At 42.1% G+C, this 250541-nt stretch overlaps 10 protein-coding genes and 1 long non-coding RNA gene across 18 annotated transcripts; 3 read left to right on the top strand and 8 right to left on the bottom strand.

The window, feature by feature from the left end:
- The first annotated feature begins 4065 nt into the window (after positions 1 to 4065).
- Positions 4066 to 5328, top strand: nfil3-4 (nuclear factor, interleukin 3 regulated, member 4). The gene is made up of 2 exons (XM_029430282.1): positions 4066 to 4103; positions 4210 to 5328. Exon 2 carries the CDS (start codon positions 4238 to 4240, stop codon positions 4970 to 4972), a length of 735 nt encoding a protein of 244 aa, XP_029286142.1. The 5' UTR covers positions 4066 to 4103; positions 4210 to 4237; the 3' UTR covers positions 4973 to 5328.
- Positions 5329 to 10064: 4736 nt separating this feature from the next.
- Positions 10065 to 42800, bottom strand: lingo3a (leucine rich repeat and Ig domain containing 3a). Of its 4 annotated transcripts, none has more exons than XM_029430072.1 (2): positions 42297 to 42800; positions 10065 to 14557 (listed from the first exon to the last, which is right to left on the bottom strand). In XM_029430072.1, the coding sequence occupies exon 2, from the start codon at positions 14500 to 14502 to the stop codon at positions 12670 to 12672; it is 1833 nt and encodes a 610-aa protein (XP_029285932.1). In that variant the 5' UTR covers positions 14503 to 14557; positions 42297 to 42800; the 3' UTR covers positions 10065 to 12669. The 4 variants fall into 4 exon arrangements, with proteins under 4 accessions (XP_029285932.1, XP_029285933.1, XP_029285935.1 ...); XM_029430073.1 differs by lacking the exon at positions 42297 to 42800 and adding an exon at positions 17973 to 18049; XM_029430075.1 differs by lacking the exon at positions 42297 to 42800 and adding an exon at positions 17958 to 18024.
- Positions 42801 to 64404: 21604 nt separating this feature from the next.
- On the bottom strand, positions 64405 to 66483 carry org (oogenesis-related gene). The gene is made up of 6 exons (XM_029430164.1): positions 66324 to 66483; positions 66137 to 66208; positions 65835 to 66054; positions 64931 to 65085; positions 64600 to 64704; positions 64405 to 64528 (listed from the first exon to the last, which is right to left on the bottom strand). Exons 1-6 carry the CDS (start codon positions 66384 to 66386, stop codon positions 64481 to 64483), a joined length of 663 nt encoding a protein of 220 aa, XP_029286024.1. The 5' UTR covers positions 66387 to 66483; the 3' UTR covers positions 64405 to 64480.
- Positions 66484 to 71463: 4980 nt separating this feature from the next.
- On the top strand, positions 71464 to 74921 carry LOC115007110 (inactive tyrosine-protein kinase PRAG1). Its single transcript, XM_029429812.1, has 4 exons — positions 71464 to 71633; positions 71800 to 71948; positions 72328 to 72878; positions 73219 to 74921. The coding sequence occupies exons 1-4, from the start codon at positions 71569 to 71571 to the stop codon at positions 74329 to 74331; spliced, it is 1878 nt and encodes a 625-aa protein (XP_029285672.1). The 5' UTR covers positions 71464 to 71568; the 3' UTR covers positions 74332 to 74921.
- A 246-nt stretch (positions 74922 to 75167) lies between these two features.
- On the bottom strand, positions 75168 to 81233 carry oaz1a (ornithine decarboxylase antizyme 1a). Its single transcript, XM_029429813.1, is given in 6 exon segments — positions 75168 to 75799; positions 76402 to 76487; positions 76847 to 77022; positions 78140 to 78226; positions 78228 to 78294; positions 81042 to 81233. Coding segments are annotated over 6 exon segments (666 nt in total). The 5' UTR covers positions 81161 to 81233; the 3' UTR covers positions 75168 to 75668.
- Positions 81234 to 82013: 780 nt separating this feature from the next.
- LOC115007373 (uncharacterized) lies at positions 82014 to 84746 on the top strand. The gene is made up of 5 exons (XR_003832175.1): positions 82014 to 82340; positions 83152 to 83209; positions 83290 to 83424; positions 83613 to 83689; positions 84557 to 84746. It is a non-coding gene; the product is annotated as an uncharacterized LOC115007373 (long non-coding RNA).
- A 195-nt stretch (positions 84747 to 84941) lies between these two features.
- Positions 84942 to 91590, bottom strand: amh (anti-Mullerian hormone). The gene is given in 9 exon segments (XM_029430206.1): positions 84942 to 85729; positions 88308 to 88336; positions 88339 to 88741; positions 88830 to 88929; positions 89173 to 89284; positions 89393 to 89562; positions 89647 to 89877; positions 90036 to 90360; positions 91270 to 91590. Coding segments are annotated over 8 exon segments (1665 nt in total). The 5' UTR covers positions 90154 to 90360; positions 91270 to 91590; the 3' UTR covers positions 84942 to 85227.
- Positions 91591 to 92270: 680 nt separating this feature from the next.
- dot1l (DOT1-like histone H3K79 methyltransferase) lies at positions 92271 to 117923 on the bottom strand. The gene is made up of 29 exons (XM_029429134.1): positions 117466 to 117923; positions 112045 to 112088; positions 111856 to 111930; positions 111467 to 111530; positions 110872 to 111100; positions 109702 to 109796; positions 109352 to 109414; positions 109200 to 109255; positions 108602 to 108681; positions 108150 to 108218; positions 107940 to 108046; positions 107160 to 107201; positions 106966 to 107061; positions 106383 to 106605; positions 106158 to 106271; positions 105805 to 105896; positions 105550 to 105651; positions 104607 to 104744; positions 104259 to 104384; positions 103521 to 103957; positions 103344 to 103434; positions 103097 to 103246; positions 102850 to 102892; positions 102131 to 102750; positions 100090 to 100295; positions 99830 to 99903; positions 98312 to 99004; positions 96872 to 97636; positions 92271 to 96411 (listed from the first exon to the last, which is right to left on the bottom strand). The coding sequence occupies exons 1-28, from the start codon at positions 117544 to 117546 to the stop codon at positions 97014 to 97016; spliced, it is 4833 nt and encodes a 1610-aa protein (XP_029284994.1). The 5' UTR covers positions 117547 to 117923; the 3' UTR covers positions 92271 to 96411; positions 96872 to 97013.
- A 5417-nt stretch (positions 117924 to 123340) lies between these two features.
- Positions 123341 to 150873, bottom strand: ell (elongation factor RNA polymerase II). The gene is made up of 12 exons (XM_029429283.1): positions 150689 to 150873; positions 141016 to 141060; positions 134831 to 134952; positions 133297 to 133460; positions 131852 to 132102; positions 131639 to 131763; positions 128925 to 128991; positions 126981 to 127710; positions 126464 to 126530; positions 126118 to 126289; positions 125907 to 125951; positions 123341 to 125268 (listed from the first exon to the last, which is right to left on the bottom strand). The coding sequence occupies exons 1-12, from the start codon at positions 150821 to 150823 to the stop codon at positions 125164 to 125166; spliced, it is 2028 nt and encodes a 675-aa protein (XP_029285143.1). The 5' UTR covers positions 150824 to 150873; the 3' UTR covers positions 123341 to 125163.
- A 697-nt stretch (positions 150874 to 151570) lies between these two features.
- On the bottom strand, positions 151571 to 158393 carry fkbp8 (FKBP prolyl isomerase 8). Of its 4 annotated transcripts, none has more exons than XM_029430470.1 (9): positions 158250 to 158393; positions 157444 to 157712; positions 157048 to 157217; positions 156759 to 156847; positions 156274 to 156494; positions 155801 to 155973; positions 155641 to 155718; positions 153402 to 153560; positions 151571 to 153120 (listed from the first exon to the last, which is right to left on the bottom strand). In XM_029430470.1, the coding sequence occupies exons 2-9, from the start codon at positions 157700 to 157702 to the stop codon at positions 153034 to 153036; spliced, it is 1236 nt and encodes a 411-aa protein (XP_029286330.1). In that variant the 5' UTR covers positions 157703 to 157712; positions 158250 to 158393; the 3' UTR covers positions 151571 to 153033. The 4 variants fall into 4 exon arrangements, with proteins under 4 accessions (XP_029286330.1, XP_029286331.1, XP_029286332.1 ...); XM_029430471.1 differs by having other exon boundaries at positions 158174 to 158258; XM_029430472.1 differs by lacking the exon at positions 158250 to 158393 and adding an exon at positions 158028 to 158163.
- A 626-nt stretch (positions 158394 to 159019) lies between these two features.
- ssbp4 (single stranded DNA binding protein 4) lies at positions 159020 to 241479 on the bottom strand. Of its 2 annotated transcripts, none has more exons than XM_029429743.1 (17): positions 241326 to 241479; positions 232365 to 232437; positions 228269 to 228330; positions 220683 to 220767; positions 181748 to 181837; positions 170298 to 170381; positions 167962 to 168088; positions 167764 to 167831; positions 166437 to 166501; positions 165683 to 165728; positions 165545 to 165580; positions 165351 to 165405; positions 164088 to 164158; positions 163884 to 163962; positions 163428 to 163456; positions 163240 to 163341; positions 159020 to 161931 (listed from the first exon to the last, which is right to left on the bottom strand). In XM_029429743.1, exons 1-17 carry the CDS (start codon positions 241379 to 241381, stop codon positions 161851 to 161853), a joined length of 1209 nt encoding a protein of 402 aa, XP_029285603.1. In that variant the 5' UTR covers positions 241382 to 241479; the 3' UTR covers positions 159020 to 161850. The 2 variants fall into 2 exon arrangements, with proteins under 2 accessions (XP_029285603.1, XP_029285604.1); XM_029429744.1 differs by having other exon boundaries at positions 159020 to 162127.
- Positions 241480 to 250541: the final 9062 nt, after the last annotated feature.

Here is a 250541-nt window from a genome sequence, read left to right on the forward strand (position 1 = left end):
AGATAACTCTAAATTACATCGTTGGCACCTCTGCGACTGGACTTTCTGCACACAGCAGTTGAAGGTAAGGCCTCAAACTTATTTTCACATCTAAACTGGTTTGGACTGTGTATGTGAACGGCCGATGGACTTCAGGGGAAGAAATGGTTTTAGGTGTTAGGCGACACACATACAATCATTCCCTCGTGCTGGTCGCAGCCCGACAACCCTTGTGCTAACATGTCATGAAATCGGTGGTCAACTGTGTAAACGTTTGGTAACAAACATTTTTCCAAAATGCCGAAATAAAGAAATAAGAAAGGCTTTATCAGTTGTTCAATTTCTAAAAATAAATATATAAATGTGTTATTGAAACAAAATCAAATCATTCATAATAGATTATAATAAAACGTTATTCTTTTATCTGTTGTTTGAGGAAGAGGAAGTGTTTCTACGTTGTAAATATCAAGATCAATGAGAAGGACAGCTTTCAACGCGTTGCTATTGTAAAAGTCTGCTAAAATATATACTGAAAATGTTTTTATAAATTGGCCAAAACTGGGATTAAGTAAGTGAATTATTCAACTATACGTTATCAAAAATAATCTCAGTTATTCAGGATACGGAGGCTCGAAGGGAAGTTTTACTAGAGTTGTGTCGGGCTGCTAATAATGATTATTTTCTCCATGAATCGCTTGGTCTATAAAAAGTCAGAAAAGATTGAAAGATGTCCAACGTGATGTCTTTAAATGTCTTTAAATGTCTTTAAATGTCTTGTTTTGTCAGCCCACAACCCAAACATATTCAAACATAGTTGTTTTTGACTATGATGCAATGTGAAGTGAGTCAACATACTCACAAGCTAAAGCCTCAACAGAAACCTTGAGTTCACATTGTGAGTAAGGCTGTAGGGCTATTCATCGCTGCGCTACTGTATTGTGTTGCATCGCACAGATGTTTTTACTCTTTTGGTCACTCCGTATAGTAAGAAAACCTTTTTTCTTTTTTTTTAAAAGCAGGATATTTTTGGTCCTGGTTGCACACTACACACGTTCAAAGCCTGAGATTATTATGGGCTGCAAACACCACATGAGCACCTGTGTTTGTCTTTGTATAGTCGTATTACTTGCAGCCACCACAATGTATTCAAACTGAGATATTGTTCTATACTTTATGAAAGCTAGTAAAAGGTTATTTTACCATTTCCAGGAAAATCCACAACCCTTCACACAGACATTTATCTTATCTGACAGATAAGTTCAAATGTAAAGCTTCATCACATCCCCCGTGGATGGTTGTAAATGCAATTCAGAAGTTTCCCATGAACATGTGATATGATGGTAAATAAAAGACTGTCCATGCATCCATTAATACACGATGACACGGTACCATACTCTCTGCAAAGAGGGAACATATTTTATACATTTGTTTCCTCTTTTCATAATGCAGTAAACACTTTGATCACAGTTTAATTTCCATGTATAGTCATCATGTATGTTATGTTTTATGGAGCCTTCCCTTTACAATTCATACAGAGTGCAGGAGAATATTGGTGCTGTGCATGCTTAGCGCTGCCCTTCAAGGATTGTGTGCGTTAACGGACAATTCGAGCCAACTGGTGCAAATTATTTTATTCCCCATAGAGGGCATCTATTCATTCTAATTTCCACAATGGCAGTTTACGAGAGATGTGAACATAGAAGGTGGAAAGCCACAGAGAACAGACCAACATATTTCTCCTCCTATGGGTAGCTACCAGGGTGCAGCACAACAGCAGATGGTAGAGTATGAGAAAACGGATAGACACAAAAAGAAGAAGTTTGAGAGTTCCTTACTAAAAAGCAGGCGGGCTATAATTAGTCAATAAGAAACAGGTGCACACGCTCAGCCTCAAGAGAGATTTCACTCAGGAACCCTCCCTTCTTCTTTCCATTCTCTCTCTCTCTCTCTCTCTCTCTCTCTCTTCTCCTCCTCCTCTCTCTCTCTCTCATCCTCTTGTCTCTCTCTCTCTCTCTCTCTGCTCTCTCTCTCGCTCTCTCTCTGGTCTCCTATCTCTCTCGTCGATCTTAGAGAGGATGTTGAGAGCTCGAGAGCTTGAGAGGAGGAGCGGTACGTCTACGAGAGCAGGGAGAGAGGAGGGAGTACTTGTGTAGGCCTCTCTCTCTCTGCTCGGTCTCTCTCTCTTGTTCATCCTCTCTCTCTCTCTCTCTTCTCTCTCTCTCGTCTCTCTCTCTCTCTCGTCTTCTCTTCTTCTCTCTCTCTCTCTCTTCTCTCTCTCTCTCTCTCTCTGTTCTCTTCTCTCTCTCTCTGTTCTCTCTTCTCTCTCTCTCTCTCTCTCTCTCTCTCTCCATCTCTTCTCTGTGTGTCCCCCTGTGTGATTGTTTTCTCTCTTCCTGCTGTCGCTTTTTTGGGTTTGCTAGCATATCATACAACGCTTAGTCTTTGTGTCACACATATGCAGGTGTGCATGTTTTCACACAGACAAGCACAAAGGGGCTTGCTGGGCACAGGCCTGAATATTTTTAACCTGATGTGCGCTCTCACCACCGTACACGGGGGGTTGCATGGCCTCTTTGAAACTTTAGTTTTGATGCTTCTGGCAAAGCCTGACTGGCACGTCAAAATATAGTCACAAGGTCAATGAATATGCTTGTGTGAATATATAGTGTGAATAACAGAAATAAAAAAGAGAACTTACAGTTAAATAGGACACTGCATGATAATGTTTGAGGTAATAGACCGCGAGGTTATGGTTTGTGCTTCGTCACTTCATGTGTGAAATCCTGAGTAACAGTTTATTTCACGTCTAATTTATTAGGTGTCGCATGTAGGACTGCATGATTAGAAATTAACTTGTTTGCAAGAATACGGTATGTGGGAAACATCAATGAGTTAAAAGGCGTGTGTGTGTGTGTGTGTGTGTGTGTGTGTTTCTGCGTATGACTGCACGCACAGAGGGGGCTGGCTGGCTGGCTGTGGTTTCAACACTTGCCCATCTTTCTTGCACAGCTTCCCATGAAACCACCCACAAACTCACACAAATGAAAGAGACTGCCAGCATTCCTCTCAGACTGGTCATTTAAAAATATCTTCCGGTTTGATTTTAACGTTCTGCCTTATGTAATATAACGGACAAACCCTTACTGACTGGCTTTTCGTTCCCAACAATGTAGAAGAGCAAAGCGAGGCAAGTAGATAAAAGAGATGCAGCAGGGGGAAGTGGTGACTGGGTGGACAAGTCCAACAAAGAGGAAGATGAAGTGGTTAAAGTGAGAAACACAAAGACTCAACTAAATAATGGGTTTGATGGTGAAAACCTGTATATGCAGTACATAATGCAGTATATCATTTCTACATGACAAGCTCAATTCATCCCCCACTTTACGGAACTTTCTGGCCACAATAAACCTCAAAATGCAATTCTGAAATCTTCACAAAACCTTTTTGATTTACTTTGCAAAGTGACAAGCTTTCTGCAGAATGGAAAGTTGCGCTTAAGTTTAGACTCATCTGTCTAAAGTGAGCTCTCAGTACAGTTGCTATTGTTTGAAATATGGAACTAGGTATGATTGTTGCAGCGTGAACTCATCGTTGAAAACAACAGTGTATGTATATATAGATTTATATAACAGCATACCAAATACATTCTTCTTTGTCTGCTTGTTTCATGTCTCATCTCTACATGTGGTCTAGACGAGTATTGTAGAAGGTGAAGTCAGGACAGGAAGGGGGTTTGAGTGTTGGAGGCACTAGACTAGAGTTGGTGCAACTGAAGGAAACACACACATACCCGTTACTGGGTTTGTGCTGGGTTATATACAGGCTTAACATGGTTTACACACACATGCAAGTTGATATACACTCAATAATCAAGGTAAATATTATAAATATTCCCATAATCTAAGATTCTCTACATTATCGTTTTAGCCTAATCCAACATGTAGTATAAGGAATAAACCTCTCAATATGACCCGCTGTTGACGTTGCATTATTTCCCCCCAGATCTGACAGCTGTGGATATCACATGTAAAAGGATCGTCAGCAGGCTCACAGACTCCAGTCATCGCCGCATTCAGAAATACTACGGCGCTTTCATCGAAGGCAAACCAAGATAAGAAGAAGAGGTAAATTCAAATCAGATAGGGTTACCATTATAGACGAAGGGTGTACTTGAATTACTCAACCTCCCACACAACACTCAAAACTCTCCTCTCTTGCTCTTGATTTCAGTTTGGTTGTTACTCCTTTTTCATCTACCATGGAGTCCCTGTCTTCAATTCTAGATGGAGACCAAGACGTCCATATTTTAGAAGTGGAAGACAAACTGGTACACAAGGGGCAACGTCGCAAAAGGGAGTTCATACCTGAGGAAAGTAAGGACGACCTCTACTGGGAGAAACGAAAGAAGAACAACGAGGCAGCCAAACGGTCCCGGGAGAAGAGAAGGATGAATGGCTATGTGCTGGAGTCTCATCTCATGGCCATGAAAGAAGAAAACACCAGGCTTAGCGCTGAATTAATGGCCATCAAGCTGCGCTTTGGCCTGGTCCCCCCTGCGGCCTACACTGCTCACCAGAGTAACCAGCTGCAGCGCCATGTGCACAGAAGCACCCAGCCTATCACTGCCACACAACACCCGTCCCTGCAGAGGGACTACTACTGGGGGGGCAGAGACTCTTATGTTATGCCAAGACACCAACCGCCACACCCTGTCTTCATCCCTGCATATGCCCTCCATGCCATGAGAGGCTATTCATATTTGAACACATCTGGAACTACCGCCTCTGACCTACTCTCTCCCCTTGTCCTCCCTCAAAATCTCCTGCCCACCCATTCATCCCGTCCAGGAGCTCCTCTACTGAAGCCCATTCCTACGAGAGTGGCTTCAGATGAAGAGGAGGAGCAGCAGGTCCCAGGCGTGTTTTCCCTGTCCTGCCCTGCTCCACCTCGCAAACTCACCTCCAGAGGAAGCAGAAACTACTCTCCACCATGACAATACATGTCTGACTGACTGTCCAATACTAGAGTCCGATATCGATACCTGTATCGGAAATGCCTCCGATACAGCTTAAAATACTGGATCGGGTATCGGCGAGTATGAGAATCTATGCAACGATCCTATATCATGTTATCTTATCATTTGTCAGCTCAGTTACGCAACACAGAAACAATAACAACACGTGTCACTCGCTACCCGATCCGTACTCCTGCCTGATCCGCACTCTGCATTTACAATTCTCAAAAGAGAAGAGAAATAAGCAAGATGGCTGTCGAAGCAGATAACAACATAAGTACTACGGCGTTCATTTTCTGTATGTATTTGGTAATGTTTTACAAAGGGCTTAACCTGAGGCAACCATTTCACAGCCATATAGGGTTAGTAGTATACAGTTTTTCACATACAGGTATCGGTAAGGAAATAAATCGTATCGATACATCTCTATTCAATACAGAAGGGTGCATCTACTGTACAGAAACATATATTCCTGCTGACACAGTAACTTTAAGAGCTCTATCTTTGCGAAATAATGGTGCATATGGCGTTCAAAGAAGCGCTGTTATAAAGTGCACCAGGCGTGGAAACCTCCACACTCGAAACGTTCTGTCTCACAGCACACATACAACATAGAACGCTATGTTGTATGATAATCATTCTTACTAAAGCCACATGAAGGACATTACGGATGTAAAAAAGCAAGAAGGCGTTTGTATAGATTCCATTCATGTAAAAGTTCACAACTTTTTTCTCAACGTGTGTTTTGTTGCGTCACAAAAATAGAGCTCTGAAGCTACTTTAGGTTCTCTCTGTGTGCGCTTTACAGTATATGTCAAAGTTGAGCAGATGTTCAATTGTGGGTCAGCTCGCCATTCTGGTTTTTGAGGACTGATAACTATATGTATGAATGTTTACCTCACCTGTGACAGAACTGTGTCCTATGTTCTTCCTATTTTGTTGATGGATAAACATTTCCTGGTTCTAATGTACATCTGTAGTCTTCATTAGATTAATGTATAATTACGTTTTTTTCCCCTCCTTCATTCATACAGTGAAATGCAGCAGAATTTATTTTTGAATTAAAATATAAAAGAAATTAAAAAAGATAAACTTGTGGACAATTAAAAAAAAAAAGACATCACAGGGTTTGATCTGGCTACAACCTCCTAGCAAATGGAAACAGTGAAGTAGGATGATGGATTTCTTTGGGTTTCCTGTGTGGGCAGAAGTAGTCAAGTAGTCACGCTCCTGCAGAGTGTGTTTGAATCTTCTAATATTCTGATAGACTTGGGGACGCAATTGTGTTGAATTAATATATATATATATTTATATATATATATATATATATATATAAATATATATATATATTTAAAATATATATATATATATATATATATATATATATATATATATTTAAATATATATATATATAAATATAAATATATATTTATAAAAACCCTGCATGGCTCAAAGGTGAAAAAAGCCTCCTCTCTTCCTCCATAACTCAGAAACTGATGTTTAAATCACCATGTTGTTTGCGTTCCCCCAAAAGAGAAGGGGATAGAAGCTGCGTCTCAATACAGAGGCCAACTCCTCAATACCGTGTAGCCTTGGGCAGACCGAAGGCTTGTGGGCTACAGGACTCCAAATTGTAGTCCTTGGTCCAAAGACCAAAAGTAAAACTGTTGCTTTAGGTTACAGAGACAGTAGCTTACGGCTCTCTTCTTCCAGTTGCCATCTGTTGTTTCTTTCAGTGTATTTGTGAGTCAGCAACACCCCAGGCTACAGCTGGTTGCTGGCTCTTTGCCTGACAGCGCTGATGACACAATTGCTGTTGGCTCAAAGACAAACCCAAAGAAACAGTAGTCAGTGCCAGTGCAGGAACAAGACAGCAGCTTTGAACACTAAGTAAATGTTCAAAGCTCATATTCATGGCAAGGAAATGAAATAACTTATCAGCTGCTGTGGATGACATGACTATCAAGCTGTTATTGCAGGTAGTTAAATGTGAGGGATGGAAGTAACTCAAATTAATTGAGAAAAATGGAGGTGATGAAAAGGCTTTGGGTGAAATGGATATTGAATGAAAATGAAAATGATAAATTGTATAGTCGTGATATGATAAAAAAAAAGACAGAGCCATGTGTCATAATGTTCCCCGTCTTACATTCATAATTCACAGCGACAAAAAATGCCAAAAAAAGTCTATGTCAAATTATTCCAAGGCACATACATGAGGGGGTCGCTGGTATATTCTCTACCTTGTAATAAACACAATAACATACCATTTCCATATCCCTGTGCAGACTGTTATCTTATCCTGTTTTCATACGTAAACTAAATTCTAGACAAACATGTACTTACTTTGTATTATTTTCTTAATTTCTTAATAATAAAATCACCAGGATGATATTTTCACTGTGTTTTTATTGAATTTTTCATATATACAGATACAAAAGGGATTACACAGAGAAGGAATGGGGGGGAAATACATTTAACAAGCAAATAAGAACAAAACAGAGCAGAGCAGTTTGCATGTACAAAGCAATTCAAGAGGTAAGAGAATAAACGCTGCACACTAAATCAAATTTCACAGTGGATCCCTGCAGTGTGTATCTTATATTTTCTATTTTGAGAAAATGGCATGGCTGCCAAAGAAAGGGGGAGGTCACTCTTTGTATTCAAAAGAACGAGACACCTTGTCAGGGTAAGATCATCTGAGTACAATAAAAAGCCCATATTATTAACTCAAAGTTGATTTAAACACAGTTGAAATCCCTCTTGGCACGTCGGACAGACTCCCTAAGGGCTCATTGCTCTCGGCTTATGTTCCTTATTAAACATAATTATAATGTGAAGCCATGGCAGTGATCCAGTGTTGCTCCTCTTAAAGATACTCGTATCCACTGATAGACATTCATTTTAAAGACCTAAACGGTAAGTGTGCTTTTGCAATTTTTAATCTGCAGTTGGCTGATCTGAAGTGATGTCACTGTTGAAAGGCTGCTATAGATGTTTTTCTTTTTGGCTCTTCATCCAAATGCAGAAGTCTTGATCCCTGTGTATTCCCTTTATCTTTAGATGTCTTAAAAAACGGAGATCGTTAAAATATTTTCCTTTGTACAAAGGTGAGTTAGAAAAGGCCATGGATTCCTGCATTTTGGGGCTTTGAAGCACGAAAATGAATCCAGTCTTGATGGATGCAAAGCTGAACTTGTTCTTTACTTTTTTGTTTACAGCTCTTTTGCAGCCTCACCATCAACAACAATGTGGCAGCTGACTCATTGCACATCACCGGTAACCACTGAACCTTCTGCGTGGAAGCTAATTACTCACAGAGTTGAGAAAGCAAACTTCTGGTTCAAAGGTGTACGCTGGAAATTCAAGAGATGAATTGCAGGGAAGTCGAGTCATCCTGGCACACATAAGTCATAAAGAGAATTGGTTAAACTTCAGGGCTCCCAATGTCATCCGCAGCTGATGTAAAATACACCAGAGTTAGAGGGTTTGATCCAGTGTCAGCAAAAGGAGTGGATTTAAAACTAAACACGATGATGAACTGTAAATGATGTTTGCATCTTATCAAATGATCAGACCATGTCCTAGAAAAGGTGTGAACGCACTATTTGCAGGTGAATTTGACTTTGACTTTGAGGGGAAGGGTCTCAGAGCTCTGTGCACTGTCCCGCTACTGTCTACTCCAAGTAAATCAAATAACAGATTATTAAATGAATAAAAATGTAGGGCAGACTCATCTGAGTATTTAATGTTGTAATTTCACAGTCTGGTCTTGGTTGATGACACATCTCTCTGTGGCTCATCTGAGATGTTGGTGCCAGACGTTATTTCCTCTTCAGAGAGTTCACCTCCTCTGCGTAGACCACCACAGTCTACTCTTCACAGAAAGGGAGGGAGCTCCAGGTGTGTTACTTTGAAGAGTACTCGCAAACAACGCATCCACCTCAGGTCGTGGGAGGGACAGAGGACACATAGTGACCTGAGGTCCTCTCTCTCCTTTCTCTACTATTGTTCTGTCAGGAGAATCATTTTGGATCGAGTCGACAAGAAGGTAAATATGTAAGTGGCTCATAAAAGAAAGTCAAACGCATATTTGAGAGATCAGAGGTGCAAAAAGCCTGCTGGGCTAGAGGTGTTTGAAGAAAGCAATATCCTCAGATGAGTCATCTTTAGGTATGGGTGGGTGCAAGTGTGACGAACACCGAGAGAGCGGTTCAGGCGAGGAGCCTTTTCCTGACATGGTTTGGGTCCACTTGGCTCCTGAGAGGGAAGACTCACTGCAAAGATGTGAACACGTTTATACTTTGATGAAACATTTCTGTTCCAAGATGGCAATACCACCACCCACAGGGCGCATGATGAATGAATCATATGTTGTGGCCTTCATTGTGACTAACTGAACCCTTACGGGACATTTTGTGTTGCATATTATATTATTATGACATATTATCCCTCCAGCAAAATGTGTGATCAGTGCCAGTGATCACTGAAGCTTTGAAACACTTGTGTAAATGCAGAACTTCATGGGCTCTTGAGAAGGAGACATCCTGTTAAATAAAAAGCTCACCTTTGGACAAAACATCTCAAAAAATATCCTGCTTGTGTCTAATATGGTTTTTCCACGTCTCCCTTATTTTAACCCCCCCCCCCCCCAGAATCTATGAATATGCAAATCAATGTTACATTTAAATGTTAATACTGGAACATAGCGTCTCCTACTTCACTGAAGTCTTTTCTCAGGATGTTCACTTGAGGTGTCAAGTTTCAACATCACACATATTGGACGACGGTTTTCTTACAAACCAGCTGTGATACATCATTCTGCACGGTGAAGGTTAAACATCCAAGAAGACTTTAAAAATGATATGATTGGAACATATTTAGATAAATATAAGAGCTCTGTGTGTTGAACCTGTTGCTCTCTACTTCCTCCTTGAGGTGTTCCTGACACACTTCACTTCACACGGTAAATGATAACCTAGATCAGATTTATAATTTACACTGATTATAACAAAGTCATTATAGCTCAACCATTCACCAGGTAGGAGCAAGAAACACATCAAAGCATGAATTAAATCATTTCATCTGCTCACAAAATGTCCTTTATTTGTGTAATTTGTTTTCATGAATGCATAAAAAATGAACAATAATGAACTTGAGTGAATAATGACAACATCTTAATGTGCAGTGTAGATGGGACATCCATCCTTTTGATTCAACTGATTTTAAAATATTTTAATATAACGAACCCCTGAAAAAGAAAACATTGTTTCACAGTGACGGGGGTCACAGGTGTAGACTCTCAATCAACTTCTCAGACCGTTAGAGATGAGTGACCCGATGAAAGTGACCATATAAAAATGGGACAGGGCAAAGACATCATCATAGCAGACAATAAGCATGCTTTATAAAGAGTGTGCTTCGTTTTTATAAAACAATACAATACAAAACATTTTCCAGACACCATGGTTTTCATATTTACAGGATGAATTCGGTAGAGGACGATGAAAATGATCACCAGTTTCTTTCTAAAAAATGTAGACGGAGACCTTCACTGATGTCAAATCAGTCCGGTAACATATTCACAGTTCATAATTACTAATTCCTTATTGCGAGAGTAATCTGTAAATGTGTTGTGCATGTGATGGATGAGCACAGAATGTTTGTCAGCACGATTACGGAAACACTACTCGCCCAATTTCCATGAAACTTAAGTGAAACGGTGAAGCATGGGCCACGGAAGAGCCCATGAAATTTTGGAATAGATCCGAATCACGGGGCGGACACAGGCGTTGTTCTTCGAGTGTCCTTCTGCAGAAAACGAGAAGGGTTTGCTGTGTGAATACAGTTAAGTTAGTGTCATTAAAGTTGCAACCTCCAACAGAACTGGATCCAGGTCAGCGCTCCATCAGCTTCACAGCAGCAAATTTAATTAATTTCTTACTATTAAGTCTAATGGTTGGGGAGGTCAAATTCATGTAATAGTGTAGAATTCAGTACCATCTCTAGCCAACAGGGGGCAGCAGAGCAACACTGTTAGAACTGCAGTATATCCGTTTTTTAAGTCTTAACCCCGAAATAAGATAAACCTTAAGGCTCGTATAGTATCAGCACTTCACCTGTTGTCACACTCTCTCTAAATGTCTTAAGTTATGCAGGAAACTGCCCCCAAAGTTCAGTTTTTCTTATATAGTATTTAAAACTACCACAGATTGCTTTGCAAGGCCCAACACTGACACATTTGCTGTACGTGCCGTGACTACCAATTCATGACAAGGAACAAAAAAACATAGAATTACATTCTTTGCAGTAGAAATTGTATGAATTAATATATGTATAAACAGTTTGAAATCAGTACTTTTACTTAAAGTTGTACAAAAATGCTATACAGCTATCGTAGGAGGAGTTTCATTATGACCTTTGTTCCAGTCTGCAAGTTTCTTTATCACAATTTGAATTTCTTCCCAGCGTGTCTCAAACACATCGAGGTCCTGAGGAGAACCCACTGAACGCCTTCCCCCGCTGGTCGAGCCGAGCCCCGCGCCCCACTGTCACTTATACAGCTGAAAATAGCCAAGTGAACTGAAAAGTGATGCAAACGCAGCTTCATGATTTGTTGTGTGAGCTCAGGAGATCTGAGGAGCACTGGATATCCATGATTTGAAAAAAGAGACTTCAACAGTAGAACTACAATAGAACAGAAAAATCAGTTTGATCACAATACTATAAACAACCACAAGTATTTCAATGTCAATGATTACAAAATATATAATACATCGTATACAGTATATCCTACCTATACAGTATGATCTATTCAACTTGAACGCAGTCCCGACAAGCGTTTCATTTACAAATAATACACGTTATTCAAAGCCAACTCTGTACATGCGTTTATCTTTTACACACAGTTCTTCCCATATGAAGATGGTAAGAGTCTTGTTAAGTTTGTAATAAATAAGCGATGGAAAAACCTAATCTCTAGAGTTTTGACCAACGTTTAGTGGTAACTTCTCTCAACCACATTACATGGTGCTCTACGGTCAAAATGGCAGTGTTGCAGAGTCTCTTGGTGTCGAATGTATTCTGTACAAACCCACCATCAGCAAGAAGCAGCAGAGCCTCTATATTCATGTCACAATAGTGCCCTAAAGACCTGACTGTAAATAAGTCTAAATATGCAGTATATAGCTGGAACTTTTCAAATACACATTGGCAAGTCCTTGGCATTCATTGAGCACCACCCTGTTATAATGTATTCATGAGTTTGGAGATAGAGAGCTTGCATCGCCTCAGATGGAGCAGAGAGGTGAAGAGGACAGAGTTCCTTGTAGGGCAGGAGGATGGAGTTGGCAAGAGATTTGTCGAGGTTAAAGACTGGTGGGACTGATTGTGTTGCTTGGTCTTTTAATAGTCTATTCAAAAGTTAGAGACATCCTTAATAATCCTCTGAACAATAATGTGAACACACAACAAAAGCAATAGAAATATATCAAATCCATGCAGATTTCCTTTGACTCATATATACAATAGTTTTGATAACAAAACCTTGCGTCAATAAAATGTCCTATAAATAACTGTATTTCTAAGCACAAAGGTCCGCTCCGGTGTGTTGACCCTTTAGCTCGAGACTGCTTGTAAACAGTATCAGTGAAAGAATACTAATGAGAGAAACAGAGTCAAATCATTTTCATGTTGAACTTGCGTGCCCCACCCTGTGCTCCGCTGGCAGCAGGTCCGTCCACCTTTCTGAAGGAATACTCCACTGAGAAATTGTTCTTGTGCTGCCCTCTCCCTCGACTCCACACAAACAGCAGAATGAAACAGAAAAGAACGACCCCCAGGAACATGATGCAGCCCATAGCTGTGGATATGAGGATGGTCTTCAGGTCCAGAGTGAACTTCAAGAAGACTCTGGTGTCATTCAGATTTGTGTCATTGAGGTCCCCAGCATAGTACGTGCGGTTGGCCATAAGGGCTGCATCTAGTGGCAGCCCGCTGACTGTAAGTGTGGCAAAATAGGTGTCATTTCCACCAGCATTGCTGGCTATGCAGATGTAGGTTCCACTGTCTGTCACCTGGGCATATCGTATTTCTAATGTGCCCTCTGGTAACACAGTTAGGCGGCCGCTGCTCTTCGTGGTGATGCGGCGGCGTTGAGGAGAGATCCAGAATATCACCGGTGTCGGCTCACCTTCTGCTTTGCAAATGAACGACACAACCTGCCCCTCGCGGGCAGACACCTGCTGCAATTTCCTGTTGCGTATTTTGGGCTTCTGGCAAGTAAAGTGATCAAACAGAGCTGAGTCAGAGAAAGCGTTAAGCGCCCGTCCCTGCACCTCCACGGGGGTCATACACACTGGGGAGGCGCCGTCAAAATTGAGGGTCTTCCTGCGCTGAAGGATCCATAGCAAGCGGCAGTCGCAAGCCAGAGGGTTCCCATCCAAACGCAGCGTCTCCAGAGTGTTGACAGACTGAAAGGCTCCCTCTTCCAGCGACACCAGGCCGTTAGTGGAGAAGTTAAGAAGGCGGATTTGCCTTAGACCACCCAGCGCATATGGCTGAACTACCACCAGATTAGTGTTGACCAGATGCAGCTCCTTCAGCCTAACAAGGTCCCGCAGTGCCCAGGACTCCAACACAGTGATAGGGTTGTAGGACAGGTTGAGACTGGTGAGGTGAGGCAAACTGCGTAGGGCAGAGGTGGGCACGGAGGTGATGTTAGTGTGAGTAATAGACAGCCAGGATAAGTTAAGACCCTGCAGGCTGTGAGGGGAAATGTGCTCCAAAAAGGGCCAGTGATCGATCTCGAGGCCCTTCAGGTTTCCTATCTTACGGAAGTTCTGGTCCTCTAAGGTGGAGATACTGAGATAGCGGAGGCGCAGAGTCACCAGGTTATGCAGGTAAGACAAAGACTGGCTGGACACAGAAGTCAGGTTGCACCTCTCGATGGTCAGCTCCCTCAGCCCCACTAGACCCAGAAAGGCTTTGTTGGAAATATAAACTAAATCATTGTCTCCAACTTCCAGATTGTTCAGACTTTTCAGGTCCTGGAAAGTAAAGTCCAAAAGAATTACAATCTTATTCCCACTGAGGTCCAATGAAGTTAGGTTGGCGAGACGTGAAAAAGCCCCCATGGGGACCAGTTTTAATTGGTTACCCCTCAGTGAAAGAGACTGCAGGTTCTGGAGACTAGAAAAAGCATTCGGTTCCAGGACACTGATCATGTTCTCGCTCAGGTCCAGCTTCTCAAGACGTGTATATGAAAGCAGGTCACCTTGCTCTACCCAGCGAAGTTTATTCCCAGTTAGGTCCAGGTTCTTGGTGTCCACTGGGATGCCATCTGGCAGTGAAGACAGGCGTTTACCAAAACAGGACACAGTCTTGAGTTTTGCAATGCAATCACAACGCTGGGGACATCCTTGACCATGGGTTGGTGATACTGTGATCATGAGAAGCAAGAACAGGAGAGGCAGGAGCCAGCCTACATCCTGGCCCAGACTCACCCCCATGGCCCTCCTTCACACGGCTTCCTCCCGTCCGGGGCTGAATCACGAGGCCAGACACCTGAGGACAGAAAAAGAATAGGAAGAAGAGGCGAGAAAGAATGAGGGGGAGAGACAAAGAGACAGTGAGACAAATGAATTAAACTCAATTCCCCTCCAAACACTCTAAATGAGTGGAATTACCATTATAAACTATAATTGACCTGGCACTGCAGAGAAATTAAAGCTAGAGCTCCAAGATAATCCTCAATGGATGTAGTCTTTATTCGGTTCAAAGAGTTCGATTTACAATGAGGCACTGTGCCTCGCAAGCAGTCAAGATTTTGAAACCATGTACCAGTCCACGCAAAAAAAGAAATCCTTTACAGCTACGAGTCAATTTCATATCTGAAGGTTGTTTTGCTCTCCAGCTATTTCATGCATTGTAAATGAAAACAAGGAAATTGAAAATCAATTGTATTCATAAGACCTCATGTGAGACGACTTAAAATGCATGAAAAAGGAAAACAATTGGAGCCTCTCAAAATACTTCCAACAGCTAATAGCGCAGCAAAACACACTTCAAATGGTCTATTCAGAGTAAGGAAGCAGAATATTAACAAGTACACTCTCTGGAGGAGAAGATACCTGCACGTAAAGAGGCTGAATAAAGTATGAAAGTGACACTGAACAATCCAATCAACAGATTGTATCACATGGCACAGTGTATCCAGCCACTATGTCTTTGAGTAAATGCCCGACAAGGTCACTCGCTATAGCAGAAGGCTACGACTCAGTGCATCACAATAGCTCCGTCCATCACATCATCTGCATAAGTCTCTGAGGCATGAGGCTTATATGAGAGGAGCCTGACCTGCCTATGGGTGTCATATGACACACACGGACATACACGCACACACTCACTGGTGGATGTTGGCAGAAAAGTGGTAATCCTTTTATAAGCCCATTGTGAAATACCAGCTAGTGTGATGGTGGAAAGAAACTCTAGAAAGCATATACCATATAACATCGTCATTATTGCCAGTGTGTTAAAACAATGTGACTGGTTCACACACCAGGAAGCCCTCCAGCTACAATATGTAAATGTATGGATATATATATATATATATATATATATATATATATATATATATATATATATATATATATATATATATATATATATATATATATATATATATATATATATATATATATATATATATATATATATCCAATCTTTGCAATCACTCAAAGCGCTTTACATGTCAGCATTCACACATTCATATAAATCCAAAGTGCCACCTGCTCATCAGTAGTGATACATCTTCACTAGGTTCAGTATCTTGCCCAAGGACACTTGGACATGTTGACCACAGGGGCCGGGGGTCAAACCGCTGACCCTCCGTGGACGACACCTTTACCTCCGGAGCCACAGTCGCTCGATGTGTGCACGTTTTGACATGAAAAATGTGCTCAGTGATACAAAAACACATAGAAAAAATGCAAACACGTATCGCAAGAAACTTTTTGCAGCCAGACACTACCCATCATTTACAAAGGAATAGCAGACACGTCTATGACGGTTATAAACGAGGAGTGTTAAAGGGTTTTCAATTCTTACCTGCTACTGTTACAGATGACTTCATAACTGATTTAATGTCCTTCCTCCACACATTTACAATTCACCCTGGCTCAGAGATGAATACTCCCATTACCCAACCTGCCGCAGAATGAAATTATGAACGTTTCAAATTTAACAAACCCATTTGTTGTATCAAAAGAAAGACAATGGTAGACAGCAATGCATGCTGCCTACACTACCCCCCCCGCAACGCACACGCACACACAGTACTCACATTTTCTGTCACTCACTGTGGTCTAACAAGGCCCACTAGAATAAGAAAAGGCTATTTCTGCAGCCAAAGGCAGTCCTTAGTTTACGCTTTATAAAAGAAAAAAAGATGGCAGCTCAGGCATTTCTAAATTTCACTTTATCATTGTTTATTTTTTAAAGAATCTAAATCAATGCAGCAGGTCCAGAGATATTATATATTTTTATTCCACACATTCTTCTTCATTGACAAAACCTGGCAGCTACCCACAATGCAACAGTGTCGATAGTTTGGTAATGTACGAGCTGCTAGCCTCAAGCAGAGATTAGGGGCGGGCTACAGGGATCAGGTGAACTCACTTCTTTCTAACTCCACACCCTCACATTCTGTTTTACCATTTTCAAACTTGTAGTCTTCCAACCAAACAACTCTGCGCAGCTCCCTCTGGAGCGTTATACAGTCCAGTGTGTGAGAAGAGCCCGTGAAATCGGCCTTACAGTATCTGAATCATGTTGAATTTGGCGTTCCAAAAGGTTCAGGCCTTGAGAAGTGGTGAGTAATGCAGCTCATATTTAAAATACACCACATGATCACTGATGTAATTATATAAACCTCTTTACTTCACTGAGTGGACCAGCTTCCACCTACTGGAGACTAAATACATAATGTAACTTCTCTCCTTTCTGTTTTGCTGCAAACAGACCGCAGTATTTCTATAGCATGTGTGAAGTTCATTTATTATACTGGCTACTTCATCAAACCATAATATTTAATCTCCTTCATTTTAAACTGGGAATCTTATGTTATTTAAATAGTGTACTATCATCTGGCAAGTGGCACATTGGCTTAAAACTGTGTGTGGCTGCTCTCATTAGAAAATAACTAATAATTACAATTTGTGAGACTGCATGCATGTGCACTTTAAGATCCAGTGACGTCTGAAAGTTCAGATATTTCTTAATACATAAAGTTTAAAACATGTTTTCCCATAAACAGCAGGTGGGCTGTGACTGAAACTGTAACCACAAACTTCCTCCTCCTACGCCCCCACTTCTCATTTAAAAATGTCAGACACATGGCCTGGGTTTCCGAACCCATATCTGGTAGCAGTCACTCAACAATAAGCCCAGAGGCCGCCAGGCCAGCTAAAGCACCACAGGTCAACAGCAGGTGGATAGAGCAGTGTGCACTCTACTGTACATGATCCCCCCCCCCCCCCCCCTGTGGGCACAGGCGGCTCCACACAGAGCTGCTGCTGTTCGAGAGGCTACTGTTACCTGGTAGTAAGCGGAAGTCAAAAATAACCGTTGTAATCTTTGATTACGCAGCGGGAGTACAACAGTCCTCCTCCCTGCTGGCCTTCAGCTGATGCAGGGGGGATCTTTTTACTCTTTGTATTTGCAATTGCAAGTTCAGTTCTGTAAAAGCTCGTCCATGAAGTCACAGGATGTTCTGTTCGGGCCGAACTGCACCAGCTTTGTCTTGCAGGCAGAATCAATATGCAGCTCTGATATAAACGCTCGGATCGGCTTCGAAAGGACAATACTGTAGGTGTCTCATGTTGTCATGGAGACGCCTGCACCCCCCCCCCCTCCCCTCCCCCCTCTTCTGCTTCAAACTCTCTTCATAGTCCCTTATTTTCCGTACCCGTCTGAAACACACCTGTCCGCTGGACGCCGTCAACGAGTTTCCCGCCTCCGTGCGCTGTCCTCACCTGAACGTCTCAGTCATCAGCCACCTGCCCGCACAGCTGCTGCTCATTGCTTTATTTATTGGCTCTTCAGCAAATATCTAGGTTAGTATCTTCATGCACGTCACAGACGGTTATATCGCCGAGTTGCTACCTGCGTTCTTTCCTTTCTGCCTTAACTCCACCTGCTGCGTCTTCTGGGTCATGTAGGTCACCTGCTGCCAAACAACTGTGAGGAAACACAGATGGCTATTGTCTGTCGTCGTCAAAAAAGATGAATTATATATGAAATTATTGTCGGTTTATATATTGTGCACACACATCCTGTAGCGTCAGTTCCCTTTATCTTATCATTTGGTTGCCAGGCAACATTTACTCATCCAGTAGTTTCTATTAGAAAAACTGCCTGAAGTTATGTTCTATTCTAGAGATGCATCAATATTTATACAGCGGCTGAATTGAATTGTAACATCTATTTTTCTCTGTTAAGAATGATGGGCCTTTTAGCCACACCAGCGTATATATATATATATATATATATATATATATATTTGGGCAGCTCAGCTGTTGACTTTAAAAGTATTTATGTAATAACTTTGTGATGCCACCGGGCTGAAAGAGACACTGCCAGCATCATCGGTTTGTTGTGGCCTTCAAGTGCATTAAAGTTTTACACATTTTTTTACTTAGAAGATACAGAATAAGTTCTTATTGAGCTACAAGGCTGATTTTTCACTGCAGACTTTTTGATTGCAGGACAAGTGTTACTAATAACATTAACAACGACTCTGTTTCAATTTAAGTGTCCCAGTGAGCCGTGGCATTGTGACGGTGAGCCAGCAATACCAGGACCCTGGCAGTGAAGCAGCTAAATGGAATTGAGCCATCATTCATTTTGTTATTTAAACCTGTGCTTTTTCCTACAGGGGACACGTCAAAATGTCTGCCGTCAAACATGCGGCCCGTGGGCCGAAACTGGCCCGCCAGAGGGTCCAATCCAGCCCGCGGGATGACTTTGCAAAGTGTAAAAATTAGTTGTTTTGATCATAAAGTAAAATACTGTTCCAGATACCTGTGAGGAAATGTGTCTTTGTAGATACACTGTGACCTGTACGTTGTAATGCACATGTGTAAATGATAAACTAATACTATTGTTAAAATTGCAACTTTTTTTCTTAAGAAATTTCAGGTTGTTCATAATGTTTTGTAAAAAGATAAAATTTGTACTTTCTTGCACTAAAACGAAAGGAACATTTGGAGTTGTTGTTATTTACAGGTTATTATGCTGTGATGTTCCTGGTCCGGCCCACTTGAGATCAAATTGTGCTGCATGTGACCTCTGAACTAAAATGAGTTTGACACCCCTGCCTTAGAGCAAAGACAGAGAGAGACCCCTCTGAATGTAACATCTTCTCAGAAATGCATCACAAAAACAAAAAGAGGCAAAGTGTAAGTGTGATCTAAATTCGATGGATACATACTCTCTGTAAAAATCTCAACAGCCTGCTCACTTGCCAACAAAATGGGACGTCCTCGTCTCGAGACTACAGGAAGAGACACAAAATGCCGATGACAGTGAAAGACAGAATGCCAGCACAGATAAAAGAAGATGGCTTCATGCTCTTAAGATGCTTGAAACTGCAGCTCACACTTTGCATTGTGATACAAATTGTAGGTGACATGTTTTCAACAAGGAACAAATTCATGTAGCCCGAAGCATTCAAATACTTCAAAAGGGTACAGAATGTTTCAGGCGCAATAAAAGCTGCAGAAGAGAAATCCAAAGACTCATTCACATGTTGTGGTTTGGAACATCGAGTATTACATTTCTATTGAGGAAAAGCCTTTTTTTTCAATCACTTATGTGCACATGAATAAAACACTGGCTCATAAAACAGATTACAATATTCAGTACACGTCTGGGTAATGGCAGGCTTTAGTCAGTAGCTGATTGAAACAACTGGGAATATGATGTTATTAAAATTTCATTAAAGAGAAGAGCTGTTGTTGATGCCCTCTTTTTCATTATGTCCTACAGTAAATAGCAGCTGCTGATGCAAACAGACGCGATGATTAGTTGTTAGTGCCTCCATCTTCCCCAATGCCTCGTCCACATTCAACTTTAGTACAGCCAAAACGGCCTTCATGACCCCGTCTCTAACCGAAGCCATCGTTGTATTCGACACGCTTCATCTTTATTATCAAAACACAGATTTTCAGAATTGAACATGTGATTATGACGGGCACTCACACAGCAGAGACCGCTGATGTGTTTGGGTCACTTTGGTTTGGACGACAAGCTGGACTGGACGGCAAACATGGACACTCTTCATAAGAGAGGGCAGAGTCGTCTGTACTTCCTGAGAAGGCTGGGGTCCTTCAAAATCTGCAAAAAAACTACTGTTGATGTTCTAGCAGTCTGAGGTGGCCAGCTCTCTCTTCTATGATGTGGTGTGTTGGTGAGGAAGCAGCAAGAAGAGGGACGCTGGACGGCTGGACAGACTGGTGAGGAGGGCTGGCTCTGTAGTGGGCACGGAGCTGGACTCCCTGGTGACAGTAGCAGAGAGAAGGACCCTTTCTTTTTTACCGATATAGCTATTTTTTAAAGTGTATTTCTGATTTTTGTGCAACAATATTAAAGATGCTATGATTGATGACTTCTTAATTGCATTTGGAGACTAATCATTTAATTGCTTGAGTGGATCTTCCTGAGCTCAGAGTCCAGTAAAAGTACAGATGTCAGAGTGGGTGACATGGTATTCATGTGTTCTCTGACCGCCATCCAAAACCCTGTGATGTGAGTTGCAGAGGGAGCGTGAGTGTGGCCTTTGAGCTGAAATAAAAAGCCAGGTTAGATAGAAACAGAGCCAGATTTAGAGAGTGGGCTGTGCAGGGGCAGGGGGGCTCAGTGAAACGTTCTGCCACCTCTCTACCGCCTCCTCCCCTCTGCACAAACCACTACCTTTACTCCAGCCTTACCTCCTCACCAGCCTCTTTTTTCTTTTTCTTTTAACTGACACTATTAGGAGATGGAAAGACAGCAAATTAAGCTAATGGGCCTTATGCAAACGCTGTCCTTCTCAGCTATTAAAAATAATAGATCTTGAGGCCTCCACATGTTTCAATATGAGGACATTAGGATGGGATCAGACAGAGGGCAGCGCTGATGCTAGGCCAAATCGTACATATTAAACACGCACACATCCTACTTACGTATGCATGAAGCTTCTCTAATGAGATGAAAAGTGTGTGTGCGTGTGTGTGTGTGAGAGTAAGTGCAGAGACTTAAGCAGAGATTTAAATGCAGCCCAGCAGCAAGTAGACCGGGCATGTGTGTGCAAATACAGAGCTGTGTGTGTGTGTGTGTCTTAGCTCACATTTTGTGAGATGTTAAAGGATAAGAAGGTGATAAAGAAAGAGATCGAAAAAGAAAAAGAAAAACCTACAATGTGTTTGTTTGTCTCTCAATACTTTCCAAATTCCCCAGCGGCTCTCAGCACCAAACCCATTTGTTCTTTAAAAACATGACAGATATATATTTTCATTTAAAAAAAGAAAGAAACGAAGAAATAGTGCGTTTTTGGGGACTATTTTCAGCCGTGGATTAATACACATTTAGTGCTGTAGTGCGTTTCCGGCGGCAGGACGGTGCAAGTGGGATGGACTCAAAATAAACTACAGTGCCAACGTTAAGAGTGACAAAGGAACAGTGTGGCTGATTGATGTTTTAATAGTTTTTGGACAACAATGGAGCTTTATCGCACAAAGAGCTATATATGGCTTTGGATATACAGAAAATTCTCGTTCGTTGGATTTTGTTCTTTTTATTGGATTTGTTGACAATAAGAAAAATAAAGAATACCAGCAGACCCATCTTTTGACACCATGGAAAGAGTCATAAGCATCTCAATCCCTCTACAGCTCTATGCAAGAGCTTTCAAATACAAGCTTAGCTATATCTATATATACACTGTATATATATATGTGTGTGTGTGTGTGTGTGTGTGTGTGTCATCTATAGCTAGAAAGGGCCTGGAAGAATGAACAGCAGCAGAACAGAGGATAAGACTGCCAGACCGATAATCATGCTGCAGGTGTCACAGATGACAAATGTGCAGGAAGCGTATTTTAGAGTGTGTAGGTGTATTCACGCGCTCTCCAGAGAGGCACACAGGCCAAATCATAACATCCACAAAGCTCCTGAAACGGCTGCACTCACACTGATTTCAACCATGCCCACTCACTGCGCTTTACATAAGCACAAACCATGTGCGTGTGTGCGTGTGTGCGTGTGTGTTTTCACCAGAGAAAACGCATTGCTCGTGGACACTGAGGGAAGCCGTCGTCAGTGTCCATCTATCTGTGTAGGAAGATCCTGACACACACACACACGCTGTCCATCTATCTGTGTAGGGAGATCCTGACACACACACACACACACACACACACACAAACACAAACACACACACACACACACACACACACACACACGATGAGAGAGAAAGGCAAAGAGAAAGAGAAATTATTATATCGCTTGTTCCTTTTTATGACCCTGCACTGCCCACCTTGCAGTCTGGTGATGGATCGTTAGTACTTGCAGGGCCTTGCCACCCACCACGGGCAAGGACACCCAGTGGCTGGGTGGAGAATAGAAAGCTGCCGTGCAGTATGAGCATGCATTTACATGAGTATAATGCATGTGTAAGTATTTGACCAGCAGCTGCGGACACTGAGGTGACCGGAGAAGTCAGAAAAAGATGGATGAGGGGCATCGTTTGCAAACACTTACACTAATTTAATGTGGTTTTGTCCTCCAGCCCGGCATAATGAAACTGCCGCAGTTAGCTGATCATAGAACCGCATGCATACGTAATCATACGAAACACTATTTTAAAAGGTGCCAAATGGGATTATAATTATAATAATGGATTACAGTGAGATTCTTAAATTGCACTTCTGCGCTATGCAAAGTGTGAGCAGTGAAACTGAAGGACACAAAGAGGTGATTAAGAATGTGTCTTGTCATGTACCATGACTCTTTAATAAGAGAGAAGTGTTTCAGGGCTTATGGACGTGAAGACCTCGACGAACAGGAACCAACCTGTTCGTGGGAAACAGCCAAACACACGTAATGAATATGGAGCGACATGACTGGTGGCAGATAATGAACAGTGAGGGATTCTACACTTGTTATGCATTAACTAAACTTCTATGATACTAGTTAACTAATGATGATATAAAACAGAAAACATCTCCATATTTTAAAGGTTGCATTTCCTGCCATTGTTGCATGAAAAATTACTTTAACTATTAAATGATTATCGATTTATTACCTGCCTCTCTCAGTCCATTTATTCACGCAGCTACACAGACACAGCTGCACATCCTCCATCTGTTTAGATGTAATAACCTCATGTCAGCTTGTAATATGTCCTTTTCAAAAACAATCACATACAGAAGACAAACATCATTAAACAAGAGGCATGCGAGCTGCCAAATACCTCACATTAATCTGCCGGAAAATAACATCTATGCTAATGAGGCAATTGATCACGCACATGAATGTGTATTACAAGAGCAATATCAATTTAAATGTCCCTTTTTTAAGTACTTAAAAGTCATAACGGGTTTTGTCCTCATTAAGATATAGTTTTATTCAGCAAGGTGCTAAAAGTAATCAGACCATCTGGTCGTCAGGGGAACTCTGGGATGAATTGTTTTTGAGTTCACAATCTAATTACCATGCAACATGGCAGACGAGTCTGCAGTGTATTTCTTTGTTTCAAATAAAAAACTTTTCAAATAAAGTGTAAAGTATTGTAACTAGGGCTGTCAAGCGATTACATTTTTTTTATCTAATTACATGCTTTGTGATTAATTAATCTAAATTAATCGCATATTTCAATATTTGCTGTGAGAAGCATTTCAAAATATTCAAATGCAGTTTGGAAGATGAGCGAATCAATGAGTAGCATTATAAACTGTCAACATGTCTTTTATTTTAATACTATTTCTCCAATATCTTGTTTGTCACAATTATCTTAGACAACAGTTTGAGATAAAGTGCCATTTAAAATCTGGCCTAACATCTTTCATTGCACAATAAACAATATGTTTAAAAGTTGTGTAATTTCAATCATCTGTAAAGCCTCCGCTAGCCCCCTGTCCTCCACCACCTGCAGTACATTGCAATACATTTCGTGATGGAGTTGTTAATGCGTCTCAGGTAGACCGACTCATACTGTGTCTGAACGCCTGATCGAGAGATGACGAGACGGGTCGCTCACTTTAGCATCAGCGGCGGTGCTAGTTAGCTCCGAGCTAGTTAGCTCCGAGCTAGTTAGCGCCGGTGCTAGTTAGCTCCGAGCTAGTTAGCTCCGAGCTAGTTAGCTCCGAGCTAGTTAGCTCCGAGCTAGTTAGCGCCGAGCTAGTTAGCTCCGAGCTAGTTAGCTCCGAGCTAGTTAGCGCCGGTGCTAGTTAGCTCCGAGCTAGTTAGCGCCGAGCTAGTTAGCTCCGAGCTAGTTAGCTCCGAGCTAGCTGCTAAGGGCTTTGCGTTGAGGTGATACTTTAGCTTGAAGTTCTCGATGGTTCGAACATTCTTTGCTGCAGGAATCGCACAGAACGGAGCATCAACAGTTACATCCGGGAGTTTATTAATGTAAACTTTACATTCACTGGGCCAAGTAACGTTTTCTCATCCGCTTCATCGTGTTGACGAGGCTGCTGTGGCTGCGCCGCGTCGGTGATGTAAAGGGTCAAGGGGGGTGGGGGGGCATCTAAGAGCGCGATTATCTTTTTTTTTTTAATTGTTGCACTATTTTTTCTGTGATTAAGTAATCGAAATTAACGCACTAATTTGACAGCCCTAATTGTAACCTTTACTCAAAGCGTATGCTGTTTTCTCCGGGCTGTGCTTATTAAACTAGTGTGTATATGTGTATTTGAATCTGCTCGTCTGCAAAGGTTGTACAACATTTATGTGTAATTGTTTTTTCCACTACCAGGATATTCCAATTGCAGGATATCCTCGGATCAATAACAGTTCTTAATTAAATTACAGCAGTACATTTCAGGTTAATAAGAGAACAAGGTGTTTGACCCACTATCAAGTATTGACAGTAAGCAAATTCATTATAGAGGACACCAGTTTTGTCAATAACTGGAACCACAATAGACCAGAATGCATTGCATCTCTGAGACGTGTTTCCAATCTTGGAAGTATTTCAATAAACTAAGCAACATTCACACAGAACATGGCTTTTCTTGACCCTAAAATGTTCTCGTCTCCTTACAACACAAACATACTGTTGTGGAACTACTGCTATGATTTGTGTCCAATTTTATTATGTCCGTCTGTTCACTTATTCTGAATAAAAAAAATAACTGGAGATTATAATACATGTTTTTATTAAAGCTTCATCCCATTCGAGGACAGGTGGGGCTGTAATGCTTTACTGACTCACCATCACGACAGGGCCTGACCTGGTTACTTTATCAATTTGTACCGCGGCATGTTCACAGCTGAAGATTAAAACAAATATCGGGGTTCCTACACAATCCGAAACCTCCCAGCACAGTCAGTTTGAGTCGACACAAAGGGACTCGTGGCTCAAAAGAACATTAAGTTGGATGCCACTCTTCGAGAGGCCACTGGCCGTCACTGTAACACAGGGTGACACATCTTCCCCCGGTCTAACACACAAACACACTCAATGATGCCAGTCGAGGCTTGTAGGACCCAGTGTTATCGTTATCGACACACAACCGAACACATTTTCATTAGCAACGTTCTGTAACAGTAATTCATTACAGTGCTATATCAATGTACGACTATTACATGGCTGGCAGACTTATTTATCCTGTGCTTGTTTATTTTAAGGCCTCGTGCGACTTGAGAGCTCACGGTGAATAGACTAATGCTTATTAAAAGAATCCAATTATAGTCATTAATGATTCACGATAAATATTTATCATTAGATGATTTCCTTTAAGTCAACAGGCTTTACTATTTAAGGGAATTGAACTTAATGGATCCAGTCTACAGAAATATGTTTTATTTTCTGCCACTTGAGATCTCTCAACAAAAATTAAGAAAATACAATCGCAAAGAAGCCATGACAGGCGACCAAAGGACACAGAGCATTACCTTGATTAAAAGGACTTATTTCGCTGGGTTTGAAAATTGTTTTCGGGTTAATTAAGTACATAACTCAACAAAATATATAACATAGGTTTAGTCGTTTTTAGACATTTTAATGCGGAAGTGTTACATATTATATTTTTCAGTTCTGTATGATGAATATGAAGCTGGAGCATGGAGATGGTTAGCTTAGCTTAGCATAAAGCTAGCCTCTTTACACAGAAATGGAAAATTCAGTCAACGCATCCCCCAAAATGTCATTCTTTTAAGTTCCATTTTTAAACAGCCATTACGTTTCCATTTTATATTATCGGTCACTTCTTTTAAATAGCAGCCATGTCATTTTGGCACAAAACTAATTGGCAACATGGAGTCATCTGGACCACTTGTGGTCCCGCTTCTGGACAGGACGATATGGGTGTCACAGAGGAATGACCTCACCGGTCAGCCACCCGTCTGTCTCTTCAGCCAGCTTGCCATGCGGACAGGCTGCCACTGGCAGTTAGCCTATTAAATGTCCATCCACTGTTTAAGCCCCTGTGAACAGAGTATGTCAGCCAAATATCATTCCCCTCCCGAGGCACCTTACTCGACTTACTTCTCTAAGAGAAGTGACAGAACCGGAAAGAGGGGACATAATTGGGGGACTTTGTAGAACGGACGTATAGCTTGTGCTCGTTGAACGGATCAAAAATGTTCATTTGTCGTTGTCCAAATCTTTCGGGGCTCTTTAAAAAGAAGAGAAATAAAATATAATTTGTGATTAGGTAGCGGTCTGGCAGTAACTGATGAATGGAGAGAATAACACAATCATGTTTGAAAGTGTCAGGGGCCATTTAACAACGGGATGTGTGTCCTTGAAAGCACAGTGATCAAATACTAAATGTAATGACCTGGAAAAATCTGTTACTTTGTGACTCTCATAGCTTTAGAGTAAATGTATGGTAGTCAACTCCTCTGCCTTTCCTGCTTCAGTATGCATGGCACCTGTTCAACCTATTACTGCATATACTCTCTTTAATTTCCATTATGCTGGTGAAATTGAGACCTGGGGGGCAATTTAACACAGAATTACTTCCGTTGTTTTCCCTTCTTCCCAATTAGTAGACCTAAATAATGACAATTTATCATCTGGCGTCAATGCTTAGGGAAAACATAAACAAATACTTGGTCATTTCATCACAGTTATCCCATATGAAAATAAGTCGGGAGCAATAAATCAAGACGCAAACTCCAGTTTCAAACAAAAGAAGTGACTCTCTGTCCAAGCATGAATCCATCCCCGGGTCAAAGGTTAATAAGAATCATGTTTGCGAGCTCAAATGAGCAGCTACTGTGTTAGCAGCCAACTTTAAGTCCTATAAACCCAGAGGAGTCCTGAATGTGACCTCATTTCCCCTGTAAAAGCACCACTACAGCCGTTTATAGGTATCACCAAAGCCGTTTTCACTTAGATAGATGGCACAAAGACAAGAACCACAAAAACAAAGTCATCAAAAGGTGGAGGTGAGTATGATCAGTATCTCTGCTGGCATCTATTACCTGCCTGGCTGGCTTGCCTACCGTGTCACCAGCCATCACTTCAGCCCTGGCTCTTTCCATGCCAAATGGCTCCACTCTCCGTTATTCTCGCACGGCCTGCCACATACATCCAGAGAGGCAGAGACGGGACATAATAGCTTACAGTCCTTTGCACTTCACATCATCACAAACACACACAGATTTACGTGTTCCGATTTAAAAAGGGATGAATGCACAGAGATGCAGATACCGTCAGACAGGCATGCATATTCAAACACACACACTGTCCTCAATCTGCATAGTAATGTGTGTGAGTTGTATATTAAAAGGTTAGTGTCTTGGGGACACTGACCTTTAGAAAAATCCTTTTGTTTACCAACATCTCTGGATGGAGGGCAGCTAAAGATCAAGGTATAACGTATTGCATATCACGTACACTGTAAAAAAAAAAAAAAGATGTAAACTCTCCAACGCTCTCCTTGTCCTTTTTCAGCCCCTCAAGGTTGAGAGACTTGTGGAAGCATCATAAGCCTAAATCTGCTGGAGCCTGCTCTAATCCTTCATGAAGCCTGCAGGCTCTCCATGTCCTTCTCATTGGCTTCATTAAAAAAGATCCCTGTCCTTTCAACTTCCCTTTCACTGCCTGCTGCCTGCTCATCAACCGGGCCAATTACAACCGGTTATCTGAAGTCAACGAGTATCTGAGACAAGCTACACATGCACTGTTCCTGTGAGAAAGTCAGAAATGTTATCTAGGCGTAAGAAGCGATGCCACTCATGTCGGAGTCAAACGCAGGGGCAGCATTGTGTTACTATACAGTATTCAGTGCATTGAGCGTCCCCAGAGATTCATTTCTCAAACTTTTCATATGATTGGCGGGGTTAGAGTTTCAGGCGGCAATCTAATACTGCCCTCAAGGTCCCTTGAGAAAGAAGTCTGTATAGCGGAGCGAGCCGGCGAGGCAGAGAGGGGAGCGGTGTGCAAATTGAAAGTAATCCTCAGGCCTGGCTGGCGGTGCAGCTGGATCCGGCATCTATTCATAATTCATCACTCGACAGCAGTGAGGTGGAGAAAGTTCTGTTCGTGTAATAAACCAGGAAGAGACATCTTTGAAAGGCACTGAATCAGGCAGATCAGCCTCTGTACTGCTGAAGGTCCCAGGTGGGAACAGCACTTGTTATAAGCAGGAAGACGGATGGAGCAGATAGCTGGGAGTCTGTGTATTTCACATCATATTAGACCCTACAGCTGTCCATCCACAATGTTCTAGAGATTAGCTGGCTGAGCCACTGTCAGTCCTACATGAACTGTCAAAAGCCTAACAAGACAGCGTCCAAGCATCGCTAGCAAAGATTTCTATAACTGAGACAACAGTTATAACAGCTTTCGTCCTATTGGAGCAATTTAAGCTTTTACTCGAATGACCACAAGGGTGTCAAACTCCTCAGTCCTCTAGCGAGTGCATTCACCAAACCAAATGGAAGAAATGGACATAACTACTGAAGCTTGAACCTGCAATTATTTATGGGGGGCACTTAAATAATTCTCATTTTAGCTCTGTTTTGGTCTCCAAGTAAAATATCTGGCACTTTAGCTGCTAAATGCTAAACTACTGCTAGTCATTAACTTAGTCAGTCTGCTGTCTGGCGCTGAGTAGGTCGCATATAGTGGGTTTTTAGGGCTTTTTGACTGTTGCGCCTGGAGACGACGCTTTAAAAGCGATTGCCGTGAACCTAAATGAGCTAAAAGAAGCTAAAATGCCCCATCAAGTCATGATAAAGTCAAAATTATCTGTCGGTATGGGCAACCCTTTGATATTTATTGTGTACATATATTGATTATAGCCACTTCAGCACTTGCATCCTTGTACACTCCTTGTACAATCCTTGTATACTCTCCAACATCTAAGACACTTCCCTTTGGTCGTAGCTGCATCTTTGACAAATTCAAAGAAATAAATGAATTCATATTTCAAAGCGGATCTGAATGAACATAACTGAAGCTGAAAATGTAACTCACTCATGTCATGAACTGACAGCTTTGGGGGACGGCGACAGTGATTCAAGACGACTGATGATGACAGACACAACACTGACTCAGCTTCACTCAACTGAAACAGACAGAAAGTTATAACAAGTTCAGAAAAGAACTTCAGACACAAAAGAGTCTGCAGAAGCTTTTCACCTTCAACATTCACAAACACCCAAGTTCACTGAAATGCTGAAAGACACACAGCTTGTGTAGTGACAACACACACTGTACTCTGTGGAGGTGACTTTGGTTGTCGGGGATGTTGGCCGGCCCTGCGACAGAGTGGCCACCCATAGTTATGACACCAGAGTTACCTAAAGGTGAGCTGTGAAAGCGGAGGAAGAAAGAACCCAAGAAAGTTGAGGCGCGGGGAGATGGGGTACAGCGAGGGTTAAGATATAAAAAGGAATATTTGGACATCTTGGGGAGATATGCTTATTTGCGTTCTTGTTTACCTGAGAAGATTGATACCAGTCTTTTGTCTGTTTGGTGAATAGAAAGCTAAAGACAGGAGCCGGTTATCTTAGCTTTGCACAAAGACTGCAAACAAAGGGAAACAACTAGCTTGGCTCCGTCTAAAAGATAATCTGCCTCCCAGCACTTCTAAAGCTCCCTTATTAACACATCATATCTTGTTTGTTTAATATATAAAGTGTAAAAACGACACAGTGTGTTTTTTTTAATGGGAGTTTGTGCTGGACTATATCTCGGCTGGGAACATTAACTTCCTGGAGTCTTGTTGTTGCTGCACCCGGCCAAGAAATAGTCCGACACAGAACCCCAATTTGTTGTTTTGCCCTTATGCTAAGCTATGCTAACTGGCTACTGCCGCTAGCTTCATATTTATCGAACAGACTGCTTTTAAGCTTCTCATCTAACGCTCTGCAAAAAAAGTAAATAAGCGTATTTACGAAAATGTCAAAGTATTCCTTTAAGAACCAAGATGGAGGTGGCGGTCATGAAGAAAGTGAAAGAATATGATGGGAAAGAGTCAGTGAAGGGTGTGAGAGGATCACTGTGGTTAAAGACAGGCTGGTAGACATACCGTGAGGAAATAAATATCCAGACTCAACTTGTTAGAGCTCACTGCAACATGTGCTTCGTCAGCTGCTTCTGGATATGCTAATTACATTTTGGGTCACTGAGTATTCAGGCTGAAATAGCTCGTTTGTATTAAAGGCATTAAAGCCTATGATTTTCCTGTGCCTTTCTAACTGTAACATGATGCGAGCTGGCATTCTGACCCTCTCATTTTCATCCGTCTTCACTGACTCTGAGCAGCACAGGCTCATCACTTTCACTGAGAAGCGAGGGACCGTAGTGTCGTTAGTGTGTATCATGTCACTTCATGTAGTACGTCTCATTAAAATCCCCTCTGCTGAAAGTGAACACAATAACATTTTCAGTTTCCATTTGGATCAATTCTATTTTGTCCTGGTTTTACAGTACATTGTGGAAGATCATTTGAACATCCTAATTTAAAATGGTTAAAAAAAACTAAGATTAATTGGTTGTTTTGAATATCTTTTCCCTTTTAACTTTGGCAAACATCTGTCCCCACAAGCTGAAACGTTTTGCTCCTTTGAAGACTTTTCTCTACGATTAACATCTGGCTTGGAACAACACCCACACAACCAGAGGAAGACACGTCTGTCCTGCTCTTCTTGCATTTCTGTAATGAACACAAACAACATAAATCTGGATATAAAGAGTACATCAAGATTACTTGTTGCTTTGCACTTTGGAATTGGAATTCGTCATTTTTTTTTTACACAAAGCAATCTTGCACCACAATACAGTTTCAGATAAAATAGGGCACATCTGTGATCAAAGTCTTGTGATTCTGCATCAAGGTGGAACTCCACAAGTGACCAATAACTGTCTGCGTCTGATTCACATGCAGTGGCTGTCCTGGGATTACAGCATAATGACATGCTGATGAAATGTACTGGGCCATCCAGCTCTGTCCGTGTTATGGTCTGTTGTCCATATTTCGGGGCTGAGCCTGTTTGTATGGCCTACTTCACCGTCCCACCCTCTAATCCTGTTGCTGTTGGGAACTGCCACACTGCCCGGTCCACTTCCTGTCTGTCCTCCGCTCAACTTTAATCTCGCTGCAGCCAAGACAGCGAGCTCTGTATTGGGGACGACTGACTGTCCAAAACAGCCACGGCTGAAATGTGACCACGTTTGTGAGAAACCAATGGAAATGAAAAGTGAATAATCTACTCTTGCAATACATACTGTGTCTGCATACTCGTGTGAATGTTTCCCTCACTCACTGAGGATAATAATGTGAGAATAGTGTAATTATAGGATCTCAAGCAACAACGCTGGCACTGAATCTGCTCTCACGGCACAGAGACAAAGAAAGAGCCCATCAGCCCATCAGCAGCTAATTGTTGATTAATCATCAAACATCGATATCACATTCAGAGAAATGGCCAAATCATTGTCGAATCACAAATGCATTCGCTCTCCTACTAAATAATGAGGGGTAGCCTGTTTATAGCCATGAGCTGAAGTAGAAGAGGTAGCAGATCCTGTATCTGTGCCACGTCTTCTGAGAGATTAGCAAATGCAACAAAGAGCTTCTTGTTAAAAGAAAGCAAGAAGTCAAGTGTTTGAAGAGACAAAGTGGTGGAAGAGAAGAGCAGCATGCATGAAGGTGCTGACCATGAAAAAGACAAGAAGGTGGAAAATGAGACGAAAGGGAACAAGAATGCCATCAAACATTTATTACACAAGAAAACAGGGGGCTGGAAATAAAATTGGAAAAAGAAGCAAAAGAAGAACAGAGATTTCTTTTTTTTTTTTAAAGAATGAAAACAGAAAGCAGAGATGTGAGATGGTTTTAAGGGAGGTGATAAGGGATTATACATCCTGACAGAGCCATGAAAGGAGGAGAGCCTTAGAAATGGATTTGTCAAAAGTGAGGCACTTCAGAGGAGCGCAGACTGTAACTGTGTGTGTGTGTGTGTGTGTGCGTGTGTGCGCGCGCGTGTGTGTGTGTGTGTGTGTGTGTGTGTGTGTGTGTGTGTGTGTGTGTGTGTGTGTGTGGTTGACAGCCGCACTCTCTTATCTCTCTGGTGAAAATCTCAACGAGAGAGAGAGAGAGAGAGAGAGAGAGAGAGATTCCATCAATGAGTGAGCTGCTGCTGTCCGTGCTACGACTCTCACTAATAGGAGACAGGCATGCTGACAGTAAAAATCACAAATATGCACACATAAACACTACTAAATGCAAAAATTGACACGGATACAAACTCTCAGCTGAGGCTCTGCAGGGAGATAAAAGTGAACCTTGGCAAGTGGCACAGGTTGTCAGCTCCTGTGACGAAGGCTTAGTGAGGGGAAACAGAAGGAAGGTGGAGGAAGGCGGAGCGAGTGCAGATTGAGGATGAAGAGAGGGAGGAAAGAGTGACTCAGCTGCTCTTATAAAAAAGGCCTCTAGGAGGAAGAGAGGGATGAAGAGGCACCAAAGAGGAGGGGTGTCCATGTGCTCTTCACAGAGAATCTCAAATTCTCTGAAATAAAAGAGAAGCCGAGACATGGGCTTCAAATAACTGTTCAGGGGGAAATTTACCCCAGAGCAAACAACAAACATCAACGACACCAGAGCAGAGGATGAGCAATCAGTGTCCTTAAAGGGGGGGGGTCGCCGAGCCACGCCATCTCACCAACCAAGTCTGAAGCGGATTACGACATCATGGTTATCTAGCATGCAAAGGGGCCTCTTTAAAGTCTCTAGGTACAGCTTTGGGCACAGAGTAATTGGGCGCTGCCTGCACATTAAACATAGATCTGTTCTGACATCACACAGGAACTTAGCATCGGATGCACTGCACACACTGCACCGCACCAAAAATATAAAAATAAAAGCCTCGTCCATGCAAACAGACACAACCGCAGCGACATCCTGACATACAAATTATTCACCGCCTCTTTTGAAACTGTTTCCTCTGACATGCAGAAGCCGCCTTCCCGACACACAGAGAGTCGAGAGATCCGTTGAAAGTGGCTCTGATGAGACGTTTCAACGGGAGACAAAAGGGAGAGGCAGTGGGAGGGTAAAAGGAAGATTCTTTGAAAGAAGGCTATGGGTGTACACGGTGTGTATGGGACAGAGGGAAAGGGAAGCTGGCAGGGTTGTCTTTGAAAGATGTGAGGCAGGTTCTGTGCTGTCATGCAGGCCGACTGTCATGCAGGCAGATCAATGTTTTCTAAGAAATAAAACTAAAAAAGATGAATAATTCATTCCTAACCATTGAAGGCGAGTGAAGAAGTAGCCTCAGCCACATGCAACACCAGTCTCGCTGTGTCTCTACTGGCTCCCCATGATAAATTCATAACCCTGATGTCCAGGAGCAGCTTGTCCTCTTCACCTCAAAGTGTGGCAAACAGCACAGATCAAAGGACACCTGTCAGACAAAGGGAACGTGGCAGGAGGACATTGCATAGACACAGATGTGTTTATGTACATATGGCATGCATGGGAGATATTCAGACACATAGATCCACAGATTGTGATCTACTCTGACAAGCATAACCCTTTACGTCTCAGAGACAGCATGCAACCTGCCCCCACAGATAGAAATGGTCTGAGCACAGTCTTTCACGAGCACATTAAAGCCTCTACAATGCCCCAAACAACAGGATAGAAACTGGCCACAGCTGGGAGTTAGTTCAAAAGGAAAGATTCTCACAAGACTACCTCTGATCAAGCACCTCCTGACAGGCAAACCAAATCCATATGCTCTCAAGGAGAGAAAGCGGAAGACGAGAGGAAGGAGGCGAGGGAAGAGGAAACACAGTCTTTTAAGCTCTATCTCATCACACCCATCTGTCACAGTTGCACATGGACACATAAAAGCTGCAGATTTAATATTTCAAATGATGCAGAACCAAAGCAAGGGAGAGATTTTCTTCCAAGCTTTGACATCCTCTTCAAACGGGATGCTGGAAGAAGGCTTTTGCCTTAAAATATGTTGCCGCCTCTCTGGGGCTGCATGAAGAGACCGACTCGCTTCTCGCACCGTGCATGCACAAACACGCCTGCACAATAAAATGCCGAATGATTTTCAGTCCTGCAATGTTAAAAACTAAAATATAGCATTAGTTTTCCTTCATTAGCTTGTCATTATATCATTCAAACACTCTGCACTGGTATTAATAAAGCACGCTCTGGAATTAAAACCATTACCGACATCATCTTTAGTTTTAATCCGTATTCAAAACTGCCAAGTTCAACATTTTCACAAAATATCCAGATTAATGAAAACGATTCAATTTCTCGTCAAACTAAAAGGTCACTCGGTTAAATAGCAACCCAGCTCAAATCATAATGAAGTAATGAAGTGATGCGTTTCAGTGTTTGTCAGCTGGCAGATGGTCTCAACACCTCCGAGCTACAAGCTCAAAAGCACTAATGAACACTATGAACACTAAAGTACAACAGGACATTTCTGACCTCGAGTCGGTGCAACCTCCACATCATTGAGACTTTGTAATCCCTCTGGTGCTCAAAATCTCAAATGCTGATGCAAATGATCTCTTGCATGCATTACGGCTGTAGAAGTTAGCTCGCAGTAGAAGGTTAGCTACATGTTAGTCTTTTAGCTGGTGTTGCTGTTCAGGCTACTGTTGCCCGGCACATAACCCCGCATAAAACAGCAAATTGTCCTTTTTACACTGTGGTTTCTGCACATATTTAAAAAAAACAAGATACAATGTGTTAATTAGGGATTGTAGGCGGATTTTGTTACTTTTGGACAGAGCAGGGCAAGCTGTTGTTTTCCCGTTTCCAATCTTTGTGCTTAGTTAAGCAAACCAGCTGCTTGCTGTAGCTGAAAGTTATTACAGACACAAGAGTGGGGTTGATCTTTTCTCTAACTCTCCCCTAACTTACAAATAAACGTGATTCCCAAAAGAATATGCAAGTGGCTAGTAGATTTGCATCACTCATCAGGGCAAAATAAACAATAGTAATCTATCGAGCGGCTGGTAAAATGATTGCACATTCATTAGCTATTTGGCCAGTGGAGAAGTTAATTATGCAACCTTAAAAAAAAGTACGAAGAACCAAAGAGCGACGCATAAAGAAACAGGGAGGTCGGATGAAGTGAAGTGCAAGGGAGGGGAAGCGGCCTCACTGAGCAGTTCGCTCTCAGCCCTCAGTTCTACTGATCTCCACTTCAGGAAAATGATTTGATCAACTGATTATCTGATTTATGTTCAGCGGCTGAAAGGGAGATTAGATCTGACAGTGTGATCCACGGAGACAGAGGAGCATTGGGGGTTATGGGCCGATGTGAAGATGCAAAAAAGGGAAAATGAATCTTCATTTTAAACCATTTAGACGGCTCGCACGGATATTTAAAATAGGTTTAAAAAAAAGTCTTAATGAGGGAAGAAAACAATGCTTGAGAGCTCCATGAACAAAACGCATACGTAAAGTAAATCACATTAATCTTGGTCATCATCACCTCACGATCATTCAGTCGAACGCTGTTCACTGTTGAGGGTGACGGGACCCGATTGAAGAAGGATTAATTAATCATGCACTTGCACAGCGTTAAGTGCGTCTGACCACAACATGAAAAGTTCTCATTAGAGTCTCGCTCATTAGTAGGTTCAGGGCTGAGGGGACACCATGACGGAATAAAAAGAAAAAATTAGCTACCTTTGATCGTCAAGCACTTCAAAATCAATTAGGACAGGCTGGTGACGTGATGAGTGTGTGCATGTGTGTGCAGCTACAGGCATCTGAATTGAATTAGATTGCAATCCAATCACAGGATGTTTTTTGTCTAAATGCCACAAAGCCGTGTGATGTTTCAGTGTTGAGGCAAAAAGGAAATGAAACACGGTGAATGTGTGTGTGGTAGCTCAGACCTCGGAGTCAGTCTTACAACAAAAACCTAATTACATAATTAAAGACGGCTGATTAAAGAGCTATCTCGGTGCGGGGCCCATGGAGAGACAGAAATGTGTGCAACTTGAGTCAACCCAGAGGACACTGCTGGTTCTTCAGTGGTTCAAAATACAGTAAGCCACATCTGCCTGGCTCAGCTGCTACACATGTGGTTAATAACTGAGCTGGAGGGAAGCATAGTAAGTAGTAATGTCTGGAATATACCACTTGGTTTATACAAAATAGAACATTTTCTCTAAATTTACGCTTTTATCCACAGGTTTTCAAAATATGGACTTTAATTCTGACTAAATATACACGCAGTTATTAATGATCCGACAGTTACGAGCGAGTTTAAAGACAAACATCTTGATAGCTCTCACAAACATTTCTCAAAACAAGACTGAAGGAGACTTCTCAGTGTTCAGTGTTTATACAAAGTACTGACGAGATAAAGGTTATATCTAATTGAGACGTACTATATGGATTTGCTGATGCAGCTGCAATGCATTTGACTCGGGACAAATTAGAATTGTGTAATTGGGTGTTAGTGAAGATAAGGCTGGATGCTGCAGGGATCACATAAGCTAATAGTGCTGCATGTAACGGATATACTGCAGTGCAAATGCCCTTTACTCTGGTTAACTGCCTCCCCCAGCTTGCAGAGAGGTTAGGGTTAGGGAGAGTTGTGACATGGCAGCAACTTTCCCTGTAGGTTTACTGAGTCTGTTGAGTCATTTCTCTTTCTTTTTTAAAAATACAGCATTTCTGTGGGGTTTTATGAGGACTGTTTCAGCATTAGAGAAGGCATGAGTTTTATATCATTCACATCTGCTCTATAAATTACAATTATAATACAAATGATGTAACGAACAACAAGTATTCATTCTATTAAATCTCTTCTGTAACTGTGATATTACATCTTTGGTTTAGTTTATCTTACCTGTGATTTAGATGTATAATCATGTGATGTGCAGAATGATTACATCATCATCATCACTATTACATCATTTGTTATTATTTAATTGTCCTTTAAATGAATGAATGAGTAGGATAAATAAAAAAACTATGTATTGACTCCCTCTTAGCCAACCCTATATAAATACTATAAATGTAGCGTACAGGTGCCAGATCGTAAGCACGCATTCAAGAGGAAGCTAAGAATTGGCGGACACAGCGGCGAAAACAACGCAAATATGCTCCGTCATGATGGTCGATTCATACTGGAGAATATTGTTTTATGGCTGGACGGCTGCAGCACTTCAAGCTGCCAGCAGCAATAGAAATACATAAAATGTAATGAGCCGGAGAGAGCGACAAGTATATAAACTCCACAAATATCTGACACTTCTTCCCATAACACAGCTCGGTGTTGGAGACACAGAGCTCTCTGTTACTCACTCACACCAAGGGCTTTAATTGTTGATCTTTCAGCAGGCTTAAGTGTAAATGAACATAACCAGGATCGTCTCCGTTGCTTCACACGTCCCCAGAAGCATTGGACAAACTCTGTAGCGTCTGAACTCCTCTTAAGTGTGTAAGCAAGACTCATGAGACTCCTTAGCCTCCCATTTAGTTGTTATGTAATGCTACGGCCATTTCATCACACATACTACCTTCCAGAGACCTCAAGAATAAAAGAGCAAAAACTCCTCTCACCCCTCCGCTTCCTCTCTGTATCTCATCTGCGCCGCGGATCCAGTGCTCCTGAGCCAGTCCAAAAAAGTCACAAAGGGCCTGTCATCGGCTTAAATTAGTCAATTTAGCTTAGAAATGAGTTCTACGAAACATAGAGAAAGAGGGAACTAGGGAAAAGCATTTAGAAAAGTGTAAGAAAGCCATTCTGGTTTACGTAAATGGTCAGAGCCTGGATAAGTGCTTGTGCTGGATGATCCTGAAGCTCTATGACAGTGTTACTCATGGTTCCTAGAGTTTCCAAAAGTACAATGTGAGCCAGAGCCTTCAGCTATCAAGCTCCCAGTTTGTGTTCGGGAGGCAGACAACCTCTCCACATTAAGCAGGCTAAAGACTTTCCTCTTTGATAAAGCTTATAGTTAGGGCTGGCTCAGGCTTGCTTGAGCCAAGCCCCTAGTTATGCTGCTATAGGCTTAGACTACTGGGTGATTTACACCTCTCTCCTCCTCCTTTCCCCATCTCTCTCCTCTCTATCTGTATGCATTCATGTCCCTAAAATGCATGTTACTGACTCAGCATCCGGGGCATCATCCCCAGAGTTTCCGTGTCTCTCATCTGGCAGGTTGCCACTGGTAAAGGTTACGTCTAGATCATGAATCATGGCTGCACCTGTTGCACTTTATTTATTTATTTGTATTATTTTTTGGAGGCACCTGGAAGCTTATTTTGACATCGTCCTGGATTCACCTTTTTCATATACGATCACATCATCATTTCTGTCATGGATTGTCTATGTTGTATTTTCACTATGTTGTTTATTCTCAACACACGACATCTACTGGATGCCTACATTTCCCTCGGGATTAATAAAGTATCTATCTATCTATCTATTGCACGTCTGTCCGTCCAGGGATTGGATCTCAGTTGCTCTCCCTGAGGGTCGTATGTTGTACAGTCTGGAAAGCCCACCGAGACAAATGTGTAATGTGTGATATTGGGCTATATTAATACATTTGATTTGATTTGTGGGTGTAATCTGCCATACAATCTAATAACAGGTTATGCAACAAGAAATGTATGGAAGCGAATTATAGACTATCTTTAAATTATAGACACATATTTTCCGAGAAGGCACTGGCATACATTGCAACATCTTCAAAAAGCAAAACACACATTCAGAAGGAAATAAATGGACTACTCACCATCAGAGTACCTTTATTCATCTCCTATAATGTACTGGGTAGACGTATTTATTTTGCTTTGATCCTATTGGTTTCACAAAACATAAAGAAAGCTCTATAGTTACTAGAGGCTCCATTAAAGTCATTTAAAGAAATGAGACAATCTGCAGTGTGCAGTTCATTATTGCTCTGCCTTACCGAGGACAACACATGTTGCAATTCATCAAAAGTAGTACGCAAGCGAGCAGAGAAGCCGTTAGCTAAACATTATGAATAAATTATAGAAATAGTCAGATGAAAGTAAGTGGTTAATGGTTGGAATAGCTTAAAGTACAGGATAAAAGTGTTAGTAATACGAATGAAAACTTAAATCCACTCAAACATTGACAGATTGATTGTATATAATATATATTCTATACACCCACTTTTATAGTCACATTCTTTTTAAATATTGTTTAGTTCAATAAAATCAACATCCATAAGACTATTTCAAGCATAACGACTGGAGTCGATGAAGAGGTACAACAAGAGGTTGGAAACCACTGCTCTCGGGTATCGAGGTCAGCCAGCCTCTATCGTCAGGATAAATGTGAAATGAAGCAATCAACTCTGGAAATAAAAGACTTGTAAAAGGCCCAAATTCTCTCTAAGCTCTGCATTGAGGTTACAACCTCATCTGAACATCTATAATGGCATTACAGTAGTCTGTGAGTGGGAGCACGGCCAGCGTACACAGGCCCCTGATCGTTCCAGCTGGACGTCTTAACCACGACAGCTGACATGCAAGTGTGCATGCAGAATCTGACAGCCACTCACAGGGGCGCTCGCTCCTTTTCCTCCTTCCTCTCCTCCCTCGTCGCTCCGCACTGCTCTCTCCGTAACAGCAGCAATGCCCTCGTCTTGCTGACAGTGGATGCATCTCTGCTTTACTGCCCTCATAAATACTCCAGAGTTGAAAACAATGAGGACGAGCATTGGCCGTGTTAAACTGAGGTAATGTCGCTATTGAGCACGGCTGACAGCTTTACGCTGCAGCGAAAAGCATCAAAATGAGAAGGTAAGTGTAGGAGTAGTAATGGACGAGACTAACAGGCCTGATTCAACAATGCACTCTGAGGGCCGCATAGACTTGCCAGCAGACATTTCATTACTGACACATAAATCTGTCAAATAGAGAGGCTAAGTAGCACCTTGGGTACCATTAAGTGCTGTTGTATAATTGCATTCACTTTAACGCTGGTTTCTCCTGTTGATTTTTACACAGGAGCAGCTACTGTGGCTCACGACACGAAGTGACGACAATGACACGTGTAAAACAAGTTTAATCTTAATTTGATGAATGAATTTGAAAGCACTTTACACAGTACCCATTATTTCACACATTTCAAAAGGGCAAACAGGACGTCGCCTGAGCAACATCTGATCCAGATCCAGTCCCCAACTTCTTACCTAATCCTCTCACAGGAATAAAAGTCTGAGATGTTTAATTGGATGGTAAACAAACCAGCGAATGCCTCATTCACTGCGCACACGAGCCGAGCAACACAGTGAGGATGATGAAGTGTTGGGAGTTTTAATTACAGAAATGTACTGGCAATGAAAAATTAAAAGATGCACAATTCAGCAGGTATGTGCATTATTGTGATTGGTTTCACACTCACAGATCTGTTGGGGATCAGTAGTGACATGAATAAAAAGATCTCTCACAGTGCAAGTGAAATGCCCCATGAAGCAACACACTAAAACTACTGCCTGCGACTTATGAGATGAAAATCACGTAGAAATCCCTGTTAAGGGGGTGTCTTGGTGGTCGAAGGGTTTAAGGCATTGAGCACGATAATGTCCGTGGATCGGATCCTGTCAGGGACTTCTGTTGCGTGTCGCTGCCCGTGGATCTTATCCCTAATTTCATGTCACCTCCCTAGTTAAAGAAAACCCCATTAAAGTTGTGGCCACCATCAAATGCACAGCAAGTGTATTTCTATTTTTAAATGATCTTAGAAACAGAATGACAGCTGTGCAGTCTCAATTATAATGTGCATTGAGTGAGATGTTTTTGCAATCTATGTATAGACTAATGTATGCAAGAAATGCCGGGACAGTGGTAAACCATGACAGAATTGTATTAAGACCTTCCTTATAAAACAGATTATTTCTAGGACTGCAATAAGGACTGAACAGAGCAACAATAAAGGCAACAACAGAGGAGAGGGCTGAGCAAACACAGGCAGAGGCTCAGATGTGTCACACTGACAACCGGCACCGAGCCTCTCACACTGGGATGACTGCAGGGATCGATCAAAGGCTGCCTTCCCCTTTCTGTCCCACGTTAAGATCATTAAAACCTCATTGAGAACTGGTAGCCGAAGACACACATGGGAGCACACAGAGTGACTGTGCGTGCATGGATGCAAAATCTGAAAGATGACAATAGAAAAAGCACAGGCGGCGTGAGGTAATGAGACCCGATGTCGATTAGAGTTAGAGAGCAAATCGATCAGACGGGACTGCACCATGACAGTGTGAGAAGAGGCTGAGGGGGCAAACTGTGTCACAGTTATCACAGGGTGAATTTTTTATCCTCAGCAGGTCATCATGTGTAAGTGAGCCTTGACCACTGAGATGTGGATGAAAGGGAAGTGTCAGCACAGGAAAGTAACACAAAAGATTAACCCCATGTGCATAATCTCTCAACTCAAATATCTCTGTGGTGTGTAAAAGTGTCCGTCAGCACATCAAGTGGACCACCAGATGAGTGTGTGTGTGTGTGTGTGTGTGTGTGTGTGTGTGTGTGTGTGTGTGTGTGTGTGTGTGTGTGTGTGTGTGTGTGTGTGTGCGAGTGAGAGAGAGAGAGAGAGAGAGAAGTTAGCTCACCCAGGACTAGAACTTGCACAGCGCTTCTTCCACATCTGTAAGCCTGGAGGTGCTTTGATCAATGCTGGCCGTCTGCTGTGACTGTGGGTCTGTGTGCAGGATATTGTTGCTCCTCCAGCCTCTCCAGACACTGAACACTGAGCTTCCTCCTCCTCTTCCTCCTCCAACAGCAGCAGCAGTAGCAGCAACAGCAGCTGTACTTGACTGCATTCACTCACCTTCCCTCCTCTCGCTGTTTCTTATCCTCCCAGCACTGCTGTTGAATTATCTACCGCCTCCCAAATGAAGCCCCTGCTTGGCTCTGCTGCTCAACTCTCCTTTGTGCTAGAAATGCAGCAGCGGCTCCTCTCACAGCGGGCTCCCGGCTTTGTGTCTCGGAGAAGCGGTCAGGGCTGCCACCGGCAGCGGCAGGCAGCTCGGACTGGCGGTGCTCTCGTTATTGGATTGCATGTGTATGAGTGTCCTGGCATTTGTGAGTGTGGGATGTAGAGCGCGGTGTGTGTGTGTGTGTGTGTGTGTGTGTGTGTGTGTGTTAGTTTGAAAGAGGACCCGGCTGCTGTTCATTGGGGCTCATCTGCGCTGTTGCCGCGCGCGCTCTCTCTCTCTTTCTCTCTCTCTCGCGCTCACTCGGGCTGTTTTGTGCTGCATTCAAGTCCTGTGGGGGGGGGGGAGATGATATCTCTACTTAAATATTCTGCACACTTTAGCTTTCTGGTGGTGACTTTACTCATAATACTCTGCAGGGACACACTGTATAATAATAATAATAATAATAATAATAATAATAATAATAATAATAATAATAATAGTAATAGTAATAATAATAGTAATAATAATAATAATAATAATAATAATAAATTGTATTTATAAAGCGCCTTTCAAAGCTAAAAGCAATCTCAAATATGTAGATAAATAAATAAATACATAGAAATGTAGACCAATAGATTTGGTATTTGAACATAATTATTACGAAATGTTTTTGTTTACTGTATTTATTTATTTATTTATTCGGTCGGTCGTTGTTTACAATCTGATTAGCAATTTGTGAGCGAGAATGGATTTGGAGTTAAACTGATATCTGCATATGAATGCAGATACATTTTAAAGGGATAGTGTGTAGGATTTGGCGGCATCTAGCGATGCGGTTGCAGATTGCCACCAACTGAATACCCCTCCGCTTACCCGCTGCGTGCAAAACCGTGGTAACGCCGTGGTATCGTTCAGGACCTTCACCTCGCTCAGAGGCCATCCTTACCATAACACTACTTTAGGAGCAACAAAATGTAGGCGTTGGCTTGCAAAACCTAAGTTTTACAAGCGTGTCAGAGAACTAATAATGTGGCCTTCAGGTAACGTGAAAGTCTAGAGCTGTGTTGGGCTTGTCTGTTTGAACCCATAGATTCTTAGATTCCAGTGTCTTGCACTAGTACAGTAAAGAGGAGCAAACCCCCAACTCTATAGCCAACCACCAACCCTATCCACAAACTGAGCAACAGCTGCTCTTACTACAGTGAAAGTGGAGAGAGGGTGGTGAGCTGTGTCAGGTGGTTGAAACCGTTATAGGCTGTTGGATTGTATTTCATGTTCATGCTCTTTAAATCTCCATGGGAATGCCATTACAGGATACAACTTACATTTTGTTCCTATGGATATTTTTTCACAATACACTGTTAGCCGACAAATGACTCAAGAAAAGAGAGACATTCAGTATATTGATTTTATTATCAACTACACAAAATACACCACAGCCTGCAAGAACAGTCAATATGAATCTGTTATCATATTAAGTAGGTGTGAACTAAAAAAAAGATGTGGACACTTTACCCACAGCATTCATTCTTAACTAAAGTGCTCGTCTCTTTAATGGAAAGACTCTTTAATGGGCTCAGTTGCCGAGAAGGACGGGAAGACTCGCGCTCTTCCTTCAGGCATCCTGACACATCTTTTACATTTCACTGCCGCTTTTTAACAGAGCATAAATCGGAGCCCGAGGCGGTGCAGGAGTGCCATAACCAGGTGAAGATGGAGGCTGTGTCATGTTTCATCTTATCTGCAGTCTGCGTTGCTGTACTCAAAAGAGACAATCGAGCGTGCCTATGCTGCAGTCTCTGTGCATGTGTGGCCTCTGAACGCTCCAGTGTCACTGCAAGTGAAACATTTAAACGGAGAAAACACTTTTCTAACAGGATCTGAATTTTGCCACTGGTTATAGCAATTTCAAGCCCTGCAAACTGCTTTACTGCAATATCCTGTGGTACAATGACCTTCATGAATGTCACTGTTCCCTCAACCCTTTCCATGCAAAAGCTTTTCTGTGAGGAAGAGGAGACGATGCAATTGGCTGAGTAGCTCTGGAGCAGCTTTACAATAATAACACAGCACAGTAATGATCACCATGCCTCGCTCCATGATTCATACCTGAGGGGAGCAGTGAAACCAAGTCCTCTCTGGGTTCCTGGCTTAATATTTTCACGGGTTTCTGCAGAAGCATTGAGGGGGCGGGTGTTCATAATACCGTTATACATAAAACATGAAGGCAATGTACCTGCCCTACTGTGCAGGTCGAAAAGGCTGTACATCAACTCTAGGGCTCTACAGTAATTTGTCAAATTGAAAGTACTGCTTACGCTCACTTTGTGTGCGTGTGAGGGGAGTCCTCGGATCCAAACATTGTGGTACTCAGGCAGAGATCTAAAGCAATTCTTCACATTTATGTAACTAAGGTCGTTAAGTTAGTTTAGTAGTGATGGTGCTTATTTTATGAGATTTAACATGTTAAGTCAAACCTGCACACTGTTGATCACTTGCACTCATTTTATTAATAACGTTGGAGTCCTTATTCTTGTAGACATCATAGTCAAGCAGCACATACAGCATTATACTACTTGATATTAAGGTCACTTGTCATCTTAAAAGTATTACAAGGTCATTCAGTCGTAATGTACGCCTTGACAAAAAACTAAATGTGTGTGAATGTGCAAAAGTCTTCGTGCTGCTGACATAAAACTATAACATTCAATAGTATTCACTGATTGGTACCAGGAGGGTAATATCCATATATAAAAACACACTTTCCTTTCTGTGTTTCTAAAGGATTTGAGTACTTTTATCTTTTACAAAGTTCTTCTATTTACACAAACTCTTCCACTAACTGATCAAAGATGCACCTGAGTGGATAATAAGTGTGTGTGTGTGTGTGTGTGTGTGTGTGTGTGTGTGTGTGTGTGTGTGTGTGTGTGTGTGTGTGTGTGTGTGTGTGTGTGTGTGTGTGCATGTTATACAATACAAATATCTTAGATTTGACTGGATCTTTGGCTTGTTGTTGATGGCAGACAAGCCACATGACTGGATGGTAATATGAGCCGTCTCCCAGCAGTTTGTAGTGTCAGAAAAATATCTTCCCTGCGCAACATTAATCTTGCAGTTTTTGCAACTAGTGCACCGGCACTTCAAACTGCAACTACACTAAATCACAATCACCAACGCAGCTACGGAAAGAGAGTCATATTAAATTGAATACCACTCAGCAGTGCAGTGTGTGTCAGCTTTAATAAATAACTACCAATGGCCTTTTGAAGTGAGTCGTAAAAAGAAGGACAACTAAGACATTTAACAAACTTCACAGCCTCACCACTACCATCAACACTTTAACACTGTGCACACAGTCCAAACAGGAAAACAAGCATTCTGAGATCCACAATAAGTATTTACTACGGTAGAACTGCCCTCAGCTTAAAACAACTGCAACACCTCGACTGAAGGCCATTAGCGAAGACTCACCAAACCCCTCTGCCAGTTTTACAGTATCTCTAAGACTCACCCACTCACACAGAAAAGAAACAAGCTAATGGCCTTGGGCAACTTCAAGCCGTTTTGACCATTAGTGCACACCCACTCAGTCAAAACACAACACAAGGAGGCAAGATGCAGATTTCCATGAATGGAGGACAGCAGCAGTGGGATGTGGCACACGCCTACTTTACATTTCCTGAAAATAAATTCTGGCAGAATTCAGAAAGTGAGTGGGTGAGTATCTTTTTGGGGGGTGGGGGCAACAGCATATGAATATATGAATGTTATTCGGTGGCTGAATAGAGTTTTATTTGTAAATCTTGCGTTTAGTGCGGTTGCTGCAGACCTGCGACCTTTTAAAGTGAAACAATGTCCACGCACAATCCCTTGTGATAGTTTCCATATATGTATGAGCTGCAAGCAGAGAGCGACGTTCTCTTCTCAAATTGTTTTGGAGCTTTTAAAAGCCTGCAGATGTCTTCATTTGTGATAAACAAACCCGAGAGTCTACACGTTAGCGGCTCTGTGAAGCCGTACGATGACAAAACTAACATGCTGATGTTAAGCAGCTGTAATGTTTACCGTGTTCACCATCTTTAGTTTAGCATGTTTGCATAATCAGCGCTGAACACAAAGTACAGCTGAGGTCGACGGGAAGATCATTAGTTTTGCAGGTCACAAACCAAAGTATTGGACAAACTGAACGTTTGACACTAAATGAAAAGTCTCACAAAGTTAGTAGGGCATAGAAAATATAGATAAGATAAAATAACAATGAATCTGTGTACCAAACGTAATGGCAATCCATCAAACAGTTGAGGTAACTTAGTCTGACCCAAAGTGGTGGACCTGTCCTGTAGAGTCCTGTTCTCAACATACATTAGAAAACACACATCATGCATAATACTAATGAAACAACAATAATGTCTATTCTATATCTGCTTTACTCACAACAAACTAAAAGAAATAAAGATGCAGGAGAAAAATAACATTATATTATTAAATGAGAGTGCATGAGGCATCACATTTGTTGTGCATCCATGTGTTTCATACCTGCTTTGCATGCACACCGGTGTGTGTGTTCAGGAGTGTGTCCTGCAGCCTCACACTGAGTGCCGTGCTGAGCCCATCTGGCTGTTGGACCGGCCAGACCGCTGCAGCTGTGACCCACTGACGAGAAGAGCAATCACGCAACTTACCAAAGATCTGTGTGAGTGTGTGTGAGTGAGTGAGTACAAGCACAGTGTAAGATTTTCATTGCAACCGTGAAAAGGGCAGCGTGAGTAATCGTTGCTGCGCGTGAGGCGAGCTCAGAGGTGGCACATGTACTTCACAAACAATGGAGACTTACTCGGGCAGCAAGTACATTCATCACACCACGAGCATGAATGTGCACAAAGTCGGCACAAGCATCCGTCTCTGCTGGTGTGGTAAGCTGCCGATTCCTCCTCTGTGCTATCTGCGGTGCGATTAGGAGGACATGTGTCATGAGGACAAATATTAAGTGACAATGTTGCGTTACACAGGATTCATCACAATATAAGACAAAACCAAATGAGACATTACGTTCAAGCTAGAAACATGATGCAATCAAACATGGTGGCTACAAACAAATGTTTCATTATCCTAAATGTAACTTTCATTTCATGTATCTCCAGCCTGTGACTCAATAAGCAATGTCTCCTCAATGACATGGCTCTCTGTGGCTGAAGTGTGTGAACAGGGTTGTTTTTTTTAACCTTTCTTCTTAATATGATGTGATGACTTGAAGTGAGGATTTCCATGCTGTGGCCAGGCAGAGGCAGGATGAGTAATGTGCTGGTGCTTCAGTGTTTGCTTGACATATTATTGTGTGAGTAGGCTGGACAGTCCCACACCCGCCGGCTTGGACAAAGGTTGGTGACTCACCAGAGCTCCGCCGAAGCGGGAAGAAAAACAAAGTGATATAGAGAAGGCGAGGGACTGGATTAGTGGTGACTCTAAGAGGAGGAGAGGAGGAAGGGATGAAGGTCTACAGGGAGGCGGAAGACCCAGAGGGAAAGGAGAAATGTGTGAGCAGAGTGTAGAAGGAAGAGGAGGCAAAAAGGGGACGTTTGCCTCCTCTTCCCCCCTGAAGACTGATCTGTTGAGAGTGAGGGAAGGATGAAGAGAATAAAGAGAAGGAGAGACCAAAAGGGGAGGCTAAGCAGCACCCACTGGGACTCAGAGAGAGGCAGCAAGGAGGAAGAGAGGAGACAGCTTGGAGGAACTCTGGAGACTAAAGACAAACACACACACAATGTCTTTTGGATGTGGGCAGGAGACCATATTTGCTCAAGTAAATAGACTGTGTGTGCGAGTGTGTGTGTGTGCGGAATTACACACTTTCTTTTCTTACAGGAGTGTTTACATAAACAGGAACCAGAGACTGCAGTGGCTGTGGGCCTGGAGCATCTTCTGACTTCTTACATTATGTTAGACTGCTTTGCAAATCAGCACAGCCACAACTAGAAAGGTATGTAGCTTAACTGTTTCCACTGGGAATAACCGTGATGATTAACAGACTTCTTCTTACTTTCTCTGCTCTGGAGTCTAAACAGTCTTAAAGGCACCCTGTGGGGGTTTGACCTCTTGTGGTGCTTTACATGTAAAGCAGAGTTGTTTGATGAGTGGATCTCTGAGTAAAGTCATAAATAACATCATGGTGGGTGTAAATTACGAGAAGGAGAAAAAAAAAAAAGACCAGAGGCTGAAAACTGAGCAAAACAAAAAAGGTTTTTGCAAATGTTTCATGAAGTAGTAAATGAATTCAACATGATTGTGTTATTATTATAACACAATCCGTGTCCATATGAGTTGAAAGAGTTTTTGGTGACTGCAATCATTCATCAACTTCCTCCTGACAACATGCAAGAGAGGGAGAAACACTTCCTGGTATGTCGGCTTATAGAAAAATACATATACTGGCAATAAACCTTTGACAGCTGAAGCCTCAAATTAGCTTCAGCTGAATTTTCCAAATGCATTTTTGCACAGAATAAGATACAAGCGATGTGTTTTTATTAACTATATGTACAAATATATAAAAACAAATGTGTTTTTTGCCGTGAAGAATTAACATAAATACTACTGAGTAGATTCAGGATTATTAGGGCTGAAATAAAAACTACAAATTGGCTTCCAGGCTGTTATGATTTTGATTTCTGCAATTAAGTGTAATCCTTTCTTTATTAAAAATAAATTATTTATGCCGTAAATAGTTTTGCGGGAAGGTTTTAAGAATAACTAAATAGAAATAACCAACATTCCTTGCTGATGGTCTAGTTTCTTATATGAAACTTCAGTCCCCACTCCTGTTTTATTGGAGTTTAGCAACCATGAATAGCCAAAGCTCAATTAGAAATAAATGTGTTTTAGTCGTTTAGTAGCAGTGAGTGAGAGATATCTGTCTCACCCACCTTCAGATTTTCTGTCCAACACTTCACTTGCCCTTTACAGTCAAGCCAGCAGGGATGGAAAATGAAAATCTTCAACCCCTCGAGGAGGAAATCTGAACCGTCCACACTTTTCTGAACTACAACACACACAAAATGGACCGCAAGCTGCGTGTTTCTGGGTCAATGTCAGTCGTGTTACAGTGAGAGGTTGGCTCTGCACTTGAGAGACGGTCCCTAGCCGTTGAGGGTCAAAGCCTCCCAAAAGGGATGTGGAATATCTCTCCAACTCTGCACACATCACTGAGTCACATGAATAACTCCAGCAGCTCCCTGCCAATGTCAGAGACACACAGGGCATATAAACACCCACAGCGACAGCAGGGAGAAGCAAACGTTAGAGACACGAGGACGGATCTGCGACAGATCTCTAATTAAACACAGATGCACAAATATAGTATTTATTGTTTCCTCCGCATAAGTGTGTAAGTCTGTGTAGCTGACAGCAGGACGGTGAGCTGAGCTGACAGATCCAGAGCCATGCAGGCAGCTTCAATGAAATGTTAAATAATTGATTTGTTGCCTGGCAATAAGAACATAGCAGGTGTAACGCTGCTCATAGTATATATGACCGGCTCAGGCACCGTATGAATCCTGTAATTAAGTCAAAGCTTCAGGACTAAACCAAACCCTGTAGATGAGAGTACACTCCCCTGCTGGGTTAGCTAATTAAATCACAGCAATTATTTATAACAGTCATAGTTAAGTTAAATGAATGTTTAATTTGAACTCTAATGTAGGGATGGGTGTATGTATGTAAGAGAGGCGGAGGGAAAGATGTATATTGTAGAGAGAGAGAGAGAGAGAGAGAGAGAGAGAGAGAGAGAGAGAGAGAGAGAGAGAGAGAGAGAGAGAGCAGGGAGACACTGAGCTGAACAACAGCTGAGATGATCCATCATATAAAGCTTTTAGCCCTGAACAAGCTGAGGCAGCAAATGAAGGTGCAGGTGAAAATCACGGATTCATGCCTCAATAACGCTGATGTTGGCAGAAATGAAGTGAGCGAGACGATGGAGGAGGAGGAGGAGGCAACATACAGCTGCAGGAACGTTGAGATCTTCAAAGCAACAGAATAAACAGCCCGAGTATAAATTATATTTAATTATGTAATGTCACGTCAAAAACTATTTGTCCAGTGCTTTAACAGACTGGCAGCTCCGGGTCGTCCTCGTGTGAGCAGACCGTCGTGGCATTTATGTGTTTTATAAATGGCCCAGATTTGACTGTAAACAAATGTGTCGACACATCTCACCGGCGATGCACAGCAGCTTATTTCCAAGCTACATGACATGAAGCGGGATGGGTCATGTAATCATGACACGTGATGTGTTGCTGCTTGTTTTATGCTGCTCACATGTATTAGTTTGTGTTTTGTATTGTTTTGTCTGCACTTTCTGTAGGTACGTACTGTCTCTTGGTGAAGGCTCATCTCCAGATGTGCTTTGCAAAAACATATTAAATAAACACAGAAATGTGAGGAGCGTTCATTTCAATCTCACAAAGATTTTTGAGCTCTTGGATTTGCAAAGCACGGCTGTATCAGAAGACGGCATGTTGTCTACACACCGGGGACACGGCATCCAAAGGCTTGTTTGTTGTGAATGAGGTAGAGTCATCGAGAGTTGCCTTTAATTGCTTCTTTCTTTTTTTGACGTGCGCATTTTGTTTTGTTATTATGACACAATGGATATTTCGCCCGCGGCAACACAAGCCTCTTTCATTATTAAAGCAACAAGCTTGACATTCTGCTACACGGGACTTTTAGCAGCCAGTTTCCTCTCCTGTACATCTTGCTTGATAACCTCACATTTCCTTTAAGTAAGATAGAGAAGCTTGGCCTCTGCCGATGCAAATTCATCTCTGTATTATTGTGTTATTTGCACCATCTGCTCTCGCGGATACACAAGTCGTACAGACCTTTCACTGAGATGTACGCCTTACCTCTGCAGTTAACCACGCCGTCTGTACAACAGACAACAACAACAGACAGTATCCAATCTACCTGCTGTCGAGAGATACTGATACGCTCCCTAATCATTTTTAAATTGTTGTATTCTGTGGATCGATTGATTACTGTGAGCAATAAGTACATGTAAGCGCATGTGCAGAAGAGGAGGCCGAGCATGTTCGTCTCTGTTTGCTGGCCCGTGTGCCACTGGGGCGACTAATGAGCAATGTGAAGTCCAGCCAAGTGCTCGATCTGCTGCCGACAACATCATGGTAGAGCAAGTCTGGGCTCAGAGCCAGGACTCGAACAAAGTGCCTGGCTGTCACGGCCACCCTCAGTCTGCAGGCGATAGGTGGGCTCTCCGTCGCCCCCTTTCAGAGTGAGGATGTGAAGACACAAGTGACATTTGTTTGTGAGTTTAAGCTTGAGTGTGTATGCTTGCAGTGTCCTGAGACGGTCTGTTATTCAGGGAGTACGCAAGAGGGAGGAAGGTATTGATCACCTTTTAGCTCCTTTTTGGATTTAGATGTTAGTGCCCTTTAAGTGTGTGTGTCTGTGTGTGTGTGTTCAGACAGAGCCATCTGTTCCAGTCTATAGATTTAATGCATTATCCACTTACTGTCAACACTAGAGTCTACAAGTTGAATTACCTGCAACCCAGTGACACTAACTGAATTAAATTTAAAAGGTTGAACTAAGAGAGTTTATGTGCAGATTTTAGCCTTAAACATTTGTATGTGCTTCTTCCTGGAGGCAATCCTTAGATAAATCTACATCGCTACAAGCAAGAAGAGAGATAGTTCAGACCAACAGCCCAGATTTACTCGCCATGCAGGAGCCTTTGCTCTCGTCTCATCAGACGGTAATGACAGAACTGTCTGTAGCCGTCACCCAGAGAAACCCACCGGCTTTGATTAATCCACCTCTTCCCCTGCTCTGTTCCCTAATCCAATCTCAAATCCTCGGTCTTTTTTCTTCTTCTTCTTCTTCAGTATTAACAAATGGACTGTCCAATCTCCAGAGAGACAGAGACAGAGAGGACTCAAAGAAAAGAAAACAATACCAGAGTCAGCTATTGATGAATCCCTGAAGGAAGCAAGCAAGCCAGGACTGCAGCGAGGAGGGGAGCAAGAGAGACATCAGGAGGGAGAGACAGGGGGAGAAAACAAGAAGGGGGAAAAACTCACTTAACTGTGAGGCTGGTCGACTCTACGAGTGAGCGTGGATGAGGAACGGTGTGGAAAATGTGATCACAGTTTCAATTTGAAGCTGTCAGGAGTAAATCAGGAGTGTGTGGCTGGAAGTCGCGCAGGGCCGGATTACTCCCCGCTCTGCTGCAGCTCATTTCCACCTTTACTAGAAAAACACCCAGAGTGTGAGACTTAAACTTCTTAATGCCAGCAGGAGGAAGGATAAGCCAACAAAAATGTATGGATCCGCTGTGTAAGATTCTTAATGCATCATGGGGGGAAACTCGTGAGCTAAATGTGGATTATAAAGAGGAATATTCTGCATCCTTTCATGCTTGTGAATCTGCATTCAAGAGTTTTAGCTACAGACGTGATGTCACTCTCTGCAACCTCTTAGCCCAGACAAAAATAACTTCAACTCGGATGTAAAATATGCAGCCTGTGGAACGTGTCAGAGGGGATTATTGGAGCCTGGTCGTAGTGATATTGAGCAGTAAGTTAGAAATCATCAGAGTGCTTAGTCAGGGGGGAAAAAAGCGGTAAATATGGAGAGAAAAGCAGAAATTTTGTCACAGCTTTGGTCTTTCCTCTCAGCATTTTTCAGGCTCATACTTGAATCAGTGATGTGATATATAACTGCACATCCAAAATCAGACATTTACGCAAAGTTTGCACACAGCTGGAGGCAACAATTGCTCATAAAGACTCTTCTGAGACACTTATTGAGAAAAGCATGCTGCATCAAGATAAAAACTAGCAGAAATATTGTCCCAAAACTTTATTACAGAAGCATCAACATCTGCACAGTATGGCCATATTTGCTCCACATGAGCAATAACAACAAAAGCTTTTTATTAGGAAACATTTTTATTGCAGATCTACCCAGAGAACAATAAACTGCAGGCAGTAAAGGTTGTGCAAAAATATGTAATACATTAGAAACCTCTTCATTTGGGGACTTGATTACACTTCTGGTACATTTATTAAATGGTTAGTGGTTGTGTGCGTGTGCGTGTGCGTGTGCGTGCGTTGCCCATATTAAGTGTGGCATCAGATCAGCGAGTTCACACAATAGCCTCCCACATTGTATGCAGATCGAGGCAGAGCAGAGGATCGTGGGTGGATTAGAAAGCTCTGGGGTTATGTTTCTCTTTACTGTGGTTTCCAGCCGCTTTTTACAGCTCAGACAAGAAGAATTCAAATCACTGCACATGATACAAGCGAATAAACCGTGGAAGATACAATAAAAACCAATTAGACGAACACAAAGGGAGATATTTTCCATGCTCGGGCTTTGTTGAAGTGGGCAAAGAAAACGTTATCAGTAAGTGTACATTTCAGGAATTTGATTTTTTTTAATGACTTTAGGAGAGCCGAGAGATTATGTTCCGTCTTTGGCCTTTGATGTTCTTCTCATATCTTACACAATGTACTGCTGCAGCTGATATGTATATAAACGAAACTGAACCCAAGTTGCTCCCGATGGGGCGGCTAGCGCCTTGCATTGCAGCTCCGCCACCATTGGTGAGTGAATGTGTGCGTGAATGAGAGACAAATTACAAAAGGATATTTCTTGCTGACCGCTGCTCCGTTTTGATAGCTCTCAGGTCGGAGAGCCGATTAGGATGGGAGGCCAGTAGAGTTAAGCTGAGCACTGCACTGCACACGCAAACATCACCACAAATGTCAGGAAATGAGGGGGAGAGTGTACGGGGATTACAGAAGGAAAAAAGATGGGAAGTCCACCCCTATAAATCAAAAGTTGTGCAATCTCTAAATGAACAATAGAAGGCATCACAGCAGGGCGCTGCGACAAACTTAACTCGGCATGATGAGGCAGCTGCAGATTATTTCCAGCTCCTATAAAAGCTACACAAAAGGCGACTCTTGGCCCCTGAGTACACTTCAGAGACTGGAACAAAGACAACAACAAAAAAGTGTTCCCATTGTACTCCCATCACTCTCTCTGTCACCACATGGCGCTCGTCTCTCCTGCTTATTTTTAGACCTGTCAAGTGGCCTCTGCTTTGGTGCCCCCAGGAATCAGAGGAGCGCTCCGTGCCCGGCAGTTCATCAGTCCTGCTCGCATGCCACAGGCTACTCTCCTGGTTTTTTTTTTTATGTTATGTAAGGAGGCTGGAGCCAAGTAGCACATCTACAGTTGCCAGGTTCTGTTCCTTCTACTAATGCTACAAAGCTACTCTGACGCCGCTCTCCCTCGCTGCACCTCTCTCTAAAAGCACACACACACACACACACACACACTCATCGCTGACAAGCCTCTGCTCACTCTGGATGCTTTCGTCTTTTAGTCTTTTTGTGTGTCATGCCTCACTTCTGTCCTCATTTCTAATTCAAATAACAAACACTGAGGCTCTTTTCTAAAGCTCCATCAGTGTGGGTGCTCAGGCAATAAAGAGGCTAAACAGGCTATTGCCCTTCATGGCCTTTCACAGTTAAATCAATCGCACAGCTGAAAAGCCTTTTGAAGGATCGCAGGTATAAACTCACTGTGACCAATAAGCAGTAGCCAGACAGTCAAGGTGAGGAGAAACGAAAGCCTATTAAACGCTGGGGTCTCCAGACAGTAGCGTTTCCAAAGAAATATGTCACAAAAAAAGCATGTCTGTGTGGGAATGTTATTTTCTGTGGCCGAGGGCCCTTTGAGCTTTCTCAACCTTGAAGTGCTCTGAGGCTCTGCGGTGTTACTTCCCCGGTTTAATTTCCTGTTGCTTCACCAATCACAGATATCATCAACACTGACAGGAGCCTGAGGAGGTCTGAGGGAAACATTACCACTTAAAATATAACACAGTGTGCATGTACCTGTAGTCTACCTTGCTGTCTACATATCAAACTCAAGACTTTCCTATCTTTGTCCCGTGTCATTGTTTGCTCTGCAGCCACGAGGGAAATTCATGCATAAAATGAGCTAAAATAACTGATAGGAAGTCATCAAACAAGATACAGCCACTCAGGCTGCAGCCAGGGTACCTCTACCTCGTGTGTGTGGGGGTACACGTAAACACTGAACAAGGACTGCAGTCGGAAAAGATGACAAATCGTATTAGTGCCAGTGTCCACATCAAAGATGCAGGTTTAGGATTTGACTTTCTCTCTCTCTCTCTGTGTGTGTGTGTGTGTGTGTGTGTGTGTGTGTGTGTGTGTGTGTGTGTGTGTGTGTGTGTGTGTGTGTGTGTGTGTGTGTGTGTGTGTGTGTGTGTGTGTGTGTGTGTGTGTGTGTGTGTGTGTGTGACTAAGAGGAAGCTTAACATTCACACTGCATGTTATCACTACTGTCACTCAGCTGTGCCTGGCACATTCTCAAAAAGCACAGAGACTACACAGAGCTGCGGGAGAAACATAATGACAAACAAAACGACAGCAGACAGTGAACCACAGAGAACATACCAGGACCACCTTGTTGTCTAGGAGATGCAGAGCTACAAAAGAGACGTGTAATTTCTGAAAAAAGGTAGCTCTCACCGCAAAAAATAAACACTATTTTTCATGAAGCAGAAAACCTGAAGCTTGAGTAAGATCTCCTCTGCAGCGGATGTTCAGCAGAAGTCTTCACCATCACAGCCACACAAACTCTACTCGTGCAACAGAGACGGTTTCACCACAACAACAAACAGCAGACAGATATGGGTTAATTGGACAGCTGGTAATTGGAGCGTATTAGTCTCCTTGCTGCCACAGACAGTCATCAGTGGGAACAGTAAAGACGGGGCTTTGGGAGAACTCGGTGATGCAAAGTATGTAAGAAGTGCAGCCATTAAAAATGACAATCCCCAAAAATCACTTCAAAGAGCCAACTGGACCCTGCACTAGAACTTCCCCGTTAAAATTAAACAGACACAACAGGGCTCAGCATTACTTTTCACACCTCTGAATGAAGTATCTTCTTCCAACGTTGTCCCAGGATCTCGTCATTTCTGTTGGTTCAGTTAGGAGTTATTACACGTTTGATTGTTAGCAACAGTCACTACATGTACAAGTACTGTGCAGCGCTTTACTCGTGTAGCTTGTTGAGTCGGATGAAGTAATGTTTATTATTTTCCATAAGGAGAAATCAGATTTTTAGGTGAGCTCATCACTGTTACAGCTCAAAGTGGCATCTTTGAATATGTGTTTAGTTTTTTTAATACAGTCCAAACCTCAGTTATTCAGTTTACTGATATTTAAGGCAAGACACTACGACTTGTCGAAGTAACAGAGTATTACTGGGTATAATCAGTGTAATGTATTTAAAATTATAATCCCTTACACTACTCGTTACTGAACAAAAAGTCATTACTGCCCGACACTGACAGCCATTAGTTACTTTGCAAGTTAAAGGCTCTGCACAGCCACACTGTTGTGTTCAATGACTCTGACTGATTAAACCTCGTCAGCTGTAAATTGTGTGATAAGAATAATAACAGGGTACATTTTCTACGCCCAAAAATGTACAACTAAATACATGAAGGGGACAACTTAAGTGAAAAGGCCTGTGTGGGTGGACTAATGGGTGTGCAGGGGCCTTCAGCTTTTACACACAATATATTCACTTTTTATTAATCAAACTACCAAGCAGCATAAGTACTTATAATTAACTCTCGCCCGGCTGAAACATTAAAATGCTAATTATACGTTTACTTAAGTAATATTTGGAAGGAAGGACTTTTCATTGTAAGTATTTCTACACTTTGGTATTACTACTTATACTTACTGAATACTTCCTCCAACACTGCCGTCCTGTTTCTCATCAATGCAAACTAACACAATGAGATAGAAAAGTCCATTTATTAACGCCTCTATTCCCAGTTCTCAGTAAAATGCATCATCACATCATAATCTGCTGTGCTAGAAAGTTTAAATGTTGCACGTGTTTGTTTTGGGTACGTTTGTAAGGCAGAAAAATAAGACACAAAACCTGCTTTTTGGTGAATGATCCGAGTTGGGAAACTAAAAGTGAAAACACATCTGTCTACACAATATGTGAACAGGTGGGTGCCCTGTTGGCAGGGTCAGAGGAAGCAGCTGCCTTCTCGTAGTCACTCGAGGACCGTAAAGCCACTGATATGGTTGACTGAGAGGAACACAGTCGCACTGTACAAACTCATGTAGCAAAGAGGGTCCCACTCGCTCCACTGCTCCGAACATAAAATAAAATTCAAAACCAACCATGTTCTCACCAACAACTCCACTTTGTGCATGTGTGCTGTGGATAAGGAACATCTGAGTGATTGTTTGGGATTCAAAGCTGCTGAGGGATAGAAATGTAGAAGCTGTGAGCACGACCTCTGCAGCAGTTGAAGATAAGCGTCTTTATTCAAGAGCTGCAGCTGCTGTCAGCACACGTCTGAGGTGCTGACACCTGACACTTCTTTTTCCAGGTTAGAAGATTCTTTACTTTTCAAGTTTTGACTTTGAGACTTTATGTCACTCTTACTCGTGACATGCTATGCATTTTTATACTTTAAAGTACTTCATATTACAGTTTAAGGCATATTTAGACCAGCTAAATTAAATTACCTATCAATACTTAAATTTTACTTCTTTGTATACTCCTATCACACAGAGCGACTCCATCTGTCAAACCTGTTTTTAGTTTATGTTAATCACAGAGATGTTGTGAAATAAGAAACACCTGATGGCATAAAAACAAATGTATTTTATAGAAAAAGATTGTAAAAACGTAAATGTAACTTGAAATAAAGCTTCATATCCGAACGTGTTCAATATAAATTCAGATATTAAGTATTTCACATTTGCCAGACGTTCTCATCTAAAGCAGCTTACAGTGCTGCTCAGTATTCATGATTAAGACACCAACAGATCAAGTGAAAGAGCGACTTCCGGAGTTACACCTGTGTGCTGGACTAATAAGCTAACATTTAAACTTCATTTTTAATCGAAGTCTTATGTCTGGTATCAAAACAAATGTAACATCTGTCCGTATTGTGAAGCGATTCTCAACACGCTATTAAGATAGATAGAGAGATAGTAATTATATATATAAAATAATTATATATATATAAAATAATTCTATATATATATATAAAATAATTCTATATATATATAAAATAATTCTATATATATATAAAATAATTATATATATAAAATAATTATATATATATATATATAAAATAATTATATATATAAAATAATTCTATATATATATAAAATAATTCTATATATATATATATATATAAATAAAAAATTCTATATATAATATATATATATATTATATATAAAATAATTCTATATATATATATATTATACAATAATTCTATATATATATATATAGATAGAGAGATAAGAAGAAGGAGAGATATATATAGATAGAATAAAAAAATAAAGAGATAGAGATAGAGAGATAAAAAAGATAGAGAGATATAAGAGAGAGAAGAAAATAAGAGATAGAGATATATATAAAAGAATATATATATATATATATAAAATATTCTATATATATATAAAATAATATATATTTATATATATAAAATAATTATATATATAAATAAAATAATTCTATATATATATATAAAATAATTCTATATATATATAAAATAATTATATATATATAAATAAAATAATATATATATATAAATAAAATAATTATATATATACATATATAAATAAAACAATATATATATATATATATATAAATAATTATATATATATATATAAAATAATTCTATATATATATATAAATAATTCTATATATATATAAAATAATTCTATATATATATAAAATAATTATATATATATAAATAATTATATATATATAAAATAATTATATATATATATAAAATAATTATATAAAATATTATATATATAAAAATATTATATATATATATAAAAATATTATATATATATATCATTTCTTAATAATAATATTAATTTCTGTCTATCGACTAATCGTTTCAGCTGTACTTGTACATACTGTTGGGTTGTTTAATTTATAATAAAACAAAAAATCTTAATTTGTAAGATTTCAAATAATTAGTACAATATTTTACTGTATAAATGTATAAAGTGTCATGAAACAGAAAAACACAAAGTAAAGTAAAGAACCTCCAATTTGTACTTAAGTACAGTACTTAGTTACGTTCCACCAATGAGGAGAGACAGTTCATTCAAACTTAATCTTACACAACAGCACCGGAGGGCAACAATGTGCCACAGAAATTACATATTTCAGCTTGAAAATAAATTCCATAAGACATGACATGAAAACTCATCAAAATCACGCAAAAAGAAGAACCTTGAAGCCATACAGCTTTTTGTTGAGACCTACATGATTGACATTTGACCCCTCCAAGTCTGTCACAATCAGGCTGGCTTGTTGGAAACTCAAAGTGACAGAACTCCTCCAGCTGCTGGGAACAAATTAGAGAGAGTCAGAGAAATGAGAAGCACTGCAGCTCCTGATTGTGAATAAAGATGTAAAAAGCTGCCTGACTTCCTGAACTGTTTTGTCTGAATGCCTCGGCTCGTCTAGTTGATACAAATCTCGCCGCATCTCTGGGCCGTGTCTCAGGAAAAAGACATGCGAATGGATTTGCGCTGCAGGAGCTGACTTCACACACTCTGAGAGTCCTGCACAGTTTGCTTTGAATCAGAGGTGTCGATGACCTTCCTACAGATAAGGACAAACACAATCACAGAAAGCCTTTAAATCCTGCTGGATTGATCAAGGAGCGCGATGAGACGTAAAATACTCTCATTCAGATGAGAAGCTGAGGTGATGCTGCCGTGCAGCTCAGGGGGGACTTTGAGGATAAGCTGGCCTGTGGTTGTTCAGGGCATCAGATTATCATATAAAAAACAGTTTGAAGGGATAAAACCAACATTAAGGAAATGAAGCAACGCTGCCGTGTCAAATTAACTCTAAAACAAATTTACTCGATTCTGTCTTGTTAGGAGAACTTGACTTTGATTTTGAGAGACAGCGCCCTGAGGTATCAGTTACTCATCAACCAACAGTGAAACCTTCACTCACGCCGCAGCGCTTACATCAACATTGATTACACAAGATGTGACTTCAATGCACGTTACATTTACTCTGAAACTTTTTGTTTCGAGAGCCCTCGTTGTCAAAGTGTTTCTGAAGGCTCCATCTGTCTGCTCCTGCTCTACTCCTCTGAAGATGACGGATGCTCTTGAAATCTACGATGACAGCGTGTCACGAGGTTGGAAGTAAAGCGAATGAACACTGCATGTCCGTGTAGCGAGGGGAGCAGAGGGGGCAGTAAAGCAGGTTGCAGCGGAGACGTGAGAGGCCGGGGAGTGAGTTTGGGCGCTTCTGTTGGATGACATTACTGAGGCACATTGTAATGTAGCAGATAATAGCCTGCAGGTCAGACTGGGGGCCTGGGGGAGCAGCCGGCACCTGCTGCCACTCATTCAAGGTGACAATAAGCCGATGTCAAAACCTAGTTGTGGCTCTGCAGTGTGTCCAGCCTCTGGGTGTGCGTGTGTGTGTGTGTGTGTCAGAGAGGTTTTCTAACAATCTGTGCTGCATCAACACAGGAGTTGCTCACATGGATCAGGTCAAATGTAAAAAAAACTTTAGGAAAGCCCCTGCTGCCTGCAACATAAGCGCCCTGCATCTAAACTACTCACCTTGACAAATCACTCTGCATGCAGCCATCCATTACGCCACGACAAGAACGCCACTAAATTCTCTGCATGAGGCAGGAAGCTTTAGTTCTGCAGCACACCTGGGACTGTGCATGAAATGTATAACCCCCTTCCAGACACTGTGTTTCACCTTGCTTGTTGAAGGCAAAGAAGGAGCTTTCTGGTTTAAAAGCAGTCTCCAGCTGGCTACAAACACCAGAGATAGAGGTCGATGCTCTCTATCGCTGCCTCCGCTGAGCAGTCTACCCTTCAAACGCTCAGACAGCCATGAGAATCCCCAGAGACCATCAGTTCCTGTTCTGTATCCAGCTCTCACTGCTGCTGCCCTTCCCACAAACACACACACACACACACACACACACTACAAGCATTTAATTCATACCAATGTGCTGCTTCGGTAAGGACCGGCTGTCTTTGCACCTGAGCGTCAGGAGGTGAAAAACATCTGAGAGGAAAAGAAAAAAAAGACAAAGTTCACTGTCAAAACAACTTCAAGTGTTTTCAGGAATTAATTGAATTGAAGGCAGCTGGATCTCAGCGTCAACAGACGAATCACTTCCCATTTAGACGGGATCTTGTCTCTTTTAAACTCTGAACTCTCATCCCCAGAATACAGAGTAGACCATGTAAATCAGACAATATGTGAAACTCATGTTAAATGTTTGTAGAGATTGTCAGGGGTGTTTGTTTGGCAAATGTTGACACTTTTTGACATGTTTCCCTTTGCCACATTACATCATTGAACTGTAGGTGCAGCAGACAGGCACTCTTCTCTGAAGTCAAAGCTAAATGCAAAAAAAATCAGAAATAAAAGGACAACTCACTGCTAAAAACCAGTAGTTTTAACTTGTATATGTTGTATTCATTCTTTTATATCCTGTCGTGCATCATGTTTGTATAATGTACATTATATTCCAGTATTGGATCTTAATCTCAACGGGATTGAGCTGACTGAATAAATCATATGTTAAGAATATATTCTCATTTTCTCCTAGATAAAGGTTTTACTGCATCATGCTTTATGGTTCATGTGATGCGTGTTATTTCACATGTCTTAGTTTCATATCGAGACTGTTCCAGTGAGTTAGTATTGCACTTGCATACAGGTGAGTAATCGACTCCCCTTAGTCCCCTAGTATGGGTCTGGATAGTTCATTTCCCATGATGCAACTCAATAGAATCTTTTTATTAAACCTTCCCCGTCTGGTGAACACCCACGACTCAGGTCTCCGAACCCAGTTAACCCAGATGTCATCGGGGTTATTATCTAAGACATGACAAAGCTCGAGAGACACAGAAATCATTAACGCGTTTCCTCCTCGTGACTAATAAACTGACCTTTATGTATAAAACCAGTGGAGTTCCCCTTATAGCTTCCTTGACGAGTGCTTCCTCTCAGAATTATCCTTAAGTGCACAATTTGCATCTAAACCGATCAACTGCAAAAACCAGCTTGTGCTGGAAGAGGAACCAGAAGACCAACATTAGCACATCTCTAACTATCTGTTCCGCTGCAGCTGCATCGTGGGAGAGCGGCTGCTGGACGAGCACCGGTTCACTCATCGTCAAGAGGTTCGTTGGGCTCTTCACAGTAGCCCGCCACCTCCTCATAAACACAGCTCACTCAGTGAACAGACGCTGCATGTGTGCAGGTGGACAGAAGAACGACACTGTAGGCAGCAAAAGATAGATTACACTCCACATCCTCTTTCCCTGTGAAGTACACTTTAAACAAAAGACAGCTCTGTTGTGTTAGCGAGGTGAAATTGAGAATGGGCTACACCTTTTGTTTTGATGTCCTGTTTACGAGGACACAAGAGAACTACTTTTAAGTAAAATGACCTACATTTATGTTGATTTGTTTTGGCTGAATATCAAAACACTTGTTTTTTTTATAGCAGAGCTTTGGAAGAGAAGGCAGAATATTCTAAGCAGTAAAATAACTTGTAATGTCATTAAATCTTTGTCTTAATGCAACTGTACTCGTGTTGGTGACGTGTGAGGGTCGGACACTTTGTGTGCATGATGCAAAAATAATCAAATCCTCGCCTGTTGCCCGTCATAAGAGGCCACATGGCAGCAGCTAACCCCTGACATGCAGCACAGAGCCAGTGGGAGTGTGAGCTCTGCGATAACACGCGTCTGCTTGGATGAACTCGGGTCAAACTCAAAGTCACAAGCTTAGAGTTCGCTGGTCAGTGATATGGTGTGAAGTCAAGTCATTTTTGCCACATAATATTTCCATTAAGTATGAAAGTATTAAATAAATTTTAAAAACTGCCACAATAACGCAGACCAAGCTATATATATAGCTCTGTAAACTCAAATGATTAGTTCCAACCAATTGATGTCATCTGACTAGTCTAAATAACTTCTTACAGTTAACAGGAACTGTCTGACCACCTACATTTATTCACACTGAAACCTTAAGAGTTATCAGGGACATACATTTTGAATCTCATTAAACAAGACTTAAGTGTCCCATCATTTAATGGACTATAGCCATCAGATTGTTTCCCCTCACAGGCTGACAGAAAAGTCAATACATGCCTTTATCTCCAGCAGGCTGGACCAGCGTCTGGTGTGTTCAACAAAGCCAGTCAGTCACAGCTCGCACAGAACGCAGCAGCACGTGTTCTGACGACAGCCAGACAAAGGGCTCACATTACTGCGATCAATTGATGGTCGTTTCTCGTTCGAGCCATTTTCATTTTCCTTGTTTTGACATAAATGTTATTTTCTGCTTTAGTGTCGCATTTTATGCATCAATTGTGCAATATAAATGACTATCCTGGTCAAATAAAGCCGTTTTTGGTGCAACATTTACATTATTCCTGTAATCTCAGTCGTCCAGGCAGGAGAAACCCAACAGCAAACCAAGTTGGGTAATTGCAAAAATATTGAGCCCAAATAAGCAAAGGTTTGAAACATGAAAGCAATGCAATGTCTGTGACCAACTGCTGCATTTAAACAAGACCTCATATAAAAATACTGATGATATTAACGCTTTGTGAAGGATGGGCGTTTAATGGAAAATCTTTACTGCCATCTAGTGAGAGGCCACAGTAATGTCAAGGCAAATAAGTTTTATTTAATTAATATATATAGTCATACAAAAACATTACATACAACAGTCAATATAACACATTAAACAGCAGGGCAAGATACTTCCATGGGAGTGGACAGCTCAACGCCCTGTAAACACAAAGTCAAGTTAGTGAATCAAGTGCTGGTGGAAACTGAAACTGTGCCTCCGTGGCTCTCACCGTGTCCACGTCTTCAATGATCACGTTCATCCCTTGAATCTCAAGGTCGCTTTCTGTGTCGTTTTGTGAGCGGTACTCTTCACTTTCAGTCTCTACAGAACTGGGCTGAGAGATGTCAGCATTAGGAGAACGACGTCTTCGTCATCACGTTACGTTAAAACGGCTTTAAAGTTTCGCATTACCACAGGTCACAGGTCAACACTGAACATGTGTTGACTGTCCTGCATATATTAAAAAGTCAGGCACTTTTTTTATACCTTCCGATTAGAAGACAATCACTTGCACGTAAAAATCAATTTACAGTACAGATGCCGCAACCTTCAGCACTAACCTCATAGTCAGCATCGTCCTCGGCGTCTTCATCAGAGAGCTCCTGATTGAGCGCCTCCACCCAGGTCTGACACTCCTCTTCCTCCTCCTCGTCCAACTCATCCTGCTTTCTCTTGCTGCCCTTTCCACAAGGTTTAGTTGGAGAGACTCTAATGTCTGTTGGGAACAAAGTACATGTTTAGAAATGTGCCCTAGAAGTATTAGCTTCCATGACTATCTAAAGGTTAAATAGTTACTCCTTTACAGCAAACATTCATACAGCCAGGCCATGCTTAACAGGGGACCCTAGTTGACAGATCAAAAGTTACCCCAAAGAATAAGTGTTGCATTTTATCCCCCAGTCAGAAACTCCTGCGCTTGACAGGGTACACCAAGCTGGCTCTGGCTCCCCTGCTTTTCTTTCTCTACATGTTGATGTAGATTAAAGTACTCTAGTACTATGTAAAGTGCTTGTACAGCCTTTGTGTAGGTACACTTTCAAAAAGAGATTGTAAAATGTTGGCTTCTCCTCACCTAGATTATCCCAAGTACCACTGCCAGCATGGCACAACATCGGCACAAGACTAGTATACTTGAGTCACTCACCAGCCCAAAAACAAAAACAGGTACATTGAGTGGATGGTAAACACTTTCAATAGCAAGTGTACAAAGTACATTTTGCACTGGCTGCAAGTAAGCGTAACACATGTTGAAATACCTTTAGATTAAAAGCACTTGTTTACTATGTGAAACTGGAATTCCTTTCCCTATAGCTTCCCAGAGCCTAACTTATTTTAAGAGTCGTTTTGTCCATGAAAACCCCAAACACTAGTCTGGACAGTAACTTGTCAGCACGATCTGACTTCTCTCCAGAGTATAGAAAAGTGTAATCTGGATAAAAAAAATTAAATGTTGACTAATCATACCTGGTGAGAGGGAGAGCCCAATGCTGCTGGACACCGGGTAGCCCAGGGCGCCCTGCACCCAGCGGGGCAGGATGGACCTCAGCATGCGGGTGACCCTGTGGAGGCGCTTGCGGCCGGTGAGGCTCTGGCGTCCGGGACTGCAGACCGCGGGGCTGACGACGACGCTCTCCTGCGGCAGCCGGTAGCCCAGCACCCACCAAAACCCGCGGTATGCGTGAACCTGCAAGTAAAAGCCATATGAGATCGCATATGTCTAAAAAAAAAAGTTGAACGCAAACACACACACGATCTGCTGCTCGTACCACGATGCCGAAGGGCCAGAAGAGGCCGCGCAGCACGGAGCGAAACAAGCCGTCTTTCCTCACAACGGTGTCCTACAGGGGGGGGGGGGGGGGGCACAAAACATGTGTTTATGTCTTTATGTTGATGGACGTTGGACGTCTCCAATAGTAGCAGCTATAACATTGCTACAGACCACCATTAAGTTACCTCAAGAGGACTATGTTCGACCTCCTCCACCTCCACGGTGTCTTGCCGGATTTCACAAGTCATCCTGCTGCGGGTCTGGTGGGTCTGCCGGCCTGCGATGATGATGAAGAGGAGCTGAAGGACTACTGTGTGCGTGAGGTTTGGTGGGTGAACTGTACTCTGAAGTTGCCCCTTTGTAGCCAATCAACAGGGACAAAACGCACCTGGCGCAATCAGAGAGGACCAATGAACAAATCCCGCCAATTAAGCTGCAACAGGCCGCGAGGAGGCGGACACGTGAACAAAGAGGTCAAATTAATGGAAACTCTTATTTCCTCAGAAACTTGTAGTTAACATGCGAGGAAAAAGTACAAATATTCAACTTAGATATAAAATAAAATAATTTAAACGTGGAAAGAAACGTGTATGTTGTTCAAACAAAAAATAATTTGATAAAACATTATAAAATTTGATAAACATGTTTACTGTAAGGTTTATTTCTTCTTTGGGATGCACCAGCTATTTATAAATATATTACCAAGTTTGAATGTAAAGTACTTCGTAATAAGAAATAGACTTTAAATGTGTAAAACTGTTGCAAGGAAACAAATAAAACTATCCAATCAAGAGCAATCAGCTATGTAAACAGGAAGTCACTGTAGCATCACAAGCTAGTTAGCATAACGTTAACTTTCAAAAATTAGTTTTAGAGGCGTATGTGTCTGTTTTGTAGGGAATCCAATTATAACAACATCACTGATGTAATGTTTGTTGTTTGAAGATTTAACACATTTACATTATTAAGCAGGTTTTAGCTCTTTATTTGACATTGACAATTTGTTCTTCATTTGTTTTAGTTTTTTAATCTACTGTTGTGACATGCAGCTCTACACATGGTGATGAGTGTCCTGCTGCATAGTACATCAGTCAATGAATCGATTAACAGCAGATTAATCCGCATTTAATGTTTCAGATTTGTGCAGATGTGCAGTTCTTATTTGTCCTATGTGAGGATAAATGAATATATATACTATATTGAAAACCTTTGGACTATTAGTCAGACAAACCAAACAATTTGTGCGATAGGCTTTATTAGCTATTTTCTGACATTTTTTAGACCATACAATTAACATTATTCATTGAAAAAATGATCAGCAGATTACTGAAACCATTTAACCATAGAAATAAATGGTTAGTTCCTTAAAATGATTATTATGTTCTGGCCTGATATTCTGAGAGGCAGGGAGATGCAGCATCTCTGTTTGCTTGTTAGCATATGAAGAGGTTTAAGAGCCCACCATTATGCTTGCATCCTTGACAAGCTCCCTAATTGGTAACCACTTCCGCCTCTGGCTTTCGTCACAATTACGCATCTGTTGATGTATTTGGTGGAAGACAAAATGTGGGAAGTAGACACATATAAAAGCTGCCTGTTGTCTGTCCTCTTGCCAATCTACGACCAAGTGCAAACAGAGTGAAAGACATTCAGTGATGGATAACAAAGCAGTAACCTGCACGTTCAGCAATGGAGCTATTTGCAATGGAACCAAAGCTTTAGATGATTTCTCCACATCACGCAGACACAGCAGCGCAGGGATCCGTGCACTCTTGTGGGCTACCAGCAGCGCAAGGTCCCTCGGGTGTTCTCTAGGATCGGACATCCAGACAAGCCGGGAGAACATTTATCCAAATATCCTGACACCTGACAGCATCCCACAGTTCACTATACCAAGTCTGTCTGTGCAGAACAGCTCAAGATCTTTGGATAAAGAGACAGAGGAGGATGATGCAGAGACAGATGACGGCTTAGGGAGTTCTGGGACTGAGCCGGAGTCATCTTTATCTGCTTCTCTGGCCTGCTCCACGCTTTCATCAACCACATCATCCCCAGGCTTCAGTTTGCTCCTGTCAGACCGCAGGGCTGAGCGGAGTGTCTCAGACCCCTTTTCCCGGAGGAAATCTCTTCTTCAGAGGGAGGTCTCCTATCCCTGCTCATACACCGAGGCCCAGCACTGCCTGGACCCTGCCAGCAGAGCTGCTCTCTCCCTGCCACACCTAGCCAAAGTCACAACGCCGTACGGCTTCATCACCTTGAGCCAGAGCCCAAAGATGGCGAGCGAGGACGCACTTCTCTGCCAAGCTGGACTTTGGCGCTCGAACAAGGACGAGGAGACTGCACGCTCTTTTAGCAAAGCTCCACTGACAAGGACAGTAGTGAAGAAAGGCAGCTACTCTCACCTGTCTGGAGACAAGAACATGGTGTTTGAAGACTTAACTGACTCACAGAATAAAGAAAGACCAGTAAACGTCGAGATAAAAGCTTCTTCTGCCTCCTCCAACGCAACAGTTTCATCCTCTTCTACGCCCAGACACCCAGACGGCAAGCGCAAATCGCGTTTCTACGAGGTTATAAGGAAACACTTCACCTCCCGCCATTAGGAATGAAACCATGGGACTGATTTGTAACAATACTAAGTGCTTCAATACAACTTAACTTGGTTTTAACTGTTTATTTATTCATATCATTTGTTTTTCCCGTGTGTGTCAGTGTCAGTGTGATTAAACTGTGAAAGATGTCGTCAATTTGAACAAATAAACCAACCTAAACACACTGCTTTCATATTGTGAGTCTTATTTCATTTAGAAGTTCCCATTTCTTGTGTTGAGGAGCATGATGGGTCACCTTTAAGATTCTCATAACCAGCAGAGTGAACGCTTCAGATCAACCATAATGTTTAAGGTTAATGAATTCCTCCACCGCTTTCAGCATCTTAAATGTCACTCGCTTTCAACCCGTCTGCTCCTATTCATCCCCTTGTTGAATACGTCTGTATATTTTTCCACACCACGCCAGAACTGTAAACTTGCATTGTGTGCTGGTTCGTCCCTGGGGCAGAGAAACCAAGCAGTCGCAGCCCCTCAGCACACGAAGAGCTTCAGTGGAGAGGCTCTTAATGACGGTCGACCGATGCATCCTCGTAGCCCTTACGTCCTCAACACCCCCACACACTGAAGTTTAGTGGGTGAATATCATTATGACGCAGGGAGCTCGGCTGCAAGTGGAAAGCAATAAAAAAATACAAGAATGAGTGCGTGGATACAAGAAAAGATGAAGGTTATCTAAAAGTATAATCACGAGCCATGTTGTTTGTTTATGTGCATGACATAAGTGATTCTGAAGAAGGGTTTCTGCTTTCATTAAATCCACGTACAGATCTGTCACTTCTTTAAAAAGAGAACACACAGCAATATGCAGAAGAGTGCAAATGGCAGTTTAAATCTAAAAGCAAGTTTTATAACTTCTCTCTAATATGCCATGTTTCATTTATCTGCACTGTTTCTAATATTTAATTTACCTTCAGTGAATTATATCCCAATGATGTAAATGGGGTAAACAAAATACAAATACTAAACATGATAACCTTCCGGAAGGTATGAATTTATTTCAGGGCTTTTGTATTATCAAGTTTATATATATATATATATATATATATATATATATATATATATATATATATATATATATATATATATATATATATATATATATATATATAAAGCACATTTTATATAATACACTCAATAATTTATATAATACAAAATAAAGAAAAGATGATGATTGACAAAAACACAGTGTGTTTTACAGTAAAAATGGAATTATATAAGAATGTATTTATTGTTATTATTATTATTAGTAATAATAATAAAATAAATAATAATACAGTATTTATTGTTATTATTATTAATAATAATAATAATAAAATAATAATAATAATAATAATATAGTATTTATTGTTATTATTAATAATAATAATAATAAAATAATAATAATAATAATATAGTATTTATTGTTGTTATTATTAATAATAATAATAATAATAATAATACAATTAATTAATTCATAAATTCATAATAATATATATATTGTTATTATTATTAATAATACATAATAATAAAAATAATTATTAATAATAATAATAATAATAATAAGGATTCTAAAATAAAAGTTTGACCCGTTAACCACACACTAAAAGCTTGCGGAAAAAGATTTGTTTTAGACTTCATTAGTTTTAAGTAGGTGTACCTAATAAATTGGCAACCGAGTAATTATATCTGTTGACTAATTGATGCACCGTATAAAGATTATAATTATTTCTTCTAATTACCTTTTCTGTCATTGTTATATTGATAGCAATGACAGGCGTCTTCATATTTTGGATTTGATTGACACTTAATGATACTTAATGACCATCTCCAGTTTTATATTTCTACCCTGTAATACACGAAGAGTTTAACACTGAAGCTCTGATTAATCACCACATGCAGATTTCCCTTCACAAAGCTCCTTTTCAGCTCAGATGTGATAATACACACGTCATTTACGCAACATGTTTACACGTTGTCATCATGATTTTCAATGAGACGGTTGTTGTTTTGGTTTAAATATAGCAGAACTTACAGTGAGAGAATATGTTAGAGCCTCAGCCCTTAACCCAGATGAAGTGTGTGATGAGAGTTCTTCAGCAGCACACACACTTCTCCTCAGGAATACACTCTCGGTAGCACTACAGCACAAATAATAGCAGATAATAGAATATTATATTATAGACACGTGTGTGCGAGTTCTCTCTGTGTTATTGCATCAAGATGGTCTCTAGTGCTGTTTTGATTAAATGTTTCATTGCTGTGCTACAAAATTAAAGATGATAATGTTTATTTCTGCTTAATTACAGTTGGAGTATAATAGTAAGCAATCATCCAAATTATTAAATCATGACTATTCTCATATTGGCCTTTCAGTTTCGGTGACTTTGTGCAAGATTGACCTTTGACCTCTCGGCAAAAGAGCAGTTTGTCATTTCCGAAGAAGGCATTGCGTGTGCAAAGGCTCAAACTGCATCATACAAAAGAGAGAAGTTCATGCTGAGTAAGAAAGAGAAGAGAGTGCAAATTGAAGGGGGCTTTGCTGTAACGGTTACAAGTTGAGGTTAGCTCAGAGAACAGCTATGCCCTCAGAACAGATACCATATTTCCGGTGCCAACCTCAAGCTCAGACGAAAAAACACAAAAAATGCAAAAGATAATAAGAGCCAAAAAAACAGAGAGAGAGAGAGAGAGAGAGGCAGACAAAAGTGACAGAGAGTTACCGAGATAAACGGGAAGTATTTCAGAGAGGCACTGAGTTGGCCACCTGTAAGCTCCACACATACCGCGTTCAGTGACAAGTGTCGGAGCAGGTTAGGTGTTGTAACTTTGCAGATTCCCGATGGCGTCTGGTCCTGGCAGCAGAGCGGAGGAACAGCCACCAGCGCTGCCTGTCAAACAGCACAGGTAAGATCCTCTTAGAAGTGTATGATTACTCTACACATTCTCTTAGTTGCTTTTCATTCGATCAAACCCATAATCCTCATCTAAAGATCCTACTTAATTGGGATAATTAAATGTATTTGGTAATGTGAGGATACACTTAAATGGTTTTTGTTATTCTGTGCATCAGGAGCCATTCCTCCAGATGCTCCAGTGTGGAGTTTGACTGTGGTTTGCTCAGCCCTGTTGGACTCCAGCATCAAAACTACACATACAACGACGTCTTCCCTGAACCCACTGACTGTCATGCAGACCAGTGCCCCATACACCAGCGCTACGGTAGGTTTACAGAAGGATGAAGGGAGTTTAGGCGAGGGAAAAGACTTGCATGTTCTGAATGAAAGAAGCTTTCTGCATCATGTACGGGTGTGAGGTTCACACTCTGCTCAGAGTGATGGCAAAAGACGCTGCTTACTATAATGTGTGGTTCAGTCTTCTCAGTTCGTCTTTCTTGTGAGAACTGAAAGAGAGGAAGTGTGAAATTTTTACTTTCAATAACAAGCATGTGACAGACAATGAATTGCAAACTACTATATATATATATATATATATATTATGATATTATATAGTGTCTGTGGATGCAGACTCCCCAAACATGTTTATTTCTCTTGCTCACTGTCCCACGTCTGACCTAAATCTCTCGCACTGTTTTGCTCAGATCCCTCCCAACACCAGGTGAGATTTTTCTCCGATGGCACCCCGCCGCCTGTTCCAAAGAAAAGGTTAGCTCGCACCCTCTCGCTCCCTGGATCCAATGTGCCTCAACTCTCTCCTCTGTCTCCACTGCAAAGACGCCCTCAAAACTTTGATAACCCCCTGTACATGCTGGCACCCATACCCGACACCCATTTCCACGAGGAGACAGAAGAGTTTACCCCTGTCAGTGGGAGTCCTGTCCCCCCACTGCCCTTCTTCCAGCTGTCCTTTGACACTCCAGACGAACATCTGCACGAGCTCTTCAGCAGATTTGACGACCAGAGGGTTGTTTCTCAGGGGATTCAGCATCGACATCTACTCTTCCTGAGAAGAATGGCACAGAACGTGGAGGCTGGGATCCTGCTGCAGGGGGAGGCCACAGAGAGGGACGTCAGCTCTTACCGGCCTCAGGATTTCCTGCTGTGTGAGGGCAGCGAGCCAAAGCAGATTGGAGAAACGGTTTACTACAGCCTGCGCAGCCCCAAGCTCCCAGGGAGGACGCTCGGTTTAAGGGTAATGATTTATTCACTCCACATAGATTACAGTATGTTCTGTACGATAATAAATAATGTTCAAATGTTCACTTTATTCGCTTGGGGTCACATTGCAACTGAGATTGTGTGCAAAGCAAGGTGGTATGCACATTGCAGACAGCAGCCGGTAATACAAACGTGATCTTTATCGAGATGTCACACTGAGTTGCGGTACCAGAAACACTTCCTCTAAACTGTCATCAGGTGTCATAACTGCAACAGGAAGAGCAGAGGAGATATCTTTAGATAACACTAAACACTTTTGCTGCGCAAGCGTTTCAGGAATTTGACTTTTCTGAGTTTTCTGTCTTTCTGCGCAGGTACACACACAGACTGGTAAAACCTCCTCAGCTCACACGAAACACCAGACATCGCATGTCAATGTGAAAGATGCGATTGCTCATTTCCAAGCAAGCAACACCCTGAGAAAGGATTCCAGCATATTACAAACTCAAGACCCCTCTCATCCTTTAAAACCAAACTGCACTGCTGCTAAACCAGCAGGTGGAGGCAGCAGTGAGTGTGCCACAGCTCATGGGAACATTAATCTGCCCTCTGTTCAGTCTCTCCTGCAGAAAGGGCTTTCAGCGAGTGTTGAGAGAGACCTGCCACACGCCACTCTCGAGGACTTTGTCCAGGTCAGCAGCTCGCTGAGCACAGATTATGTGGATTATGACAGACATGTATGTGCTCTGTTGCTGCAGATATTAATGGGCTCACAACATCTGTACGCGATTAGTGCCACTGCAGCTGAGCTCAGACCTCGGGGGATCTTTTTAGTGTGGCCCAACAGGGAGAATGAGGAGAGAGAAAACAACCTAGAGCAGGATGCTTCTGAAATGAAGACAGCTTTCAAGACCAGCAGATGGAAAGAAGAAATGGAGTCGGGAACCACAGAGAAAAAGATCCAGATGTTATTGAGGACACATGGCCCCCCTCGTGTGGTGCTAACCCCGCTATCATCTGCTCTGTCTGCAGCTCACCTCGTCACCTACATCAAATCCCAGATTGGAGCCCTAATTCAATTCTGCCTCCACTCACAGGAGGGCCTGACACCTCTGGGCTCAGTTCCAACCCTGTCCAAGTCCTCGTACCGAAGGGGGCTCCTGTATCTGGCCTCTCTGCTGCAGAGTGAGAGCAGCGGGCCGCAGATGGCGGACATGGTGGCCGTGCTTCAGGTGCTGCTCTGGGGACCGTGTGCCCCACTCTTCAATCACGGGGGCTCTATGACCACCGCCGTGCACAACTGGCTGACAGTCAAGCGAGCCCTGCTGGTGATGAAGCTGGCAGAGAGAGGGCTGATCCAGGATCAGTCTGAGCTGCATTGGGAGGACTGCATGTGCCTGCAGTACATGTCGCTTACAGACCCTGAGACAGTTGTGAGCGTGACCAGTCAGCTGTGGCTCACGCTGAATACGTACGGCCCATCGTGAAATGAAATCCTTCTTCTCGTGACTCTTGAGTCCAACATGTTGTAAACTGTCAGTCTGTATTATGCACAACGGTCAAACACACACTGATAAAGACATTCCCATTCAGCCATTTGTAACAATAAGGTCATTCATATACATGTCCTCATTTCTTGCTGTAATATTAATCATTAAGGGCCCTAAAAGCTTATCAGCTATTACTATAAGTGATGGAGTAAGGGCCGTCACAATAATGCATTTTCACTACAAGATTATCGTGGCAAAACAAATTCATGATAACAATTATTATCACGATATTTATAGTCAAAGAGATCTAAGATGCTGGATTATTTTTCATCATAGTAATCGTCAGTAACCGTACATCACAACAACTCCCCCAGATGGAACTGTATATGACTAAACTATTGTGTGACAAGTTATGAAGTTTCTCTCTGCTTTAAGACACCATTTTAATAATTGTGCTGAAGTTGTTTTGCTTGTTCGTCCCTGACTCCATTGTACGATTATTCTTAATAAATCATCAAGATGACGACAATGCTGAACACTAAAGGTCTCAGAATGAGTCAAGGGAAGTGCTTTTCAGACCAATTAGCATTGAGAATCAGAATTGAGCGATGGATCTTTCTTCCTAAACAGATCATTATGTCCACTTTACAGCAGTTGTGCAGAGTTGTGAAAGGTTTGAACTTCTTTTCTTTCTTTTTTTTGTACAAATGAGTTCAACAGCATGAATGTAGGTGGACGCTGTTGCACTACTTCAGAAGTGGCAGTTTGCAGCAGGTGTGAACACTTTCGTCATCGCATGACCTCGTTCTTTCTAAGCATACCTCGACACAGGGGTAGGTGAGCACGTTTATTTAGTAGTTACAACATGCAGATTTCTATCAAGTGAATCAAAGCAACAAATGAAAATCATGCACACATTTAAAAAAAATCTATAATAAACAGGAGAATCAACCGATACTTACTATGAAAACATATCTACTTACAAAGAGTAAGATGAATTTAAATTGATCATAAATATTACACCGTGGAAATGATCGTCGGGGTGTTTGGGGAGGGAGAATAGGAGGTCAGCACTACACATCATGGAAAGAAATACAGCGGTGAGGGCACAATGCTCGGATATTATGTGGCCGCTTGCTCTACATTCCTGGTATATTAACATCTTACCCTAGTGCAAATATAATTGAGACACAGCACATGGTAGGTAAAGCAAACAAAAATAAAACCTCTAGCATATTGTACTTGGATAATATATTCATTTCCCGAAAATCATAAAGCTGTGTGGGTATGGATTGAAATAAGAACAACAAACATCTGTAACTGCTCAGCGTCATTTAATCGTCATCAGAGGAGTCTCGCTCGATGCTGTAAGCCATGAAGAAAGCGTCAGGGCGGGAGGGGACGAGGGGATGACCCGGTCTCACAATCTCAAAGCCCAGGAAACTGAATGTGCGCAGCAGGGATGCTGAGGAGAGACAAGTTGTACTCCGATGTAAATCTCAAAGTGTACATGTATATAGTACATTACAGCTTGCAGTATGTTGACAAACATTGGAAAATGAAAGCATTTACATTTGAGGCTCAGATTTAGAAAACAACAATGTGAAAAGCCCTTTATTATTTATTAAACTATTGGAAGTGTTGTAACTTCCTTTATGCGGACCTTGGGAAGAGTAGCTAGTGCTGGTGTTAAAGTAGTTAATGGGGATCTAAATACAGAAAGATAAACAGCACATTTAGATTTTATTTAGATTTTAGGAAAGTCTGATATTTGAGCCGACGCATGTATACTGGATACATGAAATATCAGAAAACTTATTAATAGCTTGCAACAACTACACACATCTTCCTCTGACTTTGCCATACTACAGGAAAATAAATAGCTCGTGACACACTGAGATATTCTAAATGTTAGACTTTCAGGTATATTTTGCCTATAAGTTTTGATATCTTCCAACTGTTTCCTGTGTTCCTAATGTTACTTCGTACGGTCCTCCTCCCTCACTTCTGTAAGTTTTTATATTTACAGTTTAACAATTTAAGAAATCCAGAAGAATAAAGTCTCACCTCTATCGTCACGGCTCTTGTGGAAACAGATGAACGCGTGACCAACCTGCAGCTGCTCTTCTGCAAACTCCAGCAGAAGAGCAAAACTGTAGAGAAACACCACAAACAACACATGTTAATGTATTATAGGAGGGATGTCAATGGGCTTCAGGGGGAAATAATTATTCATGATGATCTAAGCACATTTCTATGAATACCACAGCATAAAAGCAGATCTTAACAATAAAGAGAGCTAAAACTTGACCTTTTGTCACTTAATTATCTTTTAACAGCTCATCTATCGTACAAATTAAGAAACCACAAAGGTTTCTTTTTACGTGGCAGACGACACAATCTTTTAGTTTACAAAATGTACCTTTTTTTTCCTTTCAAATCGTAAAGATAATTAAACTTTAAAAGTTTGAACAAGACTTTTAATTGCTGAAAAGGCGTTTCGTCTCCTGACCTTTCTTTGCTGCCCTCGGGCAAAGCTCCAGGAGGGATTTCAACATAAAGGTTCCCTCCTTTCAGCGCCGCCCTCCAGACACAGTGCTTGCCCTCAGAGCGACGAGGCTCAAAGAGCAAGAAGCGCACTCTGCCGTTGGCAGGGGGAGGCTCCTCAAGAACCAGCAACTGAGTATCCTGCACGTCCGAGAGGAAAAGTGTGACAACAGAAATGCATTAATTTCAATCAATCAATCAAGAAGAAAGTTTCAGAATGCAAGAAGAAATGCAGTTATGATTTGGAGAAAAGAAATATGCTGGTTAAGGAAAGGAAAACATGCTGACAATTACAAAAACAAATTTAGAGCTGGCTAAGGCAACTGCAGCTGTGCAAAATACCTGAACATGAGAAGCAGTAAAGATAAAAACAAGTAAGCGTATCACGCTCAGTGCCATAAACAGACAGGAGTTTGTGTTGCTTTAACAGAGCAGATGAGCCGTAGCTCAAGAGTGCACGGGGTAAATGGAACACGACATTTAAGTGTCATCTAAAAAAATCCCAACCACGTCCGGGACATCCTGCTTATTATGAAACATTTTGATCAGCGCTCTTGTAGTGTGACCAGGGGAATGTGCCGAATTGTCCCTCTTACCGTCACTATCAGAATGTATGAAGCTAGCTTTATGGTCTGTTTTGTTGGACATGGAATGTTAGCATCAAACCAAACTCCATTCACAAAACAAGCATTTAAAAATTGTTTTGCTTGTCGTCTTTTGAGCACGACAGCATGAAGTCCGACTTTTTACAAATTGGTATCATGATGTAATTCTTTCTGCATCCTTTTGATTGATCCGTTTAGTGCAATTAAATCAGAGCGAAATCTATTCATTTTGGATTCATGCGGCTTTAGTGAACAAGATTAATAAACCTTGCAAAGTAAAACACAAATTATCAAGCGTTCAAACTTGCTTGAGGCAAGGCAAACATTCACTTTGCGTTTAGTGTGAACAAAGCATTACAGTTGCAAACATATTACAAAAAAAACACAACAAAAGAGCCTGTGATTAACTGCAGCAGTATAACATCACAACAAAACAATTACATCATCAGCTGGACGGAGAACAAAGAGTGATAACACTCAAAAGTGTAGAATTGCAAACAACTGCCTTTGTGTTTGTCTCTCTCTCTCCCAGTCGATAAACTTGTCAGTTATCCCAAAGTAGGCGCACACTGCATTTCCTGATCAAAAGCACACTACTCCTCCTTAGAGAAGTCAAATTGCTGTAAAAATATTTAAAAAGTGGTTTAACTTACAGAATAGAATGGCTTAGCTGAAAGATTGCGATCCCGCTGGTCATTCCCTCGCCCACCTGGGATCTTCAGGGGTGGGAGAGGGGCATCAGGAGCACCACAGAGGCCCCGGACACGGGTTACTGCAACAGCGGGAGCACCTCCTGGGATTGGAGATACTGGAGTGCGAAACAAACGCACACACAGAAGGAGCCATTATAAGTGGAGTATTCACTGGAGGTTCTGCTACCAAACTAAAATATAAACAGAGGGATTAGACATTACACTGTTGAGTTATTCATCTTCGAAAATACAGTAACACTGTTCCTTAAGTTGAGTGAGTCTTAAGAAACAAAATACAAAACTGGTGGGCACTGTTCAATCAGTAACTGTCCTCATCTCAGACACAGATGTTTGTATGATGTGTTGACACTTTACATTAAGGAGAGGTTTGTGTTACTTTCAGTCAAATATTCACTACAAAGTAACGATCCTCATCACTGTGCCCTGTGGAAAAATAATTGTTTATGTAATAAGAGTGACGTCTTTACTTCCAAAAACAGATTTGTGAGCCTTGGTTTCTGTGGGGCAACTTTAAGCTTGACAAATGATTCTTAGAGAAAGGCTGCCAGAGGATCAGGGTCTGTTTGTCCAACCACCAGCCTACTTTAGTCCTGCTGCACTGACCGCGTCGCTCCAGTTTACCACAGACAAACAACAGATCAGCTACTTTAATTCAAAGGCCAGTCAAAGTGCTCTGTGGATTTAGCTTGGCTTACAAGCGCAGACGTCTGTGTGTACGTCTGCATACATTAATAGTTAACAGGCCTATTCTCAGAGCTCCTATCGGGAACACAACCCATTAGCAGCAGCGCCACCACAGCGCCGCAAACGCTCTCAGATGCTCTCTTACGCAAATGCCACTGCTGTGCTATATGTAGAGCAGATGTGCGAAAACAAAATGAGAACCATTGTCACTCCCATAACTCCGACTAACCAAGTCAATATGCAATACCCAACATATTTCCTAATTTTGCAAGGCATTGGAGATTGCCAATTTACACAAATTCTCCTTAAATCCCATTATTGGATTATGTAAAGCAGCCAATCACCATCCTTATACAAAACGGTCACTGCCCCCTTTTTGTGCATTAAAACTCAAACACAGCATAAAGCGTTTCACACAACGTCTCCATTTTCTCCAACAGCATTTTTTGAAATCCCCATACCTACAGCAGGCAGCACAACACACATTCACACCCCAGGTTGTCTTGGCAAAGACAACTGCTCTGGTCACATAAGCAATGAGTCTCTCAAGCTTCTTCTGCTTGCATAAGAGCACCTTTGTCTTGTATGAATATCATGCAAAAGACCACTCATCTCTAGCGGGATATCATAATGTAAGCATTATGGGAAAATGGGTTTGCATCAGATGGACAACACGAATCACAAAAGTAGACCACAGGATCAGTTCAAGTTTAAAAAGGGCACCTGCAAACTGCATTTAAATACCTTAACATAATGTACACAATCTTTAACAATATATAACAGCATCTATACTGTTGTTGACCTAAATGCCAAAAAAATTCATGGGTAAACAGAGTCATCACTGGTTTCAAAATTGCCCATACCACCCCCCCCCTTCGCAGTGCAGTGGAAATTTCCTACAAGACCTTCACTACACAAACAGCCTCGACAAAAATCATGTCAGGACACGAGTTAGGTAAAAACACAACAAGGATAATCACTCAAAAGTTACTAAAATAATGACACCTATTTCCAGGCATAACTCTCTACTGTATTCTTATTTCCAGCCCCAATGCAAACACTACATTTAATTGGGAGTGAACCAGCAAACAAGCAGTCTCCGGAGTCTATTGGCTGACAAAAGCCCCCACAATGGTTGATATATTTCTACGTTAGATAGCACATAGCAAAGGTTGTTGTAATTGCTGGTTAACTATCTTGACGGACTGCCCCCGTAGTAAACTAAATTGGTTCAGCTAATCATTTTACGTCGATTCAAAATGTCAACGAAGGCTGACACCTGAGCCCGAGGGCGAAATGGAAAAAAACAAGCCATGAAGCCACAAATTATCAATTCAGCCATCATTTCAACTCCGTTGGTTAGCAACAAGCTCTCTTTACATAACCTTATATTAACGTTTTTTGTTAGTGCACCGTGCATTCTTACAAGCTAACGTTGAATTTAACGTGAGATATAATAAAACAATATTATTATAATATTGTTGTTTTCTTGTCACAGTTTTTTCTTTTCACTGCAACGACGAAAACATGAAAACATCTGCGATATAACATAACGTAGCTATAACGTTAGCCGTTAGCTAACGCAGCTAGCAATTCAAAACGTTTACTTTTATATCAAAGTTAAGCAAACACGCTGCTAATAACCAAATAAATACAGTTATTCAATATTTTTACGCGGGGTATTATTGAAACATATAAGCTAGATAAAATGCCATCAATGTATAAGTTGGCCCCTTTCATGCTAGCTAGCTAGCTAGCATCTCAGGGTTTATGTAATGCGTTTCTGTGGCGTTTAACGTTAGCTTATGTCATAGCTATACAAGCTATAGCATGGATATCAACAGCAGTGTTGATTATGATGTTGTCTGTTTGTTGAATAAATACCAATGTTAAATTAATGTCATACAACCGGGATGTAGTTCTATAATTGAGGGGGGATTTTTAAAGACGTTTTATGAAAAGGAATCAAATCAAAACGTGATTCACGATGTATTTTGGAAACGTCAACCTTAATAAATACTGCTGTTATGTAAACAAGAAACACGGGGAATAGGCCTAGCCACTCCAGGAAATATACCGCATCTCTTAGCTAGGCCGCGGCTTTTAAATTTAGCCTAGCTTGTTATTTTTATGACAATTCACAACGACTACAACATACCTTTCACTTTCAGGTTTATTACTGGATTGTTCAATAACAGGCATCTCGGATAAGTTTCTCTCTTTTTCTCTAACAAAACAATGACTATTCAAAATCGTCTGTAGGTTAGATTTAACCATCCGGCCAGCGTCCACACCAGCGGCTCTCTGTCCTCTCCCCTTCGCCTAATGCTGCGCTCAGAGCCGGCAGCAGGCTGCAGTCTTTGTGGGGGGAGTGTCCTGTCCGCCATGACGTGTTACTGTGGAAATATGACGCATGATGAGCCCCTAATCTATAACACATGTATTGTACAAATGTATACATTCACTTAGACTCAATTGAACGATTGTGTATGTATTGTGTAAAACTAATTATAATGTCAACATTGATTTACTTACACATTTCGAACACTATACGATAAACACTGAATTCATGGTGATCTTATTCCTACATAAATATAAAACAATAAAAGTTGCCCCAAATTTAATTGGATTTTTATTTGAGTTTAAAGTATAAATTTAAACTATTAAACTAGTACTAAACTATAGAAATATTTTATTTTTTATGATTAATATTTATTTTATTAAAATAAAATATTTTATTATGATTTATATTTATGTATATATATTTTTTTGTTTGTTTTGTTTTTTGATTATGATTAATATTTATTTTATTAAAATAAAATATTTTATTATGATTAATATTTATGTATATATATATTATTATTTTTTATTGATTATTGTGAGTTGGTGAGTACATGTCTGAAATATTTGTACATTTGAATGTGTACAATACATTTAAAATCTTAATTTGTAAACCGGTTACTTTAGCTCTCACATAGGTACAGCATTTCCCTCTGAAATGTAATCGAGTAGAAATAAAAAGTAGCACAAAATAGTGCTAGTTCCTGAAATGTGTGGCTAAGTATAGTACATGAGTAAATGTACTTCCACCTCTCACTTACTGGTACTAAACACACTGGTAAGGTGTGAAAGAGTAGCCCTATGTTGTTCTTCCCACACAGGGGAAGAATAATAGCTAAATTATTTCATCCCATCTGGCATCTAATTTTACTTATCAGTGAACTATAGGCTAATGCTGGTTACAATTGTCCCCCTATAGCCTGCTGGTAAGTATACAGTCTCAGTAAATGTCCCATTCCTTTTTTCAACAACTCTCATCTGTGCCTGTCAGTCAAGGAGCAAAGGAGCATGGTGCAGGGTGTGTATAACGCCGTCTCTGGTGCCTGCAGAACAGAAATCCCTATCAAAACAACCTCCTTTACTTCAATAGTGAGACACAACTGAAGGGTCAAATCAGGTACGTTTCTTATTTCCCTGTTCAGACATTCATATAAAAGTATATTCTTTAAATCACATTTGTCTTTTTTAACTCTGTGACTATTTTAAGCTGTCCTATGTTAGTCTATGACACACAGGACGTCTGAAAGACTGTGCACATAGCAATACAAGCACATATACTCTGTAACAACGTACTTACATATGTTTACAGTACACGCATCTGTTTATTCCAGAGATCCACATATTTATATATTATTACAGTAAACAGTATTTAAAATGTTACATTTGTTTTATCTTATTCTATTTTATTTGTATATATTTTATATGTATTTTACTTATTACTGCATTCTACTTGCACCGTTATGTCTTTAGCGCTATTTTATTTTATTTAAAAAAAAATTATGTCTTAAGTATACAGTATGTTGCATTGTTGGAGGAGCCTGCAAGCATTTAAATCTTGAATTGAATATTTGAAAACTTAGACTTTCAATTGTTCTTATACTAATAATTGATCTCATACTTTCAAAATATGGCCCTGATAGTTTAAAACATTTACAAGACTGGTGTGCCAATGTTATTTTATACTATTTTAATTCTGCTATTTTAATTCTGCTATTTTTATAATGGTACTTCAGACTCATGTACATCAACACTGTGATTGTTGTACTGTAAATGCTCTTATTCTGTCTAATCTTGTACTAATAAAGGTTATTATTATTATTATTATTATTATTATTATTATTATTATTATTATTATTATTATTATTATTATTATTACTATGCATGACAAAAACAGAATTTTCTAATTTACAGCTTCATTTTGGTTGCAGCTTTAAATTTAAACCTACAGGACTTTAGGAGCCAAAGTGGGAACATCTGAAAACATAAGTAAGACTCCCGTCCACCCTAAAATCAACCGAGTGAACTCTCTGGCAAGTAGCGTCTGACTCGTTTGTGTCTGTCCACAGTGTCTTATGACCGTATTCTGTCCATCGAAAATTTGAGTGATGTTCCAAATCCATGGAAAGGCTTCACTATGAACCGCTGCTTAGTGCTGGCACTGGTCGTAATGCTTGTGAGCTCAGGAGTCGGTGAACTGCATGGTGAGTACTGTCATCATGTCACAGAACATTGTATGTGGTTTGTTTCTGCATTACTGCAGTAACATGCAACATGGATACTGTACTTCTGCTGCTTCTGTGAATTTTATATTTTGCAATACCACAAGCTGTTTCTCCTCTGTTAAAGTCAGCAGGCCGACCGTGTCTTTTATATATTTCTTGTTTTCTAGATGCAATGGATTCTTTTGTTGAGGAGACCGGTATAATGTCTTTCATTGGAAGTCTGCAGGATGGTTCAATAACTCAGGTATTGTCTATCTCTGTAACGCAGGTAGCCTAGAGTAGACCTATTGTTTGTATAAAGGGTTAAGCTTTTGTGTTTTTTCACACTTACTAAGTGGTACAAATCAATGGAGGTCTTTATTTACGTCTCCGTGTGCAGGTTGAAGGTACTTTACACTGAATGTTTTGCAGGATGTAAATGGGATCCGTATAGTCATTAGTCAACTATTTGTTATGCTGAGTACAGGGATGAGCACCGATACCATGCTCCACTTTCATTTCTTTATTTTAATAGTGTTACCAGTTTACTGCTCATTTCAAAATGACCTTTATGGGCGTCAAATAATCCAACTGCTTTCAGGAGCTTGACACAATTAAGATTTGGTTATGCAAGATTAATGCAGGCTAGGCTAATTAGTTCAATGCATTAGCACACTCAGTATTGGTACAGGTATATTTCTCAACATCTTTGCAGAGCTAGTACTTGAGAGCTAGACAGGGCTGATGAAAGATGCCACGAGTTACAGATATTTATTGTTTTATTCAAAGCTGTTGCTGAACAGTTTTCAGGAGCCCCAACATCTCTAGCAGTGCCTCTGATGACAGATTAAGACCTTTTAAATGCTCTATAATGCAAACAAAAACACAGTCACAATGCATTGCAAGTATGCATCATACTACTACAGTATGTCTTATTTTGTCAAGCGGACATAAATCAAATCTGAACTATAAAATGATCACTCTACTAAAAATGAAGCAAACCTGTACTGGCAATCACAAAAGGTAAAATCTAATTAACAAGTGAATTTATAAAGATATTTTCTGCTTTCATGTGTGTATTTGAGGCGTCCCTTTTTGAACCCGACTGTTGTTTCCTGCTGTCTGTCAACAGATCTCCATATGGGACAATTTCATGTGGTGGTGGGGAACTGAGGAACTTGGAGCGATAAGAAGAAGAAAAAAGCCAATTGGCAACAAAGCAATCCTGAAACCCAAACCTAAAGTATGATTTGTAAACACAAAATAAATGTCATCAACTTTTTACAACGACATGTTTCTGAATAAAGAGCACAAACACTCTTCAATATACTTTGCATTTAATAATAATAATAATAATAATAATAACAATACAGAATGTTACATTTAATCCATTTTTGTTTGTAACACCATTTCACTTGTCAGACAGGACATGCCTAAATAACTTAATAAAATCTTCCTTTTTCAAAACGTTATTTCCCGCCACATTGTAACATATTCTTATATTGTCATCAGCAGTCGTTTAAGTTATTAATTTGGTAGTTTGAGAACAATATTTTCAAAAACAACTGGAATCTTTTTGTGGATAAGAAGTTTTCCCTTGAATACAAATTCAAATAATAATAATAATAAAAAATGATTATTTACAGAATAATATATCATAATACTTATATTTTTGGTTTGAATAAACTTAAATATATCTAAGTGTGAGAATACTGCAAATAATACATTGTCTATATATGTGAAGGGATACAGCCCTCTGTGAATTAATACTGTGCGAATACATACATGACAGTTAACTAACAATTATGTGACACTTACGAGTGACAAACAGGCTGTGTTAAATATGTATAAATATATTTCGTGTCGCAAATACACTCCAAAAAGAAAAAGCTTTAGCGGCAACCCGCACTCCTTTGCTATCATATCTGGTTTAATGGAGATGTAAGTCCCATGGTCGTTCAATTCCACCACCTCCAGGGCTTCGTAGGTTACAGGCACACAGCATGGCGCCCGCTCGTCCACATTCGCACTCTCAATGTGGGAGTTGAGCAGGACCGCATGGTTGTTGCCATTGACCAGGGGGAAAGCACAAGAGCCATGGCAGTTGTTGATGTTGGCGGTGTTTGGTCCCACAAGATGCTTTTCAAGGGACACGGTGAGGCTCTTCAGCCCACATATGTTGCCCCCCACTGGGTTGTGGGTGCCATCTCTGGTAGACCGCAATCCTCTCTGCAGCTCATATGCACGGGCCATCGTCTGAAGGGCCCGCAACAGAAGAAAGGCACGGTACTGGATCTCTCCTGTTCTAGAGGTAACAGAATGCATCAGTTAAAAAGTGATTATACGGGATCTTTACGAAATCGAAATTGATCTCAGATGGACTTAAGAATATTACAAATACAAGTCTACAGTGCTTTAGGGCTTTGATTCCCAAGCAGGGGGAAACTGTGAAGTAGCTTAACTAATTAGTTAGCTAAAATTAGTGGATACGTTGATATAGTTAGCTAAAAGTAGTGGATACGTTGATATAGTTAGCTAAAAGTAGTGGATACGTTGATATAGTTATTTAAAAGTAATGGATACGTTGATATAGTTAGCTAAAAGTAGTGGATACGTTGATATAGTTAGCTAAAAGTAGTGGATACGTTGATATAGTTAGCTAAAAGTAGTGGATACATTGATATAGTTAGCTAAAAGTAGTGGATACGTTGATATAGTTATTTAAAAGTAATGGATACGTTGAAATAGTTATCTAAAAGTAGTGGATACGTTGATATAGTTATTTAAAAGTAATGGATACGTTGATATAGTTATCTAAAAGTAGTGGATACGTTGATATAGTTAGCTAAAAGTAGTGGATACGTTGATATAGTTAGCTAAAAGTAGTGGATACGTTGATATAGTTATCTAAAAGTAGTGGATACATTGATATAGTTAGCTAAAAGTAGTGGATATGTTGATATAGTTTGCTAAAAGTAGTGGATACGTTGATATAGTTATCTAAAAGTAATGGATACGTTGATATAGTTAGCTAAAAGTAGTGGATACATTGATATAGTTAGCTAAAAGTAGCGGATACGTTGATATAGTTATCTAAAAGTAATGGATACGTTGATATAGTTAGCTAAAAGTAGTGGATACGTTGATATAGTTCGCTAAAAGTAGTGGATACGTTGATATAGTTTGCTAAAAGTAGTGGATACATTGATATAGTTAGCTAAAAGTAGTGGATACGTTGATATAGTTATCTAAAAGTAATGGATACGTTGATATAGTTAGCTAAAAGTAGTGGATACGTTGATATAGTTCGCTAAAAGTAGTGGATACGTTGATATAGTTATCTAAAAGTAGTGGATACATTGATATAGTTAGCTAAAAGTAGTGGATACAGTGATATAGTTAGCTAAAAGTAGTGGATACTGTTGATATAGTTATCTAAAAGTAGTGGATACATTGATATAGTTAGCTAAAAGTAGTGGATACGTTGATATAGTTATCTAAAAGTAATGGATACGTTGATATAGTTAGCTAAAAGTAGTGGATATGTTGATATAGTTTGCTAAAAGTAGTGGATACGTTGATATAGTTAGCTAAAAGTAGTGGATATGTTGATATAGTTAGCTAAAAGTAGTGGATATGTTGATATAGTTAGCTAAAAGTAGTGGATATGTTGATATAGTTAGCTAAAAGTAGTGGATATGTTGATATAGTTAGCTAAAAGTAGTGGATATGTGATATAGTTAGCTAAAAGTAGTGGATACAGTTGATATAGTTAGCTAAAAGTAGTGGATACTGTTGATATAGTTAGCTAAAAGTAGTGGATATGTTGATATAGTTTGCTAAAAGTAGTGGATACATTGATATAGTTAGCTAAAAGTAGTGGATATGTTGATATAGTTTGCTAAAAGTAGTGGATACGTTGATATAGTTAGCTAAAAGTAGTGGATATGTTGATATAGTTAGCTAAAAGTAGTGGATATGTTGATATAGTTAGCTAAAAGTAGTGGATATGTTGATATAGTTAGCTAAAAGTAGTGGATATGTTGATATAGTTAGCTAAAAGTAGTGGATATGTTGATATAGTTTGCTAAAAGTAGTGGATACATTGATATAGTTAGCTAAAAGTAGTGGATATGTTGATATAGTTAGCTAAAAGTAGTGGATATGTTGATATAGTTTGCTAAAAGTAGTGGATACATTGATATAGTTAGCTAAAAGTAGTGGATACATTGATATAGTTAGCTAAAAGTAGTGGATATGTTGATATAGTTAGCTAAAAGTAGTGGATACGTTGATATAGTTCGCTAAAAGTAGTGGATACATTGATATAGTTATCTAAAAGTAGTGGATACATTGATATAGTTATCTAAAAGTAGTGGATACGTTGATATAGTTATCTAAAAGTAGTGGATACATTGATATAGTTATTTAAAAGTAGTGGATTCGTTGATATAGTTAGCTAAAAGTAGTGGATACGTTGAAATAGTTAGCTAAAAGTAGTGGATTCGTTGATATAGTTAGCTAAAAGTAGTTGATAAATCATTTAAATAACTTAGAGGATAAACAATTTAAATAGTTATCTTAAAGTAATGAATAAATGTTTTAAACATCCACATTCTGCCACTGTAAGTCGAATAACGCAAACTTAAACTGACTTAAAAACAGTGACAGACCAATTATATGAAAAGAATATTAAAACATCCACTATTATATAATTAACAGTTTAATAAAAGCCACTTTAAAATCAGATCAAATTAACACATTTGGAACATGATGTGGGGTTTGGATTAAGGTGTCCACGAGTTCATCTGACGGGGGGGGGGGGGGGGGGGGGGGGGGGGAGATTGGGAACAACTGCTTAAGAGTTTTCTTGTACACATCACCTGCTGCCGGTTCCTTCTTTGGAAACGCACTGAGTTCTTTGAGCCTTCCCAGCCTCTGCGTGGCTCTGTGACCCACCTCCTCTTCCTCATCTCGCAGTACCTCCATTACCTGAATCCCAGTCTGCTCCAACCTCTGCTTCATCTCCTCCAGCAGTGCAGGAGACAAGGCTAACTCGCCACGATACACCTGAAGCACTGAGCCCTGGCCAGTGAAGGAGAATATGGTAGGAGAAGAGGAGTTGATCAGTCCTGCAAGCAGGGTGTCGCTGGAGGATAAGCCCAGTGTCAGGGGGGGCATGGACTGTAAGGAGTCCAGCTGGAGTGGAGGGGACTCAGGGGGGTCTTGAGGCTGGACGTCACACAGGAAACGCTTCAGCTCACAGAGGAAGGAGGTCTGTGAAGAGGCCCGGGATAACTCTGACGTGTGTGTGTATCTGAGAAAGAGAGTAAAAAAGGTTGCTGAGCACCTCTCTGACAATAGTTTGATAACATTTCAATATAGAACATGAAAACCAAAACAACCTTAAATCAGTTCCTCTTTCTCCAGAGAAAAGCAGAAGTGGAGTCATACTGATGCTAATTCCTGATTTTCCACCAATAAGGATGTTTCGTAGGCTTCGGTCTGCAAAGAGAAGAAATGTCACATCTTACTCCTGTCATATCATATTCATGTCACATCTCACTCATGTCATATTCATGTCATATCATATTCATGTCATATCTTACTCATGTCACATCTCCCTCATGTCATATTCATGTCATATATTACTAATATCACATCTTACTCGTGTCATATCTTACTAATATCACATCTCACTCGTGTCATATCTTACTAATATCACATCTCACTCGTGTCATATCTTACTCAAATCAGGTTTTTTTGTATCAACAGAAATCTTCCATTTCTGGTGAACGTTGCCCTCTGATGCTTTTCCTGTCAGCATTATGTACTGCGTTTTTCCTGAAATGCACACAGACTAGAAAAGACAACAGTATATTATTCTTGTCTGTGATGAAATCAACAGATTTTGGAACTTGAGGAAAGTTTTGTCATCATGTATTATTCACACCAGACCTTTCTCTACCTGTGTGTGAGGATGCAGCGACTGACTAGTGAAAGTGACGTCCAGGTTTCCTTTCGTTGGGGGGCTTTGAAATGCCAAGAGCAGCACAGGGTTCAGGTTGAGCAAAGGAGACGGTGGGAGGTCAAAGGTCAACATGAGCGTTCCCCTCTCATCTTCCTCTGCCCAGAGCACTGAGGGAGAAAACAAGACATGCTGTAAGATTAAAAACAACAACAATCAAACAGAAATGTATTGCATTCAGAGAGCACTGATACCTCCAGTGGGATGCAAAAGCTCCAATCCATTTCTCCTTGTTTTCATAGCAAGCTGTAATAAGACTGAGCCTGATGAGCTCTCAGATACTTTGCAGATTCCAAACTGAGTCAAAGTGGAGTTTGTGAGTTCACCGTCGTTCCCAACACCTTCTCGCAAAACAGCAATTATGTCATCCAAAAAGCAAGGTGCATAGTGAGGGAGGGTGGACGCTGTTGATGGGAAGGTGTGCTCTGAATAAAATAAAAAAAAGAAGAAAATAACAATAGGCACTGAAAAACAAATTAAAGCTAAAAGCATGCAAACAACCCAGAACACACTAATTAACAAGATCAAAAAAGGCATTGCGCAGAATTGCATGAATATTAATGCAGGAATTGTGCAGTCTGACCTGTCGCTGTGTGGCCGCGAGCCGAGATCAGCTGCTGTCCGTGTGAGACGTGCAGGGCCACACAGAGCCTCGTGCAGCAGAGCATCAACGCTCCACAGTGGAAGACATCCACAAACATACTTCACTGTCTGTACGTGTGCTTCTGTGGTCAGACCTTTCTCTATCGCTTGGTATGAATAGGTCAAACTCATAAGGAAGGGAGTTCTATGCTCCCACCTTCCCTTCTCACTAACCGGGGAACACGCTGCCAAATATGTGTCCTTGATGATTTCCACTGTGGATACTATTTTTAGTTGTTTGCTGCACAGAGATGTGGGTTTTTCACCTACAGAAAGCAGGTTGAAGTCAGGTAAGGCAAGAGAATAAAAAGGCAGTTTTGTTGGTTTGGACCGGTTCAGACCTCCCCGTCTGTAGACTAAAACTAATGGAGGTGAGGACACACACAAGGGTTTCAGGATTATAGATTGCACTATTCTTTTTTTTACAAAAGAGATGAGGTGTTTGAATCCTTCATGGTTGCATAGCAAAGATTTATATTATATTATAAGTTACAAGTAGAAAAGACACAGATGAGTTGAATGTTGAGTAGTTGAGCAGCTAAAGTAAAAAAAAAATGACATATTTTACTTACATTAAAATAGACAGAAAAAGCTCAGAACTAAAACTATGTGAAGAATACATTTAACAGCTGCTTTCTTGCTGAGAGTTACATGAGAATATTTAATATCTGTGCGTTATATATGAAGCTAGAGCCAGGAGGGTTAGCTTAGCTTAGCATAAAGACTGGAAGCGGGTGGGAACAGCTAGCCCTGTCTCTGTCCAAAGCAACATGAGTCTACCAGAACCTTTACATCTCACTAATCAGCACGTCATTGTTTATCTCGTGCACTGACGACTGCTGCATCATGTTGTGGTTTTCTGAGGAGTGATACCTCGGGACTATTTCTTGGCCGGATGGCAGTGACTTTCTGAACTCCTGTTGTCATGGTGAAGATGCCAGTGGAGTTATTACATCCTGGTCATAGCTCCTGACCCCACGTGAAACCACAGCGTTCATACACGTCAGTGTTTTGCATGGTTAAACAAACAAGAAATAAAATGTTTATTTCTGCTTTAAAGGTTCTGGTAGGCTGATTTTGTAACTTTTAGAGAGCCTAAGCTAGCCGTTCCTCTCGGGCTTCAACATCAATCTTCTCATCTAACTGTGGGAAAGAAAGCAATTAAGTGTACTTACCAAAATGTCAAATTATTCCTTTAAAAGAAACCGTGATGATAGAGCTGCATGAAACATGTTATCCTCATGACTGTGTTAGGCCTATAATTGATCTGCTCTTATTCTTGCTAGAAAGGGAAAACAAGTGAACAAAGTCCTGCTCTCATAAAGAAACGTAGACATAAGATCTGATTCCCTTCAAAGAGCCGTCACTCCCACCACTGCTCCCACAGCTGCAGCCTTGATTTGCAGACAGTTAAGGTCTCCGAGCTGTTTGGTAGTCGTGTTTCCTGAGAGATAAAGCCAAGGCTGTGTCTTGTACATCACAAATCTTGAGGAAATGAGGAACATTATTCTCTAATGTCTGCAACATCAGCCAACACTGTCTGAGGAATGTTTTTTTTGGCAGGAAACCACATCATCCTGACTTTCTTGCAGAGAGCAAAAGTAGGGTTATTTATCCTATCTATACTGTGGGGATTAGGGCGATTATTCAACAGCATTTTTATTAAAAACATACATTAATAATCTGTTTACTCTGAGAATGTAGTAAAAGACTTTGGCAGGTGTCATCTACATACTGCGGGCCACAGTGTTGGGCTATTTGGACCCCATCAATGTCTTTTGAGCATTTTAAATCCAATGAAAACCTACACCGTACAGAGATTCTCTGAGAAATTAAAAAGATTTTGGCACAAAACAAATGCACATTTGTCTAAATGACATTACTGGGAGGTCTGACTATTTGTGAATCATCAAAAACTATTAAATTCCTTTTAACTAAGTTTGATGTGGATAGTTAAAACACATATTTTTAGCCGTTTTGAACATACAGATTAACTCCGATTATGATGATCATAAGAGATCTTTTTGCTTCTTCAGGCATCACAGATATTCTTCACTAGTTAATTAAAACATTTAAAATAATTTTGGACAAAATGACGATGCGTAAACTTCAGCTTCAACAGTCTGAGGGGAAAAAAATGATTGGACATAAATGCCACAACACACAACAAAATTAATTCAAATATTATAAGAAACATTTTTATTAATAATCATAAAACGCAGGGGAGAAAAAACAAACAAACATGAATTCCATTTGTTGCATTATAACAACATCTTAGGATAAAAGCACCGACACCGAACAGTAACAATTCATCAGGGCCTTTTGGAAAGTAGGTTTGCTGTTATTGCACCTCAAACCTGCCCTGGCTTCACCGATCAGAGATCACTGTACACAAAGTGTAGGTCACATGTGTCCCGTGTCAGGCTGCACCCCAATACAGGTCACATGTGTCCCGTGTCAGGCTGCACCCCATACAGGGAAGAATCCCAAACAAAAAGGGACTGAGAATCTCATTCTTGGGAGAAGCAAATCTAGACAAGAGGCATTTGTGAGAGGAGGAAGATGCTGAAAGTCGAAGCCATTTCACAGCTTCTGGACTCGTAAAGCTTTATAAAGCTGGATTTCACTGCAGGCGCTGGATGTATGTGACAGTGAGAATGAATCTGAGGAGATCTGACTTTGAATTTCTACCTAAAAATACACTTACAGGGTTCTTCCTGGTCCTGAGTTAGAGTTTAAAAATGGACGTTATCATGCCACCACATGGGGAATAGGTTTGTGACATGCAGTAGTTTTAAGAAAGTTGTTTATATAATTTCAAGCCATTTGGGAAGTTCCTGAGTTTAGACCTTTGGCAGGATTTAGAGTAAAACGGCCTCGACCGCAAAACTCTCACAGATTATCAATAATGTATCAGGATGGAGCATGCTGGAGAACTGCATAGAAGCTTTCATTTAAACCATGCTCATACGCCAAAGGACTTGAATAACAGCACCTCGTCCCGTTGACTGATTATATAAGTAGCTACAAAACTGGTTGAAATCTGTAATGATACATTTTGCCGTTCCCACAAACTATTCTCACTTGCACACACACACACGCACACACACACACCACGCCGCCTCTCCAGATTAGAGAATTTGTCCGTAGGTTAAACTGGATCGTCAGAAAGCCGCCAGGCAAGCTCGTGTTGAAGATTATTAAACCATAAAACCCTGCAGCACAACAGGAGAAGAGTAGTATTTATCAATAGCTGCAATTTCCTTGTTTTAAGTGAAGGAGAGCACCGTGCTGTCCCGTCTGACAAGTAGTATTAAAAACTGACAGGAGTCTGAAGATGCCATTAAAAGCATAACATGCATCTGCAATTGTATCAAACACCAAGAATAAGAAAATCAAAACAGCATCAACAATAATTACAAAAGATCTCTCAGCGCTGGTAACAAACGGACTATAGTCACTAATTATGATCTAAAATGATTTTACTTCTTTTTGTGAGCAACACATTTGTGAGTTTACAGGAGTTTACAATAAAGCTTTGATTATTAGTCTAATCTTCCCTTAGATACGCACCAGCAAGTAGGGGAAAAAGCACACACACACACAAACTGAGCTTAAGTGTATTCCCACTACCAAGAGAAAAAAGGGAAGCTTAGATGCCTTCACTCCCGACACAGTGATGCACACATACATCCTAACACAAGAGTTTTACATCAGCATGTCTGTGCAAGGACACAATATGCTCAAGGTTGTCAGTAAGACATCTAAAGACAGACAGTGTACGATGTGGACATGTAGTTTTGTATGCACCAGTGAAGATTTAGTTTATAAGAACTGAATTGCCATCGTTTGGAAACAGAAGCACCATTTTTTTTTTCCTGCAGAATCTGGGTCGATAAAAAAAAAAAAAGAAATGAAAGAAACAAAACAAGTAAAAACAAGTGATGACAGTTCTAGTGCAAGGATCTAGTTGTTTTCAAGCCACAGCACCGTTCGTCTGTGTTAAAGACACACAGCTTTTGAGTTTCTAGTTCTGTCACAAGAAGTTCCTGTGGTGGCAAAGCTCCTCTCCTTTGGCTTCAAGCCTCCTGTTTAACAGGTCGAGTTGAAAGTCACAATGCCAGCGCCAACACACCCCTCTCCACTCCAATATATATATATACTTATATTTTTTAGACTGTATATAGATATATATTTTATATACTTTTCTGTTTATGGAGACATACAAGGAAAAACAAAAAGTTATGCACAAAAACAGTGTGTCTCGTTCACTGACCGATAAGCAGCTCGCTTTGTGAGAGCGACGCAGACTTCTGTTTAAAACTGTGGCGTGAGAAACATGAACAGTCCTCATAGCTGTTTACTCAGACTGAGCCAGCTGCTGCAGAGCAGTTTTATCAAAATCGGAGTCTACAGTTGTACACTAGGCATTTTAAAAGAACCAGTCAATAGCATATTAAATATGAGAAAGAAAATGCCAAAAAAATGCCTTAAAAAAGTCCCCGTGTACAGCACCAAGTACTCCATTCTTCACTCTAGAATAAATAAAATCAGGTAAAGTCCAAATGTAGCACCATTGTTTTCAGACCGTGAGTCAAGTACACACACTATTGCATTCTACAATGTCAACACATTTCAGGATTTTTTTTTTTTTTTTTTTTTAAGGAGAAAAACAAATACCAAAGGCAAATGGAGAGACTGACAGCATAAATATAATAATCTAAATTATACACAACTATACAGTCGGAGAATGAATCACATTCACAGTACAAATTTTTTTTTTTTATACAAAAAACTAATTACACAATAAAAAAAAAACCAAAGCAAACAAACAAAAATAAAAAAAAAAGGTGTGAAGAGTCCAGTAGTTTTGTTTGTGGTTCAATGTTTTCTCAGTGTGTGAGGCTTTGCATGCATGAGTGTGCACGTGTGTTTGCTTCCAACTATAATGCGGTATAATTCCACAAACGTGTCCACATTTTATTTCCTAAACATTTGCTTAAACCTGCATTTCCCAACAGCAGAGATAAATATGAATAAGTTTAGCTTAAGAAGAGTTAGAAATTCCTGCTGTAAGAGTATTTCGGCTGCGTTCCCACATCGTAGTGTGATTTACCAGATTGAGTGAGAAGAAAATGTTAATAAATACAGAAAGTGGCTAAAAAAATGTCTACGTAGCACCATCATTAAATTAATGTCTTGGGGTCCTTTAAAAAGGAAAGAAAAGGAAACGTCCTCTGCTCAGCATTATTGGCACCCGTTGATATGTTGCTAATTCACCATATTTTCAAAATAAAAGGCTGAAATCTGAACATTCTTGTTTTCAGACTTCAAAACATACACTGATGTTCTTCTGATGATTAAATATGCCTGATTACTGTCACAACAGTAAAGAAACTTTCACTGATATGTTAAATATCTGATATGAGAAGAGAGCCACACTTGAGAATGATTTGCATCACTCATAATGTGAACTTAAATTGGATTTGCTCTAGTTAATAGCAAAGGAAGAACGTTTTCCTATTCCTGTACCACTTTGCTTTTAAATAGAGACTTCACAGTACGTGACCCATTTCTTTTAACATTTTGTAAAACATGAAAATATTGTAAATCATCAACTAAAGCAGATTTTAAGGGGAGTCAACAAACCAGCCGGGACTAACATATCTTCTGCTACACGAGTAACTGAATCTTACTATCCAGTGTGACGTTAGACCAAAATACTAAGTTCCTCATCTTGTTTCATTCTCAAATATTTTTGCAACGAACATTAAATTTCACTGTAGGAAGAAAACAAACGAGAGCCGGCATGCAGGCGACACTGCATGACATCTCAGCAGAGTTCAATGAACTGGTCTCTGTGTGTGTGTGTGTGTGTGTGCGTGTGTGTGTGTGTGTACAAACACATGCACATGAGGTGAAACTTTGGAAGGAACGTGACGCATGATGAGATTCAGATTGTTTTGCTAGTTGCTATAATAAGACAAAAAAAAAAAGACACGCTGTTCTATTGAGCACCTTTAAACCAGTTCATTCAGTGCTGAGCAGCAGCCAGTACTGATTTACATATTTTACATTTTCAAACACTCCACACAGACATGACCAGTACCTATGAATTCTGCTCAAGGTGACCATAGTGGTGGTTAGTGTGTGTGTGTGTGTGTGTGTGTGTCTCAGAGATCCCAGTACAGAAGCCGGTCTTGGAGGCGATTGGGTTGTGCAGTTGTTTTGAAGCACCAGTGAGTGAGGAGTGTCTTGGTCCACACCTGGACATTTGCATAGTTTATTTAAATTTTGAGGTAGTTTTCAACAATTACCTGAAACATCAAAGAAGACAGAAAAAAAGAGAGTGTTTATATGGAGGGCAGAATCTACCAGGCAACCAACAAATAAGCCTCAACAGTGTTGAATACTGTCACTTTTAAAATGTATTCATCACCCAGCACTGTTTTAATACTTAGAAACGCACAATATGTCATTTATCTGCCACAAAAGAACCCACAATCGTGGGAGTTTGTTGACGTATGTGCAGAGGTCACCCCCTCTCCAAAACAAACAGAGACGGCGAGTAAAATCGTTAAAAGCACAAAATAAGTTTGGCCGAATTTAGGATGGAGGAGCCGTTAACTTATTTTCTTAAAGACAAAACGCTGTCGCATACGCAAAGGGGGATACGAGCCCAACGCAAGAGACCAAATTAAACGGAACTGTTTGGATACACAACAACATATATAACATTAGACGTTTATACCTTTAAATCTAAAACCCAAGACTTACCTTGTTCAATCAGAACAACAGCTTAAGTGGGGACAAGAAAAACAGGTATCCTGTTTCTCTCACTCATTCTCTCCTTTCCACCTTCTGATTGCCCTGCGCCCTTCCCCTCTCCATCCTCCCCCCTTCCCCTCACCCCCAAACCCTATCTAGGTCGGGAGCCGGGAAGCTGGGAGGTCGTGTAGGTACCATGCATGCCTTGAGTCCTCCACATGCTCCCGCCACCACCTGAGCTGCTGGCCTGTGGTGGAGGGGGCAGTCGAGGGGAGTAGTGCACTGCGAATGGACGAGACGAGGAGTGGGACAGAGGGGAAGAAGAGAGGGAAGAAGCAGCGGCAGCGGCAGCAGAGACAGAAGCAGAGGAGGCAGAGGTGGAGATGGAGAGAGAGAGGGATGACTGTGCTCTCTGGTGGTGGAGAGAGGAGTGGGACAGACGGGAAGAGTCTGATCGAGATGATGGCGGGGCGTCAGAGTGCGTGGGTGCTGAGGAGGAGGTGCTGTGCAGGGGTGGAGGAGGAGGCAGGGTGAGCGTGGGAGGAGAGGCGCTATGCAGGACCGACTGGGTGCGACTGTGCTGTGCCTGGGAGAGGGGGAGAGGTGACGACACGGAGGCCAGGCGCGTGGAGGCTGGTTGGGGAGTGGTGTGCTGCTGGATTTGGGAGGAGGTAGAGGAAGAGAGACTGAGCAGAGAGCTGAGGCCTCCAGAGGTGGGCAGCGTCACCCCAAACTGATGGGAGGACACTGTGGGAACCACGTGGTGAAATATACCTGCAAATAATATAGCAGAAATGGAGGGAGGGGGAGGGCGAGAGAGTGGAGACAGATAAAAGTGGCAAAGAGCGAGAAGGAGGGGGACAAAGAGAGAAGCAAGGACTGAGCCAGGTTGTGCATAGCGCCAAGCAAGTCTTAGACAAGCACACAGAAAGCAAACAGAGTCAGTCCACTAAACCAAAGAAGTCGGCCAATTCAGGATTGCACTGAAAGTGTTCTTATTGTAGCAGAATGGATTTCTTGATTTTAGCTTACAAGTGAAATGACTCTGACATCCGACTCCAACAGATACACCCACAGAAAATGACAATATAGTAATGTAAAAGTTACGTGAAACATATTATTAATTCATCGTCAATCAAAGGTTTCACGACAAATCGTGGTTCAGATTTTTAGGTAAAAACATTCATTCTGTTAAAAATGCAACATTTTCCAAGGGTGTTTCCAACAACAGCACTCAAGCAGTCAGTCCAGGTCAAAGCGAGGCAGACAGAAAGACGGCAGCATTGGACCTCCACTTACCTGCTTCCATCAGCAGGCCCGCTCCCTCATTCCCTCGGATGCTATTCTTTATCACGACGACCCCAGGGCTAAGACTAAGACCTCACTCTCGACTGTTTAATGATCCCGAGGTAAAGCTTTACATGATCAGTTTGACATTATGATGCTCACCTCCAGCCGCTCCCCCTGCCAGCCCGGCACTGGAGAAGCTTCCCAGGGCAGAGTGTCCGTTGACGAGCCTCGGAGTCCCACTCACCGTGGACCCGCCCGTCTGGGCGCCGAACAAGGACTGTAAGACTGAGGCACCTCCGAGTGGGAACTGAGACCCCAGGTACTGCCCCACAGAGGATCCTGTGGTGGAGGAAACTGCTACAGGACTGCCCCCCACCTTCCCACTCAGAATGCCCCCACCACTGCTGGTAGCAGCAGATATGAAGAGGTTCTGACTGGCCAGGCTGCTGCTCGTCTTCAGCTCCCAGTCTCGAGGGGCCTTCTGTTTCTGGAGGGCCTGGCGTTGGTCTGAACCACCGCCTCCCTGGGCACCACCACCGCCACCGCTGCCTCCACCCCGGGGCCCTGCCTCCTGACTGAGGAAGGGGTTGGGGTTCATGTAGCTGGATGACTCTCCTTCACTTCCTTTCCTAATCTGCTGATGCTGTTGTTTGTGGTCAGAATCAGAGTCTGTGCCCCGGCCGGACCCCCCCATGCCGAATGGAGAGCCCCCCTGTCTCAGGTCAGAGTTGGGTTGCTTGGGGTCAGAAATGGGTGAAAAGGTGGATTTCCACTTGCTGTTAGAGGACAAGGAGGATGAAGAGGAGCCATCACTGCCTGTGCTATTACCACTGCTGCTACCAGACTTCCTGACTGGGGGGGGGGGAAACAAAAAGACAGGTTGGCATTAAGTAGCAGAAGTGCAAGATCAGAAGAGATGTGCCACCTTTCATGTGGATTTCATATCTGTTTTGATGGTGAATGTATTCAATTGAAGCAATTTCTATTTTACAGTGTGCATATTCGGTCGTATTCATATATGGCGGGAAACTTCCAGAAGTTGAGCTGCGGCGAGAAAACACCTGGTGGCGCCTTTTCTCTAAAATCGGCCTACGATGCAAACAGAAACCGAATCATTCTGCTGCAACGTCAACGTGGGTTGTTTTTGTTGGATGCCGTCGCTGATACCCAACCCTGCATTACTATGCTTAGAAGCTTTACTCCTCACTTGGATAAAGCTGCGCTGGAGACCTTCAGGATCCTGAAGACAAACCGGAAAAGACAACCAAGACTAGCTATTGTAAGCTCTTTTGTTGAGTTGCCTCTTAGCGAAAGGCTGAGTGAATTTAAGTTGGGCTTTTATTGTGAAAAGGTGAAAACGTAAGGAACGAAGCTGTAATGTGCTAATTATGTGGAAAATAATAAGGAGGTGTTGCCGTCTTGATTCACTTTATTACCTGAATAAGTATACAGGCATCCCGGCTACATGTTTTGGCTGGGCGTCAGTAGCTAGCTTGCGCGCAATGCATTCTGGTACCTGTAGGCACCTTTCACGCTCAATATAGCACACACTGAGGAGTTCGCTTCAACGGACTATATTTACCATCAACACTGATCGAACATCCACACAAAGAAAAGGTTAATAGAATCTTCCCTTTAACTTTCTGTCATCTAGAATGACTTTTTATTTGTTCTTACCTCTTTCACCATCCCCGAGTCGACCAGGCCCATCTCTGCTCTCCAAGGATATAGTGGCAATTTTTCTTTCAATTCTAGAGAAAAACAACGAACAATAGAGTAGAAAGCATTGTTTTAATTGGTCACCTGGTTACTAAGCAACACCCTAGAAGACTTCAGAAGAAAGAGAAACCAGCGTGCAGCTGTCATCTTCACAAAGGGCAGCTCAGCAGGTACGTGCTGTTACTCTTATCTGCGTATTATAATGACGACTGTATTACCGTGAACTGGAGCTGTCGGCAGGGTATCCCGAGTCCTCGTCGTCAGAGCTGGGGGCAGAGGAGTAACGACCCGTGCCATTGACCTCCAGGGGGCGCTCTCTCTTCAAGACGGGAGGCTGGTCCAGGTCGGGCCCACCGGGGCTGCGGCTTGATTGTTCCGGGGAGGAGATGGCGGAGATCTCCAGAGGCTGGTTGATGTTGTTCACCTGAGGAACAAAGGACATGCAATAAAAACAGCTCTTGAATAACGTGATGGCAAATTCATTTTCTTCATTCATTAGAGAAATCTGGGTGTAAATGCACCAGAGATGTTTTGAACATATTACAAAAGAAAATAATATATATACATCATATTGAAATTGAAGATAAAGAGTGCGACGATATGAGGCTCAACCTATCCGGCTGTTTACACACTAAAGATAATAAGAATAAATCAGACTATATCTACCCCAGTGAGTTTTATTGCAGGATTATAGAAAGCACATGTGTTCACTCTTTACTGAAATGTGTGTGTATATATATATATATATATATATATATATGTTCTTAAAGAAATCGATGACAGTTGGTTAAAAAGTCCACATTTCTCCGTCATCGTGCTTTTCTTGGCTTAGATAATATTTAAGATATTTAATATTTAATGTTTAAGACATAGAAAATATTCCTCCAAATCCATTAAAACTCCTGAAAATATGTATTTCCTGTGCTAGGAGTTGCATTTTATTAAATTGAGTGTCGGAGGCACCCAAACATCACACAGCGGATCCTTATACAACTTACTTAGGACCTACTAGCCGCTTTTCCACTGTCGGAGCAATTTCAAGTGCTATCTTCGAGTCAGCTGACGACGCTCAAGACGCGATTATCGCACCGATAGCCCCGCAGTAATGCCCTAAACCCGCCCATAACATGCCGCCTCGGGGTACACGTCACAGATCTCACACCGCAAACAAAAACCTAAACTCAATTTCAGTTGAATCACTTTCGCTGTTTAGCTTGCAAAATAAAATAAAAACTCACCGACTGAATCTGCCTCCTTGCGACCGGATCATCCTCAAAGTACACACCGGAGTCCCGCCGCCGTCCTTACTACTTTTCAGACTTTGTTAACATATTGCTCAATTTAACAGATCTGGGTTTCCCGTTACACAGAAGTCATTCCTACATCATAACGTATGGATTTGTATGACTCCTAAAGAAAGACTGATGTTCAGGAATAAGTTGAACACGCTTCAGTAAGATGTGCAACGCTCCCGTGCAAACGCTTTCTTTACAGAACATATGATTTCATTAAATCAGAGCTGTGCTTTGTGAAACATGACACATGTGTCAGAAGAACTGAGTGAAGAGTAAAGAGTCTGTTTGATAAGTTCATTTAAAACTTTACTGACGAGGTAAATAAAGTCTTCACCCGTTTCCTGCTGGTAACATAATTAGGTGCTCCGACCATGTAAAATGAATAAACGGGATTCTGCTCGTCTGCCTCGCAGTTTTGTTTATAACTGTTGATATATTTATCCTCTGAACATTAAGCAGATGATGTGACCAGAACTGTCAACCGTCGAGAAAGAGGAGCTGCGTCGCTGACATCTCTACTGCCGTACCGTCTTCTCACCCATAGCCAGGTAAGCCCTGCCTAAGACCCTCCATTCCACATCAGGCCACTGCTAGCCCTGCTTGGCTTATGGGCAATCTGTGGGCCATTAGCACCTGGAAACGGGCCACGACGCAGCTCCTCCCGAGGAGCGAAATAAGACCTGAAGTGACAATAGAAACAGAACTGGCCACGGCGCGCACTAGCTCGCACGTGTTTTGCGTGACAGTGGGAAAGCGGCTTTTGTTTACGAATAACAATATCAAGGCTCTGTGGTCTGGCGTGTGGACAGTAGATGTTTTATTTTCAATGCATTGTAACTGTACATTCCTGTGTAGTATTGTCATAAGTGTTTTCATCTGTCATGTACTGTAAAGCTCTCAATGTTAAAAATAAATAAATATCATATCGGGTTCAGTTTCTCTCTTCATGCTTTTGGTGACTCACCATGGAGTTAATGTTGAGTGGCGATCCTGAGGAGTGGTTGTTGGAGCTGAGCCCGGGGAATGACCTCCTCTTCGGGGATCCGCTGGCTGTGACAGCCATCGTAGAGTTGCGTTTCCTTCTCCCCCGCTTACGGCCCTCTTGACAGCCGAGGCCGTGAGAGGAGTGTGAAGACGACATATGTGTGGGTGTGTGAGTGTGCTGTGTGGCGGGGGACTGGTGGTGGTGGTTTCCATGGTTACTGTGGTATCCCTGCTTGTTTCCAGTGTGATGGTGGAGGCGTAATCCTCCGGCCGCGCTGCCTCCACTGCCTGACGAAGAGGAAGACGAGGATGAAGAGGAGGAAGAGGAGAAGAAGATTCTCCTCCGCAGTTCGCTGTCCTGGGGCTCCGTGTCAGATTCACCTCCTTGACGATCCTGTCCGTCTTCTGGAAGAATCCGCGGGGGTCCGTCCGCATACTGGAGCACCCCTCCAGTGCCGAGCGGCGGGCTTTGGATGGGACCTCCTCTGCCCATCGGTCCTGTCAAAGGAGCGTTGAGGTGTGGAGGAGGTGAGGAAGCAGCACCATTATAATCCTCGGGATGGGGACCTCCATTCATCAGCCCTGAGCTCGATAAATATCCTGTAACAGATCAAACAGATGACACTTGAGGAAGAACAGGCACTCAAATTTAAAATAAATAAATATTGAATGCAATAAGTGGCTGAAGGTAATCCTTACCATTGGTCTGACCTGCTTGAGACACAGGACTCGGAGTACTTCTCTGAAATAATAATAAACGCAGATAATATATCAATGTTTTGTGAGGTCAGTGACCAAATGGCATTGCGAGGATATCCCGTTCACGAGGATGGGACGCGTGTACGGACGTGTGTACGCGAGGCAACTCTTACTAATTATCGACACGTGAACATTTCATTACTCACATCTGGAGCAGGGCACTGATGTAAAGGCAGGATGTACTCACCAGTCTCTCAACACGACTGGGCAGCACCACGCTGGCCAGAGGGATGCTGACTGGTAGTTTACTTGGGTGGACAGTGCTCAGAGGAATACTTATTGGAAGGCTCTTAATGCTGTTGTCCCCCTGAACAGATGGGCTCCTCTCCTTGCCGCCCTATATGAGAACAAAAGGGGGAAATTAATGTTAACAGGGAGAAGCTGCAAGGACGGTAAAAGAAGATCGTCAGGTGCACAGAAAGAGAAACATTTACCCTCTCGAAGCCTTTATTCTGGGCATCACACGCATTGGGAGAGGGGCAGTTCAGTTTGGCTCCGAGCGGAGAATAAACACCACCCAAATCCCTAAAAAAAAACAAACAGGAAATTGTTAGCGCTGAGACCTTGAAAATAAAAAGTTAAACAATCGGGAGCTTTTAGTGGCAACCAACCTGTGTGTGGTCAGCCCTGGACCTCTCAAGTGAGCAGAGGCATTGGGATCCTGGTTAAGGTGCCTCCGCAAGGCGATCTTGGCGGGGGAGAAGCGTGTGTAATCAGGAAGAGCGTAGGAGGAATTCTGCTGCCTCTGTCGGGCATCGATGGCGGGTACAATCTCATGGTCTGGAGAGATGGGCAGGTAGCGAGAAAGAAGCTCCCCCTTGGTGTTGGTCCGGTCAAAACAGGGTGAGCTGGTGCCGTTGATAGACAGATCTGGGCTGACTCCGTTGAGGGCCGGGGCCGAGCACAGGCCAAGCTTAGAGGAGTCCATGTCTGTGGAAGAGCGTGATTCCAGGTTTTTCCTGTACGGGGAGCCATCACAGGGACTGTAGGACTTTAGATGAAGCAGCTCCTGCTGCCTTTGACTTTTCTCCAGCTCCACAATGCTGATCTACAAACGGACACCAGGGGGCGTCATTACACTAGAAAAACTGCATTTTACAACAATTCTAAAATGTGTAGGGAAATGTTTACGGCAGGAAATCATCAACTCTCCCTTAAAGCAAAGTTTTATGTAGTTTAGCTGACAAGGATAACGCCTTTGAATATCTCTCTGAAGAGCCAGTTGGATGGAAGATGGAAGAGAGGCCAGAGAACAGAGCAAGTGTGGAGGAGTACACGATAGGTGGAAGAGATAGAGACACACATTCGGTAATGAATCCAACAAAAGGAGGAGGAGGAGGACTGTGTACCTGCAACTCCAAGCAGTGTCTCTGCTTCTCAGAGATTTGTCTGCGTAGCGCCTGCTTCTCCTTCAACAAACTCTCCAGACACAAAGAGCCCCAATCTAGCTTTAGCTCCTCACATCGAGACTTCAGCTGGAAAACAACAAAGACACACACTCGATGTTATTTATTCGCTTGGAGAATCATTATGGCTTGAAGGGCAAGGCGGTGTAGTTCAAACAGTAATGGGACTTCATCCACCCTTACACAGACGCAGAGCAGCAGGAATAGTGACAGATGTGAAGCACTGGGGATGATGCTGTAGTAACAAGGTGGAGGTTAGAACAACATAGTAGCAAAGCCCTGAGCTCTCACCAGTAGCAGGCTGTGGTCTCTCAGCAAGGCCATGTCTCTCTCAAGCTGCTTAGTCTGTTCTTTCAGCTGACGATTGTGGGCTGATATCTCCTTCTGAGCCTGCAGCAGGTCCTCCACTGTCAAGGCTTTCACTCCCAGCTGATCACCACACACACACACACACACAGCGTTATACATCAGCTACAAACACAATTCCCAAACAGTTGAAAGTGAAAGTCTTCTCTGACCTCAGGTGGTTGAATCTTACGCTTGAACGGTTCATGTATTCACGGTCCAGCGCACGCAGGGTGTTTGTTCACGGTTTACACATTACTGCCTAATACAGTGCAACACATAAACGGTTGAGTGCGTTGAATGTTTAATTATAGTCGAGGTGAAACTAATTGAAACACTTCAGCTAATGCACGAAAGATGCTTTTCAGTTTTAGAGACTATTTTGACCCGTTGCTTTTTGGGAAAGAGTTTCTGCAGTGTCACACAGAAGTGAAATGTTCCTTATTCTCATGGATTTGTGTTTTGTTTGTATCTTGTGTCACACCTCACATTACTGCAGCGTCTAATTGGAGCCTTTCAAGATAGCACTTGTCTGACCACACCCAACAGGGATGCTACGTGTGTCATAGGTGCAACAGAAGTTTCAACCAGAAGAGCTTAAGTGTTGCAAACTACACTGCAGGAAAAAACACCCCAAACTGTGTTCTCCCTCCCACATTAGTTTCGGTAAAAACCCATGTTCATCAGTGATTTCAGCTGCTCAGGTTGTCCATCAAACAGCTGCATTTAAACACCAACCTTTAGTTCAACATGTGATCCTTATAAATAACAGAACTTTCTAAGCATGGCTGAGACAACTGATGCAAAAACAACTGGGTGCTTATATAAGAAGTCTGTGGACATAGTGTTGACCTGCTGTGTGACAGAGAAATAAAGTAGCAGTTCCCACCTCGTCTAGTTTGGTCTGAAAGAGACCTTTGATCTTGTCCTTGTGAGACTGACAAACAGAGTGGAGCTGCTCCGCCTGCCCTGACAGGTCCCTGTGTTTTTGCTAGAGATGGAAAGAATAGAAGAATAACAGGTAAGAGGTCGGGCAACAAGGTAAAAGAAGAAAACATGAGGTGTTGTTTGTAGGTAGATGCCACTTAATATGTGTAGTAAAAAAGAATTTGCAGCAGTAGCAAATGAATAATGTACTTATTACCTTCTCCTGTTCTAAAAGCTGCTGCAGGTTGGAGCGGTACTGAGGAGTCTTCATGTGGGTCATAAACTGGAGGTATTGAACTTTGATGTTATCTGTAGAAAGATGTAGGTCGCGGACACAGAGGGAGCAAGAGAACAAACACACAGGGTGTATTATTAGTTATGTTGTTGGGCAAATGGAGCTCCGACACCAAACAGATGACATGCAGTCGTAGACTACATTCAGACCAGACGTTATCTGACCAGGCTTATGTCTCTCCTCAACTCTTAATTGTAAAGCTTAACCCAAAGTCTGGTATAATATGTAGGACTTGACGAGATACAAATGATTAATCCGAGTCTTCATCGGCTCACCTAGCAGTTGCTGCAGACCGGGAGGAGTCGGACTCAGAAGTAGTTGAGTAGAAGGATAGAGCTGGACCTTGGGAGGTAGCTGGTAGTAGGGAGCCTGAGGTGGCCGGTAAGCATCTGTACACACAAGAAGCATATTCATTGTTACACTGAGGTTTACTAAGCTATGCAGCGTAGATGTAAAGAGGCATATTCTGTGTGTGTGTGTGTGTGTCTGTGCTCTCTGACCCTGAGGGGGCGCTGCAGAAAGGGTCTTGGCGTGCAGCAGATCCAAGGCGCTCTGATTCTTCTTGTTTTTCTTCTCAACAGCCGGCGCTGCTTTCTTGGGTCGACCACGTTTCTTGTTGTTCAACTTGCGACCTTTGGGCAGGAGCCGGGCTCTTCTGGGTTTGGCGGGGGGCTTGACCACCGCCACCAAGCTAGGACGCTCGTCCTCACCGCAGGAGTCCTGCTGTGATGGACAAACACATGTTCATACAAAGAGCCCAGAGAAACATTGCAGGCACACAACATAGCAAAGGGTAAAGCACTTCAGGGAGCGAAATAACGCACGCACACGGTGGTAAACGTAGAATTTGAGCTGTGCACTCGATCCTGCGCTCCTTGGTACAGGACATATTACACACTTTCATTTCCTTGCAGCAAATAACATATTTATTTTTGAGGAATCCGGCCGCGGTGCAGAGAAACGATGCTGTTTTTTGCTGCAGTAGAGCATATACACAGAGCCCTGCACTTAAAGTTGATTCATAATTAATCCCATCTAACCTATATGCCTCCCATACAAAGTCTGTAAATGTCCGTGTCCTACCTTGTGTTGTTCTTTAGGTTTTGTGGGCGTTGTGCTATTGCTTTTATTGTCCTTTGTGTCCTTCTGCTGACGTCGCCTTGCTAGCTCCTGCTCTTCCTGATAGAAGACGAACCAATTTCATTGTTAGACGTACAGAAAATATGGTGAATACAGTGACTCGTGTCAACGCACGGAGGAAGAACAACATGACTTACCCTGAGTTTAGGATTTTTGAGACTAGCAAAATAGTTTTCAAGCTGAAAAACAGAAAAGGGTGTTTGATTAGAACATTATTTTATTTGACATTTTGACTGTAATGTGATTTCAGAAGTCATTGTGACGACGATCGATGTTTTATAAAGCCCTGTGGAGTCTCTACTGTGCACAAACAAATGTGATTTCTTGCGTCATTAAGTGTCAAAACTTTTTTCTAAAGCAAACGAACAAATCTACATTGTTAATTTCTGCAAACTGACTTGTTTTGGGACATTCATCAATTGTAGACTGGTTCTTTATACGCGTCTCCAATTGATATCTTTGGATTAGGATATTATAATGCAGATTACGGCCCATTAATTGACTTTAATTCAGGCATTAAAGCGTGAGCAGCCACATCTACTTCAGGTGGCAACACAGAACAAGATCGTCACCGCCACTTTTTAGGCAGCGTGCAGATCTCTCACTGGGTTTTCCACCGCTAACCAGGGATTACTTTAACCAATTACCGCACGCACATCAGTGTTATCTAAAGCGCTTGTGTTACCCCGTTTCCTCTCGGATTGCTTACTCCTGGGACTGAATACTCATCAAGACAATACCAGCTGTTATTATGGCAGCCTATCTCCGGAGAGTTGAGGTTCCTCTTTGTCTCTAATGTATAATCTGTTCGTACGGCTGCAACAGTCATTTAGTGTTTTATTGGTTTGCTGAGATCTCCTCTAATAGACATTCGAGTGTCGGCCTTTGGTTCCTCCTCCAACAGCTGCAGTGCTTACTATAGTGCGGTCTATGGTATGCAGGTAGTAAGAAACTGGCTTTCCAGTCCAGGACACAGAGCCTCTCAGAGGAGAAAGCTCCACCACACGCATTATTGTGCCAATATCTGCAGGACAGAGAAGAACACATGGCACGGCGTGTCAGATGCACATCAAAGGAAGCCTGAGACAATCACATGCTGCTTTTTCCCCACTAATTGTGTTACTTACCACTTAAATTTCGACTGTTTATTCTAAAATTTAAAGGTGCAAAAGGTTTGGAAGATACAATTTTTCCACCTGTGGAGACAAAGAACAACAAAACAAAACAAAGTAAATGTTGTACAGTGGACACACACTCACTACATAAAACACAATCACTTCCTCAATTAGAGCTAGTAATCCATAAACACGTTCGTCCTATTGTCGTTTTTAATATTCAAAACGGAGCCGAGGAATGTAGTGGGGCCGCGAGGTCAAAGGTCAAGTGCCGGCCTGCTATTTTAATCACCAATGAGAACAGCTGAATAAATGTTTTCCCAGTGCTGCCAACAGAAGGCCTTGATGTTTTCTACACGCATTAGAAGTTGTCGCCACAATCAGTTTATTCCTTTGACTACCGATGCTGTTAATCCCCAAGTGATCACAAAAACTATTTTTAGAGTTTGCCGAAATATACAAACCTTCCTTCATGTTAGCAAAGCGCTCCTTCAGCTGGTGATCTACCTCTGGACCAAAGGCAAAGTTATTCACAAAAATAATACTGCAAGACAGACAGAGAAAAAAACATTTTTAGATCTAGTTAGCATCGGAGAAAGAGTTGTATGTTTTGGCAAAGTTCTGCAGACACATTTATTCAAAAGGAAAGTTGAAGAATGAATGAATGAATGAATGTCAAACTGACAGCTAATGTTTTTTGGCTTTACACTTTTTCCTGAAGCTCTGTGTGTGTGCACGCTATCTTTCTACCTTTAGGGATTCAACTTTGGAACTTTATGAACTTCGGTTCAGCACCACAAATAAATACTGGGAAGACGCATCTTCTCAGAAACAGAACTCTTTATTAAAGCCTTGCTAACTTTCTTCTAGAACTGTCATGATGCTCTTCATCTGGATGAGTGTAAGTTTCTTTTTTTACAGGACTGAACCTCTGAATGTACAACGCTTTGTATTTTTCCAGTCTCTCTGTGTATTCAATCAGTTTGGAAATGATTTTATTGGAAAATGGAAGAGAAATTGTGTCTTTCAGACGGTGACAGGGACCCCGCTTCGGTATAACACCTTGTGTTGGCAATTCTGTCTTTCCATTCTTCAGACAGAAAGTCTCCTCTCTCCAGCTGAAAGAAGCAAAGCAGAGTGAGACCAAATACCTGCGGGTCTGCGGAACAATATTAAAACGTTTTGGAAAGCGTGCGTTGTGATAGTCAACTTACTGTGTACTCCCCATGTTTCTTTCCGTACCATTTCATCCACTTTTTAAACTCTTTATCCATTGTCTGAGAGGAAGAATGTGCATATTAACATCCAAACAAAATGCTGCTGTGGGTGTGTTGCGACAGGGTAATGATGAGAAGATAAAAAGTGAACCGGGAAATTGACTTTAAAAAGACACACACAGCGGAAAAACCTCCGACTTCTCTGTTTATTAGCCAGAGGTGATTTGGAATGTGCCGACATTGCGTCATTTCACTACAATGAAAGAGGAAGCAGGGATTTCTTGACACAGCGCTGTGGTCTCTGTTTCTGGAACACCCCTCTGGTCCTGCGATAGTCACGTGATTACCTCTGCATAGGTAGCTGGAATGTCTGCTTTCTCTACACCGTAGTAGTGTTTACAGTTGGTTGCTGCTGCAACTTGCAGCACTACCTGCCCCACTCCTGAAAAAAATAAATAAAACACTAGGTTCACGTCTTACATCAAACAGACATTGGATGTCAATATATTACACACATTATTTATTTATTTATATATTTATATATATATATATATATATATATATATATATATATATATATATATATATATATATATATATATATATATATATATATATATATATATATATATATATATATATATATATATATATATATATATATATATATATATATTTATATTTATATTTATATATATATATATATATATATATATATATATATAAATATATATATATATATTTATATTTATATATATATATATATATATATATATATAAATTATGTTGAAAACTATTTTCTTTCTTTCACCAACACTGGCATCCTGACCTTCTACAACTCTACACATAACCCTTTAAACATCAATATGATCATTTGTTTATCAAAAAAACATTCCAACTCCTCTATAAGCACAAACTATCAACCTTTTAACAGTGTATTTGAAAGTTCTAGGGTTACACTACTAATGTCGCATGTGCCTGGTAGCTCTCCTTAAATCGTCTCACTCAGTTTTCCATTAGCAAAGGTTGTGGATAGTACCTGATAGTTTTTTACTACCACCTCGGTCGAGGTTCCAAGCGAGCTGAGCCGATACTAGAAGGTGGAGTTAAAACCCTGCAGACCACTGATTGGTCACTTGTGCCCCCCAGGACATGCTGCACCCACAGTTTTTTAAATAGCCAAGCTGCCGTCGATAGAGATTGCATTTTTTTGTATTCCCAGATGTTTTTAAAAATGTCAGCCCGCAAAACTACGCTGTGCAATGGACGAAGTGCAGAAGTTCCTCTGTTTGATTGTCGTTTCAAAAATTCAGCGAGCGTCGAGTTGAAGATGATGTCACAGCCGTTTCATGCGGCTTCGCTATGGCGACCAGCTGAGAATCCCTCCTACACTGAGGGGGGGGGGGAACTATCCCACGTGGAAAACGAAATACAGAAAAGGACCTGGTACCAAGAAACGAGTTGAGCAGAGTCGAAACTGGACCATAAGTGCCGTCCCAAAATAAAAACAGACTAACCGCTGCCGAGGTCAACAAAGGTGTCATCTTCCATCATTTCCATTTCGTCGATGATCTGAGCCACCAGGTCGAAAGAGGTCTCTCCGTACACCTCCGGGGAGAAGGGCTCATAGTTGTTCAGCTTCTCGGGGTCGGTAACTGAGTGGTTGTACACCTGCTGTAGGATGTGTCTCAACAGCCCGTTGGAAGGCCGCTTGTTTAGCTTCATGGGCTGGGTAGTCCCTTTCCACTATAAAGTGGGATTATATTATATATTTATTCACACACTCAAAACACAGAACAAGGTATAATGGCTCCCCCCAAACATCAGTGTGCACATGTCATCCAGTGCTGCTCGCCTTTTCAAAGAGAAGGATAACAATATACACGAGACGCTTTTTTTTTTTTTTTATCTGAATGTTGCAGCACTTATGAAACATCGTGGTCAATAACTAGAATTCATTATAGATTCATATATTTAAAATGTGTGGCATTAAAAGGAACACTGTAACAGACTCACAGCACACACATACTGTGTTGTTCATTTTTAGTGACTAATGTTTCCACACTCCCTTCACCTACAGAGCACTAAAACCCTTCACACATACGGACTCACCAGCTGGTGAATGCTGTCGATGGCCCTGTTGTACTTGTCACAAAGTCTCTGCATACTCTCGAAGCTGTGGCAAATAACAAGACACAAAATGACCAAGACCATCATTTTTGTACAAGTCCAAATTCCCCGTTCAACACGTAGTTTACGGTTTATTTAACCAGAACAATGTACTCATTGTAACTCACTGTTACTGACACTTATATTTACAAATTAGAAAACAAAGACTTGTATTTAGACATACAAAGCAGGCTGTTAGATCAGCCCGACTGGATGAAAGTGTTGACACTGTAATACGTTTTCTTTTAACTATATCATAATCTTTATAGATGTCATTGACCTTGTGGTATGTTTTATTGCTTGTCACACAGATGACGTGACCCTGGACTCACCACTTGGTGTCGTAGTCAATGAGTACGTAGTTTTCCATGGCCAGTTTGAGGTCTGGGATCTCTTCACACACCCACCTAAAGAAAGCACACGCATAAACTCGTCACTACCTCATCATCATCCACCCAACACAGTCTCCTCCCGACTGCGTACACGTGGGAGTCGAGTTAGACGAGGGAAAGGTCGCTTACCGAATGGTCTCGATGATTTCATGAGCAGCATCATGGTGTTTATCCTGAGAACAGAGAGGGGACATATTAAACACCTCTCAGTATGAAACACTAAACTTAACACCACAGCTTCCAAAATCCCCATAACGTATAATCATCACCTCTCAAAAATAGTCTCAACAAAAACATGAACATTATAGCCTTCATGACAGAAGGGATTATTGTCGCACTGTTTTATTACACTGCAGTGGTTTTAAGATCAGGGTGCCTAATAAACTGGCAACTGAGTGTAGAAAGCTCAAAACAGTCTGTAAATCCTCCCTTGAATATAGAAAACTCTATAAACCAGGTAGTGCAATGCAGAAAATGAAGAACACCAGACAGCAACATTAGGAGTTACATGCACGTCTGTCAGCATCTGGAATAAGTTCCCAAAATCATTTCCTTTTAATTTGTGGTAGATGTCATTTAAGTTTACCATTTACTTTCTACTGCTAACATTGCTCAATTAATATAATAACACAGGATATCTTATTATAAATCAAAGTATTTAAATAACAATTTGCTTGCACAGTTGAATACAGAGTATACATTCATTTAAAACACACCGCTTGAGGCAGTAACTCATCTCAAAGACGACAGAGAGCACAAATCTCACTGAATGCTGTTTAGACGACTCTGGAACGTTTAAAGCACGGACTAGAAACTGACTGAAGCAGACTCTTAAAAAAAAAAGCAATGTAAGCTTCTCAGGGTTTCATAATTCAGGGAATATTCAAGGTGGAAACCTTTCATTGGAATTTATAGGGAATTAATGGGTATGAAATGGAAATATAAGGATTATGTGCTTAGGCTGTTTTTAGCATGTCATGTGCAAATAGAAACTAAGCTTTTACCATCTCATAAATAGACATAAACCATTATTTAAAAAACAATACATACAATGTGTAATGTGCCATGTGGTGAGTTAGCTAGTTAGCAACTCATGGAGAAAGGTACAATTTGAGCCAACAACGTGGGCTGTAGGGTTGGACGATTGGCCGAGTACATCGCAGGTTGTTTATTTGGGGTCATTTTGGTCATTTTATTTTGCCGATACAATGGTCTGGCCCCGAAGAATGTGTGAAAGCTGCTGCTCAGTGGGCAGAGAGACAGCGTGCATATTTTCACAACTAACTTAGGTTTAGGTTTTTACCCTAATTGTCGTTGGTGATTGTTGGAACAACAGAAAGACCCAACCAAGGCGGGTTTGATGGGTCGCGATAACTCCCAACCCGAGATGGCTGTGTGCAAAATAGGGTTTAAAGTGAACAACTAATTAAAAAAGCAATTGGCACTTGGTAACAGCTAGCTAGCAAAACATTTATAAAACGATGTACTTTGCTTCAAAACTTGAAAGCATGTGGTCGTTTGGCTGAGACAGCACAGCGATGAGTTCAGTAGTGTGGGCTGCACATGTGATGCAGAATGCACTGTGCATGCAGAGGTTTGTAATTTTACTGAATTCCTATTTAATGGGTTGCTGGCAAAGGATCTGTACATGTGATGGAAGAGTGCGCTGCATGGTTACAATTCAATGGGTATGCTTTAACCAGAAATGCAATAAGATCTAGTATTGCTTGTTTTATGTTCACTATTCAAAGATTAACTTGTAAATGTTCCTGAACTTTTCCACCCTTTGCAACCCTATAGGCTTCCCTCTTTGTGGCATTAATGCACGTGTGGGCTCCCAACGTGAAATAATCTATACTGCAATTTCGTAAATTGTAAATCTAGGAATGAGATTTCAACAGCATTATTCAGGATGTCCACACAATAAATCATAGTCTGTCTTATGGCGCTTGTTTGCTTGAAAGGTTAATGTGTCTCTATTGACAGACAGCATCTGAAATTAAAATGGCCTCCTTATAGTTTTATTTAAAGTTAATTTAATTTGTAGTAACTAATTGGTTTAGTTGATTCAAGATTCGGCTCAGTCAGAATACTCCAAATCGTGTCTGAGATTTAAATTAATCTGGTTAAAAATGGCACTTTAGTAGAATACAAAGCTTAACAAAAAAAATAAATAATTATATTGATCTCAAGCAAGGAATCTGTAGCTGGTAATCTTATTTAGACTGTGCTAAGCAGCTCTGTGGAAGTAATCGGACTCAAGTTACACCCAGAGCACAGCCAGCCTGAGCCTGTTGCCTCAGCTGACCCACTGACCCACTTTCTGTCTCCTGCTCCAGCGCATTGCCAAGAACAGCCTCTGGTGGAGGAAAAGAAAAGAGGGGAAAGTACGAGAGAGGGGAGAAATCAGAGGGTAAAAAGGAAGGAAAGTGAAAGCAAGAAGCGCTAGAAGAATCTGGGGAAAGTGAGCGGGCAGGAGAGAGGAGGGAAAGCCTGGTGTTTGTCAGCTGTTTGAGGCTCACAGCCTGGAGCTCCCAGCTTCCCGCTCAATATTGCCCGCCACTACTACGCAAACTTCCGCCAAAGCTCAAACATTCATGCGCAACACACTCCAATATGCATGTTAACACAGGAAATCTACTGTTTTTGTGAGCACAGCCCACTTTTGGCTACAGCTACATTATCAAGCTAACTGCTATCTGTGTTGCTAATAAGCAGCATGACCTACAAATCTTCTTCAGCCGATTTAGCACAAAGCGTTACACTAAATATGGAATGTGTACAAGTTGTGCGAGTATATGAAAGAGACTGTGTGAGTGAGCGAATGAGACGCTGAAGGGGGAGGTCACCTGCTCACACAAAGACGGCACACAGCAACACCAGCAAAGGGCTGCTGCTAAAAATAAACACTGTCTGAAAGCGAGTGTCAGAAAAAAACGAACCGGAGACCCTCCTCTCTCACCACAGTGGATAGACGCATGAACGACTCCTCCTTCCTACACCATCTCTTCAGTCAATGTGACGCATCGTGAGAGTAGGGGTTTTACGCTACGCGCTGCTCCACTACGTGTACCTCAGCAACCTACAACAAATGACGAGGCAGGCGTGCCACTCACACGCTACTACTCTTACTTATCACAAACTACTTATCTCAAACTAACACAGCATCAGTATTTAAAACCGAAAAAGAAATTGTAGTATCTGATTATTTAAAATGATACCGCAGAGCTGTCTTGACATGTAATTGACAGTAATTGCACTACTGTAGATAATAAGTACAGATCACAGGTGAGAACCAGCTAAAGACATTCAGCAGTACTTGAGCAGCAGTCTTTTAAATGCTATGTAGGCCTGGGTTAGTGCACACACCCAGAAACAGCTGGACAAAGAGCTGCACCACACCAGAGGTGTCCTTCATATGGAAGCATTTACTGATGCACAGATGTGGGGATTTAGTGAGAGATGGGGAGACGGGGAGAAACGCAGCAAAAGAAAGAATGAGTGTTTTTATGGGCTTCATTCTGGAGGCTGGATTAGAGTAAAAGTACGCCTTATACTGCAACAGTCTGCACAATAGCCAAGTTGTGTGTATAACAACACTGACAGCACTGTGTTCGTGCGCTGAGGGTGAGACAAGCAATATAAATGCTCTGTGGGAGGGAAGAATGAATCTACACGAAGTGGGATCTGTTGCTACCAGCAAGCAGTTCAAAAGTGACTGAAAAAAAACTCACGAGCACAAATACCGGCATGTGTTTTTGAATTCTATTAATATAGCATTGCTGAGGAGAAGCAATCTCTTATCCTCCTCCCTGCAGAGTTGACCATATGGACATGAGAGGAAGGGAGAAGAGAGAGGAAGTCTTTCCCCTTTGAAACCAGGAGGAGAGCGCCGCATGAATAGGCTCCATATTGCAGAACTCCACATGCAGGACTATCAGCTGTTTCTAATACAATGCACAACAGCTAGTCCTAGTATAAATAGGTACCATGCAGGACTGTTTATTCAACTCAACGGTATACATTCCTGACAAGCTTGCTCTTGTCCTTACAGACCATACCATATAGAAATGGGTGAGGCAATACATTCAAGAGGAAGGAACTGTAGGATCAGATTGTGGCCTGGTGTAACAGGGTGGGTCAACTCTAGCAGCCAAAACAGAGAGGAGCAGCTGATTACATCAAGTAACTGACACAGTGACTTGAAACTCATTCAGTTAAAATTGTGATTAACAACAAACAAACTAAGAGCTAGAACTGAAGTAACCAGACCTGCAGACAAGCTAGTTGCAGAAAGACTAGTACAGAAAGACCTCACTCAGACATTCTGAGAAATACAGCTCTTTACTGTCTCACTGCAATTACTATAAATGAGAAACACAATTTTAAGTTGACGCCACTCAAGAAACCACAGAACTCCCCACCTCTTCCCTTTCCGTTAAGTCTTCAATGAGTCAAATGCAGCCAGCCACTGACGCGCTGACAGCATGCCACATGGAAATACAACTTTCAGCAAAAATATGTTTCTTTCTATTAGCAAGCATGGCTTATTCTGAGACATTTTAGAAGTGACAGATCAGGGGTCAGATTAATGTATAGAGCTCAAACAACCAAACACAACCAGCTGGTCTCAATCATAGGAATGCCATTAGTTAAAAGAAACACACACACACACACACACACTAAGCACTCGAGGAATGCCATTCACATTCCTGCAGCCGAGAAACCCACTAGTTTAAACACACACACATTTTGTACATAATCTCTACATCGTTATGTGTCCTGTGTGATTGTTTGTGTCAAATGGTGGATCTGAGAGAAAATGGATGTGACCTATTATTGTACTAACACTTATGTGTTTTCAGGGGAGCATATCTATGTTCCTCGGGTCTTAATGCCCCCCCAGTCCTAGTATCCTCGTAATATAACACATTACAGAGACTTTTCAAGGTGTTATATGTTCTCTACAGTCAAAACGCTTAAGACATTTACATCTACACGGTGTTAATTGTTTGAAACATCCCATCTCCCTTCTTTCGTTTGCGATTTGAACACTATAAAGAAAGCCCTTACCAATCTCGTACAATGTTTATATCAACATAAGGATGATGACCCAGTGTTTCCGTATTAACACAACGGATAATAACAGGGGAAACTAAGCTAGGGTGAGACTGACAAGATGTTGGATGTGAATGGTGGTACGCTTTTTACTCGCTCCAATTTCACAACAACATCTAGCTTGGTTGTACTTGTCGCTGCCTAGTAACGTTGACGTTACTCTGCTAAAATGTACCATATTCTGTGTGTTTAGTTATATTTTCTGTGCATTGCTTCTGGTGGAACAAGTTAAAAACAAGCTTATTGTCTGATCAGTCATCGTAGCTGGTTCATGTCAGTCACCTACCCGACCAGTATGACCTGATTCTCCGGACGAGCGTGCCATGGCTCCTTCAGCTAGCCTATGTTAGCAAAGAGCTAGCTAACAAAGACCAAAAACACAGAGACAAAATCTAAATATATAACCAGTAAGATTCAATGTTTAACACTTACGTATACTGGTAATGGCCACGGATAGCCAGCAGGTTCTGCTCCAACCGGCGATTTGAGCTTTAGCTCCAGCTTTTCTCCCATTCTCCACTTCACGGCGGCTCGGCTGTGGTAGATCGCTAGCTAGCAACTGCTCTCTGTTAGCCAGCTGGTCTGTTAGCGAGCGAGCTACAACGTGAACATTTTGTAAGAAAAGAAGGTGGAAACGCGTGAAATAAAAAAAAGACGACGACGCTTGTTGCGAGGTATATACCCAGACAACACGGTCAAGTGTGCCAATGTATCTGACTAGGTTTTGTATTTTAAATAAAATGCCTGTTTATGTCCACTCGCAATAACACACCGTCCGTATCGCCGCCATCTTGCCCGGCATGAATAAATATGGCAGGGGGCCACTGGAAGCAGAGGGGACACAGACGTCACCGAGGGGACCTTGATCTCAGCGCGTGGGCCAGAGCACGAGCGAGCACTCTACCCATGGAGCGTGAGAGCGTGGTTAACATTACCTTTTCCAGCTAAATACAGAAATCATTATGTAGAGCTGCACGATAACACTTATGTATGTGTTCTAATTTAAGCCATGATAAATTACTTATTTTCCTAATCATTCTTTGAAATAAAAAGTTGTATAATTATCATTATTAAGCCTACACTATCTAAATAATTCCCATTCTTACATCATCTATATATAGATTTATTAGTAGTCTAATTATATGTGCAGTGTTGACTGGCTTTGGCTACAAATGTCCTTTTATGTAGGCTATTAATGCAACGCATGTTTGTTATGTTGTTTATGTACTGTAAGTCAGTAGATAAGGAACATAAACTAATTACTTGGGCATCAGCTAATTGCAAGGCTTTTAATAAACAAATAAATAAAAACAATTACGTAGACTAACCAACGTTTACTAAATATTTACCAGCATAAACATTTTACAATAGAAACTAATTTTGATCGTTCATCATGAGAGGATTCAACCTAAAGATAACCACCTTTACAGTCACATAATTAGAGCATAGCATACACATTTTTAGACGATGACAATTTAATTATAGGTTACATTATATATTATATATTGTGATCATTAGTTTGCTGATAAAAGCTGCATGGTACAGCAGTTTATTACAAAGCAGGCTGTTACAAATGACTAACAGATGTTTTTAGAACATATGCACATCTTTAAACTCAACGTTGTATCCCCTCCTCTCCCCTCTCTGTCATTGCAGACCTTTGGTCATGTAGCAGACAGCAGTGTGTTCCAGTAAGCACAACATCTGGGTCCTAGAAATAGCATGTCTGCATGAAATGCACATGCTCATTAATGTTGATTACACTTGTATGTGATAAGTTAAAATGTCAGCTGTGAGAGAGGTATGTATATAGGCTGCACAGTTGCTTACAGGTGCCTGTATCAGTAAGATTTGAATCCTGGTGCTCCAAGTTGTTATGATCTGCTATGAGAGGAAGACATAGTTATAAATACTGAACTGAAGATTGTAGCACTTACTTAAGATTAAAATAATGCATGTGAATGCTGACAGTTGAAATAAATTGCAAATCATTGCTGGAAATGTTGAAATCTAAAAATAATTGCCTGAAAATCAAAGTAAAAATAGATTGAAAGACCGCCAACACCAGAAGTGGATATTAACTGCCTTAAAATGCTGGAAGAAAAATGATTTCTATTAATATCAAACAGATGTACTGCATTGCCAAACATCATAAAATGCATTGCCCTAACGAGAGGAACTGTAAAAGAAGGCTGAGTGGGATTGCATTGGAAAAACTAAAAGATTAAATGCATTTATAACACGCAAGAACAAAAGGCTGATTGAAAGTTGAATTGTTCAAAGTCTCCCATTAAAGGTTAAATGAAGTCTAGCTGAAAGTGTGCTGAAGAAGTAGAACTTCACAGTGGAGCAGGTTCGAAGAGGTAAAGTATCAGAAAGTTGCTGGGAACAATACAACAACATTTTGATATTTGAGTTCTGCGTGTAGCTGAAAGTACGCTAAAGAAGGGTCTCGTAGTGGACTAGAAACTAATTAACCTTTAATCACAGACAGTAACTGACCTTTGATATATAAAGATAAATATTTATATACACACACACACACACACACACACACACACACACACACACACAGCGAGAGATAACGAATAGTAAAATACTGATAATACACATATGACAATACACCGGGCCTGATCAAAGTCCTTAATGAGGACAACTGTTTGAGCATTTACAAAAAAAACATTGTTCAAAAGTCGTACAGTTTTGTCTCATTGCCTCAATTCTAACAGGCTTTAAAAAGGTAAAACATAAAATCAAAAATTATAAATATTCCATATTGTGGGCTAAACAATATCATATATGTTTAAAACAATACTAGTACGGTTGTACTACTGCTGCAAAGATTTACATTTTGGTCATAATCAATGTCTTATGATCACCTTCTCTGTGCATAAAAGTGTGTTGCATGTGTATATTTATCCACATTTATGTAGGCCTATACATATTTGTTTTTATCACCCCTTATAATATAATAATAATAAACTGAATAAATGTATAATGAAATGCTGAAAAGGCACCGTTACATTGACAGTCTGCACATCCTTGTGTATTTTCATATGCATTAAAAAGACAAGAAGTATCTAACCTGCTGTAGTTTGTATTAATGCATTGAGAGTGGCTATGGTCAAATGTTTCTTTAGTTTGTCAGATTACACTTTTATTGACAGAACAAGAATTTAAAAGTGTAAATGTGACACGACAGAATGATGTTCAGCTCAGTTAGAGTTGAAAAAGACAACATGTCCTCCTTATTATCATTATCTTAGTCTCTTTCTGCTCTTTATTGTGCAGCGTTTTGTTCTCCAGGTACAAAACATCTATTTGTATAGACGACTTTCTACAACCTGAAGCACGAAAGACAACTAAAACATATAGAGTAGTCCTCTCAGCCATGAAGTGTATGTGGCAGGCAATTTTAAACATTTGAACAGTAGCGTATATAACATTCATACCCATTTTATTAATCTGTATGACCTGCACAAACACCACCAGACAGCGAAATGTTTGATCAAGTAGCTTCTTAGTTTCTGGTGATTTATAATTAGACGTACACTAACGAGATCAGCGTCGGGGAGAAGCTCAAATTTGATTTAGTGACAAGTTTGTGTGAGATCTGCACATACAGTGACAGTCAGATAAAGAGAACTACAATGGGGGGGGAACTGAGATTATTTATAGTATTTCACAGCACATAAACAGACAAAATAAACAAAGATATCATCTCTCAGTGAAGTGACTGCAGCTCTTTGGCTGTAAATCAACAGACCTGCTTATTGCTCTGTGCTCTCAACCCTCACCTCCACACAGGTCTGTGAACACAAGTGTGCACAACGACTGCTGCGTGTTCAATTCTCTGCATCACGAGTACAACATTAATAAAACTCACAACGCTACAGAGAGCAGAGTAACAAAAACATCTGTGAGTCCTTGTTTGCAACACAATTAAGTTCTATCACATCACCTTCATTAGATTTTTTTTTTTTACACGTTGGAGAAATCACATTCGCACTGTATCCGCTCTACATTTCACTGATCGTATTCGTTTTATTGTGACTTTATAAAGGCAGTTTGGTCTTTTATGTGCATGTCACAGGCTGCCAAGCTGCCTACAAATCAGGTGCCAGGAGTCGGCACATAACCCTACATGTATGGTAACAGTATTAGCCTTTTCTGTCTTTGTAGAAATGTGCACGTCACATAGAGAAATGAACCATTTTATTTGAATTTATTATGAAAGGCCTTCATGTCCAACACACACACAGCAATTACCTTGAATAATTGAGTGACCTTTATGTCAACCGTGGCCTACATTTTCCCCTTAAAGCTCTGCCCTGCTCCGTAAAGCAGAGATTCTACATGGAGATAGAGTTCTCTCTGCATTTCAGGGCACACATCCTTGACACATGAAATCCTGTCTGACAAGTACAATCTTGGAAACGCTGCGGGGGAGGAGAGCTCTCAGTTTCTCTGCTGTGTGTACAGATGTATACGCTGCTGTATGTTGAGGAGAGGGCGAGATGGCAGGCTGCCACAGTGAACTCTCCGACTGCCCCTGCCCCCCCCCCTCCCCCCTCCAGCTCCCTGAGCAGCGCTGAGGCCAACTTTGGGATGGGAGCCAGTAGCAGCACAGCGAAGCTCAGGCACAGCTCAGCACGGCCAAATGGAACACAGTCGCTATGTAGATTTCTGGGATCTTTCAGTGTGTCAGATTACAGTGAGCCGTGTCCTCTCTGGAGTATCTTCTGCTCACACTGACATGCCAAGGCTCTTTTTTTTTTTTGGATCCACATTTCAGTGCAAGGCACAGACTTGGCAGTAAACAACATTACAGTCATGGATTGTAAGAGAACGATTATTAGACACAGGTTTAATCAAACGTTTTACATCATTTCCTTGCCATCAAACAGATTCCAGAGGATGTTGCTGACCGTATAGAACATGTGATGTCTTAGAAGAAAACAATGCAAACTGAGGAGAGCAGATGGATCCAAAGGTTTCTATTGAATTAGTTGCTTTTTTTTTGCAACAAAAACAAGGTGTGCCGACATTGTTGAGACTCTGGGAACTAACAGTGTGACGCTGCTGCCATCTACAGGCCACCCTCCTCATTACAGGCCTTAGTAATTGTAAACAATATATATATAAAATACATCAGGTTTCTCATTTGTAATATTTTTTATGGAATGAAGTATCCAGACTTGATCTCTGTGCTTTAGAAAATACTTATTTTGGGTGCTAAAAAGTATCCACTCTGTGCTTTTCTAAGGATAAAGTGTTCAACACAAACCAATCACCAACTGTATGTGTTGCATTCATGACATCACCATCAATAACAATGTAAGATTAATGCTTAAACCCAAAATCTCAGTCTTCAATGCATCAAATAATACTAAAAATCCAACGCCATTACAATAATTGACAGCAACAACGGGTTCAGAATTTCACAAATAAGGATTTTAAAGAATTTTATTGAAACAGATCAATTTCAGTCCCAGTCCCTTATGGTTTTCAAAAAGGCGTGCTTTGGGTTTTAGCGCCAACATTTCATGACTCTTCTCCAAAGCCCTCGTTGTTTATACAGCAGCATGTATATACTCAAAGAAAAAGAAAAACCTATACAACAGGTCATTTTGGCACAATCAACTCATACAACGGTACTCCTGTGCTGGCATGTCGTTACTTACAACAGTTTGCTGTGTTGCAAAATGCGTTTACTGAAACTCATTCACAATGGATTTAACCGTCATAGGAGGTGTAATACAGTAATCATGACAGATTCTAGAAAACGAGATACATTAAGAGAGGTGGAAAGTGTCTGTCCTGTCTTGTCTTACTGGGCGATGCCGAATCTGGTAAAAAGACAGTCTCCTTTACAAACTTTACGTCTTTCCAGACATTACAAAGTCCCAGATCCAGCCTCAGCCTACACCCAGCAGCATCGTTGTGATGAGTCTTGGAGCATTGGCCTAAATGTAGTGCTTGCATTAGGAGAGCGAGAGAATCTGAAACCTGGCGTGACATTGAAACACTTGAGGCCAGTCATGCAAAGCCCATCTGGAGCAAAAGAAGCCTCCTCTGACTTCTCATAAGAAAACACTGAGAACCTTTCCGCTGGGTGATAAATTATGACGGATGAAATGATAACAGGAAGTAGAGAATACTGTGACATGTTCCTTTGCCAACATTTGGTAGAGAGTTTTGTTTCATCCCACTCGGTAAGCACTTTGGTATACATGCTGGTCAGAGCCACGTCGAATTGATTACACACTAAATTCAGTTGGGCTAGGCCTTTGCGTGGCTTTCGATATCCTTGGGCAGTTTTTTTTTTTTTTTTTTTTTTTTCAAGTAAAGATACAAAGACTGTTCATTTTAACACATTCATAAAGCATGCACTCTGATGGACAAAGAGAAAGTGTCATTTGGACAAAACCCCCGGGTAACAGCAAGATCAGGAAAAAAAGTGCTGATTTTTCATATTCACATAAAAAGATCGATATCAGAAATGCACTCGCTGACTGAAGTCGACTCGCTCGTCTGTCAGGTGAAGTTCCGATACAGCAGTTCTAGTTCGTCTTCAGATACGTCGAGTGGACACGTCTTGACGCGACGCTTCTCAGAGTGGAGCGCTGACCCAGGAAAATAGATTTCAGGTCAACCTCCGTGAATATCTGACATCACATTTGGAAAAAGGCAAAAACTGGTCGCAGGTGATGCGCCTCCACCTGGAAGATGATCAAGGATGGCTTCATCTTAACAGTCTCGATGGACTAACGCGTGGGTCGATGGAGCAGACTTAACTCAACATTTGATCTTTTTAAAGACACTGTAAACACTATTTTAACAAAAAAAAAAAAAAGGGGGACAATAATGGTAACTCACGGGAATCAAATCTGTGGATGAAACCACTTTTTTTTTTTTAAGATGAAGGAAAAAAGCCTGCAGATCCACACCCCCCGTCTGCTTCATCTTACAATTTGAGGATCTTCTGAAGCATGATGAAGAGTAGAGCCGACGATGAACTCTTCAGATAACTTTGAATAATTCTATTGCTACAAAAAGCCATCATGACCTAAACTGGAAAGACAACCAATTAAGAGCTGAATATAGTTTTCCATTGATACATTATAATAAACCAGAACTAAAGACCACTGCTGTAACCGATGAACTAGCAGCGCAGCTTGATGACTGAGTGAGGAGGAAATCTACAGCTCAGAGAGTGAATGGAAACTTTCACACATGTCCCCTCTGTTAAGACATCTGCACATTATTTTAGAAAAGAAAAGCCGAGCGCACAAACCGGCGTCTGACTGTGTGCATTTAGATGCATCGTCTTGATTTAATCAAAAGTTATATCTGCATCTCTTCAAAAGAGAAAAATAGGATTAACGCCAACAGACTGACAATTCGATGGGCAAGGCAGCTTCTGAATTAAATACTGGCTGACATTCAAGATGCGAGGACAGAAAAGAAGAGACAGCTTTAAGTACTGATATTGAGGAGTGTAAAACAGACTCAATCCCCCCCCCCCCCCAATTTAAGTGTCAAAAAATAAATAAAAAAGGAAAAATAACTTCAACGTCATAACCATTTGATATGGGGGGAAACTGATGCATCATTTCATTACTCAAAAACAAATTAGTTGCATTTGGCATACACAATCTGCAGTTTTCATCCCAGTGTCGGCGTCCCCCCCCCTCCCCCGTCCCTCCAGTTTCAAAAGCAGGAACGATTATTTGAATCATCTCCCAAGAAAGCGGGAAAGTTTCCACGTTTGACTCTTTCAGACCTCTGTGCACTCTAAGCAGGAAGGGCTGTTGAGAAAAAGAAAGCCACACAGAACCTTTTTTTTCTGGATGCATTGTAACTACACAGACGGACCCGGCCACACCAGGCACACCCCCATCTTCAGAAAAAAAATAAAATAAGAAAGGAAAGAGAAAAAGATTGTGTGTCCTGCTGAGTCCTCATCAGAGCCTTTGGCCCCAAATGAGGGGAATACTCCTTTCATGGCATCTTTCATGAGAACTTTTTTTTTTTTTTTTTTTTTTTGTAGCACAGGCGGAGTCCAGAGTTTTCCTTTATCTGCTTGGTTTCCAGAGACAACAGGTAAACACTGTGTAATAACTACTTTTAAAGTTGCTGTTGATCGTACTCGGCAATAAGTCTCTTTATATGTGCCAGTTTGTTGTGTAGATATTCACAGCGGTTCTTCTCTTGGCTATAGTTTGGATTAGTCTGCAAGGGACATGAAAAAGAGTCACAATCTGATAATTTACTTGCATACTTTAAGCCATACTTTTTATATATATATTTTATACTGAGTGTCTATGTATATATATTTTTATACTGAGTGTCTATGTATGTATGTATGTATGTATGTATGTATGTATGTATGTATGTATGTATGTATGTATGTATGTATGTATGTATATATATCTATATCTATATCTATATCTCTATCTATATATCTATATCTATATATCTATATCTCTATATATCTCTATATATCTCTATATATCTCTATATCTATATATATCTCTATCTATCTATATATCTATATATATATATATCTATCTATCTATCTATATCTATATATATATGACAGACATAGACACTCTATGTATATATTCAGTATAAAAAAATATATATATACAGTATAAAAATATATATATATTCAGTATAAAAAAAAAATATATATATCTATCTATATCTATATCTATATCTATACGACATAGACATAGACACTCAGTATAAAAATATATAAAAATATATATATACAGTATAAAAAAAAAAAATATATATTCAGTATAAAAAAAAAATATATATATATCTATCTATATCTCTCTCTCTGTTATAGTGGGACTTAAACGTACCTTTTTTATTTTATGATACTCTTGAAGTATTTGATTGTGGATTGTCTGTGGAGAGAGAGAGAGAGAGAGAGAGAGAGAGAGAGAGAGAGAGAGAGAGAGAGAGAGAGAGAGAGAGAGAGAGAGAGAGAGACCACAGAAGATAAAAAGGGATGAATACAACAGATTCAAAACAGAAATGGCAGTTTGCGTCTGGTAGGTTTAGAGGATCTACCTTGTACTTATCTGTGCCTTGATTGAGCTGTTTGAGCTCGTTGTCAAGCACAGTGAACTGCCGGGTGATGCCCTCTATCCGAGCATGCAGACCCCGGTACTCGCTGTACTCGGCGTTGAAATCGGTTTTATACTTCTGACGCTGCTCCGGAGAGCCGATCACCATGTACTTCCTAGGAGGGAAACAACAAATAAAGACACTTAGGGAGAAGGTCACAACATGACATAAAAGCCTCTTCAGGCCTTTAGCTCAAGTGACAAGAGCAACGGTTGTTTAAGGGAGACTTTATGAGAGGTACCAACAGTCTTAAAATGTCAAAATCAAGACAAGTGCGCTAAATACTCACAATAAATAGTCTGCCACCTCAGGTGACGATGAAGGAATATTGGTACTGTTGCACATCCCATTCAGATCTGAAACAAAGTCACAGTTACAAAAACATTACTCTGAATACATTGAGTCTGTGTGAAACCTGAAAAGGCAACACCACCAAAAAGAGAATTATTATGTTATTGTTTAAGTCATCTGCATTCACAGGCGTGTGTTTGAGGTTATTGAAGGCATAACGTTGAACAGCAGGGGTCTCTGTTCAGTGAGTCACATACTGATCACATGACACAGCACCTACTCAGTGATGACTAACTGGTGTTGATCCACATATAAAGTACTACTTTTATTCAGAAACCTCCCTTCTGGTGCTGTGTAACTTAATTTAGTGAAGAAGACATTTTGTACAGAAGAAAAAGGACGACACGTGTGTGTGTGTGTGTGTGTGTGTGTGTGTGTGTGTGTGTGTGTGTGTGTGTGTGTGTGTGTGTGTGTGTGTGTGTGTGTGTGTGTGTGTGTGTGTGTGTTGCTCTTACCTGTGCTTTTATGTGGAATACTGTTGCTTTTGAGGTTTCCTGGGCTCATCGCACAGGCTCGGTTAGGCTCAGGCACACGCTCCCCGCGACTTTTCCTCTCCTTCTCCTTCTCCTTCTCCTTCTCTTGTCCCTTTTCTCTCACCCTCTCCTTGTCTTTGCTCTTCTCCTTGTCTTTATGCTTTTTTGACTTCTTCTTGGACTTGTTGTTGAAGGATGAAGGACTCTTGTCCCGAGGGCCATCCGGGGCTGCTGCGTGTGCAGGAGATGATGTTGCGACGCTGGGCGCGTGGAGCATCGTTGGGGCCGAGAACACCGAAGGAGATTTGCTGGGCGCGTGGAGCATCGTTGGGGCCGAGAACACCGAAGGAGATTGGCTGAGCCTCTCGGACACTGCGGTTTCCTGAGAGTCACAATCTCTCCCGTTGTGGCTGGAGTCATTGCTCACATCTGACAGTGCTTCGAAAGGACGAGGGATGTCCAGCAAAGGGAGCTGCTGGGAGCTGGACGTCATGCCGGCATCTGACACAGAAACCGCCACTCCTGCCTGCGCTCCACCTGCCTGCGCTCCACCTGCCTGCGCTCCACCTGCCTGCGCTCCACCTGCTTCCCCTCTCCCGTTGGAGGAGCTGAGCTTGCCATTCACTGGGGCTGTTGCAGCCTTGCTGACGAGGTGTGATATCCTGGGCTTTTTGTTTGCAAGAGGGTCGGTGAAGTCAGCAGCCGGCCGTTTCTGGCAGAGAAATAGCAGTTTTAGTAGCAGAACATAAAATACGGTTCGATATGAATTCAATTCACCTCAGAGAGAGCGAGAGGAAAAGTGCAGTCCAGGTTAGATCCAACTAAAATGGTCTGAGCCGTGGAGGGCAAAGGGAGTGTAGCGAGGAGAGGAACTAGTACAAGCAGATGGATGGAGAAGGCAGAAGAAGGAGTTCAAAGAAAGAGGATCCAGATATGATGACTGCAGTTATTTCACAACACCAGGGATTAAACTACAGACGGGCCCTGTTTGACCACGCCTACACCGAATGTCTTTGGCTGACCCAACAGGACAGGGATTCTGTAACAATGAAAACAGTGAGGAGCTCCGTTTGCAAGGCTCTTGAGACTTTCTACGCTAAACTGAGAAAAGAAATCCCCTTTTTGAACATGCTAGCGAGGGCGGAAGTTATTTTTGCATTTATCCGTCTTTGTGAGGACATGGTCTTGCCCTGTTTGCCTTGCAGCTCTCCCTAAACCATCCATCACCCGTCATAGGTTTACACACACACACAGCTTTACCTGCTGTGGTGTTCTCCTTTAATACCAATGAATCCAAAAGAGCCTGGGGTACTGTGTGTTTGTGTACTGTGTTTACTGAGGGAGGGCGCGGAAAGGAAGGGTCATACAGTAGGTGTCTGAGGTGAGAAGAACCTGAGAGGAAGGAGCTATTAATATAAACAGAGCAGCTCCACCTCCCTCTACTTAATGGAAGTGTAAACAATGGGTAAACTATGGAGTTGGCAATGACCTTAAGAAAAAGAGCAGCGGGACAAGGCATATGAACAGTTAATTATGCAATGAGGTGTACAGTTGGGACCATTTGGTTGAGTAACTAAGCTTTAGTACTACTGCAAATGTATAATATTTGTTTAAAAGGGTTCTTGGAGACCTCCCAACAACAATTGGTAAGTAATCCTGGTTAAGTGGAACCAGTTCAGAAAACGTGTTCGGCAAAGGAAATTCACTGAAAAGGCAGAGAGGAAACGCAACACAGACACAACTAAGTTTAGAGGGAGCCAGACTAATCTAGGAAAACCCTCCCTGGGAAATACCTGAAACTACCAGACTGCAGGGACAACCCAGTTAGCAGGCTGGAGGTAAACTGGTGAGCGCAGTGTGGCAGTTTAAGGATAAGGAAGTGTGTGGAAGTGACGATAGAAGCAGAAGAGGAAACGGGAAGCTCACCTGAGATGGCGAGCTGCCGGTCTGCTCTTTGGGCGGGCTGTCCAGTGGAGGGGCAGCGTTCTGTTTCCTAAGAGAGTGAACACACACGCAAGGATGAACACAAGACACACAAAAAGTTATCTACACAAAACCTGCATACCAGCACTACTTTATCCATCCGTCTACCTGCTGAGGCGACGTACCATTTCTATCTCAGAGGCTTCATCTAGATCTGATTGCAAATCGAAGGCCTCATGGCGATTTGTGCCCAGAGAGCTTTAACACACACTCGAGCAAAAATTACACACTACGCAGTTGCCATTTCATTAGTCACAAACTAATTCTATAGATGCATGTGGACATTAAAAACAAGTTACAACAGCTGCTTTGTGAAGCCGAGTGGGTAGCTATGAACAACAGAGCAAATGAGGTCCTACTTGACAAAAGCAGCACTTTATCATAACCGCACACTTGCAGTGGAAAAATGTATAGCAAAACACATCAGTCATTAAATCTGTTTACAAGTGTCATACCAGTTTAATAGTCCAATTCCGCTGTATTTTCTTCTCTACAGAAGAATGTGTGTACTCCACAGACATGTCTGCATGTTTATTTAATGGTTGAATCATTTTGGCAGCTAGTTCAAGGAGAGTGAGAAAGTGGCACGACACTCCAGTGACAGAGAGAAGGCGAGAGAGACAGAATATGGTACTGCAGCTCACTTTGGGTATGGATGTTGTTTGGGAGGTTTATCAGACTACAAGGTCGACTATGTGGTCATTCAACAGGATCAGGGACCTACTGCACGACTGGTTTTCATACCACTAGATCCCTGAACACTTCCACAACAAGGCTTAAGTAACTGTGCAATGTTCACACCTGTATTCAGAGCCAAGAACCATCTTAGTGTCAGGTGTGAACGACAGCGCCTCAGCTTGATTACGATGCAATAAACTCTGACCTCATTATTTATCAGATTAAATCAGTCAAAAAAAAAAACTGTTGACCCCGTCTTGTTATCAAACAATCATGAGGCTACAACTCCGAACTGCAAGAATCTTGCAAGTACATCAGCTACAAATCGGTGAAATCCTTTAAGTGCAGAACAACAGCTTCAGTCACTGGTAACAAGGCGGAGGAGCGGAGGAGTGTGAGATTGTCACGATATACCGGTATTGACGATAACCCTGATACTTAAAAAGTGAATATCATGTTAATAATACACATATGATAATATCAGATGCTAGCCCTTGTGGATTTCTTGTTCATCTGGTTGCTTTTTCACAATACATTAGTGTAAATTTTCTTTTTGGAGCTTTTGTACAGTTATGTTCAGACTCTCCACCTACACACACACACACACACACACACACACACACACACACACACAAGTAAAGTTGAAATTTCCTATTGATATTGCAATAAGATCTTTATTATCTTTCTCCAAAATCTCCACCTCTAAATCTGAATTTAGTACATTAGCTTGAACAGACAGTTCCAGCTCTGGTTTAAAGGGTTTATCGATGCGAACAAAGAAGCCCCTTCAACAAACATGACATTATAATTTTCACATGTTAAAGAGCACTTTGCACAAGCAGAGATGCTGCTGTCACAGCTGTATCAGAAGGGGGCAGTTGGGTGCACAGAGTCCTGTCAATGCCCCACCCTAGTTCAATCAGAGTGTGCGTGCGTGCGGACAGTCAGATAGACAGGCAGGAGAGCTACGAGTGAGACAGCAGGCCGACCGATGTGGCTGAACCTTGGACGGGTGCCACCTCACACACGGATCAGCATGTGCTGGAACACTGTTGCATCATGTGCGTTCCAATCGTGTTGCTGTGCTACTCCTGCGTGACTGACCGCATTAGCTCAAAACTCTGGAGGAGCTGGGGAGGGGGAGGCGGTATTAGTTGGGAGGCTATGTTTGCTAGTCAGCTGATAAACTCCAACAGAGCTCAAAGTGTAGTCAAACTACGGCTGCACAAATAGGGTGCAAGTGTGTGTGCTTTTACAAACAAACTACAAGCATGCACACAAAACAGGAATTACAAAGTGGCCAGGAAATAAATAAATAAAATAAATGTTGTAATGCAATACAAGTACTATAAAAAGTATTATTAAATGTCCTTATTATAGTGTGGTGGACAAAATACCTGAAACATCTTTCAAAAGCCCAATACAACTCAAAACATACCACACAACGATATCAGTAGCAGTCTCAACAAAAGCTGGACACTTCAGGTAAATATATAAGGAAGTATTGTTGTAGTGTTATTGCGTTGCATTAAGGGTTTCTATTCTTCTGGTCACTCAGTGTTGCTGCCTTTATAGTCACACCACAGGTAAAACTAAGCTCATCATTGAGAATAGGAGCTATTCTTGAGTCCATTACGTCAACACAAACCGAGCACCGGAGCATTGCTGCCTGCCTGGTCTATATATAGTGAGCTGGGAGCCTGGTTTTCCTTAGTGTCCCAGATCCTGAGAAACAACATTTTTCCACTGGGAAGAAGGCCAGCAGCTCATGCTGTCAACAAAAACACCACGAAATTCAGTGGAGCACACACAACTTCCTTGGGATACACTGGCCAGTCTAACCAACAGAAAAGGTTGGTTTTAAACATTCATACTTGCATTACATAACTTCAAGTGCACAGAATCATTTTTTATTTTAAATAACTGACCATTTAGATGACAGTAGACTGATATAAGCATGATCCACACGTCTGACTTACTTAAACAGGATTCTCTTGAGAAGCTGCAGGTCTCCTTCTGTGTAGCCTGGCCATTCCTTCTGAATCTCCTTATACAAAACGTCCTTCAATGTGAAGGTGTTGTCTTTCCCATTCATGTTCGCCACCTGGGAGATGAGAAAGAGGCATGGGTGAGTCTACTTGCCTCTGCGGTTGCTGAAGGGCAACAAAAGGCAATAAATGTGTGTGTGTAACCTGTTGCAGGTAGCTATCCAGGGAGTCCTTGTCTAATGGCAAGAGGCCATCTTTCTGCAACCTGAGGATCAGCTCAGGCTTCGTGTAAGGCTTGAGGGCCAGCAGGTGTGTGAGGCGCTCTCTGAGCGGCCTGTGCTGAGGTGTGCCCTTCTTTAGCGTACTGCTAGAGATAATGACAGGCCGAGATGTCCTCCGTAGCGGGGCGACGTCTGAGAGGCCAGGTGCCGGTTTCCGTATCTGAACCTTCTTACCTGGAGGTGTGTAGGAGGAACAGAAGTGAAGAGTTAAAAAAGTTGGATTAGGAATAGTCAAGTTGTCAATGTCACATTATTTTCTTCCAACACAGAATCCTAATTTTGTATTTGATAGACTAAATGATCTATTAAAGAAAAAACTAGTTTGTACAGTTTACTATTACTGAGAATAAATCACAGGAGGAATTTAGTACGACACTCTAGCACTGCAACAGAAGTGCTGGTAGAAAAGGACCGAAGCGACTTCAGGGCTGGCAGTCAATGCTTGCTTAAGAACAGAAAATAACTATAATCTTGGCAAGAAATATATTCTGTCAACATCTTTTATCTCAGTGACTGATAATAGCTAAGGGAACTTGCATATGACTCACAAAAGATGTTTCACGCACTGATCTTTACTGCTGCCGCGTCCGCCCCAACTCACCTTCCATTACAAACATCAGCTATTATCTCCTTCTCCCACCGAGACCTTTTCCACATGATTCAGACTGAATATTGTTTTGCTTTCTACTGAGACTGAAACACCGTTTGGCTTCACAGCACACATGGACTAGACATTTTTTGACTCACTGCTGAACAGTCAATAGGCTGACACTGGATTTCGTTCTTTACAGGCATCGAGGCAGAGCTGCTGTGGTTTTCTACTGCAGCTGGAGCTCAATGTGTTTTATAGCGCAGGTCAAAGACCCAATCAAGAAGTCACAAAGTTAATGCGTTATGCTCGGGGACATTTCGCTACCTCTAAAAAAAAAAAAAAAAAAAAAGGTGTAAATTACAATCATGGGGTTATGGAGAAAGAGGATCAGTGTGCATCTGGCACATTATTGAATTTGATGTTGGTTGCTTCCTCAATGGACAAACAGCTAAAGTCCTGGTTACAGATGAGGCATGCTGGCCCTCTGCCATTCAGCTCCAGACCCAAACAACTTGTCTGGTGCAACGTGAACCCATTCACCAGGAGAGAAAGGCTACACAAACACATCGGCTATTTGGCTGTTTGCAGGGCACAGAGAATCTTCTAGTCTCTTCATGCCTGTTAATTCCCAATACCTTTATGGTGTTTAAAACATACCTCTTTCTCATCAACCAAAATAAGAAGAGTTATTCAATGCTAGTGTTTGCAGGTCCGTGACAGAGAAAATGTCTGACCGCTGCACGTCTGGTGGTCTGCTCTGTGCCATGTCTCCTCACCTACGTATCTTCCCCCAAGCTTGATGACGATGGCACTCCGACTGCGAGTCTCCTCCTCGACCTGGGCCATGTTTTCCCTGGCCTTCTGGTAGGAGTCGTCTGTGGCACATACTGTAATTTTGTCCTGGATCCCACCCAAACAATCCAGCTGAATGCTCCCTTCACTGCAAAAACAAAGAGGAGATGGTGAGCGAGGAAGACGGGGATAGAGGGACCAGAAGCTTCAATAAAAAGAGAATGGAAAGGATTGGAGAGGAATAACTTACTTTAAAGGAGCTACTCGATTTGTTATTTGGAATAGACAGGAAATAAGACAATATCATGTTATGTATATTAAGAAATGCTACTTTACTGAACACAAATCCACCACTACAAGTTAATTCTCAGCATTAACCTTAAATCTCTCACTATTTGCAATAAAGCATCCCTTCACTGTGCATTCCTGCCCAGATGAGATCCATTAAACACCCTGGGGGAACAACTATTATTTTTTCAATTTCCATCCAACTGTGTGTTCCCACAGTACGGCTCACTGCAGCATCAAATCCCATTCTTTCCTGACTTTCCGGCTCTTTGATTCCTCTTCACTTCGGTGAGGATTTGGCAGAAAATTAGATGGTGCTGGCGCAGTCAGTGGAAGCTGAGCTCTGTCATTTTGGCTTTAGATTGCAACTCAAGGTTGATTAGGATCCAGTCAGAGATGTGGATGAACTCTACCTGACCCACTTGTTAAAAATATTTTCACAATAATTGGGTAAGAAACTTGACGGTCAGAGAGGCAGAAGATTCTTGTTCTTCCCCATTTGATTTCTCTACTTTCTTCCTATTTTTCTGGTCCTATTAGTCTGATTCAGTCAGCAGTCAGTCTTGCACATGTCCAGCCATTGAAAGTGTGCAGAACAAGATTAATGCATAGAAACCGTAAGCAGGTCTTGTGTCGCTGTAACTGCTACATCATAACACTTGCAGTACTGCATTAAAAAGTTTGTCCTAAATGTAATCAAAAACAAAAAGTGCACATTTGCTATTTAGAATTTTATTTTGAAACTGTGCACCATTTGCAAAAACATATTGTTAAAAAAGTAAATAAATTATAATAATTAAAAAAAATGATTTTAACATTGCGTGTCATTTGCCTGAGTCACCTTTTCAAATTTGTTTTATTAAAAATAAATAGCAGGTACGTCATACCAGTGTATTGCAATATAATAAACATCAGGGTTGTCTTTTCCATAAGAGTCGCTGCTACTTTGAGCCAAAGTCCCAATCGTATTCATCAGATGCGTCTGTTAAGCATCAGTGAGGGGCTTAGCGAATTACCTCAAGTCTCAACTATGTTAAACAAACACATTGTGTACCTGGAAACACTCATCAGGTAAGTCAGTCCAAAGACTGTTGATTATTTAGACAGAGCTTAAAGACAGTATCTAAATGCTCCACCACAATTTATATAAACGTTGACATTACAGTCAGTGAATCAGTTTTAGAATTAGAGAGGAGTGAAAGCGAGTGAGCTTCAGTGTTCAGCCTTCACCTGGTGATGTACTGCTGGATGCAGTCGAAGCTGCCCTGGGGGTTATCTCTGCCCACATGTGACAGGTAGAAAGTAAACGTTTGCAGTTCACTGGAAGTTTCTGACCGTGGTATTGAAATTTTCTGTTGAAGACAAAAGAAGAAAAACATGAACATATAAAAAAAAGAAGAAGAATCAACATGAGATTTTAAGTGTTTGTGTCTGAAAACCTTCAAAATCTATAGCGCTAAACAATTACTTTTCTTTGCGAGGCATTCAGTAAACAAATGCCAGTGCTGCATTCATTGAAAACCTGGTTCTGACTAGAAAGATCTGCAGTAAGCCCAAGGCATTTTTTGAAAACCAACTAAAACACATTTCTAAGACTGCAGAGTGTTCCTAATTGTGTTCCAACGTGCGATTGGAGGAACCACAGGTAAATTACTATACCAGAAGAACTATGATAGGTATTTCTGCAGTGTCTGGCCTTCGACAGTTATGAACATCCTATTCCACCCCCAGAATTACCCCCCCCCCCCACACACACACACACACACACACTACAGGGGTTACGTTTGGAAGACTACAGAGGAAGTGGGGAGTTAGCTACTGTCGACCAAAGTCTGCAAACCTCTAATCACACAGCTACTGGATAATTTGTTGGAAATAATTTGACAAATGACAACTGGGATGCAGATGCTGCATTTTTGCTTTAAAATACATCTTGCACTTGGGGGAATTAGTTCACATTTTAATGCAGTGCGCAGAGGCATGCCAGTAATCTTCCTAGAGAGAAGAGAGAAACGTGAGAGAGAGGAGGGTGACACTGAAACATTGCCTTGCCACTTGAGTAACTGATTCCACCTCAAAATAAATGTCACACCCCATCATTAGGATGTGTATCCACAAGTGAATTAATTCCTGAAGGAGAAAAACTGGCAGTTCAAAGTAGTCCAAGACCAACAGTAAGTTAAGGCACAGGGATGCGTTTCAACGAGGGTCTGGTAGGTTGAACCCCTGCTCAGCTCTGTTTTCATGAGCATCCATCCAGCCAAGGACTGTGCATCACACTGAGCCACGGTAACAAAAGATGGCTGAATTAGATGGTTTTGGATCCCCAGTACAGGCCCTCTTGACCAGTGAGCAGCTCATTGGCACTGACCTAACCTAGATCAGAGGCTCAGCCTGTGACTCACTGGCTGCTTCTTCAGTGGAAATGCAGTCAGACTGTAGGCAGTTCAGCTCCGTTGACCAAAGAAACACAAACAAAAACAATGTCCATAGATGTAAGACTATCATATTATGTATAGGCTGTCTTATCTCCTCTTGTAAAGTGTCATTGTGTAACTTAAGGGGTTTATAAACCAAATGTATTATTATTATTAGCCCTCCTGGAAGACCTGCGCTCTCAGTGATTCATAATGCTCAACATCACACACTGCTCCATCTCCACTATAAAAACCACATTATATTCATAGACTTATAGTAAAACATGATGTGGCCGTTTGAATACACTTAATGTATGTTAAACTGTCCTATTCTATGGTTAATAGACACCTAGCTGATATTCATGCAGAGGAGATCGGTTGAGTGCGTGTATCCAGAGATGATTAAGAGGCAGGAGGAACTGACTGAAAGAAAAAAAAAAAAGGCACAGGAGGGGAGTGACTCAGTTGACTCATATTGTAGAGGATGAAAGAGGCTCCTCCACAACAAATGGCTCACGGTTAAACACCCGAGCGAGTGTTGAAATCACGACACGCATACATGAACTTATTCATCCATGAAAAAGTACAGTTTCGTTAGAGAGTTGGGCTTTTCTCTAGTTTTTATTTACGTGCATCTAGACTACACACCAGTCTCTTTGTGCACGTTGAGACCGGCTGTGTATGGCAAGCCATTTAACTGTAAAGTTATAAGTGTATATATAAAAATGTGATGTGAGGCGTTTAATTTTGATGCTTGAAATTGTATGTCCTCGTTTGTGTCCGAGGACACTCCTTGAAAACTAGAGGGTGCATCTCGAGGGGTTTGAACACAACAGGGATAATCTAGCAGTGGATACTGTAACATTTTATAAACCTAACCGCTTTCTCCTCTTAGGAAATACAAAAAAAACTACATTTAAATCTGTTTAACTTGCAAATTAAAAACTTTGCATGCAACAGCATCCTTTAAAGGGTTTATCAAAGCTTTGAGCGCTTTGGCCTGCTGTTGCTACAAAACCTAGACAAAACAGAGCAATGGAAAAAGGCAGGCGCACACTTTAAAAGAGCATGGAGCGATTACTTTCCACATTGGATGAAGGGCAGGGACTGACAACGAAACACACCATCTCTACAAGTAATAATCCCCTTTATAAAGCTTCTTTTAAAAAGGGTGGAAGTGGATTTTAAACAGGTGTTCCAACCGCCCCCTCCTTATTCTGCCTGCAGCTAGCCTCATTTTCTCATTCTGTATAGCATCTAGCAAACAATGCTTATTTTAATGCTGGGGTCGTTGGAGAGGGTCGACCCCCACGCATGTCCTCTTACAGAACAGGGGAGAGAAAAAGTGCAAAGAGACAGAAAAAAAATCCAAATCAAGGCCTGACACACAAAGACGACATCAAAGGGATGACTGTTCAAGTGCTTTGCTTCATGTCACCTAATTCTTTCTGTCAAAAGCAGAAAAAACTGTAAAGAGCTCAATGACGAGCTGCCCCTTGACATGGATTGTACAATCTGCTCCTGCATAAGAGAACTAGTCAGCAGTCTGCATTTGTAATCCCGAATTGATTGTCGAAAACTAAACAAACCTTTTATTGTTATGCCACCGTAGTATGAATTAAGTAAATTAAAATGTATCTGATAAACAAATTGTAGTAGGCAGCTTTAAGGTTTAGCTTTGAGCTGGATTTGTTTGTCCGTGGTCTTTGGCTTGTGGAAGACAAAAAGAAAAAAGATGAAAAGTGAGATGAAAACCAAACTAATCTAATCTGTTGATTTGCGAGGCTGAAAAGCCATTCACAGGGAGCGCTCTCTCTCTCTCTCCCCGACTGCCTCTGCCACCAATTAAACATGCTAAATGGACAAACAGCTGTGGATAAGGGTCGACTAGTGTCAATGGTGCCGGATGTATGATGGGTATTTAACCACATACATTCAACGATGGCCTACGCATAATGACATCTTCAACAGCCGTATTGAAATGTACAGGAGGAACACGAGAGTGAATACAGGCGGCTTCACAGACCATGTCGAGGTTTTTCCTGTCATACATGTTTTATGTAGCCCACGTATCTGTTGCCTCACTTAAATCCTGAATTCCCTCCCCCCCCACCCCACCAGTCTGCAAAAACATTTTTGCATCTTTCATCCGTTTTAGTATTTAAATACATTCCTGTCTAAAAAAGATGAAATAACTGGCTATGCGTGTGCTCACTTTGTCAGAGCCCAGAGAGAGCTGTACCAGATGAATGAATATGAGTGAATGAATATGGGAGCTCATTGTGTCAGCCAGGCCATCTGCTCTGTAATTTAGCCACTTTCTCACTTTTCACTAGCATTCTGATCTCAACGGTACAGATACTCCTCCACGTTGAGCGTGCTGCATCAGTAAAATACATGCTTTATTTGACTTTTCAGCCTAAAACACATCAGGTCTACCTATCTGATGACTTTACATATCACATATGCATTGTGCTCTCAACACATTTTAAGGCCTGCTAAAAAAAAAGGGAGATAAAACAATTAATAAGATTCTACTTGGTGATAAAGTATCATTAATGGAAAGAGTATGAAAGATGGAGTCAGGCTCTGTGCAGGATTGCAGTGTTATGCACTGCCCTGTTCCCAATTTTACACAAAAGTATTGACAGGATGGCAGCATTAAATGTGTCAAGAATCCTAGAGGATGCTTAAATAATGACTTTCTATAGCAAAAGTAGTAATCATAGAGTTTAACAGAAACACAGATACAACAATGATCAAATAATATCTTCCAGACAAATTCTTCAAGAAAGCTTGCACACCAAACAATGAATGTTGGACAAATTGGCTGCTGCTGTTGCCCGAGGTCTATCGACGAGTTTGGAAAGCAGTGGATTCCCTTAGCAACACATCAAGCCTTAAAAATACATTTGAACAACAAGCTGTGTGCTTATTACACTGCAGCATGGACAGAATGAAGTGTTGGCAGGTGTCGTGCTAAAATGTGAGTGCAGCTGTCTGTAAGCAGTTTTTGCTCACTTGTCCTTAGATACGAGTGACAACTTTAAGAATTAAATGTAACTGGAGGTCACAATGTAAACAAGACACTGTTCTTGTTATATATTCCAAACTTTTACCCTTTTCTAAAAGTGGGAATTTGCACATTTTATTCAATGATTAATGAGGGGGGGGGGGGGGGAGCCAATATAATGGGTTCAACTCGATGTTCTTGCTGTGTCATCATTAAAATAAATAAATTAAAAAAGCAGCAAATAAAGCAATTCAAAATGAAACAAAAGCTAGGTCTCAGATCTAAGGTTTTGTAGAACTTCTTTCTTGTTGCAGTTTTGCCTATCATGTTATTGATGAGTAATAACATTTTCCCAATGTCATCGCTGAGATCTGGGGATGTGGCAACTCTAAATCTTAAACAAGGAAGCACTTTAGAGTAAACACCACAACGATCCTCCTCAGAAAATTGAGAAATTAGCAGAAGTTTAGATGCTGACTAGTGTAGCAGGCCACAATTGGTTAATAATTAATCACACATCTGAGCCAAGGACAGATATTCAACCTGCATTTCTCAATTTGATGCCAAACATTTTACATCATATTTGATGACCTATGATAAGCTAGTGTCAAACGCGTCACACAAAAGGCATTGTGTGCAGAGTAAGCAGTAGGGTTGAAAATTAATCTGTAAGAATGGAGGATTAAGATAGAGGTCAAGACATAGAATAGAGACGCTAGAAATCCTGCTATTGGAGGCATAGTGACCATGTTGATCGTAATGCCTACAAGCAGCTTATAATGACAACATTTTGTAAAAAAGATTGATAGGCAATAAATTCTTTGCAAATCCCTAAATGATGGATGCTAAACTAAACCGAAACTTGCCAGCACAGAAGAGCACCGTCGGTCGATGCCAGCTCACGCATGCAAATCCTGCCTTTTGCCCATACAGGAAGCAGTTGCTTGTGCAGAGACTGCGTGTGAGCATGGGGATGTTTATTGTCTTCATGAGGACAGTTAATTGCTCATATAGCAAATACTGGCACCCTAGTGTGAGATTTGTCATTATCATAAACAACCAGATACCAGCTGCAGAAAGGGAGGCACAGTTTCTTGCAGTCTAGGATATAAAAACGATACACGATCTATTTTATTGCTACTAGATTTGTTCCTTCACTTAGCCTACCGTGTGCATTTATTGGCGTGCCCCTATTGCAGCAAAGAGGCAAGGCAGACAGTGGCAGGCAGAGGTAACTTAAGCTTTGCTGCGGTGGTGAATATTAGATATATATTATACCTTCAAGTCTGCTCTGTCTCAAGCCATTTTATTACTAGTGCTGTTCCTATTGGTGATAGTAAAAATGGTTGACACTAGACAGGGGGACACCAACAACAGAGAGCAGCCTTTGATCTGATCCTATTTCCATGAGATAAAGAGGCATCAAGTCCCTCAAATCACTCTAGAATTTAAACAAACACACAAAACATGTGTTTGGAAATGACAATTTCAAAAATAATTTTTCCTGCCATGCAAAAGATGTTGACGTTTGGCACATTCAGGACCCAAAGCAAAATAAAAACAAACTGGTGTTCAGGAGCAAGGCAGGCTGGGAAACAATGTCTTATCATGTCTCAGTGACAATAGTGCATTAAGATCAAGCAATGTTGACACAGCACATGACACATATGGCAAAAAGTACATCATTACAGTCGGAGCAGCTTTGCCAGCATCCTTCTTGCTGCTCTTTAAGGCCGACACCTTTAAGACATGGCACTGAAGTGTCACGTTGGGGGGGAAAGAAAAATAGCTAGCTTGAAGCTGAGACCTATGTTGGCATTATCACATGTCTGTTTGAAAAAGTATCTGCGTCGGTTGGTGTTTGAGGTTCAAAAAAGCTATTAGTTGCATTATCTCTATTAATGCAAACAAAACTGTATGCATTGCATCAGGGGAGACAGTGAGGAGAGAGAGAGAGAGAGAACGCGAGAGAGAGATGTTCTTACCCCTTGGTTTCCATTAAACCTGATCAATGGCCGTGATGACAGGACCTATGAAAGAAAGACAAATAACAGCATTGTTAAATAAACACAATTAAAAAAAATATTCTGACAAATTTCCAGAAAAGATCCATCTTGTAGGTTCTAATAATGAACTGCTTACATATGTTTAAGTATGAGTATTCAATAAGACAACAGGAGTACAAATAATTGCATTACATTAGGCATTCACCATCAGTTCATAAATAGTTATGCCAACATAAATTATAATTTTTTCCTTTTTAGCTATGGTCCAACATATAACCACATAAAAACCTTTGTTTAAAAAAAGATGTACGCCACAGAGAAACTACAATTTCAATATCATTTTCTAGTCAAAGCTATGATTTTACAATTTTAAGTTTGCATTAGCTCAATTCATTATCATGGAGACAAACGCAGCCGAATTTTAGTGCAGTGTCTACAACTTCTGCTTCAGTGGTTACTTCCTATTAAAGAACACATAATTTATAACGGCTACAGATGTCTTATATCTATGAGAAATGCTTATAAAATAAAACATTTAATGAATTAAAGTAGGCCTATTTGATCAAGTTTACAGTTAGGCATTATCTATTAAATTAACCATGTTTAATGTACAAAAACACATAATCCAGTGCAACTGAAAGTTGCATAAAATACAATTTTAAACTTGAAAAAACACATTTTATACTGTGGATAGTGAGAATGTGCAAGTTAAGATGACCAATTTAATATATTGAATTACAATCAGCAGAATAATGATCTCCTGCAAGTTACATCCGCTTTGGAAATGCAGCAGAAGAGGAAGAGCTGAACAGGGTTTTCACTTCACTTTCGGTTGTTTCAGTATCAGATCCACTGTCCTGGGGGTTACCCCATGCTATTGGTTTATCATTGGATTTCTTATAACTCCACATTTAGTTTCAGTTTCTCCATTTCAAGTATATCAAAGACCAAAGCACTTTCATTCCCCTAACATAGATTACACAGAATGAGAGTGATACACCAGTATTTAAAAAAACACAATTAACATTGGCGCTATGCTAATCGATGCTAACGTGCTGATGCTAAGGCTAAAGACAAAAAGGCAGCTACTGTGAGCGCCAGACTCTTTGTACACACAGAAAGCTGCAAGCCAAAACTATCCGTCTTTGCAAAGACAACCTAAACTGTATATTTAAGAGGGTTCGTGACACCAGAAGCTGTTTATGAATATAAATTGTTTTCAGAAACATTTTATTATTAGGAAATTCTACCAACAAGGAGACAAATTGTGAAATATGAGAGGATTGTAGGAAGCTATTTTACTTTTCTTCCTTGGTGCTACTTTAAAGTGGATCAAATGTGATCAAGCGAGAGAGCAAAAAGTTCAAGGGAGGTCAAGCCTGTTAAAGACACAAAGTGCTTTGTATTCCTGCCTGATCCTGATCCAGAGATTTGGAGCATGCATACAAAGACTGGTCAGCCTATGTCCTCTGAAAGTTTTGCTGCAAGTGAAGCAGCACACTTTTTCACATTTACACACAACCAACCAATCATGTGCTCCACATTAAAGTATGAACTGTGTATACTCTTAAATCCATACAGTATAGGCCTATTCATTGAAAAGGTAACTTTGACCATTGACGTTATGCAGACCTTACACCTTTACCGCCGTTTGGAGACAACTGCATTCGAACAAATAAATAATTGTGTTCATGTCAGAGATGTAGAGGCCATGCAAATCCTACACAAAGTCTATTGCAAGATTTACTTACACTTAAGGCCTAACGGCTTCGCTAGAAATGCTGGATTCTGAGAAACCTACCAATCTTACATGTAGATCTTTTCCTTTAGCGCCACTATGATGTGGACATTTGCATGTTTTTTTAAATGTCTCAACAACTATTGGGTGGATTGTGTCCATTTTGTGTCCAAAAAAAAAAATCCATAATTACAAAGTTGTCCATCTTTCTCCTCATTCCTGTTATTTGCTCACAAATGGGCTGGCTCCCGCTGCACATCAACTTATAACTGAAATTGTAAATGCCGACTTCAGTGACTGCCACGTTTACTTCTGTACGACAGCGTGCCACGTATGACATCTTTATGCATGTGGGTCAGTTCTCGACAGTAACCAGTTCACACTTGAATCCGATATAGGCCTCATTTGAAAAACAATGTGAACATTCAAACATCAAAGTTGGACCAGAGCAATAAATCAAAATTGAGCACGAAGGCTTGCAGTGTAAACGCAGCCTAGGGTTAGAAAATACTGACACTACCATGTAGTGCACGACATAAGAGGACATTACTGACTACCGTATTGCCATACATGATATCAGAGATTGAGAACACAGTGAACTCTGGAAGAGCAATTTACATTGCATAACCATTCTTTGCCTAAACAAATACAATTAGACTCAGACAAAAGAAGAAAGCTACCGTTTCATTTATCTTACCAACAGTATAATATTGTTTTACTTTGTTCTGAGTTCTGACCACTCAGAGCCTATGGAGGAACACCAGACCTTTCATGGAGCCACGCTCCCTGGTTTACCCCTGCAATGTTTAACACAGCACCAGTTTTAGCACTCCCACCCTCTGCCCTCCCCATCCCCCATCCCAGCACTACCTAACATAGTGCTACCCTCAGCCTGTTCATTTGAATGGGCTGCTGACATGTCACTATTCTCTGGGACCTGAGCCCAGAATGTTCCACAGAGCTAACCTTTGGGACAGAGTACGGGTCCTGGCCATCGATCGATGACAAGGCTGTGGATGTTCCCACAAGCTGCCGACCAGCAACAGAATGAGCATCAGCTGGACCTGGCATGGACTTGCAGCCAGTGCTAAATCTGAACTGCTGATAAATGTTGTTCACGTCCGTTTCATACTTCACTTCTTTGCAGTATTAACAAAGCAAATGTAGATAAATAAAATTACAGCAACATGGATCTCAACTGTAACACAGAATCTAGTCATATTTTTACATAAATCAGCATGTACACTTCATGGCCCAACATCAGCCACACAAATAATATCTAACATTACAGCAATAATCAGGGTACGATACTCCACAACTCCTTTATATAGATAAAAAGGTTTCAAATAAGGTTTCTAAACTTTAGATTGAAAGTTCACTCTTCACCTTAGATACAATAACTGGCAAAACAATCTCACCACAACAGTACATTTATTAACCAATTTAGAGCTTTTGGTTGTAGAACACAATCTTCCTCAGCAGATGAAGTTTAATTACTTTTTTAAAGTCCTTGACATGCCAAACGTTTTCCAATATATTCTTAAGAACTGAGAATAAGCAAGTAAAGACTGGATTGAACTAGTAAACTTCCTCGGCAAACAGATGTTGGTATTTTAATTTTAAAATGTTACGTTAATCAAGTATTATTGGGTATACGATTTATCAGATATGCCATAATCTCCCTGAAACCTTACTGAAAACAAGCCCAAGGCTCTTATTAAATGGCCCAATGACAAGAGTATGTGTGTTTGAATTCACTTTAAAAAAATGCAAAAAAGAAACGAAAACTAGGAGTTTACAAGAAACGTAATTCATGGAATATTACCAGTTTCCTAATACAGATTTATATAAACCAGGTTCACACAAAATATATCTACACACACACACACACACACACACACACACCCCCTCTACTGCACTGCCAAAGGATTTCTTTGTTTTGTAGTAGATGCACACAGGAATAGCCACGTTTAAATCGCTATGGGTATAGCACCCAAATTGTCAGGTGTTTAGTTGCATCACTGTCACACTGATGAGATGTTCCACCTGTCTAGGATTTCAGAGGTGCAAAGAGCACTTCGTGCCACACGCTGTGCAAGTCTAAAATGGTACTGGGTGTCCCCACTCAATACACAGTGCGCATGAATCATTGCAAATAATATTATTAAATAAACGTATATTAAATAAATAAAAATATACAGTACATTGTCTCAGTCTTGACATCAGAGATTTAGTTTTCTTAGTGCGATTACCATGTAAAATTAAGTGTCTTACAACACTAAGAAAGATAAACACTAGGACTCTAAGAAATAGTTCACAATGAGAGATTGTATTAGAAGAAAAAAGGAGGAATCTCCTTTCATAAAGAAAAGTATTTTTAAATACAGAGAAGCATCATTGACTTACAAGAGATTCCTTCAAGGTTTGGCCCAATTCAAGTTTTCTGAATTGATGCAGTTACCTTTCAGACATCAAGTCTGAGCATTTATTCATTATTGTCAATCCCCTACTGAGTGATATAACATCCTTTAAAAAAAAAGTATGAAGGCTATATGCATACAATGCTTATGTGCATAAACTTGTTTCTCTGGCTCCAGTCAATTTTACACTTATACCCGTTTTCAAGCATCATAGTGCTCCAATATTGGTCAAAAACAACATGCAAAGTATCTTTGTGGACCAAAGACTGCACTGGCTGATTTATTAGAAAAGACACAGCAGGTCAGAGAGTCTGTTCAGTGTGCAGTGACACCAGGTTGACATGGTCACTTGTGGCATCACTGCCACAGGGCAGACGAACACTATGACATTTAGAGTCATATTTGGCCTTTGTGGTTATGGTCATCTCTTGCAGTGTCACGTGATCTGCTGAAAGTGGGGAGTCAGCATTCCTTAAATAACCATAGTACTGGCACAGGCTGACCAGCGTCAAGCAACAAAATCCCAACCGAGTGTCCATTACTTCCCATACCATTCCCATAGGGGTCCAAGACAGGAGGTAGATTGCATCCAAGCACAAGAACAAAAACTGACTGGGTGTAAACTGACCGCCATAGTGAAGCCTATAGCCTGTCAAGTAATTTACTAGGGATTGATCATCCGCACAAAAACCTCTTGCAATGGACTCTTTTTCATTTCATACCTGGAGGTCAAAAGGTTTACCTGGTAAAGCAACCAAAGTGCAAGCTGAGTAAATCAGAGAATCCACCTGATGCAATCATACCCCCTTTCTGTGGTGTCAATGTGAAAAGCTCATCCAACAATACTGAGGATATCTACCATGGAGAGACTTAAGGCCAAGACACACCTAACAGACATCAAAGAACTAGTGGCGACTGTAGCGTCGCACCACGTCTTGGCTAAAAAGTTGCACTTTAACACAATGCAAGTAGACTACAGCCAACGGCAAACTAGAACGTACGTTCTGTGCCTGCGTGAGAAGAAATAACTCCATATACCAGCAGGGGTATATTCAACATTCAAACCAAAAGAAATAAGACTGCAGACATACAAGCCGTTGACACATTAAAACAAAGTGTTTGCCGACCATTTTCACACCACTCTCGCTCACCACCTCGCTTCATTCCAGATGGCCATATCATTGTCCAAATATCCAAGTATTGGAATGATCAGATGAGATGAAGATGAAAAATGTAAAAAAAGACTGCGTGTGCCCTCTTGACCTTAGTCGTTTGCTTGTTTCCTCATATCCGTTTCTCTTTTCGTTCACTTGAATGAGAACAGCAAATCAGAGTGGCGTAGTGGACATACCGCAAAACTAGGGCGCTCACCGATGGCCCCGACGTTGGTCGACGACTGACCGTCGGCTTGGTGGTTAAGGACCTTTATTTCAAAGCCAAACAACCTATTTTACATCTCCTTCAACTAAAGAAAATGTGTTTTCAGAAAACACTTTTGAGCAAATCAACAATTCTCCAGTCTGGTGTTGCCCCGCCATAATTTGACAGGCATCATCCGTCACCAAACGATACATCATGATAACCTGCATCGTTATATTCATGCCAGGGCTGAACATATAAATGCAACACAGAATCAATTGCCAACCACGAGATGGGTGCCACTTCTGTGATGCATAACCTTAAGAATGTAAAATTTCATACTCCCAGTTTATAATCCCTGAGCCATTACCTCACCCAAGAAAAAAGGTGTGACTTGGGCCAACAAAATGTTTTAATATTCAAACTGGAACAGTGTTTTCCAATACAGCTGTAACAACAGAGACAGGATTATAAACTTCCATCTGTACTCTCCATAACCTGCAGCTTGATGACGCTCGAGCAGCCTTACTCATTTCCTTGCTTATGTCACAGCCAGTAAAAGAAGAAAATGTGAGTCTCTGGGCTGCCAGTCCCACAGCAGGAGCTCTAGTTCACTCTGTCCTCAAACGTACCAACAGAGGAACCAGCTGACAGTCACGTCTCATACAGGAAGTAGTGCTACTTGATGACTGCTGTTGCACAATGTACTTGCAAAAACATTCACTGAATGTTTGATACATTTCTAGTACAGTAACATTGAATATTGGATCACTTAACTGAATTAGCTTTGCATCTGGGCCAAGACTTTGGTTAGCTTAGTGTCTTGTTCTTCTACAACGTAGGGGAATTTAGTGACTTTATATTGGCACAATTAAGAGTTCAGGTTTATACATGTTTGTTGTTAGCTAAGTTCTATGATTTATCAAAGCGATCATGCCATGGATTTTAGCTTCCTTATAAAGAGCAGCTGCCCGTCAGAGTATACACATTTCCAGTTAAACAATAGCAAAATTGGAATCATAAATCCTTATCAGCTTTGCCCAATTACATCCTTGGCAACACCATAACCTTTACATTGAAAAAGGCCTGCATTATTCTGTAGCTCTCTTCCTCTTCCTTCACTTAGTTCCCAGCTGCTGTTGGGTGCCAGCCAGTGTTTGAATTATGAGGGAGCACCGGAGGGGCCTCAGCTCCCCATAAAAGATACCCCAAGCCACACCGAAGGCAATATAAACTCAAATTTGGAGTGTCGTCTTGTGTGATAAGAATTAACCCTTAATTTCTTAATAATAAATGACATTTTAAACCCTACAGTGGTTAATATAAGAGCAACTAGCTAAATATCTCCACTGAAGCACAGGAGAAGTGAAGACAATGCAATATAGCTTGAATTTCTCCCACTGAGCCTTTTCATAAAGCTTAGGGTAGATATTTCCTGACTTAAGAGAAAAACAAGAAAGTAAGAAGCTCAAAGCTTGTATTGATGTTAATCGGTCATGTAACAAACATAATAGATATCTCTGAACACGTGTTTTTCTTAGCAAAACTAAATATATTTTTATCAATCTGAGCTTGTGCACATGTGCTCCATGTTAGTTGAGGGGATTAATATATTTACACTGCTCTGTGGTCGTATCGTTGGGCTTGAATCGTTGTCTTTGAAGTTACATACGCTTTTAAATATGCGAGTAGTCATTGGTAAGGCTGAGGACACTCCTGTTTGTATCATAACATAACCTAACATAGAAATATTTGTGAAGGTGTGCGTGTATGCGTGTCAGATGGGTGGTTTGATGTATGCTAATCATCTGTGATTGTGTGACGATACTGTGACACAACAAAAGCTGTCAACAGTCACGCTAACAGTGCCTCTCTGTGTGGTCCTCATTCGTGTCTGATAAAAGAGAAAGCACACTGTATTGTCAGATCACTAACATGTCTGTTTTAATTTATTGCCAACTAAAATAGACCGAAGCAATCAAACAGCCCAAATGTAATGCGAACATTTGTGGCAGCTAAGGTGCAATATCCCCAAAATGGTGCAGAACATGCTTGAATCACCCTACTACTCTGAACCTCCACCACAAATCAAGCACCCACAGCTATACCATGCAGACGTTGGATTATTTAATAGCCTAGATCTGGTCTGTAACGGCGAGTAAGGGTTTTAACTCAAATGACAGGGAAAGGTGATACAGTAAGCATACAGTGAGAAATACAGCTTAAGTGGGCAGCGAGTCTGCAAGTCTGTACAAGAGGATATAGTCAATACAAGGTGCATCTTAACTGTAAAACATGATTCCAACTTGCCTTTCGTCATCTATGTATAAATCAACGGCACAAATAAAAAGCCCAGACGACAGAATCCCTGTTATGCTTATAAATTCTTAAATTGTGTACATATTGTGAATATAAAATTGCATGAGAATGTGCATTTAACATGACTTTGTGGAACAATTATGCTACAAATTGGGGATCCCCTCATGGAAAGCCCTGTCAATTTACACTCAATCGAGCCAAAGATGTTTGAGACAATCACACGTGCATCGTCATGTCTCCTTATGAAAAACAACAACTTATTCTGAATCAAAACCACTAGGAATGAAAGGCAGTGGTAAAAATCCTTGTAACTGTATATGCTTATTTATGTTTTAGTCAAAATAGGAATGCAATTTTACCCAATTAGCCTTGAAAGCTAGTTTGTAATTGAGAAATATTCAGTTGGTTCAAGGATTCATTTTCTAATCAAGGCTAAGTTTGAGGTACTAGCCAAAAATTGAAAAAGCCATCAGTAATGCAAGTTGGATGCAGAAGTACAAATATCCCTGGTTGCAGGCTTAATGTTTCAGACAAAATAAATGGCTCTTTTTATCAGATTATTCAATAGCACAACACCGCATAGCAAAAAACTATTATTGCAAAATCTTTGCAATAAAGTGCAATCACCCAAATGTGAGAACAGACTACATCTCTAAACAAAAAACAATAAAAAAAAATTGCCAAGTGAATTTATGTAGCTACAATTAGAATATCTTTATGAGTTGAGGGTCTGCCCTAATAACACTGTTCCTACAATAAATAGTCATCCATTTATCGGTCTCAATGTTATTGTTCAGACTTATCAGCTACAGTCCTGTAAGGCCCTTTCCTCATTGCCTGCCAGGTTTTCCCTGTCAAATATTTATAAAAGCTGAAACGTTAGATGCCCAACATCAGACCTCGCGACACAAGAAGCCAAAGCAAGAAGCAACAGCAGAGCCATTTCAGAGACCAAACCCTGAAATGAACATCTCATTTAAAAAAAAACAAGAAAATGTGTTAATCCACTGTTAAATAACTTCGACGCACTTATAAAACTGTCAAGTGAACATGAGCCTTTAATGGCAGTGAGGGGGTTGGGAAAGGAGATGGCCATCTTTCGCGTGAATACTGGGTACTTTTCCAAATTGCTTACCATGTTGTCATTAGATACTTAACCAAAAACCAACGCTTTCTTTAAATTAACAACAAGGGGAAAATAAAAAAAAAGTAATCGAGAAGACAGGGCTTGTATGTCCAACGGTCACGTTAGCTGTTAACATTGAGTGTTGGGCAGCTACTGGCTAATTTTGCTAGCAAGGTTTGCCAGATTTTTTGACAGCTTAACAAACTTTCTGGAAACATCTGTAACGTTACAGGCAACAGAAGTTGCCAGTTGCTTTGTTTTCAAGTTGAAATTCCTGTAGATATTATGGTATGGCAAGTTAGCAACAGCACCAAGTTAAAACTGTTTAAGCTAACTACAACAAAACACCCTAATACAATGAAATAAGTACTAGTGTTCATTCTCCAGCAGTGTTGAGCTTGATAAATGACCGAGTACGGTGTTCAACAGTCGGTCTTGGTGTAGCTACAAAACACCGACAGCTACCTAACATCAACCCCCAGTCAACCGGGCCAGTCGAGGGGTATTAATCGGGTAAACTAGACACTTAACAAGGCAAAGCAGCCAGCCTCAACCAGCCTGCTGTGGCTGTGTAATGTATCGCAGCAGCAGACAGAGTGGGGACTGACCTCACACCGTCTGTCACAGCCGCCCCGCACAGACTTCAAACGTAAACCAAATATGTCACGGTTACCGAAAATGGTGACTTACCTTGCTGGTCTGATAGCCCTCAAACGCCTTCAATGCGCTGTCAGTGAGTTTAACGTGAAAGACGGAGACATTGCTACCGTTGCTCACTCTTCCACAGGACAGTCCGTAGCACTGCTCCTCCTTCAGCGCCGCCATCTTGCTACCGTTCCCACCACGCGCACGGACGCACTCTGTCGTAAACCGAGAACTCCCGTTGCTTTTCAATGAATATTCAATGACCGGTCACTGACGATGAAGTCACCGAGCAGTAACGAAGCCCTATATAGTCACATGTGTAAAATAAACTAAACTACATTTACACAGCAGCATACACATTATAATGCAACATTATGGACATAAACTATTGTTGAGTACAAATAATCATCGACTTTTACAACATTTACAACTATAATTAGAAGACAACACGTGAATCTGTTATATTTATGATACTGTTGTATTTGGCAATGATATGTTATTATTATTAATGGGTGACAAAAATAGATATTCTTCAATTTTTGTACAGCATTTAAGAATGGGCAATGCACATCAGTGATGCGTAGGAAGTGGGAAACGATAGGTCACCTGATTGCGTCAGCGAAACGTCAATGTCTGAAGAAGATGAAGAAGAAAAAACACCAGTTTGGGAATATCTAGAAAATTTGAGAATGTCCAGCTGTAAACTAATAATGAGAAATTAAAAATACTGTTGCCTTGTCTTGAAAAATAAATAAAAAATAGTTGATTGGTTCTGTACAAATAAGACTGCATGAATTGGAGATGTGTCTATCTGGTGCCAATCAGCGTGGACACTACATGAAATCAGTTTATAACTGAATACCCACTGGATACATTGTCACTGATGTTTACACAGGCAGATATTGTCATATAACACAAAAAGGAAACTATAGTTTGATAACAGACACATTTTATTGTGATGAATATAAAATTAACAAATACAGGGAATGCCAGGAACTTTCACGACCACTTCATTTGCCACCAACCGTTAAAGAGTTTATGCAACTTTTGGCTCTGTAGGCCTGCAATCTACACTGAAGAAGCCACAGATTCATTGGTGTCACATTAACTCTATGTGTAAGAAAGTAATGATCGAAGAACAGTGGAATAAACACCTAAAGCAACATAATTTAAAGACAACTTCACAGGCAAAAAAAACTAGAGGACAAAAAAAAATACCTCCAACATTGTACACGAATGGTCATTCTTTAACATTTGGTCTTAATCATCAAAAATTGAGGTATAATCGATTGAAAAGGAATAATAAAAATAAACTCTTCATTCAGCATTAATCATAGCCACATCACTGAGAAACACTACATGTATGTATCATTCTCCGTCCTTGTTTTAAAGGTAATAACTGCACCTCTATTAACAAGAAATATAAAGAAAGTACAGCACACCTACTTAAGCTCTGACCAAGAATATAGAATCTTCCAAGCCATGATGTTGATTTAAGTTATTATATTAGTTTGTTGCTGTTGACAGTGTCAGAGAGGCATTGATTCAAGTATATGGTACTTTGTGAGGCTGCAGGTTGTTGTATTGTATTTGTTTCTAATATATTTGCTCCATATATGTTAATGAGGTGGATATAATTTAAGGAACACATTGCTGTATAATATCACAACAAACTCCAGCCTCAATACGCGCCATAGAACTGAGTCAACACACAAACAACTTCAGCAACATTCTCAACAGATATTGACTGTTGCGTTGCGTTGCATTGCATTGTACAGTACAGTTTCTATTCTGTTCACTTAGTGTATGTGTAGTCCAAAGCAAGGAAGTGAAACCTGTGGAGCTCAAATATTATAACATCTGCATTAACATCAGTCAGGATTAAACATTGTACCATAGTTAAAACCAAGTGAAATCACTCTCTTGGATAGTAAATATTAATTTAACTGCACAATCTGACACTTTAAAACTATAGCATAACAAAGGACTATATCACAATAGCTATTCTTAAATGGGAAAATATTCTTAAATAGCTCCTATCTGAATCTAGAGTAAAGTATTTTATATTTCGATGATCAAATAAGCTATTTCCAACTACCAAAGGCATGAACAGTGGCAGCAAAAGAAAACAGTGTCTGGTAACGTGACAGATATGCATAAACCTACACATTTATAAGGTTGAAAATACAGTTCCCATATGTAAATATTGATGTTTTATTATTCGCCACATCGTTCTCAAACATAGCAGAGAAAAGAGTGACAGTGAAGAAGCGACCGACCGACCGACTGACATTTCCACCCCCCTAGACCAAAGGTCAGAAGGCACTGCCAGATGTGCTTCTGTGAGGCTCACATTGCAGGGGCTTGGTCAGACTTATCACAGGCTTGGTTCAATTTCTAGCAGCTATGACAACGGATAATGCTACACCGCCAATGGCAACTGCAGTGGCCCCGAACAGCCATTTCCAGCTGAGACCCTGGGGAAATAAAAGAGCACAAAAAGGGGATGTGAAGAAGGTTGAATTATATCATGACAGTCAAAAGCTTAAAGCAAAAATAATAATCTGATCTAAAATATTAATACATAACTGACGCTCCCTGTTTTGTTTTTTTTAACCACACAAAGGTTCCCTTGATAATTACATACATATCAATTTAAAAGAACTAATGTAAACGCATGAGAAACATGTGATGATGGACAGTAATTCAAAACGTTTAACACTTAAACAGATTTGTTTTCCAAGGGAATGACTCTCACCCATGAAGACTTGGCCCGGTGTTTCTGTGAGCTGCTGCTGCTACTGCTGCTGCTGCTACAACTAGCGGGGTTACCCAGCATCTTCTTGTACATGGCCTGCTCTGCTCCTCTCTGCTCAGAGTTCTTCTTCACCAGCTTGGAGAGCTCTGCGTGGATAGTCTATACAGAAGAGACAAGACAAATTGGGGTCGCAGGCTCGAGTTCAACATCCAAACCTCCCTCTACTCTACAAACCCAGCTATCCAAACACGAGGCCAACAAAGTCCTGCTGCTGTATAACGACTGATAAAAGACTGATTTCCTTGTTAATGGGAATGCGTGAGGATGACAATACTCATACGTCAACACACACAAGTGGTCTGGAAAGAATGAAAAATGACATGACATGATGGATGAAATACATTTTAGAAATAATATTGGTGCTGTTCTTTGTTGTCTTACAAGAAGTCAGACTTGCATCACAAACATAGCCTGCCATTTAGCCCAAATGTACACACAATTTCAGGATATGGGGTCAATTATTATTACAACATTGTCTCAGATCTGAGTCACTTCACTGCTATTAAAGCTGGCGAGTGACTAAAACAACACATCAATGTTTATGCTTTGTAAATGTGCTGCAGACTGATGGAGCGTCATTGCATCAATTTAACAGAAATGTTCACTTAATAATAATATTTGAGGAGTCTACTTTTAAAGAAAATTGTCAGTGTGAGTCTCTGGACAAGTCTCTACCCCGACTATTTTACTGTTCCCATCTAGGGCCGAATTATTCTGAAAAAATATCTAATTGCGATCATTTTCACTGATATTGCAATTGTGAGATAATTCACGTTATTGGAGGGAGTAATCATTTTTGCATTATTATTATTATTATTCTCATTTTTAATGAAAAATATATTATAATGATGTGTACCAAACAAAGAAGTCTGTCGAATGGACCGCAGTACTTAAATCAGAATGATATTTTGACACATATTGTGCCTCTTGCGGTTTGGATAATACACTAGTCCTTATTGCGATTTTGATAAAATTCCGATCAATTGTTCAGCCCTATCTATCCCATCTAACGCTACGCAGATACATTTACAGCACACTGTTTGAACAGTTGGCACCACTATTGTGCAACCCACCAAAATGGCAAAAATGACAACACTGACTCGTCCCAAGGGCAAGGATTAAAAAGGGTAAACAAACATATAACATCCTGTCCTCACAGCATCTGAGGCTGTCTAAACTGGATCTGTCAGGCCTGCGTGTCATGTCAGAAAGTAAACAAACCACAGACAAATAAATCTTCTCTCGTCAATTTGAGTTGAAGATTGAGGGCATGAATGGCTGACACCAGGGTAAAAAAAAAAATGCAGACAGCGTGTCGGTCAAAGCTTGAAGAGAAGAGAGATAGAACGTCTTCCCATCGCTGACGCCTGCTGCTGCTGTTTAAGACCGCCTCATTGATTATAATGGGAACATTTTGGTATTGTCACTGAAGCACACCCACTGTTCGTTCTGTTGGAACATGAGGTTATTTAGGGAGTCTTTTCATTAATGTTAAAAAAAAAAAGCTAATCTCGCACCAGTTTAAAATGATGTATTGACACAGAGACATCATTCAAACATACAGAGTTGACAGCGATGTGTTGACACATATGCAAAAGGCCCAAACTTGTAAACAATCAACATGCATCTTATTATTTGAAGATTTCCCGACTACATACAGGCCCATTAAAACAGCAATCCACCTAAGATGTACTATTGCAAAATGTACATACATACATTATATTTACACTGCGTGTGCTGGATGGAGAGCTTAAGTGGTGGCCAGGCCATGTGCCGTTTGACAGATTGGTGTAGGACTCAAGTGGGGGATTCTGGGCATGAGTACCATGATGCTGCAGCTCACAGCGAATCCAAGAAGCCCACGCACTGAGCCGAGTTCTGTCAAATGGCCTTGTTTGGCCAAAGAACCACATATATCCGACTGTATAGGCAGCAGAACAGGAACAGTAGCGAGGTATTAGATATGGCTGGGGTGCAGGGCAAACCTATTTACAGCCACAACATGAAAACAGATCCTCTGAAATGAGGAATCAGCAGTCCACCTGACCTTGCACAACAAACTAAGTGATTTGATATTTCATCCAGTGGTGCCATCTATGGGTCATAAGAATAAACTGCAATTTCTCCACATTAAAAGCTTTGTTTGACCAAAACAATTATACGAAGAGGCCAAAAGTACCTTGTTGCTTGGTTCCAGCTTCAGCGCCTTCCTCAAACATTGAATGGCTTCTGTGTATTCCCCTTGCAAGGCTAGTACCTTGAATTAAAAACACATACGTTTAAGAAGACAATCTATCACAGACTATTAGAGACAGTGAAAGAAGAAGAGCGACACTTACCTTGCCCATGCGGAAAAGTGCTTTTATGTTGTCTGGCTGTTGTTCCAGTGCAGAGACACAAGATTTAAGTGCTGCATCATAGTGGTCCAGTTTCAGCTGAGAAGCAGCCATGTTGTTTAAGCACTTCACTCTGACATCCATCAGCTCGTTCTCCTCCTCAGGACTAATGTCAACTGCAGCAAAAGTAACCACAACATAAACAAAGAGTTAAAAAAGAGTATTATGTCAATCAGTGCATCAATAAAATGAATGAACATACGTTAAATATATTCCCTGCCTATCACCATCTAAGGTGGACTACACTATTTTTGAGGAAAAGGCCCCTCTTGTTTTTGGGGTAAATTGAAAACGTCCAAAAATGCATGATCAAAGTAAGCATCAACTCTTGAGTACAATACTCCCCCACCTGTTAGATACCCCCTACACTCATTCCCGGGTGACAGAAAACCCGACTCCCTGGAACTGCATCTCACCTTTAGAACTAGACTCTGTTATCTGCAGGGCAATGCTGTACGAATTCACTGCAAAAGCATAGTCCCCACGCTGATAATGAACGTTGCCTCTCTCTCTCTTATTGCTGGCCAGGGCGATCTTTTCTGGAGGGGGCAGCAGCTCCAGGTCGGGGGCATCAGTAGCTTCCAGCAGTTCCACTTCGAAGGACAGCTCAGCGTTTGGGGGAACCTCGGGTTCAACACTGGAAAGATGAAGAAACACGTTCAAGTTCAGGAAATAAGATAATCACTAGATAAAACACAAGGACATTTCCACCATCACATGTCCTGACGAAAGGGTAACAGAAAGATTCAGAACATCCCAAAACTGAGCTTGTAGAAAAGCAAAAAAGTTTGTTCAAATTAAAGAAAGGGAACTTCCATTAGTTTGTGAATTAATAGCAGCTTAAGTATGACTGTACAGTTCATACAGCCTTTAGCAGAGTTAGATTAAAGCAGGTTCCTACCTCCCCCGAGCACCATATGTGTATTTTGCATCAGCCTGGATGAGGGCCTTCTCTCCCATTTCCATGAGTTGGACGGTAAGATCCAGAGCCTGAAAGGACAATCTTATTGCAGTAAGATACTGATATATATACACACACACACACACACACACACACACACACACACACACACACACACACACACACACACACACACACACACACACAACAGATAACCTGTTGTGACATTGTGAAATCACTCTATGTTGTCTTTCCCATTTGAAAAGTATAGCAGATTGTCAAATGTTACCTGGATGACATCTCCATCTCCGAGGGTGAAAGGGAGGCCAGGCTGCTCCTCTACAAGTGTCCCGTCCTTCAGGCATGTTTTAAGATTAATCTTTACATTCTGTCCTTTCTGTGGCCGGCTGTCTCGCCCTTCCCCTGACTCCAGGACTTTTTTCTTCAGCTGGCCACTACCTGTAGACAAGCACAGTCATTTTCAGCATTGATCACTGTCCAGTGACTGTGGCCAACTACAAATCAGAAGCCTCGCTAAAGAAAATCACAACACCTCCTTGGGCTCTGTGTTACAGATGGGGGGACTGGTCATTCAAATTAACTTATAAACTACTATAACACCTTCTATATACATATATCCAGCTACAATCCGACCTGTTACCCCCATGAGGCTTTTGCTACATACCTAATACATCCAGCCATTCCTCCACTGGACCTGGAGGGTCTGAATCTGTGTCTGCATTTTTCTTTTCAGACTCATCTGTGTTTTCCCCCTTCCCACCCCCGGCATCTTCCAGAGGAGGGGGTTCATCGTCAATGTCTTCTTCATCTAAAACCTCAAAGTCCTCCCCGCTGTCCAGCAACGAGGCTCGTGCATTCTTCTTCACTGATGGCGCACTGTCATGGCTGTCAGAGGCGTCCATAGTCTCCTCTTTTTCAGTCATTTCTAGAATACTAAAGAGAAAGAGGGTTAACAACTTAGAAAAAACTTCTTCGTCCTAAAAAACCTATTCAAGTGTAATGTTTTAATATTCATCCGCTGCTATAATAATACACCATTGAGCTTAACACCAAGCTAACAACAGCCATCCTAAACCAACCAGGACTGAGTACCGTGTTATAAACAATTAACTAACACAGTTACAACACGATTACAATTCAACTAACCTCTTAACTGTTTTGCTACAACAGTGACGTTATATTTTGATTAACAGTAGCCAAGCTAGCCACACGTTTACAGAAGTTTCTGACAAGTTATCCTATCGGTACCTCTTCAAGCTGCTAGCAGGATGCTAACAGACGTTAGCCGGGGAAGTTGACAATAGCAAACTAGCATTAGCTGTAACTCGCAAGCTAATGTTAGTAGTAGACATTTAGACTTTTCTTATCTTGTCTTGCAATGAACCACTGCTTACATCGACTTTAGATAGAGGTAGCCAGTCACAGCGTCATATGTGATAAACCCGTTTATCCAAATTAACGTTACTTTACCTTCAAACACTATCTCTGCAGAGGCTTGTTTTGGTCCTGCACAATCTCCAGTGATGAAGTCAGTTTGATGTTGGTGTACACGAGACCAATGGGACCCCTATGTGTCGTTGAATATACAACATCAAACTGACTTCGTCGCGGTCTTGAGCTCATCCCAACAGGCTGCTTCCTGTTAACCTTGAGCTCCTGTACTTCTATTGGAGCTTTTCATGCATATTAATGTTTGACCTCACAGGTAGGCATCCTGAGCACTGCAGGTACAGTTTATAACGAAAAGTGTGTTCACCTTCTATCTAAAGCATAACATACACAATGTATTTGCCTGGTAGTGACTATATCGGCTGCCGATTCTCGAGAAATAGTACAATGTATCTAGGTCATTTTAAAGCACATAACAATAGCCAAATTATTAATAATGATAGTTAATAATTCTCTGGTTTCTTGCTTATATGGAGCGGTGTGAAAATTCAAAATGTGTGGCAGAATTGAGTGTTTTAACCCAAAACTAAACAGGTAAAATAAAGAAAATATTTACTTTTTAAATAAGAGAGCAGAATGGATTTGAAAAGTAATTTGAGTCATCCTAGCTAATAGACAATAACATACCATGTCATTTAACTTTCCACATTTTGAAAAGGGTGTTTTTCAAAGATGAATATAGTTTAATAAAAGAGGCTTTCCTCTTTTGTATAAAACGTATTGTTGTGTGCTGCATAAGATAACGGCTGAAAGCTAAAAGAGAGCTCAGAGGAAGAGATTCAAACAACAAGGAAAAATCAAATGACATTTATTATTGATGCATTGTTTCTTTTTTGATAAGCAAATTATCTGTTTTTCTTTCAGTCTAAAGAAACTTTACAATATAAAGAAACATACAAAGAACATCTTTATTACCTACACAAGACACCTAAGTCCCTAAGACAAGATTCTGAACTATCCTACCATGAAAATACAAAGCAAACCCAAGAGACAGACTGCTTCATATTGAATACTGCCGTGTCATCAGAAAGGACCATGAACGGTACAGGAGAATCATTTATATCCCATTCCCTTGAATCCCCCACCCCTCCCCGACTCAACATGACCACCCCACCCGACCAGCAATTCTTCCTAATGGTACAGTATTATACATCACAATAGAAGTACAGAGATGGCCAACGATCGATATACACAGAGGACTGAGAGAGGATCAGTGAGAGAGCTTCGATCTATACAACGCTATAACAGGAATAGCAAAGGACACAGTTACTTTTTGATCTAGTCTTAATTTAAAATGAGGTTCTCTTAAGTACTTTTACCTTTTTAAAAGTTTTCTTAAATTGATAAAAATCCTTCATATTAAAAACTGCATTAAGAGGTCACATGTTTTTTTTGTGAGAAGATGCCCTTTGGAAAAACGATTCAAATGATTATTCAAAGCCAATAGTAACATTTAACTGAAACATAAGGAGACAAGGGCAGAGTGAGGACGCCACAGCTTGTTTGCTTCTCTCTGTCCTGTCCTCTCTCTGTCCTATCCTCCCCACCATACAAGTCTTTAGCATACAGTCTGCATTTATTGTGTTACTGTATTCTATACATTTTTATGGAAATTTAGCCACATGAGCCAAATAGTCAGCGCATCCTTTCTCTATGAAAAACATGGACAGTTTTATTTATAATTTACTTTCAGCTGTATTCATTGGTAGTGACTGACATATCAAAACATGTCAATGATATCAAAATGCATTATACAGTATTTACAAAAAAGGAAATTAAAGAGAAGGGAGGGGGAGACGTTTTGGGGGGAGAGGGGTGGGGTTGGAGGAAAGAAGGGCAGGTGTGTGTGTGTGACTACATTGAAGGAACACTGGAGAGTGTTTCCCAGGCCACCGATAGCCAAATCCTGGAGATGTTCTTGTTGAACTCTGGGTACAATCTGTTCACATTGATATCAGAAAATTGATAAGTACGTCACCATCACCCATAGAGGCTACAATGGTTGTTTAGTTATTGTTGGTTTGAACACAGCAATGACGTTAAGTGCTGCAGTGTGATGTCATGAGAGATAATGTTTCCCTTTGAAACAGAGAGTTGATCAGGCCAAGAGTACATAACATACAGAAAAAACAACAAATTAAATAGCGTAATATGTAACTATGCTTTTCTTTGTGTGCAGATTCTATGGGCTTTCATTTTTCTCAGTTGAATACATTAAAAATAAAAACAATCTGCTGAAAACAATCCACAAAAATGGAAATATATCCACTACAAAAGTGTCCCATTATTGTTCCTCTTCTTCAGACCGATGTGGCTGCATGGTCCGTTAACCCCAAGGTGCATCACTCTGCGCCCGTCTTGTCTGGGTCAAGAAAGTGGATCATACAGGATCTGTGAGTTCACCCCAAACTCCAAGCAAGAAAGCAGGCTTCATGAGTGTGTCTGAGGTCCCACAACATCTCCCAGTCCAAAAAAAAGAGAGACATTGGCGAGAGACCAGAATGAATCCTGGGAGGAACACAGTGCCACTTGGAGTCCACGGTGAGGTTGAAATCGAACAAAGTGATGGAGAGGAAGGAAACACGTTTGAAGATTCACAGACAACTTGTAAATAACAAATAATAAAACGACCACGATACAAGCTAAATATGTTGTATTTACAGACAAGACCACATCCGTAGAAGAGATGCTCTCTGGCTTTGTCTATTACTGAATGAGAACTGGCACCTCAGAGCCATTTCCATGCAGTACAAACTGTGAGAAGGGGGGGTGGGGGCTTATTAAGACAAGATAGCTAGATGATCATTCAGGTGCATCAGCGGACACTTTGTACCAGAGAACAGCAGTGCTGTGAGAAAGCCTCTGTTTTAACTGTATGGGTAGTTTTAGCCGAGACGCCACAGACTAGTTTGTGAGGTGAACATTATCCCGTCAATCAACGTTTATGCAAATGGTGCTACAAACATTTAGATGGCAAAGACTCGAGCTACACGTTCAGAAGAAGTTGAAAGGAGAGGTATGTGAAGTGAGATCGACTGTAACAAAAAAAAAAAAAAAACAAGACAAACATCGAATAACCTAAAATCATGTAAACAGGAAATCATTGTGCATTTTTCGAGTGTGTGCTTATTCTGTCATTGTTGATGCTGCTGCTGAGATAAAATGTGCCCTTTACAGGAAATCATAACTACATTAGTAGAATAATATCAATTATGAAAATTATAACAATAATATTACCATCAACAACAAAAAATACAAACATTTAAAGAAAACCATTCTTGCCCTAGAATAACTTTATCAGTTCATCTTCTTTTTTTCGTCTTTTTTTTATTTTTTTTAATCATTCCTGACACAGGAGTTTTTGAGTGAGGGTTTTCGACCCCTGTCAGTCAACAACTGTGTGCCCTCATAAGTTATGATCAGCGTGAAGTATTGGAGTGGTGGTAGATGCAGCGGGGCATCTTGTTTTGGGCTTGAATGCCACCCATGAGGGCAGGTTTTGGGTTTTGGGAGAGACAGGCTTGGAGCAGATTCGGGCTCTTAATGTCCTAGGGCCCGTGTCGAGGCCCGGCAGGCGAAGAAGAAGCGGAGAAGAGACCCTTCCTGTTGCTTGGAGGCCTTTTCATGTTCTTAAACCCATTTTACAGGCATTGGGATGGGGGGCCTTGAGGGGAGTCCTGCTTTCCAGGTGCATCCCCAGGGGCTGTGTGGCACAGCACACCATCCACGAGGAGGAGGAGGAGGAGGAGGAGGTAGGAAGGGAGAGAGGAGAGGTAATGCAAGACGCACCAGGGTGGATGGGAGAGGGAGATTGGGATAAGGGAAGATGAAAAAGAAATAAAATAAAATAAAAGATAAAATAAAAAAAATCACACACTCATCGTCATGTTGGGTGAATACTGTAAAGAGAGAAAAGAGAGGGAGGGGAGAAAAGATAAGCCAAAACTATATTAAACTTATTAAACTAGCCAGTTCAAGAAAGCAATACAACTAAGTAAACTAAATGCCATGTCCAGAACACCAGCCTCTTGCAGCACACATTACACATAACCCTCTCTACGTCATTAAACCAGCAGCAAGCAGAGCAGCCCAAGGAGAAAATGTTAGGGAATTTCAGAACACAGTGAAGATACTGTAGCACGATGTAGTTGTCAGTGTCACATTAATCACTATATGACAATCTCTCCATGCATCAGAGAAAGCATATGATGTGGTTCTTTCCCATGCTTGTGTGTGTGTGTGCATGCTGTGTGTTTGTGTGTGTGTGTGTGTTGGGTAGAGCTGGAAAAAAAACTGAGCACAACATAAAAGGACTGATAATGTTTGATGTAGCCAGCAGGGCCCAGTTTCCTGTTTCCTATTTGAGGCCGGTCTGTAGTGTGAGGGAAGTCCCTCATTTTGCTTTGAGATTAGTGTAACGACTCTCAGGCTAACTCATCTTCGCACGGTAACAATCAGCGACGCCTGCTGACCAGTGGCACCAAATGACGAAACAAAAGAGGAAAACATGGCTCATAATTGTCTTGTGGTAGCGAGCGATGAGAAGGCTCTTGCAGATGCACCGCAGTGACACTAGGAAACTATCCTAAACCTGACTGATAAGTAGACGAACGGCTTGAGAAGCATCTCAGCTCTGTCCTGTGTCTGCACTGTGCTGACATTTTTGTTTTCTACTCATTGCTACATATTCTAGGTAAAATGTCCTCATAACTGTTGATGAGTGGTTTGATGTGGTTGCTCGGTCAGCCATGTTTTTTAGTTTATAGAATCAGACAGTCTGGCTATTATTTTTGATAAGCCAAAGTCCATTTTTATGAAACAATTAGCACACAGCGTTTAAATTGTGTACCCCATAATTGAGTCTCTGACCAGATGGAGCAATCACAATCATATTAAATACGTTAACATTTCTTTGTGACAAGCCAAATCTAAATGTGATCCTGCTGTTTGATCAAGATACCAGTGGCGATTTGTGCAGATATGACCGTAATCTAAAGCAAGGGATACTCACACTTTCACTTTGGAATGGGTTTAAAAAGTTGCCTGCCATCTCGCCGTCGTCCCGCGGAGTGCCGGGAGGATTGTTCATGCCTGCCATGTTGTTGGGAGAATTCTACAACGCAGGTGAAAAGAAAACAGTGAGAATACAGAAGTCTTACACACAGACATATATGTAGACAGAGAGGCAGTCAGGCTTACCTTTGGCAACCCGTCCATGTCACCAGAGCCTGTGATCAGAAATGGAAAAAAGGAGACACCTGAATCATTATGAGGTAACTGGCAACTGATCCTTAGCTACTAATTCAACATGAGTTCAGGATGTCCAGAGCAAGTAGGAACAACCTGCCCTCTCACAGGTAATGGCCTTTAATTAAGCTATTTGTTTCAGATACAGATGAGCACCAACTCACTGGCTTCACTGATCATGTCTCACCCATCCACGGGATCAATTGGCCTACTCACTGCCCCACTAATCTGTTTTAGCTGTGATCAATATCAGGAGGAGGGAGGGCACTTCCTCTACCAGCCATAAGAGGGCAGAGTCTCACTTCTCAAGGCCTTTGTTCATAGAGAGTAACAGGTTTCACTGAATATACTCAGGAGCTTTTACCATGTATATGCTGCAAACACTGAGCACTATCTTTGGCTACTCACCTAGTGATCCGTTCATATGATGCTGCTCCATAGCACCCATTCCACCCATGGGACCATCAGGACCCGGCCCCATTGGGAACTAAAGAAATAAATTACAAAAGGTAATTAATCTTGCTCTGTCCATGCTTGGTTAGATTGGACATAAACATACTAATACATCTTGGGTGAAATGTATTAACTGTAGTTCAAAATGATATGACTTACATTAGGTCTATTTCCACCAGGGCCGATGGGGTTCATCATCGTGTAAATGTTTTCACTTGAGTTTGTCGAATCTATGAATAAAGAGCAGTTGGATGTTTCAAATCAGAATACTGTAAAACAGTTTGTTTCTCCGAGACTCATAGAAACACTTGCAGATAAGCCCGAACACTGATATCTCTGTTTGTTTTGGGTTTAAAGACCACCGGTTATGTTACATTAAGTGCCACTACATAATGTCCACACCGCTCCCTGTAATGTACAATAAAAGAAGCCTGTAATCTCTTACTGCCTCCAATCAGGAGCTTAAGTTATTATATGGACACTGTGGCACATTAGCAACAACCAGCTCGTGCTGTGTCGCTCCCCGTGTGTCTGCCTGTCCCGACAAGATTCAGAAAGATGAGGTGACCTTGATCTGACATTGCAGGTAGAAAGTTGTGAGTGAAAGACTTCGAATAATGGATTGAAAGACAGAAGAGGCGACAGAATGTGCAAAGTGGTGGAGAGATCTTGCCTGTTAGTGTCCCTTAATCTAGCCTGTGTTGTCGTGACTGGAGGAGGAGGAGGATGGGGGGGGGGGTGGTGCAGTACTGAGTGGGAGGTGTGCATTTTTGTGGGAGGTTTGCGTGTAAGTGTGTGTGTGAGTGTGTGTGTGTGCAGACTTGGCGACTGCAGTGGAAATATGTTTCCCCTCCCGGTGTACGTGTGAGCAGGAGCATTTTGTGCAAAAGGTTGCCCCGGCAACGTATCACAATAGAGGTACGTATATAAATAATAAATAGTGCACACAAAAAGAAGCTCTCCACAGGCCAGCAGGAACTGAACATCCACAGGATATCAGCCCACAGTGTTTTGTTCTCAGCTAATCCTCCACGCAGACAGTAGATTGATGGGTCAAAGCCGAGACAGATCTCTCCTTTAATTGCAGACGGACATGCTTCTGCTTCCCTTTCAAACCACTGTCTCCAAAATGAGAGAGCACAGCTAACAAGACCAGAATATTCTGTGCCTAAACTGGGAATAAATGACACTTCCAACCGAAATCTCTATAATGCATGTATGCATATGTCTCAGTGCAATATCTTCTCACTTATAGATTCCTAAAGGATCAATTCCTTAAGCATTTAAAGTGCCGTCACTGCCTCTGAAGGAGAGATGTGTATCTGACAGAGAACAGGTTTGGTGTTTCTTAGAAATAGCCCTTGTTCAGTGAACGTAGGATAAAAGTAGAAATCAGAAGGGAAACTGTAGTGAATAACTCACCTCCGGGGCTAGGCATGATGGGAGTTCCTGGTGGGCCGCCTCCCCCTGGAGGGCCCTGAGGGGGTGAAGAAAGCGAGAGAAAAAGAGAAATGAGCGCCGAGTGCATCTAGATGGCAGCGAGCCTGTTAGATATCACTGCATGACAGGTAATTTATGGCCCGTGGTCGAACACGAGCCCATGACGGGACACTTACCACATAGTTGCCTGGAGATGAAGATGAATAAGCTATCTGTGGAGAGAATAGACCCGAGGAGAAACAAAACATGAGACACCGTTACTGTAAACACACTCAGTCATGTAGGAGACGAAGATGTAAGAGAGTGTGACTCACTGAGTTGGAGTTGGGGTTCGGCCAGGGACCTCTTCCTCCAGGACCCCTGGAGAAGCAAACAGAGAAGATGGAGATATTTAATAGAAAAGTCTTGGTTGCATGCATCACAGGAGATGCTTGTCATTACTCACATGTTACGTGTGAGGATTTTATAAGTGTATAAATATAATTCAGTTCATATGCACACATTTTAAGTGTGTAACATTGCACTTTCACCTTCACGAGCATCCCTAATATAATTCCTTCTGATAGCATCATCTGTCAATTAAGATGTTTGTAAGTAAATCAGGATCGTTCTAACATGTTGTCCAATCAATTCAGTTTACTGGGGCTTTTTATTTAAGGGGGGGGGGGGGGGGGGGGGGGGGGGGATTAACATTTTCACAACCTGTTGGGGATAGCAGAGTGATAGTTTCTTTTGTCACCGACGTTATCCTGAGATCTGGGGACAAATCAGTCCAAAAGGGCAGAAACACGAGCAGTATTTGGAGAATTGAACAAAACTTAATGCTGCAGCAAATTCACGGTTCAAAGTTTGACACAGCGTACTCGCTGTAGTTGTGCGTACACACATTATTTTTAATGCAGTGCCACGTGCCCACATCTCAGCAATGGACTTGGTGAGAAAATGTTCTCATAACTGCTAGCAACAATTGTAAAAACAACACAAATAAGACCTTTAATTTAGGCTTTTCTCTGGCAGCATAATTCACAAACTTAATTTAATTTAAAAACTTATTTTCAATCTACTCACATATTCATGCCCGGCATCCCTGGGCCCATGGAGTTTGGAGGAGGCCTCATCCCTCCGCCGTAGTTCTGCACAAAGAGAGGAGCACACAGTCAGCACTGCGGCTCACACCTGCTCTGTCTAAAGGTTTGAATCTTAATGAAGGTCAGCGACCATCATGTCTCCCCCTAACTAGTGTTTAATTATGTGATGCATGGGCTGTGTGTGAAAGTGGACAGCTGTGTGTGAGTGTGTCTGTGTACGTCTGTATGTTGTGCGTCTCCGTGTGTGTGACCATGCTCCCCTCTGTGTGTTTGCGTGTATGTTTTCATGGCTGCCCAGCAAGCGGGTTTGGCTGCCACTACTTGTGTGTACTCGTGTATGTGTGTGTGTGTGTGTGTGCGTGTGAATAAGACAGACATAGAGAGAGAGAGAGAGAGAGAGAGGGAGAGAGAGAGAGAGAGAGTAGGGGGGCAGGCCAGAGAGCAGCTCCACTCAGAGGAAGAGTTTTGTTCAGCAGACGATTACACTTGTCGAGCAGATGCCTCACCAGCTGCTGGTACGCTCACTGCCAAAGTCACCGAGCCAGGGTGGCACAGAGAGGGGCCGAGGGGCACGGGGAGAGAGAGTGTGTGTGTGTGTGTGTGTGTGTGTGTGTGTGTGTGTGTGTGTGTGTGTGTGTGTGTGTGTGTGTGTGTGTGTGTGTGTAGGTGTGTGTAGGTGTGTGTGTGTGTGTGTGTGTGAGGTGATGTTGGAGCGGGTGGTGGTTGGGTGCAGAATGAAGCAGCTGTCTGGTAACGGTAATTCAAAAGGACACTGTTGTTTAAGCATCTTATGTATTACACTGAATCACATCGACCAAAATGAAAGTGATAAAAGGGAGACCAACAGAGCACAAATTGGCACCGTTTCTGGTCAAAATGTGTTGGTGGCCGCTTATTCAGGGCTGTCTGACAATTCCTCCTCTGTTTGTCTCCCTAGGTGGGAGTCGACAAGTAGGATTTAACTTGTAGAACTGGCGTGAGCAGCGGGTGAGCTCTGGTTAGAGCCAAGCTAATCATCAGAGCGCTTCGGACTTTTAACGACAGAGTTACGAGGCTGGCAGAACCAAAGTTTCTCTTCAGCAAAGACGATTTATCTGCATGCAGTTTATAGGCTGCTGGTTTGACATTATGGCTGTTTTTATGGTAGCCCTTAATGAACATTGGGTTTGTTCATAAACTGACATTCCAAGCACCAAATCTGTCTGTGTGGCAGCTGCAGAGTGCTGAAGGATACCGTCCACTGTCATGACTTTATTAACACAATCCTTTAGTTTTCATTCCGTATGAGTAATACCACTGGTGCCTACCTGTGGGCCCATGCTTCCCATGCCTCGAGGGGGATTCATTCTCATTGGACCTCCCATGTTTGGATGTCCTGTGGTGAAAGTGTGCAGCTTGTTAGAATGACAGCTCTGTTTGGATCAATAATCATCTCATAAACGAGGAATCAGAAGCCAATATGAGATTACTCTGAGAGTCTGCAATAACACCACGTGTTTCAATACCTTGAGGTCTGGTGGGGTCCAGGCTGTTTGGTAGGAGAGGTTGTGATCCGGGGATGCTCCCAGGAGGCTGATTTGGCATACGGAGGGAGGGCCTTGGGCCGCCTGGGTACCGCGGAGACATGAATGGCTGCAGGAAGGACACGAGAAGGACGATAATGACTTTATTTCAGGATGATCAGGAGCAGAACGCTTGTTATCATTTTTGATAGATGGGGCTTAAAAGATCGCAAATAACTTTGCCCGTGACCTCGTTTTAAAGTGCAATTCCAACACAGTGAACATATCATTGAATTAGCATGAAATCCAGTGTCTTATTTATAAAGACAGCAGCTCAAATTATGAAGATTTAATCAATGTGCTGTATTGCACAACGTTTGCTTATCGCAAGTAAAAAAGAAAAGAAGAAATGTAGGGTTAGATACTCAAGAAGTTAAATTGGCAATATCTATTTATAGGAGGGTTTGGTAAATGAGTGCTGCAGAGGTGATTTGATTTCTAAGGACATGAATAGAGATGAAACACACAGACCACCACAGTGTACATGTCTCCGCCTGCCATTGTCATTATTAGCTCTGTGAACATCAAATTCAAGCTTAATAACCGCACATTCATAAATCTCGCTCCACTGTTTGTCTGGTGGTTTAAGATTAATAAAGTGTTCATTTTGTCTTTTGTTTATTGTTTACATCTCTCTCTTGCTTCTCTCTTTTAAGATGCATTTGAATTAATTAGGCCCCAGATCTTTACAGACTAGTAAAAACTAATATTAGGATTATAATATCATTACAATCTTAATAAAATGTCACCTCCTTTAGTGTAACTGGACAAATCTGCACTTCAGAAGCAGCACATAAATCAGTCACACACAAACCTAAATAACATTTATATTTGTCGGTAGTGGAACGAGTAATCCTCACTTTCTGTATCTCACTTGCCCAATAAGGAAGTGTTATGTCAGCAGGGGGAGCTATTGTGTTGAGGAATAATGTTCTGGAGCAGTTTTGTTACGTTTACCCAGAAGGAGGGGCTTGTAGTTAAGTTTGGTAAAGTAAGACCTCAGGTGGTAGAATCCATTAGGATAAAGGTAAAGGAGAGACAGGAGAGAGGGGGAAACATGTAGAGCATACACTTGAACTGGAAGAACAATACAGGAGAGAAGCAGGTGGAGCAGGAACGATCAGGAACATGACGCAAGTTGGATGGGCGGACGAAGTCGTACGAGCAGAAGAGTTGTTCTACATCCTAATGTTTGTCTGTTTCTGTGCAGCTGTGCAGCTGTGCACGTGCGCTGGACATTTTCCCACCGTGTCTGCATCACCAGTTACGAAAAATGCAGCCTGGATAGTGTAATTCATAACAGAAAGTGAAGATCCACACAGATGTTTCAGCGGAGAGGGGACATGAGCTGGCTGGCCGAGACACACACACACACACACACACACACACACAGAGCCGGCGCACAACTAGTGAATAATGTAAAGCACCCCAGACAGATGGTTTTCAGAATTACCTATGAGAGTATACGCTGCTGCAACTACAAATACCCACCTCCAGTGAGCCATATTTCAGAGTCAGATGATAAGAATTAATCAAACTATTTTAGTATCAAGGGGAAACATGCTGATTTGAATGCCGATTGGGTAAGAGTTGTGTGTTTTTGTCACGGAGCTTGAACAGCAGAATAATGTTCATATCATCATTTTCACACAGAGATAAGCACAGACAACATAAATTCAGCAGGAGACTAGCTTTCAATAGTAATTATGCACTGTATGTTTTGTGTGTGTGTGTGTGTGTGTGTGTCTGTGTGTGTGTGTGTGTGTGTGTGTTTGGGGCAAGTGGAGGACGAATTATATAATCCCAGTTAGCCCTTGAGGCGAGGAAAGACTTACTACTGTTTTCTTTTTAACCCTGTTCCCTCCTTCCTCCTCTCCTACTCCTTCCCTTCCCTGTCTACCTTCTCTCCTCTCCTCCTCCTGACCGTGTTGTGGTAGGTCTTTTTTGCACGAAGAGCTGCACTGTGTCAGGCTGTGCTGCAATATTAATGGTCTATTGATGGACTATGGGATGGTGAGTGCTGGGCTGAGGGAGAGAGAAGGCCCTCCAGATGCACCTCCGCTCCTTACAGCTGGGCCAACACAGCTAAATTATTCATCCAACTCACCATCGTGGATGCTGCGCTGTCCTGTCTGCGAGCACAACAAGGGAGCTGTGTACACTGTTGTTGTGTGAGCGAGTGAACAAGTGAGTGAGTGAGTGTGAGAAAGTGAGAGAGGGGTTAGAGAGGGAGCTACATCGCAGCAGTCGAGGGAGGAGTGTAAGTGTTTCCGTCTTACCTGTCCGTGAGGTCCCATCATGGGATTACTGGGGTTGTGTGGGGGGGGCTGCGTGTGTGGGGAGGGCTGAGATCCTGGAGGACCCTGGTGAAGAAAAATCACAAAGATGTCAATAAAATGCTACGATTTGTGATGTTCACCTCGTAAAAAACAAAAACAAAAGCGTACAAACACAAAGTCACCAGTTTTCATGGCGACTATTTCTTCTGTTACAAGTCGTGCAAGTAGCAGAGGTGCAACACATTTTTTGGGGGGGGGAATTGGGGTGAATCGACCAGAAATTTCACTTAGCCATAAAAAAAAACTCTTAAGAATTTAATTACGAGGTATATTCTCATGTGGTTTGGAATTTCTTCTCGACTGCAATGTTTGATTCAGTATCATTTCGGTGGTTGTTGAAATGGTGAAAATAGTGCTGCAAACCCCACCCCCAGTTATACCTCCGAGGCATGACATGGTGCAGAAACATACATGTAGAAAGAGTATTTTCTAAGCTAAAGCTACAAGGCCTGTAAATATTAGACTTATATGCATTAAATGGCTAGAGACCCAACTCCAACGGGATTATAACGCTGCTGTATCTCAGCTGAGTGTGTAAGGAGGTAACTAAATATACAATGGTAAAACTCCTTTGCCATTTTTCTCCGCCCCCTAGTGGTCGAAATCACTGTAGTTCAGCTTTAAATGTCATTACAATCAGACAGTAATTACAGCACAACTATCATATCTACTCTGTTCCATCGACAAGGAAAGCATGTAAGCAGATTTGTCACATTTGGAGAGGTTCACATCGATTTTCATGTAAAGGAATTGTTAATTGACAGGATGAGGGTCAGATCAATTCATGAGGTGGACTTAAATAAACATTCAATCACAATCATGTTGTCGTGCCAAAGGATCATTCTGGTTATTTTTCTCCAAATGTTGCCATGATGATGCTTGATACAGTTTGACAAAGGCACTGCTGTCCAATACAGTCAAGGGCCAAGGCAAGCTTCATTTTGGTGCTCGATTTGTGCCAAATATTTGAACCCAATCAAACATAATTATGGCAAACCATAGAAAATTGTGTTCCAGGTTGAAAATAAATATGTCTCTCAAAAACACTCAATTACTGGTATGTGAACTGCAGTTTGTATTTTGGAAGTGAAAGTCCTGTTTCTCGAGAGAACAGCAACAACAACAAACACTGTATTAAGCACATTAAAGTGAATACAGTATCAGTGAACTTTGACCTCGCTGTCTCTTCCTACAGTAACCTCATCTGACTCCAGCAGCAGCTGCTCCAACAGAGAACTGTTACTACCTGTTCATCAATACGGAGAAAAAGGACCACCCACTGTCAGACCAGGCTTATCTACGAGTCTGCCAGAGCCTCAGTCAAGCACTCTGCTATCAGGTAACATTACAGGTGTGTGTGTGTGTGTGTGTGTGTGTGTTTGGCAACCGAGTGTGCACACTGCACACTGATCAGTGTGAATATGAGATCTCTCTGAAAGCAGGATCTTCTTCTCTCAGGTGCTGAGTGTGTGCTGGCTCGAATATGTGTGTGCATGTACAGTATGTATGTATTGAAGGGGGTTTGCTGAGGGGTGTTAATTCAACAGGTGTGTGTCTGACATCATAGTGAAAGCTAAAGGATTAGGGGATTACTCATGTGCAACCTGACACAAGCACACACACACACACACACACACTGGTAGACATGTTTACATAATTTTGCATTCACCTTTTCATGCAAACATGAAGAAGTAGTTACATGTACACACATTAAGACTAGATTAGACTTTTTCTTTATTGATTTAACATTTTCTTTTTAATATGACTAGATTTGATTAATCCAGTGATTATTTTGTTAAATTCTAAATTGTCAAAAGAACATCACGTTTCCACAACATTCACATTTCTAAAACCAAATATATTAAATTGTTTATAAGCTACAAAAAAAACTAAAATACCTCAAACAACCAGCAAACACATATTATTATGTCTTAATACATTACTTAAAGTCACTAACCACACACACACACACACACACACACACACACACACACACACACACACACACACACACACACACACACACACAGACACACACACACACACACACACACACACACAAACACATATTATTATGTCTTAATACATTACTTAAAGTCACTAACCACACACACACACACACACACACACACACACACACACACACCACACACACACACACACAGACACACACACACACACACACACACACACACAAACACATATTATTATGTCTTAATACATTACTTAAAGTCACTAACCACACACACACACACACACACACACATACAGACACACACACACACACACACACATAGACACACACATAGACACACACACACACATAGACACACACACACACACACACACACATAGACACACACACACAGACACACAGACACCACCACACATAGACACACACACACACACACACACACATAGACACACACACACACACAGACACACACACACACACACACACACACACAGACACAGACACACACACACAGACACACACATACACACACAGACACAGACACACACACACACACACATACACACACAGACACATAGACACACACACACACACATACACACACACACACACACACACACGTAACTGTCTAGACTTGTCCACCTCTTCACCTTCATTTTTCCTAAAGGAGGCAGCTGCACAGATACCTGCAACTCTCTTGTCTCACACAAACACTCACACTCCCTTTACATCTCTCCTTCCTCTTTCTCACTCCCCCTCTCCCCCTCCACCCCCTTCTGTCGCCCTCACTTTCCCACCCTGCCCACTGCGCTGCCCTCCCAGTGTGAGTGCTCTGTTGGCATGGCTGGCATGGTGGAGTGCCGACAGAGCTGAGCACCAGGAACCTGTGGGCGCTGCTACAGTGGCAAAATAAACATGCCTGACTGACGGCATGAAACAAGTGTGTTCCCACGGGCGCAGATACAGTGCCGCTGCGCTGCCAGGTACACCGTATAAGAGCTTTGGCAGGAGAGATGAGCCTGTACATACACGTGGAAACAATAGTGCTCATAAGCAGAAGCACTTATTCATGGACTCACAGTCCTTTCTTAAAGGCACAAGTGTTGAGCAGCAGGGCTCTCAAGACACATTCTCACTATTCCTTTCAGACATGGCAGTTTACTTTTCTTGCTGCATTGATTCTATTCATCTCATTGTGGTGAGACCGGCTCATCTGAGAAGCAGTCAAGTCTTCAATGGAGCCACTTATTAACCAGCTTCACAACATGCAGCCGGTCAATAATCTATTCAACAATCTGGAAATGTTTATTTAGTTGTACATACAGTGTACTCTGGATGTGTTGGCACAGCTACGACGTTTGTACCGGTGCCACTGTGGTTGTTCTGCCACTCTGTGTGTGTATGTTTTGGGTGGTTAACACCAGCTGTACTGGCTCGCTCCATCTCTCAGCAGGTTCACACTGGGGCTAATGCAGCGCTAGCTCTGTCTGACCTCAGAGGTTATTGTTGTTGATGTGCCCGTCTGTGTGTGTGTAAGTGTGTGTGCATGTCTAACAAGACACCCCTGTGGAGTCTGGTTGCACTGATTCAGCTGCAGCAGTCTGCTGCACACGCACACACACCACACACACAATCTAGTTTTTGTCACTTCGGACGACTGACTTATCTTAATTTCCTGGCGTCTTACCCTAACCGTGACCATTGCCACTACATTCCTAACCCCAGCCCTAACAGGAACCTTAACTTAATCCTAAACCAACTTTGCCCAAAAACCAAGTCTTAACCCTAAAATTCAATAGTTTGTCTCGTGGGGGGGGGGTCTGTGTTTTGTGGCTGTATGAACACATTCTTGTCCCTGCACTGCAAAACACAATTTTATTCACACGCACACACACAAACACACACACTGTGCTCCTCTCTTGTTCCTCTCTATAATGTGCCATAATGGAGCATAGCTCCTCTGGCTGGGCCTCTCTGGGCCTTCCTGCTATTACATCTGAATGGGCCAGCATATGGCCTTTATAGCCGTACTGCTCTCACTACAGGTCCCTGCAGAGAGAGTGAGAGAGAGAGAACATTATAACTGTCAGAGGTGTACGCAGGGCGAGTTTGAAAAGTAGCTTCGTTGGAGTGTGTGCGTTTGTGTGTGTGTTTGCGTGGTGTTGTTTGTGTATGAGTGTAGGAGAGGGGAAGAAGGAGGGGGACATGGGGAGCGTTAAATGAAGCAATTAATAAAATCATTTTCTACCCGGCTAAGGAGATAACAGCTTGGCACAGTACCACAAACCCATCAACACAACCCCCTCGCCTCCCCACCACTCATTTCAGCTTAAGGAAGACCCACACTGCTGCCCCTGATGGACCACGAACACAGAGAGAGAGAGAGAGAGAGAGAGAGAGAGAGAGAGAGAGAGAAGCGATAGAGATAGGAGAAATACGACTATAGAGAGACTGGCCAAGTGATCGAGAGGATCCTTCTCTGGCCTATAGGGATGCTCTCTTTAGACTCACGGATATATGGGGGTCGCGAGAGTAGGTGGGATCTAGCTCTAGGCTGAGAAAGGGCTCTAGCTTGGATCTCTAGATCTAAGCGATGTGGTGGCTCTCTATATTGACGATCTCGAGGGAGAGAGAGATAGCGCGATAGCTCTCGAGCGCGGGCCTCGCTCGAGCGCGCCTCGCGACTCTTCCGAGCGCTCTGCGCGCGCGCGCGCAGCGCGACGCTCGCGTCGCGAGCTCTTGGGTTGAGGTCGGTTGTGGCTCCGTGCGATCCTCTCTTGCGCGGTCGCTTCTCCCTTCACTCTCTCTTCTCGCTTCTCTCGCGGTGGGCTTCTCTCGCGCTCGCGGGGCGCCTCTCGCCTGGCTCTCGCGCTCTCGCTCTTCTCTCTTTTTTGTTCTCTCTCTCTCGCCTCTTTCTTTCGTCTCTCTTCGCGTTCGGTCGCTCTCTCCTCTCTCATTCTCCGCTCGCTCGCGCTCTGCTCTGTCTCGCCCTTCGATCTCGCTAGCTCTCGCGCTTCCTCTCTCTCTCTCCCTTGCGTTCCTTCTCTCTCTCTCTTTTCTCATCGCATCTCTCGTGTGTCCGCTCTTTTTTTTGGTCTCTTTTCGCGCTTGTTACATTCGCTTGCTTATTTTTTTTTTTTTTTATTCTGCCTCGCCCTCATCTTCCCTCCCCTCTCGCTCGCTCTTGTATCTCTCTCTCTCTCGCGCTTTTCCCTCCTCTATCTTTCTCTCTTTCTCTCTCCTATGCTTCTCTGTTCTCCATCTCTTGAGAGAGAGAGAGAAAGATATTGAAGAGTACCAGTCATCTGGGTTTTCTTTGCCTTTACAGTTGCCAACACTAGAGGGCAGTGTGTAACTGTCGTCAAACTACTGGACACACACACACACACACACACATACACACACACACACACACACACACACACACACACACACACACACACACACACAAACAGGGAGCAAGAACACAAAGCAGCCTGCATCACTGAACACAACAAACAAAGCCAGGAGGAACAGCACCACAGACACACACACACACACACACACACACACACACGCAAACACACACGCACACAAGCGCGCACAAGCGCGCACACACACACGGAGTGCACACTCATTGTCATTCCTTGCTAACATTCCTGAGAGAGCGGCAGTGGCAGCAGTAGGTCTCCTGCTAGCTCATTGTATATAGCACGGCAACACGTCAGCTCAGAGATAGAAACACGCTATCAGGGGTGTTTTCTCCCAGAGGACGACCATGAAACGCTGACAGCCATTTAAACATGTTAGGATGGCACCAAATGATTTATATACTGTATGTCTGTGATCCCCTCCTTAGCTGAGATTAACGTTCAGAGCCTACAGCAGAAGTTTCACCAACACACAGGGAAATGTGTGTGTGTTCACGCGTCTGTCTCTAAACAGATAAAACACACTGTATCGGCAACGTGCTGCTGATAGGGATGAAGCATGCACAGTAGGAGACAAAGACTACATTGAAATCACTGTTTAACTGCGGTGACTGTTATCATCGGGTTTGAACTAAGTCTAACAGAAGTTACAGGCAGACAATGGACAGAGGAGACGTGTGCTGAGGACTGCCTCTCGTTTCTTAAGTGTCTGTCATCATTCAAGGAGAACTGTTAGGTATCATCTTTGCGGCTGTCCTCTCAAGGATAAGCAGAGACGATAAGAGTCAAAGACGGTTCCTCTCATCAATGGGTTTACTTCAGGCTGTAGTGAAAAGTTTTGCCTGCACCCTCTCATCTGGGTCCTTTAGCATCTTCCTTTTTGAATCTTCTATTCAAAGCGCCATTTCAGATATCGTAAAAGAAGATATCGAAACACAATCTGTTGCCCAGTGGTCAAACAAGTCAAACAGTTCACAGTTTGGGCGATATGTCCACTGTTTTGTGTGTAAGAAAAGTCACCGAACCACCTTGTAACTATCTTTCTGTCCCTCAGGATCTACACCTGACATCTACGTCATCCACTGAAGGACAAACTTACTTTGACCAAACGCTGAGATCTGACACGAGCTCCCATTCTTTAACTGTGTCTGATTTTCAGTCTCCCATTCACGGTTTTTTTTAAGCACCTTATTTATCTGCATCTTTGTAATACAACAGACCAGGATAAACTCTGAGATCAAACCTACCTTTGATAAATAAATGACTGAGAGCAGATGTCACCATGTGCCTGCCATGTCTCAGCTTTGAACAGGTTCGAGAATTTCTCTTTGATACCTGGGTTGCTTGTTGTTAAATGTGTAATCAAACCTAATCCTCTTGTTGTGCTTTTCGGTGTTCTCCCTGAAGAGCCACAATTACCTGCCGTAAAACATACTGCCCTTGACTCTCGATCCCTTTTTTGGCAAGAGGAGGAATTCCAGTTTAGTAAAAAAAAAAAAAAGAGGCTGCCCCACCCTAACTGGTTTCCACCATTAATGGAGCGCATTAAGTTTTCGAGTACTTGACGTACTATGTGCAGATCAGAGAGTCAACAAAGAGGCATTTTTTTCGGGCATTATTTGACTGGTGGACCATATAAACCTAAAATAGTACATTTGATCTGATTTGCTTTCCTTGGAGAGAAGCCTAACGCTCTTTTTTAAGCTAATTTCTCCCAGATTGTGTCTCCTTTTCTCCTCATTTCATTATGTATTGTCTATACATGCGTTATAAAAACTGTACAGTAAACACTTTCCTCATTTATTTCCCTTCTATCTATGGATCCATCAACTACTGTAGTCACACACATCTCCGAAGGCCGATAAAAAACATTTTTGAAAGACTTTTCCTGACGTCTCAGTGTCCTCTCTCCTCCTTCACTCTCTTTCTTTCTCTCCTCCTCCCTGTCATTAACTCTGTCTCTCCTCGCAGTCTCTCCTCCCTCTTTCTCCTCCTCCCCGTCACCTCCCCCTTTTGCTTGTCCTCCCCAGAGGGCCATGATGCAGCAGCGATGGACTTTCGCTGAGAGGAGGATTACATAGCAAATGTATTGAGATCCTCACACCAAAAAAAGCATTTCTTTCCCCCCCTTTTCTCCTCCTTCCTCGTTCCTCCTACCTAAAGCATTTCTCTCTTCATCTACATTTATTTCTCTGCAGGAGTCCGATCCCCAGCTCGTCCTGTGAGCTACAGATTAGAGGAGCATGGGAGCGGACACCCTCCACCTTCCACCTCTATTTTCCTCCACTGTCCCTCCTTCGCCCCTCATCCCTCTCTCCCAGGACTGAAGCCAATAACAGTGTTGGGGTCACCCATGTTAATTACCGCGCTAGTGCAACTGGGAAAAATGTCTGCAACACACACACACACACACACACACACAGGGAGCGCACGTTCACACACAACCGAGTTGGTGAGTAAGCATGTGTCACTGAAGCAGTATGTGTGTGAGAGCGAGAAAATAATAGTTTCAAAGACAAGGGAAATGGAGAGAGTGAGGAAATGTCATGGAGAAGGATGCCAGCTGACGAAGGAGACAGGAGAGGGAGAAGGTGGCGGGAGGAAGCAGACCCGCAGATGAGAAATAACTAAAGCACGGAGCTATTTCCCTTTTTGGCTGATTGAACCCATTCACAATTCCACATCCAAAACATAATAAAAACAGTGTTGACTCTACTACAAAAGGTGGAAATCTCACACTGTGAAATGACTGACCTTACCTCCAGTGTAACTGAGAGCAGTGAGATGAGAGTAGAGTAAAATCTCAACAATATGTGGGAGAGAGAGATACAAAAAGAAAGTTGCTTCCCCTTCACCTGAATGAATAAATGAACTGCAGAAAACTCAGTAGCCTTGCATTTTCAGTGGAGACCGCAACCATTAGTTCACACAGGGAGTGATGTCAGCTACCTAGCAGCGTGTGTGGTTTCAGCTCGAGCTGAAGTTCAAAGATGCCATATGAACGGGCTACAACGCACTGAGGAAATGCTGCTGTTCTGGCAACACCGTCATTTATTTTAGGGAAATCTGATGTAAAGTTTGAAGAGGTGCAGAGAACATTTCCTCTGCGTGACGCAGCCTTTTTGTTCACACTTTTATTTAGTTGTTTTCTTTACATTTGCCTGCTTTGCTGCTCAGATGAGCTGAGCTAAGCAAAGAGAAGAGGGGGAATATTGCGGCGTTGGAAGGAAACCATTCATCCCGTCTTCCCTCTGCCCATCCTGTCTGTCTGTCTGTCTGTCTGTCTGTCTGTCTGTCTGTCTGCCTGCCATGCACACAGGGTCTATTTATGGAAAGCAATGTCACTCATACAACACCATCAGATAGCTTTCTCCCCGGCCTGCTCACTGCTCATACGCCATTAACATTCTCCACGACCCCTGCACGCACGCACACACACACACACACATACCACACTTACACACACACGCACACACGACATGCTGCCAATCAACTAGCACAAGACAACGCAGGCAAATGCCTATACAGTTCCACAGTATGTATTTACACATCAGGCATACTAAACGCCCAATGGGAGCCCATTTGTAAAACATGCTTAATCATTAATAGCGTGCAGAGCATTATAAAATACGGCACATTTTGTTATTCTTACACGCAAATAACAAGAGCGGACTTTGACCAAAAACAGTTATTAGAGCTGCAGGTAAACAAACTAAACATGGTAAATAGATTGTATATATATATACAGTATATCTCAAAAGTGAGTACACCCTTTAGATTTTTGCAAATATTCTGTTATATCCTTTCAGGGGATAACATTATCCTACTGAAACTTTGATATAACTTAAAGTAGTCAGTGTGCTGCTTGAATAACAGTATAGATTTATTGTCCTTTGAAAATTACTCAGTACACAGCTGTTAATGTCTAAACAGCTGGCAACAAAAGTGAGTACACCCCATAGTGAACATGTCCTAATTGTGCCCAATGATGTTGTTTTCCCGCCCTGGTGTCATGTGACTCGTTAGTGTTACAAGGATTCAGGTGTAAATGATAAGCAGGGCTGTTAAATTTGGTGTTTTGGGCACAATTCTCTCTGAATGCTGGACAACATGGCACCTCATGGCAAGGAACTCTCTGAGCGGCTGAAAAAAAGGATTATTGCGCTTCACAAAGATGGCCTTGGCTATAAGAAGATTGCCAACACCATGAAAATGAGTTGCAGCACAGTGGCTAAGATCATACAGCGGTTTTCCAGGACAGGTTCCACTCGGAACAGGCCTCGCCAGGGTCGACCAAAGAAGTTGAGTCCACGTGCTCAGCGTCATATCCAGAGGTTGGTTTCCAAAAATAGACGTGCGAGTGCTTCCAGCATTGCTGCAGAGGTTGCAGAAGTGGGATGTCAGCCTGTCAGTGCCCAGACCATACGCCGCACACTGCATCAAATCGGTTTGTATGGCCGTCGCCCCAGACAGAAGCCCCTTCTGAAACCGATGCATAAGAAAGCCCGCAAACAGTTTGCTGAAGACAATGAATCCAAGAACATGAGTTACTGGAACCATGTCCTGTGGTCTGATGAGACCAAAATAAACCTGTTTGGGTCAGATGGTGTCCGGCGTGTGTGGCGGCACCCTGGTGAGGAGTACCAAGACAAATGTGTTTTGCCTACAGTCAAGCATGGTGGTGGCAGCATCATGGTCTGGGGCTGCATGAGTGCTGCCGGCACTGGGGAGCTGCATTTCATTGAGGGACACATGAATTCCAATATATACTGTGACATCCTGCAGCAGAGCATGATCCCCTCTCTTCGGAAACTGGGCCGTAGGGCAGTTTTCCAACATGATAATGACCCTAAACACACCTCCAAGATGACAACGGCCTTGCTGAAGAAGCTGAAGGTTAAGGTGATGGACTGGCCAAGTATGTCTCCAGACCTAAACCCAATTGAGCACATGTGGGGCATCCTCAAGAGGAAGGTGGAGGAGTGCAAGGTGTCCAACATCCGTGCGCTCCGTGATGTCGTCGTGGAGGAGTGGAAGAAGATTCCAGAAGCAACCTGTGCAGCTCTGGTGAATTCCATGCCCAGGAGGGTTAAAGCAGTGCTAGATAACAATGGTGGTCACACAAAATATTGACACTTTGGGCACAATTTAGACATGTTCACTATGGGGTGTACTCACTTTTGTTGCCAGCTGTTTAGACATTAACAGCTGTGTACTGAGTAATTTTCAAAGGACAATAAATCTATACTGTTATTCAAGCAGCACACTGACTACTTTAAGTTATATCAAAGTTTCAGTAGGATAATGTTATCCCCTGAAAGGATATAACAGAATATTTGCAAAAATCTAAAGGGTGTACTCACTTTTGAGATATACTGTATATGTATAGATTCTTTTAGATGTACTTACAGGAATTCAGCATTTAGAAGCAAAAACTGTTTTTGAGTTTTCTTTTCACCTCTGCCAATTTGGTGAATATCTTTTTGGGTGCAGATATTTACAATTTTGTTACAAGTTTAATGCGTGTCAAAGCATCAAATAAGGCTTGTACGTGTGCATGTTTGTGATGGAAACAGAGAGGGAGAGTGTGTGTGACCTCCAGAGAACAGTGATGACAGGAGGAATTAGCAACAAAAGTAACACAAACTGGAGAACATAGTCTCCTCTCCTCTCCTAAACCAAAAAATAAATAAAAAAATCCACTTAAGCATCATTTAACATTGGGGCAGATACAACATATCAAAAAGGCCCTTTAGAAGTGTGTTAGCTGTAACTGCAGCGTCAGACAGCAGCAGGAGTTAACAACCCGAGCATGGACATATGGGACAGAGGCAGAGAGACAGAGAAGGGAACACATCTGGACAGGGATTAGGACAGCTAAAGAGGCTAAAAAAGGAGGAGGAGACAGAAGGATAGGCTTAGTGATGGCTATGGGAGGGGCAGCGGGGCTGTGTGATGGGTGGAGCCGGGGGTGGGTGGGTGAGGGAGGAACTTCTTTTTCTTACTTGAAAGAAGCCCGGGGGCATGGGTCCTCCTGGCATGCCATCATTGAGTGGCATGTTGCCCATCACTGGACTGGGAGCAGCGGCCGCACTCTGAAAAAAACCCAACAAGAAAGCACAGTTTACTCTCAGTGTTCATGTGCGATGGAGCAGCAGACAGCAAGCAACAGTCAGCAAGGTGTTAAATAATAATAATAATAAGGTGTAAAATAATCCTGTGCTCACTGAAAACAATGGAAAGAGAGATATGACGTCCAAAACGTCCATGATTACTGAATTTCTGGACACAAATAGAGCAATTACCCAATAACTGAAGAAGATATGAGTATTTAATAACAGGGATAAGTTATTTGATGAAGGGTACACAACTTTCTTGTCAAGATGCAGATAGTTTAGGGACGTTAAGGCTTCAGAGTGCGATACACCATCAAATCAATCAAACCAGAACTAGCTGAACTTGAAGATGTGAGAGGGGGTTAGGGTTATGAACAGAGGGAGACATACAAATACAAAGCTCCTGTTGCTTTCTCTAACACAAAGGTGAAAAACTGTTTTCAGATCTGCCCCCATTCGCTCTTTAGCTACTAGTCCATTTTAGAGTGGAACAAAAAGTATGCAAAAAAGTGCAAATTGCACATTTACACAAACTCTGACCGAACAACAATCTTCCTAAATGTCAAAAACCAAACACTTCAAATGAAATGCCTCCATGTAGGACTGCAATGTTCCAAATGTGTTTTATTGAGATATGCAAACAATCTTATTCCTTCATGTATCTTTAGATCAGGACATATCTGCTTAAAGAAAACGCTACAAGAAGCTGTGATGAAGTTCTCCATGCGTTTTATACTCAATGTCATAAACACATTTCATTGTGTAAAAGTATTGAGGTTCATCGCTCCACTCTTTGAAAGGATTTTGTTAAAGTCCTAGCACTGTTTAAGTCCCACGTCATATTGATGAATAAGGTAAAAATGTAAATCAGTACCATAATCTTGATTTATACAGAGCTGTATGCAACCCCAGTTTGAATATGGCCTCCAAATATATTCCTGGCAATATTTCCTTCATCTTTGCTCTGAATTATAATGATTTTCAACATCAGGGGGGGGGGGGGGGGGGGGGGGGAAAGACAGATGTGACGTTCGCTGCTCTGGTTTTGTTCTGAGGCAGCGATGCTGACAGGCGCTGTTTGGTCATGACTGCTTTGTCAGAGCTCGACATTCACACATGGCCGGCGCGATGAGAAGAGGAAACAAAAAAGTTTCCCAAAGAAAAACATTTTCAGTCAGAATGTGGAGCCGCTTCGTGTCTTACAGGAGCATCCAACACTGTGGGAGATCATAGAGCTACAAACACTGACACTGTCCTCACACTGGGTATATGTTCAAACACTTTAAGTAATGCATCCTGTCTCTTACAACAGGCAGAACCATGGCCACAGTCTTTCCCTCTCCCTATCCAAGTAGTTCTGGTTAACTAATTGTAACCATGTGTTAACTACGCAGGTGGCACATCAGAAAACTGTCCAGGTTAGAGGAACCACAGAAGCTTTAATAGCTTTAATATTGATTGTATTTGCTACTGAACCAGTATATACTCTCCATAAACATCTCCATACACACACACACACGCACACACATACACACACACACACACATGCAGTGCTCTCCTCCCGCCCCTCCCCCCACTGTAACTAGAGCTTCACGCACTTCTAGAGCAAACATCCCTCCATCCCTCGGCTGACCTGCACGGCCCAGGCACTAACTAACAGGCCCCGGGGCCATGAGGCAGGACACACACACACACACGCAAACACACACATACACGCACACACACGCACACACACGCACACACACACTGCACTGGTAAGAGGGTGTGAATCTGTGGGACTCGGAATGAGTCATAAGAGAATTACAGAGTGTGGACATTTCCACAGGAGTCCGAGAGAGAGAGAGAGGGAGGGGAGAGAAGAGAGAGAGAGAGAGAGAGAGGGAGGAGAGAGGAGAGAGAGGAGAGGAGAGAGAGAGAGAGAGAGAGAGAGAGAGGAGAGAGAGAGAGAGAGAGAGAGAGAGAGAGAGAGAGAGAGAGAGAGAGAGAGAGAGAGAGAGAGAGGGAGATCTCAAAGGGTGATGAGAGGTCGGACAGTGAAGAACAGTTTGCTAAAGATGGTTGTATAGCACTTTGAGTGTGTGTGAGAGTGTGTGTGAGTGTGTGTGTGTGTGTGTGTGAGAGTGTGTGTGAGAACTGTATTAGTTCCTCTCAGTCTCAACACCACAAGCATGAAGAAGTCGAGAGTATCTACCACACCAGAAAGTAAAGGAGTGTACGGCTAACTTCCCCCCAGCGTCACAAACTTATTAATGATAATTCAACATTTCAGATATACAGGCAGGTTATCAAAAATGCAAAATAAACATTGGATTTGAGTTAACCTGAATCTGACCCCACTGTTAGGAGGTGAATACAACTCCTTTTTGAAACTTCTAGAAGGTCCTAGGGGCCTGCTGGTCTGGGACATGTGTGTTCATTGTCATCTCAAGTTCACTATCATAGAGGAGTAAAGAAACCAGAAAATACAAGTTGGAATCAGGTCATTTTTAGTAAATAGTTGACAGCTAATCGATTAACATGTTGCAGCTCTACTGCTTCATTACAAAATTAAAGCAAAAATGGCAAATAAATATCTTCGAAAGAGACTTCCAAGTAGACGTCCACTCAGCAACCTAACCCAGGACGGGTCAGATCCCGCTGTAGTGTTGCTCGTCACAGGTCTGTGTCACACTGTCACATGTCTCTGAGTTAAGATGATGGGTGTGAACTGTGAGCTGCAGGAAGAACAATGAAATGTATTGCTCTCCTTTTCAATGGCTGCTGATTGTTAGATGGTGTTCTCCCTCTGTTTGGGACTGTCGGGGTCAATGCACATTTAGGGTCTAATTATCCAGGTGTGTATTTGGATTCCTTGCAAATCTTTAAAAAAAAAAAAACCCACCATGTATTTATTTGTGTCAGGTACGAGTGGGTTTTCCACCGGGTCTTTCTTTTGATGTCCACATTTCTTTGGACCAAAAGCCACGACATCAGACATAACCCAACAAATAAGTGGGTGAAATGAGTTTGACCTCAACCCTATAAAGCGTGTAATAGTGAGCTGTTATGAAACAATGGGACAGCAAAAACAATAGGCTAAATGCTGTATATTACACACACACACACACACACACAGTTATGTATTGTATTGCAGAGCATTATCTAGTACGGGATCAGCAAGAAAAAAGGAGGATGGAAATGGAAATGGAAAAAGAAGGAAGAGAGAAGGCCGGATGAACGGCAGGGCATCTCAGGGAGGCAAGGAAGAGTGAATGGAAGTGGTGCTGGCATGCAAGTATGTGTGGCTAGTGTGTGTGTGTGTGTGTGTGTGTGTGTGTGTGTGTCTGCCTCAACCAGCCAATGAGGCTCCACAGTACTCAGGTGAAGCAGCAGCAAAAGGCCCCTTCTCCTAGTTGCCATGACAACCCCGACCTCAGCTCCTGCTCTCCAGTGCCCATTAAAACCCTCAGGCCGTCAATCATCAGCATGGCCAGGGAGCAGCGAGAGAGAGAGAGGGAGAGAGAGGGAGGGGGGAGAGAGAGAGGGAGGATAGGGAGGGAAGAGAGAGAGAGAGGAGGGAGAGAGAGAGAGAGGGAGAGAGAGAGAGAGAGAGAGAGAGAGGGAGAGGAGGAGAGAGAGAGAGAGAGAGAGAGGAGAGGGAGAGGGAGGGAGAGAAGAGAGAGGAGAAGAGAAAAAAAAAACAGAGATGGAGTTAAAGCAGCCTGTGGCTTTGATAGTTGCCCTGTATCTCCTCTTTTCCCTCTCTTCTCTCTCTCTCTCTCTCTACACACAAAACAAACCTGATACACAATACGTGCACGGGGGTGTAGAAACTAAAGCTCTATAGACGAGAGCGAGATATCGCATCGTCTCTAGAGAGAGATCTCTCTCTCTCTCTCTCTCTCTATCTCTTCTCTCTCTCTCTCTCTCTCTCTCTCTATCTCTCTCTCTCTCTCTCTCTCTCTCTCTCCACCCTCCATAAAAACCATCTACAAAAATCAGAGCTGCATTTCATGACATTATCTCCATTTATTTCGAATCAAAAGCTATCTTCATTCAGCCTCCCATTCTAACTAATGATCCCGCTTGTTCGCCATATAACATCTTCACTCTTAATTCTGCAGCCATCCATACCTCCGCCTTCATATTGAAAGAAGAGCTTCCAGATCAATTAAGTATCAAAATGAAATCGAAAGCCCTCTGTCCATTTATTCTCCGTTGCACGTGTGACTCTGATCTGTGGCAATTTGAGTTTATAATTCAAAGAATGGTTTGTTTTTTTGAGGCATAAATACATTCTTAATGAGACTGATATGGATGTTTTATTCAAAATGTTTATTATCTTCCAAAAAGGTGTCTTATAATTAGGGTCATTTTATGTTAATGCGTCACCAGCCACACCTATAGGACAAAGAATAATTCATTAAATGACACATGTGTGCACCCTACAGTGAGTGTGAGCTTAATAGTGTGTAATAAATATAAAAATTAAACAACAAGGGGAGCAATTAAGCAGTTTTTTGGACGACACACTTTGTTTCATCTTATATTTGAGCTAAGTAATCTCCACAGTCAACACATATTGAAACTGTAAGCAGAGACATCTGTGAGTTTTTGCCTTCTGAGTAAATTACAACAACAAAAAACACCTTCCTACTGATAATTAATAAATGCATAAATAATTTCCTCTGACAGAAGGGGGCAGCTCTCCTTGTGCCCCGTGTTGTGATCCTCTTTAGCTTCGAGGCGGAGGCTGGATGGCCCACAGACAGTGAGTGAGCGGCTCTATCTGTCCGGTGATCAGACCTCAGCTTCCAGGGGGTAATGGATCTGCTGTTATCTGGGTCCAGACAAGCAGGCCAACACACTGCTACCTGCTGGCCACAACAACACTGATACCGACCTGTTAGTGCGTGTGTGTGTGTGTGTGTGAGTGAGTGTCTCTGTGAATATGTGTGTGCGCAAGCCTGTGTTTTCTTTCAGATCGCAAGTGCTCAGCTTGACTCGCCTGGACTGAGTGTACAGCGATCTCCACACACACGCACACGTACACTGTACACGTCTTAAAACACACACACATGGAAACACTGTAATGTGTTCACAGACATATAGAAATGTCCATACTGGCTCTGAACACAACGTTTTCAAACACACACACACACACACACACACACACACACACACACACACACAGTCCTGTCCAACTCTTCTATGAGCTTACATTATTCACACAATGGCTCTCTGGTGTCCCTTCTTCCAGTTATACCAGTTACATTCTCTGTCGGCTCCACAGCTTCACAAAAAGAAGAAGAAGTGAATGCTGCTGAACAAACATGTTTAAGCGGTTAATATAAAGAACGTGACCTCGATACCAAGAGAAGAGGCTGAATCGGGAAGAAAACTGCCCAGATAAAACATCCACCTGCGCAGGCATAAACAGGGATGTGTTCGCGCATGAATGATAACTCCATTGTGTGTCCATACATGACGTTTCTGTGGCTCGCAGGCTGATTTGCAGACAAACGCCTGGTTTCATCTCGTGCTTCTCCGTAATCTCCGCAACTAAACCGGCAATTCCCCCAGCAAACTGCTCCCAACTGTCATCGCCATCACCCTCTCCTCCCCAACTACCTCATTTGTCCTTCTGTCACAGCCCTCCTTCTCCTCCTCTTCCCTCAGCTTCAAGTGCTCCAATAACTCTGTCACTGAAGTCAACTCTATAAAGATTAGCGAGTAGGCCGGGACTGCGTAAGCAGGGCTGCCGGCCGACAGACGGGGCTAATCGATGGAAGACGGAGAGCTACCGAGCTGCTGCCCGACTCCCAACCCTGCAACATGGAGATGCCCTCCACGGCAAGAGACATGCATACACACACAGCACACAAAACAGGTATGCACCCAAATATGCTCGCACACACACGCAGCGACTAATGCATGGGAGCATACTGTATATATGAGACACACACACAAACACACACACACACACACACACACACACACACACACACACACACACACACACACACACACACACACACACACACACACACACACACACACACTGCCGTTGCCTTCCCACAGCTCCAGCAGCTGTTGTGTCAATCAGGTGAATTAATTACCGGTAAACAAATCTGCTTGGGATCCCCCAACTGAACACACACAAACAGAAGCAAACCTACACATACACATAACCCTCCTCCTCTCGTCGCCTCTGTCTCCCTAGCATCCCGTCTCCAGCATTAGGGCCCCAGGAGCCTGGAGCTGCCTCCCAGCTACCCAGGCGCCGCTCCAAGCTGGAAGCCCAGAGGGAAGGCTCTGCATGGGGGACGTCGCCCCGGCTCTCCCCTTGTTGGCCTGGAGCACCTGCCTTAACTCCAGCTGCTGCCTCTAAGGCTAACCAATCAACCCTTACGATTCACACTTACTACCTGACAGGAAAGACAACACACTCTGGAGTGCATATGGCATAAAAACACACATGTATGCACAGCGACGCCTGAAAAAAAAAAAAAAAAGGCTCTGAGATTAAACAAACAAATGCAGAAACACAGACAGTTCTGCCTCCTGTATACTTCATATTGATGTGGTGACTCTCTGCGGGCTGGATGGCAGCTGACAGAATGAAGGGAAGGATCCATACCTCACGACAGACACAACAACAATAAAGCAAACAAATACCCTGAGAAATAGTTTGAGATAGTAGTTCACTTTAAATGTGCACATTAAGAGAATTACATATTAATATTTAATGGACACTTCTGGTTTAATACAACTTATTTTCATAGTTTTGGTCATCATTTCTTATCATTATTCCATATAAACATCCATCACAGTTCACAGACAGACTCCCTGGTTTGACCTACTTTGCTTGCCGTAGTTCTGGCTGACCTGTTGGCTTGTTTACAACCTCTCTGATCATCTGATAATTGTTTGTTGTAGCAATGATCACTGATGACTTTCATCATCATAATCAATAGAAATTATGGATAAAACTTCAGAAATAAGAACCAATGGGTGTAATAAATCCAAATTCTCATTTAACTATCATTGACACAAAGTTATCCACATGTGTCTTTAACATATCCCACTGTCAGTTTGATGCAAAGCTCGAAACAATTATTCGGCAACTATTTTGATAATCGATTCATCATTTAAGCTGTTTTACGAAGAAACAATGCCACAAATCTGTTTTCCATCATTGCACAAAACTGAGAGATTGGGATACTTTTCACGATTTCCTGAAAGTTTACCGTCTAAAAGACTTAAAAATAATCAATATATTAATCAATAATGAAAATAATCTTCAGTTGCAGCTCTAGTACAACGACAAGACTGTTTAAACTAGGAGGATTTAGCAGGAAGGGTTTAACTCAATCCCACTTGGAGCTAAAGCTTAACGAAAGTGACACTAAACATGCATAAACTGAGTGAAACACTTATTGATGTAAAGTAATTTACTAGCTGGCCTCCCGACGTACACACACACACACACACGCATACACACACACACACACACACACACATCCAGAAGCCTTTATTGGCAGTGTCGGTAGTTAATGACCAAAGGTTGGTGATGGCCTGCTGCTCGCTCTGGTGACCCTTTCTAACATAGGTCCCCCCTGCTGGCACTGCTCTTTAATTACACACACACACACACACACACACACACACACATAAACACGAGTGCACGTATACACACTGATATGCAGCCCCCGCCTCCACTGCCCGTGGCCTTTCACTCCCTCATTAGGCAGTTGGTGTTGGGTGGAAAGCCACCAGAGAACCAGAGGACAGGGTGTCACAATGACGCTCGTCCACACACACACACACACAGACACACACACACACACACACTTTGAATGGATGAGGCAGACTTCCATAAGCACTCAAAGCTATATGCCTAATTGAAGATTATTAATGCTGCTAATTAGGGAATAATACAATGCTCAGTTGGAGCTTGGAGACAAAAACTATGTGAAAAATACAGTAGAAGAAAGAAAGGTGTGTAAGCGTTAATCTGAGAGAGGAGGGAGAGAGTTAGGGACAATGATTTTATCATGCTCTATCTCCTGTCGTCTGAAATAACTGGCTGGTGTCACGCTAGTCCAGACGAGGAGTGTGTGTGCACTCCAGCGGGGCTTCAGTCAGCGCTCAGCTCTGCAGGTCAGAGAGGGCGACAGATCGGGACGGAGCAGGTAGATCATCCCCTGAAAGGTTACTTCACAGGTGATGGCTGACTTTTAACACAAAGCTGTGTGTGATGTGTGTGTGTTTGCCTTTCTGAGTCTAGTTTTTTTTCTTCCGGGACAAATGTAAATAAATATTCCCCGGTGTAAAACATCGGCAGTGCGTGGCAGCGTCGTGTGTCAGTACCTCAGAAACAAAGAGCAAGACTGTCTTTCATCAGCTGCCCTTTTACACCAATGTTCAACAGTCATACTGAGAGAAACACTTTTTAAAAGAAGCACAGAAAACATCTAAATCAGCCTTCGTAGACCACAATGCAATGCAGCCAAGAGACATATCGCAAGACTAGATGCTGACTATTTTCAGCTACAAAACCTCAGACTCCGTCACCGCTTTCATTGTCACTTTTCACTCTTTCCACCTACATGGGGGAAAAAAACCACAGCAGAAAATCAACAGGTTCACAGCCGCTGTCTTGAGGTTTTTTTTTAGAATATGATTCTAGGAAAAGTTCAGGGGAAAGCTGGTACCACAAAAGGTATGTAAATCATAAACAATTCATCACTAAAAATACTCCAGGAATGTAGTGAACATCTCAGCGTGATGATAAACAGCAGCATGAGAGAACATTTACATATACTGTACATGTGCACACACATTCACACACTCATACAGGTGTGTACTACACACAATGACATTTAGCGAGCAATACCTAGTGACATTTACATATCTGCAAATATTTATTTGCTGTAGGTTCAGATATCCTACACATTGTTTGGATGTTCAGATATCACTGATGATTTACATATGTTGTACTTATTACATTCTGCATATATATATATATATATATATATATATATATATATATATATATATATATATATATATATATATATATATATATATATATATATATATATATTTATATTATCTAGATTTCTGTCTAAACTTTACATGTTAAGGAACATTTCTTGAAAGATTCTGTCAGCACTGACATAGGTTCTAATCATAAAATAGAATAAGACCTGAGGAACGTGTTGTAAAGATTTGTAAAATAGCAATTAGTGAGCATAGAGGATAATTGGTTTTAGCTTTTAAATAATAATAATAATGATAATAATAATAAAAGCATACCACGCACGAGCATTGAACAAAAACGCCGGAACTCAATCTTTATCTGAAATCTCATTTGATTGCAGCGCTACGTCATACAGCTACGACATACAGCTGCATCATACAGCTGCGTCATACAGCTACGTCATGCAGCTACGTCATACAGCTACGTTATACAGCTGCGTCATTCAGCTACGTCATGCAGCTACGTCATGCAGCTACGTCATACAGCTGTGTCATACAGCTACGTCATACAGCTGCGTCATACAGCTACGTCATGCAGCTACGTCATACAGCTACGTCATACAGCTACGTCACGCAGCTACGTCATGCAGCTACGTTATGGAGCTACGTAACGCGTTGGCCAATCACATCCGCACATTGGTGGCAGTTTGTAAAGTGAACGCCTGCTAAGACGCTGAACACGTGATCTCAACGTGTCCATGTATGTTGGGTCTTATGCATGTTCGCAGCGGTGGAAGGAGCCTTCACGTATTGGTTAAATCTCTTCGATGTATCAAAGACAGGAAGGGATTAACAAAACAAAAAGCTATTTTCTGCTTCATTTATATTAATGTACTAGTGAAATGTAAACGCTTTAAAGAAATGTATCCTTCAAGATCTACACACGTGTCTTCATTGAATCGAAAGATCCTGTCCGTTAATTCTTGCTGAAGTTTATCTAACCTATAAACTAACTTTCACACTTGCTGCTGTTGGAATCAGTTGCAGCTCAAACTTTGCCAAGATTTAATAATATAATATAACACTTTATCAGACAAACCTCCTACGGGACTATTAAAAATGAAAAGAGTCTCTGGCAACCTTGTTAGCAATATCTACCTCCTCCTTATACGTTGGCATTCTTTCATATTCTCCCGCTCACTTCGTTTTCTTGGTGTCTCTCTCTTTTTCTCATGTTATGCTCACACAACTGGATTTTATTTCTGCTGAGCGGAGAAGGTGCGAGATGAAAAGGAGAGGGAAGCGGTGGTACCGTATAGTGTGCGCAGCCAGCCGGGAGTTACAGTCGGGCTGTACATATTCCATAATGCCTAAAGCAACATGGTGGACCTCAAAGCTGAAGTCAGACGTCTTTAGCGTGAAACAGCTAAAGAATTACCATATATTATCCTGAATAATGTGGTAATAGACTAAATGAGCTGAGTAAACACTGTGTTAGGGAGACGGAATAAGAGTAATAGTGAGAAAAAGAGGACAATCTCAGCCTAATGTTATTCTGCTCTATTATAACAATAGACTCTGCACGTGTCTGAATGTCCAACCCTTGTGTTTAGACACAAACAGAAACAGACCAGACATTTAAAACCATCTCACGCCAGTCTGATCCACTCGGCCCGTTTCTATTTTAGAGTCCACGTGTGTGTGTGCGTGTGTGTGTGTGTGTGTGTGTGTGTGTGTGTGCGTGTGTGTGTCGGACCAAGCAGGAAGAGGCATTCCCATAGGAGCAGTCCTCCTGAGAGCCAGACATTGGGGGGTTGGGTCTAGGAGACACACACACACACACACACACACAGACACACACACACACGCAAACGCTACAAATTTCCATTTCGTATTCCAGAGGCCACCTCCACTTCACAAACGACGAGATCAGATTCAAACATTGTTGCTAAATATAGAAATCAACAAGAAGCTTCTATACTTGCGTTGATTGTGATTCTTGCGTGCCACATTGTGAGACACCTCTGACGTCATACTAAGACGTGAAATGTGAGAATTACTCACACATGAAGACCAAACATTCATCAGGAGGATCAAGCAAGTCAGTGAACCCAACAACATTTAATAAGAACATTTGTGAAAACTTTTCTTTTTAGAGCGCTTTAAAAAAACAAAACAAGTCTGAGCATCTTTATATTCTTTCTAAGAAGCTTGATGTCGGTTTTCCAGGCGACTTCGAGACAACATAATAATTTCTTGCTTTACACAAATGCACACCAAACATTTCTCTTCACTTAATTATAAAGACCCTTTAACTGCTTAATTAAACAACCCAGTGTACAAAGCCGGTCGGGGTGAGCATCCCTAGACTCAGAAACTGACAAATAACATCTGTCTTCTCTAACACTGTTCACATTTCCAGCAGGAATAAAGCCAAGTTTAATGCCTGATCAGCTGCGCCGGACCAGGTCCTGGGGGTTAGTCGAGACTTTAAACTCAGTGGCCTTGAGGACCCAGAAGCCAAACACTACCTAACTCTGTCTCCTGCCAGACAGGAGGAGGAGGAGGAGGAGGAGGAGGAGGAGGTGAGTGGAGACAGCAAACCGCATTCCCAAGACAATGGACGGTCTGTGGGACTTGCTGAAACTCCGAGGGCCCTGGGGCACGTCGAGGAAAGAGGGAAACATTGAGGGAGAAAGGTGAAAAAGAAAGAGAGGAAAATGTTAAGAAGAGTAAGAAATGAGGAAAGAAAACAAAAGTAAATAACGGGGAGCAAAAGCAGAAAGAGAGAGTGGCCAAATAGGGAGGAGGTGTCAGAGAAAGGGAGTGCTGGCACGCTCGTACGGAACAGATAAGGAGAAAATGGTGCTTTCAGCTACACAGGGAGAGAGAACGGGGGAGAAAAGAGCTGTTATTGCTGTTTCTTTAGTTCACCTTTGAGCACTCTCAGTTCAGCCACTACTCATGTTTCAAGTGCGCTACGTACACGTCATGTCATACAAACCATAAATATTAGCAAACATTTACGTCGACCTCCTCCTCGTCGAGGGTTTCCCCCAGGAAACAGTTTCAGAGAGGTGGTAAACACCAAGATCTTGATGCCTCCTTATCAAATCTTTAATATTTGTTTGAAATAGCACCACGGGCGCATTAAGCGTATTAATCTGGTAGCATAGTTAGTGTAGGCTCTCTCTTCTCTGTGCAGGAAAACGCTGTAATTACAAGTAGGAGATATGGAGTTTATGTGACAGCCACTTGACGAAAAGAACTGCTGAAGCCAAAGTCCAAAACACAAGTACTGAACTAGAGGCAAAGTAATTGGAAATAAAATCCAATACCACACTAATGCAGTTGAGTCAACTGATTAGAATTGAGCTACCTGGTTTGACTTGCACGTGAACCAACGCTAATACTGTATGAAATGTGTCAAGAACAGCACATTTAGCTCGTTTCTCTTCTCATTTGGTGTAATTGTGCTGCTAGAAAGTCTGTGACCATGTAGGAATAATGTCTACATTGTGTCCAAATCTGTTTCCATATTAAGTTGTTTAGCTGTTAGGGGTTATTGGCACAGTAGGTTCACCGTACACCATAGTTTACGTACATCTCCTCAAAAATGTGACATTTCCGCCACAAACCTTCTGCTTTATATGGATGAATGAACATTACAATTGTGTAGCTCACCATCTTAACTGTACGTCCAGGTTTTAAACACAGGATTAAGGTTTGACCACTGAATGCACATGTCCTGGTATCGAACACGGCTAATACATTGTTTGGGGTAATATTACCGCGGCCCTGATAGCCTACATGAAAACAAACTAAATGCGTTTTAGTTTCTACGAAGAAATGCTGGGCAAGTAGTGTAATCGGTGTATCCCGACACCGGTAACACCGACTACCAAGCCTGAACCCTAACCTGCCTGCTGCTGCCACTAGCTGGACACCCTGTCTGTCCCTGGAAGACACACTGGGAGATAAACGGCGTTGGAGGGCCCTGCTGACCTCGCAGCCACCAGTCGACCAGCTCCCAGAGTTCGGCAGGGCCTAACATACAATGAGATCTGACATTAATGTGCTCTATTTGCATTCTTGCTTCCAGGAAGTATTTGGGTTGCCAGGCAGCGTGTCTCACAGCTTGCCATAGCTTGTTGTCAGAGACAGCGGCGTCGGGGAGGTGCTCTTTCAGGGATGATTTAAACTTCCATTTCAGTGACACCGGCCTTTCATCTCAAGACGGAGAGCACGGAGCAGCTAGTTCCTGTGCAGCTATTCAGAGGTCAAAGAGCCAACACGTCCTGGGTCATTAGGACGGAGGTTCACAAATATTTACTCTGGAGGAGTCGTGGAGAGGAGGTAAAGATTTCCGGAGAGCACCTCACTTTCTCTTAACACAAGCACACATGTAGGCAGGCGAACTCTCACCAGCATCGCCATCAATAAATAAATAGAGGCAGACAGAAATATCCCCAGCATAGTCTCAGCCAGCATAGCACAGCACTGGCACGCACAGAGAGAGAACCAGAGAGGGGACGACACACACACATACACACACACAGACATGAAGATAAAGGCTGGGAGAGATAGCAACAGAGAGAAGCGAACAAGAAGGAGGGAAACAGAGCGAATAAAAGAGAAGCGTAGAGAAACACAGAGATGAAGATAAAGAAAACAGAGAGATTGAAAGAAAGAGGAAGAAGATGCTTCTGTTCTTTTCGTTTGGTCCGGGTCTCTCCAGTCAGGAGAAAGGATTAATAGCCGAGGTAAAACATGCTTACTGTTCACTCCTGTTCGCAGGAAGAGGGGGGGTTTTTTTTCTCTCTCTCTCACACACACACACACACACACACACACACACACACACACACACACACACACACACACACCCCTCCTAGCCCCCGCCCCGACCAAGTCAGACTCCCTTCTTTCTCCACCTCCTCACCTCCACACCCCCTAGACAGACCAGACCGGGCTGTGCACACACATACACATACACACACTCCGGAAACACACACACACACAACGACCCCCTCTATCTGAGCCTCTGCTCCGTCACTCTGTCTCAACTTCTGGTTCTGATTTAAAAAACAACCTCCTCTCATTCACCGCTCTCCCCTTCTTCTCTTCAATTCACCTCTCTCTCTCTCTCAGCATATATGTGCGTGTGTGAGTGTGTGTGAGAGAGAGAGAGAGTAAAACTCCTGCAAATGGATACACCAACACGTGTGCAAGCAGCCTGAGACATTTATGCCCCCTGTGTGAGTTGTGGTTACAGACGCACACACACACGCACACACACCACAGCATGCAGCACCCATGATCATATTCATGGAGACACATGCTCCCCCTCTTCAATGAGTAGTCTAAATATGCCAGTGATCACAGAATGGCAGGAAGACGCCGTACACATGGAGAGAAAAGATACGCTTCTCCTTGTCTTCTGACGAGAAAGAGAGAGAGAGAGAGAGAGAGGAGGAGAAAGATCTCTCTCTCTATCTCTCTCTCTCTCTCTCTCTCTCTCTCTCTCTCTCTCTCTCTATCTCTCTCTCTCTCTCTCTCTCTCTCTCTCTCTCTCTCTCTCTCTCTCTCTCTCTCTCTCTCTCTGCTTCAAAACACTCACACTTTTCATTTGCAGCTTCCCCTCCGAGCAGTGCCGGCAGGCTGCCAAGCTACACATAAACATAGTGCATTGCATTTCACAGCTTTTCTGCAGGTACAGTAATGCAAACACTGGGAAATATTTAAGCCACATCAGCGGCCGGCTCGCTCTCACTCGGAACCGAGGATTCTGAAACTCTGTTGCTTTTACCATAAAGTCACATCGGCGAGAAATAAAAAAACACAGTTGTGTGTCCTAGATTACAGGTTATATTTCCTTATTAATAAATGCTAATAATGGTTTGTTAGCTAAAGAGTCCTGCAGCCTTAGAGGCAAAACATTTATCTTTATTTAACTATATTGTTTTCTATTATTTGGTTTGTTTGGATGAGCTGATTCTGTTTTAGATTCTGTCTTCTGTCCTCTCCCAGGAGCAGGGAGTCTTCAGGTTTTTACTTCAACCGAACATCAGGTGATTCCAACACGACGTCAAGTGACGTCAGTGGAAATGTGCACTCTCTCAGCCCTCGTGGCTTTTTAAGAGACGTTGGTAGAAACTCCAGTTTTCTGGCAGTAACATTATTCCAAATACGTTCGTTTGTCAAAAAGGAATACTAAGCACATAAAGAACAAAGTGAATTCTACCAACACATAATTAACACGTTTTTTACTCGACTTTTCTCCCACTGCGTCTGTGGAAATCTCAGCCAGTTCACTTTTGGGAAACTAAAGTAACAATACTTCTATTTTATATGATGGCAAACGTTTCCATCAACCTCAGCTGCACTTCGTGTTTAGTGCTAATAAGCTAATGTAAGCATGGTGAGCATGTTAGCATGCTGACGTTAGCCATAGTCTTTGTCTAGACACAAAACATGTGTCCGCACTGTTCCCTTTTTATATAATTAGAAACCACTCAACAATATTTGCGCTTATGTCATGACCCGGAAGCTGCAAAACGATTCTTTATCGATGCCCTTATTGATTCCTGGTAAATTGTTGTGTGGAAAAAGATTAGACTACCTAAAAGTTTCTTGGCATTAACTTACTTTTAGTCTTTTGAGCGTTCTCTCCACGGCTCCGGTCCCAAGCAACGCAAAACATGACACATTGTGAGCACGCTGTTACGGCACAACTGTGCATTGATAAGAGGAATCGATAGCCACGGAGGGATTTGATTACAAAGAATCGGTACAAATAGGAACCGGTTCTTAATGAAAACTGAGTCCCATCCCTATATTAAAACCCAAATTTGTACCAGAGATGAAGGTGGTCTTAAGAGAATGAGTTTAGTCTGTGACGGTCTCCAGTTACAAGCGATTTGAATGTGATATGAGATCGGTAATAATACTAATGAAACCTGCAACGTAGGACCGTGACTTGTGAGCACACGGCCACAAACATACATACACACCATAATATGTGCACAAATGTACACACGCTGGACCAGCGTCTTCATAATACGACCCTGAGACGATCATTTACACACATGCTTCCACACCCCTTCACACACACACACTGGCCGCACACGAACAGGCCGCACAGCCCCATGAGGAGAAATGGGCTCGTTTGCCTCCGTTATCTCGTTTTCTCTACAACACCCCCCCCCCCCCCCCTTACACTCCCTTTCTACCCCTTTGCTTAACTTACTCCCGCTTCTCTCTCACTCTTTTTTTCTCTCTCTCCAGTTCCCCCTCCCCCAACAGCCCTCAGCCAATGGCGTCTGGGTGTCAGGCAGCTCAGAGAAGCTGTTGTCATGGTGACGGGGCTCCTGTCTGTGCTCTGTCCCTCAGGCATCCCAGATCCAGAAAGCAGCATCGTGTTTACGTGAGAGAGGAGAGGGGAGGAGAGGAGAGGAGAGGAGGAGAGGAGAGGAGAGGAGGAGAGGAGAGGAGGAACAAATGAGAGGAGAGGAGAGGAAAGGAGAGGAGAGGAGAGGAGAGGAGAGGAGGAACAAATGAGAGGGAGGGGAGGAGGAGAGAGGAAAACAGTGCCGGGGAGAGACGTGAGGGACAGAGAGGAGGAGGAGATTGCGGAGGGAGGGAGAGAAATCTGCCCCACTTTGACCAGCTTTTGTTCTGCTGTGTCTTCGGGTTTGAAGGCCTCACATGCATGTGTGTTTATGTGTGTGTGTGTGTGTGTGTGTGTGTGTGTGTGTGTGTGTGTGTGTGTGTGTGTGTGTGTGTGTGTGTGTGTGTGTGTGTGTGCCTCACATGGCCCTGTAGACACCCAGGCATCTCACACCCCTATTCCTGGCACCTCCACCCAATCTCTGACCTTTCCTGGACTCCAGCACGCAGACACACACGGGTCTAACCCAACACACACACACACACACACACACACACACACACACACACACACACACACACACACACACACACACACACACACACACACACACACACACACATTCATCCAAGATCATGTAACCAGCCCAAAACACTTGCACCTGGTGTGGCCTAAAATAAGGTCCCCAGGCAGTCATGTCGCGGGGCGGTGCGACGATGACAGCAGTTTGAGGGGGCCTGTGTTAACAGTGTGCCACGAAACACACACGCACATGCACACGCACACACATACACACACACACACACACACACACACACAGTCCAGATCATTTATCTCCAGGGGGCATCTGTTGCTGATTGGTCGATGCCATCGTCTGTGCCCTGACCATGACACTCGCAGTATGGGGGTTTGCTTGAATACATTTTAATGCTGTACAGTGTGTGTGTGTGTGTGTGTGTGTGTGTGTGTATGTGTGTGTGTGTAGAAACACAACTATTCCAATAGAGCAGGTGTTGAGCAGCACCCCCTGCCTTGCATAATGAACCCTGTATCTGTATTGGTGGTGTCCTTTTGCTCTACGTAGCCTTCACACTTGACTTTTTCCTCCTTTTCACAGGACAATCCAGCAGGTTAATTACAAGGTAAACAAGTGAAGAGGAGCGTCCACCCCTCAGGAGCTCTGTCCCTGTCCTCCCTCCCTCCTGTTCCTCTCGTCTTTTCTGAGGCGAGGTTGGCTAAGCCCCCCTTCAGAATCAGAATCTGGACAAGCACCAGTTGGAAGCTAATCCGACTCGCCGACTGGACCCCTCCTTCGAAACGGCACAGCGGAGGTGGACTGATGAAAGGAAGGCTGATATGAGGCAAACAGAGGCGCAGACACAGCCTGCCTCAGACCCCCGCGCTGCGTTCAACACTGTACAACAAGGCATTTAGCACATTAAAACTGCACAACATCGCCACACTGGCCCTTTGCTTTTCAAGCTCAAGGCTGGCATCCAACTTTGCTTTAGGTGGACTCTTCCATCCTGCTGTCACCTGATGCTCAGGTTAAGGCACTTAATGTCTAATCTGTGGTCTAACGACGATTAACATGCTGTTTGTCCAACCTTTTAACTGGAACATTACATTTCGCCTACAGTTAATGAAGTGCCGCAACGAAATCAACTTCTATCGGATTAAAGAGTCCATATGAGGGAAACGCCTGGAGGCCAGTCTCATTTTCTTTAAGCACAACTGTCCTGTCAACAGCGAAGATGTCTAATGAAATAAGTAATAAAAGTACTTTACATTTACATGTTTCAAACTTAAAAAGTTTCAGTTTGGTTTACTCACTGAAATCTCTCCAAACAATAACTTGTTTTACAGCCCAGCTGCCAATATCCACATGAGAGAAGAGCTGATAAAAACGTCGATGTGCTCATCTTAGTCACCTTTAATTATTACCATATGCTCACAGCAATCAAGCTTTATGAACAGCAGCAAGTGATTAGCGGACTTTATTTGCACCTGCAGCCTGAAAGGTAGACTACAGACGCTACGCAGGGCTGGAACTCAGAACGTAATAACATCTTACACACATTCTTCGGGTAAAATATAAACAAAATGTATCTATAAATTCATTTACAGTAAATATTATGCTTAAAAGATGCTCAAATGGAGCATCAATCCAAGATAAAGTGCAATTTACACTTCTTTTGTTTAGGATTAATTCATTTTACTTGACTGCCATTACTTTGGAAAAGCCTGATTTACAAATAATGAGCTATTTCTTCGTAAATATATGAACCGGAAACCACATTCACGTATTTTTAGTTGCTCCTTAGTAGACTGAAACCCAACCAAAGCCCTTGTGTGCCTGTTAATCGCACCATTATCCTTGCTCTTCATGTTCAAATTTCAAGAGATTAAAAATAGCAATAAAAAAACAAACACAAATGACCTGCAGCTGACAAAGAAGAATCTGGTGCGGTGCTCGTTGAACTGATACATTTGGCGAGGCCTCAGTCTGGGCTTTAACTGACGATGAAAGCTGCAAGAGTTTGAATGACTTTGACAAGATGGAGTAAAATGAGATTTTGATGTTTTCAGAATAAAGAAAAAGAAAAATCAAACCAAGGACGTTTTTGTATTTTGTCTTTGAAACAGAGAAAAGACTAATTGTCTGTTAATATCTGAAGAGTATCTATTCATAGACTAAGACAGGCGCACGCACAGAGGACAACTTGATGACAGATGGAAAGAAATTAGAGGCAAAGTAGCATTAATATTCCATCTCTTAATAACAACCAAAGCCCTTCCCCCACCTCTGGCACCACACAGTCACACCCACACACACACACACACACACACACACACACACACACAAATGCATGTTCCTGTGTACAAACAGTCCTGGAGAGCATTTCTGCTCGGCCCCGAGACAAACAGGAAAAATTCTCCAAATTCAACCGCTCCCATCCTCCTCCCTCTTCCTCCTCTCCTTCCTTTTCTGCTCTGACCGAACCCCCAACCCCCCTACAACCTGGTCTCCCCTTCCCTTTCCTCTCCCCTGCTCCCCTCCCCTCACCACACGTACCCACCCACCCACCCACCCAGTCCCGCTGCCCTCCAGCCCTGCAGCCTCACTGCAAAGTAGAGAGCAATCCCTTGGTGGGTCAGCCAGATTAAACTGCCACTGTAATCCGCTTGGCTTTCACCTCCTTGTCCTCAGCCGAGGAGAGAGAGGGAGAGAAAGAGAGAGAAGGAAAGAGGGATGGAGAGGAAGAGAGGAGGGGTGGGTGGAGGAGCAAAAGGGCAGAAGGATGGAGAGAGAGAGAGAGAGAGAGAGAGAGGATGAGGAGAGAAAACATAAGATGTAAAAAGGAAGAGAGGGAGGCGAGAGAGAGGAGGATGGAGGGGGAGGGCAGAGCTGGGGGAAGTAGCTAAATGACAACAAGGGCATGGAAAGAGAAAAACAAGGAGTAGAAAAAAAAGGAGAGAAAGCCGGAGAAAGAGGCAGCGCAGCGCTGAATTAAAGGAGTATGGAAAAGAGGAAGTGAAGAATGAATCTCATAAAGGAAAGATATTAAGGACGAATAAGAGTCAAATAAACTGTGTTACGAGACGGAGGGATGAAGGACAGTGGGGTAACCCTGGTGGCACAACCAAACAGGAAACTATGTTGAAGTACGCCCTCGTGTTCATGTAGCGATGACATTTGTTTGTATGAAATGTAGGAAACGGCAGTCGCCCCCTCATGGCCAATCAGTGCCGAGTCCTGCCCGTCATCTCCTCCTGACCTGGAGTTGTCAGAAGCGTCGGAGTGATCAAACACAAAATGAGTAAATAAATGAGCAATGTTGTTGTGAATGTTGCAGATGAAGCCGGCTCCCGTTGAATGAGTAAGATTATGGTTTGTATCGTCATGCAGGATCTGTGCTAGCTTGGCTAATTCATCCACAAATATAATGATGTAATATTGATCTCTGCCCTGTAGACAAACATTATTATTAGATAGTTTCACAATTACGCAATCCTAGTGTCACAACGTGTTGCCTGTACGTGTAAATCCTGATTTAAACCTGGATTGGATATTTCTTTTGGCCACTTTGGGGCAGCAGAAACAAGATGTGAACACAACACGTTACGTTGATGTGCGAAACTTGTTAGCAAACAGTTGCACAATTTACACACTCAGCAGACACAGAGCAACATAATCATTCATCCTGTCAAGTCGTGTATTTCTCGTCTTTTCCTCGATGGTCAGAATAAGTCGCTAAATTTGCCGCTAGTAGTTTTTTAGTTCTGTCACATGTTGAATTTGTATTATGTTGTTTATCCTGTACACACAACATCTATTGTACGTCTGTCCGTCCTGGGAGAGGGATCCCTCCTCAGTTGCTCTCCCTGAGGTTTCTTCCATTGTTCCCCCTTTAATTATTAAGTTTTTCCTTGTGCGGTGCGAGGGTCTAAGGACAGAGGGTCTAAGGACAGAGGGTGTAAGGACAGAGGGTGTAAGGACAGAGGGTCTACAGACAGAGGGTGTAAGGACAGAGGGTCTAAAGACAGAGGGTCTAAGAACAGAGGGTGTAAGGACAGAGGGTCTACGGACAGAGGGTCTAAAGACAGAGGGTCTAAAGACAGAGGGTCTAAGGACAGAGGGTCTAAGGACAGAGGATGTAAGGACAGAGGGTGTAAGGACAGAGGGTCTAAGGACAGAGGGTGTAAGGACAGAGGGTCTAAGGACAGAGGGTCTAAGGACAGAGGGTGTAAGGACAGAGGGTCTAAGGACAGAGGGTGTAAGGACAGAGGGTCTAAGGACAGAGGGTCTAAGGACAGAGGGTGTAAGGACAGAGGGTCTAAGGACAGAGGGTCTAAGGACAGAGGGTCTAAAGACAGAGGGTCTAAGGACAGAGGGTCTAAGGACAGAGGGTCTAAGGACAGAGGGTCTACAGACAGAGGGTGTAAGGACAGAGGGTCTAAAGACAGAGGGTCTAAGAACAGAGGGTGTAAGGACAGAGGGTCTACGGACAGAGGGTCTAAAGACAGAGGGTCTAAAGACAGAGGGTCTAAGGACAGAGAGTCTAAGGACAGAGGGTCTAAGGACAGAGGGTGTAAGGACAGAGGGTCTAAGGACAGAGGGTGTAAGGACAGAGGGTCTAAGGACAGAGGGTCTAAGGACAGAGGGTGTAAGGACAGAGGGTCTAAGGACAGAGGGTGTAAGGACAGAGGGTCTAAGGACAGAGGGTCTAAGGACAGAGGGTCTACAGACAAAGGGTCTAAAGACAGAGGTTCTAAGGACAGAGGGTCTAAGGACAGAGGGTCTAAGGACAGAGGGTCTACGGACAGAGGGTCTACAGACAAAGGGTCTAAAGACAGAGGTTCTAAGGACAGAGGGTCTAAGGACAGAGGGTCTAAGGACAGAGGGTGTAAGGACAGAGGGTCTAAGGACAGAGGGTCTAAGGACAGAGGGTGTAAGGACAGAGGGTCTAAGGACAGAGGGTGTAAGGACAGAGGGTCTAAGGACAGAGGGTCTAAGGACAGAGGGTGTAAGGACAGAGGGTCTAAGGACAGAGGGTGTAAGGACAGAGGGTCTAAGGACAGAGGGTCTAAGGACAGAGGGTCTACAGACAAAGGGTCTAAAGACAGAGGTTCTAAGGACAGAGGGTCTAAGGACAGAGGGTCTAAGGACAGAGGGTCTACGGACAGAGGGTCTACGGACAAAGGGTCTAAAGACAGAGGTTCTAAGGACAGAGGGTCTAAGGACAGAGGGTCTAAGAACAGAGGGTGTAAGTACAGAGGGTCTAAGGACAGAGGGTCTAAGGACAGAGGGTCTGAAAAGTTGCTTCATCTCGTGAGAAAGTCACCAAATTGGCAGCACTGTGTGCGGGGCTGTGACAACAGTGGGTTACTGTATGTGAAGAATCGTGCGGCGCATGTGTGTAAATATGACGGGCACAGAATCGTCTATATCTGACATTCATCCAGTTTTTGGTTTCCACCGACTCCTGAGGTAAGTATCCGGCTCCACTAATGTTCACCAGCTATTTGCTAACTTTAACCGTCTGCTGTTTGGTGCTGAGCAGGTCGTGCACAGTGGGATTCTAGAGTTTTTACTGAAAACAGCTGCGTGCCGCGTAAGTAATAGTTTGATTAGGCTGTTTACAGAGTTACAGTAACCAACAAGTCCTCCAGACACGACTCGATTTATGGAGCACTAGCATGAAAATGCTATTATTTGAGATGTTAATTCCCATAATAGCCAAAGGAGTTTCGCGCCACAAGAAAAACAAAAGTTTTATCTTTCAACAACTACAGGCCATGATGCTTTTTTTCCAAAGCACTTTGAAGTGTGTTGAACTCTAAACATTGTGCAGAATCAAGGCCACAAGAGAAAACAGACTAAGCACACGCCACGCGTAATTTCAAACATTGATGAGCGTCTTAGCCCCGTTAATCAAGTTATTCTGCAATCATGACCTTAATGCAGATAAGATAAACAAGTCAATGTGTGCACATGACAGTATTCAGTCTATCTGCATGTAAATGCACTGAATGTCAAATCCTCGTCTTACGTTACTGTATGTATAAATGCAACATTTCTACATCAAGTCAAAGTGAAGTCCAGTGTCTGTTAAGTGTGCATATGTCTGTCTGTAAATCTTTTCAAGGTCCAAATGACGTCTCAAGTCCCAATAAACCAAATTATAATAATATTGAGGTCACATTTGAGTTCGAACAACGATCAATATCACCTCTGTTGTCTAATTTAACTTCAAGTGAACTCTGAATCATGTGAAGCCGAGCTCCTCTGTGCTGATCTACAGCTAACATTATCATCCGTGCGTGTGTGTGTGTGTGTGTGTGTGTGTGTGTGTGGGAGCAAGTCCGCTGGGTACATGGGAAGAGTGTTAAAGTGTGGAAAAGAAATAGAGTTAACAGGTATTCCCCTCCTCATCCTCCGTCCCCCCAGCTGACAGAAAGGGAGGGAATCAGGGAGAAAGAGAGAAAGAGAGGGAGAGGCAGGAAGAGGGAGGATATCCTGCGAGGAAAGACTGTGATATATGAGCAGGGCACTTCAAACAAGCAGGGGGAGGGGGACACTCCTTCTCCAATAAAACCAGGGGAGGTAGAAGGGGGAGAAGAAAAGAGTCCGAGAGATTTAAAGAGGGAGTTACAGTAGAAGAGAGGGAAGTTGGTGCCAGATGAGCCTCGGTGAGATAGATGTGAATGGGAGTGGGGTGTCCCCATTTTTGTGGCACAATAAAAAATAAAACACACAAAAGTAGAGAAGACTGACCAGACCCTGCAGGGGGGGCATCTCTAATGTTGAAATCAAGCCTGATCTCAAGTGAATGAGTCGAAGAAAAGAGCTTAAATAGTTGTTCAGACAACTTAGTTATCAAGTTAAAAGTGTTAGTTTGAATTTCCTTTGGACTAACTAACAGAAGGTGACTTTAAATTGTCTTTATTCCTTCAGTTTTACCCTCTTACAATTGTTTTTGTACCACAAAATATCCAGATGTTTTAATTAGTTTACTGTAAACATGTTCCTTTAGCACCATCACAGCTCAGAAAATGATGAATGGTGATAGAAGTGAAAAGAAAAATGTTGGGAATATGCAGATGTGCCACTGATTATGCACCAAAAGTCCCTCATAATGATAAAAGAAAGCAATAAATGGTTAAACTGCAGTGTTTGCTCAACAAATAGTATTTTCTTTTAAGTCAGTATTTCTTCACCGGCTGTACATATTCAGGATTAACACTAATGCGTTCCCAGATTTCTGCAGCAAATAATGAGTCTTATTCATAAATACATTTAAGAGGTTTTACAACCGTACTTGAAACTCAAAGCAAAAAAAATTCCCAGTCACACACACACACACACACACACACACACACACACACACACACACACACACACACGTGGACACACGCAGCCGTGCCCGACAAGAAGTGATTGATGATTTCAGGAAGGGGCTCTTGGGCAGAGGAAGTCCAGTCTGGGTCAGACTTCATCCACACATCCAAACATGAGCACCATCTGCATGCACTCAAACTCTTAAGTCCCCACACCCACCCCCACCCCCCCACCCCCCCACACACACACACACGTGCACATACACAGGGACACACTCCTATACTCATTTCAACATGTGATACTGCTCCTCTCATGCTGTTTACTATATAATGTCTTTCCTCTGCTGTCATACAGTGCGAGAGGCCGGGGGTGTGTGTGTGTGGAGCGAATCGGGGACGCCGGCACAGTGTGCACTCCACAGTTTTAGGCCTCTGTGTGCCATTGTGGGCCAGCATGGGGCTGTTTTTGACAGCAGCCATTACAACAAATAATTGAACAGCAAATGAAGACAAATGATATGATTGCAGTGTGCGTCCCAGCAGTCAATCTGCTATCTAGGTGGTTCCCATTCAAAGCCATTGATCAGCTTTACAACCTAAGTAGCTGGCTAGGAAACTAAATGGTGGAGATCAATGCTATTTAACAGATTATTGACTGCTGACTGGTTGCCTGAGATCAAAATAGAGACAGGGGGATGAAGAAATAAGCAAATAGAGGAGAGGAATGAAAACACATGAAATTGGAATCGGTTCCTTTGCTCCAGTGATGATAAATGGGAAAGAAAAACACTGAGACAGCAGAGAGCGGGGAGAAGGAGAGAGGTTGCATTTTTTCCTGTGCGCGGCTGAATGTGCATGATCATGTGCATTTAATGAAGAAAGCGCGCAAGAAAAAGAAAAGAAAGCCGTGAATAAAGAAAGAAAGCTCAGTTTGCACACAGCCAGTGCTCTCTGAAGACTCTCTCCCTTGTTTCAAGCGTCACATGTGACCAGATGTGGTCTGCGTGTGTGTGTGTGTGTGTGTGTGTGTGTGTGTGTGTGTGTGTGTGTGTGTGTGTGTGTGTGTTCGTGCTTCTCACACTCCCCGTGAAGCCTGCACACCTGAAATCTCCACACATTAGACGTTTTTAGGTTTTGGGAGGAAAAAAAAAATCAGCTGAACGAGGAAGAACCCCAGCAGAATCAGCCGGTACTTTTCGGCTCCTCTTTGTTCAGCCAATCCTTGATGGAGCTTTCAAGTGGCGCACAAGCTGGCACATCACAACAGCCGCTTGCACCGCAATTACATCCTTTTGACGGTGTGCTCCTTCGCGTGTGTTTCGACTGTTTGTGTTTACAATGCATGAACCAGACTTGGGCTCTGGTTGGGGAGAGAGCTTTGTTTCTGTTTGTCTGATCAGCCTGAGCGTTAGTGATCATTAGTTAATGAAAAAGAGTATCGGGAGCAAAGTGGGGGTTGATTCTTCTAAAGATTGACTTCAGTCCACTGATGTGGAGTGACGGGAGGAAAGCTGCACTCTGTGTGTGTGTGTGTGTGTGTGTGTGTGTGTGTGTGTGTGTGTGTGTGTGTGTGTGTGTGTGTGTGTGTGTGTGTGTGTGTGTGTGTGTGTGTGTGGTTGGGGGTATTTAACAACCTTCAACAGTTTCAAATCACTGTGTTTAATACACACAGTAGTGTGTTACCATGGTGACTGGGCCCAGCTATGGAGCCTGACTCATGAGACTGCATGTTTGTGTGTGTGTGTGTGTGTGTGTGTGTGTGTGTGTGTGTGTGTGTGTGTGTGTGTGTGTGTGCACTATAAAACTAGCACTTAATAATGCAATAGTTGCATGCATAATAATAACAATAATAATATAATATTTCTTTCTATAAGTACTTTCTTATAGAGAGCGCAACAAAATAAGAAAAGCAATCACAAATATTAAAAGAACTACTCAAGAACAGCAAAAGTAAAGCAAAAAATTTCCATTTAAAAACGAGATGGTGCATCTACAAGGGGTTATTCTTAATAAATGTCAATATAAAGTAAACTAAGAAATCAGGTGTTGTGAGGCGAAAAGGAAAGTCTGTAAAAATGTGTCTTAAGACAGGATTTAAAGTAGAAACAGTGTCAGCAGATGGAAAACTAACAGAGACGTAGTACGACCAGCAAACCCTTTGACTTCAAGCTAAACTCTGAATCAGCCATCAGGCCGAGCAGCTGATCCCAGAGGCGTCTCTGGACGGTGAGGAGTTAAAGGTTCACGGGTGCGCTCGTGCTCCATGTAGATTGTTGTCGGGCAGATTCAGCTTCATTTGTGATTGTTGTCTAACTCTTTATCTCTGTCCACATTTCCCAAAATGTACTTTAAAACAAAAATACTGTTTGTGCTTTGAAATGGCAAAAAAAAAAAAAAGTGGCCACGCTTCAGTGAATCACTGTGAGTGTGTGTGTGTGTGTGTGTGTGTGTGTGTGTGTGTGTGTGTGTGTGTGTGTGAATACGGTCTTAAATATGGCTATAGTAGATGTGTGCCTGTGAGAATGTGTGTGTGACTGTGTATGTGTGCCTCCCAGCCTCTGTGTGTGTGTGTGTGTGTGTGTGTGTGTGTGTGTGTGTGTGTGTGTGTGTGTGTGTGTGTGCCTCTATGTGTGTGTACACACTCCCCTTGCCTTTTCTCAGTTCAGCAGAACCTCATTAATTCAGCAGGAATGGAAATCATTTCTGCACGGAGTGCACAGGAGACAGAAAGAGATGGAGAGGAAGACGCGTGGAAGGGAGGGGGTGGTGGTGGGCGGTGGAGGGGGGGGGGCACAATGAGTGCTGATATTTCTTCATTTTTCTTTACTGAAAATCATTCTATTAAAAAAATAATAATTTAATGTTCTGTGTAAATAGCACAATGAATTTGCAGTGTTAGTCACAAAGGGAATTCTACACATGTTTTAATATAATCTTATTCTAATTATGTTACATTGTGATTTAGTCATTTGGTCGACAGCTCTTGAGAAACAACACATATGTCTAATCCCAGCCTTGATTTATCTAGATTGAAATCTCACAAGGTTTATACAGTATGTCCTTAAACACAAACAGACAGACTGGACAAACAACCAAATATAGCAAACGTCCAGATGGATACATTAATAAAAAGGTAATCTTCCTTATGTAGCAGCAGATCAGAGCAGAGCCTCCCTCTCTCCTCTCCTCCTGCCATCTCTCCATCCTGCAGCCCGCCACCACACAATATAGAGCAGACAGTAATCTGGCTATGCACTGAGGAGATTACAGCATCCAGCAGAACAGTTCGGCACAGAAGAGAGCAGCTCAGTTCAGAGCAGCACGAGCACAGAGAGGACGACACTCAAGTCGACACAAAGCAGGAATCTATAGTCCATCCGACCAAACGGAGCTGGTCTAACTTGTTCACAAGAAACCCCTCTCTCTCTCTTCTCGCTCACACTCGCAGAGCGTCAGCTGGTCGCACACACTCCTTCAGTGAAAGCTGACCTTTTCAGAGTGCAGTGCAGTGTTGTGGATCTTTCTATTCCAAATGTCACTTTTAACAGAAAAGATCTGATGTGATAAAAACAAATCAAGACGGCGCAGGTGGGACACAGAAGAGGAATAACACATGTACAGTAGGCGAACATCTTGCCCACACACAGAAACACTCTGCACACATACATACAATCTAAAGCTTAAACAAGCCCTTAACATTCAGTCAAAACAGATGTGCTGCCCTATTTATCCAGTGAACTTAACCCTGATGAGAGATATAAATAACTGATTTGAAGGCTTACACGTAGACATCAGAGTCGAGGTTGGTTCAGACAAAGTTCACACGTTGTAGTTGTGACTAAGTACATGAGTGGATTTTTTGATTTTCTGGCCATCTCAGAAGAATTAACCCTTAACAGCAGCGAGGGTAGCATCTGACCCCAAGCTGACCTTAATGCTGGCTAATAGCTTCAGCTCACTCAGGGGAAAACACACACACACACACACACACACACACTAACACTATATGTTTAGCTCGATTGTCTTTGGACAGGTGAAAATCTTCACATTTTCTTACCAAATATCTGTTTTAATGACAAGCTTCCTGTTAATATACCAATATCTGTTCAAATAAATATGTATTTATTACTCCTTACAACTCATTTCAAGGTTGTCAGCAGTTTTGAGATCGTCATCGGACGCACTCGTCTTAATCAAGTCTAAAAGTCCTTCAACTCTTTAGTTATATTCTGTACAAAATTAAAACCTGAGCTAGTTACAATGAGAAGAGGACAAAGGTGACGTAACATTGCCTGCTAAAGCAGTTTGAGTGAGCTGCTTTCCTCTTGAGTGGAAAAGAGGAAAGTTAAAAGGAAAAGATGTGAGTGTTGATAATAGGAGAACCAAAAAGTGAACAGTGGTGTGCAACCAAACACAAGGTGAGAGCCTTGTGAAATATTATGTAAAGTGAAAAGCAGCAGAGGAAGATGGATGTTGAGGGTTTTAAAGAAGAAAGGAGAAACATAAGTTTAGTAGGAAAGTGAAAATGATCTAAATAAAAGACACTTGGAAAAACAACTCGGAAACACGTTTAATTACAATTAAACACAACACGTCTTCTTTGTGGCGTCAAAGTTGTTTCCACATTACGACTTCAAGCTCATGAAGAACATTGCACCATTGGCCTTGTGCGGGTCTACGCTCTCAGAGTGCCATTCTACTTATTCTATTGTTTTACATGTTTTTGTTTCATAAATGTGAAACCTGCAATCCAATACACATAGAAAGGTAGCAGGCAGAAGTGTATTGGCCAACATCTAAGCACACCTCTGCAGACAACTTCACACACTTGCAAAAGTAATGTGTTGAGGGGCCAAAGAGAAGCTCCGAAGGTGGTAAGGTAGATACATAGCAGGTTGAAATCGTAGCGCTAGATCAAGAAAGGAGGACTGAAGGTGTAATGATTGAGCAAGGAAGAGATGAAGAGATGATAATGGTGTTGTAGCAGAGAAAGAGACCAAAGCAAAAGGAAGATTGAGCCCACTGTTGGGTTTAGACGACGGGTAAAGGTGTACTGAGAGAGGCATGAACAGATGAAGGTGTTGTAATAAAAGGGGGAAAGTTCTGAAGGTGGAGGGAGAGGAGAGCTGAAGGAGCCAGGTGTGGCAGCAGCCACAGAGGTAATCAGTGGGCCAATGGGGAGTCATTCCACTCAGAGTGAACGGGCTCCAGAAGTACCTGGAATAAAAATAATCATTACACTGCATTAAAGTCACTGTCTGTAAATATACCCTGGGCAGCAGTAACACACGCTCACCACGGCCCCCGCCATCAGGACACTTGCACACCTTAACGCACAAGCACGTGAATATGTAAAAAACACACACGCATGCAAATAAATCAAAATGCAAATATTCGAGAGGACGCGAGGACGTCGTGTGGAAATCAGCGACACCCCTGCTGATTCTGTGCATTTATCCCGTCATTACAAAAGACAGACAAACTGTTCTCCAAATATAACCCGACCAGCTCAAAGCACATTCATTATCCCCTCTATAACTTATAAGTGTTATTTTAGCAACAGAAACCCCGACAGAGGCTTGAACTGGATCTCTCTCACACATTTATTCTGTCTCTCAGTATTGCTGCCTTTAGAAAATGGGGATTAAGTCTGCATTTAGGAGAATTTGAATTGCAAATAAGGCTTTGTAATTGTTTTAGTCTTTAATCCTAGCAGGGAGGGCCTCAGTGTAATGCAAAGTTGAGACAGGCGAACATCTCAGGCATTCATCTGAGGAAGGACAGTGTTTGTTTCACCACTCGGTTCAATGAGACTTAATAAGCAGGGTGTCCGATAAGCACACACACACACTCTCACACACACACACACACACACACACAAAAGCGAACACACTTCTGCACGCACGCTGCAACCCATGGGCTCATTGATAGAGAGGCCAGTTTATTTTGGTTGTGAGTTTGGGTGCCCAGCTGGTACTTGAGACTGGTGGACTGGCAGAGCTGTGCAGCAGACACACACAGAGACACACATGCTGTGCCAGGGACACACTGTGCCAGGCTGCGACGTTTGCCAGCTACAAGCCTGCTCACTGCCACAAAGAAAGGCAGAGGCAAAGGAGAAAGGGCAGTACAAAGTGTGCATGAGTGTGTGTGTGTGTGTGTGTGTGTGTGTGTGTGTGTGTGTGTGTGTGTGAGGGAAGGAAAGAGATTGAGTGGACAAAGACGTGAGGAAGAGAAAGAAACAGAAGTGACAGACTTCAAAGTTGTTATAGTGTTTAAAAAGGATGAAACTCAAACTCCAAAGTGTCGAGCAGGAAAGCAGCTCTGACTTGAGGAAAGAAGTTTCTCATTAATGAAAGCATGTATCAATTTCTCAGAGCAATTTAAATCTACTGCATTTGCATTTTAATTTGTTGGAGTGTTATTGTGACGCGTGAATACGAGAAAGCAACATTCAGGATAATCGAGCCCACAGGAGAGACTTCAACTTTTGACGTCTATGACGTGAAGATTTGCTCACTGAGAAAACAAGTCTTCAACACTCCCTGATGGTTACAAGGAAAACAAACTAAATGTTTTGTTAGTACCCCAAAGAAGTGGTGATTTGCAGTCGCCCACAACAGTCACCAGCTTACACAACCAGTGTTTGGTGGCGGCGGCAACACCTCAAATTTATACAAGCACTGGAAGTTTCACAGCAAAATACTGTGAGAGGAAGCTCGTGGGAATCTACAAAGACTCAGGCACAAATCATCCTGCTGCAACACATGTGCCCTTTGCTTTTTTTAAACGTTACTGTCTGACTGTCCTGCCACCAAGTCCAGATGAGAGAAGATCTGAGTTGAAGGAAATCATGATGCGCTCATGTGAGTGGCTTACAGTAATTACCGTGAGCGTAACGCAATGAGCGCGTGTAGTTTCCGCCCTGAGTGTTTGGGGGGGTGGATGCATCAGAAATATCTGCAGACACTAAAACTTCTGAAATCAAACTTGGAAACACTTCACAAACCTCCATATCTGGTTTAATGTGTCTCTATACTTAATAACATATTATGCAGGAAAAACATTTTACAAAAGACAATAATCCGACAAGGCCGGGTTATATCTTTCTATTTGTGGATTGAGCACACACACATTTACATATATAAAAATGCATATATATATATATACACACACAGTATATATTCAGTGTTTCTTTCTGTCTAGTAATCTTGATCTCAAACCTTGTGACTCCTGTTGAATCTGAAACCTCACAAACTTTAACATAACGTTCTTCATTTTCTCCACTTGCACAGTTTGCCAAACACGGAATTCCTCAGCGGATAGTTAACGTGCGCTCCTGGACTTGTACAACAGCAGGCAATCAAGCTTAACTTAAAAATCTAACTTTGCTCGTATTATGTCCACCACAGCAGCTCCAGTGTGGGCTGATTTAATTGAAGGACTTGGCGTAAAATAAAGAAATGGCTTCACAACTCCCCGAGTTAACCAACAGGAGTGTGTGTTTAAAGATAGGTTTCACTCCCTGGGACCCGTCTGACAATCCTCGTAACCATCGTCGGTGTTTTAGACCTAATGAGGACTGGCAGTAATGGAGTGCTGCTCCAAGCTTCGCTCTGCGAAGAGAGAACAGGGAACTGGGAAAGTCGACTGGAGACGAGCGGCGTCGCGCCACTTTGAAGACGAACCTCCTTTGAAATTAGCTTAATAAAACAGTAAGAATGCTCAGAAATGATCTCTTACGTTGGTAGAACATTACACCAGGTCTCTTCACAGATTTAGGACACAAAGGTATGAAAACACAAATGCAGTGCAGGCTGCTAAAGTAAGCAGAAGCATTATTGTTACAGTAACGTATGGCATCGTGTGCAGGACAGGGTCTCTTTACACAACAGATGAATGGATACTGTAAGTGGTTCGGGAGTCACCAGTGTCGGTGAACTTCAAAGATTGTGAAAGAGCGTTTTCGTGAGTGTGACTGTGTGTGTGTGTGTGTGTGTGTGTGTGTGTGTGTTGGGCAGGCTTGGCATGAGAAACCACCACAGACAAGATGCCACAGACATGAAGGTCGCCCTTGAACTCCCGACCCCCCCTGACAAATTGCTCACTTTCCACAGTAACCTGGTTACAGACGAGTCAAAGCGAGTGATGAATGTTGCTTTCTTTAATTATTGAACCATAATGTATTTCCTGAAAATGACTAAAGTGAAACAGAATTGGCAGCATTCGCACTAGTTTCACTGGGAGAGATAAACAAATGCCCTGAGGAGTTTCTCCTATTTCCCAGAATGTAGTATTCATTTAAAGCATGCGTTAAAATTTTATGGATGATGATGTTGCAACTAAGAGGGCATTCATGGGTAACTGGGTTAGGGAAATTAAATGGGACTGAGTTGGAAATCTGCATGCAAGGAGGGAAAGTAAACGCTGCAGGGTTTGGCTTCTACAATAACTTTACTCAGGCGGATTCATGGCATTTACGCTGCTCTGGCTAGCAATATGCAAGGTACAGCTAGTACCAAAACTCAGATAAACTATAAGAAATGCAGACTCTGTTCTGTTTCTTCCTGCACGCTGATACATCTCCCCCCGCTTCTGTTCCAACTCCCTCTCGCTCCCCCCTCCTCTCCGCCTCTTCTCCCCTCTGTCGCTTGTCTTTCTGTCCCTGGTTTGTTGTCTCCATCGGTCTGTCTTCATGTCTGTCTTTGTCAAACGCAGATCCAGGAGCTCATGCTTTGCGGAGTCAAGATCAAATGCTAAACCACAGCACATTTTAAGCTTGCCCAGAATGAACTTGCGAGAGAAGGGAATCATAAACAATATTTGATCTTCTGCTTCTGTCACTTCCAGACCTCCAGCCGAACACACACACAGCTTGAGGGCAGAACTTTCCGGCTTTGTTGCTTCCCTCAGATAGAGAAAGGTATACACAGACAGAGGAGCCAACTGGCCTTTTTCATTTAGACGGTAACAACGGTAAACAACGGCACACAAAGACAGCGTCCTCTCGCTCAACGCCCGTCTGCCTGCAGCCTGCACTCCACGCACTGTTTGATATTAAAAGACGACACAGGCGCAAACGGAGGAGGTGAGGAGGGGGAGAGAGAGAGAGAGAGAGAGAGAGAGAGAGAGAGAGGGAGGGCAAGATAGAAAGACAGATAGAGACGGACAGAAATGGAGACACAATGTTGTGGCATGCCGTTTGTGTGTAGGCTATATTTAAACCAGAAACAGGGAGAATGTGTATAAAGGAGACGTCGACGTGCCAACGCCGACTCCATTCCTCTGCTCTCTCTTTCTCTCTCTTCATCCCTCCATCCATACCTACTCTGCCTTTATTATGGATGTTATTATTATTCCTGCATGTCGTCATGTCGCCCCCGCTTCTCTCCTTCCCCCGAGCAAGAAAGCGGGCACTACTGGCACCCAGCCAGATTACCCAATCAATCTCCTCTGAGAGAGGGGGGGGAGGGCGGCGGGAGGAGAGGTGGAGGGAGGCAAAAGGAGAGAGGGGGAGGATAAGAAAGAGAGCGTGGAACAGAGAGGAAAGGAAAGAAAGAGCGACGGGGGGGGTGAAGGGGGGGGGGGTGTTGGCGGTGAAAAAGACCTGAGAGGAATTGAAGCAGAATAAAAAAAACGGTGCAGGATGAGTAAATTCTGTCTTTCGAAATAAAAAAAAAGGAGAGAGACAAAGACGGCTCTGAAAGGGAAGGAAGGGCTTCAGCAGACGTGTGGCGTCAAAATTAGGCGAGCGGGCACCTGGTACGGCAACACAGGGAGTTGTAGAGATGGAAAACACACATGAAATCACACACAGAGTCCAGACAAAGGCTTGGCCATCAACGGTTGTTTACAGAGAGCAGCTCCTCCCCTCGTGCCACCTGTTACTGTGGTCCAACCTAACAAATGTTTAACCCTCTCAAAGAATCCCCAGGCAACAGCCAACAGTGCACCTCCATCTATCTTTACTGTCTGCACACTGCATGCTGGGAACAGAGCAGATTAAAGGCTTCAACTAACACTTGTTTTCCTCATTTTATCATGTAGATGAACTGATTTAGAGATTAAACTATTTTATGCTTAATCAATTTAGTCGATTGACGCAAAATTCATCAGATAAAATGTTATCATTTGTCATTTTTCAGGCAAGAAATGACAAACATGTGCTTGTTTCCCCTTCTGAGATGTGGGGATTTGATGCTTCTGTCATCTTATATGACAGGAAACTGAAGATCTTTGTCCTGTTGTTCTGACAAAACAATACATTTGCAGACGTCGCCTCGGTGTCGTGATGGACCTGTTTAACCGTTTTATTTATTGTGTGAACAAAATGATTCATGGATGATGAAGATATTAGTTGCAACCTTAAAATTAATTAACGTTATTAATGTTCAGATTGCTAAAAATCCAATTTACAATGATATAAAACAAAAGACAAACCTCACATTTTATAAGCTGGAAGCAGCGAATGTTGGTCAACTTGAACGATCATTTCCGATCAAATTCACAAATGTAGTTTTAGTCGTTAGTTTTTCCGAACGCAATCTATTTTTAGTGCTTAAAAGAAGATGTTTAGATGCCCTTATTTGACTCTTCTATCTCAACCATCATGACAGTTCTCGTCAACAAGCGCAGAGCTGAGCGGAGTCAGTGAAGCACTGTGCTGCAATGACGCACTTGTGGCACTAAATCTGTGACACTCCGCAGGCGGTGAACCCAGATTGGCATGAAACGCAGATGTTCGGGGTTGCGACCTCTGGCTGGGGCAAAGCAAAATGTCTGCGACAACAAGGCCGAGCGTATCACTTCCTGAAAGACTGTTTGTATGTGATTCCAAATGCGCATGTGTGTGCAGAGACGGAGAAAACAGAGACTCATTCTTCTGCCTGCTTTTAATGTGAGCAAGAATATGTGTGTGTGTGTGTGTGTGTGTGTGTGTGTGTGTGTGTGTGCGTTGTGCATGCGTGTGAACAAGCGTGCCTCCTCGCTCGTCAATATGTATGCTTTCTTCATCACAAAGCTCCCGTCCTTTAATCATTCATATTGAGTTACCAAAGACGTGCCATGTTCTTATAATCAAACACGTTTCCTCAACAAAGTGCTCGTTTGAGGAACGTCCAAATTCCAGCAGAAAAGAGGACTAAAAGATGTGGATCTCTTTTAGGAAATAAACATGATTAAACGGCAAAGTGAAGAGGAAGGACAGACACACAACTCCAACAATTAACACAACAAGAGAGAGCACTTAGATTACTTTACAGAGGAACAAGTCTTCTCCGGCTCTTTATGATACGGTATCATCTCGCTTACTTTGAGTGTTTTTTGCACAGGAGTGTGGGTATGTGATACACACACACACACACACACGAGCGTGCCTGCATGTGTGAGTGTCTACGCGTGAGTACGAGTGGCTATGATAGCCAATTCGCCATCCAGGGGTGAAGCCAAGCAGCCAGTCTGAGGCCTCCAGTTCTGGGAGTGTGGCCAGGGCTGCAATCCCACCACATTCCCCTGGATTAGCTGTCAACCAGTCCCCAGATCTGAGGATTAACACATTATATTCCATTATCTTTCCCAAACTGGAGAGTCCACAAAGTCTACATCATCGCTCACAGCGGGGGCCAGCAGGACAGGGCTGAGTAAATGGTGCCTTCAAACGGGGGCCAAATTGAGCCAAACCGAGTCGAGCCAAACCAAATCTGTAACCAACACTGTACGCCGGCTCAATGTTGCCTAGCAACCACATTAGTTCCAGGAAACAAATAAGCAAACTGTGTTTCTAAAATATCAGTTTTATAGCACAGCGCTTGATATTTCTCTCATTGTTATCCGTAAACAAACTGACGGCGTAACTAGAAGACCATGAATTATAAAGGAATAAAAACATAAATAAAAACCAATCCTTCTTTATCTTGCACACATTCCTCTTTCACTGTCTCCCGCTGAACGACACACAGAGCGGAGCGCGTGCGACTCCTGGGAGTCGTGTTGTTTTTCACTCTGTGATCCGGGGGGACTGGGGGGGAATGAGGGAGCCGTTATCAGCAAGGGGCCGTGATAGAGACTTGATCAGGCCGTCGGTCTGCGGGGACCAAGGAGCCAGAGTTAATCAGAGACAGACAGACCCCTCATCACCCTGGGGATTCACACGCTTCGACCCTGACACTCTCTTTCCCTCTCTCTGTCACACACACACACACACACACACACACACACACACACACACACACACACACACACACACACACAGTCGGTAACAGTCACAAAAGCCTGTGTGCTCTCACACACCTACTCAGAGCCTCTGCCACACCCTCTGAGCATGCACACACATGCACACACACACACACACACACACACACACACACACACACACACTTTACTGTCCCTTTGGGGGGGGGAATCTTCCAAGTTCCAGCATTCACAATCAACAATAATCCAAATGAAAGGAGGGAAAAAGTACAAATTATTATTTTATTATAAAATAGTATCACTAAAAAGCATGTTGTGCAGCCAAACACGACTCAGACTTGAACTTTATTTTAAATTCTAGTGAAATTACCCAAAGAGAGTAAATATATGAATGATGTAATGTGTAAAAAGACATTAAGAAGAGTTTAGAATATTAAAACTGTATCTTAAGGAGTTAAAGGTTGACAACTAATTCTTAAATTAATTACGTTTTTATCTAATGTGTGAAAATGTCTTTTGCAAAAGCACGCTCATCCAGACGATAAATGCTGCGAGCTGGGCATGTAAAGAACATGTGGAAGATGGAAAACACTAGATAATTCTCCCATGAACAAATCTTTAATTAAGTGACGTTTCCAGCATAAATCTCTTCTTCAGAACATCTTTCTTCTGGCTTTATCTCCTGCGTCACCACCAGATCTCAGACAGGAAGCTCTCATACTCTGACCTCTTGAACTTGAGCCAGGTCGAAGGTCAAACAGCACGGTCTGAATCCCTGAACCACAACAAAGTTGTCTATTAAAAACAAGCTCACAAGCGTCTTTAACTCCAATAGATCAATACCAACACTACAGTTTACATTTTGTTTATCACCTCTATGTTCGAATACACAACAGCCTTAGTAAATCTGACTGATTTATGAAGCCGAGAGACCGGAACATTTTTAAAATGTGTATTTTTTACGGTGGCAGAATTTGAAGCTTGATTTTCAGCCATATATTGACCAGACCTGTCAAACCGGAGCCGTTAAAGAGCTGACATGCAGGTATCCAGCTGGCCTACCTCTGGAGAAAGGTGTAGGAAATTATATTGCATTTAGATTAATTAGACACAGTTGTCAGATTTAATTAACTACTAGGTTTAATTAACCATGTAATTAATCTTATGGTGGTCCAACACATGCACACACACACACATACACACAGGAGCGGAGACGCATATCAACTCGTAGCCGCACACACACACACACACACACACACACACACACACACACACGCGTAGTACATGCACAACAAATGTAATCTGTTCAGCTGACAAGTGCTCACACTTTTGCTGTCAAACCTCATAAGAGAGTTCAGCTGAATGGGTGACTGGCTGTGGGCTAAAACAGCCTGAATGAAATGTGTACGGTGAGAATAGCACCTCTAATCCATTTCAGTTTTCCCTGCTGCCCAGGTGGAACGATAATCTAGTGGTGGAAGCAGTCCGTCCAGTCAACACAGTAACACCCGTGTAATCCTTATTCAAATACGTCTCAGGCAGCATATAGTGTGAACAAGTCAAAAAGGAAGACATTCACAGGAAAATACAGAAATCCATCCAGAAACACTATCAATTGTACTCGATCCACACACACACACACACACACACACACACACACACACCACACACACACACACACACACAGCTCTTCTGTGTGTGTGTGTGTGTTCGATAGGTTAGTGATCGACTGCTCCAACTCTTCAGAAGAAGGTCAAGAGGGCCGAGGACCCCGACCTTTCCTCGCCCGTCCTGCCCCTGCAGCCACAATAAGCACAGCCTATCCAGCTCTAAAAGTGTCCTATGTGTATATGTGTTGTTTGTGAATGTGTGTGTTAATGTGCCTGTGTGATCAGCCAGCTGCTTTATGTGCTTTGACCTCTGCTGAAGCCTCGAGTGGACCAATAAATAGCCAGGCAGCGCCGTGACCTTTCACCTCAGGCCGACAGTTTCGCTTGAGACTTGAGGGGTCAGGGGTCGGCGTTTGAGGAAGTGCGGCCAGCAGCTGAGCTACATGGTTAGAAAACGGTTATATAACCAGAGCTGATCATGTGAAAAGTGGCAGAGAGGCTCGATTAGACTTTAAAAATTCAAAGATGGAAGTCTAAGGGCAATTCCCATGAAATATAGAAGTGGTGTTCATAGGTGCTGCATTTTTAAAAGCGTGCTTCAGACGTCTGGCTCAGAGTCTGTCCCATCCAGAACAGAGGCTGCAGCAGGCAGACCAGGCATGTCAAAACAAAGAACCAGCAGCATGATCACAGACTGAACAGTCTCTCTGATACACACTCTGCGTGTGCTTGTATGTGGTCAACAAGCGTGTGTGAGTGTGTCCAAGTGGTGGATGTGTGCATTGTGTGCTCCTCGTGCACAACTGGAGGGTTGGTTAAGTTCACTCACATAGTCATGGAAAGCCTTGGCCTCGCTGGAATGTTCACATGTCTCCCTCCGGTCCGGGGCAGCGCAGTACAGATCCCAGAATACACTGTGCACACAGGACGAGAGAGCGACAGCAGTTAGACACTTCACTGTGTGATGCAAACACATATTATGTTCCTGGTGTGTGTGTGTGTGTGTGTGTGTGTGTGTGTGTGTGTGTGTTTCTGAGGTGGACAATGAAGACAAGTTTGTGTACAATGTTCAGAGTGAAAGTGGTAAAAGTGCAATGATGGAGGTAAAACAAATTCAAGTAGAGCCAGGAATTAGGGATAGGAACCGATTCCTTGGAATCCTCACATCGATGCTTTCAGACGCCCAATGACTCAGCGCCATACGCACGCTGTGTCATGTTTTAGTTTGCTTGGGACCGGCGCACGAATAAACCTTTATGTACTCTTTTTCAACCAAACAATTGAGCAGGAGTTGATGAAGAATCGGATTGATAAGAGGAATCAATATCGATAGAATCTAATCAATTCCCATCCTCTACTGGCAAACGTTTGACATGTACCGGCATGACAAAGAAACAGCTACGATACCAAAATGATACTGGAGATAACTTTGTGCTCAGCGCTCATAAAAGCGATGAGTTTCACAAAGTCATGAAATAAATCAGGAAATAATCCCGCGAAGCATTTCACTTTCAATACTTTTAACAGAACTCATTTTCTTTATTAATTATTCTTATTTTCTCAAATAATTGTTTTTCTAAAACACATGATTAACATCTTTAATTTGCCTGTTTTGTTCAACCAATGATATTTAGTTTACTATCACAGAAGAAAACCAGCATGAATTCACATTTGAGAAGCTGGAACCGCTTTGCTTAGAACATGACTTTAATGAATTGCTGTTAATTGTCTCGTTCATTAAATCTCTACAGCTCTACTTTAGATCCAGAGATGGGACACCAAGAGATGTAAAACACAGGGACCCTCTACAGTCAGATGCACGTTGTCCAGCTCCAGACAGCTTTTATCCAGGAAGGACGGGTCACCAAATGTTCCTCTCAATCTGCCCTGGCGACCTGTAAGTTATTGACCAATCAGCTGTCATTATGTTACTTACTGCCCAATCAGCCGTACTCATATTAGATAATTAGACCAATCCGACTCCTCCAGGGCAGCAGAGGCCACCAGGTCCCACTCCAAATGGACCCTTAATTACTGCACTGAAATGAAGTACCTGCTAAGCCGGTCCACATTAGGACTTCTCCTTCTTCAAGATATTGATTTCATGGACAGCGTATACTATATATATATAAATAAATAAAAAAGGAACAGCTGAACTGATTCTTGCTGTCATTTTTAAGGTGCAAATAAACTGTTAACATGCCTTCTTTGTGCTGATGTTCAGGACAGCCGTGACACTTGATATGACAGACTGGAGCAGAGAATATTAGCTGATTGCCCATAACTGTCACTCGCTCCCTGTCACATGTTGTTCATTGAACAAGATGTTTGATTAGCATGGTTTAGAGCTATTATCTCCTGAATACGGTTAAAATAAAACATTGATTGTTTTTTTGGTATTTGAGGACATCAAGAAGACAAGAGTGCAACAGTAGGTGTTGTATACATAAAACGAAGGATACATTTCAAGCCTTCGGCGCTCGATACCAACTTCTCAAAGCATATGAACTACAATAGAAATGTGTTAGTAAAGTATTTAAAGATTAAAGTCGGTGCCCTGAGGCGTTCAGCGAGCGCCGGGGTCCCCTTTAGACAAGGAGGGCGCTGAAGGAACAGAGAGCGACTGTGAAGAGACGGTGGCAAACACATATGGTGTGTGTGTGTGTGTGTGTGTGTGTGTGTGTGTGTGTGTGTGTGTGTCCTGCTGCCCTGCTGTCACTTGACAATAAAGCCAGTGTACATTATCATATCTATTGGTTGGTGTTAAAGAGATTGCTGCTCCGTCAGACACGAGCCGTGGTGAAAAGGCTCGACCGTCACAAATCCAATCAGCTCTCAGGGAAATGAAATGGAACGCAGGTTACAGTTTGTTACCCGAAAAGACACAACCAGGTACAAGCGCATGGGTAGGGGAAAGGTGATCTAACATCTCATGGCCTTTGAAGTCTGAAATATATTGCTATTTGAACAGCTGACCTGCTTCTGTCTGAGCCACGCAGGGAAATCTCATTCTCTCTGTGTCTCTGCATAATCTGAAGCAGGATCGCTGGTGGACGAGACTAAACGTGGAAACCGAGACTTTCATTATTCTGATATTATTTTAGGTGATTGACATAGAATACATTCGTCTGTATAGACACAACGGAGTCATTTGGTATGACAAGGTGTTGGATTAACGGGCAACATTACTCTAATATTGTACCTTTAAAAAGGTGCAATTAGTGGAAATAAATCCATTTACTGTAAACAACTCATATTTAAGTGGGACTGAATCCAGGAAAAGTCTGGATGGGACCATTGTTAGCTCTGATTTGACAATCCCACCCACAAGCCCATGTCATAGTTGTTGTCGCTTCCTTTTCAGACACACTAATCTTCAGAAATGATCTGGGAAGTCAACATTTGCAGTTAATTAGCATCAACAATCTGCAAGAAATCTTGTACTCTGCACACCCTTGTAATAGTAAATGTTCTATCCAATTATCTAATCATTTCAATCTAATCATCTCATCATGGGAAGCTTTTTATGGAGTTATGGGAAGTAACTGATGGTATTTTGAGCCACACAACTCTGTGTAGAAGAGAAACCGCTCTTACTTTGAAAAGTCACAGGAGAGATTTAAATTTCAGTGTAGGGGTCATGCAAACTCTTTTTTTTTTTTCTTTCATTCAAATGAGAAACAAGGCAAAAAGAAATATGGAGCTGGCACTGTCATCACACACACACACACACACGCACACGCACACACAGACGCACACGCACACGCACACGCACACGCACACACACACTTTGTATCCAGAACAGAGAAGGAAGGGATTACCGACCAGCCGTCCAGAAGAAGACAATTACTAAAATTAAATGCCATCACGATAATTATTTGCAATTAACTGTGGTCTGACAAAGCCAGTGGTTACAATGTGCTTTTCCATTATAATAAGGAGAGTAAACAAAGACACAGAAAGACAGACACGCAGGCTGCTGGTGGTACGTCTACATAATCCTGTGTGCGTCTTTAGCCAGTGAGCCACGAGATACGGAAATATACATATAAATTAAGACAGAGTTGGAGACGGATGGAGATAAGGAGGCAGACAGAGCATGAATGAAAGAACTAGAGTCCAAAGAAACTAAGTTAAATAAAGTCGACCATGCCATCTCCTCCTGTTATCAGAACAGGCTCTTCTTAATGGGGCAAAATGCTGCAATCACAGAGTGGAGGCGGGGAAACACAAACCTTCCAGTTGTCTTTATTACCTTGACTCAAGTACCTGCTATTCTCCTGGAAGCAGCAACGCATTCAGCAAGCGGGAGGAAACAACAACAACAGCGCCGTGCCATGTAAATCAGAAACACTCCCTTTGGACTGAGGCTAATAAATACAGACTGACGGCTTAACAGGAATCAACAATAAAAATGAAGTTGTATGCGTGTTGTAAGATGTTCACACATACAGGACGAGGATATTGTTGCATTGAGGAACCTTCTGGATAGCCAAAGACACATTTCTCCATCGCACGGGAAAGTGGCGGAGCGAAATGGATTCACACGTCGTCGTGAAACAGGGAGTTCGTGGGATGTAGTGCGCTCTTAGTCGGTAACGGATAATCCTGTACCATCTACACATGTCTTAAGACTGACTTCAAATCATGCCGCAACGATTGTGTGGAGCAGAGGTTATATAAAATGACATGGTGGCAAATGGGATCCAGCTTTCAAGAGAGTTTGCAGTTGGTCATCGATGCTAATTCGCGCGTCAAAGTTAATTTTCTACCATTAGTAAATCCACTGATTGCAATAACTGCATTTACATTCATAGATTTTAGTCTAAAATTCTTTGCAGCTGCTGAAAAAGTTAAGATAATATCGATATAGTTTCATATTTCAGGATATCCAAGGAAGTCACACACTAGGATTGGATTTGAACATGCTGCAATGTCGGAGGAATGGCAATAAGAGGAACACCTCCCGTTACTCTGATATAAGACTGTTGATGCATTAGGTTTCTGGGCTTGTAGACACACCAGCCTTAATTAGTCTTTTGTTTTGTTGCATAATTGTAGTAGTTTGTTAACAAGTGAAAGCAGATACAAACTAACAGAGTACAGCTCCTTTTAAATTAGCTGAATTGACTGTATTAGTGTTACTATTGGATTTTATTTAGACGTAACTGGCAGCGATGGTCCGTCTCTGCTACGAGCCTAAGGTATTTCAGACTCAAGCTGCTGCTACAATTCACGATATGGAAGACACATGAGGAGACTGAAACCTGTGTTTCTAAAGAGCAGTCCAGACGTTTGTGAGCAGAGGACTCACTGTTTTCTCTGCCCCTCACAAACAAGAATTTCAGCTCGAGGCAACACAGAGGATCCCTCGACGTACTGTTGTTGTGCTAAGGTTTTAATGTCTGTGTGTGTTTTCTGTGTTGGGGTAAAAAGGGTGTGTGTGTGTGTGTGTGTGTGTGTGTGTGTGTGTGTGTGTGGGGAGGAGAGGGGGGTGTATTGAGGATTCAGCGGCCATCCAGTGAAAACTGGTTAAAGCAATCGATTTTGGGATAAGAAGGAGACAACTAGCAGCAGCCAATAGAGAGGGAGCTAATGACACAATCAACACCTGCAGCCCTCGCTGAGCCTTTTCTTTATCCTTCCACCCATAACAACAGATGTGGATGAGTGACCCCCACCACCAGGCTGCCTCTTCCTTCCCCCAACATCCCCCCCCCCCACTCCCCCTCTTACAGCCCTGGTCTCATTCTGAAGGCCCCCCCCACCAACGCCATCCTACAGGAAGCAGCCACAGAAGCAGAGACAGGAGGGAAGAAAACCCCAGTGAGGTGCTGAGGAGGGGACGACGTGGGCGGGGCTGGGGTGGCAGCGGGGTCGGGGTCTTAGATTTGGCTGTTTAACACAAAAGAGGCTGGAATGCAAAGAGTTAATCCGTTCGGGGGTCTCTCTTCCGCAAACAAAGGGACAGGCCTCCAGACAAAGGTTGAGGGAGGGGGAGCGAAGGGTGAGGGATGAGGGAGTTGGTGGCTTTCCTACCATCTGGAGCTTTTGTTTTGGGGGAGGCTGGAGGTTGGAGGGGGGGGGGGGTTTGCTGAGTGGCGTAGGGGTGGACAGGGGACTCCGCCCACCCTCCTCCCCCAGTGGCCGACCCCCGGACCCCACCCCCAGCGAGTCTCCATGTCCACGTGCTGCGTGGCCCAGACAGACGCCCCTCAGCTAGGTCATACTACACCGGAGCCCTGCCCCGCTCAGCCGGGCTAATCATCAGCCAACTCTCCAACTGCTCTCTGACGCACACACACGCACACACACACACACACACACACACACACACACACACAATCACACACACTAGGTCATCTCCCACACTCTGCTGAAATATATCAATACAGTCAGAACCAGCACTACATGCACGCTCAGTTTCCCTCTCTGTTTCCCACTCTCTCTCAAACACACGCACACACACACACACACACACACACACACACACACACACACACACTGGGCCAGTCTCCCTAAGCCCTCTTATTGGTTCAGACAGAGGCGAGAACAAACTTACACTGCGCTGTATGTTTGTGTATGTCATTCTGTCAGTATTACTGGTAGATGTCCAATTGAGAGCTGTCAGGTTGAGAGAAGCCAGGCTCTTTAAGGACCATTATGAACCGTGTCAACAGGCTGCACAATTACAACACACACTGGAGCCAGAGAGGATGAATGAATGAAGCTGCATGTCCGGGTTTATTACACAGGGCCGGCCGGGGGACTTTAGGGATGAGCTGGATAGCATGAATGACAAACAAAGCGGGTCCTGTCAAACCTCTTATCCTGGCTCTCTTCGCCTCTTACGCTGCCTTGCTGAGGATTCAGCTTCTCAACCTCCACGCCTGTTTGCCTTCTTGATTCTTTGTCGGCATCCCTTCCAGCTGCCCTTCCTCTTTACTGGCTGTCAGCTCTCCTCTTTGCCTTTAACTTAAATGTTCTAGTTCTTGGCCTGACAACTGGAAAGAGGGGGAATCCATGGGAACACATTTGGGTGTTCTCATTCCTTCTAATTTAGACATGGAAAAAACCAGTGTGAGGCCCTAAGCTCACTGACCCTGTTCTTCCAGCCAGATAGAAACACTGTCCTCCATTTATCTAGCATTAAGAGATCTGACAGATTTGTTTAAAGATGCAGAAAGAAAAAGAGGAACAGCCCACGTCAGAGTCCTGTTCTGTTAAATGGAGCGTCACGCTTAAAAAGTCTTGTTTTCAAACTGTAAGGAGGCGTGGCAGGATAGACTTGAGGCAAAGGTGCATGAGGTGAAAGGGAGAGGTGCATGCCCTTGTTCTAAAAACATTTTTCATAGTTAGTGATCAAAGTTGTTTGCCTGCTCATCAACACACTTAGCAGTTTGCAGCAGCAGAAGCTCACAGAGGCAATTAAGTTACTTTAAAACCTCTCGAGCCAGATTGTTACAATTTGTGACATAAATGGCACTCTCGTCTCAGAGTAATAACTCAGTCAAATCTGACCAGACAGACATGATACACATATTTGTAGATTCAGTGTGACTTTTAACTCTCCCTCTGATGTCCATTGCCAACAAACGTCCATAAATCCACTTACAAATCGCAGAAAAAAAAGGAACTACACGCGACATCTCGTTTTTTAACTTCTCTTCAGTATCAGAGTAAACCAGTGATAGTGGTCTGTACATCCATGGGTTCTTTGCAAACAGGAACTCCTAAAAGCTAATTCATAACATTACAGGTCATTTAGCAGACACTCTTATAGACGCTACTCCCCGTGGAGCAACTCGGGGTTATAAGTGCCTTGCTCAGGGGCACAATGGTGGCAGCCCTGGTATTGAACTCACAACCTTCTGGTGTTATATTCGGTGCCGTATAGTTTAAAACACGGTGGCTTAAATTAACTCTCCTTATCCACGTTCTACTTTTTGTTTACGTCCCCCAAAGCTTCATGGGAATTGTAGTTGCAAAACTCGGGGGGGGGGGGTTAGGTAGGATGCAGTTGTCTATATCTTGTCCGGGGGGGTCCACAGTGTCAGACTTTTACAAACCCTGCAATAGAGGATCTGTCTCTGACTTTGATTGACAGTGCACAGTATCTATGTGAGGGTTTTTTTCCCCGCTTGAAAAGCAGAATAAGGGAAGTTCACTCACTTGTCAATCAGAGGGACATCAGGATAACAGCACTTAAACATGTGTGAGATGATGCACTTAGCATTCCCTGCAATTACTGTTCCTCTCCACCCCTGCACATTCTTTCAGTCCATCAAGAGTACTTCTGCAGTATGAATGTCAGCTGTTGAAATAACGTGCGTGTGTGTGTGTGTGTGTGTGTGTGTGTGTGTGTGTGTGTGTGGTCAAGAGAGAGAAAGAGCAAGAGGATCAACATATACATACCACCACCATGAGTGTAAAAATCCAGGCGGTTCCCCAAGTGTGATGTTCTTCTCCCATCGGATCTGAGTGGAGTAGAGGATTGTAGGCGAGAAGACAGAGGAGAGAAATGAAAGATTAGACATCGCAGCATGATGTATAATGTAAACATTTTTACCCAACTGTCCTCCCCAACTTTAGATGGACAGAGAGAGTTGGACATAAAAAAAATAGAGCAATGGGCAGCGCAGTGAAGTGCAGTGCAGCGCTGAGCTTGTGGATAAGAAACTGTGACTGTCTTGAAGCAGCGGCCCTCTCCACTGCCCTCACAAACCAGCAGAGCTCCTGCCTGAATCTGGACACCGAGATAAGATGGAGTGAGAGATAGCTGCCTGCTTCACACACTGCTACTGACATGACTGCACACGCAAACACACACACACACACACACACGTTCACATAGTTAAAGATACACGATTCACCAGGTTTGTGAGGACGGCAGCAGCAAGATTTGTATTTGTGTGTATATATATATATATATATATATATATGGAATATTAGATCCAAGCTTCATATTTCTATTTAAGTGTCTATTCTATAGATTTCCCAAGAGCAGTTTATAGTGATGTGATGTGCCGTATGTGGGTTGGGCCTGTTGATTTAATGCTGCTAAAGAGCTGAGTGCTGCACTGTGCAGGGGAGCATAGAGTGGCAAAGTCCTCCCGGGGACAGAAGTGTATTGTGTATATACTATAAATATGAGTGTGTGTGTGTGTGTGTGTGTGTGTGTGTGTGTGTGTGCTCCTCACTGAAGAGGAACAGAGGCTAATTGAGGAAGGTAAGTCCAGGTGATAGCGCTCTCATTAGATGAGCAGGTGTGTGTGTGTGTGTCTTCATAGAATAGATAGAAGTCCCTTATCTATTGAAACGTTTCTGTGTGTGTGTGTGTGTGTGTGTGTGTGTGTGTGTGTTTGAGAAAGAGACTGTGAGGTACATAGGTGCTGAGGTTGAGAAACCTCAATGCATTGCAAAGAAAACATCATTATGCCTTAAACAACACATACATCAGATTTAGATACAACACAAGCAACCTGAGAAACACATTCACCGATTTGACAATGCAGCATAAATAAACACGCAGCAGATCGCACAGAATAATGCAATAGAAGGTTACATGGCATCCTGAACTACAACAAAAACTACTAAATTACTAAATGATTTAGATTTTTATTCATCAAAAAGTAATCATCAACTTTATTCATAATATATTTGATGTTTTTTGTCAATTTTCAAGTAAAAAATACCAAATATTTCATGTTTTCTGCTTCTAAAATGTGAGGATTTAATGCTTTTCTTCGTCATTTAGGTTTTAGACCAATACAAATGAAATAAAACAAACTATTTGAATGCATAACCTTGGGGTTACGGGATTTTAGAGACATGATTAAATGGCAAATTAATCGATAATAAAAGAATAACCATTACTTGCAGCAATAGTAGCATTTTCCAGACCATAGTTCACAACCACATGTCTTGAGTCAAGAATTAATTTCACACTTAGTTCTGTTGCGTAGGATTTGCAGCATGTCTATATTTTATGCCCAGTGTCGTCTTGAATGTCTCTTTCAAATTGCCTGTTTGTTTTTTTGCAGGAATTTATGTTCTTAATGGGATGTATGTGCTGCACAACGGCTTTATTCTCTTAATGCATTGAGCTCTCTCGGCCACTGAAGTGAGCGTTGAATGAGGGCTAACTTAGCAATTGAGCGATGTATATGAGTATAAGTAATCAAGTCTGTTTGCAGCCTTTCTTCAAACACTCGTGATCAACACTTGAAAGCCTACTGCTGGAACTGCACGAGGAGGGAAAGGTGAAAGGTCAAGCTGCTGCGTTTCCTCGGATATGCACCCTTTACTGTCAGTCTAATCCAAATACACTGACCGTAAAAGACAACCAAACACAAACGATGCTGTGATTGAGATAAACACGATCATTAAGCAATACGCTGTTGCAGGCGCAACATTTGAGACGACTGACGTTCAATTGACTTAGCAGTCTTTGCATGCAATGCCTCGTGGACATGGATTGTTTGTGCGTGCATGTGGTTTTAATCCCCGTCTGTGTAGATGTTGCTTTAGTTCCTGTTTGAGGCTGTTTAAATGTGTGTGTGGGTCTGTGTGTGTCTGTGCCTCTGGTTGCCTGTGACCCAGAACTTCACCTCTTTCCAGAAGCTCACCAATAACACTCAATCTCGGGGAGAAGATTCACCCACAAGGGCTCTGAAATGAGCGAGGCTCTCTGCAGCCCGACCACTTGATGCTCCCCCCATCTTTGCTTCATATTTCCGACGTCTGCTCGTGGTCGCTGGCAGCTGGGCCGGCCTGCAGCAGCCATGCCCGCCCTGCTGCCAGCCTGCCTGCACACTATAAGCTAAGGCAACCTACTTCTGTCGTATTGATACTTCCACGTCCCAGCGACAGTGATTAGATCCGTTCTTTTTGATGTATCTCTCTCTACTTTTCCGTTTGATTTTACACGCACGGCCGAACCTCACAGAAGCTCTATTCAAATGAACTCTAAAAGGTGCATTCCATTAAATAAATAATTTGACAATTTAGGAAAATCGCTTCCCTTTCTTGCTGAGAGTCAGATGAGAAAATGTAAACCACTCTCAAGTCTGTAAATATGAAGCTACAGCCAGTGTTAGCTCAGCTTAGCATAGGGACTGGAAACAGGGGAAGTCTTTGGAGTTGGCGCTGGTGAAGACAAAGCTCCGGGAAATGACCAAGGCTGCACAATATATTGTTTCAGCACCAACACTGCGGTATGTGCATGCGCTACAGTCACATCGCAGGACGTTCAATGACTAATGTACAAGAGAAGTCTGTGTGATATAACAGAATCTACTCTGATTTAAGGGTTCTTAACTTAAGAGTTCGTTGTTGTGAGCGACATGCAGGGCTCTGCATGCACAGCAGACCACCAATCACAATCATTCTTAATCTATTAATCAAACAACCAAAGCAGGACCGAATGTTTTAAACCACAACCTGAAATGAGCGAGGGACACGAGAATAACAGAGAAAAGGAAGATTTGGTTTGTAATTATACTTCAGTTTTAAGATATAATGTGTTACTAACGAGCTATATTTAACGTAGGCTAGTTGTTTCCCCCTGTATGCAGTCTTTATGCTAAGCTAAACTAAGCTAAGCTAAAGGCTGATAGGTGTAGATTCATATTTACCGTAAAGACATGAGAGTGATATGAATATTTCTTGGCAAGAAGAGCAAATAAAAGTATTTCAAGCTATTCCTTTAATCCTAATTATAACATTGCTTTTAACAAAATCGGCAGCAAGTTTTTAGTTTTAACTTTAAAATCAACTCTCTTACTTTATAAAAGCCTGTTGTTAGCAATCTCACAGATCAGCAGTGAACCACTTGTTGCTCACTGAACTCACTTCTGCGTGTGTGAGTTTATGCAACAGTTAAGTAACTGAGCTCACCTGATGAAATGACAGATAAACGCTGTCGGTATTAAAGTTGAATGATACAAACCTGCCGTTGTTTGCCATTAAAGCCCATTATTAACATTAAAGAGTGTTAAGTGTAGCTGAATTAAGCTAGTGGGCAGGTGAGCTGTTGTGCAGGAGACGGCCTGGTCATGAGACTCTTAGCAGGAAGGATGTTAAAGACCTTACCTCTTCCACAGATCAGCAGGGACTGGCTTTGCTTATCAAATGTCATAGTAGAAAACGAGCACATGCTGACAATATGTCAAACTGCTCTAATTAAACATGTTTATCATTACAAATTAGAGCTAATAATGAAGGGTGGGCAATCATATTAAGTAGCACAACCAATGTCATGTTTACATTGTCCCAAATGAATAAACACTGAAAAGAACATTGCTGTTGTTCAGCAGTTGTGAGGAAGTCTTGGCTCATTAATGTATTAATATTGTACGGTTTTCAGTGTCCAGAGCTTTTAGTAAGAGCGCTCAACAGCTGCTTGAACCCAGAACAATTTATAATGTGAATTCCATTCCTGGTCATACAATAGAGGGGGAACCACAGTCACATTTGAGAAACAGGAAGTCAAATTGAAAGAACGTCTTACCTCTGACAGGAAGGTCTGTGCTGATTTCTGTGCGCCGACATGCAGCAAATACTCATACACATATAAAGCTAACCTGGAAAACAAAGAGAGAGAGAGAAGAGAAGTCAGTGTCATGATCACAACTTGTACAATCATCATTATAATAAAAACAAGGTCATGCTCTCTCTTCACCCTGAAATGTGACACACTTTAATTCCAAGTAGCCCAAAATAAGTCCAACAAATGTGCACAATTGGCAGAAAATCATCCCTGTGTCATTTTAGATGGAGCTTGGATAAACAAGGTTTCACAGTACGAGGATCATATACACTGTGGAGGGGTTGTAAATGTGTGATGTAAAGCTCTGCAGCTCTGAGCTAAAGAGCCTCTGTGGCACTCAGCCATATCCCTGTGGTTTCAGGAACTCTGCTGTGGAGGCGCAGAGGCTGAAAACTAGACGCACTAAGAGAAACGTGGACAGAGGGGACGAAAAATATCCTCCGACGTGGCTGAAGTGCTCCGATGTCACCGTGCTGCTCGTCGGACGTCGGTCATTTGTAAGTGTCACACACACACACACACACACATGTTGATGCATGGACACACTGATGCATGTCAGACATACAATTAGTTTTTATGTGAATTAATATGACGATAACATGTTAAGCTTTAGAGGTGCTGGTAGGCGTATTTTGTTCTCTTTGGACAGAGCCAGACTAGCTGTTCCCCCCTGTTTCCATTCTTTATGCTAAGCTAAGCTAAGCTAATCATCTCCTGGCTGTAGCTAAGAATTATATAAGCCTACATCTCATCTATCTCTCAGCATGAAAGCAAATAATTCCCAAATGTTGGACTTAGTCTGTGAAGTACTTCAATATACAGATTACAACAAAAGCCTGTTTAATGAAAAAGTAAAAAGGCACAAAGTTGAGGAAGTTACTGTGTTCTGAATCTGATCCATTAAAATCAAACCATCTCCGCATCACAGAGTTCTTTTGAGGAGGAACAAAATCATTGCTCTCTTTTTGCCCAGCAAGCTGACTCATCCGTGTTACTTGTCACCGTCTTTACCTTGTTAACTCTGCGAGGGCTCGATCCTGAGGGACAAGAAGGGATCAAGACCACAGCAGCTGAGCCAGACTCACAACCCAACTTAATAACAACAGTGTTGTCTTCTTCTGTGTCTGCAACAAAATCACCAGGAGCATCTCAGACATGCATTATATTTATTGGACTACACAAGAAGCTGCAGAAAGACACACATGGGATTCTTCCTCATGACCACATCAGGACAAAAGCAACATGTGCCTCCTCACCAGAATAAATAAGCAACTCAATATTTTTACTACGATGCAGAAGTCTGGACAGACATCACAGCCTGCAGTCATCTGTATGCACTTGTCTGCAGGTCTGTAGAGGGGAGCTGCTGTGCTTCTGCGCACAGTGGGCGACTGTTTTCATGCTGATCACATGCAGACACAGAGTTATGATGTTTGGGTTGTTACCGGATGATACTGAATGAATCAATAATGAGCAACCTGAATCTTTAGCTCCTCAAAGATATCACTACATTTCACCGCATTTTCTTGACAACCATCTGCTAAAAGATGGTCTGCTACATCTGGTCCAAACCAGTTTCAACAAGCATTTGACACTAGATGCAATCGCCTCTTCTATTTCTCACTCTTACATCAGATACAACTGTATCAACACCCATTTCAGATACGTAGTGTAAACACGCTGAATTGATTGTTTGACAGAGTTTTTCATTAGAGCTCATGTGTGTGTGTGTGTGTGTGTGTGTGTGTGTGTGTGTGTGTGTGTGTTTGTGTGTTTGTTGGGAGGATGTGGTGACGGTGGGGTGGTTAGTATTTCTTTAAAGAAGCGTCACTACTAAAGGCCCGGTCACAGATTAAATGTGCAGAAATGGATTGTGAGAAGCGTGAGTCACGAGAAGCAGCAAGCGGCTCGTTGTAAATGTTTAATATTGATCTCACACAGAGTGACTGTCCTGTTATTGTTAAGTGAAACTGATCAGTGTCGTGTTCCGAAATAAGTCTGGCACGTCGTCTGAAAATGGTTGTCTGTCCAGAATAAAAAGTAAATGCAATGTTTTGCCTTAACGAAATTGTTTATGGAGCTTTTCATAAAAAAATTCTATTAAGCTTGATAGAAAATCAGTTTTTAGATGGAATATTAACTGTAAATAAAAAAAGAAATGGTTTAGTTAGAGGACCAGTAATGGTGCTAGGCTGTAAATACATGTTGGTGTAGTGGCCACATGAGGTATTGCAGCTTCTGGGATCATCAAACGGCATTTTTCCGATGGAAAAGAGCCGCTGTACGATGATAAATAAATGTTTCTAAGCATCACAAACCATGACTCAAGTCAAGATGAGTAAAATAAAATAAATTATTTTGTCCCATTCACGTATAAGGGGAGCGATCAGGAAGTCACCAGCAGGAGTCTCGGACACCCGGATCTCAACTGGATCTTCTTCTTCTGTATATACGCCCTGTGAGAAACTTCAATAGGAATGAAAGGGGCGCCATCTTTGATACATCCTTGATACATCCATGGCATACGGCCCCAAAGACCTCTAACAATAAGCTTCTTGCCTGAGGGGCGCAAACCATCCTCGGTGTGGTTGTAACAGTACGTGAATTATCAGGTTTGTGTCTTTTAGTCATTCACTCTGATGCTGACGTAACCATCCATGTTCAATTTTTGCTCCGTCAGCCTGAGCAGTTCAGGGAATGTTTCCGAGGCACCGGGTGAAGTGAGGTTGGTGTAAAATGTAAAAATGAGGCCTTCCTTGCGGTGTGAAATACCCAGCTGCAGGCGTCAGCTCCTATATGCCCTGTCCGCACTGTACAAGATCGAACAGGAATTCCCATGAGCAATGGGGCTGTGCAATAAAACTTTCATGGCAGAGCCTGCTGTGATCTGAGGGGCTCCATGCCCCAGTGATGGGCACCTGCCCCGGCTGCGATGCATTATTTAAAAACACTCATTCAATCCAGGCTTCAGGGGACACCTTTTGTTACTCTGTCAGAAGCAGTAAGTGTAACTCGGCTGAGGAGGAGAATTTTTTGCAAGCTGATGGAGCAAAGCCTGAGGAAGGCCAGGTAGATAAAGGAGACATGGGGGGAGGTCTCCTGTACTGTACAGGAGAGCTGTGTCAGAGGGAAACTGAAGGTCAGGGCCTCAACTTTTTTCCACTGGATACTGTAAACCTCAATTATTTCCTCTGTGATCCCAGCACCGGTTACACATGTCACTCAGGAATAAAAGATGAGATGCTTACAAGAGAAAACACAACGGCGCGGTCGACTCAACATCTCGCATTTCCTCAACCCATTTTACTCTCTCCTTCCTCGTCTGGAATTTAACAATAAAAGTATACAGATGCAAATGACATGATGAGAAGAAGGAGATCTGTCTGAGTGGGAGGAAGAGTTTTTGACCTGCAGCTTTGACTGCAGACTAAATGTCAAGGCTCATGATATGAAGCTTCTGTTTGACTTTACATTAAAAAGAAACACAAAGCCAAGCAGTGCATCTGTTGTCTGTGTCTCACGCCCCCTCCTCTTATGCTGCAAGATCATTTGCAACTTATATTTCTCCATACAGCAACTTGGTGGGAATCTTCGCAGCCTAACTGGTGCTCTGCTCCGTGTACATGAAGGAGATCTCTCTCACTGCCTCGTCCCCAGGAAACACACCTGACATTTAGCCCGAGGCTGCCCCATCCAGCCTTCCCTTGTCCTTCGCTCGCCTCCAGAGACAAGGGCATCTGGGCTGAGTTTAGCCAGCTAAAGCACAGACAGTTAGCAAATTAACTTTCATGTCTTCGTTTCAATAATTCAGCAGCGAGAGCAGAGGCAGGGTGAAGTAAGGTATGAATGGAGGAAGTGATGGAGGAGGGATCAGCAGGGCTCGTGACTGCATCTGCTTTCATATGTAATCTTTCGCAACAGAATAAACATCTATAGCTGTGCATAACGTATGTATTTAGTGACGCACGGAATGCAAAACAAAGGATGAAAACACATCATATTATTTCTTTAAGTATCAAATATTTATAGATATTACTATAAAAGCAGGATAGATCTGACACTGTAGTGGGGAACGCGTGTGGGTGACTTGAGATTGGACGCCTGTTCGAGACACCTGTGATACCGTGAAGCTGCGTCTCTAAGGCGTATTCCCACTGCACACACTGTTTATATTTACTTAGCTTTGTTATGGCAGTTCCTTTGTCAAAACAAATCAGTGTCAGTACGCGTGTAAACACGAATGGCTTTAGCCATGGGTTAATCCACACACACACACACACACACACGTTTGACGTGTGATGTTTACCTATCGATACACTCACCTGTAAATGTCCTCTAACCTCAGAGTTCAACTCTAACTTGTTTATTCTCAGTTTTCGGAGAAAGAAGCAGAGGAGAGACATCCGTAATGATTTGTGATAAAACATTATATTGACATAGCTGAAATAGTTTTGTTTCCTCCAAGAGGAGTTACTGAGGACGATAGTATGATGTAACTTTAACAGCAAACAATAATCCCGTCCAATAATGTGTTTGCTCATGTTCATCTTTAGAAACACATGATTCTTATGTACCTGCTGTCTGTTCAGGCAGATGCTTTTCTCTTTATGCAAATAAAATGCATACACACTACACTACACACACACACTCACACTCACACACTCACACACCAAACTGATTAACAACTTCAGGCACGTAGCCTCAATATTTATACTGTCTCCTTTATTTCAAGTGAGAAAACTAACAAATTTGTGCGGATGCACCCAAAGCAGCTGACGAAAGGCAGCATTAATTGACTGTTGACATATCTGAATGAAGGCAGTCAGCCAAAGGGTGCCGAGGGTAAATCAAGGGTTTCTTTACTTTTAGTGCAATGTTTCTGCCTATGTTAGTGCGTTGCTCTTTATGCTTCTTTCAAAAGGCTAAAATGCAGATGGCAGATGGCAGAACCATGCATTCAGACCTGAAGATGCCTATTAAACTGCATGTAAATACATGGGAGGAGCCAGAGGAGGAGTGGAGGATGTAAAGACCCCCCGTGTTCAAAACAAACTGATTAACTTGAAGTTCTTTTCACAAACAAATCCAACAACACTTGAAATGGCGAAGAAATATCTGAAAACAAACACAGCAGATTAGGAAACAAACGCAGGGAGAATTATTTTGGAAACTAAGAACGTGATTTTAAAAAATGAGATGTTTGATCAAGCTATTAAATATTTTTGTGAATGGCACTTTTAATTAGGGAAGCCAGATTTATCAGTGCGTATTTCAAAGAGGTTCCAGTTACTAAATAATAAGGTGACATTAATATAGAAGCTGCTGTATTACCTCTGTTCAAATTAAATTAAATTAAACGCTGGGAAAAAAAGTAATTAATTTCTTTGCTCACACCCGTTCTTCCTCTACCTTTATTTCTGTTTATATTAATAGCATGTTTTCTTTTTTGTTTGTTTTTTTATGAACACAATGTTTCTGAAGGGTGTGCATAAGAACAACCACTTCACTCCCCTCTCGTGTCTGCTACCTGTGATCCCAAGACAGCGAAACCAGGCGGCTGCATTGCACTCGTATGGCGAGGCCTTGGCTGTGGATGAGCCGCACAAGTGCTCGATGTACATGTGACTGCTTTATGTCGAGATCTCTGAACAGACAGGTCGGATTTGAGCCTCGGTATCAAGGCTTTGAAGGACATAAAAACACACACATGCTCGCAAACACGCTAACATTTTGGATTGTATATTGGAACTTGTTGTAACCCAAACCTGAGATACTTTATACTATTCAAGGGGCTGATAACTGAAGTGTTTGGTACTATAAACACAAGGAGGACAGAAGTTTTCTTATAAACCTTTTATGTTTCAGAGCCTCCCAGTGCACATCTGCACACAGCAGATTACATGCTACAAACTGACCAGATCATCATCATCTCCTGATTACAAAGCCAGCACATGCAGTGAGTTACAGGCCGTTATCAGTGCTGCAAGAACTTTGTTTTAAGATGCACTCTTTTTTTCTTGGAGTTAAATAAGTCAGTGGTATAAAAAATGATTGTGAAGATTCAGTTTCTTTTTGCTGTTCTGAAACTTCTAAAGCTGAATCAACACATTTCCCTAAAAGGCTTCAGCATCTGGCCACTTAATGACACCAGACTGCTAACAAAAGCAAATGGTGCTGAATAATAAAGTCTGTTAAAAAGACTTTAATATTTTACAATATTCCCCTCTGCTGCTTCTTCTTTGTAGCACCAATTGGTGTAACTCCCATGCCCTGCACACACACACCCTTATTTTCTGATTGCTTTCAACTAAACAACACGACTCTGGACAAATACTATTATTAGTCTCTACTTTTCCTTCAACAGCTTTTGTGTATCTAATATAACTTAAATAATAATACGCTTAAACATGCACACGTTACTGGAATAGAAATATGTTGTGGAACGTCGGGAGAATAACGGCTAATATATTTAATTTGACTTAATATACAGTAATGTCAGTCTCACCAAAACCGATTCAAACTATATATATATATTTATATAACTATATATAGATATAGATATATATATATTATCAATTCATGTTTATTTAATTAGGTAAGTATATGACTTTATAATCAATCCTCTAAGCTCGTACTGTATAAGCGAGTCTGCTTTAATAGGGAGTCCATCCGGGGTGCTCTGTTTTAAGTATCTGAATATGTAAAGAACCATATGAATATGTAAATATGAATATGAGCTAATTCAGTGATGCATTGAGGCAGCTGTTGAGAGCTCCACGTTTACAAGGAAACATGTGTTGGCCCTGCGGGGCAGGTTAGGGTGACAAGACAGGTGAGGGGAGAGGGCAAGCGTCGTCCATTATGTCTGGACAATACCTATAGGCCGGTGACTTGCACACACACACACACACACACACACACACGCACACATACAGCCACACACAAACTACACTGAATATATACATGGGTTTGAAGAATATGATATTTACTGTGGAGATTCTCACATTTGATATAAATGCAACACAAATTCAAGATTTTGGTTTTTCACAAGCAGCCTTAACACAGAAGCATTCATCATTCCCAGCTCCCAAAGACTTGTATTTCTTAAGAGTTAAATTATTAATCCTCCTCCTACACTATCATTTGAAATACATGCTGCCTCTGCACTGATTTCACTCCCAATAAACACATGGAACATAATCCACACTCTCTGAACAACCAAGTGCAAGTAAAAACTGTGGGAAAAAACACAGCATTTAAATCATCCATTGCTTTTTGTAAATAAAGTAACGAGGCTAAGGCACACAAACAGGTGTAGAAGCAGCGTCTGCTGATGGTTCATATGCAATATTAAAGCATCATATGCTGGTTCAAAGGTCACTCTGCCTGCTGTTCATCAAACCACATGGGACTGTTTTCATTTAGGATGCACTCCTCCACCTCAACGCAGACACAAACACACACGGAGCTGCTCAATTTTCCAATAATCTGATGTGAATTCAGAGTGAAATTAAACGCTTGTGGCACTAGAAGTGTACAAAGTCGAATTCGTGGGAGCTTACACTAAGCACATAAGCGAGCCACATCTCTAGAAAGCTTAATCAATTGAATGTGACACGGCGATGCATCAAAAAATACAAGAGTCTCTAAAGAAATTTTGTTTCTATTACAGATGTATGAGGGGCTGTGTAAAAGCAGCCTCTCAGGACTTGACAGTGTTTTTTAGATTACAATTGCATCCCAGCGGGGATCCCTCCTCGTTCCTCTAACCTGAGACTGGCTAGTCTTTTAAAAATAGATCATGTTGATAAAAGAATACACCGATGAAAAATGCAGGGATGCAAATGAAGGTCCAAATCTATGAATGGCCCCATACAGAAATATCATAGGCAGCGTCGGAATAAAGAGCAGGCATGAGGAGCAGAGCAGCCTTCAGTCTACAAGGGACAGTGACATTTAAAAGTTACGTTGTCTTTTACACAAAACACTAATGAATCCATGCACTGACTGGACTGATGTGCTTGTAGGTGTATGTGAAAAAAATAACATTTTACACAATATCTAGCAAAGAGCATGATGGTATAGCACCATATTTGAAAATCACCAAAAGATCCTTTTTGCATTGTTTCCAGACACAATAATAAAGAATTAGCCCACATGCGACAGCCTATACATTCATGGGCTGGTTTTGTAATATACATGTGTAATATTAACAGCTTAATGCGCGTGGCAACATGACTTTTACTTCGTGTGAGCGGATGCTAAAAAGTTTACCACCGCTGTATGACTGCTGAACGGGACAAAACTTTTCCCTTCATCGCCAGGTTTGATTGCGCCCGGCGTTACGCCTAAAACACACAGCAAATAGCCCGAGCAAGCTTCCCGTTTCTATTTCTAAAACACATAATAATGCAACCATGCAAGCAGCTTCTTCTCCCAAAGTTTCCAAGAAAGACGACCGAGCAGCAGCCTGTCCGCACAGGGACGAAGCACATACACCCAACAGAAACATGTTTTACCCAAAATTAAGCGTAAACGCGCTTTTTCCAAAATTGTAACGCTGCAGAAGCGTGCTAGTATCATAACATACAAATACATTGATGCTCTCCAAAAATGTTGCACCAAGTTACAGAGGAAGAAGAGTGCGCGCTTTGCACAAACACACACAATATTGCTAAATATCGCGTGCAAAACGCGAAAGTGAAAACAAGAGGTGGAATTTAGAATAAATAAAAAGTTTAAGAGACGCACCTCTAAGGTGGTTGGAGGGGAGGGGGACACCGCACACAGGAGCGCACTTTAGTACAGTACACTCCTTTTAAATTACAGTACCTAGTTTAGAAAGTTGGACTCCCCTCCTCTGCCCCGCTCGCCTGCACGATAAGCAGGTAAAGTCTTACATATAGCGCATAATTCACTTACTTTTCTCTCGCTTGGCTATCGGACGGGACGACAGCTCCTTTACCTTTGGCGTACATGCTGGATTCTGTTTTAAGACTTTTGCCCCACTCAACACCTGTCAAAGAAAGCAGCCAGGAAAACGCTCCATCTCCATAGCTACCCCTTTAGTGTTTTTCCTCCCCCCTTCTCCTCCTCCCCCTCCTCCTCCCTCCTCCTTCTCTCTCCTCTCCCTCCCTCTCTCTCGCTTCTATTTTTTTTTTTTTTTTTTTTTTTTTTTTTTTACATCTCCAACATTGGCCACAAATCAGGCACAGTTTCTATTGGGGGGACTTGAAACCGTCCTCTGTTGGATTTTTTTTTTTTCCCTCCTCAGCCGCTGTTCCACAGGCCTGCTCCTCCTCCCTCCGCTGTGCAAACGGTGGGGGCTCCTTAAAGGGAAAGACACACTTCTTGTTTACTGACCTCAGAAACATGAGGAGAGAAAGGGGGGAAGATGGGGAAAGGCATGCTGGGTACAGGCTCTGCACTTATAACGACTACAGCCAGCTCGTTTTTTGGGAGGCTGGCAATAGTCGTTATGTTTTCCCCCTAAAAAGACATTCCAGGACTTCGACTCCAATTTGATTTTGAGACTTTGACTTATACAAATAGGGAAACTACTCTCATTTTAACATGTTTGCACACACTCTTATGGAGGGTAGCCTATTATTTCCCATATTGTAACGTGTTCTTGATTAACAAGTATTGAGTATGTAATGTGTTCACATTGCATAGTGGAGAACGTGAGAAATGCCCGGATGTACTCTACCTTAGCAAGAATATATCCAGATAACGCCTGTTTGGAAATTGCTGCAACGTTTTGATAAACGTGACGGAGCCTCTGGCCAGGTGCCTTGGCCCAGCCGTCAGTCATGTGATATGCCTCACTTGGGTAAACTTCAGTGTGTCTTCTGGTAAAATGAACGTTCATATAGTAGGCAGTACTCAGTATGTACAGATTGAGTTTGTGGTAGTCAGAAGGTTAGTATGCGATTTTGAATGCAGACTTAGAAAACATTAAGCACAATTTTTCAGGCTCTTGTGCAGTGCCTTCTGCCCTATTCGAATGGCGCAGGAATGAGACCTAAAACCTGGAAATGAGTTAGCATTTTAGCACCTCTGGTTACCTCGTCTCGTAGCTAATGGGTTTTTTTTAATAGGTTTTTGGTTAGAGGCCTGACACAAGCTTTTAAAAAAATGTTAACGTTCTGTTCCGCAACATCAAATCTGTCATTAAATACCCCACACGTGAATTTTGAAGCTTTTACGTGTCTAAATAAAGGCGGTTGCTAACAAGTGGCTAAATGAGACTACTAAACGTCATCACGCCGAACACAAGTCCGCCTTTAGCTTAGTGATGGTGACGTGAGCTATGTGACCGTGGTGTATATAGCCTAATAGACACCTGCATAGACCAGGAATCACCTCTGGTACTCTAGCCCAAGGTGTTGGGGGTGCACCAGGGGGGGCCATGTGTTATTCACATGAATTTGACCACTGGAGTGTCTTTGCAGTCTATTCGATTGAGTTTAGTATCACAGGAGTTACGTTACAACTACTAACTACCATCCAGTGGTGGCATTCAATGCAAATGCAGGAAGTATCGTTCACCCATATGGTAGAGTTCGGGGTGAGTTTGTGTCTCATCACAGACCAGCAATTAAAGTTGGCTGTTTTTGTTAAACATTACCTAACCTTAACCAGGTAGTTACCTTTCGTACCCTAAACTTAACCAAGTGTTTTAGTTGCCTAAATTCAACTTTACCTTGACCATACATTATTTGCCACTAACACATTCTTTCTCTTACCTTAAGTTTACAGTAACTGCCAAAGACATTGAGGAAATATATATATTTTTTAAGACATTGCCATTAATCTGGGGTTTTGCAGAGTTGTAAAATATCAACATTGTTGTCTAGCAATAGATAGAACTGGATAGCTGTGGCTAGCTAGAAACCTATGACTGTTTGCAGAGTGTTCATGTGCTGCGTTTGACTGAACGCTCATCCTCTGATTTCAAAACATTGCCGGATGTATGATAATTATCGCATTTGTACGATCTTTTCGCTAATTGCTAATTAGTAGTTGGTTTTATTCTGCGCTATCTAATTTAAATAAATGTTGGAATGAATCCTACATCTGCGTTTACACATCTCTTCTCATTAGACCTCTTTTTTTCAGCCAATCATGCTTGTTGTAGGCAATGATGTTGATGAACGTGACGCGTGAGCATGGCTGTTGTTCTCTTTCCCAGCGCTCAACACTCATTTGAAGAGAGTCTGCACGAGAGAAAGCTTTGAATGCACCAGTAAGCCATGTTATTATTCAATTAGCTTATGGACATAACTGTTTACATGCAGAATATGAACAGGCTTGAATTTTGTAATGTTAGGCTTTTACAAATATTGTCGGACTTATACACTTATGGACACACACTTGCTTCCGCGCATCAGAGCTACGTCAGTTTGCTTTAGAAAGAAACGATGTGGGTAGATATGCAGATTTGTCAAAAAGCCATTTGAATATGATTTTGTAAAATTCCACATTACGCCTACTTGTTCTCATGGCTCAAAATGCGATAATTTTAAGCCTCTGGTACGATAACATTTCAACTTACACGCATCGTCACCAGCATTGCCCGCACCATGTATGCATCTATATGTGTGTAGGCTACTCAAACCTTTGAATGAACTTTAAATGCATTCTAAATGTGCATGCATTTAACTGCAAGTACCTATAGTAACAACATTAGGGCTACTTGGTCCAATTTCTCACACTACTGGATTCAGTATGATATAGTTTGGTTGACCAGGACAACTACACATTTCCCAACACAGTGAGGGACAATCTGTTTGGGACCCTTTTACCACAAACCCAATGACCCATGATATCCCTTCTTCAACAGGACATATGGGGTTGTGACAAGCGTCAGGTAGTTTTCTACACACTTTTCCCTTCAAACCTTTTCATCAAGCTACTCATTTTAAAACATGGCTCAGTCCCTGATCTTGATGTGGGTCATCTCTAAAGGTCATTGGACACAGGGAAACAAATCACCAACTCTTGACCCATGTTTACAGTAAAAGGAGCAGGCACTTGAAACAGCTTGAAAAATGTTTACAGTAGGCATCACTGGTGCGAGTACTGTCAAACTGGTATGAGGATTGGGCCTCTAATAGAAATAAGGTGGTTCTCTGAAACCCTTATTGATTTGTATATATATCGTGGGTGTTTGTCTGGTTATAATTACTGACTGAGGTCACAGTTCATGCATTTTGTCATGACAATTATTTGCCTGAGATAATAATAATTGTAGTCTGATCAGAGTACAACATACCACGCAAACAGCTCTGGGGTTTACTTCACTGAATCTGCTTTTTGTTTTACCAACAAAGGCCATGATCTTATGTTATTCAAATGATTAAAAAATAAATGTGGATGTGGATCCAGAAGCGATGAGTTAACTAAGGGCGTTCTTGGTTAACACAACGGAGGCTTAAGCAGCAGTCTCCCGTGCCAAGTCATACTCGTTGTTCTGCATAGAGAGCGATCCCCCCACAGTCAGAGCTTCTACTGTACATTTCAAATCTCGCTCAGGGCCACAGTCATGATGAGATCTTTAGCTGATTGTTAGCTAAAAGGGGATTGGTTATTATTATTCATTTCAACTCTGACACCCCAATGACCTGAGGGCAACCCACTTTCCCTGACACTCTTACACCTTCGACTCCAATTACAAAGCAGCTGTAAGGAGGTGGCTCCAAATCGCAGAATGTGACCAGCTCTGTATAATACCATCTATGATTAGCTACTAGGTCCTTTAAAGTGAGACCCGTTTATGGTGTTTGTCAACCAGGCCTAACAGCAGGACGTGCTTGTGATCTTTAACTTTTAATATCCTATGCCTTATCAGGCAGGTTTACAGCTCACAGAGATCAGTGTATGATACTGTGCTGGCTTCATGAAAGAGACACAAGGCAGGAGCCAGATCTTAAGAAAACAAGGGGGTTAATGATGGTTAATACTTATCAATTACTTTGTCTTTTATATTTGCACTTAAAGGGGTACTCCAACAACTTTGTATTGCAATTCTATAAAGTCAGGGAACTCACAAGAGACAGAGGCTAAGATGTTCTTAGTCCTTAGTGTGGGTCATGCTCCAAAAAGCCTGGATCCTACATTTCCCATAATGCAATTAATTAGCATCTTTCATTAGACCCTTACACTCTTTCAAATCCTACGGCTCCACTTTGTGATGTAGGACTTAGGACCTAAAAGCTATAAAATGCACTAATAGCCGAATCCAAAGTTATTTTGCTTCCTTCGTTCACGTGAATGAGCCAAGACGGAGCGGCTGGGGGGAGGGGATAAAGGAAACACGAGTACGTCCATGGGAGGGACCACCAAAGTTGTGAACATGGTGGCTGAGGAAGGTGAAGCGGTTGCAGTCGCTCAGGTGGACTGCACTTCACAAATACATGTTATACATGTGGGATTTTTTAAATCGGCAGATATTTTTGGTGGGCGAAAATCCTGGTGAAATGTTGGCGGTAATGCTCCGTCGGGTTGCAATTATCTGATCAAATGTTGCAATCGTCATTTCCGGTATGTGCACAATAGCCGTGTTTGTTTTGAGACAACACTACCCTGTCAAAATGCAGGAACCATGCAAGTTAGTACATAGTGTATGCAGAAGTTTTCGAATGGAAGTATCCAAATAAAGAACATCGCAAAAGCGAAGATAACCTGATAGGACGATGATTTTCAGGCTGGCTTCATGCTTCATGTCTGACATCAGTTAAGGGTACTAATAGTGATGATATGTAATAACTATTACAATTTCAAGTTAAAGAGACAACACTAGGGCATCCCGGTAGCTCAACCAGTAGCACAGGCGTCCCATATACAAAGGCTGAGTCCTTGCCACAGCGGCCACTGGTTCGAGTCAGACCTGTTGCTTTATGTCGTTCCCCTTCTCTCTCTCCCTCTTTCACAATCTGCACTTCACTGTCATAAAAGCATGAAAAGCCCGAAAATATAACAAAAAAAAAAAAAGAGAGACCACGCCTTGCAGATGTATATATTTCCCTGGTATTCATTTAATCAGTGTCAGGGTTAGAAAGGAATAAAAAACCTTAATCACATGTCCTTATTTTGGCAACCCATAACAGTTTTAGGAGGAACCAGGAGGTAAGCTAGAGCTGTTTTTTCCTCTCTCTGTCTTTTTCTCTTTTGGGTGGCCATTCTTACACTCAGGCAAGCAATGTAGTTGCAAAGCCAGGAACCACTAAGCCATCTCTGGCCACATTTCTTTACCCTGAAATGTGTATTAAAATCATGTTGCTCTATTGCAGTCTGCAGAGTGCAGCCCTTCCCCATTAAAGACTTTCATGTTATGAAACAGCTCCAGCAGTGAAGGTTCTACGTTAGACGTGCAGGCATTCAGTACCCCTGTTAGGTCTCTGCTCCGCCCCGACATCGGCCTGCACGGGAAGGAAAAACACAATAAGTTGCAGTCCAGACCGATAGAGGAATTCCCCCAGCCCCTGCCTTTGTGAGGCCAAATTATAATTAATCACAGGTTGAATAATTCAGCGCCGGGCGAATGGATGCCTTTCTCAGCTCATTTCTCGGCACCTGCCTCAGGAGGCGTCCCCAGAGTCTGCATGTGTGTTTCGGTTATGTTTGTGTGTACATGCGTGTGTGTGTGTGTGTGTGTGTGTGTGTGTGGTGGAGAAGCTTCTCCAGAGCCAGTAAAAAGAGAAACACACAACCCCAAAACAACCAAACACAAGACAGCAATGAAACCTCCGCCCTACAATTCCTATGAGTCAGCCTTGACTTGCAGTGGCCCCTTCATCCGCCTCTTCTCTTCTTCTTCACTCTCAGTCCATCTTTCCTCTACTCCTCCTCCTTCTCGAACATCTTGACTTACAGAAGAGTAAGGGGACTTTTAAATGCGTTATGGAGAACTGGATTCCTGAAGGGGTGGGGAGGGGGGGTTCTACTCAAATACCTCCTTACGCTCTTTATGTCACTGATTGGGTCAACAAGTTGGAGGAAGTGCTTGTGTTTGTATGCAACGGAGAATGAGAAACAATGGGGAGCACGCTCATGTGGCAAAATCATTGACGCTAATCATCGTGTCTCTATGTAAGTGTGATTTACACAGGAAACTGCAACGACACATCACTCAATAGACCAACGTTAATGTGAAAACATAAATTCTTGGCTGTCATTTCGGTCACTGAATTGAAAGCAGGGTCTCAAAAAACATGCTTTCACAAACAAACAGGTTTTGTTTTGTTGCTAGCTTTTGATAATGCTCAGCCTGGACCCTAATTTCTTCTGTTTTTGTGTCTAAGTGAATGGGGACAACAATTTTTCAATTTGGTCGCGCATTGAGCGAGAGCGCTGCAATGCGCTGCAATGTAATCCTATTGGGCAATTCCGCACCGTCACCGTTGGCTCAGATAGTTATTATAAGTGTCTGACAACATTATGGAAAGGACCCTACAGAGAAATCAAAAATGTTTCTTTATCTTTAACTTGCTTGTTTGTTCTGGGAAGTCTCGCTCTGAACTCTCGCGAGAGGGTTAGACCTCACCCCCATTGTCGATATCAGGTAAATATTCAACCATGATATTGAAAGTATTTTAGATAACAGTGAGCTACACTTTCTGTGCACTGTCTCGCCACTCCTCTCTCCTACTCTCACTCACATTAACAAGTCACCGTTCCCAGGATTTCAGAACGAGACTTCTCGTTGAGCAAGACTCGGTTAGACACAATAACAAAAAGTGAAAGGTAAACAAAAATGTTCTCTCTGTATGATGCTTTCCATTATGTTGTCAGACGCTTATAATAACAATCTGAGCATGTCATTGGCAAAAACAAGCCATTTTAGTGGATGTACATTGATGATGCGCTGTTGTCCGATAGGATTACATTGCACCCTTTTTTGCGGCTGCCGACTACAACGCTGTCGCTCAATTCTGGACCAATTTCAAAATCGTTATCCCGTTAGTCACATGGACACAAAAACAGGGGTGTTGACATTATTTTTTAAATGCAAAAACATATCTCAGCAAAAACCAAAGAAAACCCTGAGCATGTAAGAAATTGTTCACAACAGTGAATAAAAAATCCATCTGCAGAACACAGCTTCGATCTACTGCTGCAGAAACATTTTTGAAGCTGTAAGCCCTTGCTTACATAACTTCAAGCCCTCTGTTATCCCAAATATGAACCTGTCTGCCTGTTATTATGTCTGTCTGTCTGTCTGTCTGCGTGCCTACCTACCAGCTGTTATGTCTGTCCGCCTGCCTTCCTGTCTGTTTGCCTGTTTTGATTTGCATCATTCCACTTGGTCACCAAGTTCATCTGTGCCATTCTCAAACACCCAGCACCCTCCCAACCCCCCTCGCTTCGCTTCATCCATCTGACACCCAGCGGCTACTGCGGGCCTCTGCTGTGATGAAGAAAGACTGTGCTCTTCAGTGCTTCCATAATTAGAGACAAAGAAAGAAAAGAAAGCTTTGGCACTCGTTGCTTTTGTGCGCCTCCTCTGCAGATACAGGTTGCAGCCACACATGAAAGCAATAATAATAAAATCCATCTCCTATATCTTTCTTTCTGGGCCGCCTCGTAAAAATGTTCAAAGTCATTGCGAACTTTAGAAACACTATTCCACATATTGCAGTTGACTACATAAAAGCCTTAATGGGTAAAAGGAATCTGTGTTACATTTTCCATTGTGTCTTTTCAACTTGTTTACGCCGTTACTTCAGGTTTACCAGCTGCTAAAGCCACCTTACCATCAAGAGAACTTTGAAACCAGGAGAAGTGAGGCCTTAACCAGATGCCACTGCATTCAAAAATGCAAGAGGCTGCTTTGGTGCAGTCATGTTGTTTCAGTGAGTAACAGATCTGTGAGTTTGAAGGCTTGTCATAAAACGTTACACACATTAGAGTTTCCAGGTCATTTTAGTAGAGATCTCTGCCCACAATGAAACACCTGAACAACATAAATTTTTTTAAATCTACTTCGACTTATATCACAGCCACCAGTGGGACAGAGAGCCATGACAAAATCATTATCTCATGGTTGTGACGTTGTCTGACAAAATCAATATAAATACAGTTGAATGCAAACAGCTGTGTGATCGGTGGGAGTCAACTTTAGAAATAAGTGAGAGACGACAGTTATTGTCTTCTTAACTTTGCAGCCACAAAACCCCTAAAACCAAATGGTTTGGCTAACATCATTGTTTTTATAAAAAGCCTCTAGCTCTGTTTTCCTAGTACACACTTAAACACTGAGCTGGCATTTTAAGATTTCTACATACACAGGCCATTTTGAAAAAGCTACATTTTTACAAATTCAAATGGCTTAGTGCGGACGTAGTCTCGGTATTAACTTTTCTTGGTGGCACCATTCAAATGAACCTGTGAGTGCTGTGTTAAATCACAAGCTTCTTATGTCTGTATGAACAAAGCCTTTAGGCCCTACAATGTAGGGCTTACATCCACTGTGTACATTTGGGCTGTCGCAAAGAAAAGTTGTCCTAGAAGAGAAACGGGGTAAAGTCTTTGGTCGTCATTCCAAAATGTCGGTCCTGGAAACTGTGAGGTCACAGACCACCGATTTAGAGCTTTTGCGACAGAAGACTTGGCCAAGACGTGACCAAATCCTCACAATGTGACAACTGCTACGTCAAACTTCAACAAACCAAGAATACGACAGAAGATGTTGCAGAAAGCGATGGCCAACGTGACAGCGTAAGCGCCGTTCTTGAATTTAAGTAGAAACCCAAACATGATAGTGTCACAGAGGGATTTCATGAGACGATGACGGGTCTCTGCTTGCAAAATCTGACACGCCTTAAAATTGATATCAAACAGTTCGACACAGATTGCGACCAACCATTTATTAGACTCATCTCACGGAGTCTGACGCGCAATGAACCTTTAAGATCGTTGTTATTGCATATATTGTTGTGCCTTGACATACTGTACACTTACAAAACATGTCCCTGAGAAAAATAACTACTTTCACTTGGCCTTATGAGGTACAGAGAGCAGCATGTGTTTCGATAACTGTGTCTTCCTCTGTCACTTCTATATTCGACACGGTTACTTTGTCCCTGTACCTTTAAGAACAAGAAGAAGAGAGGGGAGGGGGAGGAAGAGAATGGG

The sequence above is a fragment of the Cottoperca gobio genome, chromosome 4, assembly GCF_900634415.1.
Source record: "Cottoperca gobio chromosome 4, fCotGob3.1, whole genome shotgun sequence".
Lineage (NCBI taxonomy): Eukaryota > Metazoa > Chordata > Actinopteri > Perciformes > Bovichtidae > Cottoperca > Cottoperca gobio.

Coding starts and splice junctions, on each gene's coding strand:
- dot1l (XM_029429134.1), bottom strand. CDS start 117,546: ATGGGAGAAAAGCTGGAGCTAAAGCTCAAATCGCCGGTTGGAGCAGAA. Junction 103,958..104,258: donor GACACTGCTTGGAGTTGCAG/GTACACAGTCCT, acceptor GTCCGTTTGTAG/ATCAGCATTGTGGAGCTGGA. Junction 99,005..99,829: donor ACTCGGGGATGGTGAAAGAG/GTAAGAACAAAT, acceptor CCCCCCCCCCAG/TCAGGAAGTCTGGTAGCAGC.
- ell (XM_029429283.1), bottom strand. CDS start 150,823: ATGGCGGCGCTGAAGGAGGAGCAGTGCTACGGACTGTCCTGTGGAAGA. Junction 134,953..141,015: donor GGTTTAATGGAAACCAAGGG/GTAAGAACATCT, acceptor TGTCTTCAACAG/AAAATTTCAATACCACGGTC. Junction 126,531..126,980: donor TATTCCACATAAAAGCACAG/GTAAGAGCAACA, acceptor ACTTTGTTTCAG/ATCTGAATGGGATGTGCAAC.
- nfil3-4 (XM_029430282.1), top strand. CDS start 4,238: ATGGAGTCCCTGTCTTCAATTCTAGATGGAGACCAAGACGTCCATATT.
- lingo3a (XM_029430072.1), bottom strand. CDS start 14,502: ATGGGGGTGAGTCTGGGCCAGGATGTAGGCTGGCTCCTGCCTCTCCTG.
- LOC115007110 (XM_029429812.1), top strand. CDS start 71,569: ATGGCGTCTGGTCCTGGCAGCAGAGCGGAGGAACAGCCACCAGCGCTG. Junction 71,634..71,799: donor CTGCCTGTCAAACAGCACAG/GTAAGATCCTCT, acceptor TCTGTGCATCAG/GAGCCATTCCTCCAGATGCT. Junction 72,879..73,218: donor GGAGGACGCTCGGTTTAAGG/GTAATGATTTAT, acceptor CTTTCTGCGCAG/GTACACACACAGACTGGTAA.
- ssbp4 (XM_029429743.1), bottom strand. CDS start 241,381: ATGTACGCCAAAGGTAAAGGAGCTGTCGTCCCGTCCGATAGCCAAGCG. Junction 220,768..228,268: donor TTTTTACACTCATGGTGGTG/GTATGTATATGT, acceptor CTGTGTGCACAG/TGTATTCTGGGATCTGTACT. Junction 164,159..165,350: donor CATCATGCCTAGCCCCGGAG/GTGAGTTATTCA, acceptor CTTTATTCATAG/ATTCGACAAACTCAAGTGAA.
- org (XM_029430164.1), bottom strand. CDS start 66,386: ATGACTTGTGAAATCCGGCAAGACACCGTGGAGGTGGAGGAGGTCGAA. Junction 66,055..66,136: donor TCTGGCCCTTCGGCATCGTG/GTACGAGCAGCA, acceptor TTTTACTTGCAG/GTTCACGCATACCGCGGGTT. Junction 65,086..65,834: donor TGGGCTCTCCCTCTCACCAG/GTATGATTAGTC, acceptor TGTTCCCAACAG/ACATTAGAGTCTCTCCAACT.
- fkbp8 (XM_029430470.1), bottom strand. CDS start 157,702: ATGACTGAAAAAGAGGAGACTATGGACGCCTCTGACAGCCATGACAGT. Junction 156,495..156,758: donor ACATATGGTGCTCGGGGGAG/GTAGGAACCTGC, acceptor TCATCTTTCCAG/TGTTGAACCCGAGGTTCCCC. Junction 153,121..153,401: donor ACCGGGCCAAGTCTTCATGG/GTGAGAGTCATT, acceptor TTATTTCCCCAG/GGTCTCAGCTGGAAATGGCT.